General features: G+C 47.7%; 3 protein-coding genes across 19 annotated transcripts; all 3 read right to left on the bottom strand.

Moving 5' to 3' along the window:
- Nucleotides 1-20379: 20379 nt before the first annotated feature.
- On the bottom strand, nt 20380-25402 carry LOC129143436 (endogenous retrovirus group 3 member 1 Env polyprotein-like). Its single transcript, XM_054680187.2, is given in 1 exon segment — nt 20380-25402. A coding segment is annotated over 1 exon segment (1548 nt). The 5' UTR covers nt 22912-25402; the 3' UTR covers nt 20380-21363.
- A 2604-nt stretch (nt 25403-28006) lies between these two features.
- On the bottom strand, nt 28007-33511 carry B3GNT7 (UDP-GlcNAc:betaGal beta-1,3-N-acetylglucosaminyltransferase 7). Of its 2 annotated transcripts, XM_054680186.2 has the most exons (3): nt 33353-33511; nt 30255-31440; nt 28007-29029 (listed from the first exon to the last, which is right to left on the bottom strand). In XM_054680186.2, the coding sequence occupies exons 1-3, from the start codon at nt 33361-33363 to the stop codon at nt 28904-28906; spliced, it is 1323 nt and encodes a 440-aa protein (XP_054536161.1). In that variant the 5' UTR covers nt 33364-33511; the 3' UTR covers nt 28007-28903. The 2 variants fall into 2 exon arrangements, with proteins under 2 accessions (XP_054536161.1, XP_016806182.2); XM_016950693.4 differs by lacking the exon at nt 28007-29029 and having other exon boundaries at nt 30139-31440; nt 33353-33486.
- A 21578-nt stretch (nt 33512-55089) lies between these two features.
- On the bottom strand, nt 55090-227442 carry ARMC9 (armadillo repeat containing 9). 16 transcript variants are annotated; one of them, XM_009444540.5, is made up of 25 exons: nt 227298-227442; nt 219591-219682; nt 217633-217758; nt 210846-211016; nt 209055-209210; nt 203029-203121; nt 199071-199095; nt 196141-196298; nt 191515-191613; nt 172972-173006; nt 170480-170591; nt 167176-167268; nt 158495-158585; nt 156503-156626; nt 152794-152933; nt 151146-151222; nt 147468-147542; nt 138154-138244; nt 133349-133404; nt 97645-97749; nt 84639-84754; nt 72987-73123; nt 68038-68167; nt 58839-59011; nt 55090-57451 (listed from the first exon to the last, which is right to left on the bottom strand). In XM_009444540.5, exons 2-25 carry the CDS (start codon nt 219639-219641, stop codon nt 57429-57431), a joined length of 2457 nt encoding a protein of 818 aa, XP_009442815.3. In that variant the 5' UTR covers nt 219642-219682; nt 227298-227442; the 3' UTR covers nt 55090-57428. The 16 variants fall into 16 exon arrangements, with proteins under 16 accessions (XP_009442815.3, XP_054536157.1, XP_054536158.1 ...); XM_054680182.2 differs by having other exon boundaries at nt 68038-68164; XM_054680183.2 differs by having other exon boundaries at nt 68038-68164; nt 227055-227384.
- Between the last annotated feature and the right edge of the window lie 20444 nt (nt 227443-247886).

Genomic DNA, 247886 nt, shown 5'->3' with positions numbered 1-247886 from the left:
ACTTGGGGTTCCCTCTTTGGACTTTGGAGCCCCCCTCCTTCTGTCTCTGTATGGGGGAGCTTCTTTCTTCTGTCTTCTCCCTTTCTTCTTGCCTATTAAACTCTCCACTCCTTAAAACTACTCCATATGTGTCCATGTCATTCTTTTTTTTTTTTTTTTTTGAGATGGAGTCTCACTCTGTCGCTCAGGCTGGAGTGCAGTGGCACAATCTCGACTCACTGCAACCTCTGCCTCCCTGGCTCAAGCGATTCTCCTGCCTCAGCCTCCCGAGTAGCTGGGATTATAGGCATGCGCCACCACACCCAGCTAATTTTTGTATTTTTAGTAGAGATGGAGTTTCACCGTCTTGGCCAGGCTGGTCTGGAACTCCTGACCTCGTGATCCACCTGCCTCAAAGTGCTGGGATTACAGGCGTGGGCCACCATGCCCGGCTGAGCCTGCCTTCTTGTTTCAGCTCTCACACTGTAAACATGTGTCCTTTTGGTGGTCTATTTAGTGCCACTTTTTTTTTTTTTTGAGACAGAGTCTCGCTCTGTCACCCAGGCTGGAGTGCAGTGGCACGATCTCGGCTCACTGCAACCTCTGCCTCCCAGGTTCAAGCAATTCTCCTGCCTCAGCCTCCCGAGTAGCTGAGATTACAGGTGCATGTCACCACACTCGGCTAATTTTTGTATTTTTAGTAGAGATGGGGTTTCACCATGTTGGCCAGGCTGGTCTTGAACTCCTAACCTTGTGATCTGCCTGCCTCAGCCTCCCAAAGTGCAGGGATTACAGGCATGAGCCACCACGCCCAGCCAGTGCCACTTTTTTTGTATTTTGTGCTTTTTGTTGCTGGTTTGCTTGTTTCATGTGGCCCCCAAGTGAACTGCTGATGAGCTTTCTGGTGCTCCTAAGAGCAAGAAGGATGTGATGTGCTATAGGGAGAAAATCTGTGCATTGGAGAAGCTTCATTCAGGTGTGAGTTATGGTGCCATGAGTCCAATATTAATGAATCAGGCTGGGCGTGGTGGCTCATGCCTGTAATTCCCGCACTTTAGGAGGCCGAGGCAGGTCAGGAGTTAGACCAGCCTGGCCAACATGGTGAAACCCCATCTCTACTAAAAACTACAAAAAATTAGCTGGGCATGGTGGCAGATGCCTGTAATCCCAGCTATTCAGCAGGCTGAGGCAGGAGAATGGCTTGAACCTGGGAGGCGGAGGTTGCAGTGAGCCAAGATCATGTCATTGTACTCCAACCTGGGCAACAAGAGTAAAACTGCAACTAAAAAAAAAAAAAATTAATGAATCAACTGTATATTAACTTCGGTGTCTTTAAACAGAAACAAACATAAAAAAAGGTTATGTGTTGGTCAACTGATGAAAATATTGTGACTAGGCCAGGCACGGTGGCTCAAGCCTGTAATTCCAGCACTTTGGGAGGCCGAGGTGAGTGGATCACTTGAGGCCAGGAGTTTGATACCAGCCTGGTCAACATGGTGAAACCCCATCTCTACTAAAAATAAAAAAAATTAGCCAGACGTGGTGGCACACACCTGTAATCGCAGCTACTTGGGAGGCTGAGGCACGAGAATCACTTGAATCCAGGCAGTGGAGGTTGCAGTTTGCTGAGAATGCACCACGCACCACCGCACTCCAGCCTGGGCAATAGAGTGAGACTCGGTCCAAAAAAAAAAAAAAGAAAGAAAGAAAATATTGTGACCAGACCCTCACAGGAACCTAAGGAGAAACCTAATTTCTCCTAGGAGCAAAGCTTCAACATTCACTAATCCAGTGTTTGTGGTGATTTTATAGAACATAACCACCACGAATCAGGAGCATGGGCTGTACCTCCTGCTGGTTGTGTTTCTCTGGTTGCGATCTGACTGATATAGTGACAAAGTCACAGAACTGCTAATACTATTGTGGTTTTTTGCCACTACCTTAACAAATTTTGAAGAAAAGTTAAGGGTTGGTGAAAACAAAGATGTCTATTTATTCCCATCCATGCATATGAGTCCCCTGAATGCTCTCTGTGGACCCTGTGGGCATCGTGGACCCCAGATTAAGACCACCTGCAGGTTAACAGAGGATAATGCAAAGGCCCACACCAATCATGGTGAAGGGTGGAGGTAGCAATGTTCCCACAGGCTCTGAGGAAGCAGTGAAGCTGGAAGGCCCGACCGGGGAACTGGAGGCTGAGGGCTCAGCAGGCCTATGGGCTCTGCTCCCCAGCTGAAGACACAGTACCCCTAGTTCTTCCTTAAGCTGGGTTGCCCCAAGCTAGATCCATCCGAAAAAACCATGGCTGCCTACAGGTGTTGAGGAAGCGTTGTTTGCAAGGGCTGGGGTTTGGCCCCAGTGGCTCTGAGGCCTCTCCCTATCCTTGCACTAAACTCAGACAATTCTGTTCTTCTCCTATTATTCTACCTGTGATTTTAAGTGCTCCTCGTGTCTGCACAAACTTACCCCCATCTCTTTTTATTTAAAAAGCAAACAGATCCCCTGATTTTTTGGGTCTGGGATGATACTTTGGCTGACTATCTGTGCCCTCCACCCACTACACCCTCCCAGAAAATGAAATTAATCTACTTAGGTTCATCACAAAGGTGGGCTGGTCAACCCAGTGGCAGACCGTCCCGCCCGTGTCACCATACCAAGTGCCCTTCTGCTTCAGGTCCTGGGAGGTCAGGACTTCCTGGTGTCATCCTCAGACGGCGGGACAAGGCTGGGGCTGGATTCTTCCTGTCTGGGTTCACCTCCAATTGCTGGTGCTTCCTTAAGCACAGCACTATTGCCCCCATGTTTATGAACGGGAAAGGATATTAATTAGAACCAGCCAAAGGAAGAGACACAGGGCAGAGTCCAGGGAGGGTCCTGATGAGGAGCTGGCAGCCACGGGTGTGGCATCACCTCCTCCTTGCTGTGATGTGTGACAATTCGCAGAGTACCGCCAATGGGTGTGGCATCACCTCCTCCTTGCTGTGATGTGTGACAATTCGCAGAGTACCGCCGACCACGGAAGCTTCCCCGGGCTTTGATGTCAGAATTTGTGTTGCAGTTTCCCTCTGTGGGCAGGGTGATGGAATCATTGCCTGTGAGGTTGAACTGGGTCTCTAGCTTGTTTCTTCGCCCCGGGGGTTGCTCTGACAGCTCTCGCCCTAAGGGGCCCATCATGAGTCACCTCATTAGGGTAACGGTAAACCATCAGGTGTGGTCTTCCAGGAGCCAGGACAAAGGGACAAAGGCCAGATCTCTCTGGGGAGAGGGAGGGTGTGAATTGCTTAGTACACAGCTCCTGACTTTAGCCTCCTGCCCCTCAGGCTGGTGCTTCCCCAGCTCTGACTACACATTCTGCTTTGTGAGTGATTTTATGAGTCTCACCTGGCCTGGAACTGGCAATGGGGAAATTGCTGAGGCAGGTGGCTGGCTCCAGGGCCTGGCTTGAAGATGGGCAGGAAGGCACTTAACACTGCCCTCTCATGAGCCCCCCGGTACCCCCTTACAGCCCCAGACCCCAGTGATGTTCAGGCTTTTGGAGCAAGCCCTGTTGCTTTCTGCAACATCTGTGGGTGGACTCGGACTCCTGACTGGTCACTTGCGGAAGAGAAGACCAGCGGCTCCTCTCACTCCCTCTCGCAGGAGACTGAAGGCTGCCACCTCTGAGACCTCCTACCCTTTGGCTCCCCTTCTGGGAACCTTGTGAAAGTGGCTGTCATGAGCCACATCCTGTCCAGCTGAAGTCCTGCTTGATGTTGGCGGAAGATGTGGTTGTTCAGAGCTGGGAGGACAGACCAGACACCAAGCAAGACCAAGAGCTCTCCACTATTTCTGACTCTGGATGAGTGGGGTGCAGGGTCTTGAGGAGTAACTGGGGAACGGGACTGCAGAGACTACAATTCCCTCAGGGAATGTGGCTGTGGGATGAGAGTAGGGACACAGCTGAAGAGGTTCGTGGGGTTGAAGGAGTTTCTTGTTTTTGTTTGTTTTCAACATGTAAAAGTCTTGAGCCCATTTAAAAGGCCATGGAGCTAGGCGCGGTGGCTCAGGCCTGCAATCCCAGCACTTTGGGAGGCTGAGGTGGGCGGGTCACATAAGGTCAGGAGTTCGAGGCCAGCCTGGCTAGCATGGTGAAATCCTGTCTCTACTAAAAATACAAAAATTAGCTGGGCGTGTTGGCAGGTGCCTGTAATCACAGCTACTTGGGAGGCTGAGGTGTGAGAATCGCTTGAACCTGGGAGGCAAAGGTTGCAGTGAGCCGAGATGGCACCACTGCACTCCAGCCTGGGCAACAGAATGAGACCCCGTCTCAAAAAAAAAAAAAAAAAGAAAAGAAAAGGCTATGGAGAAGGATTAGTGGAGCAATGGATGTTGACCACAGAAGAGAGACAGTGGTCCTAAGGGCTTGGGAAGGGTGGGCTCTGAGACTCAGGCGGAGGCAAGCAGGGGATGGATCTTTTGTTTTTAAACTGGAGGTGCTCTTCCCACGAGTCCTTCCACGTGCTCTTTGAATTAAAAGGCAAGGTCCTCTGATGAAAAGAGGGGAGATGTCAGAGTCAGAGGTAAGAGAAGTGCAGAGGTCTCAAATGTGCCCAGGAAACATGGAATTAGACCCAAGTCCACATGATAATTCAGTACGTAATAAATCTGCCACTTCCACTGGTGTTGGCGCAACTGGAATACCATCTGCCTAGAGGAAAAATTATATTAATATCTTTTTTTTTTTGAGACAGGGTCTCACTCTGTCACCCAGGCTGGAGTGCAGTGGTGTGATCATGGCTCACTGCTCCCAGGTTCAGGTGATACTCCTGTCAGTCTCCTGAGTAGCTAGGACCATAGGCACACACCACCACTCCTGGCTAATATTTTTAGACTATTATTTGTAGAAATGGGGTGTCACTATGTTGCTCAGGCTGATCTTGTGCTCCTGGAATCAAGTGATCATCCTGCCTTGGCCTCCAAAAGTGCTGAGATTACAGGCATGAGCCACCATGCCCAGCAATACCTCATATCTTATATTAAAATACATTTCAGGTGGATCAAATATGTTAATGTAAAAAGTGAAATATGAGAGTACTAGAAGAAAATATGGAAAATTTATTTTATAACTTAAAGTTGGAAAGAGCTTTTTAAATTTAATTTTTATTTATTTATTTTTTCCAAGACAGAGTCTTGCTCTGTCGCCCAGAGCTGGAGTGCAATGGTGCGATCTCGGCTCACTGCAACCTCCGCCTCCCAGGATCAAGCAATTCTCCTGCCTCAGCCTCCCTAGTAGCTGGGATTACAGGCATGTGCCACCAGGCCCGGCTGATTTTTGTATTTTTAGTAGAGACGGGGTTTCATCATGTTGGCCAGGCTGGTCTCAAACTCCTGACCTCGTGACCCACCCGCCTCGGCCTCCCAAATTGCTGGGATTACAGATGTGAGCCACCACGTCCAGTCTTATTTTTAATTTTTAAATTTTCAGTGCTTTTTGGGTAGGAGAGGACTTTCTAAGAATAACGACATAGTACCTAGAAGCCATTAAGGAAAAGATGGAAAATTTACATTAAAATATCACTGTATCACAGAAAAATTATGAACAAAGTCAAAAGATAGATGACAAATGGAAAAATATTTTCAGTGCATATCAGATAAATGTCTTTAATGAACCTCTTCTACAAATCAATAAGTAAAAGTCAATCCCATTTTAGTAGGTGTAGCAATGGAAAAAAAGACAAAGGCAAAGACAAATAAGCCAATAGAAAAATAGGCAAAGGATATGAACCAACCGTGAAGCAGGCTCACCGTGCGCTGCTTACCAACTTGTTGGCATCTGGTGAGACAGAACACACTCACATGCACCCAGTTACATGATGAGGATTTATTACAGATTGGCAGCAAGGGGCAACAGAGGCCTAGGATTCATTCAGAGCCAGTTCCCCAGGCTCAGGCCAGCTGCCCAGGGCTGATGGAATCTTGACTTCATGTCCCACCTGCACCATGGCTGAAGAACCCTGAAAAGCAGCCTGCCCTGAGCTTTATGCTCTGTGAGTGGCTGAGCTGCAGTGTTGAAGGACACCCTGTTTCTTTTCTTTCTTTTTTTTTTTTTTGAGACAGAGTCTCGCTCTTGTTGCCCAGGCTGGAGTACAGTGGTGCGATCTTGGCTCACCGCAACCTCCACCTCCCGGGTTTAAGCAATTCTTCTGCCTCAGCCTCCCGAGTAGCTGGGATTACAGGCACCTGCCACCATGCCTGGCTAATTTTTTGTATTTTTGGTAGAGACAGGGTTTCACCATGTTGGCCAGGCTAGTCTTGAACTCCTGACCTCAGGTGATCTGCCTGCCTAGGCCTCCCAAAGTGCTGGGATTACAGGCATGAGCCACCCTGTTTCTAAGGGGGAACTGGAACAGAGCCTGAGCAGTTCTGGCCAGCTCCCCCTTATCTCAAGATGTTGCATTTCTAGCACATTCTACAGTTATTTTTCAGAACTACAAGCAAGAAAGATGGGAGAACCGGGCTGGTTTAAGGTCACCTAGAGAATTGTCCTGTACAAATCTTTCTCAGGAAAGGAAATATGAATGATTCAAACACATGAAAAGATGTTAATGTCACTCAGAGTAGGAGAAATGCAAATTAAAACAACACTATGTGCATTTTCTTACCTGTTAGATTGATGATGATCACCAGGTTTGCTGACACATTTCATGTACCTGCTGTTTGGGACAATTGCCAGGGAGGGTGAGTTGGGAATAGCTAGTTATCTGTTATGGACTGAGTTGCATCCCCTCAAAATTCACACGCTGAAGTCCTAACCTCCAGTACCTCAGAATGTGACTGCATTTGGAGACAGGGTCTTTAAAGAGGGAATTAAGTTAAAAAGAGATTGTTAGGGTGGGGCCCTAATCCAATATGACAGATGTCTTTATAAGAAGAGGAAATTTGGACACATACACCCATAGAGTGAAACTAACTCTGCCAACATCTTAATCTCAGACTTCAGCCTCAGACTGTGAGGAAATAAACTTTCCGTTGTTTAAGCCACCCAGTCTGTGGTTCTCTGTTATGGCAGCCCTAGCAAACTAATACACCATCAACCTTGAAACTGACCTGAAAATTTGACTTCTAGTAACTTATACTACAGATAGACTGGCATGTGTTCCTGGCATGTGCAGGATATGCGAGGGTACTGTTTGTAGCAGTCAGGGTTCAATCAAGAAAACAGAAGCCACTCTAGGTATTTCGAGCAGAAAGAGATGCATTGGAAGGGCTGGGAGAGGAAAGGCCAGGAAAGTTCTAGAAGTTAGGAGATGGCAGGGAAGTCATCACCAGTGATCCTCGGTGCTGGCAGGGCCAAAGCACATGATGCCCAGGGGGACACCTGGAGCTGCCGGAAGCTGTCACCAAGGATCTCAGGCTGGTCTCGAACTCCTGACCTCAAGTGATCCGCCAGCCTTGGCCTCCCAAAGTGCTGGGATTACAGGTGTGAGCCACTGTGCCTGGCTGGATCTCAGCTGCTTATAGCACTGCAGTGGGGGTCATGCAGGGTGATGCCCAGAAGCTGAGGAAAGGAGTCTGCCATGAGTTTTGCTGCCTAACATAGTAGCTGCTGGAGACCAATGGCTTCTGCTTCCTTCATGGGCAGAATTCAGCCTAGGATATACTGGAAAGGGGCTCTGGAAATGCAGGGAGATGTAGAAGGGGATGGGAGTGATGTTACATTAACAAGGACTGATCTAGCACCGTCCATCCACAGGGGCTGGTTAAATACACCATGGTTTGTTCAGACGGAACACCAAGCAGCTTCAAATGGAATGCAGAAACTCCGCAGTTTCTGCCCAGTGACTCTCAGCAGTGTGGGTAGCCAAATGGGTGGCCCACAGACTCTGAGAAGGCTCGGAAAGGTTGTGAGGACAGAGCCCTGACCGAGGCACAAAGCAGTCCCTGTCAACCTGGATAACAGCATCAGCCCTCCTAGTCCCCAGAGTGAGAGGAGCGGGGCCAAGAAACAAGCACTTTTAGCAACACCAAGGGCTTCAAAAGTTCTGTCTGGAGCAAGAACAGGAGCCAGCCTGGGACTGGGGTCTCCATAGGCCACTGCTTTTCCTCCAGCGCCAGTGAAGTGAGGCTGGCACTCAGGCTGGTCAAGGAATGCAGAGGAAGACAAGTCCCCCATTCATCCCCTGAAAAGGGGGCTGCACCTGGCGCAGGAGTGTGTCCAGGCTGCTGGGGTGCTGGGGCCCTGCCCTCTCCTTCACCCCCAGATTTCAGTCCAGATGACCCTTTATGAGCTCATGCTCTTTGTCTGCTACTTTTTTTTTTTTTTTTTTTTTTTGAGACAAGGTCTTGCTCTATTGCTCAGGCTGGAGTGCAGTGCACGATCATAGCTCACTGTAACCTTGAACTCCTGGGCTCAAGCGATCCTTCTGTCTCAACCTGCTGAGTAGCTAGGGCTACAAGGGTGCACCACCGCGTTGGCTGATTTTTGAATTTTTTGTAGAGATGGAGTCTCACGATGTTGCCCAGGCTTGTCTGGAACTCCTGGGCTCAAGGGAGCTTCCCAAAGTGCTGGGATTACAGGGTGAGCCACTGCACCCAACTGCCTGCTACTTCTTGTTTTATGGAGGTCCTTTTGGTTTTTCTTTTTTCCTTTTTGAGACAGGGTCTTGCTCTGTCATCCAGGCTGGAGTGTAGTGGTGCAAACATGGCTCACTACAGCCTCGACTTCCTGGGCTCAAGCGATCCTCCTGCCTCAGCTTCCCTGATAGCTGGAACCACAGGTGTGCACCACCACGCAGGGCTAATCTTTTAAATTTTTTGTAGAGATGGGTCTCCCAGGCTGGTCTTGAACTCCCAGGTTCAAACAATCCTCCCACCTGGGCCTCCCAAAGTGTTGGGATTACAGGTGTGAGCCATTGTGCCCAGCTACTTCTTGTTTTTTAATTTTAAAACACATAGGTTGAAATTGTTTTGTTTATGTGTGACTTTAGACACACATTGTTCAATCTAGCACACCTACCATTCTGAGTTACCTGGCTCCTCCTGGCTTTTCTGTTTAAGTTGGCTTATCTTTTCCTGGCTATCTCATTCCTTTACCTTTATTATTTCACTTCTGTATCTTTTTTTTTTTTTTTTTTTTTGAGACGGAGTCTCTCTCTGTCGCCCAGGCTGGAGTGCACTGGTGCGATCTCGGCTCACTGCAAGCTCCGCCTCCTGGGTTCACGCCATTCTCCTGCCTCAGTCTCCCGAGTAGCTGGGACTACAGGTGCCCGGACCACGCCCAGCTAATTTTTTTTTGTATTTTTTTAGTAGAGACATGGTTTCACCGTGTTAGCCAGGATGGTCTCGATCTCCTGACCTCGTGATCCACCCGCCTCGGCCTCCCAAAGTGCTGGGATTACAGGTGTGAGCCACTGCGCCCGGCCCACTTTCGTATCTTTTTTTCCTTGAATTTTGCACGTTCTTTGGCAATTTCAACCCTTGGGTATTTTAGCTGAATTATGGTTTATCCTTTTAATTTTTGTGCATCTGGTTTCCTCTGTGCCAAATTACTTACTTCGGTGGAGGATCCTGGGGTGGAGGGAACACGAAGCTTCTCCCTCTGACTCCGCTGCAAGGTCCCCAACCCCAACATCAGAGGGAAGGGCCTGACCCCACAGGTCTTGGGGGACAGCTACAGTTAGCCCTACCATGCAGCAGGTGCCCTAAGGGAGCCTTCTGGTCCACAGCTGGTCAGCAATGCCCCTGAGTTACTCAGGGGGACCTAGATGGTCCTAGAAGGGTCAGAGGCACCAGTGGTGGGTGAGCAACAGTAACCTGTGTGCAGAGTCAATGACACTGACGAGAAGGTAGTGGGTGAGGCTCAGCCGTGGAGGGAATCACCCAGGAGACAAACCCCATGGGTATTATCACCCAGGATAATTTGAGAAGAGAAGGCCGGATCTGCCCCTGACAGGGAGACCACTGATCAATAGTGAAGCAGGATAGTTCCTTGAGCCCTTCTCAGGACTTTGGACAGGGGTGCCTAGTTTACTTAGCCCACTGCTCTCAACTGCTGGTGGGAGGGAGCACACAGCAAACGAGGCGGGAACTGGAGCGCAGGAGTGCTGGAACCAGCCAGCTGTTTCAGTGCGGGCAGGATCAGACTCCACTCTCTCAGATCCACCGCATTCCGACCCTCGTGAAAGGGAGCACACAGGTGAGCAGGTGCAGGAGGTGGAGCGAGCGCTTTTGGGCGCCAGCAGCAGTGAACTTCGTTCAGGCCCCACAACAGCGTCCAGGCAGGGTGCCTGCGACTCCCGGGGCCCCGGAGGCCATGTTAGAGTGCTCTTTTAGCTCTGCTGTCCACGGACGGCTTAAGTGTTAACAGCTCTCAGTGGGCCCATGGCTGCCCTCTGCTAGCGAGGGCGAAGGGCCAGTGTGACAGCCTTTCGTATCCACACTTGTGGCTCCTAAGCTTTTGTCCGGCATCCAGGAAAAATGAGGTCACACGAACGAATTGAAGGATAGTAAATGTGGGAGATTTTATTGCCAATGAAAATGGCTCGGTATGGGCACCGTGGCTCACACCTGTAATCCCAGCACTTTGGGAGGCTGAGGCGGGCGGATCACGAGGTCAAGAGATGGAGACCATCCTGGCCAACATGGTGAAACCCCATCTCCACTAAAAATACAAAAATTAGCTGGGTGTGGTGGCGCGTGCCTGTAGTCCCCGCTACTCGGGAGGCTGAGGCAGGAGAATTGCTTGAACCTGGGAGGCAGAGGTTGCAGTGAGCCGAAAATACAAAAATTAGCTGGGCCTGGAGGGCATGTGTCACTGCACTCCAGCCTGGGCGACAGAGTGAAACTCCTTCTCAAAAAAAAAAAAAAAAAAAAAAAAAAAAAAAAAAAAAGGCTTTCAGTGGGAAGGGGAGCTGTTAAGAGGGATGTGGGGTAGGTAATCTTCCCCTGAAGTCCGGCCATCTTTGGCAAATTCTTCTTTTTTTTTCTCCCACCTCATGTCCCTGTCAGTAGGATTTAGGAACAAATGAGGAGCCAAGTACCTGAAAGCTATGAGACCAGGATAGCAAGGCGGCTTCTGGCTACAATGCAGTTTGTGGGAATCAGGGGTAATTTAGCTGTGCTCTATTTGCTGGCTTTGGGATCAGTGTTATATTAATTTCATACAATGAATTGGAGAGCTTGTCATTTTTTGCCATGGCAAAAATGGGCTCATAGGCTAGAACTAGTTGTTTCTTGGGAGTTTGAAAGACCTTACTGCCTGAAAGAACTTACTGCCCAAATGGTCTCCAGAGACTCTGGGAAGGTGATTGATAACTCTTTCCAATTGTTCCTGGCTTATGGGAGCATATGGGTTTTCTTTATTTTTAGAGACAGGGTCTGGCTCTGTTGCACAGGCTGGAGTGCAGTGCGATGGTCACAGCTCACTGCAGCTTTGAACTCCTGGGCTCAAGTGAGCCTCCTACCTTAGCCTCCCTAATAGATGGGAGTACAGGTGTGTGCCACACCTGGCTTCCTTTCTTTTTGACTCTATTCCTTTTGTTTATTTGAACCATACTTTTCTTTTTTTTTGAGACAGAATCTCACTATGTCACCAAGGCTGGAGTACAGTGGCACAATCTCGGCTCACTGCAACCTCTGCCTCCCGGGTTTAAGCAATTCTCCTGCCTCAGCCTCCCAGGTAGCTGAGACTACAGGTGCATGCTACAATGCTTGGCCAATATTTGTATTTTTAGTAGAGATGGGGTTTTTCCATGTTGCTCAGGCCGCATACTTTTCAACAAGATTTAAAATCTACTCATGGCAGGGTGTGGTACCACATGCCTGTAGTCCTAGCTACCCAGGAGGCTGAGGCAAGAGGATCGCTCGAGCCCAGGAGGTCAAGACTACAGTGTGCTATGATTGCTCCACTGCCCTCCAGCCTGGTTCGACAGAGCAGGACTCTGTAAAAAAAAAAAATTAATTTTAAAAATAAAAAATTAAAAATCTATTCATATATGAATTATAATTCTTATACTTTTACACTTTAAACTGCATTTAATTAACTTGCTAATTACATTTGTCTTTCATTAAATTTGGCATAGGTTTAGCTATTTTAATGCTTTTTAAAAAAAATAACCGACAGATTTATTTATCTACTCCTTTCAAATTCATTAAATTTGACTCATCTCTCTTATGTCTTTATTATTTCTTTTTTCTGGTTTTGTTTTACTCTGCTTTAAAGTTCTTTTCTGGGCTGGTCGTGGTGGCTCACACCTGTAATCCCAGCACTTTAGGAGTCTGAGGCAGGCAGATCACCTGAGGTCAGGAGTTCAAGACCAGCCTGGCCAACATGGCAAAACCCCGTCTCTACTAAAAATACAAAAATTAGCTGGGTGTGGTGGCAGGTGCCTGTAATCCCAGCTACTCAGGAGGCTGAGGCAGGGGAATCACTTGAACCCAGGAGGCGGAGGACGTTGCAGTGAGCCGAGATCACACCACTGCACTCCAGCTTGGGTGACAGAGCAAGACTCCGTCTCAAAAATAAATAAATAAATAAAGTTCTTTTCTGGCCCAGCGTGCTGGCTCGTGCCTGTAGTCTCAGCACTTTGGGAGGCTGAGGTGGACAGATGAATTGAGCTCAGGAGACTGAGACCAGCCTGGGCAACATCGCAAAACCCTATCTCTACCGAAAATACAAAAATTAGCTAGGCCTGGAGGGTGTGCCTATAGTCCCAGCCACTGGGGAGGCTGAGGTGGGAGGAGCTCTTCAGCCTGGAAGGCAGAGGTTGCAGTGAGCCAAGATGGTGCCACTGCACTCCAGCCTGGGCAACGGAGCGAGACCCTGTTTCAAAAAAATAAATAAATAAAAATAAAATTATTCTCGTGCAATGTTGAGTTGAAACATTAGTTCACTTGTTTTTATTTTTATTTTTACAATAATGAATGCATTTATAGTTGTTAAATTGGGCAATGTTCAGCAGCTGCAGCCTTAAGCCCAAGGCCTGACACGTAACACCCCTTGAAGCCAAAATGAGGTAAACTGACATTATTCCCTTAAATATAATTATGTGGTCTTCCCGATTTCAAAACAATGAACCATTATAGTTTTTACTTTCTCTTTGACTCAACAGTTATTTAAGAAACAGGCTAGGATTTTTGTCATTGTTCTTGTTTGGTTTAATTTTGTGGGTAATTTCTGATTTACCGTATATTGTGGACATAGAGTTTGGCCTGTTTAATTTCTGCCTTGGGGGATAGTTGATGTTGTCTTTCCTTCTAATACACATATATGGTAAAGGTTTCATATGCAAAAAGAAGATACAAGCTGTGTGTGGTACAGAATTTGATACAGATCTTTGATTCAAACTACTCATAGTATTGTTTGGGTCTTTGATGTCTTTGATTTATTTTCATTTTTATTTTTTTTGAGAGAGTCTTGCTCTGTTGTCCAGGCCAGGCTGGAGTGCAGTGGTGGAATCTTGGCTCACTGCAACCTCTGCCCCCCGGGTTCAAGAGATTCTTCTGCCTTAGCCTCCCAAGGAGCTGGGATTACAGGCGCATGCCACCACACCCGGATAACTTTTGTATTTTCAGTAGAGATGGGGTTTCACCATGTTGGTCAGGTTTGTCTTGAACTCCTGGCCTTAAGTGATCCACCCACTTGGCTTCCCAAAGTGCTGGGATTACAGGCGTGAGCCACCCTGTCTGGCCTGATGTCTCTGATTTTGGTAAGTTAAATCTCTTCTAGGTTGTTAAATAGTATGTTAAAGACTCACTATATTTGTGTTTCTGGCAATATCTCTTTGTACTGCCAACATTTTTCTTTTTTTCTGAGTGTTTAGGTTTTTTCTTTTTAACACAACATCCATTTATTTTGCCATAGTCCCACAGGTCAGGAGACCAGTACAGCATGGCTACATTCTCTGTCCAAGCTGAAATCAGGGTGTTGGCCTGCTGCATCCCTCCCCTGGAATTTAGGGTCCTCTTCCAAGCTCATTTCTATTACTGGCAGAATTCAGTATGAAGTTCCCATTTCCTTGCTGGCTGCCAGCCAGGGGCTGCTGTTAGCTTCTAGAATTTGCTATCATTCCTTGCCACCTTGTCCCTCAGTCTTCAGGTCAACAATGGCATGTGAATTCTGCTTCTAGTCTGACTTCTCCTTCTGCTGATAGTGGGAGAAAGCTCTCTGCTTTTAAGTTCTCATGGGATTAGATGAGGCTCACCCAGAATATTTCCCTATTTTAAGGCTAATTGTGCCATGTAACCTAAGCTAATTACAGAGGTGACATCTCATCATGTGCACAGACGGGTTCCAGGGAGCCAGGCAGGACATCTCTGGGGTGCTGGATTTACTGTGCTGCACACTAGAGAAGGTACATTTTATCAGACACCCTCTATTTTCTTTTTTTTTTGAGACGGAGCCTCACTCTGTGGCCCAGGCTGGAGTGCAGTGGCGTGATGTCGGCTCACTGCAACCTCCACCTCCCGGATTCAAGCAATTCTCATGCCTCAGCCTCCCGAGTAACTGGGATTACAGGGATGTGCCACCATGCTGGGCTCATTTTTTCTATTTTTAGTAGAGACAGGGTTTCACCAAGTTGGCCAGGTTGGTCTTGAATTCCTGACCTCAAGTGGTCCACCCACCTCGGCCTCCCAAAATGCTGGGATTATAGGCATGAGCCACCACGCCCAGACTCACCTCTATTTTCTAAGTGCTAAACAACATGGCTCCAAAGCATAACTGAAAAGCAGGTTAGTTGCTCATCGCATGCAGAGTCCAATGAACAAGCGCGAGGTCTGGTGTAAGAAAAGTGAATGTATTCCAAAGGTAGCTTGGGGAAGGGACACAACGTGTCCTGCCTTTACATGTGCTGCTTCACCTTTGGAGCAGTAACATGGACACTTTTATAAGGTAGGGGGTGAGCAAGTATGCAAGGCAGGGGTTCCCCTGTTGCCCCGCGTCTTATCTACTGGATAATTGAGTTGGTGCCTTCCCAGGCAGAAATAACTTGTAAAAGTGGCCAAGTGGGAATGCTTTCGACATACCCTCCTGGAGGATGAACGTCACTTCCAGCTTGCAGAGCAGAAGTTCTAAGGCCACCCCATGGAGGTAAAAGTTCCGTGGCAGGTACGCTTCAGTCTGCAAATCAACTGTCAGCAAATCGACTGTCAGCTCTCAAGGAAAAGATCTGTCTTGGAGCCATTGAAGAAATTGCCTTGAAGGGAATTACCCTGAAGGGAATGTATAGGGGGAGGTGAACAGTTACATTTGCATTTCTGAAGGGCTGAGTAGGAAACGGGAAGGAGGGAAAGGGGAGAGAATAGAAAATAATAATTTAAAAAAAAGTAATTCATTCTGTTTTTCTTAGAAAAAATGGGAGCATTTGGTTACAAAAGTACATAAAACAAAATCTAGCAAGAAACATTCGACTAGGTCTGCAGGAGCTGAGCTATCTGAGCTGAGCCTGGCCTCCCCATTAGCGCTTAGCAAATTGCAGGTGGTCTTAACAAATTGCAGTCATGGTGGACAGGCAGCTGTTTCCAGACTTGCCTCCATCCTCCAGACCCTAGCACGTGTTCTGAGTGGTGGCTAACATGCAGCTTTTGCAGTCAGGCCACCTGAGAGCAATCTCAACCTGCCCCTTTCCAGCTAGGCAGCTCCAGTATGGGGAGTGGCTGTTTTATATTTCTGTCCTGCATCAGCCCCTGAGGCAGGCATCCCTGTACTTTCACTTCTGTGAGCCCACACATCTCCTTGCTGGTCGCAACCAGTTCGAGCAGACTTTCTTTTTTCCTTTTCTTTCTATTATTATTATTTTTTTTGAGACAGGGTCTCATTCTGTCACCCAGGCCGGAGTGCATGGGTACTGCAACCTCAACCTCCCAGGATCCTCCCATCTCAGCTCCCCCCCGCAACCCTCAGTGGCTGGGACTACAGGTGCTCATGCCACCATGCCTGGCTAATTTTTGTACTTTTTTGTAGAGGTGGTGTTTCACCATGTTGCCAGGCTGGTCTCAAACTCCTGAGCTCAAGCGATCCGCCCATCTAGGCCTCTTAAAGTGCTGGGGTTACAGGTGTGAGCCACCAAGCCCAACTGAGCAGAATCTCTTGTCACTTGAAACCAAACATATCCTTACCATCGTTGGCTTTATATATTAAGATTTTATGAAAAAATGATTATTGTGTCATTTGTCTATGAGATCAGATACTAAACAATTAGAACAGCAAACTGTATCCTGCTATCCAAGGCCTTAGTTCTGACCTCACCAGGCCTCTGAGGGTGGGCCCCCAGTAGGGATTTTTGAGGTCCTGAAGGGGCTGCACTCACCTCCCTGGCCGGTGAAACAAGATCATTTCTCCTTCCCTGGTAGAGGCCCCTAAGGTGGCCCTGAGGTTCTCGAAGCCCCCTCACTCCCTCCGAGGCTGTCGGGATCTCGCACATTTCTCCTAAGCCTCAGGCCTGAGCTTGGTGGAAAGGCTCACGGAGGAAAGTCTTCCTTACACAGATGAGCCAGAGAAAGGAACGAGCAGCCCCTGGAATCTCAGTGCCACGAAGCAGTTCCTGTTAACAGCTTGGTGTGGGGCTTTCCAGCATAAATCCGCATTAAAAAGATGCCTTGGGGTACAAGTAATGGAGTTCCAGATTTCACACAACCTGCTCAAATCGTGCAGTCTCCCATCCACCTCAGCGTCACGATGCCCCCGGCGGTCAGTTGGGGGCGCTCCCTGCCCTCTCCTGGGATTGCCAGGGCCGGGACTCACCCAGCCCTCCAGCCCCGCCAGCCCCTTGCTCCTCGCGGGGCCCCGCCCCGACCCGCGGCCCTGCAGCCGGCACTGGGAGGTCTACGCCGCCTTACCCCACGCCTCGCCCAGCCCCGCGGACTGGTCTCGAGGGGAGATGCCCTCGGGGCGCGCACCGGGTGGCGCCGAGATCCCCACCTCCTCCGCAGGCCCCCGGGATCCATCGGATGCCACCCCCATCACACACACAGGGCTCGCCCCACCCTCGACGGCCGAACGCGTTGTCCCCTGCACAGCCCAGGCGGGTTCCGCGAGGGGGTCTGGTTCGCATCGCGCCCCGAGACGCCCGCGCCCACCCGGCAGCTCCTGGCTGCCCGGCGACGAGGAGCCGCGGGGGGCAGGCGGAGCCCGAGGGGGGCAGCTTCGCCATGGGTGAGGGCAGGGATTCCGTGCATTCCTGTGGGATTCGGCCGCACCGAGGAAAAACAAAGCCAAGGTGATTTGTGATAGGTCACAGGCTGCACGGCAGGGTCAGTCAATCCTAGCCCGGGCCGGTAGTTCCCAACTTGAGTCACCTGGGAGCGATAAAAAATGCCTGGGCTCGCGCCCCACCCACTCACTCATTCGGATTCATTCTGTCTGGTTGCGATCTGGACTAGATATTTTCTCAAATTCCCGAGGGGCAAAAGCCTCTAAAAGGATTGAGCTCTAAGCTTTGGCTCACTTTGGAAGGGTCTTTAGTGAGTATACAATGTATTCCAAGATTCAAGTTTTGTTTTAGAAATATAAGCAAAAATTGCATTCTGTTCGATAATGTATCTGTGTTCATTTTCACATAAAGGCAATTGGTAAAAGACAATTTTCAGAAAAAGGTAGATTCATGACCCTTGTTCAGAAATAAAAAATGAGCATGTATTAAAGATTTATTTTACTCATAAGAAAGACAAGGTAGATGTTATATCTGGTTCAAAGGAGACATCAAAGAGCACAAATTTATATGGAGTGAAGGAATTGAATTGCAAACAGCGGCAAACTGGTTTTTCCACCGTGGGGGTGTTGGTGGGGAGTGGAAGAGAAGTCAATGGAAGCTTCACCTGACAAGACAGTTTGCAAAGCCCTCAGTACTTGCAACTTAAAAAGAGGTGCAAAATAGCTCAAAGACCATGAATGGGGCTGGAAGCAGACAGGTCTGGCTGTGCTTTAGATAATGTATAGTGTTTCACTGGAACAGAAAAGTTTTTCTTCACAATAGCTTAAATAACTCTCTGGAAACATTTATTTCTTACAGCCCTAATAACGCTGGGCTCCCCCAACCATCACAGTTTCAATCGCTCATTGGACATAACATTTTCCTCCTTTTAGACAGAAACAACAAACACAGATATTTATGACTAAGTTACTGCTAAGGAAAAAGGATGGGAGGCTGGAGGCTCTTGGGAGACAGTAGAGTATGGGGGTTAGGTGTGCAGGGCACAGAGTTCAAATCGTGCCTGTCACACAATAGCCGTGGGATCCTTCTCTTAGAGCCCTCCATTTCTTACTTTGAACATGGTGTATAACAGGATTCCAGAAGCTTCCCCCTGCTCCTTCTCAGTTTAGGTGCACAGAATAAGTCACCTAGGAACAGGCTTTCTTTGTTAAGAGTAGGATTCTTTGAGTGGTCTCCTTTAGTTATGTAAATGTGGCTGAGTAGGCACCCATTACCCTGGGGGAAGAGTGGAACTGGACTTTTTGAGGATTGACAAAGGCTACCCCTTTTCAAGGCCCCTTGGAATGCACAGCCAGTTGCTGAGGAGGAGGGAACCAATTTGCAAAGGCAGGGCCTTTGAGGAGGAAAGAGTTAAGACCCTGGGACCAACTAAAATCTACTGTCTAAAAAGTTGCTTCACCAGGCCAGAGAGAACCTGAGTCTGTGGGATTCCCCCACAGACTGTGTAGCAGACTGGGGGGCCACAGGACCCAGCACCCCTGGCATGCTGCTGCTCTCTGGGGAAAGGTTGTTGAGCTTGTGAGGGTGACTGAGAGAAGGGTAACTTTGTTTTGGAAGCATAGGCCCCACCGCAGCCTGTGCAGTGAAGGTAGCCAAGCCTCAGAAGCCACAGGACTGTGCACAGGCGCTGTTCCACAGCGCCCCTGTGTGGAGAGAGAGGGAACAACTGGAGATGACTGCTCAGACTTTCCAGAGAACCCTCTTTGGAGGAGGGAAATCCCTGAGGTTCTTGGACAATTTGAGAGTGGGTTCCAAGAGGCTGATATTGGATTTTTCTGCCAATAATGGTACATGAGGGATTTGAGCAATCAATGAGAAAAATTAAAAAGTAACCATATTTGTACCCTGAGTTAAAGTCATATTGACTACACGTTAAATGTTTACCAGGGTGCCTGGTATATGAAATGTGCTCCATAAAATGTCAGCTGTTATCATTACCAGGAAGCAAAACTAAATGCCTGATTTTCCAGAGTGGGGCCCCACTGGAGATGGCCAGAATGGGCCAAAGTGCGCCAGAGGGAGGGGCGGAGGTGCCTCAAAACTGCCCTCTGCTCCCTCAGGCTGCCGTGAACCCCTGCTCCTTGTCCCTTTGTGCACAGGATAAAGTTAAAGTACTCCTGAACCTAGAAGACCTGAGAAACCGCCCTGCCTGCCTCCCAGCCTCCCACCCCTTCTCTCACCCCAGGTCCAGCCCCGAGAGGAGCTCCTTTCCGCTTCAGAATGCATCCACCCTGCTCCCAGCAGCCCTTGGTATACGTGGTTCCCTCTGCCTGATCCTTCAGGGGCAGCTGAACCCATAACCGTCTCTGGGCCTCCACCTGGGCCTGGGTCCTGTGGCCTGTACACCTCCATTTTCTGGGTGTCCCTGGGCTGCCCTCTCCCGTGCTGAACTGTGAGCCCCAATCACCTCTCTGCAGCCCAGAGCAGGACCTGGCTTCTGAGGATGAGGAGGGGCAAATAGGGCTGGCATCACAGTCGCAGGCCTCCCTCAGAAGCTCCCAGCACTTGGTTTAATGCTCAATGCTCTGCTGTGGCAATCTTAAATTCTTTTTTTTTTTTTTTGAGACAGTGTCTCGCTCTGTCACCCAGGCTGGAGTGCAGTGATGCGATCACAGCTCACTGCAGCCTCGACCTCCTGGGCTCAAGGGATCCTCCCACCTCAGCCTCCTGAGGCAATCTCTGGCAACCTTGGCCCCAGACAGGTGCGTGCCACCACTCTGAGGTAATTTTAAAATTTTTTTAGAAAAAAATTAGCCAGGCGTGGTGGCGGGTGCCTGTAGTCCCAGCTACTCGGGAGGCTGAGGGAGCAGAATGGTGTGAACCTGGGAGGCAGAGCTTGCAGTGAGCTGAGATCGCACCACTGCACTCCAGCCTGGGCGACAGAGTGAGACTCTGTCTCAAAAAAAAAAAAATTTTTTTTTTTTTGTAGAGACAGGGGTCTCTCTATGTCACCCAGGCTGGTCCCAAATTCCTGGGCTCAAGCCATCCTCCCACCTCAGCCTCCCAAAGTGTTGGGATTACAGGCGTGAGCCTGACCTTTAAAATTCTTAATACCTTTTTAAAACCAGGGTCCTGTAATTTCATTTTGCACTGGGCTCTGCAAATTATGCAGCCGGCTGGCCAAGAGAGAACTGTGGGAAGACCTGTGCTGAGGAGGGAGAAATAGCAGTGTAGCAGGATGAGTCGCAGACAAAACACCTCAGACACCAGATTAAAGAAGGAAGAGGTTTTTATTCGGCTGGGAGCATCGGCGGACTCGCGTCTTAAGAGCCGAGCTCCCCGAAAAAGAAACTCCTAGCCCTTTTAAGAGCTTACAACTCTAAGGGGTCCACGTGAAAGGGTCATAATAGATCAAGTAAGCGTGAGGAACGTGACTGGGGGCTACACACATCAGCTAACAGAACAAAAAATTTTACAGTGCTTTCTCACACAATGTCTGGGATTTACAGATAACACCAGTAGTTTTGGTCAGGGGTTAATATTATTATTATCATTCTAACCACCAGGGCCAGGTGGTGGCGCCAAGGTCGTCTAGCTATTTATCTTACTTCTGTTTCTTTCCAACTTTTTGCTCTCTCCCTTTTCTCCTGTCTTATAAACTAGGGAAAAGGGGAGGTTGGGGAGAAGCTGGGAAGGACAACAGGAGAAGTGTTAGTCTCATTCCCTATTTTCCCCCTTTGAGAATTTTCACTTTTTAGTGGGAGTTCTCACTCTCATCCTCACTTTTTGAGTCTCTTTGCGAGATAGAGCGATAGTGATTCATATAATTCACGTGTGCTGAAGTTTTCTGATGAACCAAAGTAGCAACAAAACCTTTTCTCATTTGAAAAAGCAAGGGTAATACACAGGGGAGCAGCAAGCAAGTTCTTATTACTAGCAATACACCTACAATGAGGGTTTTAAATCCTCCTATAGCTGGAAACCATTTTCCAAATAAAGACTCAGGATCAAACTCGTGCCAAACCTGTACAGGCGTATGTGCCAACTTTGTCATGTCCCTGACTATGTTTTCAACCACCTGTCCTTGATCATCTATTTGTAGGCAGCAATTGATTAAGTTAAATTTTCCACAAACTCCTCCTTCAACTGCCAGCAAGTAGTCCAAGGCCAGTCTATTCTGATAGATAGCATTCCTCATTTGGGTTTCCTGCCGAGCTAAAACAGTCAAAGCTCTGCCAGTTTCATTAGTAATTATTTATAAGACGGTCTGCAACCGTATGATCCGATTGAGCATGTAGATGGGGGTTTGGTATCCCCATGAGCTGTCTTGTACCCATGTGGCAGGCCCATAATATTGTATGATCCTTTCAGGGGGCCACTCATTATCTTTCCAGTTTCCTATAACTATGCCTCTCTTTTCTCGGGAGGTATAGACACGGAAACCTAGGAGCTCACCCGTTTTTATGGGTAATAAGAAAAAGGACAGCTTAATAGTGCCAATAACACAACTGCCTGCCCATTTATTAGGTAACTGAATGTAGGCTGTGTGCCCACATATCCGGTATAGTCCGGTGGGAGCCGTCCAGTCCTGATGAGATTCTGGATGAGCCCAGGCAGTTTTTAATTTAGAAAATTTACTAAATGGGTTCTTTTCAGTGTGGTTTAGGCCCCACCAAGTAATTGTCTTTGTTGTGCTGTTGTACAACTTCTGTCCTATACAATTAAGCTTTTCTACAGGGATGATAAAGTCTTTCCCTTCTCTAGCTATACAGTATTGTCCAATAATTGAGGATTTTAGGACCCAGAAGTTGCTAGCTTGGGCCTTCTGAACTGGAATTATATCAGGAGCTGGATCAGTAGGCACCAACTCTCGGGCTTCCCAAGGCCATCGGTCTCCGATAGTGGTTCCCCCGCATACATAACAGGAAGTAACATTAAGGGAAAGAGCTACATTTTCTGCTGATTGGAGAAACAAATTTTTTGTCTTTTTCGGAAGTTCTGGTGCTGGCAGATTCAGCTCCTCATAAAAGGTTTGAAACACTGGCTTGGGAGAGCGCTTGTGGACCTCCCCTCTAACTAAAATGGCAACTTGGGGGTTTATCCCTGTTCCATCGAGCACCAGGGTTACACGTTCTCCCTTTTTCCAACGGGGATCTAGGGGATCGGTAATTATTAGTTCTAGTGGGTTACAGTGACCGGCAGCACAGGAGGGGTTGGCGTCCCCCTTCTGAAGATGAACCAGGTCCTTTTTGTTCTTTTTCCAAGTAGCCCAAATAACACATGGCCAAAAGGCACAATTTTCACAAACCCCTGACTCATGACAAACATATTTATTTTCTACTCTGTAGCTCCTTTCCCAGTTAAGAGAACCACATCCTGTTCCTAGCTTGTTACTATTAATGGCTGCATAAGCATCAAATCTTAAAGTTACTTGTTTGGGGATTCCTTTTTCTTCTGTTCTAGTTATTATTTTACTTGTATCACCTAGGAAAAGGCCAGTTCCTAATCTTCTTTCAAAAACAGTGGTTACAGGGGGCTCAGATGGGTTATAACACACATCAGGTTGGTCATTTCCCGGGCTACATACCTTGTACTGAGTGGCATTATACAATCAAGTTTCTTTTAACGTGCCCATACATTCATAATAACTATAGAACAGAAAGATTGTTTTAATTGGCTGTCCTACGTCAGTGACCTGGTGAATACACTGGGAACAGTCCCCAGTTTGAGTAAGGTCAGTTGAAGCCCTTACTGTATAAGTCCAAAATGTAAGAAAAATGAATCCCACGATGAGCTTCCTCATGCTTTGGCCGTGCGTGGACCAGTCAGCTTCCGGGCGTGACTGGAGCAGGGCTTGTCATTTTCTTCAGGGTCACTCTGCAAGGGTCGTCTGGGCTTGGTCTTGCCTCCCAGGTTTCAGGCGTTGCAGGTTTTACACAGCTGTGGTGGATCCAGGCTGGGATTCCTTCTACCTTCACAGCGGTGGGAGTGCTCAGGACGACAGTCTGGGGTCCTTTCCACTGTGGGCACAAAGAGGCTATGTTCCAGTCCTTGGGGAGAAAGGGTGAACTGGGGAGAATAAGCTAACAGGGCATCTCTCATTTACCCAGGCTGAGATTGTTTGTGTAATTTTTCCTAAAGCCTGTAGCTGTCGCTGTAACTCAATTTCACCTCTCGGGGAGTGCCTGGAAGTCCCCGCAATAGGGGAGGGGGCTACAATATTTCATAAGGGGAATATCCTGTTCTTTTAGAAAGGGTACATCTAATATTAAATAATACCATAGGGAGAGCCTGTATCCATTTTAATCCTGTTTCCTGACATACTTTCCCTTAACTATTTTTGATAGTCCAATTCATCCACTCTACCCTTCCGGAACTCTGAGTCAGCACAGGAATTCCCGAAGCCCACCAAGGTGGAAGCTCGCTGGTGTCCTCTGCAATGCATAACTGCCACCTTGTGGGGTTTCCATACGGCTTCTAATAAGTGCAAGATTTCTTGTTGATATTTTATGTCCTTTCCCCCAGAGTTCAATAGGGCCTTTTCTTTATATGATGCTTCATGCACTTGAAGGGTTAAAAAGGCATACCGAGAGTCAGTGTAAATGTTTACAGTCTCACCTTCACTGAGTTCTAAGGCCCGAATGAAAGCAATGAGTTCAGCTTTCTGGGCTGAAGTGGCCTGGGGCAACGATCTGGCTTCAACAACAGTGTCCAGGGTTACCACTGCATACCCTGCACCTCTCTCTCCTTGGGGGTTGATGAAGCTGCCCCCATCCACGCATAGTTCCCAGTTTACTGATGCCCCAGGCTGGTCCTGGCGGTCAGGTCTGCTAGAGTAGACTGAGTCCAACACTTCTACACAGTCATGCTCGACAGGGCTCTCTGATACCAGAAGCAAGGTAGTGGGGTTCAGGGTGTTACAAACTTCAATGGTTATACGGGGATTTTCACAGAGCAAACTTTGGTACTTGGTGAGTCTAGCATTTGTTAGCCAATGATGTCCTTTAGTATTTATTAAAGTCACCATAGCTTGGGGGGCCTTTATGTTCAGGTTTTGCCCAAGAGTCAGCTTAACTGCTTCTTGTACTAGCAGGGCAGTTGCTGCCAAGGCCCTCAAACATGGGGGCCATCCTTTAGAAACCCCGTCTAGTTGTTTAGAGAGGTAGGCCACTGGCCTCGGCCAGGGCCCCACAGTTTGGGTTAAAACTCTAACTGCCATCTTTTCTCTCTCTGACACATACAATGTAAAAGGCTTTGTCAGATTGGGTAGCCCCAGGGCTGGGGCTGACATAAGTTTTTCCTTTAACTCACGAAAGGCTTGCTGTTGTTGGGATCCCCATTCAAAAAGTTCCCAGTCCCCCTACTTTGTGACCTCATACAAAGGCTTGGCTAATACTGCAAAGTTTGGGATCCACAGTCTGCAAAACCCCACAGCTCCTAAGAATTTTCTCACCTGCTTTCTGCTCTTAGGCTCCGGTAGAGTGCAAATGACCTGCTTTCTTTCTGATCCCAGGCTGCGCTCCCCCTGTCGGATAGTAAATCCCAAGTAACGTACCTGCGGTCGGCAGATCTGAGCTTTTTTCTTGGACACCTTATACCCACAGTCCTCCAGATGCCGGAGTAGAGCATCCGTTCCCTTGGCGCACCCGACTGCTGTGGGGTGTCCCAGCAAAAGGTCATCAACGTACTGGAGCAACACGCAGCCTAGGTTTCTGGTGGGACACTTCTGGAGGTCTCGAGCCAACGCCTCCCCGAAGATGGTGGGGGAGTTCTTGAACCCTTGAGGAAGCCAGGTCCAAGTGTACTGAGTAGTGACACCTGACTCCGGATCTTCCCACTGAAAGGCAAACAGCTTCTGGCTCTCAGGGGCTAATCTGATGCTAAAGAGAGCGTCTTTCAGGTCCAAGCAGGTGAAGCAGCTGTCCTCAGCTGGCAGCAACCCCAGCAATGTGTATGGGTTACGTACTGCTGGATGTAAAGTCACTGTAGCCTGATTAACCAAGCGCAAATCCTGTACCGGCCTGTAGTCCTTGGTCCCTGGCTTGGGAACAGGCAGGAGGGGAGTGTTCCATGGAGACTGACAAGGAACTATCATTCCAAAGGTTCTTAGGCACTTGAGAGGGACCTGAATACCTTCAAGAGCTTCTCTGGGGACCGGGTACTGTTTTTGCCTAACTGGCTGGGCCCCAGGCTTAACTTCTATAAGTATGGGGGCTTGGTTGACTGCCAACCCTGGAGGGTTGTCTTCCGCCCACACTCTTGGCCACCGCTTAGCCAGAGCTGGTCTTATCTCTTGGCCTGACTCAGTTAAGAAAAGTCTCCATTCCTCCTCTCAGGGGACCATAAGGGTCATAATGACTCCCGTTCCAGGTAACTTTAGCAGCAAAGAGCCATGCTCTGTAAAAGAGATACTGGCTCTCAGCTTGCAAAGCAAGTCCCTTCCCAACAAGGGCAAGGGACAGTCAGGCGTATATAAAAACTGATGAATCACTTTACGTCCTCCTACAGTACAAGTCCGGGGCAAGCAGAAAGCTTGTTTTGCTGAAATTCCCGTGGCTCTGATTATGTCAATAGTCTTTTTGGATAAGGGGGCGACCGGGGCGGTTACTACCGAATGTTCAGCACCAGTATCTACAAGAAAATCAATGTCTTTACCCCCAGCTGTCATCCTGGCCATAGGCTCTTTGGGGGCCCTTGAGCCCGGTCCCCCTCAGTCCAATAACTCTTCTGCCAGGTTGAGCAGGGCCCCTTCCTCCTTGTCTGGAGCCTCCTGCTCCAAGTCACCTTGTTTTCCTTTTAGCTGGGGGCATTTGTTCTTCCAATATCCTATTTCTTTACAACAAGCACACTGGTTACACTGCAAGCTCTGACAGCCAGGCTGAGTTTCTTTCCAGGGGCCCCCGTTCCCTTGCCTCTTTGAGGGGACCCCTCCGATTGCTGCAGCTAACAGGTCGGCGTTTCGCCGGGCCTGACGTTCATTCTCTCTGCGGTTTTCCTTATGGCTTACTGCATCCCTGTTTACAAACACCTGGTTAGCTATTTCTAATAACTGTGATGTGTTCATCCCTGCAAACCCATCCTGTTTCTGCAGTTTTCTCCCAATGTCTTCTGCGCTTTGACTAACTAAAGCCATGTTAATCATCCGCTGATTTTCAGGGCTAACGGGATCAAAGGGAGTATACATACGATAGCCCTCACACAGTCTCTGGTAGAATTGTGCTGGACTTTCTTCTTTTTCCCCGAATGACCTCAGAGACCTTGTTAACGTTTGTGGCCTTCTGGGCTCCCCTCTTTAATCCTTCCAAGACAGCTTCCCTGTCTCGGTTTAGCCTTTGCATATCCTCTCTTTCATTTGGATCCCACTGGGGGTCAGTTCCTGGTAACTGGGTCCTTACATACTCTTGGGGGTTTTGGTAATCAGCCGGTGCATGTTCCTGTACCCACTTAGTTGCTGCTTGGAGCACTCTCTGCCTTTCATCTGTGTTAAAGAGGAACATGAGCAACTGGTGGCAATCAGCTCAAGTGGGGTTATGGGTCTGGATAATAGTTTGGAGCAAATCAATTAGAGCTTGTGGTTTTTCAGTATAGGACAGGGTATTGTTTTTCCAATTGAGAAGGTTGGCAGAGGTGAAGGGCTGGTACACAAAAACACGCTTCTCCACCACGTGACCATCCTCCTCTATCCCAGTATACCGCTGCTCTCTCAGGGGCATTTGTATCCCAGTTTTGGGTCTTAAATGAGCTGCCAAGGGAGGGGTTTCTCCCGAGGCTTCACCTCCTCTCTTGTCTACTCTGGGTGGCCTAGGGATATGTTTGTCTTACGGAGGCACAAGCACTGTGGGCTCAAAAGTAGGGAGCCTCTCTGCCTGGTAAGGGGAGGGCAGCACTGGGATCACTGGTGCCATCTCCTGCAATGGATCTTCTGATGTTGGGTCGAACAGAACTTCAGGAGTTGATTTCCCTCGGTGGGTAGAGCGGGATCCTTCCTTGGCTATCTGTCCCTTTCCTACTAGCGCTGCTGCTGCCTGCCCTCTTAGCCACTGTGGGGGGTCTAGCACCAGCTGTAGTAACCAAGTGTCTATGTATGGGAACTGGTCTGAGTGTCCTGACTTACCAGTTACCTTGTGCCATACCTTAGAAACAAGGGACCTGTCCAGGCTTCCTTCTGATGGCCAACCCACTTCTAATGTTGGCCGATCTATTTCACACAAAATTGTTTCCCTGGTGTCATAGTAACCCCATAGTCTCCGTTAAATCCCTTCTTAAAACTTTTCAACATAGTTCCTAGCGGAGTAGGCTTACCTTGTGTCTGACCCGTGTTTCCTTGAGACAAAACACCAAGCTCACACCGCACGCACACACAGAACAAAGAATGGGTAAAAAGGGCACACACACTTTCAGTTTACACCAAACCAGAATGAAAACCAAACCCAGAGTATCCAGAAATCCAAGCCAGGTCAAAACCAAAACCAAAGTATCAAGCAATTCAAGTCAAGTCAAAAACAAAAACCAAAGTGCCGGTACAGGCACACCGTGGGTGATCAGGACATGCTTCCACTCAAATGGAGTGGGCAAGTTCCCAAGACCAGTCTTACCAAGTTTCAGATGTCCGGACTCCAAGTGCCCGTTCCTTCAGCCACTGCGCTGATCCTCCACGGGGGCCTGCCACACACTGCTCTGACGAGGTGTTCCACCCGTCAAGAGCATTGCCTACCCGGGAGTGCTCTCAGGATCCGCGTCGCTCAAGCCGGCCACAGTCCCCCGCAGGGATGCTCCACAGGGCAGGCCTAAGCCGCCTAAGGGGCCGCCTCGACCGTCCGTCAATTACCTCGCTTCCCGATCAGGGAACCAAGAAATGTAGCAGGATGAGTCCCAGACAAAACTCCTCAGACACCGGATTAAAGAAGGAAGAGGTTTTTATTCGGCCGGGAGCATCGGTGGACTCGCGTCTTAAGAGCCGAGCTCCCCGAAAAAGAAACTCCTAGCCCTTTTAAGAGCTTACAACTCTAAGGGGTCCACGTAAAAGGGTCATAATAGATCAAGTAAGCGTGAGGAACGTGACTAGGGGCTACACACATCAGCTAATAGAACAAAAAGTTTTACAGTGCTTTCTCACACAATGTCTGGGATTTACAGATAACACCAGTCGTTTTGGTCAGGGGTTAATATTATTATTATCATTTTAACCACCAGGGCCAGGTGGTGGCGCCAAGGTCGTCTAGCTATTTATCTTACTTCTGTTTCTTTCCAACTTTTTGCTCTCTCCCTTTTCTCCTGTCTTATAAACTAGGGAAAAGGGGAGGTTGGGGAGAAGCTGGGAAGGACAACAGGAGAAGTGGTGGTCTCATTCCATAGCAGCAGCGCTGTCCCCTTTTCCTTCCTGGGCATCTGAACCCCCTGGGATTCCCCTGAGCTGGGTGCAGGCACGGAGCTGCTGGCTGGCTTGCTCATACTGTTGCCTGAGTGACTCTTCTCCTGGGGGTAGCTCCCTCCCCACCCTGGAGGTCAGCAGCTTGGGCCAAGGTCCCTGGCACAGGGCCATAAGCTATTTCAGTGCTTTCAGGCTGCCTGGAAGGGACGTCAGGGAGCCCACCGGCCTCTGTACGGCCGACCTAATCCCACCCACTGAAACATTAGCCTCGGGGCCAACTCTGGCCTCACCCTTGGCAGGGACAGGAAGGCACTGGCTCACGCTTGAGCCACAGCTCGGCTGTCCACCAGGGCACAGTCAAGGGCTGGGTGCATTGCTAGCTCCCAGGTTTTTCTGTTGCCGTACTCCCATTCCCACTTTAATCCTAGCACTCAGCCCCGTCTAAATCCCTTCCAGAAGTCCTTGTGCACCCACCAGCCAAGAACAAGGAACAAGCTGTGTCTTCAGAAATCTCTGGCAACCTTGGCCCCAGACAGGCTCTCTGATGCAGCTGGGAACAGGAAGTTTCACACCAAAAAAAAAAAAAAAAAAAAAAAAGTCCCATTTTATTGAGAAAATAGTGTCAATCCCTCCATCTTTCCTAGGTGACTCTCGCTGAGGTAGGAGGTGGCAACCTTCTGCACCCACCCCCACAGCTGATCCATCCCTTCACGGGGGCAGATGCTGGTCTGCTAGGCCCTGGAGAAGCAGGGTGCGGTGGGGCAGGGCTCTGGAGGGGGCTGGGCTGTGAGGGGCCTGGGGGTGCTGAGGGCAGGCAGCTGGAATGAGGGGAGGGAAGGGAGGAGGGCCAGGGAGGACACCGCCCCCTCCTGAAGCCTGGAGCCTTCTCCCTCCAAATTCTTCATAAATAAAACTTCACAGTAATAGAGGAATGTCCACTTCCAGGGCCAAACCGGCTGCTTTCCAGCCAGGGAGCCAGGCCTGGGGGTGTGGGGGCTGCGGGAGGGAATTGCCTGGGGCGGGGGTCAGCAGCTCTGGGACTTCGAGGGGCCAGGAGCGCTGCTCTTCTGCCCTGTGTCGGGGTGGGGTAAGGCTGCAGCCCCAGGGAGATTCTGAGGGGCGCTGAGGTAGTCAGAGCGGTCGCCCTTCCAGACCTTACAGGACACAGCCGGGAGTGGAGGCCCTGTGGCAGAGGCGGCCCGTCTCCAGGCAGGCCTGGGGCTGCGGAGAGCCTGCTGGGCCCTCTCTCCCAGGAGACCGGGGCGTGGACTGGGGGGTGCCTGTGAGCCTGCACAGGGTTGAGTTTCTCCTGCCAGGGCCGCCCGGCCTCTGGGGAGACTGAGGCATTTCACAGAAGACTCTTCCCTGTGAAGACGAGGGGCGGCCACAGACCCATCAGGCCAGGCCTAGCCCAGGTACCTGAGCACAGCGTTCCTCCAGAGGTCACCAGGACCTCCCACCACATCTGAGGGGGCAGCAACGGACCCAGGTCAGGAGGGCTGCCAGGGCCTGGCACCTCGCTCCTCAGAGAGGGCCTCCAGACTGGGCAGCTCCAACCGTTCCTGGGCCTCAGTTTCCTAGAATTATCCACACAGGGAGGTCCCTTTCTGGCTACCTGCACCCCACCACACCCAGTGGCACGTAGGCCTCAACCCTCCACCTCCCCTTGGGGACCAAAGGCTAGGCCTGGGCACTGTGGCTCCAGCCCCAATACCATGGGGGCTCAGGAGCAAGTGCCCTGGCCTCTCCTAGTAGCCCGGCTGGGGTCAGAGCACCTGGAGCTTGCGGGAGCAGGTGAGATTGCTGTGCACCAGCCCCCACATGGCGAGCAGCTCAGGGGGCAGCAGCTTGTGCACCACGAGCATGGCGCGGAAAAAGCACGGCTCCTTGTTCATGCGGCTGTTGCGGTTCCGGGAGATGCCGAAAGTCTTGAAGCCCTCGTGGGCCGTGGGCTGCACGCCCAGCACCTCCAGGCACATGCCCAGAAAGACGTCATCGATCGGGTAGAGCTCCAGGGTGTCGCAGGCATGGTGCAGGCGCCGGGCCAGGCTGCCGGCCATGAGGAAGCCACCGCCGCCTGCATACGGCGGATAGCTGGCCTTGCTGTACAGGGCCCCCGGGATGTAGTATTTGTTGTCTTTCCTGCGAATGGGCCGAGCGTGCTGCAGGACATCGCCCACGAACAGGTTTTCCTGTGGCTGCCGGTCAGCCAGAAATTCTAGCAGGTTGGTGGGGTTGACGAAGACGTCATCGTCGCCTTTGAAAATGAAGGGGACGTGGGGGCAGTAGATGTCCAGCCACTTGAGGAAGTGGATCTCCTTGAGGGTCAGGTTGAAGAAGGTGTCGAGAAAGTCCCACTGCAGGATGTCGCCGTAGAGGCGGTCTTCGTAGGCCAGCAGCTGCTGGTAGTGCAGGCGCTCCTCCTGCTTGGAGGCCGTGCCCAGCAGGAAGAGGGTGCGCACAGCGCCTCGGCCCCCACCCGCGGACTGCCGCTCGCGGCCCCAGGTCTGGCGGATGGCCTCGCGGCGGTCGTGCTGCGTAATGACCGACTTGACAACCACCAGCAGGTAGACATCACCCCTGCACTTCTCCGGGTGGTTCAGCAGCATGGGGAAGTAGCGGCAGTGGCGGTAGAAGAGAAACTGCCGGAACTGCGGCTCCAAGACCTGGAACCAGGGCTGGTGGGTCAAGTTGATATTGGCTGAGCAGTTAGTGGTGGTCACGTCCCAGGCCTGGGGCCCCTGAGAGGCCATGGGCATGGGCGCAGCCACATCTTTTGGGTTCTTCCAGAAGTTGTTGGGGTTCACCAGCTGTCCATTTGGCTTCTGGGCCTTCTGTGGCTCCAGGGTGGGTGGCGGAGGCTCCTGCAGAAACTGACCAGGGGTGAGACTGCGTTGGAACACCGTCACGGCCACGAGCAGGGCCAGGGCCAGGCACAGACTCCGGTAGACGGTTTTCTTCCTGTGGGGGAGAGCGGACAGTACAGAGGAGAGAGAAAAGATGAGCCCAGGGCTCTCCTGGCGCCCCCCTTGGGAGGCTGGGTGGTCCCAGACGGGCAAGTGGACCTGGGCACAGGCTCAGTCCCGGAGTCCCTAAGCTGTCAGGGTAGGGTCCCGCTTCCTCTCCCACCCTGCCCTTTCTTTCTCCCACCCTGCCCTCTCCTCAAGGAGCACTGTGGAATCAGGCCCTGACGCTTACAAGCTGAATGAGTGGTTTACAACCACTCTGAGCCACGATTTCTTCTTCCCCCAAATGGGGCTAAAACACAGGATTGGAGTGCCATATAAAGTACCAGGCAGTGGGTGCACAGTTAGGGGAATGCTGTCACCTTAACAGGAGGGCCTCAGGTGGAAACCTCTGCCCTGTTCCCCATGCCTGGAACCCCAATGCCTTTCATTTCCCTGTGGTGTACCTACCCACAGCAGTAGGTATTGGTATCATTAGGTGACTCAGAGCCAGAGTCATTGAGAGGGCACCCTCTGACCCTCTGTGCCGCCCGGGAGCTCCATCACATGTGGGGCACATTGGAGAGTGGCTCGAGCTTGGGACCTGAGGAAGACTGGCCCTCCTCCCCCTTCTCCAGTCTGTCTCACCCAACAAAGAGCAGCCCTCATGGTTGATGGAGGCCCAAGGATGCAGTGAGCACCTCTAGCATGGCACTGCCCCTCACCCCTACCTTAACATCCCCAGTTCATAACACCCCATTAGAAGACATGAGGCTACAGCTCTACTCCCTGGGAGGGGGCACATTTGCAGCTCCAGCCCTTGAGGGACCCTTCTTGCCCAGAGACCCCCCCACCCCAACCCCGGTCCACACCCATTTCAGAAGCAGAAATTAGAGCTCTCTGCCAGGAGTGCTGGTCGTCCCAAGCCCTGGGGCCTGAGCCCCTGTCCTGAAGGACCTCCTCTCTTCATCTCACCCTCCGGGGGCTGCCAGGACACCTGCCCCACCCTCCCCAGTGGAGACCTGGGGGCTGAGAGCTCTGGGGACAGCAGAGTGGCCTTCCAGGGCCAGCCTAGCAGAGAGATGGCGCTGACCTCCAAGGGGGAGGAGCAGGGTGCCAGGAGAGACAGGCAGCCCGTGGAGACGCCAGGGTTGCCCTGAGGGCTGGTCCGGTTGCAGGTCCAGGCCCCAGGGTGAATGCAGGCTGAGCCCCATAGAGCGACATTTTCCCCATAGGGTCCCCAGGTTGCTGGGGCATGTGGTTGGAGGAAGACAGGGGCACCTTAGGTGCAGGCTGGGGGGTGTGACCCAAGGTCCAGCTCTCCGGGGAGGAAACGGAGGGCTCCGGATCCGGCCCTGCCAGCCCTAGGGGTTCCAGGGAAGCCGCCCACCGAGGCCGGGACGGGGGAGGTCGGGGGGTGCACCGGGAAGGCGGCGAAGCCCTGGGCTGCGGGCGCTCCACCTGCCGGGTCCGCTCCATTCGTAGGGAAAGCCCGGGAGGGGCGGAGAGGGGCCGGGCGGGCGGCGGTCCGAGGTCCCGCGGAAGGAAGCCCCGAGAGGAGGAGAGTGGCCCGGGCGCAGGGGGCCCTCAAGGGTCTGGAAGGGCGAGGGGACCCAGCTGCCGGCAAGACCTGGGGTCCCAGCCGCCGGGGTCCTGGAGCGGTGTCCAGGGCCGCGGGGCCGGGGAGCTGAGCGCGGCGCCCCAAGACCCCTCGACGCCCCCCACGGGTCCGGGGCCGCGTACCGCGAACATCTCCCGCCGCCGCCGCCGCGCCCGCCCATCCGCCCCCGGGAAACTGAGGCCGGCGCGGCGCGCGCGGGGGCATCTCCCATCCCGGGAGTCCCGGCGCCCGTCTGTGGCCACGGAGGAGGGGGAGCCCCGGGCCCACGCCCCCGCCCAGGCCCCCGACGGCCCCCCGCCCCACTCACCACAGCGACATGGCGGCCCGGGCCGGAGCGGCGGAGGGGCGAGCGGCTCGCAGCTCTGGGCGCCACGGCTCGGGCCGGCGGGACGGCGGGCGGGTGGGGACGGAGGCCGGGCCGCGCCCCCGCCGCGACTTTCCTCTTCCCGGCCGCGGGAGGAGGGGCCGGCAGGGGCGGTGGCCCAGGTGCCTTAACCCCTTCGGCGCCCCGGGCCCGCCCCGCCGCCGCCTGGCGGGGACCACCCCATTTCTCCGAGACGGCCCCTAGGCTCCCCAAGCGCGCCTAGTAGACAGTGCATGGCCGAGGCGGGGCTTCGGAGCCCACGGGGGTCACCTCCAATCCCGGGGACGCCTGTCCCTGGCGGAGCCTCCCGGGGCGGGGGGAGGGCGGTCGCCGGTCCCTCCTGTACTTGTGCGAAACCTGAACACCCAGTCCCCTCCAAGACCCTGGGGCACCCCAAGGCCCAGCCATTTCCCTCTGGCCCCATTCGGACTTGTCTTTGGGGCCAGAGGCAGACAGGGTGTCCTTTTCTCCCTCTGCTACCTTCTGCCCCTGCACCTTTCCCCTGCCCAGACAGACCCCTTGCCCAGCTGTTGGGCTACCTAGGGCCAGGAGCAAAGCCAGCCACTAGGGAAAGAGGCCGTATGAGACTGGGCTCCATGTCAGGACTCGCCCAGGCTGTGGCTCTGGAAGCTTTTTTTGTGCCCCCACCATGTCCCTCTCTTCACCTCTGGGGTTCCTCCCACCTCTGAGGGCTCCCCACCACCAAGGGAAGGCCTGTTGGCCCAGCCCTATCTCCTTTCTTTTTTCACTTATCACTCAAAACCCTTTTTGTCCTCAAGCCTTTATTAGTCTGCTTGTGCACATCAGGCCTAGCGGCTCTGGGGAGTGGGCTGACAGAGAACACGGAGAGGGCTTGGTCCAGCCAGGTGACTTCCGGAATCCTCCAGCCGGGAGAGCCATCGCTGGTCCTGTTGTTGCTCAGGTTGTTCTGGTCTTGTTCCGGGTTGAGGTTTCGGTGCTTAGCATCCAGCAGGACCTCCAAAATGCCCATAGAATTGAAACGGAAGCACGTTGTGGTCCAATCACAACAGCTAACGTCCACTGAGCAGCTACAATATGCCAAACCTGGTTCTCGGCCCATGCATGACTGGTTCACTTAATCCTCGAGGCATACACTATTATTCCCACCTTACAGGGGAGGAAACGGGGGTGCAGAGGGGAACTCCCAGCCAGCTCAGAGAACAGCGAGCCCAGAGTTAGTAAGCACATCCAGGAGGCCTGCATGGCCTGAAGGCTGGCTCTGAACCCTTCCTGCCTGGTCTGAAGGCTGGCTCTGAGCCCTTCCTCAACCTTTTTTCCTTTCCCAGGGACAGCAGTGACAAGGAGCTACTTTCCTGCCCAGCACACAGGGAGGCTAGGAGTCCTCAGCTGGATCTTAAGCCCTCGAGGCCAGGGTGAGGAGCCCCTTCTGCCCTATCCTTAAGGTTCAAGGGCCCTTTGGAGGGGGAGGAGAAACTTAAGGTACCATAGAATGTTCTGGAATGTTGTAAGTGCCAATTAGGGAATGTGAAGGGCCTTTCAGGCAGAATTTCAGAGGAGTATCTTGGGGCTGATGTCCTTTGTAATGGCCCTCCAAAAGTTCCAGAGCAGGGGAGGGGCTGACCTGCAGCCCAAAGCCCCTGTTGGCCTGGCTGCCTGCCACTGAGGGCCACCCGCAGATTCTGCAGCTCCACGGCTCCCTTCATCCCAGTGTAGTCTTGGCCACCGGTTCCCGCAGGGCACCAAGCATTTTGCTCCACTGCCCAGCCTTCCGGGTTCCCCACTTCACCCTGCAAGTGTGGCCCTGGCTTCCCTGGCTCCACACAGGTGCCCTGCTGAGAGCTGCCTCCCTGGCTTCAGCACTGACCTCTCACCCGGTGCTGTGGGGTCTCCTTCTCCTGCTGAGGGGTGGACACAGCCGTCCCTGGGAAGGGGTTTTGAGCCCATGTTTGAGGATGGCAGGCATGGGGGTTGGGTCAGAGTCTTGCACTTCCTGGTTGTCACTGGGGGCAGGTGGCTTTTCCCCTTGAGACCTCAATTTCCTGCCAGCTCAGGGCCTTGTGAGATGACGCCAATGAAGCACAGACATAGGCATCCCCTATGTAAAGAACTTGGTGGCAGGCCGGCTACTGTTAGTGTTATCATTGATGTCCAGCTACTCCACAAAGCCCCAGAAGCACAAGGGCCAGAGGAGGTGGGAGCAGAGGGAGCTGCCCAAGGTCAGCGGAGTGTTTGCCAGTGGAATCTGGTCAGTTGAGACAGGCAGTTTGTCATCATGGAATCATTTGATCTGTGCCTAGTTTGAATTCAGAGAGGGGAAATGAATGACAATTAAATGCGAGTCCCTGATGGTGGGGTGGGGGTGGGGAGTGTGGAGCCGGGCCAGGCTTGGGTCAGCCTCCCCTGTTATTCCAATGTGCTCCCCTGTGGGGCAGCTGGGCCAGTCCCTATGGCAAGCACAGTGGTCCCCCCACCGCCAATCTGGCCAGTTCCACCTGCCCCAGCCAGAGGGCAGAGCCCCAGCAGATTCCTGTGGATTTAAGCAAGGCCCTGAGGAAGGCAGGCCTGTCTGCGATGGGATCTGCCTACCTGCTGTCCCCAACCCTGGCTGAAGGCAGAGCCCAGAGGTAGAGGGAAGTTCCAGAGTGGCAGATACCAGGAGAAGAGGGTGGGTGACGGATGAGCTGGCTGCATAGGCTGCAGGAGTCCCAAGCCAAGGTGGAGGTGGGTTCTGTGTCCTTGTCACAAGGCCACTCTGTGCACCTCAGGTTGCTCCCTTGGAGGGGGAAGCTCGTGAGCCAGGACGTTGGAGGACCCCAAGAAATGCCCCCTTCCCCAGTACATCTTTTGGCCCCTCAGCCCATCCCTACCTCCACCTCCACTTTCTTTTATATCCCACCCCTTCTACCTTCCAGAATAGGTTGGAATCCCACCCTGCTGGTAACCCCAGCACAGGCCTTTGCCCAGAGGCGAGGGCTGCAGAGACCCAAGGGTGGGAGTATCTGACTGGCCAGAAAACACACTGGGTCAGTGGCTTGACTGGACAAGGTGGGGGCCAACTTGGGTCAGAGGGACCCCCAAAGCAGAAGGTGAGGAGTCTTGTGTGCCTTGCAGAGAGGTGGCCATCGTGGGGCGAGAGCGCGGAGCCCAGCAGGGGCCACGGGCAGGCAGCTATGCTGGCTGTAATCGCCTCAGTGCTGCTGTGATTTTGTGAGCTTGTGAGTTAATCTTAGTTGGTGTTTTTGAAAGACCCTGAGCAGCAGTCTACACTCCAGGGGCAGCCACAGCCAGCACTTCAAATGTGGTTGTCTACTGTCACAGCAGAGGGTCTGTACATTAACACGGGAGGGTCGGAAATCATTGTTCTGTAGTAAAAAGAGTGTTGCTGAAGATGTGTGCCTGGGAAGAGGCACCACAAGTCCCCTCTGCCTGTGCCTGGGCAAGTCCAGCCACCAGCAGGGCAGTGCCCCGGGTCTAGAACTTTCTCTGAGTGGTTCTGGGCCCCCACAGGTGGTGCTCTGACTGGAGGTTAGCTAGTCATGGTGAGCATGTCCTTGAATTCACCCTGACAAAAGCTGTTGTGACAGGACAGAGTGAGACTTCCCTGAGCTTGTGGGCAGGGGCAGGGTGTCTGTTTCTGTGCTTCGTGCTAACAGATGTTTCCAGTAGGGTAGCCGTTGGGTCTGAGAGTTGATTTCATTATAATATGCCACCCGATGGGGAAGGGTGGGGTGAGACCTACGCTTTCTCAACTACCTCTGGTCCTTGAAGGCCACCAATATCCTCTGCAGAGAACCTGACCCATCCTGCAGGGCAGTGCAGGAGGGACCTCAAGGCTGCTGAGTCAAGGGGGTCACTACCCAGACAAGCACTGGGGGAGTGCCCCCAGGTAAACTGGTGTCTCCCAGAAATGGCTCCCGTGTGAAGCCAAGGCAGTGTGTGGATCTAGGGCAGGAAGGGAAGTAGGGATGGAAAATGAAAAGGGAGAACACATTTCCCTGGGGGACAGGTCTTCCTTTGAAGGGGTGGGAGGAGGAGAAGGCCAGGATGGAGCAAGCAGCGAGGTAGGAGGAGATGACCGTGTCTTCAAGGCTTGGGTGGTCTGGAGTCTGGGAACTCCCCTTGCCCAAGGGAAGACTGGGCCAGAAAGAAGCCCAGATCACAAGGCGTTGAACTGAAACAGGAAGAAGTTTAAAGAGGCTGCATGTGGCCGGGCATGGTAGCTCAGGCCTGTAATCCCAGCACTTTGGGAGGCTGAGGCGGGCAGATCACTTGAGGTCAGGAGTTCAAGACCAGCCTGATCAACATGGTGAAACTCCGTTTCTACTAAAATATAAAAATTAGCTGGGCGTGGTGGCGGGTGCCTGTAATCCCAACTACTTGGGAGGCTGAGGCAGGAGAATCACTTGAACCCAGGAGGCGGAGCTTGCAGTGAGCCGAGATTGTGCCACTGCACTCCAGCCTGGGCGACAGAGTGAGATTCCATCTTAAAAAAAAAAAAAAAAAAAAAAAAAAAGGCTACAAGCAGGGCTCTCATAGAAGCAGCATGCCAGGCAGCATCCTGCTGTGGGGAACCCTGAGGTGCCCTTCCATGGCCCAGTCCTGCCCAATAAAGCCAAGCCCAACAACCAGGAAGACACCTTGCCCTCCCAGAGGAGGTGCTTCTTACCAATTCCAGAGCCTGCATGCAAGGATGCTGCCTAGGAGACTGTAATTCCCCAGAGATTCCCAGTGATTCTCAAAGTGTAGGCAGGTTTGGGAACCACCGGTTTTGAGCCCTCCAATCCCTGCTCTCTTGGTGGGCCTTGAGCCAGGGCCAGAGGAGGGCCACTGCGTCATTGAACCTGGGCAGGAGGAGGACAGAATGGGGAAGCGGCAATGGAAGCAATTGGGGCCAGAAAGGAACGAGTTAAGGAAGTTAAAATTTCCCACTGAAATAGGTGGCAGTTGAGGAAGCAGAAGTGGGTTTAGAGCTTGAGGAATGGAAGAGGGTGTCCACAGCCTCTGTGCAGGATCTGAGAAGGCCAGGGAGGAACGATGAGGCATGTCGAGGGCCAGGCAAAGGTGCTCCCTGGAAACCCAGCTGTGTGGTTCCAGGCAGGGATCGCTCAGGGCTCCTCTGGTTGTGAGAGACAGCAGCCCCACCCAAGGTGGCTCCAGCCAGAGGGATTTGTTGGTTCATATAACAGGATCCCCTCTCCCTCCACAGCCTCTCTCTCTGGACAGTTGCCCAGCCCCTAGCTCTTCCCTAAGGTCTGCGGGCTTCTTCATGAAGAGCAGGAGAAACACAGGCTCGCAAATGGGCTGAGGCATTTGTCACCTCATCTCAGGGACCTCAGAGAAAAGAGAGGTTTTTCCCTGTCTCGGCCTCCATATACAGATGTCTAGGGAAGGACTCTCACTAGTCTCACTTCAGTCATGTCCCCAACCTAGGCCAATGATCACGTTGCGGGGGGGCGGGGGTACCACAGTTGGCCAGGCCTGGGTTATGCATTCCCTTCTGTGGTTGGGACAAGTCCTGAGATTTGCAGCTCCATGAGAACAGCCTGGAGTGGGCAGATCCGTCAAAGGAAGCTGCTGTTATCAAGAAAACCTGGTTCCAGAGGCTCACTCAGCAGCTGCAGAGATGCCTGGGCCTGGTCTCCCACTCATGCCAAGCCCCTGGGACTCTCAGATCATCCAAAACAGAGCCCTAGATGAGAGTCCCAGAAGGCTGGAGAATCAGGTGAGAGGTGCTGGGAAATGCCTCCACATGTGCTCCTGATCAGCCCTTCTTTCTGGGGTGGGGAGGAGCCGCAGGCTGGCCAGTGGAGGGAGGACGCAGCTCCTTCTGGGGCTGGGCAGCTCTCTGGACCCTTTCCTGTGCCCAGGCACCCATTGGCTGCTCTGAGCTTTTTGGGTTTGGGACCCAGGAAAGTCAGGGTGGAGCTGGGCAGCCAGAGAGAGAAGCTGGAGTTCAAAGATGCCGAGGAACTGGAAGCCCAGCAAAGAGGGCTCAGAAGGCAAAGAAGAAGTGGAGCAGCGCGCCCCGGACACAGGGCGGCGGGGCTGCACCTAGGCTGCTGTCGGCAGGGGCGTTGGTGGGCACACATAGACACACACTCTCACAAACACACACACAGAAACACGCAGGCATACGTGTGAACCCAGACGCATGAACACACACACTCAGGGACATGCATACACATACAGACACACACGCATATTTGGAGAGACACAAACCATGCCTATACACATAGAGGTCAGATACACAGACATGCATGTAACCCTCACACACCTGAGATACATGCACACTTGGTAAAAAACACACACACACACACCCATCCACACACAGCCAGAGACGTACACACACACACACCATGTCCATGGCCTTTCCCAGGTGGAAGGGGCCTCCCCGAGCCAGCTCATCTGTTACCAGTGAAACTCTGCCTGGTAGGCCCTTGGGAAGGGGCTGAGGACCAGGCAGGGCCCTGTTACATCCGTGAGCAGCCCTTGTGATCTTTGCCCAAGTTCTCAAGTCTGTGTCTCCCATGACCTTCAGGGCCCTCTGGGCACCGTCCACAAACCCTTAACACCACCCGCATCTGCCCCCAACCTCAATCCAGCAACCCTGGTCTCCGTTCACTCAGATCCCAGCCTTCCTTCTGCTCAAATGTGCTCTCTCCACCCGCCTTTTAGAATCCAGTGAGTTCCTGCTCATCTTTCAAAACCCACCTCAAATGCCCCCTCCCTTGGAGCAGGCGCTCCCTCCTTGGCTGGCGTTCCCCTGCACGAGCCTCCTCTGTCTGTCCCTCCTCCACCTGTCCCACCACACGGGGCACCACTAAGAGCAGGGACGGGCCTTTCCGTTTTCCTGGTGGGCAGCACGCAGAAGGGCGGGGCTGATGCCCACTGGCTGAGCAACTACGGGACCACATCGCCAGCATGGCAGCCTGGAGGCCTGGGCAGGGAGGAGGGGCAGCCATATTCAGAGGGCAATGGGGTGTGCCCACCCCAGGGAGCCTGGGGCGGCTTGGCCAGATGTGCAGAGCCTCAGCCCCACCCCCAGCACACACTGCCACATATTCACCCGCGGTGGGCATTGTGCCCCTCGCCCTGGACAGCTGGGCCCAGGCAGCACCCTCCTCCCCCAGGCCACCATGACTCACATCCCGCCCGCCGGGCGGCCAGCCTGGGTACACACAGCCTCCTTTCAGCCCCTCAGCCCCAAACACTAGCTTAGTCTTCCCTCTCGGGCGCCTCCCCTCCCGAGCTGGCAGCTCAGCCCCACGCTGAGGCCACACGGAGGCCTGCTTCCTCTCCGGAGCACAGGGCTCCCTGTCTCTCGTCACCCGGCCGCCGTCCAAGCTGGCCCTGAATGGCTGCCTTTTCATGGAGCAGAGCCTGACCAGGTGCAGGCTGGGCAGCCCTGCTCCCACTAGGCCCGCCAGATCTCTGTGCCCGTGGCTCTGCTGCCCTGGGAGAGAGGTGGGCTGGAGAGCTGGAGGGCTCCAGAAGTCCTTCCCAGGCTCTGGCCAAAGGCCTCCTCACACACGCGAAGCCTCCTCTTCACACACACCCTCCTCTCTGCTTCCCCAGCAGCCCTACAGCCTGGCCAGGCACAGATTCTTATTAGTCCCATTTTACAGGGAAGGAAACTGAGGCAGGTGGGTGGTGGGGCTGGGACTTGGTGCCATTAGAGTAGCGTTAATAATGCAACCTGGCCAGGCGTGGTGGCTCACGCCTGTAATCCCAGCACTTTGGGAGACGGAGGCAGGAGGATCACTTCAGCTCAGGAGCTCAAGACCAGCCTGGGCAACACAGTGAGACCCCCGTCTCTACAAAAATTTAAAAATTAGCAGGGTGTGGTGGTGCGTGCCTGTGGTTTTGGAGGCTGAGGCTGAGGTGAGAGGAGGCTGAGGCTGAGGTGAGCCTGGGAAATTGAGGCTGCAGTGAGCCATGACTGCACCACTGCTTTCCAGCATAAATGATAATAAATAATATTATTATTATATATTTTCTCAAAAAAAAAATATAATAGTGTGACCTCCCAGGGTTGCAGTGAAGTACTAAGGCAGCAGCCTCCCTGAGCCCCACTAGCAGGATCCACAGGTGGCCCCCTATGATGATAATCACAACATCATTTCTGGCTTTGTAGCTAGCACCTGTCTCCATCTTTTAGCAGAGACCTCACTCCTCTAGTCTCAGGGGTGGCCTCTTGGCCAGGTTGGACCAGTCATGGTACCTTATACCCCTTGCACCCCAACAATGTGCTTGGTCCAAGGGATGGGCCTGTGACCCGAGCTGGGTCAATCAAGGCCCTTCCCTGGGGATTTTCAAAGGGCACTGGTCTCTGATCATCAGGGTTTTTAGGGTGTGACTCTGAATATATTGGGGAAATATTGTGCTGTGCACCCCAGGCCCCTTCACTGCAGGGAAAAGACTAAAACAACACGCAAAGCAAAACAGAGAAACCAGAGTCTGAACAGGGCTGGAATCCTGGTTTCGAGGCCCTGCAGTGGGCAAATGAATGCTCTTTCCCCAAAGATATCCATACCCTTGTTCCTGGAACCTGGGACTATGTTAGGTCACAGGGTAAAAAGGGCCTTTGCAGATGTAATTAAGGTCATGGACCTTAAAACAGAAAAATTATCTTGGATTATCTGGGGTGGTCCAAGCTAATCACACGAGTCCATAAAAGCAAGGAACTGTCGCTGGCTGCAAGCAGAGGTGATGCAGCAGAAGAGAAAGTTAGAGATTCTGCGCATGAGATGGCTTTGGCCTCCTTTACTGGACCCATATTTGGTCCAGAGACTCCAGAGGGGTCCTTGAGGAGCCAAGGGCAGCCCTGGCTGACACCAGCCAGGAAACAGGAACCTCAGTCCCACACCCTTGAGGAACTGGATTCTGCCCATGCTCTGATGAGCCTAGACCCAAGAGCTTCCTGAGCCTCCCAGTAAAGCCCCGGTGGCTGACAGACACCTTGATTCCAACCTTATAAAATTCTGAGCTGAGAACTAACTGAGCCGGCCTGGACTTCTGACCTGCAGAAACTGTGAGATGGTCAGTGTGAGCTGTTTTAAGCCACTATGTTTGTGTGGCAATTTAGGTGCTACCCTGCCTCCCCTGGTTTGGTTACAGGAGCCAATAATTTTTCATTTGTGGTTTTGGTCACTCATGACTAAAGATTCCAGACTGATGCTGTTATTGTGATCTGTCTCCCACAAACGGCTTGCCCTAGCAGATGGGGAGGAGACAGGGGCACCAGAACATGGGGAAACTTTTGGTGGGGGCAGCAAAGGCTGTGAGAATGACAAGTCTTCTTGAGCATCAGAGCTTGCTTTCTTTTTTTTCTTCTTGAGACATGGTCTCACTCTGTTGCCCAGGCTGGAGTGCAGTGGCACAATCTTGGCTCACTGCAGCCTTGACCTCCTGGGCTCAAGTGATCCTCCCACCACAGCCTCCCAAGTAGCTGGTACTACAGGCATGCGCCACCACACCTGGCTACAGAGCTTTCAAAGGTTCTTCTAGAAGACCCAGATCTACCCCTTCCTCACCTAAATAGATGGATCCCTTCCTCCACCCCAGCAGGTCTGGGGTCACTGGGGAGAGAGAGCACACTTGGGAGCCCGAGAGAAGTGACTTGTCTGAGAATGTTCTATGGTGGTTTGGTCAAAGCCTGCAAAGGTTGGCAGGGTCAAAAGACAGAAAATCATGATTCCGAGGAAGATTGGGAGCAATAGGAAAGAAAAGGTTGGTGCCTTTACTACATGCAGAGGTCCCCTACATGGATAGACAAGAAGACCCCAGGAGAGAAATAGGGCAAAGAGTTCACAAAAGAGATGTAAAGCCAGCTCACAAACAAGCAAGCAAGAAATAAAAAGAAGGTAGAAATAAAGAAGGAAGGAAGGACAGGAGGAGAGGAGGGAGAGGAAGGAAAGGAGAGAGATGCCATTTGCCACCAATGGCAGGAGAACACAGCATCCAAGCTCCCAAGTTGCACCTCCCTGCCCCAGGCGTCCCTTCGCAGCTGCAGCCTGTCCTGCTCACCTCCTGGGACATCTCAAGGTACTACCAGTGTTTCTTCAGCCCTCTGGAGCCATGTCTCCTAGCACCTCTAGTCTTCCTTCATCTATAGCCAAAGTCCCCTGGCCAGCCTGCCTCAACCTTTGCTCTGCCGGACACAAGCACTGATTGAGCAACAGGGGCATACATGCCTAGGGCCAGGCACTGAAATGGAAACAAACACTTCTTAGATACAACACCAAAAACGTGATTCCTAAAATAAAAAAATTGATAAATTGGACTTCATCAAAATTAAGAACTTCTGCTCTTTGAAAGACATTTGGAAAAGCATGAAAAGACAAACCACAGACTGGGAGAAACTGTTTGCAAAGTACATGTCTGATAAAGGGCTTGTATCAAGAATATGTAAAGAACTCTCAAATGTGATAAATAAGAAATAAACAACCCAATCGAAACATTAGCAAAAGATTTGAACAGACACCTCACCAAAGAAGACATTTGGATGACAAATACTCCCATGAAAAGTTGCTCAACATCATTAGTCATTAGGGAGACATGAATTAAAACCATAGCGAGAAAGCACTACACACCCATTAGAATGTTTGAATTAGAAAGACTGACCATACCAAGTGTTGGTGAGGATGTGGAGCAACTGGAAGGAACTCTCATACACTTCTGGTGGGAATATAAATTGGTATAACTTTGGAAAACAGTTAGATGGTCTCTTTCTTTCTCTTTTCTTTTCTTTTTTGTAGAGACAGGGTGTCAGTATGTTGCCCAGGCTGGTCTCAAACTTCTGGCCTCAAGTGATCCTCCCATCTTGGCCTCTCAAAGTGTTGGAATTACAGGCATGAGCAACTGCACCCTGCCAGGATGGCTTCTTAATAAGTTAAACGTATACTTTTATACGTTTCGAAGAGAAACAAAATGTGTGTCCATACCGAGATGTGTACATGAACGTTCACAGCAGCTTTATTTGTAGTAGGCACATATACCAATTGTGACATATCTGTACAATGGAATACTACTACTAATAAAAAGGTCTAGGCCAGGTGCGATGGTTCACACCTGTAATTCCAGCACTTTGGGAGGCCGAGACGGGTGGGTCACAAGGTCAGGAGATCGAGACTATCCTGGCTAACATGGTGAAACCCCGTCTCTACTAAAAATACAAAAAAATTAGCTGGGCATGGTAGTGGGCGCCTGTAGTCCCAGCTACTCGGGAGGCTGAGGCAGTCAGAATGGCATGAACCCAGAAGGCAGAGCTTGTAGTGAGCTGAGATCATGGCATTGCACTCCAGCCTGGGCGACAGAGTGAGACTCCATCTCAAAAAAATAATAAATAAAAATAAAAATAAATAAATAAATAAAAAGGACTAAATTATTGCTACACACCACAACAGTGATGAATCTCAAAATAATTATTCTGAATGAAAGAAGCCAGTCAAAAAAAGAATATATCTTGTGTGATGAGGTGTCTTTACTGTGGGTGAGGGCAGAGGGGCAGGGGCAGGGCCAGGGCAGCGTGCTGCAGGGTCTTGGGTGTGGAGACAGGGCTGCCAGGCCAGAGCCCCCTGGGTGGGGTATGAACCTCAGCCAAGGCATTGCAGCGCCTGCCTGTCCCCACCCACCTATCTTGCCTTACCTTGTATGTATAAAATTCTAGAAAGTGCAAACTAATCTATCATGACAAGAAATGTCAATTGCCTAAACATGGGGTGAGGTGGGAGGAATTACAAGGGGCCCAGAGGAAACTGTTGGGAGTGACGTTGACTGTGTCGATCTTGATTATGGCGATGATTTTATGGTTGTTTACATACGTCAAAATTCACCACATTGTATACTTTAAACACATAGAGTTGATTGTTGTCAATTATACCTCAATAAAGCTGTTAAAAAGACATCTGTGACACATGTGCTGCCCTGGGGAGTTTGCGGTTTTTGCAGAAGGCAGAAGCGAGGCCCAGTGGTAGCCACAGCCCGGAGTGACCCCAGCGTGTGGTGAGCTCAGGAAGGGACCCTTGCATTGCGACCAGAAGCTGAGCAACATCGACAGCACCTGGGCTCCTTAGAGTGCAAGCTCCCAGGCCCGCGAGGCCCTGCCCAGTGACCCATATGCACATTTAAGTTTGAGCTTGTGCCTGGCCCCGACAGGACACTGTGGGAACAGTCCCAGGCCCACCCTGCCCTCTCAAAGCAAGGGCCTCACAGTGCGTTCAGTGACAGGGAGGGGAAAGGTCTGAGAGCTGGAGGTGGAGAGGGGCAGGAAGCTGAGGAGTTGAGGTCCCACAAGAGCCTAAAGGTGGCATGCGGTGGCATTGGGAGGAGCAGGCAGGGGCCAAGGCATGCAGGGGCTGTAGGCCAGGGGGACGGAGGCAGGAGCCAGGGCTAGGAAAACCCAACTCCACATCCCATGGGGTCAAGACCTCCCAGAGGGTCCCTCACACACCTCAGCTTAGCACCTACCTTCAGGGCCCTCCCTGGCCCTAGTCCAATCCCCGTCTTGGCTCCCACACCCCCGACTCCCAGCCCGCTGCCTGGCCCTGGTCTTCCTTCCCTCCCCTCCATGCTGAGTTAGGGGAGAGTCTTGGCTTTGCTGCCACTGCAGCTGGAGCCCTTGGCCCCGGCCTAGGACAGGGACTCAGAAATGAGGATCCTCTGCCCAGGAAAGTGATAATGCCATTTTGGCCCAATCGCAGACTAAAATTTGGAACAGCAGTTTGGTCTTGCCCCTGAAATCATATTGGTTTAATGCCAGCGTTAGGCCCACGGTGCCATCTTGCTTCTGGGAATCTATGGAGCCAGAGGCACCAGGACAAGAGGAGGAGCAGAGGCTGGGCGCCTCCTCTCATCCCTGCTTAGACCCTCCCGTCGCCAGGTGGAACCCCTGTGCCCTCTTCTCCTTGGGCTGTCATCCCGCAGGAGTCAGGGCTGGAAGGTTAACGGGAGCCCTGGGTATACGAGCGGGTGGCTGGCAGGAAGAGGGTCACTGATGGGCTGAGATGAGGGTGGGAGAGATTCAGGGCATTTTCAGAGCCAGAGGACCCAAGATTCTGGAGAGTGGAACTGGGATCTATCCTTAACATGGGAGGGTGACACCAGGAGCTGGGGTGGCTACTGATGGTAGATGTTGGAGAACCAACAGAGCAGAAGAGAAAAGCTCAGTGCTGGGTTTGCTGCTGTAAGAGCAGAAGGCCGCTGTAACGGGGACTCAGGGCTTCTGGTGACAGGCCTCGGTGAGAGAACTGGAGCCTGACTCACAGGTGACAGGCGTCAGCTTTTGCTGTGTCTCCATCGCTTTGGAAGGCTATGAGGTTTGATGCCACGTCTGTCTGGCTTGGGTACCTGCTTTGCTCTCTGACCCCTGAGACCAGCCAGAGAGTGGGTGAGGGCAGAGGGGCAGGGCCAGTGCAGCGTGCTGCAGGGTCCTGGGCCTGGAGACAGTGCTGCGAGGCCAGAGCCCCTAGGTGGGGCATGAAGCCCAGTCAAAGCATTGCAGTGCCTGCCTGTCCCCACCCATGGCCACTGGTCATGGAGCCTCATAGTCCAGCAGTAAACTTTTCATTAGCCAAACCACTGTGTGGGAAAAAACTGTGGTGTATTTCACCCCTGGGCCAGATTGAGTTTCTGAGTTTTATTTAACTACAATTATGACCGTGAACTTTTCAGTCCAGTTTGCTGGGCCCACTGCTGCCTGTGCCTGATGGAGACCTTAAAATCCTCAGCACGAACCTTGGGCCTCATGGCCGAGGCTGTGGCCCAGGTCTCATCCACCAAAAGAGCCCAGAGCTGAGTCTGGACCTCGAGCCGGGCACTGCCACTGTCACCATCTGTCCCACCTTTAATCTCTGTGCTGAATTCCTTAATCACAGGCCACATCATCCCCTCTTTTGTCCCTTCATCATCTTACATTTATACACGACACCAAGAGAACCCTCACAATTTTGAAATAAAAGTGAAGGTGGAAAATTGTTTTCCTGAGTGGAGCAGAGAGTGGAAGATGGAGTGGAGAAGAGTGGAGGAGACAGTGAAGGAGGGAGTGGAGGATGGAGTGGAGGATGGAGTGGAGGAGAGAGTGGAGGATGGAGTGGAGGAGAGAGTGGAGGAGAGAGTGAAGGAGGGAGTAGAGGAGACAGTGGAGAATGGAGTGGAGGAGGGAGTGAAGGATGGAGTGGAGGATGGAATGGAGGATGGAGTGGAGGAGGGAGTGCAGGAGGGAGTAGAGGAGACAGTGGAGTATGGAGTGGAGGAGGGAATGGAGGATGGAGTGGAGGAGGGAGTGGAGGAGACAGTGGAAGATGGAGTGGAGGAGAGATGGAGGATGGAGTGGAGAAGAGAGTGGTGGATGGAGTAGAGAGTGGAGGATGGAGTGGAGCCTGGAGTGGTTTTGAACTCAAAGAAAGAGGAGTTTGCTCCTAAGCAAACCAAAGGGGCCCAGCCAAATGCTGATTTCCCTGGAAGCACCCGAGCCCTGGGCATCCATCGGCACCTCCCGATGGAAGGGTAAAGGGCCTGTGGAGCGTTGGAGGTGGTTTCACAGTTAAAAATTTAAGGACCGGAGTTACACTGGGCTTGAAGGTGGGTTTTGAAGGAAGATGGGAGCAACGTGGCACACAAAACTCAAGCAGCAATCCCAAGTCTGAGTGACCAGGGTCAGTGTTTAGGTTATAAACCTTTGGATTGCTAGCGACACCCAACCTGAAGTATCTTTTTTATTTTAAAGGCAGGGATTTATTGGCTCAGTTAAGCTGAGCAGGGCCGGGTATTGCTGGAAACAACCAGATTCCACCGGGCGATCGGCCCCTCTGCCTCTTCCTGAATAGCGGCTCTCTCTCTCCTCCTGTACCATGGCTTCCTCTGGAGATGGAGGCCCAGCCACTGGCAGCTCTCATCTCAGCTTTGTCTTTGAAAGGGAAAGTGGGGGGTCCCATCTGCTCCCAACCAGGGCAGTCGGGCAGTTCCCATGTAGACCACATGGCGAGAGTGGGGAGGGGAGGCCTCCGCCTGGAGGGAGGCCTGCTCAACCCTCACCCTGGCCAGGCAGCGCCGCAGCTGCTGATGGCTCTGGGATCCCAGGCCACACCAGAGGATCCCCACGGACGGGCTCAGCAGAGCACCAGGACGCCCTGAAGCCCAAGTTCCAGGTGTTGTGTGATGCCACTCCCCACCCATCCTCTCCACATCACGGCCTCGGCCTTGGTGGCCTCTGGAAGCGCCATTGTTGATCGTGGCCCCCCTTACTGGCTCTAGTCGGCCTGACTCATGAACTGATTCTCCTTGAGATCTTTGTATTGACAATGGCCACTCCCTCCATTCTTCCTCTCAGCCACGGGAACAACAAACATCCAGTTGCCTGGGCCTCGGCCTCACCCCAGAGGATGGCCTCATCCTGCCTGACTCTGCTTCCTTTCCTAGGATGGGGGTTATTGGTCCTGGGGTCTCCTAGTACCCCAGCAACCTTGCCCACTCATGTGCACTCATGCGGCACAGCAATAGCCGTGAGTCAGAGAGCGAGGTCTCCTCCCTGTCACTATTTCCAGGGTCTCTGGGGGAGGGGGGTTTCACAAAATCTGAAACTTCTCTCCTCTTTGGTCTGGTTTTTGCATTTTTCCACCTGACCACTATTTCATGCCCTTTTTGGAGTCTTGGCTGCTGCTGGGGTCTCCCAGGGATGCTGATTCCCCGTCCCTGCCTCCCTCCCCCTCCCCCAGCCTCCCCTGTCTCTGCGGCAGCCTCCTGGGCCTTGTCCAGGGTGCTCAGCGCACAGCAGCCGCCTCCTTGCTGGTTTGCCACACAGCCCCAGGGTAGTCATCCCAACAGGGCCCAGGTGGGATGCCCGAGGCCAGGGAGGGCCATTGGCCTATCCTCAGACCCTGGGGCCAAGGGCCTCCCTGGAGGCTGTGCACACATGCTTTCTTCTCTCTGTCGCCTGGGCTGGGGTGCAGTGGCACAATCTCGGCTCACTGCAACCTCCACTTCCTGGGTTCAAGCAATTCTCCTGCCTCAAGCCTCCTAAGTAGCTGGGATTACAGGCGCACGCCACCATGCCCGGCTAATTTTTGTATTTTTGATAGAGACAGGGTTTCACCATGTTGGCCAGGCTGGTCTTGAATTCCTGACCTCGTGATCCGCCCACCTCGGCCTTCCAAAGTGCTGGGATTACAGGCGTGAGCCACCGTGCCCGGCCAGCTGTGCACACATTCTAATCATGCTGTTCCCCTTTGAGGCCTTGAAAGACTGGCCTTCGGCTGGGCTTGGTGGCATGTGCCTTTAATTCCAGCACTTTGGGAGGCCTCACAGGAGGATCAATTAAGGATAGCCTGGGCAACATAGCAAGACTGTCTCAAAAAAAAAAAAAAGACTGGTGTTTGGCTGAGAATGGCAATGGTAATGGCGTCCCAAATCCAGGCCCCAGCCCTTCAGCCCCACTCTTCTTGCCTTTGGCTGAGGTACTTTATCCAGCCTCTACCCCACCTTCCCTCAGTAAACCCAGGGTCCCTGGTCCTGCCCCTCAGGGCCTATAAGCCACTGGGACCCTCTGCCTGGCTTCTCCCTTGAAGACGGTGCTGCCTGAGTTGAGGCCTGACTTGGCATAACTTGGAAACTTGCTGGTCAGAGGGTGGCACCCTGTATGCCCCTCCTTTCCAGCCTGGTCAGTGCTCCCTACTCCAGGCTGTTTGAGACCCAGGCCACACTATCATGTATCCAGTGAACTCTTCCCCCCCGGGAACTGGTGACTCATCACTGAAGACTTGTGACACAGAGCACCTCCACACCTGTGCACACTTGGGGCAGGCGTGTTTCCAGAGGCCCAGAGGGACAGCGAGAGCGTGAGCAGCAACACTGTGCCAAGCAGGAAGGTGTCCAAGTGACACCCAGGACAACTGGAAGAAGCCCTCGGTGATCACAGAAATGGGGAGAGGCTCTGAGCCAGATGCTGGAAGGTGAGCTGACACAAGTGCTTTGGGCCAGTGCGATCCCTGAGGACCTGTAGAAAGAGATTTGGGCAGAGTCAGCCGCTACCTCTCCATCGTGCATGCCACACCCTTGACTTTGCCATTTCAGGGACGCACACTGCCTTGCTTCCTCTAACTCTCCCTGACATAGTTCCTGATCCACCCAACATCCTGCCTCTGAGGCTGCACCGTCTTGCACGGCTTCTGCCAGTGGTGTGCTGGTAAACATTTAATAACCGGCTCTTGGGGGTGGGGGCTAAAGCTCTGGTTTGTGGTGCTTGCCAATTTCTGGGTGTAAATACCCCCACCATGGCCAGTTTCAAGCTACCAAAATGATGTCACTGAACACAGAGCTGGGAAGAGATGTCCAGCAGCCTTTGTTAATTCTGTCATATTTCCACCATACAGATGTAACAGATGTGAATAACCTCCAGGACTGAGGACAGTGGATGCAGGAAAATCCTTAGGAAAGGATGTTTTGAGTATTTATTCCCTTTGTTCTTAATAGAATTTATTTTACTGTAAGTTTATATAACTTAAGTTTTGGTAATGGCTATGTTTAAAAGCAGCTCATAGAATTCCCCCAAACTGGGCTGGGCGCGGTGGCTCATGCCTGTAATCCCAGCACTTTGGAAGGCCAAGGTGGGCGGATTACCTGAGGTCAGGAGTTCGAGACCAGCCTGACGAACATGGTGAAACCTCGTCTCTCCTAAAAATCCAAAAATTAGCCAGGCATGGTGACACGTGCCTGTAATCCCAGCTACTTGGGAGCCTGAGGCAGGAGAACTGCTTGAACCCGGGAGGCGGAGCTTGCAGTGAGCCGAGATCGCACCATTGCACTCCAGCCTGGGCAACAGAGCGAGACTCTGTCCTAAAAAAAAAAAAAAAAGAATTCCCCCCAAACTTAGTAATCAGCTCTGTGAGCTGTCCCAAACTGGCCACACACCACTGCCTCCTGCCCAGGGGCCAGAGGAGAGCCTGGTGGACTCCTTGCTCCCCAGCACCCCTCAAGATCACAACTTTAAGGCCTTTGCTCCAGCCTCCCTTCTTAGAGCTCATGCCACCACTTCCCTGTCTTCTCTGGGTCTCCCCTCTGACCTCAATGCCTTTGGCATCCAGCTCACCGCCTTGACGGGCACTGGTGCAGGCTGACCTCTGGCCAGTGCTCTAAGGAAACTGCTCTCAAGCTGGCCTTAGCCTGTTATCTTCTTCCCCACCTCCTCTACAGCCCGACCATGGTGACCGCCCTCCATCCCCTGCTTTCCTCCCTGGGTTCCAGAGCTTGCATCCCTAGTCCTCCCCCTGCACTCCAAGTCCTCCTCCCTGCATCCCTAGTCCTCCTCCTCCTCCTTCCTTGAAACTCCTGCACCTGCCTATCGGGGAACCTGCCCCAGTAATCACATAGGTTCTTTTCTATTTTTCCTAAGCGTCGGCCGGCTTGAGAAATAAAGGGACAGAGTACAAAAGAGAGAAATTGTAAAGCTGGGTGTCTGGGGCAGACATCACATGTTGGTAGGATCCGTGATGCCCCACAAGCCACAAAAACCAGCAAGTTTTTATTAGGGATTTTCAAAAGGGGAGGGAGTGTGCGAATAGGTGTGGGTGACAGACATCAAGTACTTAACAGGGTAATAGAATATCACAAGGCAAGTGGAGGCAGGGCGAGATCACAGGACCACAGGACCAAGGCAAAATTAAAATTGCTAATGAAGTTTTGGGCACCATTGTCATTGATAACATCTTATCAGGAGACAGGGTTTGAGAGCAACCGGTCTGACCAAAATTTATTAGGCGGGAATTTCCTCTTCCTAATAAGCCTGGGAGCGCTATGAGAGACTGGAGTTTATTTCATCTCTGCAGCCTCGACCATAAGAGACGACCACGCCCCCGGGGGAGGGGGGCCAGTTCAGAGACCCACCCCCAGGTGTGCATTCTCTTTCTCAGGGATGTTCCATGCTGAGAAAAAGAATTCAGCGATATTTCTCCCATTTGCTTTTGAAAGAAGAGAAATATGGCTCTGTTCCGCCCGACTCACCCATGGTCAGAGTTTAAGGTTATCTCTCTTATTCCCTGAACAATTGCTGTTGTTACCCTGTTCTTTTTTCAAGGTGCTCAGATTTCATATTGCTCAAACACACATGCTGTACAATTTGTGCAGTTAATGCAATTATTACAGGGTCCTGAGGCAACATACATCCCCCTCGGCTGACAGGATTAAGAGATTAAAGACAAGACAGGCATAGGAAATCACAAGGGTATTGATTGGGGAAGTGATAAGTGTCCATGAAATATTCACAACTTATGTTTAGAGACTGTAGTAAAGACAGGCATAAGAAATTACGAAAGTATTAATTTGGGGGAACTAATAAATGTCCATGAAATCATCACAATCCACGTTCTTCTGTCATGGCTTCAGCCAGTCCCTCCGTTTGGGGTCCCTGACTTCCCACAACACCTGCTGTCTTCTTTCTCACCCCCGGGTTCTGTCCCCAGTTTCCTATTTCTCTAGTCCCCCTTCTGAGATCCCATCCACCCCCAGGCTTTAGTAGACACCTTAAGGAGATGACTCTGGATAGGGCTCTGTAGCCCTGACTTTTTGCTAATTTTGCAACCATTTCCTAGAAACCTGCCTGATGTTTCAACCTGGGACTGGTGCTCTGGCCTGGACCGTGCCATCCGAAAAGGCCAGAAATTCTCCCTAGAAGACGGATGGCAACTTGAAAGCCAGTGGGACCGTGTCTCCACATCTGACACACTGCAGCCCCAAAGAATATATTTGTTCAATTGAATCTAAATGGAGAGGGTATACCACAATGGAAAAACAGCCCTAAAAGATTTGGTTCTGCAAAGCTCTGAACAGCATCTATGTGGTAGCTTGCAGCAGTATTGCCTCTGGTTCATTCGGGGTCCCTGTATCCACATCCTTTCACACAGACTTGGGCCTTGGCCATGTGGTCTGCTTTGGACAATGGGAGAATAGTGAACGTGATATGAGACTTGGGCTTGATTTCTCTAACTGCCATGGGAGCCCCGAGGCCACCATGTGAACAAGCCTAAGCCAGAGGAGAACCAAGGGCTCAGCCAACAGCCAACTACCAGACATGAGTGAAGCCCCTGACTGCCCTCTGACCATAAGACATAGTTGAGTTCAGCCAAGCCCAGCAGAAGAATCACCTATCTGTGCCCAGCCCCCATCACTGATCCAAATCATTATAAAGCTAATAAATTTGTTGGTTTAAGCCACTAAGTTTCAGAGGTAGTTTGTTAATATGCAAAAGCTAACCTAATCACTTCTTAAAACAGCACACCCCAAATAATATCTGGAGAGATAAAGCTAGGCAAACAGGCACACCACCAGCCACAGGCTGTGCTATCAGGCACTGTGGGAGGGACAGGGGGATCCCCCAGATTCTAGGCCAGGAGAGAGGGGTGAGGTATTCACCTTGCATACAAAATTTAAAGGGCTACCCCAAAACTCAGTAATGAAGACACATGATGTAATATTTTAATGTAATATTTAAAAAAAATCAAATTGGTATCTCTGGTCCACGTCCCAGCTGCCTATTTTGTAAATACAGTTTTATTAAAACTGGGGCTGGGATTAGGGTTAGACAAGCCAGGTGGGGTCATCCAAGTACAGGGCCAGACTTGTTTTTATTAAAAGTTTGATATTTTATCACAGATTTCTTTTCTTTACCTTTTCTTTCTTTTCTTTTTTTTTCATGAACCTTATTTGTTCAACTATTTTATTTTTATTTTTATTTTATTTATTTATTTATTTATTTTTTTGAGACGGAGTCTCGCTCTGTCGCCCAGGCTGGAGTGCAGTGGCGCGATCTCGGCTCACTGCAAGCTCCGCCTCCCGGGTTCACGCCATTCTCCTGCCTCAGCCTCCCGAGTAGCTGGGACTACAGGCGCCCGCTACCACGCCCGGCTAATTTTTTGTATTTTTAGTAGAGACGGGGTTTCACCGTGTTAGCCAGGATGGTCTCGATCTCCTGACCTCGTGATCCGCCCGCCTTGGCCTCCCAAAGTGCTGGGATTACAGGCGTGAGCCACCGCGCCCGGCCTATTTTTATTTTATTATTATTATTTTTAGCTCTTTTGATTTGGGCCAAATCTTTCCTCACCTATTGACTAATCTCTGGCATCTCACTGGATCTCAAACCTCCACCTGCCTATTAAAGTCCCCACCACAGGTCCTAATTTAAGCTCTTGCCAGACAGTTCCACCTTGCTGTGAATGCAGAAATGAGATCAAGTCCCACTCAGAAGAAACCAGAAGACGTGAGGTAACCAGAGGGGCGGCTCAGCCTCCAGGGCAGAGGAGCCATAATCTACCTGGGGCCTTACCATTTTCCAGAAGGTCCAAAGATCCCTCTCTGTGGCTTCCCTTGGTAGTTTTCAAGGGCAAACCTTAGGCGCCATCTGCTTGGATCTCCATCTGGAGATCTGGCCTTTAAACAGGTTTACTTGTGTTTTAGATTCTTTCCCCTTAGACTGGGGTCATACCCATCCTCAGCAAGCTCATTGGAGCCGGTGGATAGTTGGAATATTTGTGAATAAGTTGTTGGTATTTTACAAAGTATATTTCTAGCTGTCAGCCTTGGAATGCAGAGGCGTGAGCCCAGGAGTGTACTCTCCCAGGGTGTGGTGCAGAGGCCTGGGTGATATTTTCAGCACTTTCCTGGAAGAACCACACATACCCCACCTGGTAATCTCAATGTTTTTTTTTTTTTTTGACGGAGTCTCTGTCGCCCAGGCTGGAGTGCAGGGGCGTGATCTTGGCTCACTGCATCTTCCATCTCCTGGTTCAAGCTATTCTTGTGCCTCAGCCTCCTTGAGTAGCTGAGATTACAGGCACCCACCACCACGTCCAGCTCATTTTTTGTATTTTAGTAGAGACGGGGTTTCGCCATGTTGGCCAGGCTGGTCTCGAACTCCTGGAGGCCTCAAGTGATCCATCCGCCTCGGCCTCCCAAAGCACTGGGATTACAGGTGTGAGCCACCGTGCCCGGCCTAATCTCAGTGTATTTTGACCCTAAGTTGGATACTCCCCACTTCTCTAAAAGACTATCTTTTCTTCTCCTCAAACCATCAGACATCTACAGATCAGACTTTAGCTCTTTGGTAGGCTTGAGGGAAAAGTAGTGGTTGACTTCAGACGAGGGAGACACTGACCTGACCCCGATGATTCTCCCACCCCCCCTGGACTTCTGCTGCTCCCACACCAAGGGCGGGAAAGGCTGTGCCAGCCAGTGGCATCTGAGGAATCTGTAGGGGAGTGGACTTCTTGTGGGGAGCAAGAGAGATTTTTCCATTCCACTCCTTTGCTGTTTGTCTGCAACCACTCTACACCTTTCAAAGTCTCACCACGGAGGAGTTGCATTTTGCGGACCCTCTGCTTTTCCTCTGTCTGCACCGACACCAGGGGCGAGCTTTGTGTTTGCTCCCAATGCCTCCAGGTCAAGTGAGGAGTTCAGAGAGGGCCTGGTGGCTGACAGGTCAGGACGGCAGCCTTCTTCCCTGAGCACAGAGTGGACACAGTTCCAGAGAACCAAGAGGGGGCCACCAGGCCAGTCACTTGACAGCATCTAATGTGCCCAGCCTGGAGCCGCTGCCAAGAATTCACGAGATGAACCAGGGTCCCGGCCCTGGATGAGCTTCTGGTCATCTCATGGGTAACCTGGCCTGCTGTTTACCTCCTCTGCCTGCGCTCCTGAGGAGTCAGGGGGCCATGGAAAAATCCAGCGCTTAGCCTTTATTTACGACCATTGGGACCAGAGATGTCCCCATTGAAGGGTCTGTGGGCAGATCAGGTGCCTGGGGGAGGGCACGCGACTTTTATCTGCTTTCCATTTCCCTTCATACACACACACACACACACACACACACACACACACACACACACACACCACTAAATACTGATGGGTTTTATTTGATTTTAGAGCTTGGGTAACATCCAGGACACCTGTGACTTGCTGGTCCTGAAGGCAAACATCCTTCCTCTGTCCTAAGACTGGATTCTGATGACAGCCCTGGTGAGGGGCGTGCGCAGGCCTCCCCCGCGGGATGGGTCACTTTGCTGGTAGAGCTGTTTATGTTTATGGTCCCAGTGCAGGGAGGGAGGCAGAGGGTGCTCCCTGGTCACACTGGTGGCCTTTTTAAGGCCTTCAAAAAACGTGTGCAGAAGAGCAGAGCTTTGAAGAGGCTGGAACACACCATATTCTCAGAATTTTTTTTTTTTGGGACGGAGTCTCGCTCTGTCACCCAGGCTAGAGTGCAGTGGCACGATCTCGGCTCACTGCAAGCTCCGCCTCCCGGGTTCACGCCATTCTCCTGCCTCAGCCTCCAGAGTAGCTGGGACTACAGGCGCCCGCCACCACGCCCGGCTAATTTTTTTGTATTTTTTTAGTAGAGACGGGGTTTCACCACGTTAGCCAGGATGGTCTCGATCTCCTGACCTCGTGATCTGCCCGCCTCAGCCTTCCAAAGTGCTGGAATTACAGGCGTGAGCCACCGCACCTGGCCTTCTTTCTCAGATTTTAACACAGGAAGAAAACACCAACTTTGCTGCTGAGACGCAGGCTTGAGAATAAAATGAGCTTCACCCTGAGTTCCTTCTGGGTCCTGGTAGTCAGTCCAAGTGAGGAGGGCTGGCTTCAGCAGCCTTGGAAAAGCCCTGCTCCAGGCTGGCCCCACACTGTCGCCCTGTTGGGGCCTGGAGGGCCAGGGCTGCAAATCCAGCACCTGCTGTTTCTGGGGCCAGAAGATCTCCTGCGGGCAAAAGCCACCCCTCTCCTCTGTGTGTGAAGGGTGAGCAGGAAATTCCCCTCTCCAGGAGGGCAATGCCAGGCTCTCCCCAGCCCTCCTTGGTGGCTCTGCCCCGGGAGAAAGTGACCCGGCTGGCGGGGCTGCGATGGCCTTGCTCTGGTGCTGCCTGGAGAGCCGGCCTCCCCTCAGCTCCCAGAGTCTTGTGGACAACTGTCCCTTCACATCCATCACCGACAGCTGCTGCCAGCTGAGAGCGGGAAGCTGGCTGGTCCTCCAGCAACGTGATGGGGACACCCGGGGACATCCTTACTTCCTGTGAGACTGGCTGCCTGAAGAGAAAAGCCAGAGCAAGATGCCAGTGCTGTGTGGTCTCCGCACAGAATCCCCTCTGTCCCACTCAGTCCCTCTTTCAGCCGGCTCAGAAGCGAGGGAACCTTCCCTCTCCCAGGTCACCTGTTCTGTGGCCTGGGCTCGACTGGCAGGCCGGCTCTTTCCTCACAGGAAGCAGGCTGCTTGGTGCGGGTCACTTAGTCAGCTTTGCTGGCAACAGCTCACGTGTTTGTTGAGCCCACAGGACACACAACGCCCATGGCTGGCTGAGCCGTCCACACCGTGGCCACGCTATGCTGCTAGATGTGGGGCCAGGCCAGCCACCAGCTGCTGGTGTCACTGTTGCTATGACTGGGGATCCCTGCCCCAGTGGCACCTTCCTCCTGGCCGAGCCTCCCCTGGATTTGCTGTACCTCCTCTGCGCCTGACCTGGGCTGCGACTGGCTGGGCTGGGGTTTTGGGTGTGTTTCCCAGTGGGAAGCGGGAGGGGTCCCAACCTGGCTCCCCAGCCATGGCCATTACCCCCACTTCCAACCCAGCATGTCCCCAGCTGACCAGAGCGCCCAGGGCCTGGCCAGGAAGGTAGTAGGGTGGGGCGGGCTGGGGGCGGCCACAGAAATGCGCATATCCTAAGCGGGACTCCTTTCGTCCTGCCTGGCCTTTTGTTCTGTCCTTTTGTTTTCCCTGTGTTTTGGTAAAGCCCTCTAGAAAGGTTCAGCTCAGTTGGGGCGTGGAGGTGGAGGGGCTATCAATTGGCAGAAGCTGGAAGGGGACAGAGAAAGACAGAGAAGTGGTCCTTACAGTGAGCCTCAGGTGAGAGGGTGAGAGGGAGGCCCCAGGGAGAGAGTGGGGCCCCTTGGGCCCATCCCATCTTCAGGCCCTTCTGGCGGCCCCTCCATCCAGCCTGCGAGCAGACACCCGCTTCTGTTTGACCTGGGGGTGGCCTGACCGAGGCTGGGCCAGGCAGGGACACAGTGGCTGAACCAGGAGCTGGACCACCTCCCACCAGGGCAGGTCCGAGTTTCAGGGCCAACCCCGGGGCAGCAGGGCCAGCTCAGGGCCAACTCTGTGAGCTCCACAGAGGGAAGTGGGGAGGGGCTTCTCTCTCAGTGACCTGCCTGGAGGTCTCACTCCTCAGCTTGAGTTTGAGTCACTGAAGCCAAAGGGAATTTAATAGGAAGGAAGATTCATGCAGAACCGGTCCCTGGAGGAAAGGAAGCCACCTGCTGGGGCCTGGTTGTGTGGGGAAGGGAAGCAGGCCTTCTGCCCTTCTGGCCTGGCCTGGTACACACAGGAGCATGGGGCCAAATATAGCAGCAAAATGCCCTTCCCTCCAGGTTGGCGGGTGGCCAGGCTCCCACGCCAGTGGGGCCCAGGCTGACTTACTCGGCAGGCCCCTTGTGGAGGACGCTGTGGAGCCGGGGCGGCTGGCCTGCTGGGGGCCACATGAAGAGAACAGAGGGGCCAGAACTGGCGCCTTTGCCTTGGGTGGGTTCCAGTCCAGCATCTCTGGAGTGCAGGGGGCCCGGGGCTTGCAGGTGAAGGCTGATGCACATTCCCTAGAACAAAACGTGCAACCTGGAGTCCCAGCTACTACAGCATTAGAAACCACAGGAGGGGCCGGGTGTGGTGGCTCCCACCTGTAATCCCAGCACTCTGAGAGGCCAAGGCGGACAAATCACCTGAAGTCAGGAGTTAGAGACCAGCCTGGCCAACATGGTGAAGCCCCGTCACTACTAAAAATTCAAAAATTAGCCGGGCGGGGTGGCGGGCACCTGTAATTCCAGCTCCTCAGGAGGCTGAGGCAGGAGAACCGCTTGAACCTGGGAGGAGGTTGCAGTGAGCCAAGACGGCACTGTTGCACTCCAGCCTGGGCGACAAGAGCAAAATTCTGTCTCAAAAAAAAAAAAAAAGAAACTGGCTGAGCATGGTGGCTCACGCCTGTAATCCAACACTTTGGGAGGCCGAGGCAGGCGGATCACCTGAGGTCAGGAGTTCGAGACCAGCCTGACCAATATGGTGAGACCCCCCCCCCCCCAGTCTCTACTAAAAATACAAAAATTACCCGGGCATGGTGGCAGATGCCTGTAGTCCCAGCTAGTCAGGAGGCTGAGACAGGAGAATTGCTTGAACCTGGGAGGCAGAGGCTGCAGTGGGCCAAGATCACGCCACTGCACTCCAGCCTGGGTGACAGAGTGAGATTCTGTCTCAAAAAAATAAAATTAAAAAAAGAAAAAAAAGAAACCACAGGAGGAAGGAGACGATGGGCATAAGGTGGGGAAATGCAGGCACCCATGGGCAAGAATCCCCATGCCATGCAGCCTTGGGTCCAGCCCCACCGCTCTCCAGATGGTGATTGCACGGGAGTTCCCTGACACCTTGGGAGCCTCAGTTTCCCTGCCTGTAAAATGTCTAAGGAACAGCTGTGAGAATTCAGTGAGGTCATATCCTGGGCCCAGTTGTTAGCACCCCTTAGATGGAAGTATAGTTCTGGGAAGTAGGACTTGGGAGGAGACTGTGGGATTCTTTTGATGTGTTTCTATATGCCTTTTTTTTTTACATTGATAATATATCACTTTAATAATTAGAAAAATAGGCCGGGCGCGGTGGCTCACGCCTGTAATCCCAGCACTTTGGGAGGCCAAGGTGGGCAGATCACGAGGTCAGGAGTTCGAGACCAGCCTGGCCAGCATGGTGAAACCCCATCTCTACTAAAAATACAAAAAATTAGCCGGGCATGGTGGCATGTGCCTGTAATCCCAGCTACTTGGGAGGCTAGGCAGGAAGATCACTTGTGCCTGGGAGGTCAAGGCTGCAGTGAGCTTTGTTCACGCCAGGGCCCTCCAGCCTGGGCAACAAAGTGTGACCCTGTCTCAAAAAATAAAATTTTTGTATCACTCATAACACTATTCCCCCAAATATTTTCCACATTCTACCTTTTGCCTATGTGACATTGTTGCTTACTTGTAGGTACAGTTACAGGCTCCTGTTACCACTCTGCTTTTATGAGTCTCACCCCACCCTCTCCACACGTCCATGCAGCCTGTCGTTAGCATTTACAAGAGTTGGGTATTATTTCTTCTGATTGATATACTCGGATTTAATAAATGGATGTTCTGCTTTTCTTTCATTCATTGATCAAGTTCATGCGTGCTGAGAATTCTGCTAGGGGCTGGGGATCAGAGATCAGGATGCATTTCCTGATGGGATGAGTTCACAGATACGTGGGGCTATCTGACCAGGGAATTGGGTTGTAAAATCATTACATGAAAGCTTTGCTGATGCTTTTTTCACACATACAAAGGAGCTTTGTACGTGGTCTAGTGAGGTGGTTTCTTTCTTTTTTAAACTGATAAATAATTGTATATATTTATGGGGTACAGTGTGATATTCTGATGCAGATATAACGTGTGTAACCATCAAATGAGGTGTTTTAAAATTATTTGGTTCAAATTTTTATGTTTTACTATTCATATTTTGATATTTTGTGTCATTATTATAATAGTTAACTTATTTTATCTTTTTTTTTTTTTTTGAAATGGAGTTTTGCTCTTGTTGCCCAGGCTGTAGTGCAATGGTGCGATCTCGGCTCATTGCAACCTCTGCCTCCTGGGTTCAAGTTCTCGTGACTCAGCCTCCCGAGTAGCTGCAATTACAGGCGCCCGCCACCACGCCCGGCTAATTTTTGTATTTTTAGAAGAGACAGGGTTTCACAATGTTGGCCAGGCTGGTCTCAAACTCCTGACCTCAGGTGATCCACCCACCTCTGCTTCCCAAAGTGCTGGGATTATAGGTATGAGCCACCGCGCCCGGCCAGTTAACTTATTTTAAATTGTAGTAAAATATCCATAATATTTACCATCTTTATCATTTTTAAGTGTAGCCCTGCCATATTTTAAGAAGGAACAACAGGAAACCTAGTAAAAACGACTCACATGAACAGCGGTACTATTCCCAGCACTGGTAAGGGCAGGGGTTAGTGCTGGGTTAGCCCTAGGACCATCGCATGGTCTTGGGGACAGGGCGGCCAGCACCAGCTAGCCTGGGAGGCAGCCCTCAAAGGCAGCCAGGGTCCCCCAGGGTTGGAGGAACTGGCAGTGCAATTCCAGGAGGGATAGCTGGCTTCCATATGGCGCCTTAAAGCCGGCAGGCAGCAAGGTCAAGTTGCAGGGTCAGGGTCAGCTGAGGCGAGTCAACAAGAAGCCCAAGGAGAGAAAGCCCGGGCGGCAGGGCCCAGGAATCCGTAACGTCCCACCCCAAGGATAACTGGAAGAGGACACCATCTTTTTGGAGAGCAATTTGCCACTGGGTATCAAAGCCCTTATGTGATGGTTATTAAAAATAATTTTTTAAAATTTGTTTTGTTGGCCGGGCGTGGTGGCTCACGCCTGTAATCCCAGCACTTCGGGAGGCCGAGGCGGGGGGATCACGAGGTCATGAGATCGAGACCATCCTGGCTAACATGGTGAAACCCCATCTCTACTAAAAATACAAAAAATTAGCCAGGCGTGGTGGCGGACGCCTGTAGTCCCAGCTACTCGGGAGGCTGAGGCAAGAGAATGGCGTGAACCCGGGAGGCAGAGGTTGCAGTGAGCCGAGATTGCGCCACTGCACTCGAGCCTGGGCGACAGAGCGAGACTCCGTCTCAAAAAAAAAAATTTGTTTTGTTTTGTTTTGTTTTGAGACAGAGTCTCGCTCTGTCACCAGGCTCGAGTGCAGTGGCATGATCTTGGGTCACTGCAACCTCCGCCTCATGGGTTCAAGCAATTCTGCCTCAGCCTCCCGAGTAGCTGGGACTACAGGCACCCGCCACCATGCCCGGCTAATTTTTGTATTTTTAGTAGAGACGGGTTTTCACCATGTTGGCCAGGATGGTCTCGATCTCCTGACCTCGTGATCCACCCACCTCGGCCTCCCAAAGTGCTGGGATTACAGGCGTGAGCCACCGCAGCTGGCCCAATTTTTAAAATTTTATTATTTTTTTAGAGGTGGGGTTTTGCTAATGTTGCCCAGGCTGGCCTCACACTCCTGGCCTCAAGAGATCCTCCCATCTTGGCCTCCCACAGTGCCAGGATTATAGGCATAAGCCACCGTGCCTGGCCCGTAATGGTTATTTTTATGTGTCAATTTGGCTGGGCCATGGTGCCCAGATATTCAGTCAAATATTATTCTAGACGTTTCTGTGAAGTTCTTTTTTGGACAAGACGAACATTTAAATCAGTGGACTCTGAGTGAGGCAGATCACCCTCCATAACATGAGTGCCCCCATCCAGTCAGCTGAAGGCCATAATAGAAAAAGACTGATATTCCCTGAGCAAGAAGGGGTTCTGCCAACTGATGGCCTTTGGACTTGAACTGCAACTCTCCCCTGACTCTCCAGCCTGCTGGTCTACCCAATCAGATTTTTGCACTTGCCAAGCCTCTCCAATCACATGAGCCAATTCCCTAAAATCAGCCTCTCTGTTTCCCTGGAGAGTCCTAACTAATACACCTTAAGCCTGTCCCCCTCTCCCTAGGACATGACTGTGAGGGGTGGGAATGAGCCTCCTCAGACCGGGGCTACCTCTGGCTGGCCCCTCCCACTGGCACTGGAGAAAATAGCTGAGGCAGGAGAATAGCTTGAACCCAGGAGGCAGAGGTTGCAGTGAGCCAAGATCGTGCCACTGCACTCCAGCCTGGGTGACAGAGCGAGACTGTGTCTCAAAAAAAAAGAAAAAGAAATGACACATGAAGCCCCAGGAGGCCGAGGAGCTTGAGACGTGTAGCCAAATGTGTGCCCATGGCACGGGAGCTGTGTGTGCAGCTGGTTCCTATCTGCTGTGTGTGCGGCTGGTTCCTATCTGCCTTTATCTGGTGTATTCTGTTCTGGCCCGTTTCCCCACCTCTGCCCCTTTCTGGGTTTTCTTATAATCCAGATGAAATGTGCGCAGCAATAACTGAGAGCCGGTTATGAACCCTCTGGGCAGAGTCGCCTAGGGGCCCTGAATGCTTTTCTTTGGGCTTAATGCAAACAGAAGGGACACAGGATCCTCTGCTGGGTGATGCTTAGCAGCCGGATTATGACTCAGCAGCACTGCAAACACAGGGAAAGATTCAGCATCTCCTGAGGCATTTTATGGCTCTTCCCTCCCAACACAATGTTCCTATTGATACGCTGAGATCATATAAGGGCCAGGCTGCTCTAATAAACAATCACCTACCTTGCAGAGCACCTCCCAACTTTCCCGTATATCACCCTTTACATTTTTTCCAGGACTCAGTCCCATGCGTTTCTGCGGCACATGACTTCCCCTATGTCATAGGTGACTGCCGTCCTGGACTTCCTTTCCACATGGTTTCTCTGCTCTGCCCTAATCTGGCCTCATCTCAGGCCACACCAGTGCCATTTCCTGGCCCTGGCTCCTGGCTGCCTCCAGGCTGCTGAGCTCACCATGCTGGGAGGATGGAGGGCCCTGAGGCCACCGGGGGCTCAGCTGACACTTACCAACAGCCGTCCACCCCACCTCCCACTGCATCCTTCCTAGAGCAGCTGGAGCATCCAATGATAGGGGCCCAGCCTCCTAGGTCAACACAGGCACTGCCTGAAGCAGCCCCCAAGGTGGTCAGGGTGCCTCACGGGGTGGACTCTGCCAGGCCAAGGGGCAGCTCCCTGATGCTCTGCCGAGGGCCACTTTCTTTCTTTCTTTTTTTTTTTGAAACGAAATCTCGCCCTGTTGTCCAGGCTGGAGGGCAATGGTGTGATCTTGGCTCACTGCAACCTCCACCTCCTGGGTTCAAATGATTCTCCTGCCTCAGCTTCCCGAGTAGCTGGGATTACAGGCATGCACCACCATGCCCGGCTAATTTTTGTATTTTTAGTAGAGACAGGGTTTCACCATGTTGGTCAGGCTGGTCTCAAACTCCTGGACCTCAGGTGATCCGCCCGCCTCGGCCTCCCAAAGTGCTGGGATTCCAGGCATGAGCATGTGTTGTTTCTTTAGCTGGATGCATGAATGTGCCATTGGGAGCTGCTGTCCATCCTCAGGGACAAACGTGAGGGGAAAGGCATACATGTAGACATATGTACAATCTCTTCTCATTTTAAAAAAGTCACAGCACTTGCAAAAGAATCACTTCTCATCTGTGGCAGGACAAGATCTTTGACATTTGCTTCTGATCCTGTCCTGGGCCTGGGTGCGAGGAGCTCCTCAGACAGAGCCACCTCCCTCACCTGTCCTCAGGCCACGTGGAGGTGAACTTCCAGGCACAAGCACCCCACACCTGGCTGGGGCTGCTCTTCTGGAGTGGCAGGGCCATGCTGAGAAGGACTGACAGGTGACAGTCAAGGCAGCCCTGCCATCACCTTCCTGCACATTCCAGGGTGCAACTCAGCCTCTGTGGTCTGGACTGACATACTTCTTGGGATGCACTTTGGCTCTTCGCAGGATAAATGCATTTGTTTCTTAATAAATACATCTTTAAAGCTGGTCAACATTAGTTTTCTCCTGCTACTTAATCTAAGGAGTCTAAGAAGCTGACAAAGGAAAAGGAACATTTCACCATGGGGGTTGGGGGAAGGCACCATGATTGTAGGGTCTGGGCTTTTTTTTTTTTTTTTTGAGATGGAGTCTTACTCTGTCATCCAGGCTGGAGTGCAGTGGTGTGATCTCGGCTCACTGCAACCTCTGCTTCCCAGTTCAAGCGACTCTCCTGCCTCAGCCTCCCAAGTAGCTGGGACTACAAGCACGTGCCACCACGCCCAGCAAATTTTTGTATTTTTAGTAGAGACGGGGTTTCTCCATGTTGGCCAGGATGATCTTGATCTCTTGACCTTGTTGTCCGCCCGCCTTGGCCTCCCAAAGTGCTGGGATTACAGGCGTGAGCCACTGCGCCAGGCAGGTCTAGACTTTTATTCCCCAGCCTCCGAGAAAGTAATTTTACAGCAAGACAGTTGCTGGAAGTCACTGGCACAGAGCTTGAGTGGCCATTATCCTTAAAACACCTGAAAGCCGGGCTAAGTAAACAGTGCCATCATTCAGTCTACCACTGACCCCAGACCTCTGCCCCAAGGGCTTCCTGCCCATCCACCAATTCTTCTTCTGGGTATGAGACCTCACCTGAAAGAGCAAGAGAACAGAGCTCGGGGAAGTTGAGGGGACAAACGTTCCCCACCAAAGCCACATAGAGAACCACTCTTTCTCCCTTTCTCCTACTTGTTCATCAACAAGTACTCTAACCACCTAGGCTAGGTGCAGAAGCACAGCACAGATGCCCTGCACTCCTGGCACTCTGTGCACACTCCTGCATGCCCTGCATTCCCTGCACTCCTTGCACACTCCCTGCAGCCCTGCACTTCCTGAATACCTTGCACACTGTGCACACTCCCTGCAGCCCTGCACTTCCTGAATACCTTGCACACTGTGCACACTCCCTGCAGCCCTGCATTTCCCGTATACCCAGCAGGCCCTGCACGCTCTCTGTGCCCTGCACACTGCGCTTGTCTCTGAGGCAGTGAGAGGCAGTGAGAGGCAGCCACATGACAACACAGTGGGGTCTCCGCCCCGTGGAGGGACTGTGGCTTCTGTGAGCCTGGCAGAAGGGCGTGACCCGCACTTTGGGGTCAGGCAGGAGGAAGGGATGCTTCAGTGAGACCTGAATTGGGGCTGAAGTCAGCCTGACAAGAGATGGCCACTTGTGATTTAGAATATTACGGCATTCTAGATGAGGTATACCATATACATATGAGGTATATATATATCTCCCATCTAGAATGCCGCAATATTCTAGATGACGTTGCCAGTGAGGGAGGAAGGGGAAGATGGAACAACTTGTACTTCTCCCTCCTTCCATCCTCTTCTTCCTCACACTGAACCCCCAGGCTTAAAATAAGAGCTGGCTTCAGTGACTGACACCAAGGGGAGGGCACCTCTGGGTTGGACCCTGAGGGGTCTTTGTGCCCAATAGAATCTTGGGGGGCCAGCTAGGCAACCGTGCTTGATGTAATGAGGTCCCTCAGGGTCGGCTGCCTACCTACTGTGAAAACAGTTATTTCTGGGGAGAGAGGGCTGTCCCCAGTGGGGAGCCTCAGAAATGAACTCAGCATTTGCAGGAAGTAAAAAGAAGTGGCCTATACCGGAAGCGTAGGTTTGGCCTGGCTGAACCGCAGGGGAGGATCCAGTCTGGACTGGGGGCATGAGATAGCTCTAGCCCACTCCTCAGAGGTCTCTCATTTTGAGTCCCCATTTCAGGGGGATGCTGAGAGCCTGAGAACCCCTGGTCTGGCTGACAAGCTCCTCTTCAGCCACAGAAAGAGGGGAAGAGGCCCAGGTAGGGGAGGTAGGTCCCTGGGTCCCCAGGCAGGTTGGCAGTGGAACTGGAGGAGTCCAGAGGCTTGGCCCCTCCCCCAGTAATGCAGCCACCTTTGACCCCTGTGCTTCTTAAAGATAGCTGGGACTGCCCCCACCCTTCCCTAGCCCAGGTCCTGAAGTCCTTCCCATCCTTCCCACAGTTCCGATTTCGGCTTCTAGCCCATCCCACCCAAGGAAGCTCAGCACACTCATCTGCGCCCCCTTTCTCTTACATCCTCCTCCTGTCTGCCACTCCCCATTGATTTCTCTTCCTGCCTCTTTCTCTCTCCGATTTTCTCCACCAGTGGGTGCAGGTTCTGCTCAGTCTTCCTGCCTGTCCTCTCCTGGGGCCCCCAGAACTAAGCTGATCCTGCTCCAGCCCCATATTTTACCGCAGGAGGTTGGCTTCCTTCATGGCCAGGAGGAAGTGGTGAGGGGCAGCTGGCATGTCTGGTGGTCAGGGACAGGCAGGGTCTGAGACCCAGGCCAGGCCCCTCTCCCTGAGCAGGTTTCTCCAGATCCAAAAGAAAGAGCTGGCAAGATTGGAAAGGTCCTTTCTAGACCCTAAAGAACCCCTAATAACCCACAGGGCCAGTCTGTGCTCACGTGGCACAGTGGAAGAGAGGACACTTTTTTTTTTTTTTTCTTCTGCTCAGGGGTCCACTTTTTTCTTTTCTTTTTTTTAGTTTTTTGATTTTTTTTTTTTTTGAGACAGGGTCTCACTATGTTGCCCAGGCTAGTTTCAAACTCCTGGGCTCAAGCAATCCTCCTGCCTCAGCCTCCCAAAGTGTTGGGATTACAGGCGTGCGCCACCACGCCCCAGCCTGGAGGCCCAGTTTCTGTTTCAGGAAGTGACCTCTGAGCCAAACCATTTACTCACCTCCTTCTCCATCTTTCTGCCCTACAGCCCACTTCCTCCAAATGCAAAAAGCTGACAGGACACTGTCCCTAAGTCACCCCATCACCCAGCCCCGGACAAGTCCGCCTGGCAGTTTTGAAAACTAGTCCCATGGGCATGCTTCTGAGTGCCGTGTCCTTCCCGTCTGACTGATGGCTCTCAGGCAGCACAGCCCTCCGAGGTGGTCAGGAGTGGCGGCTGCACTCCGCTGGGAATCTTGACACTGCTCCTTAGCCTCCCCTGTCAGAGGCTGGGCCTCAGAGGAGCCTTCCAGGTCTCCTGGGTGCTCTGCATCCGGTGTGGGGCGCCCACTCCCAGAGCTCCGAGAGTCAGGTTCGAGGCCTTGTGATATCCCCCTTACCTGGTGGTCACTCCACTGCCTGGGTCCTGGGGCACCTCCCTTGGCTGGCGGGGGGTCCCCGTGGGGGCTGGGCGAGGCTCTTCCTGGCGTCCTCTTGGGAGCCACTCTCCTGGCTTGGCGATGATGGCTGCTGGGGAGGAGGAGAGAAAGTTCAGTCCACATCTGCTCTGGAGCCCCTCTAAGGATGCCCTCTCCTGGGCTGGGTTGGAAAGCCAAGAAAAGCACGCACCCCAGGCCAGGCCCTGCGGGCTCCCTGGCGCCTGTGGCTTGGGATACTTGTTTACTCGTGCAGCCCGGGAACTTGCCAGGTAGCGGGGGATGGCAGGCACACTGCTGGCGGTGACAGGCACAGCCCAGGGAGGTTCAGATCACCCTGGCCGCTCAGCCTTCCTGGCACCCCTCAGCCTCTGGAAAGCCCTCAGAACAACGAATTGTCTCCCTGGGCCATGGCTAGGTGCCCCCAGACAGAATGTGGAGGCCCATTTGCTTATCTGAAACTCAAATGTAACTGGGTGGTGTGTAGTTTAATTTGCTAAAACCAACAACCTGAGAGGTAGGGTGCTCCTCACCGAGCAGCCCAAGGCTCCCTAATGCTGAACCCCTCGGTACACCCAGGGTGGCCAGGAAGTGCCCTCCCAGTGACTTGTGCTGTAGCTGATGCCCACCCAGAACCAGGCCACCCAGGACATGCAGGAGCCCTTCACGGGGAAGCAGACGGAGAATCCCAGATAGCATCATAGCATACGGAGGGCTCCCCAAGGGCCTGGGAACAGATGTTCCTGCATCTCAGATGCCACGCACCCCTTCCCCCACCCCGCCTCTCCTCTTCTCCTACAGCTGAAGGGGTCCATGTCACTGCTGCAGCGACACTGTGACAGAGGCTGCATCCGTGACTCCCTTAGGCCAAGCTCCTCTCAGCTCTTTCATTTTAGCAGCTCCTCTGTGGCTTTGCAATGTGATCTGTTTAATCTTAAATATAAAGGGATCTTCCCTGCAGGTTTCCCTGTAGCAAGGGGCTTTGACTTCCAGATAATTCTCTTTTGACCCAAACGAGAATCTATTTCTGATACCAGAACCCAGCGGGTGGCACTGGGCGGTCTCCACCTGGATCTGGGTCTAGAAATAGAGCTTCAGGACAGGAGGCACATGCTCAGTGTGCTTAGAATAAGGCCAGGAGAAAAAGCGTAGGTGTACAAGAGAATACTTGAGTGAAGTCACACCGAATTGCTGGGCTACACGCAGGGGAACCCCATTACAACGTGTGGAGTCACAAAGCTGTGCCCACGCCAGGCAAGTCCTCTAGGACCAGGACCAGGAGCTTCCCAGGGGGTGTGAGCGTAGGGGACGGGGTGGTCATAAAAAAGGAGGAACTGAGCTGGAGCGTCCCAAGACCATGAGGTGGTCTTGGTTCAGCTGTCCCCTTCTCCTCTCCTACTTCCTCCAGCACAGGCCACACTGAAGACTTTCAGAGGTCCCACCAAGAACAAGAGACCAGCTGAGCACGGTGGCTCACGCCTGTAATCCCACCACTTTGGGAGGCTGGGGCAGGCAGATCACTTGAGGCCAGGAGTTTGAGACCAGCCTGGCCAACATGGTAAAACCCTGTCTCTACTAAAAATACAAAAATTAGCCGGGTATGGTAACACATGCCTGTAATCCCAGCTACTCAGGAGGCTGAGGCAGGGGAATCACTTGAACCCCGGGAGGCGGAGTTTGCAGTGAGCCAAGATCGCACCACTGCACTCCAGCCTGGGTGAGAGAGTGAGACTCCATCTCAAAAAAAAAAAAAAAAAAAAAAAAAGAACAGGAGACCCCCCTAACTAAGACAGCCAGGAGCTAGGAGATGGGGCAGCCATGGGTGTGCACCGGGGGCTTCCTGGGACAGTAGTATCTCTTGCCTGCTGGTCCATTTCAGACAGGGCTGGGCATTTTAACTCCCAGGGCTATGAAGTCCCAAGGCATGTGATTTTGATATTGAAGATAGTCCTGGTTGGTGGGGAAATGAGAATAGCTTTCCTCAGGCCAATGTTCTGCAAAATGCTAAGCCATATTATTGGCCTTTTCCCTTGGGAACTATTTCCTGTTGGCATTTGGGGCTGTCTTTTGCCTAGAATGTACTTTCTGGGCCTGCACTCAACCGATCAAGCACTTTGAGGGTCCAACAGGTTCCTCCTCATGAGTTTTCCCTGAGGTGCTGACTGAACGCAAAGCGCAAAGGCTCTTCCTCAAGAAACTCAGCGTGAAGGTGGGGGTTTCCACGGGGTCTCTGGGTGGGGCGTTAGTTCCCAGCACAGGCCAGACTCAGCAGCGAGCTGTGTGCAAGGAGACCTGTGGGGAGCACTGCCTGGGGCCAGGATGGGCCTGGGGCAAGGTGAGTGAGAGAAGGGAAGTGGAGAGGGCCCCATGCCTGTAATCCCAGCACTTTGGGAGGCCGAGGCGGGAGGATCGCTTGAGCCCAAGGGTTCAAGACCAGCCTGGGCAGCACAGAGAAACACCTCTCTCTACAATCAATCAATCAATCAATCAATCAATCAATTGAAGTGGAGGGGAGGGATGGAGAAGCAGGACTGTCTGGAGGAAGTCAGAGCAAGCTCCTGAGCAGGGAAGGAATGAAGCAGAAGGCAACATGGCTCAGGGGTGCCCATGCCCAGCCCAGCACTGCCCACTCCCTGCTGTCCCTGCTGCTCATCCCCCTCCCCCTCATTCATCCCCTGGCTTAATGGACTTAACCGCAGTCCCCCTATCTGCAAAGCCCAGATGGAGCACAGAAGCAGAGGGCTGTTTGCCATCCATCCCTTAGACAGAGGCAGGTGACAGGACAGGGAGAGGGGCAGGGAGGCCAACTGGGGAGACGCAACAGGCCGTGGGCAGGCCTGTCTGAAAGAAGGTCAGAATGGAATCTACTCCAGGCGTGGCAAAGGCTTACTCATGACCCAGAGGAAACTGCACCTGGGGCTTGGTTTTTCCAAAGGAAGAACTTTTTGTCAAGTAAAAGGATTTTAAAGGAGACTAAGAGGGCCAGGCATGATGGCTCACGCCTGTAATCCCAGTGCTTTGGGAGGCTCAGGCAGGAGGATTACTTGAGACTAGGAGTTCAAGACCAGCCTAGGCAACAGCAAACTTCGTCTTTACAAAAAATAGAAAACCACTTTGCCTGGTATGGTGGTGCATGTGTAGTGCCAGCTACTCAGGAAGCTGATGCGGGAGGATCGCTTAGGAATGTGAGGCTGCAGTGAGCTATGACTGGCCACTGCACTCCAGCCTGGGGGACAGAGTGAGACCTTGTTTCAAAATAAAATAAAATAAAGTAAAATAAAATAAAAGGAGGACTAGGGGTGTTGGCCTGAGGCTCAGAGCGGGCCTGGCAGGGCCAGGGAGGGCAGTGACTATTCCTGGTCTCTGGCAGGTGGAGAAGGGCAGGGCTGCGCGGGTCTGTGTCCTGGGTCCCAGCCAGGCTGAGCCAATAGGAGCAGGCTTAAGGAAGGGACACTCAGAACATGGTCTCAGCATTTGGGGCAGGTTAATGGGGGCACCGACAGCGGGATTTGGGAAAAGCACTGCTCTGCCTCCAGCCGGTCCATCTGGGGGCTGGTGGGCAGCTGCTGCCTCCCTAGGAAGAAGCACTGGCAACCGCCCGTGACCACCAAGGCTGAGTGTCCTGGTGGGTGCCCACCCTGTTCATGCAAGAACCCGGAATGTGCCTGGGCCCAGACTTTGTCAGGGCTAAAGTAAACTGTTCTTGAAAACAACAATAACATCAACATTGCGGCAGCTGCTCCTTGGCCATTTCCATCCGTGCCAACCTCAAGTGCCTCCGCCCTGCAGGTAACAGCATGACAGCTTCCCAAAGGCACGTCCAATCAGTGCAAAAATAAAGGGCCTCTCAGTGGTCATTTTGGTAAAGCAAGGATGTTACCGCTACGTTACCCTGAATGTACTGTGGAGCCTTTTAGGAAGTCCAGGCCTAAGAACTTGAAATGTTTTAACTCAATGGCATTCAGTCAAATTGGCAAAACTTTTTAGACGCCCCCTAAGACCTCCACCCTGGCAGCAGAAATCTCTGGATAAATTACTAAGCTGCTCACCTTTGGAGAGCATATTAATATTTACAGCTTTAGTAAAGCACATGTAAAATAACTGATGATCAACGCTGGCAAAACCTCTGAAACTGCTCATCACCAAGAGACCCAGGGGTTGCAAATAACCCAGCCATTGCTGACTCGTCACTGGCTACCGCTCTGCACCTGGGCCTGGAAGCGTCTGAATCCAATTGTGAGCAGATGCAAGTTCTCAGATGTTTCTCAGACAGGAATCCAACCCGTTCCTCTGTTGTTTTTCCTACTCAAATGGAAATTAGAGTCTTATCTGAACTGCTCATAATCCTTTTAATTTCCTTTCAAAAATTAAAAAAAAAATACTTTGTACATTTCTGATTCAAAGTATATATATTTTTTCTGGCATCTAAAAAATACTTTTATCTCCCATCAGCCTCTGGTTAACTCAGCTGGAAGTTTCAAAGGCGTTTGGATCCCAGAGTTGTTTGTGCTCTTAGTTGCACATTTCTGCCTCCGTCCAGCCTTCCAGCAGGCGGCTGGCCTCCTCTGCACCAGAATCTGAGCTATCAGAATCAGGGTCACAGATCAACATCAGCCCGGGATTCCTCCTCCGAAGTTTCACATTAAAGCCGGCTTTCACCAGTCAGAAATCTTGCCCCAGGAGCTCCCAGACGGGACAATAGGCAGTGCTCTGAGAAGGGGACGCAGAGGACCAGCCCAGCATGGGTCTGGCTGTGGGCTGGGAATCCTGTGAGCCTCTGTGACACGGGGCTGTTGCTGAGACCAGAGGGCTTCCCAGGAGCAGACGTGCGTCTGCCACTCCTGCTGCTGTTTTGCGTAGGTTCTAGACATCACAATCCCAGAACTGACCCAGTGTGCTGCCCACGTTCTTACATGAAGAGGAGACGCAGGACTCCGGGGTGCTGGGCTTGCCCTCCCTGTAGACAGCCTCGTGAGCGGTTGGCAGGGCCTGCGGGTGGCCGTTTCTGGCGTGCTGGGCTGTCTGGGGAGGTGTGTGTTGGTCTTCCACCCTGGAGAAAAACATGAAAAACGGCAGTAAGTATAGCCAGCCAGGAGATTCGGACTGCTGACTGCAGCATCACAAATACAGGAGGGGGCGGTGCCTCAAAGTCTTGTTAAACCATCATTAGCATATCAGACCTTTTAAAGGGTCTTGGCAGGAGCCAGGAGGCTGACCCTCTGAGGCAGTAGCCTCCCCTTGCTCCTGTTAGCCCCCTTCTGTATTCACAGTGATACATGGCGTGGTGTATTCCTAACACACAATTACGTGTTACGACCCTGGGTGACATGGGACCATGACATTTCAAGCAAACAACGTAAGGCACGGATCTGCTGGTTTCTCCAAGGATGAAGCAGATGAATGAAGGGATGAATCCAACCAGAGAAGACATAACATGTCATGTCAGCCGTGGCAAGTGTTGGCCAAGAACGAGACTGCAGAACTTTCTTCTTTTTTTCTTAGAGACAGGGTCTCACTCTGTCGCCCAGGCTGGAGTGCCATGGTGCAACCACAGCTCACTGTAGCCTTGACCTCCCAGGCTCAAGTGATCCTCCCATCTCAGCCTCCGGAGTAGCTGGGACTACAGATGGGCACCTCCACACTCAACTGATTTTTTTATTTTTTGTAGAGACAAGGTCTCTCCATGTTGCCAGGACTGGTCTCGAACTCCTGGGCTCAAGCAATCCTCTCACCTTGGCCTCCCAAAGTGCTGGGATTACAGGTGTGAGCCACTGTGACTGGCCTAGAACTTACTTTCTTGTAACACTACCTAAAGGATGTGTGCAGAACAGCTCCTTTGCAGTGCCTCATGTTGGCACCCAAGCTGGGGGAGACACCTTCGCCCAGCAGACAAGTGCTGAGAGCTTCATTGCACCAGATCCAGCCAGTTGCGAGGGCCAGCTGGCTGGGACAGCCTCATTGGGTCAACCTTGATCACAGATCCCCGAGGAAGGCCCTGCAGTTATCTGTAAGGCAACGGAGCCCTCGCTCCCCCTTCAACAAGGAGATATGGGCCACCTACTCCAACAAGGGCTCAGTGGGGAACACACGACAAGCTCATGCCTGCCTAGGGCTGGACCCTGCAAATGGTTGTTTTTGAATGTCAATTTCATATGTCTGGCTAGGCGTGGCGGCTCATGCCTGTAATCCCAGCACTTTGGGAGGCCAAGGCGGGCAGATCACTTGAGGTCAGGAGTTTGAGACCAGCTTGGCCAACATGGTGAAACCCCGTCTCTACTAAAAATATAAAAATTAGTGGGACGTGGTGATGTATGCCTGTAGTCCCAGCTACTCAAGAGGCTGAGGCAGGAGAATCGCTTGACCCAGGGAGGCGGAGGTTGTAGTGAGCCAAGATTGCACCATTGCACTCCAGCCTGGGCAACAGAGTGAGACTCTGTCTCAAAAAAAAAAAAAAAAAAAAAAAAAAATTCACATGGCTCAACCCAAAGTCAAAGATAAGGAGACATGTAACCAGCCTGAGGGGGGCAGGAAAGTCTTCCCGAGGTGGGCAATCAGTCTTTTTTTTTTTTTCTTTAAATGGAGATGAGGTCTGTGTTGACTTGGCTGGTTTTGAACTGAGCTCAAGTGATCCTACCACCTTGGCCTCCCAAAGTCCTAGGATTACAGGCGTGAGCCACCACACTCCTAGCCAACTCAGTTTTGAACTCTTTTCTGAGTTTTGAACTCAGTTCTGCCAGGTGCCAGAAGAGGGAAGGTTTTCCAGCAGAAGTAACACCATGAGCAAGGTGAAGAGGGGAAAAAAATCTATATATCTATATATGGGGTGGGTGTGTGTGTGTGTGTGTGTGTGTGTGTGTATATATATATGCTGCATTGTTACAGAAAGATTTAAAACATCACAAAATATGGATGTCCCCTACCTCCCTCTCCTGAAAAGACCTGTGCGACAGTAGTGTGGAGGGGGCAGGGTGTCCTGGGGGGCTCTGATGCTTGTGGCAGGGGTGTCAATTGAGAAGCAGTCTGTGAGGCCCGGATTTAAACTTGATCCCCAAGTAATGGAGAACCAAAGGAATGACATTCCCTGCTAGAAACATCATTCCATCCACAGTCGTGGAAGGTGGCCGGTGGCAGGGAACACTGTTAGGAGGAACTCCCTGAGCCGTGAAGGCCAGTGGTGGGCAGGACGGGGTGGGAGGAGTGTGCAAACCTGCTGGACTCTGGCTTGGCTGTTTGCGGGCACTCATGCCATGCCCTGAAGCAGGGGACTCAGATGGCAACTGTGTCGTTCTAGGAAATGCTGAATTGGGGTGCTGTAGGGACATCTGGGCTGAGTGTGGGTGTCATGAGTGAGTAGTGGAAACTAGGGAACAGGCAGGATGGAGTTAGGGCCTTCACTGGGGCCTCCAGGGAGGAAGGGGGTGAGAGGCCGAGGCCAGCACATGGAGACTGGGGTGGAATGACTCCTAGGAGGGGTCAGCAGCCGGCAACTGAAAGAGTGGGGACAATGTGCCCTGAGTGTCCTCCGGGGTTGGAAACTGGAAGGTCACCTGTGGTCTTGGCAGAAATACCCTCTGGAAGTCATCGCCTGGCCACGGAGGGCTGAATGGAGAGGAAGATGGGGCAGGGACACAGCCAGAGAGGGCCTGAGAGGGAGGAAGGCACAGCCCCAGAGCCTGTCAAGAGGCCCAAGGAAGGCAGCGGGAGGGGAGGATGAAGACAGAGCAAAGGATGTGTCCAGGGATTGCACAGAGATCGGGGAGACAGAAGGATCTGGAACCATCGAAGGGGGCAGGGTTGGGTGGGAAGAAAATGGCCAGGGAGGCGCAGCTGATGCTAGGCTGAGGTGGGGTGGGAGAGCCCCCATTGCATAAGGCAAATGTGTTTACCTGCAACCTTTTTTTCCTTGATTATAAAACCAGTAAGTGTTTTTCATGAAAAATTAGATAAATATATAGAATATATAAATGACCTGCACTCCCAATATCTAAGCACAACCACTTAACATTTGATTTTTTAAAAAATCTTTAAAAATATGCAAATATACACTTAAAAATTCTAGCTGGGGTTCACTCTAAATGGCCAGCATGCTATGTTCACAGCATTCCGTAATCTGCTTTTTCACTTAGCAATATATTGTGAGGCTCTTCCCATGTCATTCAATATTTTTCTAAAACATCATCTTCCGTACTCTTTTGTGTGAATATATCATAATTTATATAACCAGCCTCCTATTTTGCGAATGTAATTTTTCTTTTTCTTTTTTTTGAGATGGAGTCTCACTCTGTTGCCTAGGCTAGAGTGCAGTGGCATGATCTCGGCTCACTGCAACCTCTGCCTCCTGGGTTCAGGTGATTCTCCTGCCTTAGCCTCCCAAATAGCTGGGACTACCGGCGCCTACCACCGTGCCTGGCTAATTTTTGTATTTTATTTATTTATTTATTTATTTTATTTTTGAGACCGAGTCTCGTTCTGTCGCCCAGGCTGGGGTGCAGTGGTGCGATCTCGGCTCACTGCAAGCTCTGCCTCCTGGGTTCACGCCATTCTCCTGCCTCAGCTGGGACTACCCGCCACTACGCCCAGCTAATTTGTTTTGTATTTTTAGTAGAGACCAGGTTTCATCGTGTTAGCCAGGATGGCTCGTTCTCTTGACCTTGTGATCCGCCCATCTCGGCCTCCCAAAGTGCTGGGATTACAGGCGTGAGCCATGGCGCCCGGCCAAATTTTTGTATTTTTAGTAGAGACGGGGATTCACCATCTTGGCCAGGCTGGTCTGGAACTCCTGACCTTGTGATCCACCTGCCTTGGCCTCCCAAACTGCTGGGATTACAGGTGTGAGCCCCCGCGCCCGGCCTGGGAATGTAATTTCTAATTTTATGAATAATATTGCAACAAATAACCTTTTGTGTGTATATATGGTTATCTATTTATCTATATCTATGTCTACCTACCTACCTATCTTCTATCCATCTATCTACCTACCTATCATCTATCTATCTATCTATCTATCCTGTGAACATCTGATTATTTCTCAGTATAAAATCCTAGCAGTGGGTGCGGTGGCTCACGCCTGTAATCCCAGCACTTTGGGAAGCCAAGGCGGGCGGATCACTTGAGGTCAGGAGTCCCAGATCAGCCTGGCCAACATGGTGAAAACCCGTCTCTACTAAAAATAAAATAAATAAAAAAATAAAATAAAATAAAATTAGCTGGGCGTGGTGGCAGGCGCCTGTAATCCCAGCTACTTGGGAGGCTGAGACAGGAGAAAGGAGAATCGCTTGAACCCAGGAGACCGAGGTTGCAAGAAGCTGAGATCGTACCATTGCACTCCAGCCTGGGCGACAGAGCAAGACTGTTAAAAAAAAAAAATCTTAGCAGTGGAATTACTGGCTCCAAAAGTACTAGTGGCTGGGCTGGGCATAGTGGCTCACACCTGTAATCCCAGCACTTTGGAAGGCTGAGGTAGGAGGATTGCTTGAACTCAGGAGTTCAAGACTAGGCAACATAGTGAGACCCTGTCTCCACAAAAAATTAAAAATTCAGCCAGATGTGGTGGCGCATGCCTGTGGTCCCAGCTGCTTGGGAGGCTGAGGTGGGAGGATGGTTTGAGCCCAGGAGGTCAAGCTGCAGTGAGCTGTGATTGTGCCGCTATACTCCAGCCGGGGTGACAGAGCGAGATGCTGTCTTAAAACAAAACCAAAAAAGTCCTGGTATTCTGAATGTGTGCAATACATACTGTCATTGTGTCCTCAAGAGGACTAAGATTCTAGATGTATCCACACTCCTGGCAACAGGATACCAGAGGGTGCTGGTGGTGAAGGGAGGGTCATCATTTTTTTTTTGTTTTAGTTACGAATATTTATGTACTTACTGGTTCACCAAGCATATAATAACTCCAAATCAGTAAAAACGAATGTCAGAAATGGCAGCATGGCTATATAAATTAGGGTATGTAAATATAATATAAATCATTAAATCATCTTTTACAGGATGTTCAACAATGCAAAAGAAAACAAACAAAAATCAAACTGCAAACAAACCATATATACATGTAGACACATACACAAACACTAAAAGTTTTCTTGTTTGCTAAAAATATAAGTAGGAAAAAACTACACTAAATGTAATACACTAAAATGATGATCATAATTCTCTCTGGTTGCTGGAATAAATAATTTTTATTTTCTTTATATTTACTTGTTCCATACATGTTTTGGACTACAAGTAACAAAAGTTCAACACCACTGGTTTAAACGGTAAGGGAAATGTAATATTCAACATAAACAGAATTCCAGAGGGAGCGAGTACAGGGTGGGGAATGCAAAGCTGAGTGACTTTGCTGCAGATCCAGGTTCTCTCTGCTGGGTTTCCCTGGCCTTCCTGGTGTGGTTTTGCTTTTGTTCTTAGAATTGTCACTTTGTGGCCGGGTGCAGTGGCTCACGCCTGTAATCCCAGCACTTTGGGAGACCGAGACAGGCGGATCACGAGGTCAGGAGATCGAGACCATCCTAACACAGTGAAACCCCGTCTCCACTAAAAATACAAAAAAATAGCCGGGCATGGTGGCGGGCGCCTGTAGTCCCAACTACTCGGGAGGCTGAGGCAGGAGAATGGCGTGAACTGGGAGATGGAGCTTGCAGTGAGCCGAGATTGTGCCACTGCACTCCAGCCTGGGTGACAGAGCGAGACTCTGTCTCAAAAAAAAAAAAAAAAAAAAAGAATTGTCACTTTGTGCAAATAGGATGGCTGCAGGACCTCCAAGCATAGCATCTCAAGCAACAGTCAAAGCCCAAAAGGGGAAAAGAAAGTACAGAGTTTCTCAAGCCCTTCATAAAAGTTGGAAAATCTTAGATCCCATGGCTGGAATGGATTGCATGCCCATTGAGATCATCATTGACAAGGGGAGTTAAATTTAAAAAACTGGGCTAAATTAAACACATCCAACCTCCAGGGCTGAGAAGGGTCCTGACCTTCCCTCAAGAACATGCCCACCATTGCCTTGAACATACGAAGTTTCTTTTTCTTTTTTTTTTTTTTTTGAGACAAGGGTCTCACTTTGTTGCCCAGGCTGGAGAGCAGTGGCACAATCACAGCTCACTGCAGCCACGACCTCTGGGACTGAAGCAATGCTCCTGCCTCAACCTCCCAAAGTGCTAGGATTGCAGGTGTGAGCCACCATGCCTGGCCTCAGGTTTCTCCTAGCAAGGAAATGTATCAAACAAGACCTAAAGAACTGGAGAGTCATCCTGTACTTGCACACAGGATGGTTGTCTTCATTTTCTACTGCTGTTCTAACAAAGTACCGTAATATTTTTGTTTTAATTTTCAATTTTTAAGGCCAGGCACAGTGGCTCGCACCTGTAATCCCAGCATTTTGGGAGGCTGAGGCAGGCGGATCGCCTGAGGTGAGGAGTTCAAGACCAGCCTGGCCAACATGGTGAAATCCCTTCTCTACAGAAAATTTAAAAATTAGCCAGGTGTGGTGGCGGGTGCCTGTAATCCCAGCTACTTGGGAGGCTGAGGCAGGAGAATCGCTTGAACCTGGGAGGCGGAGCTTGCAGTTGCCAAGCCTGTGCCACTGCACTCCAGCCTGGGCAACAGAGCAAGACTCCCCTCAATTTTTTTTTTTTTTAGATGTTTGTGGGTACAGTAGGTGTATATATGTATAGTATACGTGAATTGTTTTGATACAGGCATGCAATGTGTAAGAATCACATCATGGAGAATGGAGTACTCATCCCCTCAAGTATTCATCCTGTGTGTAAAAAAAATTCCAATCATACTCTTTTAGTTATTTTAAAATGTACAATTAAATTATTATTGACTATAGTCACTCTGTTGTGCTATCAAATACTAGGTCTTACTCATTTTTTTTTTTTAAGTTGGGGGTCTCACTCTGTTACCTAGGCTGGATTGCAGTGGTGTGATCTCAGCTCACTGCAACCTCTGTCTCCCAGGTTCAAGTGATTCTCCTGCCTCAGCCTCCCGAGGAGCTGGATTACAGGCACTCGCTACCGCACCTGGTTAATTTTTGTATTTTTAGTAGAGACAGGGTTTTACCACGTTGGCCAGGTTGGTCTCGAACTCCTGACCTTAAGTGATCTACCCGCCTTGGCCTCCCAAAGTGTTGAGATTACAGGCATGAGCCACCATGCCTGGCCCATTCTTTATGTGTTTTTTTGGCACCATTAACCTTCTCCAACTCCCCTAGCCACCACCCCCAACCAACCACCCTTCCCGGTCTCTAGTAACCATCCTTCTACTCTCTATCTCCATGAGCTCAATTGTTTAGATTGTTTAAGTAAGTGGGAATGTGTGATGTTTGACTTTCTGTGCCTGGCTTATTTCATGTAGCATAATGATCTCCAGTTCCATCCATGTTTTGCAAATGACTGGATCTCATTCTTTTGCACTGAATAGTACTCCATTTTGTATATGTACCACATTTTCTTTGTCCATTCATCTGCTGATGGACACTGAGGCTACTTCCAAATCTTGGCTCCTGTGAACGGTGCTGCAGCAAGCATGGGGTGCAGAGCTATCTTTGACACATGGACTTCCTTTCTGTTGGGTATATACCCAGCAGCGGGACTGCTGGATCATGTGGTAGCTCTATTTTTAGTTCTTCGAGGAATCTCCAAACTGTTCTCCATAGTGGCTGTACTAATTTACATTCTCACCAACAGTGTATGAGGGTTCCCTTTTCTCCACATTCTTGCCAGCATTTGTTATTGCCTGACTTTTGGAGATAAGCCGTTTTAACGGGGGTGAGAAGGTATCTCAGTGTAGTGTTGATTTGCATCTCTGATGATCAATGATGCTGAGCACCCTTTCATAAGCCTGTTTGTCATCTATGTGTCTTCTTTTGAGAAATGTCTATTCAAATCTTTTGCCCATTTTTTTAATCCAACTATTAGACTTTTTCCTATAGAGTTGTTTGAGCTCCTTTTTAATTCTGATTATTAATCCTTTGTCAGACGGGTAGTTTGCAAATATTTTCTCCCATTCTGTGGGCTGTCTCTTCACTTTGTTGATTGTTTCCTTTGCTATAGAAGCTTTTTAACTTGATGTGATCCCATTTGTTCATTTTTGCTTTGGTTGCCTGTGCTTGTCAGGTATTACTCAAGAAATGTTCGCCCAGAACAATGTCCTGGAGACATTCCCCAATGTTTTCCTGTAGTTGTTTCATAATTTGCAGTCTTACCACAAACTTAGTGACTGAAAACAACACAAACTTGTCTCACAATTATGGAGGTCAAGAGTTTACAGTGGGTCAACAGGGGTGCATTCTTTCTGGAGGCTCCAGGAGAGAATTTATTTCCTTGCCTTTTCCAGTTTCTAGAGGGTGTCTGCATTCCTCGGCTCATGGCCTTGCATCACTCAGACTTCTGACACAGTTGTCACACCTCCTTTTGTTTCTGACACTCCTGCTTCCCTTCAGTAAGGCCCCTTGTGATTACATTGGGCCCACCCAGATTATCCAGAATCATCCATCTCTAGATCCTTAACTTAATCACATCAGCAAAGTCCTTTTTGCCATGTAATGTCATTTAGTCACAGGTTGTGGGGATTAGGATGTGGACATCTTTGAGGGACCATTATTCTGTCTTAACATATAAAATTAATATGATGTAATGCTACACAGTGACTTAACATTGCAAAGATTTCAATCATCTCCAAAACATTACATAAATTTAATGTGATACTAATCAAAATCCTAAAAGGATTTTTTAAGGAAGTTGCCAGACTTATTTTTAAATGCTTACAGAAAAATAAAGGTCTCTACATAGTTAAATCAGCTCTGAAAGAGAAAGCCAAAGTCAGGCAGGGAGAGAGGATTTTTCTATGCAATATTTAGATATGCTAAGAATCTGTGCAATAAACACTGGTGTGGCAACAGGCAACTGGACAATGTGTCAAAATAGAGAGCTAGGGTGACTGGAGGGGATATAGAATTAAAGTGGCACCTTGAATCAGTGGAGAAATAATGAGCTGTTTATAGGTGGTGTAGAGAAGAGTAGCTCTCTACATGGAGAAAAATAAGCCAGGATGCCTATCTTACATCACATATAGTAGTCTCTTATCTGTAGAGGATGATGTCCAAGACCCCCAGCATTCAAACTTTGTAGAGGTGAGCTCGAGATGCAAAGGCAGAACTGCAAATCTTGCACATCAGCATCGTGTAGCCCATCTGGAGTACCCATGCGCTGGGGAGAGTGCCCACTGCATTCCATTGACCACCTCTTTCCCTACCACACAGCTTGGTCTGTGTGCTTCTGAGGGCAGGGAGTCACATCTTATTGATTTCTGCAACCCCAGCAATGAGAACACCATATGGCAGAGAAGTGATAAAAATGTTTGTTGAGGCCTGATAAGGGAAGCTGGTGACGGGGCGACTGCATCATTATAGTGGGAAGTTCCATGGTTTCAGGAAAATGAGCTGCCCTCATTACCTGGCAGCTTGCCACAGCCAAAGATCTTGATGGGGCCACCCCCACATATCAGAGGGGAGATAGATGTGCTCCCAGGCATGGAAAACATCCTCAAATTTCTCTACAAAGAAGAACACCTGACCCAAGAATTAACTGTGCCCACTGGTTAGCCCCACATTTATTAGATTCCCTATCCTTATCTCTGATTAAAATAGCCTTATGTCATTGTTGCCTCTCATGAAAGCAGGGTTTTAATTATTTTAAAAAATAATTGAAAAATACTTTTAAGACAATGATTCAGTGTCCTCTTTCCCATGTCAAGCCAAGAGGAATTTTATTAGTTCCTGTTGCTACTTCCATTTAAAAAGGTATTATATTTATCAACTAGATTTACTAGTAATTGGTAACTGGCCGTATTGCTGGATGAAAACCAAATGACCCAAAACCACTCAGATGTAAAGAACCTTTAGGGGACAATTAAGGAATACTATAATACTATATCCATATTATTACTGTCAAATTTCTTAGCTGTGATAGTGGGGTTATGTGCAAAAGTCTGCAATCTTCTCTCAGATAGTTCAGCAAAAAAATGTATATGCATGTAAATTATGTATCATACACACAGAAGGAGAGCAAGAGAGAGAGATAGGGCACACAAATGTTAACTGAAAGCTCTTCAGTGTAATTTTTTTTATTTTTATTTTTTGAGACGGAGTGTCGCTCTATCGCCCAGGCTGAGTGCTAGTGGCGAGATCTCAGCTCACTGCAAGCTCTGCCTCCTGGGTTCACGGCATTCTCCTGCCTCAGCCTCCCGAGTAGCTGGGACTACAGGTGCCTGCCACCATGCTGGGCTAATTTTTTGTATTTTTAGTAGAGATGGGGTTTCACCATGTTAGCCAGGATGGTCTCGATCTCCTGACTTTGTGATTTGCCTGCCTCAGCCTCCCGAACTGCTGGGATTACAGGTGTGAGCCACCACGCCCGGCCATCTTCAGTGTAATATTCTTTAACTTTTCTGTAGGTTAAAAACACTGATTGTAAGTTTAAGAGAGAAAAGGGCATGTACTAGTTTATATATCAGTAACTAAAAATAAACACCTAGAAATACAAGCATATCATACCTAATTATGAAATCAAACCAAACAGATCTCAGAGCACTCATCTATGGCACGGGCCCTGAAACATTTATAGGACAAATCCCAGATGGGCAACAGAACTCATCAAGGAGCTGGGTCTGTCTTGCCTGGTGTCCCTGGTGTCCGTGGCAGCACAGAGCTCCATGAGGGCAGGCATTTCTGAGTTTTGTTGCTCAATTCCGTTGCCTGGTTGTTCATTACAAAATTGCAATAGAGTAAGACTGGAAAAAATAAAGTGCCCAGTTTCAGGGGATAACTAAGTAAAACACGGTATATTCTTTTAAAAATTACATGGCCATTATTTTTTGAATGAATATATGGAGGTTTTTAGCCTGCTCTCTGTAATATTTTGCTGTAATATTCTCTCTAGACAGGAAAAGAGAGGCCACCCAGACCACAGAAGTGGCTTCTCTACCACCCACTGGACTGTCTGATCTGGGGCTCCCTAGCCCACAAGGGGTCTAGGCCCCCAGGGAGACCAGAGGCTCTACGTAACTAGACTAAAATTTCATTTCTATAAATGGGGTACGAGCAAGGCTATGGAAGATGAATAAGGCTCGGCAGCTAAAACAGCATCCAGTTGTTCCAAAAAGTCATCTAAAATAAATTGATTTCGAGTCTTAAACTGTAACATTCCAATCCCAACACAGGGCTTGGTGCTGCGACGAGAGGCCACAGAAAAGGCACGACAGGAGTCCTTCTGGAGAGAGCCCGATTCCTTTCAGGTCCCTTCTTTTGAAATTACTCTGGCCAACATTTGTCTTCTGAAGTGGCCCTGGAGATCCTGTAATCCAACCACTTCTCCTTCTGGAATAAAAAAATCCTGGGGGAAGGGAGAAGGACTCAACCTCTTTCCCTCCAAAAATCCCCCCAAAATAAAGAGATAAATGCTTTTCAAAATGAATGCTTTATTTTGAATTTTAAAAATACATACATCTTACACTGTAATCAAAACAAAGCTTAAGAAAGTCAATTCCCGCTTCCTTTAGCCCTGACTTACACTGGGTACCCGTTTCTGTGGCCGCCGGGGGTGACGGGCCTTTGCAGGGGCTCATCCCCGCTCCACTGCACATTAGCCAGCCCCTTCCGCCTTGTCTTCCCCGTGTTGGTCATGATCTGGTGGAAGGAAAGAGAAAAAAGGGCTGGAGAAATATCTATTAGAGAGCTGAGCTAGAAGTCAAGCAGAATACACTGAATAAACTACTCTATAATGATAAGAAGCTTTGCAAATAAATGAGGAAGGATCATGTCACAAATTATTCAGGTAAACAGAAATTGCGGGGAAAAACCCTTTTTTTTGCTAACGGTTTGTGTATCACACCATTTAGCAGTATAAATTAAAACAAAGTCAAACCCTAGGAAAAGGAAGAAAGCGGCTGATCTACTGTAACGCATCACATCTCTGAAAAGGACTGGGTTTGTAAAAATGAGAAGGGAAAAAAAGACGGACATTTGATTTCATAAAAATATGAACATTTCCACATGCGCAGTATGTTAAAAATAAACCAAATCAACAGGCAAACAACAGACTTGGAAGAAGTATTTGAAGCAAATTTAACAGATTAAAGGTTAACATTTTCATAGCTAAGGAGCTCCTACAAATCAGTAAGTAAAACACTAAATTGATAATCGGGCAAAGAATTCAAACCACCATGTCACAAAATAGAAAGTATTACTAGTAAGTAGAAGAAACAAAAAAGACCAACTTTACTAGAAATTAGAAACTACAACTTCACAAAACAAGGTGGCATTCTTTAACTATTATAAGAATGACAGAAAAACGATCCCGTCCACTGCTCCCGATAGTTTAAAACACTAGTTTAACGATTAACACTAATTAGGGAGATTGAAATTTGAGACAACTCTTGGAAAACAATTTGGCATTTTATCAAGAGTTGTAAAAATGTTCACACATCCTTGAGTGTAAATACGAGTGAATGAATCCAAAACATGGAAAGCGTAAGATAAACAAGGTTGTTCATTATAAAGTTATTATAGAGTAAAACTGAAATGACCTAATGTCTAGTAACAGGGGAGTAAATAAGTAAAACATGGCATATTCACTTGATATATATATCATATAGCCATGTACAATGATAAAGAACAGGTTATGCAGAAATATATTTATTTAAAACATTAAATAAAAATCAGGTTATAATAATGTACATAAAGAATGCTTTTTTTTTTTTCCTCGAGACAAGGTCTTGCCATGTTGCCCAGGCTGGAGTGCAGTGGAGTGATCTTCCTGCCTTAGCCTCTCCACTAGATGGGATTACAAGTGCACGCCACTGTGTCCAGCTAAACAATGCTTTCAATTGTGCTAAAAGTGCACAAAAAGACCTTGGAAAGAAATGAACCTTAACATGATTAGGGTGGCTCTACAGGACAGTAGAACTAAGAATATTTTTTTCTGCCACAATTTTTTGTAACATGGTTACTATTATGTTAATACTTAAGAAAAACTGTTTAAAAAGGAAATCACTGTCAAACTAGTGAAATGTGAATAAAGTCTGTGGATGATACCAATGTCAGCTTCCTGGTTTTGCTATTATTATGCTATAAATTACATAAGATACTAGCACCAGGGGAAATTATGTGAAGGGCGCCTGGGAACTGTCTGTGTTACTTTTGCAACTTCCTATCAATCTATAATTATTTCAGAACAAAAAGTAAATAAAATAAAAAACAAAAAACCAAACTTCTTGAACACTGGAATTTCATCTTTGATTTCTGCTGAAAATTCCTTTGCGTTTATCTAGTATCTTAGGCAGGGAGAGGAAGAAAAAAAGGGCCAGTGCCTACGGGATTCAGTGAGCCTCACTGGACCCTGAGACAGTTCTCAGTCAGGGAAGTGACAGGTGGGGTCAAAACCTGCCCTGGTCCGGGTACAGTGGCTCACACCTGTAATCCCAGCACTTTGGGAAGCCGAGGTGGGTGGATCACCTGAGGTTGGGAGTTCGAGACCAGCCTGACTAACATGGAGAAATCCCATCTCTACTAAAAATACAAAATTAGCTAGGCATGGTGGTGCATGCCTGTAATCCCAGTGACTCAGGAGGCTGAGGCAGGATAATCACTTGAACCAGGGAGGTGGAGGTTGCAGTGAGCCGAGATGGCGCCATTGCACTCCAGCCTGGGCAACAAGAGCATCTCAAACAAAAACAAAAACAAAAAAACCCTGCCCTGACTAGGAGGTGGGGAGGGATGGAAAGAAGAGTGAAAGGGAAAAAGCCTGGGAGAGTGAGAAAGTGGGAGGCACCCAGCTTCTTGGGGGAAATGGAATGTAACTAAGCCACGTAAATAAAAACTAAAATGCAGTTGCGTCGCCTTTTCTGTCTCTAAAGAAATCTACCAAGGCAGGATATTTTCACTGCAACCACTTAACACTGCTGTCTGCTTCCACTGTAACTTCCCTTCCACCCCACTTCCCCGATCCAGGAGGATCTAGGGTCGGCTTTACACGCTCTCATCACGGTGCTCCAGGGTGACTCTTGCCTTCTCTTTTTCCTGTCCCTCATGCCAGAGGACCCCTGAGCCCTCCCACAGAGAAACACTAAGAAGGCAACTGGAAAAGGGGAAACAGTCAACATGCGGGTTTTCTCGAGCCTGTGACTAGTCCTCTGCCTCCACTTCCCCACTGTCAGCGGTCATCTGAGCTCGCTCCTCCCAATGTCTTCCTGGAAATGACAGAACATGTCACGTATTCGAGAATATTTTAGACTCTGCCAGTTATTTCATCTCCTTAAACTACAGAAACCTGGAAAATAATTTAAAGTGGTTGGCATTTTTCCTCTCCAGTGGATGGGGAAACTGCGTCTGGCCTGTGGGCCAGCACTGCCTGGTCTGTTGCAAAAATGCCTGAAGAAAGGCCCTCAGTGGAGCGGCTTCAGTGTGCAGGGCCTGGCAGTGCAGCTGCTTCCCAGCCTGTTCTTGCTGGCCTGGGCTTCCCCTCCCCTTGCTTGCAGTGTGAGCCACCCAGCCTACTCTCGGGCCCCTCAGTTGCAAAGAAGCCTTTGTGGGCTGAAGGATCTTAGAGGGTATCTTGTCCAACAACCTGCTGAGACAGAGCTGTTTATACTGAGTTCCGCAGAAACGCTTTGGGGTCTGGGGAGAGAGGAGAGCAAGGGCTCCTCACATCCACCTATACTCATTCAGAGAACCCGGCTTTCATCAGTGTTACAGATGGAGATTATTTATTTGAAAGAAGTTTCTGCTACTAAAAAATGCAGCATATTTAAGCACAATAAAAAAAGAGCATATTATTTAGCTGAATGCAGTTTACTCAGTAGTAAAAGTTGGTCAACATGTCAATTTAGGTAAAAAAAATTTCTTACTAATTGGTTTTGAGTATTTGTGAATCACTTAAAGACATTATAAAGCAGTATGAATTTCTGTAAAAAAATACAGGTATACTCTATCTATCTATCTATCTATTGATCAATCAATCATCTATATCTCTGTACACATAGAAAATAATCTGAAAGGGGAGGCAGACACTGTTAGCAGTCTACATAATATTCACCCTCTCCTTCCTGACCAACAGAACTGATTTTGTCGGCACGGCAATGTGTCTACTTAAAAATACTCACCTCCCAGACTCCCGTGCAGCTAGGGGCCATAGGACCCAGTTTTGACCAGTTAGTTAAGTGGAGGTCACCAAGTGGAGCTTCAGGAAAGCACTGTAGGGGCAGATTTGGCTGACCTGCACATTTGGCCTTCTTCCTGAGTTGATCACAGATTTGTGCCAGGAAATGTACCCGTCATCATATGATCAAGAGGCAACAGGCATGTGAATGAAGACATCAAGGCAGAATTACCAGAGCTAATGAAACTTAATGTGTCACATGGTCATTTTATGTATGTGTAGGTTTTTGAGACAAGGTCTTGCTCTGCCACCTAGGCTGGAGTGCAGTGGTGCAATCATAGCTCACTGAAGCCTTGAACTCCTAGGCTCAAATGATCCTCCCGTCTCAGCCTCCCAAGTAGCTGAGACTACAGGCATGCGTCACCATAGCTAATTAATCTGTAGAGATGGGCCTTCCTATTGTTGCTGAGGCTGGTCTTGATCTCCTGGCCTCAAGTGATCCTCATTCCTCAGCCTCCCAAAGCACTGGGATTACACACATGAGCCACCATGCCCAGCCCTACACTTGTTTTTTGTTTGTTTGTTTGTTTGTTTTGAGACGGAGCTTGCTCTGTTGCCCAGGCTGCAGTACAGTGGCGCGATCTTGGCTCACTGCAACCTCCGTCTCCCGGGTTCAAGCGATTCTCCTGCCTCAGCTTCCCGAGTAGCTGGGACTACAGGCATGTGCCACCATGCCTGGCTAATTTTTTGTGTTTTTAGTAGAGACGGGGTTTCACCATGCTGGCCAGGCTGGTCTCGAACTCCTGACCTCAGGTGATCCACTTGCCTCAGCCTCCCAAAGTGCTGGGATTACAGGAGTGAGCCACTCAGCCTGGCCACTCAGCCTTTCCCACTTAGATTTAGTGGGAAAAATTTCCATGATTCACAGTACCTTCCATGCATAGTCAAATGATTGCTATCTGTCCTGGTGTAGGAATGGTCTCTAGTAATTCTCTATGTTGTTAGAGTATTTGTGAATAATCAGTGTGCAAGAAAACTTCAAATGCCCCCAGTTACAGTTAAGGGGTGGCAGAATATGCCATTCCAAAATAAGCCACTTTGGCTTAGGATTATTTTGAGGTAAAGGCGCTTGATGCAAGAAGGACATTCTAATCTTCCTCTTTTCTTCCTGAAAACAAGCGATAAAAACTCCCATGTGAAAGATGCTCTCCGGGTACCAGAAGAAAAAAACCACATGTTGTCAGAGCTGAGAGAATTCTGTACAAACAGACCTGGGTAACATGATTCTTGTCTTCCTTTAGCCTCCCCATATAATTTGGTAACGTTTCCACCATTGTCTCTCTTTGTTCAACCTAGTTTAAAAGCATTTAGGTTCTGCCAGTTCTTTTCCCTTCGTTTCTGCAGGAGAGCTCCCACGTCACATAAAACTTATAGAAATGTATATGCTTTTCTCCTGTGTATCTGTTTTACATCAATTTAATTCTCAGGCCCAGCCAAAAATCCTAAGGGAGAAAGGTAAAATTTTGCCTCCCCTATATAGTGTTTGCTGTTGTTGTGGTTGAGACGGAGTTTCACTCTTGTCACCCAGGCTGGAGTGCAATGTCGTGATTCTGGCCCGCTGCAACCTCTGCCTCCTGGGTTCAAGCGATTACTCCTGCCTTAGCCTTCCAAGTAGCTGGGATTACAGGCATGTGCTACCACGCCTGAATAATTTTTGTATTTTAAGTAGAGATACGGTTTCACCGTGTTGGCCAGGCTGGTCTTGAATTCAGGTGATCTGCCCACCTCGGCCTCCCAAGGTGTTGGGATTACAGGCGTGAGCCACTGCTCCCGGCCTAGTGTTTTTATGGAAGAAACTTGAGGATGGTTTTCTCAAATTTAATAACAAAACGGGTCATGCACAGTGGCTTACGCCTGTTATCCCAGCACTCTGGGAGGCTGAGGCAGGAGGATTGCTTAATGCCACCCAGGAGTTTGAGGTGCAGTGAGCTATGATTGCACAACTGCACTCCAGCCTGGGTGACAGAGTGACATCATATCTCTAAAACAAAACAAAACAAAAATTTACATAAACATTTTCTTTTGTATTATTTTTTATTATTTTCTACAGGTGTTGATTTAAATTTTTGTCTTTTAAAAATACATATAATTTTTTTTTTTTTTTCACAAGACAGAGTCTTGCTCTGTCACCCAGAGCTAGAGTGCAATGGCGCGATCTCGGCTCACTGCAACCTCTGCCTCCCAGGTTCAAGCAATTCTCCTGCCTCAGCCTCCTGAGTAGCTGGGATTACAGATGCACACCACCACACCTGGCTAATTTTTGTATTTTTAGTAGAGACGGAGTTTCACCATGTTGGCCAGGCTGGTCTTGAACTCCTGACCTTGTGATCTGCCCGCCTTGGCCTCCCAAAGTGCTGGGATTATAGGCGTGAGCCACCACACCCAGCCTATACATATACTTTTTTAAGTAAAAAGATTTACAGGGCATTACCATGAACTAAATGTGAGGCCAAAACAAAGTTTTTTAATCAATCAATATTAAGAAAATTTGAGCAAATATGTTACAGGAAAGGCTAATCTTTTTTTCTTTCTCGGTAGAAAACATTAAAAACATCTTCATATATGTAGACAAAAACATTACATTTTTATGTTTATGCTTGTAAAACATTACTAATTTGCCATATACAGAAGCAATCAAAGGGCATAAAACAGAAGATATATGAAGAAAAACTATGAGGTGTTTGCCAAGCAGCTAGTTAATATAAACATTATTTTTCTAGATTTTATAATGTTTGTGTTATCTGCCTATTTTTAAAATTTGAACTTGTACTTGGGGGACTGAGGTGGGAAGATCATTTAAGCCTAGGAGGTTGAAGCCACAGTGAGCCATGTTTGCTCTACTGCATTCCAGCCTGTGTGACAGAGCGAGACACTGTCGCAAAAAAAAAAAAAAAAAAAAAAAAAAGTGAATTGGGGCCGGGCGAGGTGGCTCATGCCTGTAATCCCAACACTTTGAGAGGCTGAGGCAGGTGGATCACTTGAGGCCAGGAGTTCGAGACCACCCTGGCCAACAAGGTGAAACCCCATCTCTACTAATGATACCAAAATTAGCCAGGCGTAGTGGCACATATGCCTGTAGTCCCAGCTTCTTGGGAGGCTGAGGCTGAGGCACGAGAATTGCATGAACCTGGGAGGTGGAGGCTACAGTAAGCCGAGATTGCGCCACTGCACTCCAGCCTGGGCAACAGAGCAAGACTGTTTAAAAAAAAAAAAAAAAAAGTGAATTTCACTATGATTTATTTTCTAATTCTCATTCCACATAAGCACTGGTTTTTATACCTCATTTTGCATTCCATTATTTTAGAGGAGGCCTCCCAAGCCCTTGTAAGCTGGAGGACCCACAAAGCCTAAATCTGCCCTTCTGGCAGGCAGGGCCACGCTAAGAGATGAAAAGAGCCTGGGCTCTGACAGCCCCCACCCGCCAGGAATTTTTAGCTGGATTGATAAGGTAGGACTCTCTGCTATTTGCAGCTCAGCCCAATCCTAACTGATAAGGAAAGACAACAAGAGATAGTGATTACCTCTGGTTGGGTAGACTTAGGGTTGGTCTTTACGTTCTGTTACTTCGACTTTTTAGAATAAGCATACATTTCTTTTGTAATTAGAAAAAAGAATAAGAAACAAATGGCAAACGAAAAGGATTCAAGATATTTTGGGGTTTGGGATTTTTCCCTGCTTATTTGGTTGTGTTTTCATGTACAAGAATATAGACATTGAGGCAGGGTGAGGTGGCTCACGAGGTCAGGAGTTCGAGACCAGCCTGATCAACATGGTGAAACCCTGTCTCTACTAAAAATACAAAAATTAGCCGGGCGTGGTGGCGCGCGCCTGTAATTCCAGCTACTCAGGAGGCTGAGGCAGGAGAATCCTCGAACCTGGGAGGCGGAGGCTGCAATGAGCGAAGATTGTGCCACTGCACTCCAGCTGGGACAACAAAGTGAGACACTGTCTCAAAAAAAAAAAAAAAAAAATATATATATATATACACACACACACATGTATAGACGTTGAGTCAGTTCCAACAAATCCCCTAATAAGCAGAGGCAATGGCTCTTCAACCATTACAGTCACACGGGGCAGGAATAATAGACTGAAAAGGGATTAGGAAATGCCCCAAAGTGGAGACATATGTGAAAAAAAACCCGAAAAGTAATATTTGGAAACAGAGGCCTTTTCTCTTCTAGTTTTGGTTTTTGTTGTGAGCACAGAAGGGCAGGAGATCTCAGGGCCCGCTGCAAGCCACCTCATGCTTCTGCCCCTCTAGGCACAGCAGGACAGGGTACAGCAGGATCCCAGGGCCCTCTCCTGTCTCCAGGTGCTCGCCCAGGCCTGAGCCCAGCCTAGGAGGGCCTCAGCTCTGCACGGTGCCATGCTGCAGAAGACAGGCTAGGGGCAGCTCCATGAACACCCTGAGTTCTGTCCAAATGGGCCAAGTCTCCAGGGCCCAGACTCCTGCTTCAGAACCACTTTAGGGGAAAATAAAAATGCACACTCCTGGGGCACTGCCACAGCCTCAGATTCTCTGGAGGTGGGGCCAGGAACCTGCACTCTAACCGCCCTTTCAGGGATTCTTAGGAAAACTAAATGAATTTGGGTTCTCACTTGATGGAGGGGAAAGGAAGTGTGGAAAGGGAGCAATTAGCGTTCACTATAGGCATTCCCCCCAAAACTGAGTCTGTGATGAAAACATAGATCATATAGTTATTACGAATATGTCACACGGGTTGGAGCTCTCTCAACTTGCAAGTACAGAATCCACTCACCTGACAACGGCCAGTGCTGCTGCAAGGCGGCCCGGCTGAGTGGTAAAAGGCAGGTGGGCTCAGGTGACGCCTGGAAGCGACTCAGCCTTTCTCAGCCTCAGCGCCCTCCTCTATAAAATGCAGATACTAGTGGAAGATGCCCCGTAAGTTTGCTGGGAGGATTCAGTCAAATTGAGTTGTGTGAAGCAGTCAGCACAGGGCTTGGCCCATGGCATGGACTGAATTAATCTGAGATCTGCCTATTACTGTTAAAGGTCACTATGAAATTAAAAAAAAAAAAAAAAACTGGGATTCTATGATTCTGTCATAAATGTTTATATCCTTTAACCCAGGTGATGGAGCTATTTAAGTCAGGGCATTCTTCTTAAGAAGAATTGTTTTCTATTTGTATTTGTATTTATTTATTTTTATAATAATAATTTATTTATTTATTTTTGCACTCCAAGGCTGGAATGTAGTGGTGCAATCACAGCTCCCTGAAGCCTCCATCTCCTGGGCTCAGGTGATCCTCCCACCTCAGCCTCCTGAATAGCTGGGACCACAGGTGCGTGCCACCATACCTGGCTAATTTTTAAAAAAATTTTAGTAAAGACAAGGTTTCCCTACATTGCCCAGGCTGGTCCTGAACTCCTGAGCTCAAGCGATCCTCCCACCTGTCTCTCAAAATTCTTGGGATCACACACGTCAGCCACCGCACCCGGCCAGAGGCATTGTTGATTACTCAGCACGGTATGCACGGCACTAAAAATTTCACAAATACTAGAGGCAGGAGAAGCAGGAGGAAAGTCAGCAGTCTTGAACTCTGACGTTCACAGCCTATAGCAGAACACAGCACATGGCTTCACTAGAATTACGAGTAAGCAACACATCTCATGGGGCCACCGCTACTCTCCCGCAAGCCTTGGAAGCATGACCTGTTCTCTGTCCCTAGCTTTCTGAGATCGCCGTGCTCTTCAGCATTTTGCATAGCCTGTGCTCTGCAGAGCAGAGGAGCTGTGGGTAGACTTTGAGGGTGGGGACTAGCAGTGTGGCCCTGCAAGGAACGGGTGGCTACTGGTCCAGGATCCTGGGAATAGCTTCCTCCCATCCCCGAACACTCTGGCGGACGCCCCGGTCGCACCTCCACCCTTACTCCCAAGCTGCTGGTTGGTTTTTAAATTACTGGCGTGCACCATGATTGGTTCCTGGGATTTGGTCAGGAGGTATAGGGTAGGGCCTAGACTCTATCCTTAACCCAGATTCAGTGGTCTGGGACTAGCTCTCACCCTGCAGGATCACACCTGCTGGCCACTGACCAGCTGTTATCTACCCCACTCAGCAAGAGCAGTTTTATCTGTTTGGTGCCTTCTGAAAACTTCTTGACGGTAACAGCTGTGTCTTAAGCCTCTTCGGCATTCCGCTGTGTTGGGCAGATGGCACAGGTTCACTCAAAGCTTTTTGAATACAATTTTCTGACAGAATGTTTCAAAACGCCAACATCTTTAGAGTCATCTTGAAAAATCTGCAATGTACCCAGTACATCGGACAAGGGGCCTGGATCATGACTTTCAGGCACGTATTTCCCAGTGAAACGTCTTCTATCTTGGTCAGAGCTCCTCAGCTTGGCACACACACAAAACGTGACAAAAATGTGAATTTAAAGGCTTTTCATGCACCACAAGAGCAAGGGCATGACAAGGTGGGATCCCATCTTCTGAGATCCCTAACCCGGCACACAGAGGCTGGCAGGCTGGCAATGTCAGATCACAAGACCGGGTGACAGGGCGGTGGGGGATGACTCATGAACAGGGGCAGTGCTGGGAGTGCATCCGGCCTCAGCGCTTACTGCTCCACGTTAAATTTTCTAATCAAAATATTCGTGAGATCCTATGGTGACCTGGTGTGGTCAGCTGAATGGTGGCCCCCAAAAGCTATGCCCATGTCCTGACCCCTGGAAACTGTGAATGAGTTTATTTGGAAAAAAGACCCTTGTAGATGTAATAAGGACCCTTGAGAGGAAGAACTCATCCTGGGTCACCCGGGGGAACAAGTGTCCTTACAAAAGACAGAAGAGGGGAAGGCCATGTGAAGGCAGGCCAGGGATTGGCATGTCGCAGCCACAAGCCAAGGATGGCCTGGGGCCACCAGAGGCTGGAAGAGGCAAGAAGGATCCTCCCATAGAGTCCTTCAGGGGAGCTGAGCCCTAAGGATACCTTGATTTTGGATTTCTGCCTTTCAAAACGAAGACAGAATACATTTCTGCTGTTTTAAGTCTGCAGTTAGTGGTGCTTTGTTACTGCAGCCACGGGAAATACCAAATTGTACTGGGTCTTCCCATCTTCACAGTGGATTCTTTCTGTGTTTCTCAGTACTCACATCTCCACCCATGGTTTCCTTCTAGTAAAAGGATCATCCATAAACATTTAGGAGGTTTAGAACTGCATATTATGGTAAGATGGTACCATTTCCAGATGCCATTAAACTGGGGTTACTGATTGATTTGAAAGCTCTGTGCCTTTGCGCCTCACCAATCTGCATGATTAAATTAGCAGTCTCACCACGTTCTGCACCTTGCTTTTTTGTTGTTACTGAAGATGTTTACCATATCAACAGAAGATCCTCCCCCATGGCATTTTGCCGGGGAGAGGTCCTCTAGATTATTAACTAAGCGCTGTATTCAGGCTTCTGTCTGACCTGGCTGCAAATGGCCATCCTTGCTCATGTTTACGTGCCTGCATGTCTGTCTGTGCGGTAGTGTGGTCAGGGGTACATGCGCTGCGGTCTCAACAGGTATCAACACGTGCCCTCTGAGGAAGCCCCACCAATTTGCCTCCTCTGTTTTCCTCACCGCCTGCCTGTGAAACCAATCACACGGAGCCGCGTCTCTGACAAAACCAGCGTTCTTCCAAAGGGCGACAGAGGCCTAGTCAAGCCTTAGGCTTCCATCAACAACTTGGAACCTTGACGGCTGCACTTCTGACCTTTCCTGAGCACCTCCCTGCTCCACCTAATGTAAACAGCTCCACAGCCAATTAGACTACTTTAATCCTTGAGATGTTCTAAGGAATGGCAGGTACTGCCCAGCAACCCCTATCCCTGAAGGGGTTCGCGGTGGTTCCCCGCCCCCCAGCCTCCATCAGTCACCTCCCTGCCTTCACAAAGCAGCAGAGTGAAAATATAGTGGATATGTTAGAACATGAGTCAAACCGAGTCACTTCCTTGCTCTCACCTCCAGTGGCGTCCTAGCTCTTGTACATAAAATCCCAAACCCTCGCCATGACCTACAAAGCCACATGATCTGGACTGTGGCTCTCTCTCCAACCTGAAGTCCCACCACCACACACTGCACTCCAGCCTAGAATCCCTGAAGTTCCACAGATGATGAGGAAGAGATGAGGGCCAGGTGACCAGGGGGCCCAGTGTCCTGGGGAGGTGCCAAGGGTCTGGGTTGGGGGTGGCAATGGGACCTGGCAGGCACTTTCTGCTTCCACCTGCTCCCATAAAGCCTCAGGCCACCTGCATGCATCGTCTTTCTCCTTCCCAAGGCTCTGGCTGTGCCAGTCAATTGTTGAGACGCTGGCTCCACCCTTCTTCTCCAACACCAACCTGCTGGCTGTGAGGAAGACTTTGGGGTCCAAACAACTGACTGAAGCAACCACCAGCTTCAAAGTTCTAGGAGCCTCTTTTAGTGACTCTTCTACCCTATGTGCTCAGCTGTCCCACACAGGGTTTCAGTCTGAATTGGTCCTGGTTCCTGGCAATTGCTCCTCCCTTCCAGACCCTTACACTCCAGCATCCCACCAGGCCCCCCCACCTGCTCTCTGAGATACCTGCGGGCCCTGGCACTGCTATCCTCTCCTGAGGAGTGGCTGCTTCCTCCTGACTCACATCCTGCCCTATTTAGCTGGTGGGTCGTTAAGCCAGTGGTTCTGGAGCTGGCTGAGCATCCGAGCCAACGGGAGCTCTCACAGGTCAGCTTAAGGACCCATCCCAGATGGTGACTCCACAGGCCTCTTGGATGCTTGCACTGACCACTGGCTCCATCCTGAAACACCTCTCCCTTCTGTTTCCATGACCCTCTTCAGTTCTCCTGAGGACGCGGTGACTACTCACTTTCTGGCCTTCTCGGGTCCTCTCCTTTCTCCCACTCCTGACTGCTGGAATGCCCCTCCTTGCTCAGCCCCCACTCTCTCTCCACACTGTGCTTCAGTGGGTAACCTCATGGGCTATGATGGTTTCAGCCAACACCTCTGCACCAAGGACTTCCAAGTCTACCTCAGTATTCCCTTCCAATACATAAGGCATACAGAAATTAAAAAGTGGGATGGTAGGCGATTGCTACTGGGGCCAGGCATATCTTCTGATGTTCCAAAGGCCCCTGGCATATGCCTTCTAGTTATATCTTTCCCCAATCCGTACACCTGTCTACTTGTGACAGGTAGCTAGGGCCACAGTGCATTTCAGGGCCACTGAGAGCAGACTGGCTAACATGGACCTTCTCATAAATACAGTATGGTAACAAACCAAACTAAACCCTCTGTGTCACTGAAAACACGAAATCCATCAATGTCCACCTGGCCTTTCTGTTTCAGGATCCCCACCCTTTGTGTGGCACTTACCCCCAGGTACTCCGTGGTCAGAAGCTTCTCTCCTGAGAGTTCTCCGAGCTGGGGCTGGATCAGTTCGTCTTTATCCAGATCAGCTTCCATGATGTCATGGTCCTCCTGTTTCAGGAGACATGGGGTGAATGCCATGGACACCCTGCCACAAGCTCCCAAGGGGTGGCTCCCCAGAATGTGTAGCTGTCATGAAACAAGAAGGCCTCGGCCAATCACAGCAACTTGCAGGCTTATATTCCAAGGGGGCTCAGGGGCAGTCTGCCTCTGCTCCCAACCTCTCCATGAAGACCAAAGGGACAAGGCCAACCAGCTTCTTCAGGAAGCTAGGGAGCTAGGGAGCCTCCATTGCTTAGGTGTGCGGAGGTTCTAGAAGGCTCTTTAAAGTCTCTCCTAATCACAGTTCTCAGAACTTCTCTCTCTGTGAGATTAAGGCACCATATGAACAGCCAGTCAGTCATACACAGGCCTTATGGGGGATAGGGAACTCTAGAACAGGTTTGCTCGTCTCAGGAACATTTACAGCCAATAAGTAACAAGACTCAGCAAAAAGGGCAGCACTGTCCTGCTTCTGGGAAGACCCAGTGGATGTTCCTTTCCATATTCCTCCCACTACGTACAACCAAAAACACTGGACACTACCTATAAAAGAAACATAAGGTGACTCTGAAAGATGGAGAGATGAAAGCAGACTGCCTAGGGGCCTTGAGACCCAAGGATGACAGCTGGTGACTTCCCTGGGTTTTCTTTTCTTTTTTGAGATAGGGTCTCGCTCTGTCACCCAGGCTGCAGTGCAGTGGCATGATCACAGGTCATTGTGCCCTTGACCTCCTGGGCTTAAGTGATCCTCCTGTCTCAGCCTCCCAAGTAGCTGGAACTACAGGTGTATGCCACCACATGCGGCTACTTTTTGTATTTTTTTGTATAGATGAGGTTTTGCCAGGTTACCCAGGCTGCCTGGGTTTTCTTTTTGTTTCATATATGCCACACCTGGAGCCCAAGAAACCAACAACCCAGAAATGTCAATGGTGAAAACAAAAAAAGCCCCCCAAAGCCGGCTTCCTTTAGCCAAAGCCTGCTTCCTTTAGCCAAAGCCTGCTTCCTTTACCCAAAGCCTGCTTCCTTTAGCCAAAGGACCTGACAGGGGAAGGCTGGCATGACAGGAAGATTTTAGGAAATAAACACTGGAGAAAATATGGTAGCTCCACTCCCACCTGCGCCAGCAAGGGCCTCAGGAGCCCCAGCTGTACCCTCACCAGGCTGGGCCGCACACCCCAACACCCCTGGCGGTGGGTTCTCTCTACTAGAGAAGGCTGGGTAGGCAGCAGTTTCATCCCTGCTGGGCGGTAAGGAGGCCCCCACCCCACAATGTAAGTGAAGACCAGGTGGGAGCCCAGACTTCTACCGACACTTGGCAGTGACCAGATGCCCCTCACACCCTTCCTGGGGTGGTGTTGGAGGAGCCATGTGGGGCGCAGTGAGTGACGGGGCACTCTCGTCCCTTCTAGGCAGGGAGGCATTAGTGGAGGCGTAGTGGGTTTCCGGGACCCCCCATTATCTGGTGTCAACCAGGCCAAGCATGGAACCTGGAATTCTACTCAAACCTGGCAGTAATTAGAAGACGAAATTGCGCCATTGTACTTCAGTCTGGGTGACAGAGCGAGACTCCGTCTCAAAAAAAAAAAAAAAAAAAAAAAAGAAAAAATTGAACACGCTAAGACAATTTTGAAAACAATATGGTAAGAATCGATCTACATGATTTCAAGCTATAGTAGTCCACACTGTATGCTACTGGCAGAGGGACAGACACATAGATCAATGGAATGGAACACAGAACTCCAAAATGGACCTACACAAATATGTCCAGTGGGTTTGAGACTAAGGTACAAAAGAAATTCAATGAGAAAGGATAGTTATCTCATCAAATAGTGCTGGAGAAATTGAACATTTGTAGGAAAAGGAGTCCTGACAAGGCAAGAAAAGCAAATAAAAGCCATACAGATGAGAAAAGGAAGAAAAACTATCCCTATTTGCACATAATATGACTGTCTGTGTAGAAATAAGGAATCTACAAAGAAACCACGTACACACACAAAAAACCCTCCTAGAAGTAATGAATTCAAAAAGCTCACAGGATATAAGAAAGACATATAAAATCAATTTCTATATACTAGTAAGGAACACACGAACATTGAAATTAAAAATACAATGCCATTTACAAGTGCTCAAAAAAAGAGAAATAGGCATAAATCTAACAAAACATATACAACATTTGTATGCTGAGAACTACAAAAATCTAGTGAAAGAAATCTGCCGGGCGCGGTGGCTCACGCCTGTAATCTCAGTACTTTGGGAGGCTGAGGTGGGCGGATCACCTGAGGTCAGTAGTTCAAGACCAGCCTGAACAACATGGTGAAAACCCGTCTCTACTAAAAATACAAAATTAGCCGGGCGTGGTGGCGCATGCCTGTAATCCCAGCTACTCAGAGGCTGAGGCAGGAGGATCACTTGAACCCAGGAGGCGGAGGTTGAAGTGAGCCGAGATCACGCCACTGCACTCCAGCTTGGGCAAAAAGAGCAAAATTCTGTCTCAAAATAGAAAAGAAAAAAGAAATCAAAAATTCAAATAAATATAGAACCACACCTCGTTCATGAATCAAGAAGACTCAACATAGTTCTCCCCATATTTATTTACAGGTGTAAAGGAATTTCTATCAAAATCCCAGCAAGATATTTTGTAGTCATAAGTAAGATTATTCTAAAATCTATATGGAAAGGGCAAAGAAAATTAAACACGTTGGCCGGGCGCGGTGGCTCACGCCTGTAATCCCAGCACTTTGGGAGGCTGAGGTGGGTGGACCACGAGGTCAGGAGATCAAGACCATCCTGGCTAACATGGTGAAACCCTGTCTCTACCAAAAAATACAAAAAAAAGTAGCCCGCCGTGGTGGTGGGTTCCTGTAGTCCCAGCTACTTGGGAGGCTGAGGCAGGGGAATGGTGTGAACCCGGGAGGCGGAGCTTGCAGTGAGCCGAGATTGCCCCATTGCACTCCAGCCTGGGCGACAGAGCAAGACTCCGACTCAAAAAAAAAAAAAAAAGAAAAGAAAAGAAAAGAAAATTGAACATCCTAAGACAATTTTGAAAAAGAACAATATGGGAAGAATCAATCTACATGATTTCAAGCTTAGTAGTCCAGATTGTATGCTACTGGTAGAGGGACAGACACATAGATCAATGGAATGGAACAGAGAACTCCAAAATGGACCTACACAAATATGTCCAGTGGGTTTTAGACTAAGGTACAAAAGAAATTCAATGAGAAAGGATAGTCCTTTCAACAAATAGTGCTGGAGAAATTGAACATTTGTAGGAAAAAAAACTGAACCTCAATCTAATTCTCGTATCTTATATAAAAATCAACTCACAATGCATCATGGACTTAAACGTAAAACTAACACATTTTTAGAACAACCCATAAAAGGAAAAAATTGATAAACTGAATTTCATCAAAAAACTTAAAAACTTGTTCGGTGAAAAGACGCTGTTAAGAAGATGAAAAGGAAAGCTATAGACAGGGAGAAAGTATTTGGAAACCACATATTCAGCAGAAGACTAGTAACTAAAATAAAGAACTCTCAAAACTCAACATTCAAAATACCCAAACAATCTAATTAGAAAATGGGCAAAAGACATGAAGAGACATTTCACCAGGGAGAATATACAGATGGCAATAAGCACATGAAAAGATGTTCAATATCATTAGCCATTAAGGAAATGCAAATTAAAACCACAATGAGATATCACTACATGCCTATTAGAATGGCAAAAACAGGCCAGGTGCAGTGGGTTATGCCTGTAATCCCAGCACTTTGGAAAGCCGAGGCGAGCCAATCACTTGAATCAGGAGTTTGAGACCAGCCTGGGCAACATGGCGAAACACCGTCTCTACGAACAAAACAAAAATTAGCCAGGCCTGGTGGCATGTGCCTGTAATCCCAACTACTTTGGAGGTTGAAGCATGAGAATCACTTGAGCCCGGGAGGCAGAGGTTGCAGTGAGCCGAGATCATGCCACCGCACTCCAGCCTGGGTGACAGAGCAAGACTCAGTGTCAAAAAAAACCCAAAAAAACAAAAACAAAAAAAGCTAAACATGCAACTACATTTCGGCAATTTCTTAAAGAGGTAAACATGCAACTATATAGAACCAGCAATTATACTCCTGGGCATTTATCCCAGAGAAATAAAAACTTGTTGGCATACAAAAATCTGTATATGAATGTTTCATGGCAGCTTTATTCATAATAGCCCCAAACTGGAAACAATAGATGCCCTTCAACAAGAGAACAGGTAAACGAATGTGGTACATACACACCACAGAATACTACTCAGAAAGAAAAGGAACTACTGATGTACACAAGCCTGGATGGATCTCCGGAGAATGATGTTGGTGAAAAAAGCCAGTCCTCAATGGTTGCATACTATATGATTCCATTTCTATAACATTCTGGAAATGATAAAATTATAGAAATGGAGAACAGATTAGTGGTTGCCAGGTGTTAAGGAGGAAATGGCGGTGGCTGTAAAAGGGATCCTTCTATGAGGGATCCTTGAGTGATGGAAACGTTCTGATCTTGAATTAAAAACAGAAGAGTTAAAAATTAAAAAACGAGCATATGTGAGATGTCACAAGGCTCTGTATACTCGAACGCCGACCGAACGGCACACACAGTCATGGGGGAGCGTGCACTGCCCCTTCCTCGTCCCTGCCAAAGCTTCCGGCCGACCTTAGACTGTCCTTTGCAGGTTAAATTACAAAGAGCAATACAAATATTAACTCAGAAAGAGGGAAGCTGCTGGCTATGGAGGTAAAAAGGGGAAGGAGGGGCCCTGGAGGAAGGTGGCAGCCAAGTGCTGGAGTGGTCTAGGGGTGCAGGGGGAGGGCAGGCCATCATCCCCTGGTGACAGTGTTCCCTAAGATCATCTACCCAGTCCTTCCCTTTGACTCCTGGCCCACCCAACAATCTAATGACTATAATTGGCTCCTTGACACTTGCCAACAGGAAGAGAAAGCTGTATTCTGCAAAAATGAGTACCCTGTCTTCATTTCCGACTAATTTCTAGTTATTCAGGATGTTCTGGTCTTTGGTGAGTTTGATTTGCCCCAGTCAGTTTCCAAGGAATATGAAGGCTCAACCTCCTGGGCCTGGAAGGCAGGTTGTGGCTGGGAACTGGGCCTTGAAATGTGATGCTGCCTGTCCTAGCTAGGGCTGCGCTGGGGGAAGCTACCCCGCCTCTCCAGTCTCTCAACCACATAGTCAGTGCCACCTGCCATCACCAGACGGTGTCACCTTGGGATGGGCTGTCCTAAGAAAAGGGGATTCGACTTACTCTAGGCTGTCCCCAAAGACAGGCCTGAACCAGCAGCATAAGAGGCAGGCCCCAGATCAATCCAGAGCCTTTTCCAACAATCAGCACCATCTTACTCAGGGAAGGGGCTACTGAGGAGATGCTGCTCCTGCTAGCTTGCATTTGGGGGCATTTATTTGATGTCCCTTGTCATAGAATAATTAAGGAACCTTACATTTCCATAGCACTTTACATCTTAACTTTCACAATGGCTTGGTGTGGATTTTCCTGGTGTGGAAACAGAGGCCCAGAGAAGTGACAAATCCACAGCAGTAGCCCAGCTCTGAGTCTAGGAGTCTGGACTTTAAGCTTGGGGCAGCCCCTTTCTGCCCAGGTCTTTGACTTGGGCCTCTTGGGGCCCCACAGAAGAAGCCTGTTTCTGAGGAGGTACAGGCTGGATAGCTTGGGTCCCTGCTGCCTGGCTAAGACTGAGCTCAACAGGACACAGAGAGTAATGGGAGGGAGGGCTATAGTGGCATCTGAAGTTCAGGGTCTCGTCCCTCTCTCTCCCCTTCTCTTGTTTAATCACAAATGGAGAATCCACTCTTGCCCCACCCAGGGCCCAGGCTCACAGTTACCACTGCAATTTAAGCTCTAGTTGGGACTCATGCCCTATGGTGAGGGCAGCCACCTTCTCCTGCTGCTGCATCTGAGTTGCCAGCTCTGCCAAGTGCTAGCAGACCCGCTGTCCTGAAATTTCCTTAAAGGTAATCCTGTTGTGAGGCCCTACCCCAAGTCAACTCTGGGACGGTTACGGAAGATTGAGGTTGTTGCCTTGGCTTAGAGTACTTCACCAAAATAACAACATCTCAGTGATCAAAGGGTGTGTGTACATTTTATGATGAATTTTAGGAAAATGAGTACTCCTTGTGAACCAAAGCAGCAGCTCTGTGGTCTGAGTGAGCGGCAGGGAGCTCTGGGCATGGAGTAGTGTTTCACCTCTTCTCCAGGGGACAGAGCCTCAGAGGCCCCAGCTGGAAATGGGCATTGGAATCACAGTTTCACCAAGGTATTGGTGAGACACTACTTCCCTGCCAGGAGGGAATACGAAACATTAAGAAACAAAATAAATGTCCATATTCCATTTCAACGAGAAACACATAGTCAATGGCTAACTTCAGTCAATGCCAGCAAAAGTGTTTCTTTATCCTGGACAAGTACATATGTAAGACCCATTTACTTGCAAATCAACTTATATAAACACAAACTAGCAAACAACACATCTCAATCACAAGTTAAAGTTATTTATTCCATTTTATTCTATTTATTATTTTTTGAGACAGGGTCTCTTGCTCTGTCTCCCAGGCTGGAGAGCAGTGGCGTAATCAAGGGCCACATTGCAGCCTCAACTTCCCAGTCTCCAGTGATCCTCCTACCTCAGCCTCCCAAGTAGCTGGGACCACAGGCATGTACCAGTACGCCTGGCTAATTTTTGTATTTTTGGTAGAGACGGGGTTTTTCCATGTTGCCCAGGCTGGTCTCAAACTCTTGAGCTCAAGTGATCCACCCATCTCGGACTCTCAAAGTGCTGGGATTACAGGCATGAGCCACTGCACCCAGCTCGTTTTGTTTTAATTAAACGAATTTTTTTTTTTTTTTTTTTTTTTTTTTGAGATGGGGTTTTGCTATGTTGCTCAGGCTGGACTTGAACTCCTGGGCTCAAGCGATCTTCTGCCTCAGCCTCCGAATAGCTAGGGTTATAGGCGTGAGTCACTGTACCTGTCCTCATTTTGGTTTATTTTATTTATCTATCTATCTATCTATCTATCTATCTATCTATCTATCTATCTATCTATCTATTTAGAGATGGAGTTTTGCTTTTGTTGCCCAGGCTGAATGCAATGGTGCGATTTCCACTCACCACAACCTCCGCCTCCTGGGTTCAAGTGATTCTCTCGCCTCAGCCTCCCGAGTAGCTGGGATTATAGGCAGGCGCCACTACTAATTTTGTATTTTCAGTAGGGATGGGGTTTCTTCATGTTGGTCAGGCTAGTCTCGAACTCCCAACCTCAGGTGATCCGCCCACCTTGGCCTCCCGAAGTGCTGGGATTACAGGTGTAAGCCACTGTGCTTGGCCTTTTTTTTTTTTTTTAATTAAAACAAAGCTGTTTTTTAATTAAATGTACTTTATAGGCCGGGCGGCCTATAATCCCAGCACTTTGGGAGGCTGAGGTGGGCGGATTACGAGGTCAGGCGTTCAAGACCAGCCTGGCCAATATGGTGAAACCCCGTCTTTACTAAAAATACAAAAATTAGCTGGGCGTGGTGGCGTGTGCCTGTAGTCCCAGCTACTCGGGAGGCTGAGGCAGAAGAATCGCTTGAACCTGGGAGGCGGAGGTTGCAGTGAGCCGACATCGCACCACTGCACTCCAGCCTGGGCAACAGAGCAAGACTACATCTCAAAAAAAAAAAAAAAAAAGTACTTTACAATTAAATTTGTTGAGAATTGATAGGCCCTCCCTAACCTCCAGAAACACAGGACAGTTTCTGCATTTGGTCCTAATATTTGCTACCCATTAATAAAAGTTAACTTGAATTGCAGCTTAGTAGTGTGAGCAGGGGGCGGCCTGGGGCAGAACAAGGGCCCGCAGCTGACCTGCTCACAACAGGGACGGTTGGCTTCCGCTGCCTCAGTTTCTCTAGTGCAACATGCAGGCAAACGCTATTGTTACTTCAATGTAAAATGCATAGATGTAAGAAAACTGAGGTGAAAATCATCCCCAAATTGATGGTTCTTGGTTTGAAAAGTTTTGTACCAAGGTTCTAATTCAGAAAGACATGATTCTTGTCAGCGCCTCATTTTCTCTAGCTAGTAAATGGGATCACTTGGCTGCCTCCTTTAAAATCATGACTTACTGATGGAAGAAATTTCTTAAATTCTCTGCTTTTGGAACGCCATGATACTGTGTAGATATAAACAAGTCACTGCCATGGTTTCTGAGAAACACTGAAACCGGCGAAAAGGGAACGGAGGCATCCTTAGGGCTCGGGAGGGGAGAGAGCGGAAGCAAACTGAGCTGCACTAGTTGAGGTGGGGAGGGCAGCTTAACAAAGAAGCCAGAGCTTCATTCAACCGTTCCCAGTAACACCTGCAGGCAGAGGAGCCCACTACCTGCGGTGGGAAATGTAAGCAGAGAACCTCCCAGAAATGAAGCTTGCTGATAGCAGGCGCTTGCTCCACTTTCTCAATCAGTGCCAGGCAGATGAAAACAACTCTGAGGATGTATCCGGACTTTTAATAATGGGCAAACCCAGAGGTGAGGCCAAGAGGCACCCTCTGAGAATGCCAACTCAGGCCTTCCAGCTGGGAGGGGAGCCACTACTGCCATCAGTTCTCCCCCCATTTTTTTTTTTAAGAGACAGGTTCTTGCTCTGTAGCTCATGTTGGAGTGCAGTGGTATGATCACAGCTCACTATAGCCCCTAACTCCTGGCCTCAAGCATTCCTCCCACCTTAGCCTCCTAAAGTGCTGGGATTACAGGCATGAGCCACCGTGCCCTGCTCGGGGAAAGAATTCTGCTAGCCTCTCTCAATGCAAGCCTGGCAAGGTGCTGGGTGCACTGGGCGACAAAGGCACCAGCCACTGTGCTAACTTGTCTGAGCTGCTTGTGAATTCCAAACGAAACGACATATTTTAAAATCTACTTTGTGAAGTAAGGGAGTGATGGATAAAGAAATACTCAAGAATAAATGCCTCATTAGGGTGGGTCTTAAATACCATTGTTGGAGGAATTTGACTAAAATTACTGGTCTTTATGTACCAGAGCAGAATGCATCAGATTACTAACGTTAGAGCTCAGTGATAACTGATTACTTCAAGAAATTAAGAATGCCTCATAAAAAAGGCGCTCGAGCTGAGATGAATTTAGATGTCCTAATGCAAAGCTTCCCCATGGCAGCTTGGTGACCTTATGACATTACAAGATGCTTAACTGGAGGCTTTCGATACATAATACTCCAGACAAACCAGATTCTAAGCAACTGGCCTGAAAACAAAACTAAGGGTGACCACTAAATGCATTTGAAAACTCAGATTCTTACAGATAGAATGCAGAGCAGAATGTGTTCAGGAGGTTTTACACATGACAAGTGAAAGTATCCAGTGTGCTTTCCACTTGAAATAATTATAAGACTTCTATAAGTAGTTTAAATTTGAGACACCTTCTCAGAACGCTGAATTGTAAATCTCACTCTTTGTGAAAATAAGGGAAAAACACTCCACATGGGAGAGCGAGGGTGGACTGAGGTGACCAGGCCAGGCAGCGTGAGGCGCTGACTTCCCCAGTGGAATGGGCCCTGGCCACGTGTGCAGCTCTCCTCCTGAGCACGTGCCCACGACTGCAGATGGAAGCACGTCCGGGATCCTTGAGGGCTCCCTGCGACGCGGAGAAGTCTCCCTCTACATTCATTTCCCCATTCACAAAAATGCAGCCCAGGGTATGACAGTTGGTTTCACAACCAGACCAGTTCATTAAATAAGAATATGACAGAAACCGGAGAACCCAAACAACCTTTACTTCCCTAATTCTCCCAGTCTCTTGCTTTCGCCGCTCAGTTTACTTGCTTAAACTTTTTCTGTACTCTAAGCAAAAACAGCAAGAAATGTGGAGATGATGGCAAAGTTGCCCTAGGAAAAGCAGGGCTTATCGCAATATTTAATACACCCAATAAGAGAAGACCTGGAGGCTCAGTGGGACAGGAAGTGAAAGAGCAGAAAGCTTCCATGAGGTTAGAGGGAGAGGGACCCAGTGTCCCAGCAGCACCACAGACACCGCGCTTCACATGGAGAAGAGGAAGAGGGTAACCGAAATCAGGGCCCCTTCCAAACAGGATCCTAAGAGTGTGCTCAGGACACAAGGGGCAAAGGGGAACAAAAGACCTAGGGACCAAGGCAGGGTGTGTCCCCACCCCAACCTGGAGCAAGTGAAGATGGGCTAGTTAAGAAGAAACCACCACTCCAGGACTGGACACACTCCTGACCCAATGAAGGGATTTTCTTACATGCCAGCAGGAATGCCATAAAGAAAAAAAAAACTATTATTCAATATAATGTCTATGTTCTGAAATACTGTTTAGATGAATCTTAAAGTTTCACAGAAAAAACCTCAGGAAAAACTCCCAGGCTGCTGCTACCCAAAGTGTGGCCTGGGACCAGCCTCCTCCCACCCCTCCTTTCCCCACTGAGGGTGCTCTACTTCTCTGCCAGCTGCTTTCCATCCCCGCTCCATCCGGGCCAGCCCTGGCCTTGGCTCTCTCTCATTCTGGCCAGGCAGCACATGAGGAACCTCCATTCCAGCAGACTTCGGCTTGCCTCCAGACCAGTCAGGCCAGTCTGCCTCTAGATCGCAAGGGCGGTGTTAAAAACAGCTGACAGGCATTGAGTCTGCCTGGCACTTGACATGGATTGTTTCATTTGATCCTCACAAGCACCTGATGGAAAGGGTATTAATATTCTCGCTTTACAGATGAGAACACTGAGGCTTGGTGAGGTTCACCAGCTTGCCCAAAGCCACACACAGCTGGTAAGTTGTCGGGCAGGGCTCAAACACAGGGAGTTAGCTTCTGAACCGTTTCTTGGTGTTCAGATTCTGCCAGTCACTGACTCGACATTCAGCAAGTATTAACCATGCATCTATCATTTTTGTGAGTCTCTGGCAGGTATAGAGAGGCTTCCATGCTTGGCCCCACCTGTTCCCTGTTGCCTTGGACTTGGAATAAGGACAGGAAGAGCATGCTGATCAAATGCACACGTGATACAAGACAAGGATGTGATCCAATACCTCAGTGAGCTGTGACCATCAGCTCACCTGCCAATAAGATGCCTACCAGGGATTAAGACAGGTCCCAGCCTTGGCTTTAATGCCACCCCCTGCCACTGCCTTTTCTGGATTAGGCTTATTCTATATAGCTCCAGAAGAAAGACCAGCGAGTGGACACTATACGGAAGAAAAGGAAGGAAAGGACACTATCTTTTTTTTTTTTTTTTTTGTCCATGAGGGGCCACAGATGAACTTGCTGTTCACATCTCTGTCATTATTTATCCCTATTTTTACAGATGAAAAAACAAATATAAATAAAAATATAAAGGTAGACAGGGTCTTAATGAGTGAGGCTTTGAATACTACCGTTAGCAACTTGAGATTGTGCCAAGTGATGGGGAGCAAGAAAGTGTTTTAAAAGGCATCATGTGAATGTGCAAATGGGTCAGCCCTTTGGGGAGCAATTTGGCAGGATTTAGTAAAGATGAGACCCTCATCCCCCTGCATCAGCAATTCAGCATCTAGGTGTGAGCTGCAGAGAAGCACTCAAGGGCATATAAGGACACGAGGATGAGGAAGCTCTTTGCTGCACTGTGGAAAACACAGGAAAGGAAGGAGAAACACACAGGGGCTTATTCTGACAATGAAATACTACATACAGCAGCTAAGTGGGTGAACTGGGTATTGGGATGAGTAAACCTCTAACACATAATGTTGAATGAAAAAAGCAAGCCAGTAAACAATTCATATAATACTAGCCACTTATGTAAAATTAAAAACCATAACAGTGTATATTATGAAAGTACAGAATCATCTGTGGAATTAATACACCAACTTCAAGATAGTGGTTAATTCTGGGGAGAGAAGGAGGGGAGGGAGAGGAAGGGATACAGCCACAGCTGTCTGTTATATTATTTTCTGTTCTTTCTGAAAAGTTTAAAATATTCCCTAATTTAAAAATTAAGTGATCATGTCCCCGTGTGGTCCAAGCTCTGCTTTAAGAAGATGGTCTGGTGGCCACATGCAGGACAAGCTGGGAGGGCCAGAGACCGAAGGCTGGGAAGTTAGTACAGAGAGGGGTGTGAGGCTTAAGCCAGGATGTGGAGCAGAAAGGAAATGAAGGGGAAGATGAAAGTGACTTCCAGAACGATGAGCCACAGTGTGTAGACACCATCTGGAAGATGACAGCAAAGTGTAAGGGAGAGGAAGAGTCCCTGGTCACTTAGCAGTTTAAGGAGCATGGGCGCCTGGGACCGCCAGGTGATTTATGAGCCTCAGGTGTTTGTTATGCCCACATCTGGGTTAGAACCCCTTACTAGTGCCTAGCATGGGGGTGAGATGCTGGGCTGAGCATTGCTCAGGTTCGTGGCAGTTAGTTTTAGCCCATTTAGAGAAACTAAGGCTTGTACATGGCAGAATCAGGACCCGAACAGGGCTCCTGATCCTAGGATGGGGGACACTTGGCAGAGCCCAGTGGCCACTTCCACCTGGATGTTCATGAGCTCTACAAGGCTACCTGGTCCCAGCGCCTTTGGGCTCAGTTCAAGTCCCAGGAATAGCCCAGCCCAGTCAATGACTTACTGACCTCACTCAGGCAGTTTTATTTCTCACTGTAAATTAGTAAACTAGCACTTTGATCACTTAAAAATGAAAGTGACCTTCTAACAGCTTCCCTCCTCTCTCAGGATAGAAGCCAAGGTCCTTCCCCAGGCCCTAGGTGATCTGACCTCATATCCAACTCCCTCCCTGCTTCTTCCTGTTCCCGGAAGGCCCCCAATATGCTTCTGCCTCAGGACCTTGCCACTTGCTCTTCCCTCTGCCCCACTGCTCTTCAAAGCACTCATGGTCACCTGGCTATGATCTCTGCTTATTTGTTGAAGGCTTGCTTTCTCCAAATAGGATGTCTACTTTGCTTTTACTGCTATATCCCTAGGATCTAACGACTTCTGGCCCTAGGCATATACTCCTGTTCCTGGAACAGGAGTAGGTCAGGCAATTCCTCTCTACAGTTATCAAGTGCAAAATGTGATACGTTTACTAAAAATAATCATTCCAGGACACTGGAAAATGACCAATGGCAGGCAACAACTTAAGCAGTACTTGCTCAGTGAGGAAGTGCTAGGGCACTGGGTGAGAACTGTGTGTTCATGGCCTTCCTGCCTGGAGGCGTTCCCATCGTAGGCAGTGACACCCCAGGGCCTGGAGGTGTGAACATGGTAGAGGGCAAGTGGCAGGCACAGCTGCTAGAAATTGAAGGGGGACAGCTGGAAGCAAGAGGGCTACAGAGGCTAAGAGATGTTACAATCTCCACACATCTCTGACTGCTAAACTACAGGTACATGCAGAAAACCCAAGGAACCCAGAGGAAACTAACAGTGTGGGAAAACTTGCAGATAATTTTTTGTGCTTGCAAATGTATTCCTCAATCCACACACAGCTCAAGCAGCAGAAGGTGGAAACCTTACTGGCTTCAGGCATCTGAGCACAATTTCCATCCCAATCAACAGTTAAATTATGCAGGGGAGAGCCCTGGGATTGGAGAAAATGATAGACACACTCGTGGCTGCCTTCTACAGGGGAGACACATTTCTCAGTTTAAGAGCAGGCAAGTTAACTGCTTACCAAACAAATGAAAGCAACAGCCCTCAGGAGAGCAAAACGTAATCTAGAATCACGACAACACGTTATCTATAACGTCTGGTTGTCAACCAAATGCATTACTAGATACAGCAGAAACAAAGCGTGACCTGTCCTTGGGGGAAAAATAGACAAGAGAAACTAACTTTGAGTGGGCCCAGATGTTAGATTTAGTAGAAAAACACTTCAAAGCAGCTATTATAAATATGCTCAAAGAATTAAAGGAAAATGTGCTCAGAAGTTTTAAAAAAAATACTGAAAATCAGTGAAAAACGGGAAATCTCAACAGAAAAATAGACACTATAAAAAGGAACCAAATGGGAATTCCAGAGCTGAAAAGTACAATAACTGAAATGAAGAATTCAATAGATGAGCTCAACAGCAGATACAAAAGGGTAAAAGAATCAGTTAACTGGAAGGACGATCAAGAGAAAGTATCCAGCTCAAAGAAGAGAACAAACATTGGATAAAAATGAAGAAAGCCTCAGAAATCTGTTAGACAATATCAGCATTCTAACATGTGTGCAACTGGATTTTCAGGAGGAGAGGAAAGGGGCAGAAAATAACACTTGAGTAAATAATGGTTATACACTACTCAAATTTGGTTTAAAAAAAAAAAAAACCCAAAACAAACACACACACAAAAAAACACTGTAACTTATAGATCCAAGAAGTTCCAGGCTGGGTGCAGTGGCTCACACCTGTAATCCTAGCACTTTGGGAGGCCAAGGCAGGCGGATTGCCTCAGGTCGGGTGTTCGAGACCAGTCTGGCCAGCATGGTGAAACCCTGCCTCGACTAAAAATATAAAAATCGGCCAGGCATGGTGGCAGGCGCCTGTAGTCTCAGCCACTCAGGAAGCTGAGGCAGGAGAATCGCTTGAATCCAGGAGGCGGAGGTTGCAGTGAGCCACGATTGCGCCATTGAGCTCCAGCCTGGGCGACAGAATGAGACTCCGTCTCAAAAAAAAAAAAAGTTCCATGAACCCTAAAAAAGATTAACACAGAAAAACCCACACCTAGGTACATCATAGACAAACCGCTAAGAACCAAAGAAAAAAAATATTCAAAAGTAAGGGGAAAACAACCCATTACATACAGGGGAGCAATGATAAAATATGCAATTAACAGCTGGCTTATCAGAAACAATGGGGCTGGGCGCAGTTTGAGACCAGCCTGGCCAACATGGTGAAACCCCATCTCTACCAAAAATACAAAAGTCAGCCAGGTGTGGTGGTGCATGCCTGTAATCCCAGATACTCAGGAGGCTGAGGCATGAGAATTGCTTGAACCTGGGAGGTAGAGGTTGCAGTGAGCCAAGGTCAAGCCACTGTACTCCAGCTTGGGTAACACAGTGAGACTCTGTCACAAACAAACAAAACAAAACAATGGAAGCCAGAAGACAAAAGAACGACCTATTAAAAGTGCTGGGGAAAAAACACCTGTTGACTAAGAATTCTTTTTTTTTCTTTCTTTTTTTTTTTTGAGATGGAGTCTTGTTCTGTCACCCAGGCTGGAGTGCAGTGGTATGATCTCGGCTCATTGCAACCTCCGCCTCAATTCAAGTGATTCTCCCGGGTTCAAGTGATTCTCCCACCTCAGCCTCCCAAGTAGCATGTGCCACCACGCTTGGCTAATTTTTTATATTTTTAGTAGAGATGGGGTTTCACCATGTTGGCCAGGCTGGTCTCGAACTCCTGACCTCAGGTGATCCACCTGCCTCGGCCTCCCAAGGTGCTGGGATTACAGGCATGAACCACTGCGCCCTGCCAACTAAGAATTCTATATGCAGTGAAACTATGCTTCAAAAATGAAGGTGTTTTGACCAAATCAAGTAGCAATTAAAAAAAAAAGAAGGTGAACTAAAGAAAATTCCAGATTAAAAAAAAAACAAAACAGAATTTGTTGTTAAGAGACCAGCATTACAGAGCACTGGAAATGGTAAATATGTAGGTGGAGATACACACACACACACACACACACACATACACACATGTTCCTTCTTTAAATGATACATGACTATTTATAGCACCGGGTTGATAATAAATATAAATGTAGCAAATATGGCAACAAGAGCACAAAAGAGGAACAGAAATCGAGCCTACTGATGCAAAGTTCTTCTATTTGACCAGTAATAAATCAGTATTAACTCGAAGTAGTTTGTGACAAGTAAAAGATGCATACTGAATCCCTAGAACCAACTTACAAACAAAAAGGCAAATACGGCTAAAAAGTTAGTAGAGTTATTAAAATGGTTTACTAAAAAATATTTGCTTAATACAAAGGGCAGCAGTACATATATTACTTAATACAAAAGAAGGCAGGAAGGACAGAGTAACAAAGAGATAAATAGAACACTGATAGCAAATGGCAGAATTAAACCCAACCGTATCAATTATTACATTAAATATGAATATTAAACAAAACAATTTTGAAAAAGAAAACAAAGTTGAAGAACTCGTATTTTGAAACCTACTATAAAGCTATAGTAATTAACATCATGTGGTACTAGCATAGAGCTAGACATATGAATCAAGTGAACAAAATTGAGAGTCCAGAAATAAATTCTTACATTTGTGGTCAATTTATTTATTTATTTATTTATGAGACAGAGCCTTGCTCTGTCGCCCAGGCTGGAGTGCAGTGGCACAATCTCGGCTCACTGTAACCTCTGCCTGCAAGGTTCAAGCAGCTCTCCTGCCTCAGCCTCCTGAGTAGCTGGGACTACAGGTGTGCGCCACCACGCCTGGCTAATTTTTTTGTATTTTTAGTAGAGATGGGGTTTCACCATGCTGGCCAGGCTGGTCTTGAACTCTTGACTTCGTGATCTGCCCACCTTGGCCTCCCAAAGTGCTGGGATTACAAGCATGAGCTACTGCGTCCAGCATTTTTTTTTTTTTTTTTTTTTTTGAGATTGAGTCTTGCTCTGTCACCCAGGCTGGAGTGCAGTGGCATGATCTTGGCTTACTGCAACTTCTGCCTCCCAGGTTCAAGTGATTCTCCTGCCTCAGCCTCCCAAGTAACTGGGACTATAGGCATGCACCACCACACCCGGCTAATTTTTGTATGTTTAATAGAGATGGGGTTTCACCATATTGGTCAGGCTGGTCTTGAACTCCTGACCTCATGATCCTCCTGCCTCGGCCTCCCAAAGTGCTGGGATTATGGCCACCGCACCCGGCCAATTTATTTTTTACAAAGGTGCTATTTGACAAAGCAATACAATGGGTTGAATAATAGTCTTTTCAACAAATGATACTGGGGCAACTGGATATTCATATGCAGGAGGGTGAATTTAGATCTTTATCTCACATCACACACAAAAATTAACTAAAAATGGTCCTATACCTAAACATAGGAGTTAAAAACAAAGCCCTTAGAAGGAAACATAAAAGAAAATCTTTGCAATGTTGGCCTAGGCCAATGGTTTCCAACTAGGAGTAATTTTGCCTCGTAGGGGACATTTAGCAATGTCTAGAAACATTTTTGGTTGTGACAACTGGGAAGAGGGGTGGATTAATACTAGCATCTAATGGGCAGAGGCCATGGATGCTGCTAAACACCCACTAACGCATAGCACAGCCTCCCCAACAAAGAATTATCTGGCCCAAAATGTCAATAGTGCCAAGGTTGAGAAAGTCTGGGTTGGGCAAAAAGTTCTTAGATACAACAACAAAAGCATAGACCATAAATGAAAAAATGAAAAAGATAAACTAGACCTCATCAAAATAAAAAACTTTTACAAATCAAAAGACACTATTAGGAAAATGACCTGGCGCAGTGGCTCACGCCTGTAATCCCAGCACTTTGGGAGGCCAAGGCAGGCGGATCAGCTGAGGTCGGGAGTTCGAGACCAGCCTGACCAACATGGTGAAACCCCATCTCTACTAAAAACACAAAATTAGCCAGGCGTGGTGGCGCAAGCCTGTAATCCCAGCTACTTGGGAGGGTGAGGCAGGAGAATCACTTGAACCTGTGAGGCGGAGGTTGTAGTGAGCCGAGATTGCGCCATCACACTCCAGCCTGGTCAATAAGAGTGAAACTCCGTCTCAAAAACAAAAAACAAAACAAAACAAAAAAAGAAAAGATGGCTGGTGTGGTGGCTCATGCCTGTAATCCCAGTACTTTGGGAGGTCAAGGTGGGAAGATCACTTGAGCCCAGAAGTTTAAGACCACCCTGGGCAACATAGTGGGATTCCGTCCTACCAAAAAAAAAAAAAAAAATTAGGCAGAAGTGGTGGCACACACCTGCAGTTCCAGCTACTCAAGGAGGCTGAGGTGGTAGGATCCCTTGAGCCCAGGAGGTGGAGGTTGCAGTGAGCCGTGATTGCACCACGGCACTCCAGCCTGCGTGACAAGAGTGACACCCTGTCTCAAACAAACAAAAAAAAGAAAATGAAAACACTAGCCACATGCATACGATATAAAATCTCCAGAAAAGGCAAATATCTAGAGACAGAAGCAGATTAATGGTTACCTGGGGTTTGTGGGGGTGGGGGACCCAGGCAAGGGTTGACTACAAATGTGTACAAGGGAGCTTTGCAGGGTGATGAAAATATTTTAAAATTGAATTGTGGGGATGGTAGCACAACTCTATAAATTTACTAAAATTCATGGAATTATACATTTACTTAAAACAGATGAATTTTATGGTATATAAATTATATCCTCAATAAAACTGTCAAAAATGTGAACACACTAAATAAATACTCCAATCAAAGGCAGATTGTCGGACTGGATTAAAAAAGCAAAAGCTAGCTATATCCTGTATACAAGAGAAGTACTTTATATTAAAAGACACGAATAGGTTGAAAGTAAAAGAATAAAACATGTCACGCAAACAGCAAGCATGAGAGAGCTGAAGTGGCTATATTAATATCGGACAGACCAAATATTCTAGAGACATTATTAGAGACAAAGGACATTTCATGGTGATAAAGGGTCAACACTGTTGGATGACAGAATTACAAACATATATGCTTAAAGCAAACGAATTCCACAATAGATGAACCCAAAACTGACAGAATTGAAAGGGAAAATAGGCAAATTCACAATTTAGTTGGAGATTTCTATACTCCTCTCTTAGTAACTGGTAGAATGAGTAGACAGAAAAAAACACTAAGGATATAGAATAGACCTGGGCATATAACAGGTGCTTGATACATATTTGTTAAATAGATGAATTCTAGCCAAGTCAGTTTTTACAACATTCCCAGAGCTTGATCCACTCGGGAGAACTAGGAGGAAACAAAAAAGCAAGCCTGAACCGAATGTATACTATACACACAAGGCACTCTGTTCAGGATAATATACAGATTAGTTCATTGAGTCCTTACAATACTACTTTTTTGTTAGAAAAAGAATGGTAACGTTTCTGAAATTAAGAACTGAGGATAGAGCGTGGTAAGGCCAGGGTAGTATAAGACTGAAATAGCCAGCTGGCTTTTCCCACCTAGTAAGGGCCAACATAAATGTCAGTTTTGATCACCAAAACTCTAACTTCAATTGGAAAAAAAAATCTTAGATTTTGCAAAAAAAAAAAAAAAAAAAAAAGTGTGTGAAACTGTAAAAGGCTGTTTTGCACACAAAGACTATCTTCAAACGGTTTGTTCGGCGAAGAATCTCCCTGTAGCAGACTGTTTAACCGCCACAAACTCCTGCCATCCTGGCAAGGACATCCTTTTGCTATGTGGCTTTGCCACTCATCCCATGCAGGGAAGGGTCTATTTTTCTAATCCTTTGAGTCTGGGCTGGCCTTGTGACTTTGACAGTAGAATTTGGCAGAAATGAGGCCCTGAGAATTCTGGAGCCTCAGCCTCAAGAGGACTGGAAGCTTCCAACTTCAACCTCTTGGAACTCAGAGATGCCCAGTTCCAGCTCACTGGAGGAGTGAAGTCACGTGGTGGAGAACTGAGGCACACTGCACTGGCAGCCTGCACCAACTGCCAAACCACCTCGAACCTTCCGGCCCAGCTGACATCCAGCCGAATGAAGCCACATGAGTAAGTCCAGGTGAAACCAGCAGAGGACCTGCCAAGCCAACCCACAGAATTGGGAGGAAAATATTATTGTTTTTTAAGCCACTAAGATTTGGGGTAGTTTTTTGGGGGTTAGCAAACATAACATTGATCAAATGAGCCAGACACATGAGTATATTATACTGAATAACTCCATTTATATAAATTTCAAGAAGAGGTCAAGAACTTGAGGGGGTGGGTGGTGTCTGAATTACATAGGTATATGCACTTTGTGAAAATTCTCCAGGCTGGGATTGGGTGAATCTGCCTTCTTACATTCCTCTGAAGGGATTCTCTGCGGAAAGGAACCATCAGAACCCCTGCACAATATTTTTTTTTTTTTTTTTTTTTGCAATGGAGTCTTACTTTGTCACCCAGGCTAGAGTGTAGTGGCACGATCTCGGCTCACTGAGAACTCCACCTCCCGGATTCAAGCGATTCTCACTCCTCAGCCTCCAGAGTAGCTGAGATTACAGGCGCATGCCACCACACCTGGCTAATTTTTGTATTTTTAGTAGAGACGGTGTTTCACCATGTTGGCCAGGCTGGTCTCGAACTCCTGACTTCAAGTGATCCGCCTGCCTTGGCCTCCCAAAGTGCTGGGATTATAAGCGTGAGCAACTGCGCCCAGCAGAACCCCTGCACAGTGTTCTATACGGGGCACATGCTCAGTCAGCAAATACCTACCCCACCATTGGTATGTGCCAAGTGCTGTGCCGGCAGTGAGGAGCCTCTGGAGAACCACACTGATACGGCCCTGTCCCAGCAGCACTTACAATTCACTAACACAGAATAAAAGGTAGTGTGAAGAGCAGCAAAAGAAAAAAAAATGACTCCACCAGGAAAGAGGATATGAAAATAAACGCCAGAAAGTAGCACACAGCCGGCTGCAAAGTGAGCTGCATAGCAAATTCTCTGCAGTGTCCCTCCCCACACAGCAACATTAACTTTCACTATGCTTCTGTCTTTTTCTATTTTTATTTTTATTTTTTTGAGACACAGTCTTGCTCTGTCACCCAGGCTGGGGTGCAATGGCACAAATTTCAGCTCTCTGAAGCCTCAACCTCTTGGGCTCAAGCGATCTTCCCATCTCAGCCTCCCAAGTAGCTGGGACTACAGTTACGCACAAGCACACTTGGCTAATTTTTAAATTTTTTGTAGAGATGAGGTCTCATCATGTTGCCCAGGCTGGTCTCAAACTCCTGGGCTCAAGCGATCCTCCCACCTCAGCCTCCCAAAGTGCTGGGATTACAAGCATGAGTCACTGTGCCTGGCCTGCTTTTCTGTCTTTCTATTTTAAGTGAACTTACTCTGCTTTTCCCCTTAAAGATTGGACTGCCCCTAGCAGCAGATCACAGCTTACCTTTTTTTTTTTTTTTTTTTTTTTTTAATCTTTTGAGACGGAGTTTCACTCGTTGCCCAGGCTGGAGTGCAATGGCACAATCTCGGCTCACTGCAACCTCCGTTCCCCCCTACCCCGGGTTCAAGCGATTCTCCTGCCTCAGCCTCCCAAGTAGCTGCGATTACAGGCATGCACCACCACACCTGGCTAATTTTTGTATTTTTAGTTGAGATGGGGTTTCTCCATGTTGGTCAGGCTGGTCGCGAACTCCCGACCTCAGGTGATCCGCCCACCTCGGCCTCCCAAAGTGCTGGGATTACAGGCGTGAGCCATTGCACCCGGCCCATAGCTTAACTTTACCTTTTTTTTTTTTTTTTTGAGATGGAGTTTCACTCTTGTTGCCCAGGCTGGAGTGCAATGGCGCGATCTCGGCTCACTGCAACCTTGCCTCCCGGGTTCAAGCAATTCAATTCTCCTGCCTCAGCCTCCTGGGTAGCTGGGATTACAGGCATGTGCCACCATGCCTGGCTAATTTTGTAGCTTTAGTAGAGACGGGGTTTCTCCATGTTGGTCAGGCTGGTCGCGAACTCCCGACCTCAGGTGATCCTCCCGCCTCAGCCTCCCAAAGTGCTGGGATTACAGGCGTGAGCCACCGCGCCCGGCCCCATAGCTGAACTTTAATACACCATGCCTAACAAATGCTTAATGAATGACTATCAGTTAGTTATGTAGTCCTCGTCACTCCACTAAACCGAGTATGGTGCATTGCTCATTTGCTCACAATTAACAGAAAATTGCTTCTATTTCTATGTTTTCTATAACAGACATGCTCCATATTTTACATAACATGGATGGCACACAGAATTTAGATATAAAATGGCTCAATTTGAGTAAACAGACCCTGAGCTCTTAAAACCAAGCAGCGATGCAAGCCAAGAACCTTGGTCAGGATAGTATAAGACTGAAATAATTAGTTGGCTTTTCCCACTTGCTAAGGTTCAGCATAAACATCAGTTTTGATCACTTAAACTCTAACTTCAATTGGAAAAAACATCTTAGATTTTGCAAAAAAAAAAAAAATTGTAAAAAGTGGTATATGGCCTGTTGTCCTTCCAACTTCAGAATTCAAGACATCTATGCCCTAGATGCCTCGAATTCTGAAGTTGCAAGGAACAGCAGGCCATACACATTTTTTCTCCAGTCATATTTCTAGACCCAGACGCTAAGCATTTCATCTTTGAATACCAAGTGATAGTGATTTGATCAAATGGATAGAAACGTATTTATTTATTAAATAAATATTGTAAAATGAAATAATGTAGAATGCATTTATTTATCAAATAATGAAAAACTAGAAATATGCTTCACTACATAAAATGTACTATTATTCCCAAATTCCGTGATAACAGGAAAAACTCATCACTGCTTTGGTAAAATTTTTTAAAAATCAGATAAGAGAGAAAACCTTTTCTGCACCTGTTTCCAAGGCAACCGATGTTGGACAAATAGGGTTTATAAATGCCTAGGAATCATGAGGTGTCTACAAGCCCTCACCTTGTTTTGAGCCATCGGATGTCTATTTCCATAGAAACCAGAGTGGAAATGAGGGCAGGAGCCATGAGTCAGCCTGCTGGGTGGTGCATCCCAGCCAGGGTCTGAGAGCACACGAGCAGTGTTGCAGAAATAAACGAATTTAGAAGCTGAAAAGGTACCAGAAAGAAGCAAAAGCCTTAATTGGGAAACACTGGTTTCTTTATTGACTTGGTTAAATAATGGAAAGGTCCTGCAAGTAACACAGACATAAGACAGACACTTCTTTACTCATTAGGTAACGGGGATTAGAAGCGTAGCCTGTGCCACGCCAAGCGAGCTGGCCATGCCAAGCGAGCTGGCCACGACGGGTGACCCATCAGAGGTGACTGATTCATGGAGAGCAGCTAGCCTCTGGCTCTCTGGACATGCACCTAGAAGCAGCTTCAAGTGGGTCCACAATCTCACAGGTCACGTATGAAGGTGGCCGAAGAGAAAGGAGGCCCCAAACCCTCAACAGTATGTCTCTGTGTATGGAATGCAAAGTCACCTGGAGGAAGGCTGGTCAGGAACTGTCTGGTTCTATGCCCTATCATTTTCCGTTCTAGCCACATCATCTTGTTGTGCCTCCTGACACGTGCAAAATCTAGTTTCGCCCTACACATGATCTGCTCTTACCCCCAGCCTGTGTTCCCCGTATTGTTAATGGCATCGCCATCCTCCCAGCTACCTAGGGTCCAAGGTTACCAGCCTTTGGTTACTCATGTCATGCCTCGTGAGTTCCCAACTCCTGCAGGTCCCACCTCCAGGAGCACCCTCTGCCATCAGCCAAGCTCAGCCCCACTGCCGCTGCAGCCTGCAGGCTCTCACGCCAGCCTGGGCTTAAATCTCTGTCCCACCAGCTACTGCCTTGGGACCCTAGACAAGTTTCTGAACCTCTCTGAACTTTGGTTTTCTTATCCACAAAATGGGGCTAAGAATAGCACACACCCGGCAGAAGGGTGAGGGGAATACACGGGAGAAAGCCAGGGAAGCTCTTGGCCCATGTCTGCACACGGAAGCACCGGGAAAATACTGGCTGTGTTGCCGCACTAAGCTCTTCGGGTCCCCAGTGAACTTGAACACTGATGCCAGAGTAGTCCTCTGAAGGCATGGCTCTGCTCACGTCTCTTGGGCTCACAAATCTTCAGTGAGTGTCCACTCTTTACTGTCTGGCTCCAATTCATCCTTCCAGCTTTGTCTCCCACCCTTGCCCTCCACACTCCCTGAGCTGTGGCCAAAGTGAACCCCCCTTGGTTAGCATCAGGCCGGTGCCTTGGCTCCTGCTGCTCCTCAGCTGGGATGTCACCTGCTCTGCAATTTCAATCTGGAACCTATGCTTGAACACCTCTCTTATTTGCTAAGTTTCTTCCTTTAGTTTTTAATAAAAGTTCCTTTTGAAAGACTTCAGTTTTTGTCAATTGGGCTGAATAACAAGGGGAGCAATGTCAACGTTATGGCCAGATGCCTGGTGGCAGTCAACTGTCCCTGCTCTGGAACCTGGTTGACAGCAATGATGGGATAAAGGAAGTGGGAAAACCAAGAAGGGGGGTTTGGGGCCATGTAAGGTCCCTGGAACTCCTTCAGGCCCAGAGTCCATTTCCGAGAGGAGAGGGAGATGAGACTAGATATTCAGTGAGGCCAGGCTGTGGAGGTCTCATGTTTTAGCCATGTCTTCCATTCCCTCTACGCTGATGCTTTGATTGGAGCTTGCCTGGCCCTGGAGGGACTGCCCCTTACAGAACTAGTCAGCTCTTAGGAATATTAAAACATTTGCCCCCAAGTGTGCTTTCCAAATACAAATCAACCAATCCAGAGCTCACACCCCAACCATCTCCTTTATTGGGCTCTTACATGCCTGGCCATTATCCACCTGCCCTAATCACCCCAGGGCTAGGTGCCAGACAAGTAGGGAAAGCCCCTTTGCTCGAGAGCCCACTGAAATTCATCCAAACGAAACAATCCTCAGCATGCTTATGCCACCTCGCCTATACTTACCCCCTCTCTCAGCCTCTTGCTCCACCCCAGTGCATCCTTGTGTGACTCCCTGTGGTGTGGCACGCCCCTGCCTCTGGGGCACTGTGAGCAGCAAACTGTCTTTTCCATGGAGCAGAGCTGTTCCCAGGCAAAATTGAGATGGAGAGGGGAGAACACCAGGGCAAGGGAAAGGAAAACCAGGGGCACCTTGAGGTTTGCACTGGAGCCCTCTGGAGAGGCACTCTCAGAGGAACTCAATGATCCAGCCCTGAGCACCATCCTTGGGCCAGACACCCTAGAGCTCCACGTCCGTGCTAAGGCCACCTGTGGCTCTGGTCAAGAAGGGAAGGAAGAATAAGATTATAAAACTCTTGCTTTGTGTTAAGCTTCACTGTCGCTTCCCCTGTTGTTCAAGACTCACTGCCCAGATCCTCTGTGTGGATTACAAGTCCCGTGTTGTTTCTTATTGTCTCCTTGCCTGAGTTCTTTTTTTTTTTTTCCTCCTTGCCTGAGTTCTTAGGCCTCACTTGGAAGATCTTGTTACTCTTGACTGCTTGGACAAATAGCTTGTTCCTATCTTGTTCAGCCCATCTTCTTGAATTTAACTTCTTGCTCTCGAGATGTATACAAGTTCCATGCCCCGGTCTAGCTAGTTCTGATTGCACTTTGTTGGATCTGTCATGCTGTGTTTCATTACAATTCCATTATAGCACTAATGTGACCAACAGCCACATTTTTCTATTTCTTGTCTCAAATTCTAAGAAAAGTATTAATTTGGCCATTATACTGTTCTAACTCTACCAATTAGCTTCTTCAAATGATTCACATTTGAATTTATTCACATTGGATTATTCTCCAAATGATTCTGGATATTAAAAAAAGTTGGCAATGACTCAAGTCTTTATGTATCAGGTATTTAAATTAGATTTGAAGCACAGTATAAAAAGGCCTCAAAACAATGGAGACATACTATGCCCATGCAATAAAACACTCAAATTGATTTATAGATTTAATGTAGTCCCAATCAAAATCCCAACTAGTGGCAAGAAGGAGGGAAGTAATAAGGGAGGGAAAGTTCTCTGACTCATGGAAGGGAGGAATCTATTCCAAAGAAGCTGGATGAAACTGCCAATAAAAAATAAATATGATGAAAGCTGTCTTTCCCTCAGTTTTACAGATGTCAATAATTTACCTTATTGTAACTTATGTAACAGAATATATTTAACTATGTCAGTTAAGTTGGAGTGCAAACGTCAGTTAAGTTGGAGTGCAATTTTGAGACCAATCATTCGGAGTTTAATGAAAAAGAATTTGACTATTTAAACAAGATGAGTTTGTTTAAATATTGATGAGTGATGAGTTTATTTAAATCGTGATGAGTTCTTTAAAAGTGAGAAATTGAACATTTGTTTTTTATCACTTTTCAAACTAGAAATTAAAAAGCCACTGCAGCTGTATGATGGGTAGACAGGAATCCTCTCTACTATTTTTTTTTCTGTAAATCTAAAATTATTCTCCCCCCACCACCCAAAATTTTAAAACACGGCCAGTAAAGAACCTTGCAGGGTAGGTAAGTTATATTGCCTTCGCTAGAGAAACACACACGATAGCCTTGTACAGCTGCCACTGCTGAATGCCTGCTGGATGGAAAGTTACAAAAGAAATCACATTAGTGTCACTTTCCAATGAAACAATAGCCTGTCGAATTAAAGATGAAGCTGTAAACGTGAATGCTGAGTTAATATCTCATCTGCAGAACTACGCCTGGATTTGTTATTTTGCTTGTAATCTTCCAGTATCAACAGTCACTAATCACAAAGATCTCTTATGTAAATACTTGGCAACGAAGCACAAGTAATACTGGCTGAAATACTTAAAGTGTTGGATGCTTTATTGACTTTCACGGTTTATCCTGGAACAAATGCATTGACATTTGCACTCATGATACAAAAGCAATGATGGGTAAAACCACTGGTGCCTTAGCACAAACCAAGGCAGCGATCTCAAACTCTAGTAGCAGTCACTGTATTTCACCATAGATAAATACGGGGATGATGATAGATGATAGATGACAGGTAGATAGAGTTTCATTTAAGGCTGTCCTTGATGAACTGGTAGGAATTAATTTTATTAACTCTTAACCCTTATGGCCCATCTTTTGGAATGTACAGGCAGATAAAGCAGTACTGCTATACTAAAGCGGATGGTTATCTTCAGGAATGGGACTTGTGAGATAAAGTTGCAAGCCACTTTTTTCAAGGAACACCATTTTCATTTGAAAGAGTAACTGACAGACTATGGTTATTTAGACTTAAGTATACAGCAGATGTCTTCTCAAAAATTAATGAAGTGAGCCTGTCACTTTAAGGAAAACAACCAATAGTATTTGTCAGCAATAATACAATTTAAACTTTCAAGAAAAAATGAGAATTTTGAGAAACCTATATCTGCCATTGTGAGCTCAATAGCTTCCCAATACCTAAAGGCTTTTCTGATGCTATTGGTGTTGATAATACACAATTTCTGATGTTATATAATAAAATGTATCAACATTTGGGGCTGGGCACAGTGGCTCACACCTGTAATCCCAGCACTTTGGGAGGACGAGGTGGGCAGATCACCTGAGGTCAGGAGTTCAAGATCAGCCTGGCCAACATAGTGAAGCCCTGTCTCTACTAAAAGTACAAAAAATTAGCCAGGCGTGGTGGCACATGCCTGTAACCCCAGCTACTTGGGAGGCTGAGGCAAAAGAATCACTTGAACCCAGGAGGCGGAGGTTGCAGCGGGCCGAGAGATTGCACCATTGCACTCCAGCCTGGGCGATAGAGTGAGACTTCGTCTCAAACAAACAAAAAATTTGGAAAAACTGTAAAACTTGGTAAGCCAATATTTTCCAAATGATCAATGAATTATAATACAAAATCCCGCATGGGTAAAAGAGCTATTGAAAATATGAAACAGGCAGGATGCCAGTAGAAATTGGGAAGTAAGAAAAGCAATATGATAATAATAATGATTATTATTATTATTGAGATGCAGTCTCTGTTGCCAGGCTGGAGTGCAGTGGCGCGATCTCGGCTCACTGCAACCTCTGCCTCCTGGGCTCAAGCAATTCTCCTGCCTTTGTCTCCAGAGTAGCTGGGACTACAGGCGTGCGCCACCACACCCAGTTAACTTTTGTATTTTCAGTAGAGATGGGGTTTCACCATGTTGGCCAGGATGGTCTTGATCTCTTGACCCGGTGATCCATCCACCTTGGCCTCTCAAAGTGCTGGGATTACAGGCGTGAGCCACCACGCCTGGCCATAATTATTTTTTTTGAGACTGAGTCTCGCTCTGTTGCCCAGTCTGGAGTGCAGTGGCGCAATCTCGGCTCACTGCAACCTCCACCTCCCAGGTTCAAGCAATTCTCATGCCTCAGCCTCTGAGTAGCTAGGATTACAAGCGTGCACCATCACACCCGGCTAATTTTTGTATTTTAGTAGAAATGGGGTTTCATCATGTTGGCCAGGCTGGTCTTGAACTCCCGGCCTCAGGTGATCCACTGGCCTTGGCCTCCCAAAATGCTGGGATTACAGGCATGAGCCACCGCACCTGGTCTGAAAGTCAATATAAATAAATACACCATATCAATAGTATGAAAGGGAAAAAATCAAAGAATGATCATCTCATATGATGAAGAAAAAGCATTTAACAAAATCCAACACTCAGCAAACTAGGAACAGAGGGAAACTTTCTTAATCTTATAATGAGATCTATGAAAAAATCCCAGCTAACATTGTACTAGATGGAGAAGGACTGAAAACGTTCACTGTAAGATCAGGAACAAGCAAAAGATGCCTGCTCTCTCCACTTCTATTTGGCATTGTACTAGAGGCTCTAGCCAGCGCAATCAGGCAAGGCAAGAAAATAAAGGATGGCTAGATTGAAAAGGAAGTAAAATGATCTCTATTCACAGATGACACAATCTTGTTATACAGAAAATCCTAAGGAATCCAAAACGAAACGAAACAAAACAAAACAAAACAAAACAACCCAAACAAACCCAAAACCCACAACAAACAAAAAACTCTTTGAGCTAATAAATTCAGTAAGGTTGTAGGATACAAGTTCAATATTCTAAAATCAATTGTATTTCTATACATTAGCACATCTGATTGTTAGGGAACAATCAGAAAATCAAATTAACAAAATGCAAAATAGATCAATAGATTTTAATTAACAAGATAAAAATGATTATTTACTTATTTATTTATTTTTTTGAGACGGAGTCTCGCTCCGTCACCCAGGCTGGAGTGCAGTGGTGTGATCTTGGCTCACTGCAATCTCCGCATCCTGGGTTCAGGCGATTCTCCCACCTCAGCCTCCAGAGTAGCTGAGATTACAGGCGCACATCACGACGCCCAGCTAATTTTTGTATTTTTGGTAGAGACGGGGTTTCACCATGTTGGCCAGGCTGGTCTCAAAACTCCTGACCTCAGGTGATCCGCCCACCTGGGGCTCCAAAAGTGCTGAGATTACAGGCGTGAGCCACTGCACCCAGCCAATAAAAATGATATTTAAAATTGGTTTCTAATTCCACATTGCAACTAACTTTTAATAAACTATTACCTGTCTGGTTTTAAAGTAATACTGAGCAGAAATATCTATCTGAAAAGGCTTTGAAAATACTTCACCCCTTTCCAAGTACACAGGTGTGTGAGGCTAGATTTTCTTTATGTCCTTCAATCAAAACAACATATGACAACAGATACAGCCCAGATCAAATTGTGTTTTTCTGATCCAGACATTAAAGAGATTGGCAAAAAAAACCAAAAAACAAAAAACCCACAATGCTACACTTTTTAATAAAATTGTTTTGAAAAATAATTTTTTCATAAGAATATCTTATTTATATTAATGTAATGGATTTATTATTGCCATTTTAAGTTATTTAATATTTTAATATTTAACATTTTATCATATTTAAGTTCTCATTTAAAAAATTTTGATAGACAAAATACTCATTAACTCTTCAGAATCTTCAGTAATTTTTAAGAATGTAAATGGCTCCTGAAACCAAAAATTGGAGAATGGTTACTTCAAACCTTATATAAACATGTATGTTTTTCTTTCCTATGTATAACATATTTAATAACTAAAACTTAAATGAAAAAATTAAAATCTTAAAAGAAAACCTAGGAGACTACATGTAAAATTTAGGGTTAGGGAAGACCTTAACCAGGACAGGAAACCCAGGAGCTATAAAATAAAAGCCAATATATTTAACTTTTTTTTTTTTGAGATGGAGTCTTGCTCTGCCCGGGCTGGAGTGCAGTGGCATGATGTTGGATCACTGCAACCTCCACCTCCCGGGTTCAAATGATTCTTGCGCCTCAGACTACCGAGTAGCTTGGATTACAGGTGTGCACCACCACGCCCAGCTGATTTTTGTATTTTTAGTAGAGACAGGGTTTCACCATGTTGGCCAGGGTGGTCTTGAACTCCTGGCCTCAGGTGATATGCCTGTTTTGGCCTCTCAAATTGCTGGGATTCAGGCTTGAGCCACCACATACCGCCTCAATCTTTAACTTAAAAAAATTTTTTTAAAAGATTTGTGGCAAAAGAGATCAGAAAAAATATATCTTTAAAACATTTGTAATGATGGTGAAAAGGGTTTGGAAAGAAGCACAACTGAAAAAAACAGAAAGGATATGAAATTGGAAATGTACAATGTAGCAAATCCAAATCCAGATTGGCAAAAACATTGAAAAAAAAAAAAAAGAGTAACAGCACCTATTGCTAGTGGAGATGGAGGGAAGAGGCTCCTTCATGTTCTCCTAGTGAAATCTGAATTATTAACAGCCTTTGAAAAAGAGCAATCTGGGAAAATCTATTATTAAAAAAATACTTTTTCATCCGGCAGCAAAAGCCCATATAAATAAAAGCCCTGGTAAATAAGGATATTTTTACAAAGATTTTACTACAGCATTGTTTGAAATAGCAAAAAATCTAGAAAATTATACATTCATAGCATTAAAAAGTATCAACTTGCTACACTGCCTAACTCAGACGGACTTTCAAGAAACATTAACAAGAGAAAAAGGCAACATGGTGTAGAAGTATGTGTATTTCTATCTCTATGTTATCTCATTTTGAAAAACAAATACTGACAAAAGTATATATGGATCTGTGTGTAGTACATACCTCCATGTACTCTGTGTGTGCATCTTTTAAGTATGAAAGCACGTGCACACACTAGATCACTAACATGGGTTTCTTGGGGGGGTTGATGTGAGTGCAGTGGAGAGGCAAAGGATAAAGCTTATGCTTGCGCTGTCTCCCCTAGAGGATGCCACCCCTGCTGGCCACACCCTTCCCTTCCTCAACTCATCTCACTTCCTCTTTACCCCACACCAGCCATCTCCCAGTATTCCTGGAGTACTTGGAATTTCTGTGGCACTTCCTGTGTCTATCACCTTTATGAATCTGTGATCACATATTTATTGTCTGTTACTTGCTATTTTGCATTCATGTATGTCTCACAAGAAGGTAATATAGGGCAGTGGTTAGGAGCATGGACCACTGAGTCAGACCACCTGGATTTGAATCCCAGCCCCATCAGTTACTTATTAGCTGTGTGAACTTGGCAAGTGACCTATTTTCTCTCTGTCTCTTCATCTGTGAAATGTGAATAAAAATAGCACCTACCACAGGGCTGCTAAGAAGAGGAGATGACTGAACACCCATAAGGCGCCTAGAACAGTGCCTGGCACCCGGCACTGCCAGCAGGCGGGAGCTGCTGTTGTCAGAATCACTGTGATCTTCCCTATCTAGGCTGGAAATTCTTGGAGGTATTTTAAACCACAGATACTCTTTTAGATTTCTTTTGCATCCCTTCCCTATTAGTTCCTACAATAGTGTTATTTCGAGGCCCTCAAATATTTGTTGAGTAAATATATGAGCAACTCTTAGATTTGAGCACTTTGTATAGAAGGAAATTGCTGAGCATACGATTGGCACTTACATGGCAACCAGCAAGTAAATGTCCACGGCTGACCTCACCTGGCACTTAAACCTATTTTGTCAAGAGGCGAGAATATTTGTCTTAAAATCAGTCTTCTAGAATAGCACAGGAAGGTCTTGCATTTCTACTTAAGGAAGCCATACAAGGAAACTGGCTGTGATATATAGTAAGGAAACCTGAGTCACTGGGGGTGAGAACAACGGAACCAGGCTCCTAAGCTTAGTGATTTACCAACAGCCCTTTTGTAACATATTACGTCTGTTTCATATAAAATAAATGCATCAGGTAACACATTTCTCTGAAGTGCTAAATGAGATGCATTTGAATCCTTAAATAACAGCTGTCATTGTCCATTCCCTGGGGTGTATTGTCCAAGCTGATCTAATGATGGTTTTGTTTGAGGTTTAAATGGGTCTGGGGCTTTGTGGGCCAAGAAAGTATAAGTGGTTTAGAAAACAATGAAAACACCCATCTTTTCGATGCCATCCTGTAGACTCTTCCTGCCTTGAATGTTCCAGCTCTCCCTCTCGGCTGGAGCTATTCCATCAGCATTTTAACATGCTCAGGTTTCTCTCATCTTAAAACAAACAAAAACGCCCCCTTCAGCCACTATTGCTCTTCTGTGCACAGCCAGACTGGGCGAGGAGCAGCATACACTTCTTAAGCCATTTTCTCACTTCCCACCTGGCCCTTAATCCATTCATTTCGCTTTTGCTCCATCAACCCACAAAAATGCACAGCAACTGACTTCCACGCCACTAAACCCCGTGTCCTATTCTCACTTCTCTCTCTTGAGGAGCCTCAGGGCCTCTCTGCATTTTTCACCCAAACTTCCTTATTCCTATTCCCCCCTTGCAGTTTATAATGTCAGCAAAGAGGGCGTACATGTCCACACCTTTCCGCTACATAGGCACATACATAATCCATAGCCCTGTGTGTTTATACATTTGCTTTTTCTGAAATTATTGGTCAAATTACTTTATGATTTCCTTTTTCTATTTGACACTATATCCTAGACAGTCTATAAATCAGAAGATGCATTTCTAGCTCTACCTTTATTTTTTTTTAAATTTTAGTGTATAAATGTATGTATATTCAGACATAACTTTGTTAGGTTAGCACATTAGATCAAGTCATTATAAATTACAGAGAAAAACGAGACTTTGCATCAGGGGTTCTCTTGAGAGTTTCCAGTGAAGCAGGGATAGCAGTGGTGGAAGTTGCGAGTGCAGATTTCAGCTCAATGTGATTTAGAGTGAGCATAATTTACCCTGGTCTCAGGCCCCATCCCACTAGAGCCCCCCCCCTTTTTTTGAGATGGGGTCTTGCTTTGTTGCCTAGGCTGGAGTGCACTGGCAGGATCTTAGCTCACTGCAGCCTCCGCCTCCCAGGTTCAGGTGATTCTCGTGCCTCAGCTTCCCTAGTAGCTGGGATTACAGGCGCACGCCACCATGAACCAGCTAATTTTTGTATTTTTAGTAGAGATGGGGTTTCACCATGTGGGCCAGGCTGGTCTCAAGTGATCCGCCCACCTTGGCCTCCCAAAGTGTTGAGATTGCAGGTGTGAGCCACCGTGCCTGGCCCCATTAGAACCATTTTATCTTTAGAGTCGCGAAGCAGCTAACTGAAAACAGTGGTTTCATTTTTCTGTGTTTTGGGTCTAAATATTAAATGAAAGAACATTTACACTGCTAAGCAAGATACGGTATGACTCCAACACCTTGCAAATAATTTTGCTGTCTCCTTCAGCGCTGTCACCTTGGGAAGTGATAACCACATTCCAACAACAGTGCTACTTCTCAAAGGATTCTTAGAAATTTTCTTTAGCCTAAGATCTGTCATTCTCTTTTTTCCCTCCAACTTTGAAAGACAGTTATAAACGTAATGCTAGCCTCCGGTGAAAGCTGAGTAAAATCCAGGCAAGATGGGCTGTGCCCGGACTGCCCCGGCTGGCACCGGTGATGCACAGTGAGGCTTACCTGGGAGAAGGAGCCCCCATCTGCTGCCCGGGGTTCATCACAGAGTCCCATTTGGCCCAAATGACAGATCTTTTCCTTATAATTTTCCAACTAAACCTCTTCTAGAAATCTTCTGAAAATTCTGGTTATCACAAGTATTTTCAAACATCAACCTCTTAAAAGAGTAGCAAAAGTCCAGAAAATTATAAGACTTCTGTATTTGTTCATTTACAGTAGACAACTGCTTTCAGAATGAAATTTCCAGAAATTGAGTTCTCATCATTAACTAGAACAGTTGAACAAAATGAATTTTCCCTTATAAGATAAAAACAGGATTTATAGCAAAAACAAAGCAAAACGAAAAACCAAAGCAAACCGAAAAACCCAAAGGGATGATACAAGAAGGGAAGAAAACAGATCTCGAGACGAACTTTTGGACACAATGAAAAAAAGCTGTTAAAAACAAATAATTAAATATTAATTTAAACTATCATTTAGAATGATATTGAAGGGCCAGGCACAAAGGTGGTGACTCATTATAATCAAGAGAAGGCTGCCCAAGTCCGGGAACTGCCTAGGGGCTGGCAAACAATGGCCCACGAGTCAGGTGCCTGCTTTCCTATGCTCACTAGCTAAGAATGATTTTTGTGTTTTTAAGTATTTGAAAAAATATTTAATGACATGCAAAAATTGTATGAAATTCAAATTTTTAGCGTCCATAAATAGTTTTACAGGAACACAGCCACGTTCAGCCACTTATGTACTGCTGACAGCCACCGTGTTACAATGGCAGAATTGAGTGGCTGGAACAGAGACTGTGTGGCCTGCAAGCCCTAAAATAGTTCCTATCTTTTCCTTTACACAAAGTGTCTGCCAACTCCTGTTCTAAACCCAATTTTACCACCATCAACTCTCTGTGTGAGCTCAAGCTGGTGTTTTTCCCTCTGCCTCCACCTTTGTAAACACAGGGGCCTGGAGAAGATGATAGGGGCCAGGACCCCTATCTGGAGGTCAAGCTCTGCACTGCTGGACAAGGCAGGAAGAGCCAGCAGGAGCACATACCCGCTGATGCCACCTGCAGCCTGTGAAGAAAACGGCAGCCACAGAGGCCGCCTGCTGAGGAAGCATCTCCCAGCAGATCTTAGCACATCCTCTCTGGCAGGGGCTCTTAAATACCTCTTTCCCAACTGATGCCATCAGTGATCAAAAACCTGGCTTTTACACATTTTACAAGCTGATAGGCCACGACTCCAAACAAAAAAACATCCTCTGACATCCACTTTTTCAGTGAATGCTCCCCCCAAAATAGATGAAAATGTTCCAGCATTCACTGCAGGAGTAACTGCTCCCTGCAAATGAAGGCAGGCAAATCAAGGATGACCAGAGGGGACAACAGGTCTTTTCTTCCTAGGTATCTGAAGGAAAACCATGTAAAATCTTGTCATCTGAAAATCCGACTACAGTCCCTGAGTCACCATTCTTTACATCATTTCAGAGACTCGCATACATTAACTTCTAAACCTTCATGCTCTGAAACACCAGGCAAGTAGATTTTTCACAGCTGAGGAAACACAAGTCAAAAGAATGCAAATAACAGAGAAAACTGGTCAGTTCCATTAGCTCTGAACTAAACCCAGCACCCCTCACGCCAGAGACTCTCGCCAGGCGCCTACACGCCCAGCACTCCCACCGGTGAGGAAGACAGGCCGAGGCTCGTGCCCCTTCAGAGCAAAAGCTCACACAGAAGAATGGTCATTGTTCAGCTTCCCATGAAACTCGAATGACATGCAATGCTGCGTCTCTGCTGTGAACCCAATGAGTGTGGGAGTCTTCAAACATGGCCACTGGGCTCTCCACATGAGACCCCAAGTGAGACCCGAACCACCACCCAGCTGAGCTTTAGCCAACCCTCAGAATTGTGAGAAACAGTGTAGCAGGAATGAAAAATCTCCATTTCTGGACTAACTTGTCAAGGCAGGAAAGAGAGAATAGTTTGGTATGGGTTTTCTATGTGGTGTCAAGAACCTCCAACTTACTTCATCATCTTCATCTTCATCATCATCAGATTCAAGAACACCATCTGGTAGCTCTTCTATAAAGAAAAAAAGAATCAATGAATAATGGATAAACAGTGGGAGCCTTGGTCCATAGAATCTGTCAGCCTCTGCAGAGACATAAACACCTTAATGAGAATGAGGTTACATCAAAGTCATCATGCTCCTAACCATCCTAATCACAACCATTTCAGTCACTGTCTGAGATCATCCTAAGCAATTTTAAATAGTAAATCTCTCCATTTTTACCAGAACATGATTATAGTAGCATGGGGGAAATTAAAAGCCAGCATATAATTTTAGGGGAATTTAGGGGAAAGAAAGTAAATATTTATTTCAAGGCATCATGCTAGATTCTTCCATACCCATTATTTCACTTAATCCTTACAAATATTTTGTTGACTATTATCCCCCATTTTACAGAGAGGCACAGAGAGGAAAGAGACTTCTTGGTCTCACTTCCAGTAAGTGGCAGACAGCTGAGATTCAAGCCGAGTCTATCTCTAAACTCCATGATTTTTCCACGGGCGGTATGGGTGGTGGTCATGGCAGGCAGGGTTCCTGAAGGCTCTGTGGTTCATTGCTAGGTCTTTTTAAGAATTTACAAAAGAGCAGTAAGTTGGTAGCACAAAGGAATTACAGAAACAAAGAGCCCCGGCTTCCTCCTCTGTAGAATGGGGGTTGTACCAGCCACTTCTCAGGGTTGTCGGGAGGACCTCACGATACACCATGAGGGAAGCGCCCGGCTTAGGGCCAGGTACGAAGCAGGCACTGCAGAGGTGTTGGTACTTTCTCCTCCACGAAGTCTTCCCTGATCCCCTTGCTCAGCAGCCATCTCTTCCTCCCCTGAACACACTCAGCGTTTTATCTAGAACTCCTGACAGTTCACGCCACTTCTGGAAGATTGCTGCTTACTAATGAATGAATGCTTACTGACTTGTCTCTCACCCACTGCACTGAACTGTGAGTCCCAGGGGACAGAGCAGCTGACTTACTCCTCCCTCTATCCCTACTACATCTTTCTTATTAGCACTTGTTTCTTGAACAAATGACATGAAGGTAAAGAAAGCCTGAAAGAAGGAAGGAAGTCAAATGGGAAGTAGGAGAAAAGAAGGACTGAAGCCATACTTGAGGAGAGCACCCAGCTTGTAAAGTGGCAGGCAGGGTGCACCCACATTTGATCAAACACCAAACCATTCCCAGGAGGGAAGATGTAGAAACCCATGTTCTCAACCCAACGCTCATTCTAAAGGGAAGGACTCCACTGACTTCACTGGACCGAGGCCAGTGGGACACCAAAGTGTCCTCCTGCTCACTGAGGCTTGCATGCCCCACGGGTCGCAGCATTGTCGTGAATGCCATTTAGTCTAGAAAGCTACTGTGCAGGCATGAAGATGTGACGCCACTCTGCTTTCTGGCTGAAGTTTAATGACTAACTTCCCTATCCACCAACAGCATACACCATTCCACCTTCAGGAAGTGCTGCTGTACTCATCAGTTATAAAACGCTCATTTTCGAATACAGAAATGCCTTTTTTAAGACTCTTGGCTATTTTGTAAGGCCACAGACAGCCCAGCCACGCTTCTCTTTCTCTGCCTCCTCCTGCCCAGCTCCCCTTCTCCTGACCCCATAACTTCAAGGCCTGCTGGCTTAGACTCATCCCACTACCCAGAATAATCCTGTCCTGAGAAGTGAAGTGCCTTGTAGACCTCAGCCCCTCTCTGGGATGACTGTCTCCCATCCTGTTCCCTGAGTTGGTCCACACTCCATGAGGTGCCCGCACTCCGATATCTAACGCACGTGGGGCTAGAATGGCCAGTATCATTCCTTTCCCGGGGGCTCTGCCTTGCTCCTGCCCAGTGACCTGGCTGGTGCCTCTGTTGTCTCTCTGGTGCTGGTTCCCCTCCCTGAGGGCTGACATTGTGGTCCAGGCCCAAGCCAGGGGACAAATCTCCCTGCTGTTGCTGTTGGCAGCTCACCCGGCGTTGTCAATGTCACCAGCTGGAATTTTCCTTTAGGCTTTGCCAGAACAGTCCTTCCCCACCTGTGGGGTTAGGTCACTAAAATATACTTGAATTTTAATACTTGAAGACCTTAAAACTTTACTGGATAAATTGTGCTAGAAGACTGTGATTGGACTTGGACGTGTGAAAACCCACAGAGATGTTTTCAAGTTTACTGAAATAGAACAAGGAAACCAATAATCTAAATAAAGATGGTGGCAATGCCATTTCACACATCTTAAGAACTGGTACACTAGCAACAATTTGTACTCTGCTATTAATTTCCACTTGAGGATGAAGACAGGATGGAGGCTGTCCTCCTGGGTTTCACTTTGATTTGATGCTGGTGATGGACGTCCCGAGGTACTTGTGTGTCTGGTCTTCCATCTGAATGTTCAATCACTGTAAAATTTCGTTTCAAAGTGGCGGGCTCCTGCCACTGTCCTATGGATACAGAATAACTTAGGTGCTTGAGATAGAAAGATAAATACTTTAGGCCCTCTTTATTTAAACAGTAACTTACTGAACTAAGTAGGTATTTCCCAAGCCTTCCAGAATGCCCAGGGTTAGAAAGTTTAGCTCTGCCCAACACAATTTCTTCCAGAGACATCCCTTACAAAAGTGTAAATTGTCCCCTTATCCCACTCTAGCAGGCTGGTCCAAGGGCCAGGCTTATAAAAGAGAAAAAGATGTTTCTTGGGCCAGAGAGTAAAGGGGGCCTGCATCCTGCTTCTTGGCTGCCAGGAAGGAGGGAAGACAAGGAGACAGATGTATCTCAGTGGACTAAAACACACAGGTGGCCTTGAAGAAGATTCTCAGCCTGAATGCAGAGAACTCCTGGCCTGGGAGGGCTGGGCACAGCTGATGACTAGGCGCGGATGTGCAACAATCCTCTGCCCCCACACCGTGGCCTACCCAGAGAAGGCAGGAGAGCAACCTCAGGCAGCACTGAGGTTCAGGTCTTATTTTTATTTTTTTCAATATGCCAGAATGAGGGTTGAGAGTCAGAAATGAAGTTACTGCAAAAAATAAAGTTCTAATTTTTGCCCACCTGAATCTGGGATGAATTATAGCTGTTCCATACAACCCAAAGAAGAGATATTCAAGGCAAATGGGCACCCAGCCTAAAAAGGACAAAGGTTTCAAAGCTCCCTGGCTGCTCTCCTCAGCTGCCTCCTTTTGATCGGGAGCCCCTTGGACACCCTCGTTTCTGTGACCCAGGCAGTGAGGCTCTGCCCTTGGCTGCACATGAGGCCCCCACTGGGAGCTTGAAATCCCCTCTCTGAGAGGTTCTGATTTAATTTGTGTGGGGTACAGTCTTAAAGATTTAAACATCTCCCCAGGTGACCGCCCTGTACAGCCAGACTGTGAACCCTGAGCTAGAAGAAAGGCCACCTGGGGGCTTCTGGCCTTGGCCAAGCAGCTCTCTTGAGACTCACTCTTCACTTTCTGCTCATGTGCAGAAGGGATTCACGCATGTGACTTGCAGGGATGTGGACTGCTGGGTGTCAGGGAAGGGCATGGAGAGAGACTCGGTGACAAACCTGGCCCCGGATTCCAGCAGTGCTTGGTACCTCTGGCAGGTGAATGATGTCAGGAGTCCACAGAAACAGCCGAAGAGCTTTCCCTACCACCTCTGCCCCATCCCAGGCTTCCTGGCCTTCCTCTCTCCTGCTTACTATGGGATGTGGGTTGTTATGGTAATGGAGGAGGCTGGATAGAAGGACCACATTGCCTCCTTCCACACTGCAGTTGGCAACATCAGTTTTTCTGCAGTGAATGAATAAAAGTGGGAAAATGATGAAGTTTCTTACAGTGGCATTTGCTTTCATTATCTGACCCCAGGACCCTTGGGAAGCCACCTTAATAGTGGGGCAGGATTTAGGAGGGGAAAGGGAGAGGCCACATAAAGAGAACTTACAAGGTTAGGGGAGGGTTTCTGTAATTGCTTTTAAGTTCTTTTTGTTGACTATATGCCTAGAGTACGATAAGAGATTGTTAATCTTTGGACAATCTGGCCTTGACTACCTGGCGGAACTTTTTTTTTTTTTTTGAGAAGGAGTTTCGCTCTGTCGCCCAGGCTGGAGTGCAATGGCGCAATCTCGGCTCACTACAACCTCCGCCTCCCAGGTTCAAGCGATTCTCCTGCCTCAGCCTCCTGAGTAGCTGGGACTACAGGCATGCGCCACCACGCCTGGCTAATTTTGCATTTTTAGTAGAGACGGGGTTTCACCATGTTGGTAAGGCTGGTCTCGAACTCCTGACCTCAAGTGATCTGCCTGCCTCGGCCTCTCAAAGTGCTGGGATTACAGGTGTGAGCCACCGCGCTCAGCCTACCTGGCTGAACTTTTGTCTATGGGTTCACTTGGGTCTCCCCACCTTCCTAAAGGCCTCTTTTTTTTTTTTTTTTTTGAGATGGAGTCTCGCTCTGTCACCTAGGTTGGAGTGCAGTGGTGCAATCTCGGCTCACTGCAACTTCTGCCTCCTGGGTTCAAGCGATTCTCCTGTCTCAGCCTCCTGAGTAGCTGGGACTACAGGCCAAGCCACCACACCTGGCTAATTTCTGTATTTTTAGTAGAGACAGGGTTTCACCATATTGGCCAGGCTGGTCTTGAACTCCTGACCTCGTGATCCACCCACCTCGGCCTCCCAAAGTGCCAGGATTATAAGCACGAGCCACCGTGCCCGGCTTCCTAAAGGCCTCTTGAATGAAACGCCATATGTCTTTCTGGCAAATGTGAATAATTCAAAAGATAGATCAAAGATTCTTGCATCAAACTGACCGGAATTTAGCTGCTTGATGATGAATTCTATCTGGCGGATCATTTCAGCATTGCCTTCTTTGATGAAGCAGCGTAGGATGTCTTCCATTCCCTAGAAGTATTGGCGAAAGTAATAGTTAACATTTCAGTGTCTGGGGGGAAACTACTTTTCAATGAGGTCATCTCATCTAATCCAAAAAATAATGTTCTGGGGAGAGGAAGAGGATACCTTGGGTGGGGGACGGAGAAGAGGAGGCAGATATGTTTAAGAGATAGATACAAAAATTCAACTCTCCCAGCAGGGCAGGGCCAAGGCAGTCATTGGTTGGTAACTATCTCTTTGGCAAGACAAACCTGGCCAGGTGTCCAACTGGTCCCACAAAGGCAGAAGGAAAAATCCTTGGCTTATACTAAACATTCATTTTATCCTTTTCATAATTCACAGTGAAATAATTTTCTTTTTATTGACTCTCTGGCTGAATTATAACACATTTAGCAAAAAAAAAAACTATTGTAAAATTTTACTGCATAATATTGCCTTAAGTTTTGGCAATATGTTGGTCTGGGAGCTACTTTTTTTTTTTCCTGTGTTTTCCCTAAATTTATAAACTGTCTTCTGGATTTTAGGGCCAAATATGATCATTGAGAAGTGAAACCATATGCTTAGAGAAGTAAATGAATAGAACCTCTCTTTAAACAGATTTCATTCCTTTTCTATTAAAAGAATTATAAAGTCACTACACTATACATTGTTTATTATAATACCCTGATGCCAGAATTTTCAATATTGGGTAAAAGAATTCCGGGGAAAAGTAGGGATAAGATACCGACTTAAGCACATTGTCTAATTCCCCTCCCTCCTCTTCCCTGGCAGGATTTGAATGAGTCCATACAGCTTGAGCTGATGAGGCCTCTAACCACTGTGAGGGGAAAGTGCTTCTAATAATGATCTCAAAACAGAGGAAGTGGAGTCCAGAAGTACTGCCAGAGAAACGGATCTAGTGGCATGTGAGCCCCTGATCAAACTGTGCCTGAACATTTTCCTGGACTTTTCAGTTACATGAGCCAACAAGTTCTCTTTTTATGTAGGCCAGTTTGGAATCAATAGCTCTAACTGAATTAAAGAAATGCCAAGTGCAGCTTTGAACATGCTGAGTTCTTATCATCCAAAACAGAGCACTACCTTCTAGAAAAGTTAAATCAGTATTGTAATTGCAATTAGCTCCCCCATGAATTTAATGTGTGACCTCACTCAAATCACTCAACTTCATCTAGCCTGTTTCTTCAACTATAAATATGAGGATAACAATTTGAGTTGACTTGAAATTTTTAAAAGACAAAGTATATAACTGGGTGTTGGTATGCAGATATACACATTCGTCAAGATGTACTAAACTCCCCCATGTAAGGCCTGTGCTTTTCACTGTTTGTAAATTACACCTGAAGAAACAGCCTCTAGTCCAATGGCTGGCACAGAGTGGATGCTTGATAAATGGTCAAGATTGTGCTTGCTGTGTCCAGTAGGGGTTCGTGGCTCAGGAGAGAGATCTGGTAGCTGAAGCAAAGGGAAGAAACAAGGTTCCCCAGTGACGGCAGTGAGAGAAGAGCAGAGGGTTAGGATAGAACCTTAGGGAACAGTAACACTGAGCTGGGAGGCAGAGATGGGTAAGCTCACAGAGGAGGAGGTGACAGTCTGGAAGGGAGGAAGGACTCTGGAAAGTTGTCCATGAGTTGAGGGAGCAGCAGCGCCCAGGCTCCTGTGGGACCAGGTGGACACCTGGCCAGGCTTGTCGTACCAGAGAGACAGTTACCAACCAATGACTGCCTTGGCCCTGCACTGCTGGGAGAGCTGAATTTTATATCTATCTCACAAATGTGTCTCTCCTCTCTTCTCCATCCCCCACTCAATGTAAGGGCCACAGGAAGGAGAAAGTTATCAAGCAAAAAGCAGTGTGATAAGCCCCTTTTAAAAATTTTTACTTATTTATTTATTTTTTGAGATGGAGTCTTGCTCTATCACTCAGGCTGGAGTGCAGTGGCACGATCTCTGATCACTGCAACCTCCAACTCCAAGACTTAAGTGACTCTCCTACCTTAGCCTCCCAAGTAGCTGGGACTACAGGCATGTGCCACCATGCCTGACTAATTTTTGTATTTTTTGTAGAGATGGGGTTTCACCATGTCACCCAGGCTGGTCTCGAACTCCTGGGCTCAAGTAGTCTTCCTACCTCAGCCTCCCAAAGTGGTGGGATTACAGGTGTGAGTTGTGTGCCCAGCCAAAATATCATGTATTTTTAAAAAATCACATACATTAGGTAATATCTGATCTAAATTATAGAAAGAAGTCATAGAACAACCACATCTTATCCTGAAAGTAATAACTTGTCATTTCAGATAATTTAGGTCAGGTAACAATGTCCAGGAAGACAGAAGGATAATAAAAGGTCCTAGTGAATAATCCAGATGCATAAAAATGGGAATACAAGCAGTGTGCAAAAAGTAAATAAGGAACTCCTGCTCCTTCCAGCTAGCTATCATTAAAGACTACCATAAAGATAATCATAGAGAAGCCTGTATTTGTATATATAGTGTTAAAGAAAACAATTTGTCATGTGCAGATGTCTGACTAGGTGAAAGTCCCAAGTCTGGAGTGATACTGCAGCACAGGTGCAGAGGGCTCTGGAGTCAAACCACGGTGCGTAGCCCCTCGCCGGCCGTGTGGCCCTGGGCAGAGGATTTCACCTTTCAGCCTTGATGTTGTCAGCAGCAAAATGGGCACAACCGCAGTCACTCCTTCAGGGGACCTTTGAGGGATTAAATGAGAGAAAGCATCTCTTCCAGAGCCTGACAACACGCACTGAACGCTACACAGAACAACTAACTTCGAACTCACTTCTACTTTTACTCAACAACTGAACTCTCTAGCGCATTCTATTGTTCCAGCTTCACAGTCTAATCCTCTATCACTAAAGGTCTTCAAGGGAAATTTTCCCCTGAGAAATTCAAATATCTATTTCAGGTAGATATAAATATTTTCCTCTAGTTATGAAAGTGACACAAGTTCTGTAATAGAAAACTTGCAAACAACATAAAAGAAAGAATAAAAATTACTCACAGGCCCCCCACCCAGAGATAATTGGGAACATTCTGAAGTATTTCCTTCCTTTTATGTGCATTGTTTTACGTAACTCAGAACATACTGATAATATGTTGCTTCTTATTTAACTTTATGATCATTTTCATGTTCAATAAAAATCTTATAAACTACATTTTCATAGCTATAATAATAATAATAGCAGCTAACATCTCTCAATGCTTACTGCACGCTAGGCACTCTTCTAAATATATTATGAGCTCCTTCAATGCTTTCAATCCTATGAGTTTGGTACTGCAATAATCCTCATCTTACAGATGGAAAAACGATCACACTGAGAGCTTCAGTTGTCACTAGCCAACTAGGAAGTGGCGGAACACGATTCGAAGCCAGCCTCAGGCTCAGGAGTACCCACTCTCAACTACTCTACCTTCCGGCCTCTGTTCTTAGTCACTCCCTCATGTTAGGTCTTGTCATTGTTTCCTGTCTTCCGCTATGATCAATAAAGCTGGAATGAACATTCTGATACATACATCTTTGCTCATGTCTTGTGTGGAGCTTCAGAAGTAGAATTATGGGGCCAAGAATATGAAAAATTTCTACACTAATTTTGAAAGGCCCATACTTAGGCCAGGCGTGGTGACTCATGTCTGTAATCTCATGATTACATGACATGATTACATGACATGATTACATGACATGAGATTACATGACATGTAATCATGAGATTGGGAGGCTGAGGCAGGAGAATCGCTTGAGCCTAGGAGTTCGAGACCAGCCTGGTGACATAGTGAGACCCCGTTGAAAGGAAGGAGAGCAAAGCAAAGCAAAGCAAAGCAAAGCCCGTACCTAGTGAGCATCACGGAATACAGTGACTAGGCTGACCACCTGTAATGGACAACTGTGACACCTGTGGCTGACAAATGCCTTATAGCCAGGTTCTCTACACTGTTAATTTCCCAAGGCAACAGACAGAATACTCACATTCCAAGCCTCCCTTGCAGCTAGGGTGCAGGCACACCACCTAGATTCTGCCAAGCAAATGACTTTGATTCAGAAGTGGGCAATGTGGAGGATCAGGTGCGTGGGGAATACACATCATTCTGTTGGGTGGGGAGCAGCAGCACCCAGCCCTCTGGAGAGAGCGGAGGCAGTTGCAGGCGTCATGGGCCTGTGCTGTGGGCCCCAGGGTCACTGGAGCAGAGCAGCCCCATGGTGTGCTTGGACATTCCTCTGGGCTGAGTGGCTTCTAAGCCCAGCTCCCTGGCCTTCCCAGATTCTGGGAGCCTTTATAACCTGCAGAGTCTCTGATCGGCTCCAGCCCTGGGCAGGATGTTTGTTGGGGTCCCCAGGGCAGAGGCCCATGGCTGACTATGACTCCAGCCCTAGTTGCAGGAGGCCTGGGGAGTGGGTATTAGGGCAGCTCCACTTATCTGATCTCTTCTCCAGCCCCAGGCCTTGGCAGGCTCTTAAAGTTCAAATGGGCCTCAGGGGATTCATTTATTTTGTTCTCCTTTTTCCCTTTAGGTATTCTTGTAAGACTTCTATAATAGCATTTGGTACTAATGTAATTTTTATGTATATTGTGTCATTTTCCATGAGCACACACATTCTTAGATACTGTGCTTTTATCTCTCATTATACAGTAAAATACATTTTTCCATACTGCTTCATACTGCTTTTCCTAATTATCATCTTCAATAGATATTAATATTTTGAGCAAAAGAATCATAATTTCATTAGCAATTCCTGTATTACTAGATATTTATGTTGCTTCCAGCTTTTCCCTCATAAAAATGTTGAAATGAGCATTGTCATGCATAGAGCTCTTCTTCTGTGCATCAACAACCAGAAGAAAATGAATGAGTCCAAAAGATAGATCCTTTAGTGATTTTTCATGTAACTGCCAAACTGCTTTCCAGAAGGACTGTGCTGACACACATACAAATACCAGCAGGCACCGGGCGCGGTGGCTCACGCCTGTAATCTCAGCACTTTGGGAGGCTGAGGTGGGTGGATCACCTGAGGTAGAAGTTTGAGACCAGCCTGGCCAACACGGTGAAACCCTGTCTCTACTAAAAATACAAACATTAGCCAGGCATGGTGGTGGGCACCTGTAATCCCAGCTACTCTGGAGGCTGAGGTAGGAGAATTGCTTGAACTCGGGAGGCAGAGGTTGCAGTAAGCCGAGATCCCACCACTGCACTCCAGCCTGGGCGACAGAGCGAGACTCTGTCTCAAAAAAATAAACAAATAAAAACCAAATACCAGCAGGGCTGAGGACATCAATTCTGCCTCCACTTCCCTAGCACCATGCATGATCAGATGTCAAGGTGGAGGAATTGTGGGAAACGTTTTCCTTGTTGTCTTATTTCCTTCACTATTCAGCATTTCTAGCCTCCCTTTCAGCTAGGGTGCAGGCATACAACCTAAACTCTGCCAAGCAAATGCACCCATGTGAGACCTACATGCAAAGAGAATATAATGGCTTTATCAATCTAAAAACTTCCTCAAGGATAAACGTGAAAGGAGGGAAATCTCAGGGTTTTAGAAAAACCTTATTGTGGGCATGATCATCCCTTAGAGGTCACTCTCACAAATAATTAAGTAGGCAACTGCCTAGGTGATGTGTTCTCAGGCTAAAAGGGGGTTCCTCCCTGGCTTATATCTTTAATCTCTGTTAAATGCCAGAGGGAAGCTTATTCTACTTACATCTTTTTTTTTTTTTTGAGACAGAGTCTCACCCTGTTGCACAGGGTGGAGTCCAGTGGCATGATCTCAGCTCACTACAACCTCCATCTCCCGGGTTCAAGCGATTCTCCTGCCTCAGCCTCCTGAGTAGCTGGGATTATCAGCGCCCACCACCACACCTGGCTAATTGTTGTATTTTTAGTAGAGACAGGGTTTCTCCATGTTGGCCAGGCTGGTCTCGAACTCCTGACCTCAGGTGATCCACCCACCTCAGCCTCCCAAAGTGCTAGGATTACAGGCATGAGCCACCGTGCCCCATCATCTACTTACATCTTTATGTAAGTAATCCACATTCCCTTTTCAAAGTCCAAAACTCACAGCCTATCTAGAAACCTATGTAGAAGCCATTAAGGAAAATATTAACAGATCTGGCTATCATTAAAGCTAATGTTTGACCAAGACCACTATAATTTTTTTTTTCTTTTTGAGACAGAGTCTTGCTCTGTTACCCAGGCTGGAGTGCAATGGCATGATCTTGGCTCACTGCAACCTCTGCCTCCTGGCTTCAAGTAATTTTCCTGCCTCAGCCTCCTGAGTAGCTGGAATTACAGGCACGTGCCACCACACGCGGCTAATTTTTGTATTTTTAGTAGAGACGGGGTTTCACCAAGTTGGCCAGGCTGGTCTCAAACTCCTGACCTCGTGATCTGCCCACATCGGCTTCCAAAAGTGCTGAGATTACAGGCGTGAGCCACCGCTTCTGGCTAACTACCATAATTTAAAAAGACAAACCAAAATTGAGAAAATATTTGTAATATTTTTCAAAAGAATAGCCCCTCACTTCTCTTGTGCTTTTTTCTTTGACCCACAGTTACTTAGGAGTGTGTGGCAGCCAGCCCCAAGGTGGCCCCAGTGATTCCACCTCCTGGTAGTCACATCCTTGGTTCCATCCCCTCCACACTGTACCAGGGTGGGTCTGTGTAACCAAGACAATAAATGCGATGGTATCTCATTTCTGAGAGTAGGTTTTTCTAAAAGACACTGGGGCTTCTGTCTTGCTTACTTTCTCTCTCAAATCATTCATTCTAGGGGAAGCCAACTGCCATGTCAAGAGAAGCCTTATGGAGAGGCCCAAGGGGGAAGAAAATGAGGTCCCCAGTCAATAGCCAGAAGAAAACTGAGGCCTCCTGCTGACAGCCAGGTGAGTGAGCTTGGAAGCAGAGGCTGAAGTCTCAACTATAAACTGAGCAACTCTTAGTTAGGACTACGCTGCTATCTGCTCTTGAATGTTTGTCCCACAGAAACAGTCATTGGTAGCTTAGTGATAGGGATATGTTCTGAGAAATGTGTTGTGAGATGATGTCATTATTGTATAAATATCATAGAATAAGTGACAAACCTAGATGGTGTAGCCTACTACACACCTAGGCTATATGGCATAGCTAATAAGATCCTAGGGTACAAACCTGTTCAGCACGTGACTGTGTTGAATACTGTAGGCAACTGTAACAAGGTGGCATTTGTGTATCTAAGCATCTCTAAACATAGGTAAGGTACCGTAAAAATAGGGTATTATAATCTTATTGGACCATTATCACATATGCAGTCTTTTGTTGACCAAAATGTCGTTACGTGGTACATGACTGTAATTTAAAAATTCAATGGCCAGGCTCAGCGGCTCATGCATGTAATCCCTGCATGGAGGCCAAGATGGGAGGATCACGTGAGCCTAGTAGTTTGAGACCAGCTTGGGCAACATGGTAAGACCCTGTCTCTTAAAAAAAATTAGCTAGGTGTGATGGCGCACACCTATAGTCCCAGCTACTGGATAAGCTGAGGCAGGAGGATGGCTTGAGCCTAGGAGATGGAGGCTGCAGTGTGCACTACGATCAGGCCACTGCACTCCAGCCTGGGCAAAAGAGCAAGACCCTGTCTCAAAAACTAAAACAAAAATTGGTTGGGCATGGTGGCTCACATCTGTAATCTCAGCACTTTGGGAGGCTGAGGCAGGTGGATCACTTGAGGTTAGGAGCTTGAGACCAGCCTGGCCAAGATGGTGGAACCCCATCTCTACTAAAAATACAAAAATCAGCTGGGTGTGGTGGTGCACACCTGTAGTTCCAGCTACTTGGGAGGCTGAGACAGGAGAATCGCCTGAACCCAGGAGGCAGAGGTTGCAGTGAGTCGAGATGGTGCCACTGTACTCCAGTCTGGGTGACAGAGCCAGACTCTGTCTCAAAAACAAAAACAAAAACTTGTTTAAGCCACTAAGCTTTGGGGTAAATTGTTATGCAGTAACAGATAACTAATACCAGTGTGCTGTTTATTTTCCAAACATTTAGGGGTTTCCTAGACACCTTACTGTTACGTTTGTATTTTTCACCATGTCTTCATTATTTATTCAATCATTTTTCCGCCCCATTTGCTCACATTCATCTCCTTCTGGAACTCCTATTGGGTATCTGTCAGACCTGATGTTGTCACATAGGTCTCAGAAGTTGTCCCTCTCTTCCGTCTTTTTTCTCCCTGCTCTGGGATCTCTAAGGGCAGTCCTGCTCTCACAACCTGCAACTGTGACTCTTCCTCACATGGCCCGTCCTCAGCTTCACTCCCCACCCCCTCCATCCCTTTGCCCTGGTGCCTTTCCTCCATGCTGCATCTCACACTTTGACTGAATGCTACCTCCATTCTTTCTCTTCAGCCTACATGTTTTTTCCTCTTCTTTGCCTTGGTTGACAACCCCTTTCTTTCACCTAAATGACCATAACACAGAATTTAAGCAAGTTTATTTTCCCCTGTTCTGTAGTGAAATTTAAAAGCAGTAGACAATTAAGGTCCACTGTTTAGTGTGATCACATAGAGTGGTTCTTAAATAAGTTTGGTCTCTGGTGTAATTGTTGATGTAATTTTAAATGATCAATGAGAAGATTTAGCAATTCTTTAAGTAAGCAAAACCAATTAGAAGAATGTTTTGTTGGTCTCAATGAGAATTTTGCCTGTGTTTTGAAGGTGGAAATATATTTAATTCTTTCACCACAGCATTTAATACACTGTTAATCTGGTTTCACATGGTAGAAAGAAAAAAGACAAAACTCTAGTTGTTTTCCTGATTAGATCTAGAAACATTTGTCCTTTCAAAATAATATACTAATCACCTGAGGTTTGTTTTTTACTTCACATACAAGCGTTAACGTACACATTAAACACTGAGTTTACTATTTACCAACCAAACCAAGTCCTAGACAGTTTTATAATCTTTTCCATTTGGTTGCCATCAGAATGTCTATAACTTTGCAAAAGTCAGCCTGCTGGGAACTTTCTAACACTTTAATTTTTCACCATTTAGGAGTTAGGGATCCCCTTGAGGATCTGATAAAAGCTACAGACTCTCTCCCCAGGAAATGGCAAATATACATTTTGCATACAATTTCAAGGAGTTTGGAACGGATCTGAGCCTTTCTATGGAGCCCAGTCAAGGAGGTCTTGCTCTAAAAGCTCTGAACTGCGGCGCTGAAGGAAGCTCACATGTGTCTCAGGCACGCTTTCTTACCATTGCTCTTGCTTCCTCACGAATGGATGGAACAGAAAGGATGCTGTACAGAGCTCCATTCACATATGGCTGTATCTTTAAGGGGAGGAAAAAAACCCAGTTATTTGCAAGTTTTCAAATACTGCACAACTCTATATCAAACACCACACCTCAGAACAATCTGGCAAATGGGGAGAGTGGGTGTTCCCGTCCTCGCAGCTCTCCTGTGCTCCAGGATGTATGTTTCCAAGTGACAGACATCTCCATCTGCATGCCCAGGTGACAGCTACCACTGAGTCTAAAACCAAATTCGTCACTCCCTCCCAAAGCTTACTCCTGCGCATTTCATTGCTTAAAGTTACCTTTAACTTCCTAATCACTCAGGCTAGAAACTCTGGAGTCATCGTTGATTTTGTTGTTGTTGTTGTTCAGTCTCCAATACTTAGTCTTCAAGCCTCTTCGATAGGAACCCCTCTTTTTCCATATCCACTGCTACTGTCCTTGTTCAGACATCATCGTCCATGAACCAGGCTACATCAAATCTCCAAACCAGTCTCTCTACCCTCAATATTCACCCTTTAATGTAACCATCGATCACTACCAACATTCTATAGCGTGGGCCAAATCATCCCTCTCTCCATCTCCGAAACCTTCCATAGAGCCCAGTTGGAAAGGTGGAACTCCTTGGTGTGGCACACAGGATCTTCAAGGGGTGGCCTCTATCTCATGACCTCTGCTTCTTCCTCCCTGCCACCACAAAGTGTCCATACTACCTAAGGGATGCCCCCCACCAGGCTGTTCCATGTCTCAGCCAGGTTCTGGCAGTTCACCTTGCCAGGAATGGTCTTCACACATACAATGAACCTTGAAAACTAAGCCCAGACATGTCTCCTGGGAAGTCTCTCCTGAACCCACCCCCGCCCCACTGCCCCCATACAGGGCACTCACTTCCGCTTCTTGTACATCCCTCCACTACAGCACTGGAGGCAGTATCCTTTTAAATTCACACTATGTCCCCTTTATTATGAGCTTTTTGAAGACAGGACCCATGTTTTACTTGCACACATGGGACATGGAGCATGGCAGGTGCTGATAAGCAAGTTCCCTTTTCAGCAGGCTGTACACGCTGTGCCCGCCACAGCAATGGAGGAGGGCTCGTTTCCCACCGCCCTCCTTCGGCACTGGACTTCATTAGCACTTTCAATGCTTGCCAAGCTGATGGGTAAAAAAAGGCATCCTACGGTTGTTTTTATTTTCAGTTCCCGATTGAACTAGCACAACTGAACATCTTTTCATGTTTCTGGGGCAGCACGATTCTGTGAACTGTCTAGTCATATCCTTTATCCTTCTTTTCGATTGGATTGCTTGACTTTTACTTACCAATTTATACCAGCTCTTCATCTATTAGGAATATTAAACTTTTGTCACATGTGATGCAACTTTTCCTTGGGGTTTCATTCATCTTTTGACTTTGATTATGGCATCTTTTTCCAATCAAAAAATGTAATGTTCATATAGTCAGTTATGTGCATCTTTTTCTTTATTTTGGTTTTGTCTTTCAAGATCATGACTACTACAGTGTAGCAAACATATTACTTGGCTCTAAAGTATATATGTATGTATGTATGTATATATGTATATATATATGTCATTTTTCAAGCTCATTTTCTTTTTCTTACTTTATTTATTTATTGTTTTGAGACAGAGTCTCGCTCTGTCACCCATGCTGGAGTGCAATGGCACAATCTCAGCTCACTACAACCTCCACCTCCCAGGTTCAAGTGATTCTCATGCCTCAGCCTCCTGAGTAGCTAGGATTACAGGCACAAGCCACCATGCCTGGCTAATTTTTGTATTTTCAGTAGAGATGGGGTTTCACCATGTTGGCCAGGCTGGTCTCGAACTCCTGACTTCAAGTGATCCTCCTGCCTCGGTCTCCCAAAATTGCTGGGATTACAGGCGTAAGCCACCGTGCCCAGCCCATCCAGCTCATTTTCAAAGCCAATGCATTGGTAACAGGTAATGATATGATGAATCCTTTGGTCTATTAAGTTTTCAGAGCAGACATGTTGGTTCCAGTACTTGAAACCAACCTTTATTATGAGATGGAAGAATATGTTTCCCACTGGTTTCACCTGCCTGAGTTGAATAAAGTGAGGAACAGAGTTCATTCAGGCCTGGAAGTAGTTCAGAGCTCACTAGCTTTAAAATATAAAATGAACGTCACAAAGACACCAAACATCCACTTGCTAAAGAAGTCACACCAATCAGTGGATAGGGCTGGTGTAAAATGTGAATGGAATGACCAGAATGGGAGCTGTCTGCTTGAAATGGGAACAGACGGGCCAGGCATGGTGGCTCAGGCTTGTAATCCCAGCATTTTGGGAGGCCGAGGTGGGTGAATCACAAGGTCAGGAGTTCAAGACCAGCCTGGCCAACATGGTGAAACACCGTCTCTACTAAAAATACAAAAAATTAGCCAGACGTGGTGGCGGGCACCTGTAATCCCAGCTACTTGGGAGGCTGAGGCAGGAGAATCGCTTGAACCCGGGAGGTGGAGGTTGCAGTGAGCCAAGATCACACCACTGCACTCCAGCCTGGATGATAGAGTGAGACTCTGTCTCAAAAAAAAAAAAAAAAAAAAAAGAAAAAAGAAAAAAAAGAAAAGAAAGAAAGAAATGGGAACAGACGTGTGGAAACCAAGTGGTACTCAATCGTATCCTGCTCAGATATACCCCTGGATCTCATCTGTCTAAAGTGGTTAGATTTTTGTTGAAGCTTTGCCATGGTTTCTGCAATGGCATTTGTAGAAGGCAAGTGAGAGAATAATCATATTTGATTATTTGTTTTTGTTAATTTGTTTACCCATACATACCTCTACTTTATTTAAAAAGTGCTTGGGGCCCATAGGTTAAAAACTTAGAAAATAACACCAGGTGTTGGGGTGACACTGGTGAGAGCAAACGCTAGTATAGCCATTCTGGAGGACAATTTGGCAGGACTCAGTGACCTGAAACTGATGTATGCTGGCAGCCAGTAGTGATGAGTGTCTACACATCCTTGGAAGCTCTGGCACAGGCTCCCATGGGGCAGGTGCAGCCATGCCCACTGAGGACTGCTGTGGCAACAGAGAGTGGATGGCACTCAAAGTGTACAGGCTGGATAAGTAAAATGTCAGGGGCACAAACAAGGGGCTATTTTGCAGTAGTGACACTTAATGAACTAGACATATGTAAAGCAACATAGAAAGGTCCTAAAAACACAAGGGAAAAGCCATAAACAGAATGAGACTTAAAGGGCAATCTATTTCTGTAAATTCAATACACACATACACAGTATCATATCTCTTTTAAGGCTCCATCCACATCCACAGAGATACGTTAAACATACCAAGGGAATGGCATGTGGGGGAGGAATGTTGGGGGCTAGATGATGAGAAAAAGCAATGCTGGAGGGGCCCGGCACAGGCCAGTGGGCCAAGCAGACAGGGACGGAAAGAACATCCTGCTTCTGACTTCCAAAATTCTAAAAATTATAAAAGATTCCCAGTTGCTTATGAAAATCCCAGAAGGACAGAGAACATGTACAGTTTTCAAATACAGCAACCATCCTGGGCCAGCTGTGTGCCTGTGGGGTCACAGGCATTGGGTCCCCAGTGTAGCCTCCCCGAGCCCAGGGCCAGCAGTGCTGAATGAGTACCTCATGGTTTTCATGGCCAAGAAGATCCGAAAGGACTTTGAGCACGAGGCCTGCCACCTTGGCACACATGTTCTTCCCTATGGGAAACAAATCAAAGCTAAACATGACATGTCTAAACCCAGAAGCACAATTTTAGGTCAGGTAGACTTGGAGACAAATCTTGGCTCCTCTGCTCATGAGCTGTATGACCTCGGGTGAGTCATGTAACCAATCTGGGCCTCAGTTTCCTCTTCTTTACTACAGGGATTACTATTCATACCTACCTCAAAAGGTGATGCAAAATTAAGTAGACTAATGTATGTAAAGGACTCAGTGTAGCATAGAACTTCAGTGCTCAGTAAACCATCCCAAGTGGTGGCTATTACTCCGGTCAGAGCACAGATCGAGTCATTACAGTGAAAGCACGATACATTATAGAGCAACGTTCTCCCTCCCACGCACGGACACCACCATCAGGAAGACCATATAGGCATTTTAGTAGTTATAAACATCATCATAAAAATCACTGCAAATATGGTGATGATGATGAAGAAAAGCTAATTCTAATCTGATAAACATATTAGAAGTTAGGACTTTTGGCTGGGTGCGGTGGTTTACGCCTGTAATCCCAGCACTTTGGGAGGGCGAAGTGGGTGGATCACTTGAAGTTAGGAGTTCAAGATCAGCCTTGCCAACATGGTAAAACCCCCTCCCTACTAAAAATACAAAAATTCGCCAGGTGTGGTGGCGGGCACCTGTAATCCCAGCTACTCGGGAGGCTGAGGCAGGAGAATCACTTGAACCCGGGAGGCAGAGGTTGCACCACTGAGCCAAGATCATGCCACTGCCTCTAGCCTGGGCAATGGAGCGTGACTTCATCTCAAAAAAAAAAAAAAAAAAGGCTAGGACTTTTTGCACATGCTATTTTTTTAAATGACTGAAATAACAGCCATTTACTCAGTCAACAACACACAGTTACATGGTTCAGTCTACAAAGTATATAGAGGGGAAGATGCTCCAACAAGTCCTCCTGAGCCAGCTATTTACCCAGGGAGCCTTTCTCTCCTAACACTGGATGCTCAGGCTGAGGAAAGCCACAGCCTGGAGGTGGCACCTCTTCCAAAGAAGCTTCTTTCATCCCAGGTAACAATTTAAATGAGATAGTACCTGTACCTGGAAAAGCTAAAATCACTACCTTCAGCGATCAAGTATATAAATGACTTGTGCCCACAGGAGAACCTCCACCTCCAGGGCTGGGGCAGGGAAAAGAGTGTGATTCAGGGCAGGAAGTGTGGTTTAGTGTCACTGCTACTGCGGCCAGCTTAATCCTATAGTATCTTGGGAACACACTTCTTTGTCTTCAGAAAAGGGGATCATATTCTTAATTTCCTACCTTTGAATAATGCAATAAAGAAAAAGGTAAATGAACTTAGTCTCCTCTTAATGAAGGCACTACATATATACAAGACATTTTTTCCAGGGCAAGAATGGATTTTGCCTTCAGGGATTCAACAGCTTGATACCTAGTTGGAAATGCTTTCTACTCCTTTTTCTGTTTTTAGTTTTCTATGAGACTAAAAGCAAACCGTATCAGGCTCACTAGAAACCCAGCTTCAAGGGTCAAGATCTCTTCCCCTTCTTGCACTAGAATGAGGGTTGGGGCTGAGACCTGTGCTGCGGAGGCAGAGGTTCATGAGCAAAGCCACCGAGTACTCCAGCGTGTAGTCAGACAGGCAGTCAGGGTCCTTCAGAACATCAACCAGCCAGAAGATGAGGCCGTCTTGAATCATCGCTGTCTGCAGCGGGCGCCTGGGAAGAAAGAGCCTACGGTAAATACAAACTGCCAAGAAACTTTTCATATAAGAGGAAACAGTAGGCTGGGAGCAGTGGCTCATGCCTGTAATCCCAGCACTTTGGGAGGCCAAGGCGGACGGATCACCTGAGGTCAGGAGTTGGAGACAAGCCTGGCCAACATGGTGAAACCCCGTCTCTACTAAAAATACAAAAATTAGCCAGGCGTGGTGACGGCGCCTGTAATCCCAGCTACTTGGGAGGCTGAGGCACAAGAATTGCTTGAACCCGGGAGGCAGAGGTTGCAGTGAGCCGAGATCGTACCACTGCACTCCAGCCTGGGCGATGGAGCAAGACTCTGTCTCAAAAAAAAAAAAAAAAAAAAAAAAAGAAGAAACAGTAATGTGAATGCATATCAGAAAAGACAAACTTACAGAAGACATAGACTCTGAGGAATATTTTTGTTAAACCCATACAATTGAAATAACAAAAATTCTTTACATATCAGGGATATTTATTAAGGGTTTAAATAAAGATAAGGTGGTAAGGAGGCCTCCTACTTTGAAAGTTTCCTTTTCAATATTTAAAATTAGCAGAGCATTGCTTCAAATATCTAATAAATATTTATTTGTAGCTTTTGGTTTACTTAACCCAGGAAACGGGACCATAGAAATACTTCTTTGACAAACAGGTTTTTTGTTTTTTTTTTCCTGAGACGGAGTTTTGCTCTTATTGCCCAGGCTGGAGTGCAACGGCACAATCTCGGCTCGCCGCAACCTCCGCCTCCTGGGTTCAAATGATTCTCTTGCCTCAGCCTCCCAAGTAGCTGGGATTACAGGCATGCACCACCACACCCAGCTAATTTTGTATTTTTAGTAGAGCCAGGGTTTCTTCATGTTGGCTAGGCTGGTCTCGAACTCCCAACCTCAGCTGATCTGCCTGCCTCAACCTTCCAAAGTGCTGGGATTACAGGCGTGAGCCACCGTGCCCAGCTGACAAATAGATTTTTACCTAAACTCTCTATAATCCAGCTCTAGGCACTCTGAGCTGTATAAAAATAAAGAAAACAAGGAGGAGCAAAAGCCTAGCTTAACATCACTTTGATTCACATTTCTATAGAGTAAGGGTAGTTTAATGACCTGGTTAATGCAAATTATAAGGAATGATTTTCCACCCAAAGTCCAGGTGTAGAATCTTACAAAATCCAATACCCCATCAAAATGTGTGATGGTGAATGTCATCAGGTTAGCTTTAAGAATTGCTGAGACTAAGTGTGGTATCATTATGAGATGCCATCTGGATTAGTAGAAAACTGACATGCCACAGAGAAGCCAGCTCTGCACATCTCTGGATGAGCAGGTTATGGTGAAACCACCACTCAGGACAGAACAGCAGAACCAGTTATCTGTTCATTCTGTTCTTAAACACTACACTGACCCAATCAGGGTGGCTTATTAGAATACAGTGAAGACTGCGCTCTCTTGGTAACTAGCTACCTTCTTCATTTATTGCAGAGACTCTGGAAAACTGCAAAAAGGTTAAGCACATTTACAGAACAAAAAAGCTTAAATTAACACTTGGAGGAAAAGATAAACAGGCAGTAAACATTCGCATTACCAGGAGGAATTATTTTTTTCACCATATCTTATATCTGTTACTTAACTATAGTTATTGAATTTCTAAAAACTTCCCCAAAGCGATCAACATTGAGCAAAGTTCTCTCTATAAACAAACAGAAATGAAGTGTTTGTATGCTCTGAGGAAGTAATGACTCTGCAGCACTTACAGTTCTTTTCGATTCATATAGTTAGAACAAAGAATTTTCATTGGCAGGGAGTTGGCAAATGGTAGATACAAATACCTATCCCTTCCCCCACTAAAAACACACATGCTTAGACCATTTCACTTTGTAGGCTTCTGGTTATTTGTGAGTCAGTCAAATGTAAACCACATTTGATGGGAAGAAAGTGTGTTCAGAAGAGGACCGACAGAAAAAAGTTGAAGACTCCAGGGACTAGAGTTCTCAAGAAAGTCAAAGAGAACTTGAGGTGATCATGAGAGAATAAAAACTCTGAAAAAATTACCATATGTCCCAACAGTTCCTCTCCTAGATGCTGATCCACGAGAAAAGGAAACATATGTCCACACGAAGACTTGTGCTGAAGCGTTCACGGCAGCATTATGCATATTGGCCAAAAATGCAAACAACTCAAATGCCAATCAACTGAAGGACAAACAAAATGTGGTGTAGGCCGGGCGCGGTGGCTCACACCTGTAATCCCAGCACTTTGGGAGGCCGAGGCGGGTGGATCACAAGGTTAGGAGTTCGAGACCAGACTCACCAGGATGGTGAAACCCCATCTCTACTAAAAATACAAAAATTAGCCGGGTGTGGTGGTGTGCGCCTGTAATCCCAGCTACCCAGGAGTTTGAGGCAGGAGAATTGGTTGAACCCGGGAGGCAGAGGTTGCAGTGAGCCAAGATTGCGCTACTGCACTCCAGTCTGGGTGACAGAGTGAGACTCCATCTCAAAAACAAACAAACAATATGATGTAGCCATAATGGAGTACATATTCAGCCACAAAAGGAATGAGGCCCTGACACATGCTGCTACATGGACAAACCTTGCAAACGCGATGCTAAGTGAGAGAAGCCAGTCACAAAAGAGTGCACACTACATGATTCCATTTATATGAAACGTCCAGTACAAGTCAATCGACAGAAAGCAGATTTGTGGCTACCGGGGACTGGGGGTAGGAATGAGGAGTGACTGTAAATGGGTATGAGGTTTCTTTTTGTGGTGATGGAAATGTCCTAAACCTGGATTGTGGTGATGACTGCACAACTCTGTAAATACACTAAACATCCTTCAATTGTATGCTTAATATGGGGGAATATTATGGTGTGTAAATACATCTCAACAAAGCTGTAAACTGAAAAGGAATCTACGGGGCCGGGTGCGGTGACTCACACCTGTAATTCCAGCACTTTGGGGGGCTGAGGTGGGCGGATCACCTGAGGTCAGGAGTTCGAGACCAGACTGGCCAACATGGTAAAATCCTGTCTCTACTAAAAATACAGAAATTAGCCTGGCCCCATTGGTTCCAAGTCATGATGGTCTAGGCTGATCCCATGGGGTGGGCTGCTGGGATCATGGACAAGGTCAGGAGGCCCTAACCCTGACTTCCACAGAACTGCCCTTGACACTCTGCTGGGATGTGCATTCATGTGTGCAGCTCCCACAGGGGACTGGAAGTAACTTGAGGGATGAGGCTCTATCAGGTCTGATTCATGTGTCTGTCTCTAAGCCCTGCACATGCCCTGAGACACAATCCTGCATGGCTGGCACTCGATAATGTCCATTAGGAAAATCCAATGATGCTTTGAAAATGTCTTCCTCCATCCCCAGCAGCCTTGCGCAGGAGAGTTTAGTGGATTACAGATAAGCTTTCTAGCTCTGTCTTAGAAAGTCATCCAACCTCTCCAAAGTGTAGTGGAAAAATACCATCTGCCTCCTGGGTTGCCATGGGAATTTTAACTCAATCTGATCTCACAGGAGACACCGTGACCTATTGCACAGTCGTTACCTGAGACTGAACTTCTGCAGGGCCCCAAGAACATTCTCCCTGGTGATAATATCCTTGTCCTCCTCCTTCAGCCTTCCCTCCAGCATCTGCAGCACCTTTGTGTTCTGGGCAAGGTAGAGGCGACCTGATAATACACCAGAGATGAAACAGGTCAAAGACAGAAATAATTTATCTGGTATGCTACAAAACCACTTCCCACGAAAACTTACTTTGCATATAACACAGTAGAGTTTGGGTAATTTTATGTTCTAAAAAACTTACTGGGCAGGGCGCGGTGGCTCACACCTGTAATCCTAGCAGTTTGGGAAGCCAAGGCAGGCAGATCACCTGAGGCCAGGAGTTTGAGACCAGCCTGGCCAACATGGTGAAACCCCGTCTCTATTAAAAATACAAAAATTAGCTGGGTGTGGCGGCAGATGCCTGTAATCCCAGCTACTCGGGAGGCTGAGGCAGGAGAATTGCTAGACCCCAGGAGGCAGGTTGCAGTGAGCCTGAGATCGTGCCACCGCACTCCAGCCTGAATGACGGAGCGAGATTCCATCTCAAAACAAACAAACAAACAAACAAACACTTACTGGTTGTGCAAGGTGGCTCACGCCTGTAATCCTAGCACTTTGGGAGGCTGAGGCAGGTGGATTGTTTGAGCCGAGGCGTTGGAGACCAGCCTGGGCAACAGGGCGTAACCTCATCTCTATAAAAACTAAGGAACATTAGCCAGGTATGATGATGCACACCTGTTGATCCCGCTAATTGGGGGGCTGAGGCGCAAGGAGTATTCCTTGAGCCCAGGTGGTTGAGGCTACAGTGAGCCGAGATCATGCCACTGTACTCCAGTCTGGTTGACAAAGTGAGACTCTCTCAAAAAAAAAAAAAAAAAAAAAAAAAAAAAAACCACACACACACACAAAACCCCCACAAAACTTATTAAAACTTATTAAAAGATATTTCTTCTAAACATTGGTTTTATTCAATGAAATATCTGGTGACTAGAAAAACCACTCTTCTTGTGAGCTAAACATAATTCATTGCTGTGTTCTTGTGGGGAGCATTGTCCTTTTTTTTCCATGAAATCCTGAACCCAACAGTCAGATCTACAAACAGAAATGAGGGGTAATGTGTGTGTTATGAGCCCTTAAGTCTTCACAACAGAGGCAGCCAAGGAATGCTTCCATACACACTCTCTGTACAAGGCCTGGAGAAGAAGCAGGAAGCCACACCTGGGACCCTGTAATAAGCCCAGAATGGTCCCTAGCCTGTTGTGGACTTCTGAATGGATATGGAAGATGTTAATTTCAGACATAAGTTTCAACAGTATTATTATATGAATGGTCCTCAGTAACACATCCTGGCTTATCATAAATGTCTGCCAAATGGATGGAAGAACGAATGAACAAATGAACAAAGTTTTGGAGTATCATATATTCATAATTTGAAAACTCCCTTTATTCACATTATAAAGAGCTCAAATAAATAAGAACTTACGGAAGATAATGGCACTTTGCAAAATCATTTTAAATTCAGTTATGGGGGCATGTTATTTTCAGAGTTTTCAAATCCTTTGATTTAAGAGGTCATAGTCTTCTGAAGGAAATGGTGCAGTGTTTATTGGAGTCTGCTTTGTTTCGCTAAGCTTATTTTGCCGTAATTGTTTCACTTATTTTGCCTTAAGTAGAAAATTATAGAAGATGCATTCATTACCTGTGATATACTTGAAAGCAATATAAAATGTTACTATGTTACAAAACCAGAAAGCTTTATAAAATAAAATCGGGAGGTTTACAAAATAAACCCCTAAACTGTCCAAATGTGCTCTGATATAAACTAAAGCAATATGACAACAATTAATTTTCACAAAAGACCTTAGATGAATTAAACAGTAACAAACTGAGGAAGCGTCATCTCTAAGAAACTTGGGAGGAACGCTCATTTTCAAAGGAAAAAGCACATCAATATGACCTAGCTCTTCTCTTTGAAGCAAAGCTGATGTCTCACCTTCTGCCAGTGACGCAAAAGCATTGATGAGCCTGGCCATGTACTGCCGCACCACGTCGCTCTTGGAGTGCAGCAGCTGAAGCACACTCCTCTGGGGGAAAAAGTCGAGGAAAAACAACAAGGTTAAGAACAGGGAGAGATAAACACATGTCTCCTCTAAGGGTCTGGTAGTTCTCTTCCTCTGCCAGAATTTATTAGAGGTGAAATAAACAGACTAAAGCCAAACATTTCATCTGGAAGCCTTGATTTCCAACTGAAATTTGATGAGACTTGGCAAAAATAAGTTAGTCAGACTTCCAAATTAAATGAATTAATTACACGAAGCCCTCAGAACAGTGACTGGTGCGAAGGAAGCAGTCCTGTTTGCTGTTACCGTTGCTGCTGCTTTCCAGGTTAGAATGGCAGATCCAAGACACATGACTAATTTGGCTCCCTCTAAGCCACAGTAAAACTACAATAAATGGACTGTTAAAAAAGATAATTCCCAAGGACAGAGAGAACAGCACGAAAAACGATAACGCCACAATTCTGGAAGTGGGAATGCAGCATGGCAAGAGGCTTAGCAGGCCCAAGAAGGCCAAATCTCAAGGCAGCAACGGGCACTGTGGAATTACCCAATTTCCATTACTCACTCCTCAAAGCACTTAAGAGCTGAAGAAAAATAAAGACGAATGAATTAAAGTTGTTTAAGAAGCACTTGGATCCCACTCATGTGACTCCTGCACACCTCTCAGCACAGGGCTGGGGAGAGGGTGTTCCCTTGTGAGGGAGACACAAAGGGTCTGTGGATCTGGGACACCAGGCAGAGGAGAGCAAGGGTTGCCGGGGTTCTAGAACAAAATGGAGAGGGGCGTTAGTGTCTAAATGCAGAATGAATGTGGAACAGAGGGCCACCCCAAAACTTGGCTCCCAGGACCCTGGCAACCAGACCTTTGCCCTCTAGGCCTGAGATTAGAAGACTATTCTCACAGTGAAATGACCAGCCCATGGGGAAAGAATTAGAGACCGTGAAATCAGAGGTTCCCAGCAAACGGCCCACCCAGATCCCCCTGGGTGGAACTATCCATCGACAGGCCCCACCATCACACTCAATGGCTTTGTGGTCCCCTTCACTGCAAATCTCTCATTAGGAGATCACCAAGGACTAGCAGACATCTGAGAAAAGTTTCTACCAGGAGGCCAAAACAAATAGGGGGGGGGGGAGGGCGGGGGCGGGGCTTGGAGTAAATGAGACTGTGCAGGGAGAAGAAAACTAAAAATTAAATAAAAATTCATCAATAATATCCTCAAAGATATAAGAAACTGTATTATATCCATGAAACAAGAGAATGCTATCAAAAAGGAAATAAAAGTTTCAACAGAAGGGTCAGAAAATAAAGATGAAGACATCTGCTAGGGAGGCTGGGCAGGGTGGCTCATGGCTATAATCCCAGGACTTTGGGAGGCCAAGGTGGGCAGAGACGTCAGGGGTTTGAGACCAGCCTGGCCAACATGGTGAAACCCCGTCTCTACAAAAATACAAAAATTAGCCAGGCGTGGTGGCACACACCTGTAATCCCAGCTACTCGGGAGGCTGAGGCAGGAGGATTGCTTGAACCCAGGAGGCAGAGGCTGCAGTGAGCTGAGATCATGCCAGGGCAGCAGAGTGAGACTGTCTCAAAAAAAAAAAAAAAAAAAAGAAGAAGAAAAGAAATCTCCTAAAGAGTGGGTGGAACAAAAAGTAGAAAAGATGAGAGAAAACTATAATAGAAAACCAGTTCAGGAGGTTCAACATTCAGAGAGAGAACACAGAAAACAGAGGGAAGAAACCATCAACAAAATAACTCAAGACCAGAATGAAAGTTGTCAGATTGAAAGGGCCCACAAAGTGCTCAATAAAAGGGATTAAAATATACCTCATAAAGGACGTCAATGGGAAATTGGGAAGATTCAATATGCTTCTAGGGAGAGAAACACAGGTCACATACAAAAGATAAAGAATTGGAATGGCTTTGGATTTCTTTTTTTAAATTTTTTGAGTCAAGCTCTCACTTTGTTGCCCAGGATGAAGTGCAGTGGTGTGATCACAGCTCACAGCCTCAACCTCTTGGGCTCAAGCAATCCTCTCGCCTCAGCCTTCTGAGTTAGCTGGGACTACAGGTGCACGCCAACATGCCTGGTTAATTTAAAAGAATTTTTTTTTTTCTTAGAGAATGGGGTCTATGTTGCTCAGGCTGCTCAAAAACTCCTGGGCTCAAGCGATCCTCCTGCCTTGGCCTCCCAAAGTGCTAGAATTATGGGCATGAGCCACTGTGCCCAGCTGGCTTTGGATTTCTGTACAGCAAAACTGGAACCTAAAAGACAATGGAGCAATGTCTTCAAAATTCTGAAGGAAAATTATTTACAATCCAGGATTCTACATGAAGAATGAAGACATTTCTTGACCCTACATGATCTCAAAAAAATTTACTTCCTGTGTACTTTTTCTCTAGACGCTATTAACTAAAGGATGTGTTCCACCAACCGAGAGAACAAGTCAAGAAATAAGATAATATGGGGCACTGGAAACAGAGATCCAATTCAGGAGAGAGGTGAAAGGAATCAACAAAAGTTTGGTGAAGAGACTCCTGGACAGCAGCTATGCACCAGAATGTTTTCCAGACTAAACCCAGCTGATTCGAGAGGGCAACATGTCAAAGGCTGTCGTCCCCAAGATGCCTATTACCATTACACCCATTTAGGTTGAATTTTTGCTGAAGTATAGCATCTACACAGGGCATTGCACAGATCACATGTACAGCCTGATGAGTGTTCACAAAGTGAACACGTGGCTAACTAGTAACCAGATAAAGAAACAGAACATGACCATAGTCCCAGATGCCCTTCCAGAACCCCATTCCAAACCAAGGGTGACCTCTCTCCTGGCTTCTAACATCATAGATTCATGTTGCTTGGCTCCCCCTTAAATTTTTTAATAAATGAAACCATATATTATATATTCTCTTATGTTTGACTTTTTCATTCAACAATATGTCTGTGATATTCACCCAGGGTCTCTGCTGTGTTCCTTCTCATTGCTCAAGGTATCCCATTTTACAAACACATCACAGGTATTCATTCTACTGCTGATGGACATTTGGGTTGCAGCCAGTGTTTTGGTTCTAGAACTGCAGCTATGAATATTCTTGCATGTTTTTTAGTGAACATATGGGCACGTTTTGGTTGGGGCTTATCTAGGAGTGGTTTTGCTAGGACATAAGGTATTCAGTTTTAGTAAACGCTGCCCGTGTTCCAAAGTAGTGCACGAGGTCCCAATTTTTAAACAGAGAACAAAATGACTGCTGAAACGAGCCCAGACTCTTATCTGCATTTGGATAACCCTAAACAGTGCTAGTGAAGTTCTAGCTCCCCCTTCCATGCCCTGCTGTGTGGATTAGCTGTGAATAGTTTTTTTTACCCCCACAGAAGTGTTCTCAAGTGATCAAGAACTAGAAGTAGATCAAGTGAGCTTAAAGCCAAAATACAGAGCAGCTCACCATTGCCCTTGGGCATAAATATTGCCGCCGGGCCGGGTGCAGTGGTTCACACCTGTAATCCCAGCACTTTGGGAGGCTGATGCAGGAGGATTACCTGAGGTCAGGAGTTTGAGACCAGCCTGGCCAACATGGTGAAACCCCATCTCTAATAAAAATAGAAAAATTAGCTGGGCATGGTGACGTGCACCTGTAGTCCCAGCTACTCAGGAGGCTGAGGTGGGAGAACTGCTTGAACCCAGGAGACGGAGGTTGCAGTGAGCCGAGATTGCGCCACTGCACTCCAGCCTGGGCGACAGAGCGAGACTGTCTCAAAAAATAAAAAAAAATAAATAAATATTGCTGTTGGACAACTGGTACCTGGCCCACCTTTCAATTCTGCCAGATGCTCTATGTTTCCCAGGACTCTCTCCCACCTTTGATTACCAATGTCCCCAGAGGGGATCAATAAGTGCTCAGGGAGGCTATGTCTAACTGTCATCCCAAACTTTGGTTTATGCCATCTTCTCCTAGCTAACTTCATCTAACATGGGCACAGTCCTGTTTCCTTGCAGAGCAAGGCTGATGCTTGCTACTCAGCACAAAAGCAAACACTGTATTATGCAGGATATACATAGATGGGAAAACTATAAAGAAAAGCAAGGAGCAGATAACACAACAGTCAGGATGTGCATGCACACTTCACAGCAGCACTATCCACAGTAGCTTCTACTGACGGAGGAAGAGATAGATACGCAAAATATGGTCCACCCATATGATGAAATGTTAGCCTTAAAAAGGAAAGAAATTCTGACATATGCTACGTGGATGAACCTGAGGACATTAGCTAAGTGAAATAAGCCAGTCACAAAAAGAAAAATACTGTACAATTCTACTTATATGAGGTATTTGGAGTAGTCACAATCATAGAGACAGATAGTAGAATGGGAATTTGCCAGGGGCCTGGAGTAGGGGGAAATGGAGAATTATTGCTTAATGGGTACAGAGTTTCAGTTTTACTAGATGAAAAAAGTTATTTATGGAGATGGATGGCACGTGATGGTTGCACATTATGAATGTGTTTAATACCACTGAACTGTACACCTAAAAATGGGTAAGATGCTTAGAGATATGAAGAGAGATATTTATGAAGTCTAGAAACTAAGAATTCAGCTAAAAATGAACAATTCAGTTCTCTACAATTTCATTAAATTTGGCTCCATTCAAGTTTTTGGTCTCAAGCTGTAATTCTCAACGCATCCTGGACCAGCAGTATTAGCATCACTGGAAAACTTGTTGGAAATGCAAATCCTTGGGCCCCACCATAGACCTATTGAATGGAAACTGTTGGTGGGACCCAGTGATCTGTTTTAATGAGACCTCCAGGAGATAACGATGCATGTTAAACTTTGAGAACCACTATGGGAGAGGAATGAACCAACGAATTCAATTTCCTGTCTGTACAGGTCAGTTTACCTTGGTGCCATAGTGACACAGCATCCATGTTGGACAAGAAGTCTTTCTGCCCTGCAGATTCTCTGACATCTTAAGAGAACTTCAACTCATTTCTTCTTTTTTTTTTTGAGATGGAGTCTCAGTCTGCTGCCCAGGCTAGAGTCCAGTGGCGCAATCTCAGCTTACTGCAACCTCAGTCTCCCGGGTTCAAGCACTCAGCTTCCCAAGTAGCTGGGATTACAGGTGCACACCACCATACCTGGCTAATTTTTGCATTTTTAGTAGAGACAGGGTTTCACCATGTTGGCCAGGCTGGTCTCAAACACCTGACCTCAAGTGATCTGCCCACCTCAGGCCTCCCAAAGTGCTGGGATTACAGGCATGAACCACCACACCTGGCCTATTTCTTCTTTTTTTTTTTTTTTAGAAAAAAAGTTTTATTTCAAGTTTCTGGGTTACAGGTGGTTTTTAATTACAGGGTAAGTTATTTAGTGGTGACTTCTGAGACTTCAGTGCACCCAGTGGATACAGTGAACACTGTCACCTGTGCAAGGTCCATTATAAAATTTTTGTTTGCATCCTCATATCTTAGCTCCTACTTACAAGTGGGAACATATGATATTTGATTTTCCATTCCTGAGTTACTTCACTTAGAATAAGGCCTCCAGCTCCATCCAAATTGCAGCAAAAGACATTATTTCATTCCTTTTTATGGCTGAGTGGTATCTCATGTTGTATATATACTACATTTTCTTTATCCACTCTTTGGTTGATGGGCACTTAGGTTGGTTCCAAATCTTTGTAACTGCAAATTGAAAACGTGTGTGTGCATGTGTCTTTTCATATAATGACTTCTTTTCCTTTGGGTGGATGGCCACTAGTGGGATTGTTGGACCAAATGGTAGTTCTACATTGAGTTCTTTAAGGAATCTCCGTACTGTTTTCCATAGTGGTTGTACTAATTTACATTGCCACCAGCAGTGTAAAAGAGTTCAAGGGTTCAGCTCATTTCTTCTTCTTTTTTTTTTTTTTTTGAGACGCAGTCTCACTCTGTCGCCAGGCTAGAATGCAGTGGTGCCATCTCCGCTCACTGCAACCTCCGTCTCCCGGGTTCAAGCAATTCTCCTGCCTCAGCCTCCTGGGTATCTGGGATTACAGGTGCGTGCCACCACGTCTGGCTAATTTTTTTAGCAGAGACAGGGTTTCACCATGTTGGCCAGGCTGGTCTTGATCTCCTAACCTCCTGATCCACCCACCTCGGCCTACCAAAGTGCTGGAATTACAGGCGTGAGCCACTGTGCCCAGCAGCTCATTTCTTCTTAAAAAAATAAACCAGGCTGGGAACAGTGGCTCAGGCCTGTAATCCCAGCACTTTGGGAGGCTGAGGTGGGCGGATCACCTGAGGTCAGGAGTTCGAGACCAGCCTGATCAACATGGAGAAATCCCATCTCTACTAAAAATACAAAATTAGCTGGGCGTGATGGCGCATGCCTGTAATCCCAGCTACTTGGGAGGCTGAAGCAAGAGAATCGCTTGAACCCAGGAGGTGGAGGTCGCAGTGAGCCGAGATCGTGCCACTGCACTCCAGCCTGGGTGACTAGAGTGAAACCCCATCTCAAAATGAATAAATGAATAAATAAATAAATAAATAAACCATAGCTGGGCACAGTGGCTCACGCCTGTAATCCCAGCACTTTGGGAGGCTGAGGTGGGTGGATCATCTGAGGTCAGGAGTTCGAGACTAGCCTGGCCAACACAGTGAAATCCCGTCTCTACTAAAAATAAAAAAATTAGCTGGGTGTGGTGGTGGGCACCCGTAATCCCAGCTACTTGGGAGGCTGAGGCAGGAGAATTGCTTGAACCCAGGAGGTAGAGGTTGCAGTGAGCTGAGATTGCGCCACTGCACTCCAACCTGGGTGACAAGAGAGACTCCATCTCAAAAAATATATATAAGTAAACCACAGCAATTACATATAACGACTTGAGGAAGAAATTACTCTCTTCAATGGCTATAGAGGTCACTGCCTTTTTGACAAAAACCACAGATGACAAAACCCAACACACCTTTCATCAGAGGACACATTATCATTTTATACATAATCAAGAAAGAAAAAAAAACCTGCCAATTAAACTATAAAATGCCATTGACTGTCAGATACACCCTAATAGCAAAGATGTTAAAATGGGGGGAAAAAGTGTATCTTCGACTCAATGAAATAATGTTAGAAATAATCAGTATTGACTTTACTCTTTAATTTGAGTTTGGAAGTTATAACAATACATTATTCAGCTGCTTCATGCCTTGTAGGCTGGATTCAATGCCATTATAAATCCAAACAGGAAAAAAAAGCAAGAAAATAAGTCAAGAATATGAGAGACTATTTTCAAACTTAACTCATTCATGAGAACATTAAGACTACATTCACAGAGTAAACTGGCAACTCAAAACTCAGATTGTATTGCCTGTATGCACAACAGATGAATGTGAAACTCACTTTCCCACGGTCTGTTGCTATGGTTTCAATGTCCCCACCAAAACTCATATCGACATTTAATTGCCAATGTAGTAGTACAGGGAGGTGGGACCTTTAAGAGGATATTAGGCATTAATGGATTAATGCCATCATTGCCGGAGTGAGTTAGTTATTGTGTGAGTAGCCTCCTGATAAAAAGACAGCTTCGACCCCCATTCTCTGACTTGCATGCTCACTTCTGCCTTCTGCCTTTTGCTTTGGGATGACTCTTGCCAGATGCTGGCGCCATGCTCTTGGACTTCCTAGACTCCAGAACTATGAGGACAATACCCTTGGATTGTTTATAAATTACCCTATCTGTGGTATTCTGTTACAGCAGCAGGAAATGGCCTAAGACAGCTGTTTAATCGGTGAGTGTCCAGAGCATTTGATACTCCACTCAGTGCACACGTTGTGAAGTTTAACAATAGCTTTACATTTTTACAGCACTCTGGATAAAAATTCAACTGAAATAATAAAATGTAGTACACTCTTAACATGTGCCGAATTCAAAATCCTGATCCTCCTCCTGTCCAGTGAAGTTTGGTGCAGATACAGGTAGGAGGGGCAAGGACAGAAGAAAAAGACCATGTAGTGACTACTTGGTGCCAGGCCTGGGGCTAAGGACTTCCCCCACCTGACTGCATGTAATCATCCCAACGACCTCCCGAGGCAGGCGCGGCTCCTTGCCCAGATGAGGAGGTGCCTGAGACTGAGTAACTTGCTTACGGTGACCTGGCTAATGAGTGGTAGAGCAGAGGTTTGAAAGCCAGTTTATTTTACCCCAAGTCTCATACTTTTCCCACAGGATCAGTAGAACTATCTGGTCCAAAACTATAAGTAAGTACTGTGTTAAAGAAATTTTTAGTCAGGCCCAGATGTAAACAACCTGAATTTGCTTACCTACCTTGTCCCTCCGAAGTCATACTCAGTTTTCAGGACTCATGGTAAGCAGTGAGGTGAGGTAAAGAGTAGGGAATTTGAGAAAAGGAAAAACGGCAGAAAAGAGCTCCAGAGATGATGAATCAGGCAGTTCTAACTTGTTTATAACTCTTCACTAGAAGCAAAAAGTAAGCCAATGCCCAGAACCTCATGAGCTCAAGGCTGACATACAGTTACGAAGCTGAAAATGTGCAGAGAAATTATAAGCTTCCCCCATCTGCTAAGATCATTCCCTAGAATTGAAGGCCCTGGCTGGGATCTGGCCCCACCTCTTACCAACCTGGTTGTGGCTATAACAGTCCAAGAGGTCATTGCTGATGTAGGCTTGCAGAACGGTCTCCCTCTGCTCTCCCGGATGGGATGTGGTCAAGCGCTGGAGCAAAGAAAAACAAAAGTAGTGAGACCTAAGTCTTATCATGGAGAAAAGTTTCTCATAGCAGGTGTGTTTTAGATGGCAGTATCAGTACCTACACATTTAACCAAACAAAATAAGTAATATCCAGCTTGGGGAGTGGTGGCAAGTTAACCAGCCAACCAAAACGAGAATCTATGATGCGGGACGGGCGTGGTGGCTCACGCCTGTAATCCCAGCACTTTGGGAGGCCGAGGCGGGTGGATCACGAGGTCAGGAGATCAAGACCATCCTGGCTAACATGGTGAAACCCTGTCTCTACTAAAAATACAAAAAAATTAGCCGGGTGTGGTGGCAGGCGCCTGTAGACCCAGCTACTCGGGAGGCTGAGGCAGGATAATGGTGTGAACCCAGGAGTCGGAGGTTGCAGTGAGCCGAGATCGCGCCACTGCACTCCACCCTGGGCGACAGAGCAAGACTCGGTCTCAAAAAAAAAAAAAAAAAAAAAAAGAACCTATGATGTCCTAATGGGTGACACAAGGAGCCAACTTATACATGTGAACTCTCCAGAGAAGTGAGGCAGCAAAATGCTCAGACTGTAAGTGTGCAGATAGGGAAGAGCTCATCCATGCACAGAGAAGCATTTCTTATATAAAGGGGCTCAGGAGCTGGCCCCTGCAGGATGGGCAGCCTATTAACCAGCACAGGGGAGCGTGAGCACAGTGGGGGATAGGGAAGTGAGGTCTAGCTCAGGGAAGTACAATACAGGGCACAGTGGAGTGGGCTCCGTGGGAGGGGCCCAGGGCTGACTGTAGAGCACTCTGAATGCATGCCCTGCCAACAAATTCACTCTATCCTATCCTATTGGGAATGACAGAGTGATACAGTGCATGTGCGTGTGTGTGCACGTGTGCGTGCATGCATGAGTGTAGAGGTAGCTGGCTAGAATTCTGTAGATTTTAGAAAGCCGCAAGACTGTCATGTTGCTACAAGTAAAAATTTACGCAATGTCCACAGGGCTAGAAGAAAACTTTCGTGTGGAGAGCATGTATAATGGGTATGTGTGTGTGCACATCGGTGTGTACAGGTGTGAGGTGGGATATGAAAAAGCATGTAACAGAGTGAGCAAATATCCTTGCTTTTTCAGGAAAATCCTACTAGATAAAAATCCTGAGGCTGCAAGCCCTGCTTCTAGCCAAAGAGAAGCTGGATGTGCAAGGAATATGCTAGTTCTTAGCGTGGGCAAGAGCGCAGGCCAGAGCATCAGACGCCCTGGGCTGGAAGGAGAGCCGGGGAGGCCTCCAGAGCAGGCACTGCCAACAGATGTGATGACCATGGCCAGGGTGTGCCTGGAATGTCACACTGGGGTGCTGCTACCCTTCCGTTGAGTTCACTGAGGTTGAAGCAGGGGCAAGAAGCTGGGTGGGGGCACTGGAGGGGGACACAGACAAAAACAGAAAACTGTTCACTTTTCCTGGTTATTCTGTGAAGATGTCACTCTCTCAGCAAAGGAATACCCTGTCTCAGCAAGAGGCTCAGGAGTAGCACGGACTGAGAGGAAGTGCAGCATCAGTAAACCAAGAGCCGCATAAAAGATGAGTTTGAGAGCTTGAGCAGAGAGAGGCAATGGCCAGGGAGGAAACAGCCACCGTGGATGACTCATGCTGCCCCACCCACTCTAGTCCTGACCCAAACAAAACCAGAGCAGACACCACTGCTTGTCCACAGGACTCTTCCTGTGGATCCTGGATACGTCGTCCGAGTCCTCAAGACGTACTTCAGGAAGCACTACCATATAAGCATGCAAGTGAGAACTGTTTCTATCCACAGATGGGAAATTGCTAAGGATCCTGATGCCAAGATACCTTGAAATTCGGGGGTCCATGAAGGTGTCTGATGCTAATGAATTAGAATGGACTGTTCAGTTAAAGAACTGCTGGCTCAACCAGTGTTGGCTTGAGTCAGCAGTTCTCAGTGTGGTCCAGGGAACCCTGTGAGGTCCCCCAAACCCTTCAGCAGGTCTGCAAGTTCACAATTTTCATAATACTAAGATGTGACAATGCCTTTTTTATGATCAATCTCTGGGAGGCTATATGAAGTGTGACACTGACAATCAAACACAAAGCAGATATGAGAATCCAGCTGTCTTCCATCAAGCCAGACATTAAAGACAACTGCAGAACAATGCTGCTCTTCTCACAATTTTATTGTTGTTTGGAAAGTAGTATTTGTCACAAAAATGTTATTTATGTTAACATGTCATTTATTATTGCTCATTTTAAATGAATTAATAAACATATATTTCAAATCTTCAGGGTTTGGTTTTGTTTTGTTTTGTTTGAGATGGGGTCTCGCTCTGTCACCGAGGCTGGAGTGCAGTGGTGTGATCTTGGCTCACTGCAACCTCTGCCTCCCAGGTTCAAGCAATTCTCCTGCCTCAGTCCCCTGAGTAGCTGGGACTACAGGCGCCTGCCATCATGCCTGGCTAATTTTTTTGTATTTTTAGTAGAGATGGGGTTTTGCCATGTTGGCCAGGATGGTCTTGAACTCCTGACCTCAGGTGATCCACCTGCCTCGGCCTGCCAGTGTGCTGGGATTACAGGCATGAGCCACCATGCCCAGCCAAATCCTCTCAGTTTTAATTTCAAATGCTGTAAATATTGGTAGGTAAAATTCACATAAATGAAAGCTCTCTGAGGTCCTCAGTAATTTTTGAGAGTGGAAAGGGTCTGACACTAAAAAGCTTGAGAACCAATTGCTGACTTCAACTGCACTCAATCTGAAGACTAGGCAGAAAAGTAGCGATGGGGACCAGGACACTTTCCTTAGGCCTTGTGAACAGGAGTTCTTTCGTTGGTGCCTGTCCAGGGTGGCTGCATGGCAGTGCCTGAATACAGAACCTCTGTGGGACTGTGGGTAACCCTGACTCCACGCACTCACACAAGCAGAGTGGGGCTCATCACCAGGAAAGGGCTACACACAGGTGCAGTCTCTTGGGCCTTGAAATTCATTTATCTAACTCATTACATCACAATTGCCATAATATAGGAGTTTCTAAAAGGAGGCCCAGGCTATCTTCAGAAGTGGCTTTTGACTTCCGTTCTTGGTGTCAGCAGACAGCGGGGAAGAAAGATTTCTGGAAGATGGGTTAAAAGATACAAGCAAGGTAGCCAGCCAAGAAAACCAGCACTGGTTTGGTTTTGTTTTCTAACTTTAAGACAAAGGTACCTACCCAGCGCAGAGCCTGCAACAAGAAGGCTTTCAAGCGGTCACTCCCCAAAATCAAATCCTTCTTCAGTTTCTCATAATCCAAGGAGGGCAGTAATGGGACATCCTTCAATTTCCTACTCAGCAACACAAGTTCAAAGAGAAAGAAAAGGGCAAAAGGGCATGTTTATTACACCTCCTGAGCATTATGACACCCGAGCTAGAGCCTGCTGTTCCCATGGGCTGCCAGCATGACCTCCCGGCTTCCACTTGGAAGGCGGGCTGGGTTCTAGGCTCCTACCTCAGCTTCAACCAGCTCAGCTCTGCCTATTCTGTTGGATGGACTTAGGTTCTGTTTAACATTTTTCCTAAAACAAGGAGTCTTTGCCTGAACAGATTTAGAAACCCCTACATTCACCTTCAGCCAGACCTCCCTAGGATAGGGAAGAAATCACCTTCAGGGCATCATGACTTTCCACTGAAGTTCTGTTTAGAATTTTGGACATAATTCGAAGAAAATTAGCATCAGCAGGCCCCAAGAGTTCTACCTAAACACCTGAAGCCACTGTTCCTCTCAAGCCTGAGCTACTGGACCGGGGGAATATGAACAACAGTCAGGAAACAAGTGTGAAGAGTAAGTAGTCGGGGGCCGGGCATGGTGGCTCAGGCCTGTAATCCCAGCACTTTGGGAGGCCTGCGTGGGTGGATCACCTAAGGTCAGGAGTTCGAGACCAGCCTGGCCAACATGGTGAAACCCCGTCTCTACTAAAAACACAAAATTAGCCGGGCATAGTGACACACGCCTGTAGTCCCAGCTACTCAGGAGGCTGAGACAGGAGAATCGCTTGAACCCAGGAGGCAGAGGCTGCAGTGAGCCGAGATTGCACCACTCCGGTCTAGGCAAGACACAGCAAGACTCCGTCTCAAAGAAAAGAAAAAAAAAGAAAAAAAGAGTAATTAGGTGGGTGGCTTAGCCCTCCAAGGAGGTAGAAGGTGTGGTCAGGAAGCAGCATGGGAACGTAGGCAGGAGAATGGTTGTAGGACAATTTGCAGATCCTCCTCAGGGAGACTCCAAAGACCTCTGGGGAGCCAGGTTTCAGTGAGGAGAGACCTTGGATTGGAGATCCACACAGCTCAGACTGCCCTGCCACCCACCTTCGGTCAGCCAGAAACAAAAGGAATCACCTCAGCTTCCTTGTCGCTAAAACAAGCGTCTTCACGTTTTGTTTTATTGTTGTTTTATTGTAGAAAAGGAGATTAGAGGGCATGGAAAAACTGGTGAGACTAAATGAGGTTTGCAGTCTAGTTCACAGTACTGTATCAATGATAGTTTCCTAATTTTGGTGTAATACTACAGTATTACGCCAAATGCTAAGTGTTGTATACGTATTAACTAATTTTGATCCTCACAATAATCCTATAATAGAATTACTATGATTCTCCTCATTTTGTAAGTGAGGAAACTGAGGCACAGAGAAATTAAACAAGTAATCCCCGGTCACAGGGAGGGTAGCAGGGGTGGGCTTTTAACCCTAGCAGTCTGTGCAGTGATACTGCTGCCAAAGTGGTAGGAGAGAATAAAGCGTGGGGTCAAGGTCAGACTCAGGCAGGGCTGAGGGAGGAGGAAGGCTGTGGGCATCTCAGGTGTGTGAGGAATCACACAGCACCCGTCTTCCCCTCCTCTCCCGCAAAGCTGGCTCAGAGGGTCCCAGAAGCCACCCTGGTCCTCATGCCCAAGTCAAAGATTCTCAACTCCCTTCCCACCACAGCATCAGACACTCTTAAGGGGGACAGCCCAACTCATCAGGACAGGAGTGCTCAGGCACACACAGGGCTGCCCATGGCCCTGATCACAGTGTGAACCAGCAGACAACATAAATTCAGACAGTGCAACACTCTGTGGATTGCACTATGATAGCAGATTAGATTCACTTCTATACAATACCATATGAACAATTCAACAGGTTTTTATGTTTGAGGCTTCCTTACCAAAAGAATAGAATTAACAATATAAGATGGCTGGGCGCGATGGCTCACGCCTATATTCCCAGCACTCTGGGAGGCCAAAGGGGGTGGATCACTTGCGGTTGGGTGTTCAAGACCAGCCTGACCAACATGGAGAAGACCCGTCTTTATTAAAAATACAAAATTAGCCGGGTGTGGTGGCGTATGCCTGTAATCGGGAGGCTGAGGCAGGACAATCGCTTGAACCCGGGAGGCAGAGGTTCTGGTGAGCTGAGATTGCGCCATTGTACTCCAGCCTGGGCAACAAGAGCGAAACTCTGTCTCAAAAAAAAAAAAAACACAACACAAAAAAACCACACAGGCAATAAAAAATAATTCTAGTTTAACAACATTACTTATAAGTACTCGTATTTCCTTTAATATTCACATGTAGCTCTAGCTCAAAGGCATTCCTCTAACCTAGGCTGCTAAATGTTTATTAAAGACACTTTGAATTCCCGTTTTACACATTGCTGTTCTCCTTAATAAAAATTCCTAAGAGCAGTTACTTACACGGGTGCCAAGGAGGCTCGTAACATGGTGGATGCCTAGGGGGAAGAGGACAGAAGAAAACAGACGGTGTTAAACACTGATAGCAATGCATGGATCCCAAATCACCCTAATAGCATGGAATCAACAGATGTGCAAGTTAGGTTTTTTTGTTTTTGTTTTTGTTTTTTTTGAGACTGAGTCTTGCTCTGTCGCCCAGGCTGGAGTGCAGTGGCGCAATCTTGGCTCACCGCAACCTCCGCCTACCGGGTTCACGCCATTCTCCTGCCTCAGCCTCCTGAGTAGCTGGGATTACAGGCACCTGCCACCATGCTCAGCTAATTTTGTTTTGTATTTTTAGTAGAAACGGGGTTTCACCGTGTTAGCCAGGATGGTCTCAATCTCCTGACCTCGTGATCCGCCCACCTCGGCCTCCCAAAGTGCTGGGATTACAGGCGTGAGCCACCGCGCCTGGCCCAGATGTGCAAAGTTTTAATCCACCAGGATTGACCAACCAAAGTCACATATGATGTAAACATCAACCCAAACTAAAGTTACACACCACTAATCCAGCTCACAGCCTACCCAGCCCTGGTTTGATGTTACACCACTCCAAGAAAAACTCTAGAGGCTGCTCTGCCTACGGAGTAACCATTCTTTGATTCCTTTATTTTCTTTAGAAAAAAAACAAAAACAACCAAACAAAAAAAAATCCTCTACAGAAAACGATGGGTTCTCCCTGACCAAACTCCCAGGTGCATTTCAAACTGCCTAGTTAAATACATTGTGAAGAACAAAAGCAATATGAATCATTATATTATTCTGGCTGTTTTCTTTATTAAGATTTTCTCTTCAAGTATAAAAATGTGCACTTTGTACCAAGTCAAACGTTTTCTACACGTGTTTAAAAAACATTAACAACCCCTCTTCCACCCCACTCTCTTTTAATCCTGATCCTGTCTATAGGCAAAATCATCACCTACTTTACGGAGATTCTTGTCCCATTTATTGTGTGTGTGTGTGTGTGTGTGTGTGTGAGTGTGTGTGTGTGTTCCTTTTTGCCACTACAGGTAGTGCTGTATTAAGTATGTACTAAAATACATCTGAGAAACATATAAGCAGATACAGTGTGTAGTGCTTGTTTGAACTGACTCAAACCAACTGTAAAAAGATATTTTGAGAAAATAAGGAGAATCTGAATATGGAGTGGACTGGTATTAGATACTAAGGAATTAGTGTTAACTGTCTTTGGTGTTGTGGCTATGTGCTTGTATATTAAAGCCTCTGATCAGTTAGAAATGTATATTGAATGATTTACAGGTGACATGACATGTTTGGAATTGGCTTTTAAAGAACTCCAGGGTGGGGGCAGGGAATAAGTAGAGGAGAAGAAAGCAAGCAAGATTAGTGAAATGCCATTTATTGCTGAAGCTGGGTGATGGGCACTTGGGGATCCATTTTATGATTCTCCCCTGTGTGCATGAAATTACAGAAGCCTTGTTAAAAATCTTATTGTCAGTTAATGATACTTAAATTTTTTTCAAATTTTTCCAATTTTTTTCAATTTTTTTTTTTTTTTATAGATAGGGTCTCACTATATTGCCCAGACTGGTCTTGAACTCCTGGGCTCAAGCAACCCTCCTGCCTCAGCCTCCAGAGTAGCTGGGATTACGGGTGTGCGCCACCATGCTTGTACTTACTGATATTTTGTTTTGTGAGCTAAGCTAGACTTCCAAAATCTAGATCAAAGGGTATGTGATTTTCAATTCTGATAAACATTGCCAGACACCCCGCACTGAAGGAAAGCTTTCCTTTTTCGTTATCAGTACTGGAGCCTATCGCTCTAAAACTTCCATCAATTCGAAGGGTAGAAAAGAGTTTACTTTCTTAAACTTTAGTGATATTGGCCATTATTTTTCATAGACATTACCTGCTTTTTGACTTTGCCTTCATGCCTTATGTGATACCAGATTGTTTTCATGGATTTCAGTCTTGCTTAAGAAGGTCTACCCTACCTCAAGATGATACACACATTCTCTCAATTCTTCTAACATTTTCATAGCTTTATTTTTTACATTTAGAGATTTCATCCTTCTGGAATTCATGCTACTGTATTTTCCTCTGTGGTGTGAGTGAGGCATGCAACTTTGTTTTCTTGTTCCCCGAGAGCCAGTTGTGCTGCGTCATGTAAGTCCCACCCAGGCCACCCAACATCACCTCAAAATGCTTCCATCAGTAAGTCTTGCTTCCTCCCTATCTTTTTCTTCACCTCCTTTTTGTTCTTCCTTTTTAAATTAGAATGTGAACACTAAGGTGGAAGGAACATCATCTTCAGGCCCCAGAGCTCCCTACAGCCTGACACCAGCTGCTTTACACACTTCCTAGCCCTGACAGCATCTGACTCCGTGACCCATGAAATAAACCACCCCTTTCCTACCTCTGTTGTCTGCTAGGTATACATCTATCCTTAGGTTTGTTTCTGGACTCTGCAGCCCCCTGCTACTCAAAGTGTGCTCCTCAGACAAGCAGCATCATCCAGCTCTCATTGGAAATGCAGAATTTTGGGTCCCATCCCAGACTTCCTGAACCAGAACCTGCACTTCAGCCAGGTCCCCAGCGGACATGCCTGCACAATAAACTTGGAGAAGCCCAACTCTGGTCCATAACATTTTTTTTTTCTTTTTTTTGAGACACAGTCTCACTCTGTCTCCCAGGCTGGAATACAGTGGCATGACCTCAGCTCACTGCAACCTCCGCCTACCAGGTTCAATCCAGCCAAACCGCGCCCAGCCAAACACCACTTTTACATGGCTCAGATCAGCCAGGCACAGTGGCCCTGGCCTGTAAACCCAGCACTTTGGGAGGCCGCGGCAGGCAAATCACTTGAGGTCAGGAGTTCAAGACCAGCCTGGCCAACATGGTGACACTCCATCTCTACTAAAAATACAAAAAATTAGCTGGGCATGGTGGCGCACACCTGTAGTCCCAGCTACTCAGGAGGCTGAGGCAGGAGAATCGCTTGAACACAGGAGACTGAGCTGCGATCACACCACTGCACTCCAGCCTGGGTGACTGACCAAGACTCCATCTCAAAACACAAAAACAAAAACAAAAACAAAAACAAAAAACAATGAAAATAAAAACTAAAATTAAAAAAGTGGCTCAGACCATGCATGTATGTTTTTATACTTTTTAACCCTTGATTGTTTTAATAAAGAAATTACCTATTCCTGTTGTTGGCTTAAATAGTGAGTTTAGAAAACAAGTTTGAAATGTCATCTAAATTATTCATCTAGCTGGGCATAGCTGTTCACGCCTGTACTCCCAACACTTTGGGAGGCTGAGGCAGGAGGATCACTTGAGCCCAGGAGTTTGAGACCAGCCAGAGCAACATGATGAAACCCTATCTCTACAAAAAAAAAAAAAAAAAATTAGGGGGTTGTGATGGCACGTGCCTGTGGTCCCAGCTACTCAAGAGGCTGAGGTGGGAGGATTGCTTGAGCCTGGGAGGTTGAGGCTGCAGTGAGCTAAGATCACACCATTGCACTCCAGCCTGGGCAACAGAGTGAGACCCTGTATCAAAAAAGAAAAAAATTATTCACCTAACACCTTACAGAGACCAAGAAGCTAAGATAACAAGTCAGACGGGTCAAGCAAGGACATGGCCATACTAAAATATTAGCACGGCCGGGAGCGGTGGCTCATGCCTGTAATCCCAGTACTTTGGGAGGCCGAGGTGGGTGGATCACTTGAGGTCAGGAGTTCGAGACCAGCCTGACCCACATGGTGAAACCCCGTCTCCACTAAAAGTACAAAAATTAGCTGGGCATGGTGGCGGGCGCCTGTAATCCCAGCTACTTGGGAGGCTGTGGAAGGAGAATTGCTTGAATCAGTGAGGCAGAGGTTGCAGTGAGCCGAGATCGTGCCATTGCATTCCAGCCTGGGTGACAAGAGCAAAGCTCTGTCTCAAAAATAAATAAAATATTACCATAATATATAAAGAAAACTACTTGATAATTAGTGATATTGGCTGGTTATTTCCACAAATGAAATTTATCAACATTCTCCTTTTTCCGTAGCCAAAAAACGTTTTCTACCTTTTAAAACACTCTTTTGCTAAACTCTCTATCATTCTATTTGCCCTGTGAAGAAATTAGTTGAAAAGCAGTAATAACTGGCCCTTTCATGAGTACAGCCAGTCTGATAAACATTATTACAACTTTAGTATCTAATAAAATAAACAAAGCTGGAGATGGCTGTAGAAGGAGTGGCTCAGCATGCTCTCAATGAGAGAAGGCCAGCCAGGCAACACAGTGAGACTCATCTCAACAAAAAGTAAAAATTAGCCAGGTGTGGTGGTGCACACCTGTAGTCCCAGCTACTCGGGAGGCTGAGGTGGAAGGATCACCTGAGCCCAGGAGGTTGAGGCTGCAGTGAGCTATGATTGTACCACTGCGGTGCAGCCTTGGTGACAGAGCAAGACCCTGTCTCAAAAAAAAAAAAAAAAAAAAAAAAAAAAAAGGAGAGAAGGCTGCAGTATTTCATGCATTTGGCAAGCAAAGCATACCTACTGACTGCCCCCATCAGCCAGGTCTCTGCTATGCGCTAGTGATACGCAGTGAAGAAAGCAAATGCCCTTCTCAGAGCGCTCACAATCCAATGAGGAGGATAAATGACCGAATAACTCCCCACGCCTCAGTTTCCTCATCTGCATAATGGTGGCACCAGCAGTACCTACCTCACAGGATTGTTAAGGAATTAAATTAGTTAAGAGTGGCCAGGCCGGGTGCAGTGGCTCACATCTGTCATCCCAGCACTTTGGGAGGCTGAGGCAGGTGAATCACAAGGTCAGGTGTTTGAGACTAGCCTGGCAAATATGGTGAAACCCCATCTCTACTAAAAATACAAAAATTAGCCAGGCGTGGTGGCGGGCACCTGTAGTCCCAGCTACTTGGGAGGCCGAGGCAGGAGAATCGCTTGAATCCGGGAGGCGGAGGTTGCAGTGAGCCGAGATCGCACCACTGCATTCCAGCCTGGGTGACAGAGCCAGACTCCATCTCAAAAAAAAAGAAAAAGAAACAGAAAAAGAAAAGAAAAAAGTGGCCTCTTCACTCTCTACATCCCCCAAAGTATCAGGTCCTACTGATTCCATCCCACAGCTGCTACCTTCTCTCCAATCCCCGTGCCAGGCGCTCCATTCAGGACTTCTTCTCTCCTCTGAACTACCACCTTAGCTTAATAAGGATGTACTCACTGACATTTACTGAAGGCTCACTAGTCACCAGGCATGCCATTGTAGGAACTTTACACATATTAACTCATTTCATGCACTGCCATTTCTACTTTCAGATCAGCAAACACAGGGACTGAGCAACTTCCCCTAGAACAAGAATCTAATCAGGTAGTCGGGTCCCAAAGTCCACATTTGCTCTGCCCACTCCCCTGCTTCAGGTCTCTCCTCCAGCCCTCCTTCCACACTCAACACAGGGGTCTTTGTAAAAATCGCATCTGCTCAGCCTCAACCCAGGCCCCCGCAAGGCTCTAGTCACCAGCTCCTCTCCCTGGCAGCCCCTCACCCCCTTCGGCCTCCTTCACCCCCCATCCTCCAAGATAGCTCCGATCTTCCCTGGCCTTCCGTGCTCTCAGGGACCATTTCCAGCATCACCGTCTACCCTCCCCTCTGGGAGCATGGGCCGGCACTGATTTTCCTCAGCATCCCCTGCGTTCTCTGCAGTGTGAGTGGCAGCATTTTCCACACTGTGCACTAGCCATGTTTCCGTGTTTCCTTTCCCTCTAGTGCTTCTCAGCTGGGAGTGGTTTTGCCCATAGGGGAAATGTGCCCATGTGGCAATGTCTGCAGACATTTTGGGTTGTTAATAGCGGGAGTAGTGCTACTGGCATCTAATGAAGGACGGCCAAGAATGCTGCTAACCAACCTACAGTGCAACAGACAGCCCTACAACAAAGACATCAACAATCACAAGCCCCAAACCATCCAACACAGTCAGAATCACCAATCACCAGTCAGAAAAATTTCCCTCACTGAGCTAACAATGGGTTCTGAACACAGGGTGGACTCCACCTGCTACGGAGGCTCTGACTCCAGCCCACTCCAGCCCAAGTGAGTGCTGTCTCATTTCTAGGATTTCAGGCTGAGAGCTCAGGGAAAGGCCTGGCAGGCCTGGGGCATCAGAAAAAGGACTGTGCTCCCAATCACAGTGGTGTGCTCCCAATCACAGTGGACCTGCGAATGCACGTGGTGGTCTCCCTCCCGTGGAGGCGTGCAGGGGTGGGCGGTGGTCTCCCTCCCGTGGAGGCGTGCACGGGTGGGCGGTGGTCTCCCTCCCGTGGAGGCGTGCACGGGTGGGCGGTGGTCTCCCTCCCGTGGAGGCGTGCACGGGTGGGCGGTGGTCTCCCTCCCGTGGAGGTGTGCACGGGTAAGTGGTGGTCTCCCTCCCGTGGAGGTGTGCACGGGTGGGTGGTATGCTCCCATCTGAAGATGTCTGGGTCAAATGCAGGCGCAACCCTTTTTAGGATGCAGGTGAAGAACAGTGGAACAACTAATGTAGTAACCCATCAATTATTCACTGAGCACTTGCCCCGTGCCAGGCTCCCTTCTAGGTTCTCTGGAACCTTTGGGTAGGAAAAATAAATGCCTACCTAAGCCAAGCTGAAACAGCTGCATTTCTGCCCCCCATCCATCCCTTCTCAGCCACAGGAAGACCTGGGGCCTGCCTCCCAGAGCAGCTGCTCTCCCTAGCTGGTGTCATGATGTGGGGAGGTGGGCAGTGGGGCCACACCAAGCCTGGGACAGCTCTTGGTGACTAGCAGGATGGGGACTTTCTAAGACAAACCAGCAGGAGGTGTAAGGTAAGGAAAGTGTTCCTGGGTCCAATCTAACTGGAGACTGACTGGATTCAGCAAGGCTAACAGTTCTTCCGTGGGACTTCTCGGGAGTCTCCTGTGTGCTGCTGTGCTGGGAATCTCACTGTATGGCAGTTCACAAGCTTATTAACTCCCAGGCTGTTTGGCTGTGGGGCAGGGAAATCCTGCGGGATGGGCATTTGTGGGCACAGGCTTTGGAAAACGCTGCTCTAAGTAGAGACAGCAGCAGGATGGGGCAGGGGTGCGCGGGCCAGTGAGGGGCAGAAAGTAAGTGTGGGGGCCAGACCCCAGGAGAGGCTACCAGTGAGCCCCTGAAGATGAGGCCATTTCTGCCAACCCCTTCTTCTCTCCGTACTCACATGGACTAACAGAGCACTGTGGCTGGGCAGGCTGTGCAGGATGCACGTGGGTAAGGAAGGTAGGGCCCCTTGACCTCAACAGAGGTTCAAATGCCCACAATGGAACCCTTGAGGCAATATCTCAGCCAGAGGACTGGGCAGGCGATGGAGGCCCAAGCCAGAGGCACATTCCCATCAGATGCGGAAGGGGCTGCTATGGCCAGGTTTTTTTTTTTTTTTTTTTGAGACAGAATCTCGTTCTGTTGCCCAGGCTGGAATGCAGCAGCATGATCTCGGCTAACTGCAACCTCCGCCTCCCGGGTTCAAGCGATTCTTCTGCCTCAGCCTCCTGAGTAGCTAGGATTATAGGTGTGCGCCACCACGCCTGGCTAATTTTTGTATTTTTAGTAGAGACGGGGTTTCACCATGTTGGTCAGGCTGGTCTCGAACTCCTGACCTCATGATCCGCCCGCCTCGGCCTCCCAAAGGCTGGGATTACAGGTGTAAGCCACCACGTCCGGCCCTGCCAGCTTTTTAACGAGAAGGGGCACTTGCACGTTAAAAGAGATGAAAACCACTTCACCCTAAGGTGATAACGGTGTTGAGCAAGATAGTAATATGATCGGATGCCTGTAAGACACCTGAGTCCTTCCTGGAACATGAAGGGTACAAATAAGACACAACCAGAAAGGCCACTTCAGATCCCATGTGACAAATGACCAGTAAGGTAAGAGCTTTAAGACCAGTTAGGAAATGTGACATTAAGCCAAGAGGGAACTATGGAGAGCCTGAACAAACACAAAAACAACAGCAATGTGGGCAGGGAGGGAGGAAGCTCTTGCAGATCCCATTACCAGGCAAAGGACAGAGAAAAACCTCAGACGCTTCCCAGGTGCTCCCTGGAGTGTCTTTCACTGAGACAGGAAATTCAGGAGGGGAGACCACCTGTGTGGAGGAAAAGTTGAGCCCGATTTGGACACAAATCTGGTGAAGCTGTCAGGCATTCATGGGGAGGCCAGAAGTCTGGGTTTGGAGCTCGAGAAAGGTCTCAGCTGATGGCTGGTCACAGCTCTAACTCACTGGTTGAGATATTAATACAAAGGTGTTTTCTTTTTTGAGACAGAGTCTTGCTCTGTTGCCCAGGCTGGAGTGCAATGGCGTGATCTCAGTTCACTGCAACCTCTGCCTCCCAGGTTCAAGTGATTCTCGTGCCTCAGTCTCCCAAGTAGCTGGGATTATAGGTGTGTGCCACCACGCTCGGCTAATTTTTGTATTTTTAGTAGAGACGGGGTTTTGTCATGCTGGCCACGCTGGTCTCAAACTCCTGACCTCAAGTAATCTGCCTGCCTCGGCCTCCCGAAGTGCTGGGATTACAGGCGTGAGCCACTGCACCCGGCCTACAAAGGTGTTAAACCCTCTCATCACCAGGTTGGTCTGGGTATGCAACAGGCATTGGTATACGAGGTATAGCAGGGTCAGGGGTGCTGGTTGGGAGACTCCTCAATACACAGGGCATTGCACCAAGGAAGATGGCCTGGACACATGGCAGCAATGTGGGGAAAGCGTAGGCATTTGCCAAGATGTAAGAAAATCACACTGGGGAGAAGGCAAGGGCTGAAGATGCTGAGCTTCAAGCCAGAGCCACAAGCCACATAGCAGGAAGCTGCTGACAAAGATGGCTGAGGTGGAAGCAGGTGCCTAATAAGAGCCACATGTCCTGGGTCTTTTTACATTTAATGCTATAGTCTCTATCACAAAATCAAAACCATTTTAATGCAAATTAAAATCACAATGTTGGGCATGTTGGCTCACGCTTATAATCCCAGCACTTTGGGAGGCCGAGGCAGGTGGATCACGAGGTCAAGAGATCGAGACCATCCTGGCTAACACGGTGAAACCTCATCTCTACTAAAAATACAAAAAATTAGCAGGGCATGGTGGCGGGAGCCTATAGTCCCAGCTACTCAGGAGGCTGAGGCAGGAGAATGGCGTGAACCCGGGAGGCGGAGCTGGCAGTGAGCCAAGACCGTGCCACTGCAGTCCAGCCTGGGTGATGGAGCGAGACTCGGTCTTAAAAAAAAAAAAAAAAAAAAATTAGCCAAGTGTGGTGACGTGTATCTGTAGTCCCAGCTGCTTGGGAGACTGAGGTGGGAGGAGCACCTGAGCCCAGGAGGTCGAAGCTGCAGTGAGCCTGGGCGACAAAGCAAGGCCTTGTCTCAAAAACAAAAACAAAAAAAGCTCTGTATGTGTTCGTGGGAATGTAAATTAGCCACTGTGAAAAGCAGTTTGGAGGTTTCTCAAGAACTTCAAACAGAACTACCATTTGACCCAGCAATTCTATACTGAAAGGAAAATAAATCGTTCTACCAAAAAGACACACGCACTCATATGTTCATGGCAGCACTATTCACAATAGCAAAGACATGGAATCAACCCGGGTGCCCATCAGCAGTGAACTGGATAAGGAAAATGTGGTACACATATACAATGGAATACTACGAAACCATAAAAAAGAACAAAAGCATATTCAGAGAAGGACTGTGTGGTAGATAGAGCTCCCTCTCCCCTCCCCCCTCTCCCCTCTCCCCTCCCCCCTCCCCCCTCTCCCCTCTCCCCTCTCCCCTCTCCCCTCTTTCCACGGTCTCCCTCTGATGCCGAGCCGAAGCTGGACGGTACTGCTGCCATCTCAGCTCACTGCAACCTCCCTGCCCGATTCTCCTGCCTCAGCCTGCCGAGTGCCTGCGATTGCAGGCGTGCGCCGCCACGCCTGACTGGTTTTCGTATTTTTTTGGTGGAGACGGGGTTTCGATGTGTCGGCTGGGCTGGTCTCCAGCTCCTAACCGCGAGTGATCCGCCAGCCTCGGCCTCCCGAGGTGCCGGGATTGCAGACGGAGTCTCGTTAACTCAGTGCTCAATGGCGCCCAGGCTGGAGTGCAGTGGCGTGATCTCGGCTCGCTACAACCACCTCCCAGCCGCCTGCCTTGGCCTCCCTAAGTGCCGAGATTGCAGCCTCTGCCTGGCAGCCACCCCGTCTGGGAAGTGAGGAGCGTCTCCGCCTGACTGCCCATCGTCTGGGATGTGAGGAGCCCCTCTGCCTGGCTGCCCAGTCTGGAAAGTGAGGAGCGTCTCTGCCCGGCCGCCATCCCATCTAGGAAGTGAGGAGCGCCTCTTCCCGGCCGCCATCACATCTGGGAAGTGAGGAGCGTCTCTGCCCGGCCGCCCATCGTCTGAGATGTGGGGAGCACCTCTGCCCTGCCGCCCCGTCCGGGATGTGAGGAGTGTCTCTGCCCGGCCGCCCTGTCTGAGAAGTGAGGAGACCCTCTGCCTGGCAACCGCCCCGTCTGAGAAGTGAGGAGCCCCTCCGCCCGGCAGCCACCCCGTCTGAGAAGTGAGGAGCGTCCTCCCTCCTCGTCTGGGAGGGAGGTGGGGGGGTCAGCCCCCCGCCCGGCCAGCCGCCCCGTCCGGGAGGTGAGGGGCACCTCTGCCCGGCCGCCCCTACCGGGAAGTGAGGAGCCCCTCTGCCCGGCCAGCCGCCCCCTCCGGGAGGGAGGTGGGGGGGTCAGCCCCCCGCCGGGCCAGCCGCCCCATCGGGGAAGTGAGGGGCGCCTCTGCCCGGCCGCCCCTACTGGGAAGTGAGGAGCCCCTCTGCCCGGCCAGCCGCCTCGTCCGGGAGGGAGGTGGGGGGGTCAGCCCCCCGCCTGGCCAGCCGCCCCGTCCGGGAGGCGAGGGGTGCCTCTGCCCGGCCGCCCCTACTGGGAAGTGAGGAGCCCCTCTGCCCGGCCAGCCGCCCCGTCCGGGAGGGAGGTGGGGGGGTCAGCCCCCCTCCCGGCCAGCCGCCCCGTCCGGGAGGGAGGTGGGGGGGTCAGCCCCCCGCCCGGCCAGCCGCCCCGTCCGGGAGGGAGGTGGGGGGGTCAGCCCCCCGCCCGGCCAGCTGCCCCGTCCGGGAGGGAGGTGGGGGGGTCAGTCCCCCGCCCGGCCAGCCGCCCCGTCCGGGAGGGAGGTGGGGGGATCAGCCCCCCGCCCGGCCAGCCGCCCTGTCCGGGAGGTGAGGGGCGCCTCTGCCCGGCCGCCCCTACCGGGAAGTGAGGAGCCCCTCTGCCCGGCCGCCCCTACTGGGAAGTGAGGAGCCCCTCTGCCCGGCCAGCCGCCCCGTCCGGGAGGGAGGTGGGGGGGGGTCAGCCCCCCGCCCGGCCAGCCGCCCCGTCCGGGAGGGAGGTGGGGGGGGGGTCAGCCCCCCGCCCGGCCAGCCGCCCCATCCGGGAGGTGAGGGGCGCTTCTGCCCGGCTGCCCCTACTGGGAAGCGAGGAGCTCCTCTGCCCGGCCACCACCCCATCTGGGAGGTGTACTCAACAGCTCATTGAGAACGGGCCATGAAGACAATGGCGGTTTTGTGGAATAGAAAGTGGGGAAAGGTGGGGAAAAGATTGAGAAATCGGATGGTTGCTGTGTCTGTGTAGAAAGAGGTAGACATGGGAGACTTTTCATTTTGTTCTGTACTAAGAAAAATTCTTCTGCCTTGGGATCCTGTTGATCTGTGACCTTACCCCCAACCCTGTGCTCTCTGAAACATGTGCTGTGTCCACTCAGGGTTGAATGGATTAAGGGCGGTGCAAGATGTGCTTTGTTAAACAGATGCTTGAAGGCAGCATGTTCGTTAAGAGTCATCACCACTCCTTAATCTCAAGTACCCAGGGACACAAACACTGCGGAAGGCCGCAGGGTCCTCTGCCTAGGAAAACCAGAGAACTTTGTTCACTTGTTTATCTGCTGACCTTCCCTCCACTATTGTCCTGTGACCCTGCCAAATCCCCGTCTGCGAGAAACACCCAAGAATGATCAATAAAAAAGAAAAAAAAAAAAAAAAGAACAAAAGCATGTCCTTTGTAGCAACATGGATGCAGCTGGAGGCCATCATCCTAAGCAAATTAACACAGGAAAAGAAAACCTAATACCACACGCTCTTACTTCTAAGTGGAAGCTAAACACTGAGCACTCAAGGACACAAAGATCAGAATAACAGATACTGGGAATTATTGGCGGGGGAGGGTAGGAGGGGCAAGGTTTGAAAAACTAACTCTCAGGATTATGCTCACTACCTGGGTGATGAGATCATCTGTATGCCAAATCCCAGTGACATGTAATTTACTCATGTAACAAACCTGCACATGTACCTGCTGAGCCTAAAATAAAAGCCAAACAAATAAAGTGTTTTGACTTTTATTTCCAATGGGGCCTTATCTGGAGTTGTTGAAGAAAAAGAGCATTAATTCTCAAATGGGCATCTTTCTAAATAAGGATGCATTTAAATGGAAACCCCCCCATCCAAGGAATCCAGAAACCCAGAGGTGCCACTAGGTCAGACTTGGGACTCATCCAGGGGGCAGGAGCTCGAATTTCTACCTTAGGAGTTGGCACCAGATTCTGTCTCCTGGTCAGCCTGCCTTCTACCCACTCCTGCTCTTAGGGCAGAGGCTTGGAGTGGGTGGAACAGCCCCCTCTCGTGGCATACCTTTTCTCCAGTGTCTCTGCATTCACATTTGCCCAGGGGGAACAGGGGGTGAAGAAGAGAAAGACCGAGCAAGGCACTTTCAACTGCTCTTGGCAGGGAAAATGTGTACTACACCATTAGAAACAGCAGAAAACAGAAAAGCCACCTAAATGTCTGATAGAGGAATGCTGTTCTCAAATTAGAACTCTAGAAGACAAAGAAAATATACACACAAGTAAAAGTTAATGATATATACTTCAAGGCTCTAGAAGGACGCATATGAAACGCAGGCAACAGGTTCCCACGGGAGGGCAGGATGCGCTGAGCGAAGGGAGGGGATGGGTTTTCCTTCATTTACAGATAAAATGGTATACTTTCTAGCTAACATATTTGTGTAACGCTAGCCCTAACCCTAACGCTAACCCCTTGTGCCCAGGGCTGACTTTCAATAGATCACAGCCAGGGAGCTGCTCTGCCATGGGTGAAACCCCGACAGCAGACTGTCATCCAGGAACAGCCTAGCGCTGCGTTCCCTGCAAACGAACACACCCGTGTGACTTGCGTAATCTTAGAAAACAAAAAACTCAGCCTCTTGTGCCCTGAGGGATAACTTTCTCCCTTACTTCTTATCACTAAGTTGATGATAATATAAAATCTGATTTCTCCCATATCCCAGCAAGCCACAGGCTCTGATAAGGTAAGGACTACAGAAAGACAAATGGGTGGGAGCAGCAATACGCGGAGTCAAACTAAAAAGGCCACCTGGGACAGCTCTCGCCTCAAAGAAATGAATCCCGTCCTTATAAACCCTCTGGGAGTGCCTAGACACCTGTGCCAGCTTCGATAACACGGGCAGCTTTCTGAACACAGCTACCTGGGTGTGAACTAGGTGAGGGCAGAACCACACTTCTTTCCTCTTGTGGTGTTTCTACCGTGAGCTGCTCTGTCAGTGGGAGACTTCCTCTCCAGAGAGGCGGTGACTAACAGGACTTGTGAGGCTGGGGGCAGACCTGGGCATCACTGCCCTGCCTGTCCTCTTCTGCTTTGGGCAGAGCCCACCAGAGACGACGTGTCAACTCCGCTCCTCCGTGCCGCCCTCATGGTGGCCACAGCAATGGCAGCGGGCTAGGCTTGGCCAGAGCTGTCCAGGGCTGTGCAAGAATGCTTCCGTAATTCCCAGGCACGAGAGTAGGACCCCACCTGCCTGCAAGCAAAATCCACATTCTCAGCCAGGTGTGGTGGCTCACACCTGCAATCCCAGCATTTTGGGAGGCCAAAGTGGGAGGACTGCTTGAGCCCAGGAGTTTGAGATCAGCCTGGGCAACATAGTGAGACCTCATCTCTACAAAAATAAAAAATAAAAATTAGCTGGGCATGGTGGTGCAGGCCCATAGTCCCAGCTACTCAGGAAGCTGAGGTGGGAGGACCACTTGATCCCAGGAGGTCAAGGCAGCAGAGGCCCCTGATCATGCCAATGCACTCCAGCCTGGGTAACAGAGCGAGACCCTGTCTCAAAAAAAAAAAAAAAAAGATCCACATTCTCCAATATAAGCTTTGTCAGTACCAACAGTGATATTTTCAGCTCCTTTTTCCTTTACTCTTTTGTCCTATTTTTCAACCAGTTCAGAACTCAGGGGGAAAGAAGGGCTCGATTTAATGGGCCCTTTTGAATTTTTAACAGTGAGTAAGTTGGTAGAAGCCCAGATTCTTGTTAACTGCCAGATATAAAAACCAGTATCAAGTGTACCAAACTTTATAGACATCAACGGTTTTGTGAAAGGACCCAGCCCAAGCTCCTTTACAGTATGTAATTAGCAGTAACACTCAAGCTCAACAGAGCACCTGACGGCGAGCTGACCCAAGACCGCTCTATGAAGGATGCTGATCTGTGCCACGTACTTATTTTGAAATTGATGGCCTTCTGTTGGGCCCTAGAGTAGAATTTATCCCTTTAAAAAAATCAGCAAAAAAGCAAGCAATCTTCTTCTCCTTCCAAATCCTAAATCCTATCAGTCCAGTCACTGGACATTGCATCTAAACTGTTTCTTAATTTCCTTCTTCACACATTGTAAATCTGAACTGGAGACACATATCATAAATCAACTTTATATATGCATGTCTAGTCAACAACAATACTCTTTTATACTTTGACAATGACCCCCCATCCACTTTTTATCATCTTGTTAAAGAAATCGGCTAGAAACAGTAAAAGGCTTTTGCAGCTTTTATTGCGTGTTCCTAAGCCAATGATTCAGTAGAAGGAGAATAGTTATCACTAAGCTAAACATAACTCATCCTCCCTCCCCTGGTTTCCAGTGGTTAGACAAAGTCTGTATTTTGCTGCTAACATAACAGTCGGGGTGGTAGGACTGTCTCCTGACAGATGGTATTGATAACTTCTCGTGGGATAACCAGCTGTGTTGTACCCCTGCTCCCTTTTAAACCGTGCTTAATAACATGTCATCAGTTTTTTCTTTCTTTTGAGACAGGCTCTCACTGTCACCCAGGCTGGAGTGCAGTGGTGCGATCTCCTCTTGCGGTAGCCTCAACCTCCTGGGCTCAAGTGATCCTCCCACCTCAGGCTCCTGAGTAGCTGGGGCTACAGCCACGCACCACCAAGCCCAGCTAATTTTTTTTTTTTTTTTTTTTTTTTTTGAGACGGAGTCTTGCTCTGTCACCCAGGCTGGAGTGCAGTGGTGTGATCTCAGCTCACTGCAAGCTCCGCCTCCCGGGTTCATGCCATTCTCCTGCCTCAGCCTCCCAAGTAGCTGGGACTACAGGCGCCCGCAACCATGCCCAGCTAATTTTTTTGTATTTTTAGTAGAGACAGGGTTTCACCATGTTAGCCAGGATGGTCTCAATCTCCTGACCTTGTCATCTGCCCGCCTCGGCCTCCCAAAGTGCTGGGATTACAGGCGTGAGCCACCACGCCTGGCCTAATTTTTGTATTTTTTGTGGAGATGGGTTTTCACCATGTTGCCCAGACTGGCCTCGAACTCCTGGGCTCAAGCAATCTGCCTGCCTTGGACTACCAGTGTTGGGATTACAGGTGTGCGCCACCATGCCCGACCAACATCAGTTTTAAATAAACTGGATACATCACTCCTCCTATAGAAGATGGGAATGTAAGGATGGCTGGTATATATAAGATATAATGGGATTTTATAAACTGAACCTAGAAAACACTAAGTCTTTGATGAATTAACAAATAAATGGGAAGGAGGAAGAAAGGAGTGCTCCTAGTAGACAGACCCTGTCATGCTAATTGCTATGAGAAAGCCACAGTTTTCGGTAAGCACACTCTGCTTCCTAACTGTCTGAATGTTAACTGGACAGTGGACAGAGGGTCAGCCATATTCTCGGGGATGTGGCTTCAAGTCCTTCTTCTGAGGGGCTCATGAGGAGGTTACTTTTCTAAGACTTGCATATCCAATGGTGACTTTACTGACCTTTTAAAAATGGCTGATTCTCTAAGATTTTGGCACACTAAAATCACTGTGGCCATGTCCCAAAGACTCCGCTTCTACCATCTGTCTGTCCACGTGTGTGGAACAGCTGACAGCCAGCCATTCTGAGATATTTGTTAGGCTGAGAGGAAGTGGTCAAGGCCGCCTGCTCTTCAGCACATGACTACGTGCCTTCTATGAAGATCCATACAAACTGCTGACCCAAGAGATTATCCCGGGTCTTAGCACCGGGAATAACTGTGTGAAGCAGTTGTCTGACCATCCAGTTTAAAAAAAAAAAAAAAAAAAAAGCATTTAAACTTGTTTTTAAATTACATAAGTAACACACCTACTTGGAAGAAGCCTGAAGGGTAGAAAAGTTTAGCAGCACTGAAATGGTCTATTTCAGCCACATGTGGCGGACTTGTGGGTGTTTGTTTTATTGTCATGGTTCCTAGCCTGCATATGCAGCACATATGTTGTTTTGGATGCAGGAAATATTACATAATAAAAGTTATGTAACTGCCCTCTCCTGCTTTATAAGCACTGGGAATCATGTAACTGCTCCTGTTTCCCTTTTTGCACAGACTACTGGAAAGCTCAGAGCCCAGTCTGCAGCCTGCCTCTCCGGAGAGGCAACTCACAGCATGCATTTTTTGTACCAGCCTTAGCCCTTGCTTACTTTTATTTTTTCCACCCTTATTTTCCCTTAACCACAACTGCTTTACTTATTTTTATTTTCTACCTTCTCGTTTCTCATATTTATGTTTTCTCATATTATAATAAACTTCTTCAAATCTACTTGAGAATTAGGTAGGGTATAAATTTTCTTTTAAATACTAAAAAAAAGGCTTCTGTTTATTAAGACTCTAATATTATATTAATGTGCAAACCCTCACTTAAAAGCTGTGGCTCTGACCCACAGGGGTGTCTCAGGATCACACAGGAGCCTCATTCCAAATCTATACAGCTGGCTTCACAGGGCTTCACCCACGCAGCCTGTGAATGGGGCAGCAGGTTGGTGTGAGCTCCTGGCCCGTGGGTTCCTGTACTTTGAAGACTTTGAGAGACAATGGTGTCTCTCCTGGTTAAGAATGCCTGCCTCAAAACCATGGGCCTTCAGGTGTGCTAGTCTAAGGAGGTCACACGATCACCGATGTCATATTTGGCCTAGGTGATTCAGGGATGCATAACCCGAATCTAATTATAAGGAAATATCAAACACAAAAGGAGAAATGTTCTATTTTTTTTTTTTGAGACTAAGTCTTGCTCTTGTCCCCCAGGCTGGAGTGCAATGGCACAATCTCAGCTCACTGCAACCTCTGCCTCCCAGGTTCAAGCGATTCTCCTGCCTCAGCCTCCCAAGTAGCTGGGACTACAGGTGCCCACCACCACGCTTGGCTAATTTTTGTATTTTTAGTAGAGATGGGGTTTCACCATGTTGGCCAGGCTGGTCTGGAACTCCTGACCTCGTGATCCACCCGCCTTGGCCTCCCAAAGTGCTGGGATTACAGGTGTGAGCCACCGCGCCCAGCAAAATGTTCTATTTTTTTTTAAGGGGGAAAATTATATTCTTCTAACATGTTAATGTCATGTAACTCAAAGAAAGGCTGAGGAAATGTTCAAGATTAGAAGAGGCTAAGAGCTGTGCCAACTCAATGTGACAACTGACCCTAGATGACCAGAGGACGGGAAATGCAGTGAAGGACATTATTGACTCAACTACCAAAATTAGAAAATGGACGGTAGATAAGAAGGCTGTATCAATGTTAAATTTACTGAAGTTGGTAACTGTATAGTTATATGAGAGAATATTCCTAACCTTAAGAAATACACACTGAAGTATTTAGGAGTAAAGAGTCATAATATATATAATTTATCCTCAAATAGTTCAGAAAACAGATTTTGTGCATATGTGTGCATGTTCACTTGTGTGTAGAGACACAACAAAGGAAGGGGCCAATGCTAGCAGCGGGTGACTCTGGGTAAAGGGTATACCAATGTCCTTTGTGCTACTTTTGCAGTTTTGCAATTATTCCAAGTAAAAAGTTAGGGGAAAAAAAAGTGTCCCTGCTTTAGACCACACAATTTCCACTATGGCAGTGCTTTTAAAAAAGGAGAATAAAGTTTCCATCCACTCCCACTGATCCCCAACCCTGGGAGCCCCCACTGAGTGGCTGCAACTGGTAGGCAGAACACGCCTCTCTCCTCACCCTCCCTAGGAGGCCAGCTTTCAGCTGTACCCTCTTCAAAAACAGATTTATTTTCCTTCTAGGAGTTTCTAGACTTCAAAAGCCAGCTTAAATGCAGCCTCTTGCATGTTATTTTTTCATGCTATTTTTAAAGTTACATTCTTTTTAAATTTGGGGGGATAGACCACGGGCACCCTGCCCTGAGCGCAGAGCCTCACCGTCCCAGGCCTCGTGAAGTCCACACTATGCGCCAGGCTCTGCCGCATCTGGTTACTGAATAGGCGGACACAGACGCTCTGGAGGTACTCAGGAGTGATCTGCAAGGAGGACACAAAGACATCTGGTGATGGCATGAAACTCACTGAGGGACACCTGAGGCACGCTGGCAATTATTAGAGTGGTCTCTCAACAGCTTTCTGTAAGGCATGATGATGAGGTATGTAAGCCAGAAAAATAATCATTTGCTTTAACATCAGAGCTCTTGGGAGGAGTGAAAGCACCAGCCCTGACAGAACAAGGTGCTAACACACTGCAGGTGTGCTCATGAGACATCAGACTGCAAATTAACTGACTCCACTTCAGCTATCTCCACTGTCATGTAGAATAAACAGATCCTAAACCACTTTGGTAAATTCATGTAACAAAGTCACTGGACAACCATAATGTGGGGGAAAGAGAGCCAAGCTTCAAATCTGAAGATCAGGGCTCAAGTCCTGGACTCGAGAAGACCAACAGCTCTGCCTCTCGCTTTCCACACCTTTATTGTAACAGCCACAGTGAGCAGGTAAATGAGGTCACAGATATGCCTAGCACATGACAGGTGGCTTGGCCAGTGCTTGCTGAATGAGTGATGGAAACGCTTTTAATCAACTATCCAGTGCTCGACAACGTGCGGCTGAGCTGCTGTCGCCATCAACGCTGCTGGATCCTGCATTCTCCTTTAGCATCTCTTGTGCCTCTCTCACCAGCTACGAGAATTCAGGATTGACATACAACATCGAAAGTGGTCATCTTGGAGTTTTTTTCATCCATTTTCTTTTTAAAAAAATAATGTATGCTCATTTCAATGTACAAGTACCACAACCTCTCCTGAATCCCACCCTTCCCCCACAAACAAATCCCTGCGGATAATGACTATTAAAAAGTGTACACCCTTCCACACTTTTTTCTAGGCATGATAATTGAAAATAGTCTCCTCTTCCGCAGCTTCATGATTCCACCTGGGGGAACTTCCACATGGCAGTAGAAGCGGCTGCTCTCCCACCCCTTGCTCATCCACTTGCATGGGAGGAAGGCCATCCCCCAGGACTGCGTGGGAAGCAGGGCTACTCCACCCCTGGGGAGCTGGAAAGGGCTGGGCCCTTCTCTCTCCTCCTGGGCCTCCTGCCTATCTGCTAGAAACTTCTGGTCTGCTTCAGCCACATAAAAGGCTCTGTCCATCCTGTGGCAGAGGTCTGTCACCCTTTGTTACATAGCTACATGTGAAGTGACTCAGAGAAAAAGGAACCCCATCCCAGGGCTAGACCTCCTATATTATCCTGAGTCTGTTCCTTCTGAATTCCTATAGTAAATTTCTATAGTATTAAAATTTCAACATTCATTTTTCAGGCCTGGCATAGTGGCTCATGCCTGTAATCCCAGCACTTTGGGAGACTGAGGCAGGCGGATCACTTGAGCTCAGGAGTTTGAGACTTGCCTGGGTAACATAGTGAAATACCATCTCTAATAAAAATAAAATAAAAATTAGCCAGGCATGGTGGCACAGACCTGTAGTCCTAGCTACTCAGAAGGCTGAGGTGAAAGAATGGCTTGAGCCTGGGAGGTCGAGGCTGCAGTGAGCTGAGATTGCACCACTGCACTCCAGCTAGACAACAGAGTGAGACCCTGTCTCAAACAAACGAACAAAAAAACATACCTTTTTCATCTTGTATTTTTAACCTTTCTTTCTATACTTATTCCTTCCCTACAACTAGAAACGTGTTCACATATATTTCATATTAAAAACATACCTTTCCCATCTTCTACCCTAGATTTTCTTCTTCTTCTTTTTCACCCTAGATCCTTATCTATCAATCACCCTCTCAACAGCTTCTCTTTACAGCCAAGGTCCTTGAAAGAACCGCTTGCATTTACTGTCTCAACCCACCTTCAACTTTCAATACAATGTGACCAACTTTCCACCTGCGTTCCTCCATGGAAACTTGTGTGGCAAAGCTCACAACCAGTGAACTTCTAAGTGTCAAAAACACTGGATACTTTTCAGGTCTCTTCTTCTGGAGTTTTCTGTGGCTTTTGAGACTTTGGATCAAACCCTCAGTTCTGAAACTGTTTCCTCCTTTAACTTCTGAAACTGCTAGCAGAACCATTTCTCTAACAAGCCAATCTGATCATGTCACTTTCTTGCTTAAAACAGGAGAATGAGGAAAGAAAATGGATGACTGACCAAAAAAAAAAAAAAAATATATATATATATATATATAGCCAAGAACAATACATGAAAATATACTCAGCCTCATACATAATTAAAGAAATCTAAATTAAAATATGCAGAATGCCAAGTTTTACTTACCAAACTGACAAAGATTTCAAAGTTTAGTCCTATTTGGTGTTGCCGTGTGTGGAGAAATAGGTACTCTCATGCACTATTGGGGGAGTAGACATTGTTGATATTTTAAGATGAATAATTTAGCAACCTCTATCAAAATGCTCATGCCCATACCTTTGCCCTAGCAATTCCACTTTTAGAATTTTATCAAGATGTACAGTATACACAAGGATGTTCACTGCAACATTTTTTTGTTATAGCAAACAAAAAAACAAAAAATCTAAATGTTCATCAGCAGAGATCTGATAATGAATGATTCACCCTTATAATGCAATTGTGTATAAGAATTAAAAAGAATGAGGTGGATCTGGTCATATGGAAAGATCTCCAAGATATGTCGAAAGAGAAATAGCAAGTTTCAGAAGAGTAACGCATCATATGATCCCAACTAAGGGTACAAATGCTGTACGCATGTGTGTACACACACACACACACACACACACGCATACGCAGAGAAATGTTCTAAAATAATACACAAGACAATGTCAGTCTTGAACATCAATAAGGAAATGAATCTACAGCATTGTGGTGAAGGAGCTTTTGCTCCTTACTACACGCTTCTCTGAAGTGTTTCAATCTTTTACCAAAACAACGCGGTTCTTTTACATTAGAAAGGCTAGTAAAGAGTCCAGCTTTCCTCCTCTGACCCATCTTTTTTTAAATTAAATTAAATTTATTTATTTGAGACACAGTTTCACGCTGTTGCCCAGGCTGGAGTGCAATCTTGGCTCACTGCAACCTCTGCCAGCCGGGTTCAAGAGATCCTCCCGCCTCAGCCTCCCGAGTAGCTGGGATTACAGATGTGCTCCACGACACCTGGCAAATTTCTGTATTTTTAGTAGAGACGGGGTTTCGCCATGTTGGCCGGGGCTCTGGTCTTGAACTCCTGACCTCAGATGATCTGCCCACCTCAGCCTCCCAAAGTGCTGAGATTACAGGTGTGAGACACCATGCCTGGCTAATTTTATTTTTAATTGTATATTTTTAGTGACAGAGGTCTCACCATATTGCCCAGAGTAGTTTCAAACTTCTGGCCTCAAGTGATCCTCCCGCCTTAGCCTTCCAAAGTGCTGGGATTACAGGCGTGAGCCACTGTGCCTGGCCTGAATTATTTTTTATAACTGCAGTGTGAATCTATAGTTACTTCAATTTTTAAAAAATCTGTATGTCCACAAATAGATTTTATTGTACTTTATAAAGAGTCAGGAATGAGATAAAGATGCCCATGATGACATTATTCAACAATATCCCATAGGCCATAGCCAATGTACTAAGAAAAAAAAGTTAAGATAAATTTTAAAAGCAAAACACAAATATTATTTGATGTAACATGACTGTCAATCTAGAACACAGAAGAATAAATCAAAACACCCAAGATTAATGGGATTCAGAAAGGTAGCTGGATACGAAACCAATATTAGAAAATCAGTGGCTTCCCTATATGACGGCAGGGCACGTGCCCCTCATTTTTTTGCTAGCACATATTTTTCTGTTGCCAGACAATTTATCCTTTGCTAATATTAATAAGGTAGAGGCTGGGTGCGATGGCTCACACCTGCAATCCCCAGGACTTTGGGACGCCAAGGTGGGAGGATCACTTGAGCCCAGGTGTTCAAAATCAGCCTAGGCAACAAAGCAAGACCCCGTCTCAATATTTGAAAAATATATTTTTTAAAAAGGGCCAGGCGCAGTGGCTCACACTTGTAATACCAGCACTTTGGGAGGCCAAGGCTGGCGGATCACCTGAGCTCAGGAGTTCGAGACCAGCCTGACCAACATGGAGAAACCCCGTTTCTACTAAAAATGCAAAATTAGCTGGGTGTGGTGGCACATGCCTGTAATCCCAGCTACTCGGGAGGCTGAGGCAAGAGAATCACTTGAATCTGGGAGGCGGAGGTTGCAGTGAGCCGAGATCACACCATTGCACTCCAACCTGGGCAACAAGAGCAAAACTCCGTCTCAAAAACAAACAAACAAAAAAGAATAAAGTAGAGAAATAAAGATATAGCAGATAGTATGTTAAGAAAAATGGGTAAAACACTGCAAGCAGCTTGATAAAAACAGTAAAAAATATCAGCTTTATCTCCTTCATGCATGTTGGCTTTTGGAAATAGAGCAGCAGGCGCCACTGGCTTGGAATGGAGAGAGGCAGGCTCCATCTGCCATATCAACATAGTCCATGCCTATAAGCCTTCTTCATTGCCAAACAGACATACACACAATTGGGGATCTTCCTTACCATCTTGCCGCTGACTGTGGCCTCTAGAGAATCCACCAGCTCTGCTGTGACTCCAATGAGATTGTGGTAGTCGGCCTGGATCTTATTGTACCGTTTGAGGTATGTCATTGACCTACGTTCAGCTTCAACCAGCTGCTGGTGGAGCTGCTGCAAGATTTCTAGGAAGACAGTTAAAACAAACAACATCAATAAAAATCCACAATATGAAAAATAATTGTATTCTTCTCAAAGAACTACCATACTTATTGCCAGAATGTTTTCTTGTAACAATAAACTGGACACTATTTGTGTTTCACACTTACTTCTATTTTATGCCACATTTATTTACATAGTGCTTTGTAACCACACTGACTTAAAATTTCCTTTTCAGGAAGTTCAACTCAATCCTCACTGGGCTTCCTAAGAAAATCTATTCCCTTGACTGAACCTCATGCAATTTCTTTTAGTTCTTCTAGGTCTAAGAAAATAAACATGTCTAGGGCTGGTGGTGGCTCACGCCTGTAATCCCAACACTTTGGGAGGCCGAGGCGGGCAGATCACTTGAGGCCAGGAGTTGGAGACCAGCCTGGGCAACATGGTAAAACCCCATCTCTACTAAAAAAATACAAAAATTTGCCAGGCATGGTGGTGCTCGCCTATAATCCCAGCTACTCAGGAGGCTGAGGCACAAGAATCGCTTGAACCTGGGAGGCAGCAGTTGCAGTGAGCCAAGATCGCGCCACTGTCCTCCAGCCTGGGCAACTGGGCAACAGAGTGAGACTCTGTCTCAAAAAAAAAGAAAAGAATGTTTTATTCTATACTGAGCTCATAAAATGCCTGAATCAAACCTGTGTCTTTTTCTCTGTTTTTGTATTATGAAGTTGTCTGGGGGACAATTCATATCTGCAGGACACTTCTTTATTTTAAATAAAACTTTGGGCTGCTTGACTCCTGCTAGGAAAAACAAGAATCCAGGAGAAGAGATTCCATCATTCTGCCAGTTTGATAAAGCATAAAACCACTCCCACCAGGCCTTAGAGCAAGCAGCTTAGAAGGCTCTAGGATTCTTTGCTTGGAATCCCCCCGTAATTTCCTTTCTCTGAAGGTGAGGGGGCCTTAGGAATTCACTTGCAAGAAACAGAATGCAGCAGAAATGACTGACTTACTTCAGAGGCTGGGTTAGAAAAAGTGATACAGCTTCCCCCTGGCTCTCTCTGGGGACATTCACCCTTGGAAACCAGGCAACATGCCTGGAGGAAGCCCAGACCACAAGGCCACGCAGGTGTTCTCGTCAAGGGCCTCTGCTGAGACCCCACGTGACAGCCAGCACCGACCACCACTCTGCGTGTGAGTGCCTTGGAGTTGGCCCCAGGCCGCTCCACCTGACTGCACCTGAGAGACACGCTGAGGGAGAACAGCTTAACTGAGCCCACAGCTCCCAGACCATGCAGGCTCATCATCACCATTATAAGTGAATGTCATTGTTTTGTGCCACCAAGTCGGGATGGTCTGTCAGGCAGCAATGGAACAGTGGGCTGAGGTGTATTTCCAGGAGCTGCAGGGCAAGATCCAAAGTCCCAGTCCAGTTGAAGATGCCAGCTGTGTTGGATGTGAGCAAACTGGCCCGGGACGCACCGTGGCCAAGGCCTGGGCCTAGGCTAGCACTGAGAGAGCGGGCCTGCAGAGCTGAGGATGCAGGCTGGGAGTCTTCCTCCACATACTGTACTGGGGGTAGGGCAACCTTGGGGAGCTGCAAGACTCAGGGTGCTCCTGCGACCCTTGGAGCAGTCCAGGTTGATCCCATGGGGCCGTATCTGTAGCCCTGCTCCTCCATGAAGGGCCAGCAGGGCCTGTCCCCTCTGAGCGACAGAAGGGTCAGCATGGCTGGCAGAACCAGTCACACACTTAGAACGGCTGAGCTGGGGATGCTTGAGGCTACCAAGAGCAAAACCAAGCATCCGAAGCCTTCTCAAAGGCTGACGCTGCCAAAGCCATCTTGAGTGACAAACCCAAACCCAAGCTCTCCCTGAGGGTGACAAACCCCATTGCTTATCTGCCAACTCCCTGGTGAGCAAACAGCTAAATAATTTACTAATTAATGCTTCCTTTCTTTAAAAAGAGTTTCACTCCCTAAAAAGAAACAGGAAAAAGCAATGGCAGGAAGTTCTGAAATCCTCTCTGGCATGACTCTGCTTTGAAAGGGCAAATGTGCTGGCGCATGGAACAAGATCTCCTGTAGTCACACTCCACCTACTGGGAACTGAGGCTTATGCCATCAATACTCACCAGAGGGATGACATGCATCACAGGCCCTTTCCAGCATCATCATTTAAGCAGCTGTCAAAATGTAGTATCAAAGGCAAAACTGAGGTACAGTGCCCCAACTGGGGCCACCAACTTCATATTAACTACACTTTTTCTCACCTTACTCAAAAGTGAACAGTTCTGGTAAAAATGATTGACCATGGAAAAATAACACTTTATGCTACAAACTGAAGACTGGAATTCCTACTTTGGAATGGAAAATGCTTGATAAGAATGGGTACTCCGTATGTCTTCGAAGACCCCTGTTGACTAGTTCAAGGTAAAAGTTAAATATTAAAATAATTAAAATAAATTAAATTAAAAGAACTCTATCCTTACCCATGCTGCCCTACACCTTCTAGGGAAAATGTGCTGCTGCTGCAGTTACCTCCCTTTGGGATATTATTGGATTCTCTTCATTTCTCCAAGGCTTAGCTACCTGACATGCAAGACGAAGCTAACAATACCAGCCCTCCCGAAAATGGGCCTCAAGGAACTGCAGGTCACTATGACTGCAAAGCCTTTCATAAATATTTAGACTCTTAAAGCCAAAATCATGAATTCTCTCCATCTTTGCACCGATCTTACTACTTCAAACCTGAACTGGCAAAGTTGTTTTTAGACAAATTTAAATCTAGATGATTTACCTTTGTTACTTTGTCCATTCTCCTTCTGGGATGAAAAAGAAGTTCAGGAAAACGGGCATTTAGGGAACGGTACTTGGGGTATCGGACATCCTGTGGCCAATGTGAGAAAGCACCTCAGCATGGTGAAACAGAATTCTCGGAGCCGGGAGGGCCAGCTCCAACTGTTGCTGTAAATAGCTAAGCAACTTCTCCATACTGGCCTGACTCACTCCCAAACAAGTCCTCTTCTCCCCATCTCAATTATCACTGTCTGAATTCAAGTCTTGCACTATTTCAACAGCCTCCTATCCCCTTCCTATCCCCTTCCAAAGGCCTTCCCCACTGCTACCAAGCCAACTAAAAATGCAAATCTGATTTTGTACATAATTCAACTCTAACTTCAATTCAAAGCTTTATCCTAAGGAAATCGATATTGAGGTGAAAACAGCATAGCACAGTGTTGCTAAGACCATGGACTCTGGAGCCAGACTGCGTGGGTTCAAATCTCAGTTCCCACACGTCTGGCTGCATGACTGAAGACAGTTACTTAACATGTTTCTTTTCCCTTAATTTGTCTTAAACTTTTCCTTAGTATTTTGGTAATAGCTTTATTCACGTACTGTATAATTCACCTATTTAAAGTGTACCTTTCAGGCCAGTGTGGTGGCTCACGCCTGTAATCCCAGCAATTTGGGAGGCCGAGGTGGGTGGATTACCTGAGATCAGGAGTTTGAGACCAGCCTGGCCAACATGGCGAAACCCTGTCTCTGCTAAAAATGCAAAAATCAGCCAGGTATGGTAGCGGGTGCCTGTAATCCCAGTTACTTGGGAGGCTGAGGCAGGAGAATCACTTGAACCTGGGAGGCGGAGGTTGCAGTGAGCCAAGATCACGCCATTTCACTCCAGCATGGGTGACAAGAGTAAAATTCTGACTCAATCAATCAATCAATCATCAATCAATGTGTACATTTCAATGGTTTTCAGTATTTTCAGAGTTATGCAACCATCACTACAATCAATTTTAGAACATTTTCATCATCCTCCAAAAGAAACCCTGTACTCACTGGCAGTTACTCCCATTTTCCCTGCTTTCCCCAGCCCCTGGCAACCACTAATATACTTTCTGTCTCTCCAGATTTGCCTCTTTTGGACATTTTATGAATAGAGTCATATAATACCTGGTCCCTGCCACTGGCTTCTTTCAGTTAGCATAATGCTTTCAAGGATCATTCATGTTACAGCATGAATCAGTGCTTCATTCCTTTTTATGGCTGGATGATATCAAATGATATTCCATCATTTGGATAACACCACAGTTTGTTTATCCATTCATAAGACAATAGACATTTGAGTTGTTTGCATTTTTTTGGCTATTATGAATAATGTTACTATGAACATTTGTGTACAGGTTGTTTTGTGGACGTATGTATGTTTCATTTCTCTTGGGTATATAGCTCTTGGGTGTACAGCGAGGACCAATTCCTGGGTCATGTGGTAACTCTACGTTTAAACCTCTGGGGGAACTTAACCTGCTTTTGAAGGCTATTTAATGATATGGGAAGATGTTCTCTTCCTTTGATAAAAATGCATAGAAATATACACACACATACATGTACCTACCTTTCTTACAATTTGGGTGTATGTCTGTATTAAATACCTTTCTGTACTTTCCAAATTTTCTATAAGGAATATAGTTGATTTTATAATCAGGAAGTAAAAAGTTATTTTTTGCAAATACAACTGTTATTCTCTTACTTAAAATGCTTCAAAGGCTCCTTATTCCTTATAGGACTTGGCATAAACCTTTATGACCTAGGCCCTGCCTAGTCTCTGAGCTTGTCTATGTCAATACTCTGCTCCAGTAATATTAAATTATTTCAGTTTCCCAGGCACTGTCTCAGTGCCTTTGCACAGGCTGTTCCCTCTACCTGTAATTCCCATCCCTCCTCTGTTTGCCTCACAGACTCCTATTTTATTGTTCAAAGCTCCAGTTTGGCTAAGAGAATTACATCTTGGCCTTTTCTTTATATCCCTAAATCCTAGAACAATATTTGACTCATAGTAGAAGCTTAATGTATTGAACTGAACTACAAGTATTTTCATGTAACAAGGAAAATATCAGAATGTTATTTACAGTTACCTGCTATATTTCAGCATATGCTTCAAAGCATGTGGAACAGGATGAAAGGTGACAAGTACTTAAAAATTCTAATGCCAACGGCTAACAGTTATCAAGCACTTACTATATACTGGACTGTTTCATACAAGTTATATGTATTAACTCAATCTTCATACTCTTCCTATAAAATAGGTACTATGATCTTTTTTTATTCTTATTTTTTTGAGACAGGGTCTCACTATGTTGCCCAGGCTGAAGTTCAATGGCAGAATACACAGCTCAATGCAGCCTCAACTTCCTGGGCTCAGGTGATTCGCCCACCTGTCTCCCCCAGATAGCTGGGACTATAGTCATATGGATGCTACCACGCTCAGCTAACTTTTTGTACTTTTTGCAGAGATGGGGTTTCGCCATGTTGCCCACTCTGGGCTCAAACTCCTGGGCTCAAGTGATCCTCCCGCCTTAGCCTCCCAAAGTGCTGGGATTACAGGCATGAGCCACGGGGCCCAGTCAGGTACTGTTTTGAGTATACTAATATATTTTTAATATAACTAATATAATTTACCATGTAAATCATTTTGATTAGATTCTTAACATATTGGCACCCATAATTATTAAGCCGAGCTACTCTGGGCACACTGCCTATGGGGTAGCCCTGTTCCACAAGGAGCAGTATCAAAAAAAAAAAAAATTAAGCTGAGAAATGCTTTTTTAAAGCATGTTCAAATAATTATAAGTCAAGTTGGAAAAGTTCTAGTTTCATTGAAAATCACTGTATATGGAACTCTAGGAAGAAAAAGGTTTGGATATGCGAACATCGAGGTATGTAGGTAAAGAGAAGAATTTAAACAAAAGTCTTAAGGCTTTTGTATATAAAGGCAGAGACGAGAGCTGTAGATCAGTCCGTTTGGCTCAGGCCAGGCTAAGGAATTTGAATACAGGCAACAGGGAAGGCTTAGGAAGCTCAAGTAGAAATGTGGCATGGAATCCTAGTGACAAATAAAACCTCAATTAGGTCAAGAAAGTCAAATGCTTTGGAGTTAGAAAGGAAGCAGAAGGTATTACGCGGCAAAGTAGCCTAAATTTTTCATGAAATTAAACAAAACGGTGACCAATTTTACCATTCAAAACATTATGTTCTTGTTATGAAATAACTTTGGATACATTTTTATTCCAAATAAAAGGAGATACTTGTCTTTAAAAACTAATAACCTTTGGGAAATTAGTCTTCCATGGGTTGGGTGACCTAATGTTCTGCTCTTCCTGAAACAGGCTCTATTTACACCTGTCACCCTGGTACTTTGTCCAGTTAGTGTCCCTTTTTACTTTCAAAAGTGTCCCAGTTTGAACTGGACTGTGGTGATACCGCACAGCTCTGTACGTTTGCCAAAAAGCATTAAATTGTACACTTACCATGGGTAGATTTTATGGTATGTAAATTTACACCTCAATAAAGTTATTTAAAAAGAAATCCCAATTCGAATGAGAAGTTAGATGGTCACCCGATCCATATGCCATGGCCTGAAGGGCTTAAAAGTGGTTAAGTGACATTCTGCAAAGGGACAATTATCCCAAGGAATTCTTTTACAAGACAAACTTTCTTTTCTACCAAGACAACTTCTAGTCACGTGACATCAAAATAAGACCTAGCCAAAAAGAAAGTCTCAGAGATCCAATGATATAGAAGTTGATCTCTATAGGCCCTGCCACTAATGATTCATTGACCTTGTAAATATGAAAGCAACACTATTAATTATCCCGATTTAATGAGGCAACCTAAATAAACCTAAGCCAGCGTGCAACTCTAAATAAAATCTGCTCTAAAACCATAGGTGGTCTCTATTTGCTTCAAAAGGATACATATATTGTTAAAAGCTTTGGCGTGTTGCTGGCTTTAGATATTAAAGCTAGAAACTTTTCCAACTTCAACTTTAACTCTGGAGTCCAGGAATCCTAAAGAAAAAAGGGAACAAAAATACAAACATTAGATTACTAAGTACCAATAGCATCATCAAGTTGAGGTCATTAGGCTAAAAAACCCTGCACAGTGATTGAAACCAAAAGCAAAATGCCAGTGACGTGAGGCTGTGAAAAACAGGTTTTAGGACATCTGACCAACTCATTTACAGAAGATTCAAGTGCCCACAGTAGGAAGAAAAAATAGAGTTCTTTCATAAACAGGGAAAAAATAACCCTGAACATGATTTGAGTATTTCATGTGATTTAAACACAGTCGTGACAAGGAACCTTATTAGGCTGCATACCAAAAATAGTTCAGTACAGTCTAGGCACGCACAGCACTGGGAGGCGTAACATAAACAATTATCACTAAGTTACTGAGAGTCTCCCCAAGAAAGGGACTCATTTCCACAAACCTCGTCTAGATAAGAAAAAAGGACAGAAGCTATTTTCTGCCACAAATACCCCACCATGTCAAGAATTATGATATAGTCTTAGCATGATTTGTCCTTTAAAAACAAATTATTTATCTCAAATAATGCTCATCAAGAAGAAAAAATTAATGACTTAAGAAAAAACATAACAAGTAACAATCTTTGTCTCAGGACAATTTTCCTTATACTCTTTATACAGAAATATCTTCCACCCAAACCAAGAAGTTCCACAAAAATGCAGCGAAGCCACTAAAACTTCATACCCACCATCCTCTTGGATGCTGCCCCATGGCCCTCAGACCTTTCCATCCTTCCCCACTGTCTCTGCCTCTCCAGCTCTGTACCCTCCTCCATGCCTCCCACCCCCACCCAATCATTCTAGCCAGTATGTCATCTGATTTCTAGAAAAAAATACTGCCAGATGAGCAGAAAGTTCTTTTTTTTTTTTTTTTTTTTTGAGACAGAGTCTTGCTTTGTCACCCAGGCTGGAGTGCAGTGGCTCGATCTATGCTCACTACAACCACCGCCTCCCAGGTTCAAGCAACTCTCCTGCCTCAGCCTCTTGAGTAGCTGGGTCGAGGGTCACCAAGCCTGGCTAAGTTTTGTAATTTTTTTTTTTTGGTAGAGACGGGGTTTCACCATGTTGGCCAGGCTGGTCTCGAACTCCTGACCTCAAGTGATCTACCTGCCTTGGCCTTCCAAAGTGCTGGGATTACAGGCGTGAGCCACCATGCCTGACCAGAGAGTTCTTATATTTTTAAAAAATTGTGTAATTCCCTGATACTGCATGATAACTTTGTTTATAAGGTGTGTGTTATTATGGATTGAATTGTGTTCCCTCAAAATACATGCTGAAGTCCTAACCCCTGGTACCTCAGAACATGAGGTCATTGGGAATGGGGTCATTGCAGATGTAATTGAAGTTAAGATAAGGTCACACTGGAGTAGGGTGTGTCCTTAATCCAATATGACCTTAATCTAATATGTCCTTACAAGAAGAAGAAAATTCAGACACAGACACAGAAGGAAGACGGCCATGGGACAATGTAGACAGAGACTGGAATGATGCTGCCACAGTCACAGAACACCTGTGGCTACAAGAAGCTGGGAGGGGAAAGGAAGGATCCTCCCCTAGGATTCAGGGACAGCACAGCCCTGCCAACACCTTGATTTCAGATTTGCAGCCTCCAGAACTGCAAGACAACGAATGCCTGCTGTCTTAAGGCATCTGGCCTGTGGTACTTTGCTAGGGCAGCCCTAGGGAAATCACCCAGGTGCTACAACTCAAGGTGGTCTACGCTCAACCACACAGAGAAGAATCTCAGGAAAGGACTGCTACGTCTCAAAAAACAAACAAAACAAAATGCTTGGGACATACAGACTTCCAGTTAGATTGCTCTGTTGTTGATTACTATTTTGTATTACCAACAAATATGTGTTTTCAATGTAATTACTTACTTTATGATGCTCTGCTAATGACAGGGATGAGACTGAAATAAAGCCTCTTTGGACATGAGTCACCTATTTTTTTCTTGACCATTCTTATTTTTTCTGTGCTTTCAACTCTGAGAATAAGAACATTTCCAAGCTGGGCGTGGTGGGTCGATTTGTTAAATGAACAGGAGGTCAGAGACAGGAGGAAAATTAGAGCTAGGAAGCCAAGGAATTTTTTTTTTTTTTTTTTTTGAGATGGAGTCTCGCTCTGTTGCCTAGGCTGGAGCGCAGTGGTGTGATCTCGGCTCGCTCCAACCTCCGCCTCCCGGGTTCAAGAGATTTTCCTGCCTCAGCCTCCGGAGTAGCTGGGATTACAGGCATTAGCCACCATGCCCAGCTAATTTTTGTATTTTTAGTAGAGACAGGGTTTCACCATGTTGGCCAGGCTGGTCTGGAACTCCTGATCTCAGGTGATCCGCCCACCTTGGCCTCCCAAAGTGCTAGGATTTGAGGTGTAAGCCACTGCACCTGGCCTAAAGTTTTAATATGTTAAAGAAATAAAAGACAGGAAGGAATGAGAGACTATAAAAATGTCCCAGCAATTTCAATAAACAACAAAAAAATAAACTTCTAAAAAAAAAGAGTTAACTGAAATTACAAATTCAATGAAAAGGTTAAAGAACAGACTAAACATAGCTGGAGGGTGAGTTTGTGAACTGGAAGGCAGATGTGAAGAGATCACCCAGAATACAGCCAGAGAGATTAAGAGAAGGAAACATAAGATGTTAAAAGGTATGGGGAGCACAATGATGTGCACGTTCTTAGCACTACTCAGCTGAACCCTCAGAAATGGTCAAAATGGTGGTGGCGCACGCCTATAGTCTAGCTACTCGGGAGGCTGAAGTGGGAGGATCACTTGAGCCCAGGAGGTCAAGGCTGTAGTGAGCTATAATCATGCACTCCAGCCTGGGGGATAGAGTGAGACCCCATCTCTTTAATAATAAAAAAAAAAAGTCAAAATGGTAAATTTTATGTTATGTATATTTTACAATTTTTTTAATGAAAAAAAAGACATGAAGAATATAATAGGTCTAATATACATTTAGTCAGATATCTAGGAGATAATAAAGAGAATGATAATATACAAAGAGATACTAATTGAGAATTTTTCAGAGTTGTTGAAAGACACAAAACTTCACATCCAGGAAACCCAACAAATCTCAAGTAAAAATAGAAATCTATCCCTAGAAACACTGTAGGGAAATGATACAAACCCAGAGGCCAGAGAAAAGAGATTGATCACCTTCAAAGGAACGGCAATTAGACTGACAGCCAACTTCAAAATAGCAGCAATGCGAGCTAGGAAATGATGCAACCTAGCTAGGATTTGTATCTTCAATGTAGTAAGAGACAATAACTGTAAACCTAGTATTCTAATCCTATCTGAGAAAGCAATAAAGACACTGCAGTCAAACAAGAACTGAAAGAAGAGATCTTCAAGGAAAGGGGGTTTTAAAGACATGTACTTAAATAAGAGGAGACGACTATCCCAGATGGAAGGTCTTTAACACAAGATGGAATGATGAACAAAAATACTGGTAGCTATAAGGGAAAATCTACACACACTGATTGCATAAAATAGTAAAACTTCTTAATTTGTACATTTAAAATATATAACTAAGATACTTGACAAAAAAAAAAAGGACATAAATTGTGAAGGGGATGAATGAAGTTAATGCATTCTGAGTTCCTTGAATGTTCTGGAAGAAAATAAAGATTAAATTTAGACTTTATGGCCGGGCGTGATGGCTGATACGTGTAATCCTAGCACTTTGGGAGGCTGAGGCAGGCGGATCACCTGAGGTCAGGAGTTTGAGACCAGCCTGGCCAACATGGTAAAACCCCGTCTCTACTAAAAATACAAAAATTAGCCGGACATGGTGGCGCGTGCCTATAATCCCAGCTACTCAGGAGCCTGAGGCAGGAGAATCGCTTGAACCCGGGAGGTGGAGGTTGCAGTGAGCCAAGATCGAGCCGTTGCACTCCAGCCTGGGTGACAAGAGTGAAACTCCATCTCAAAAAAAAAAAAAAAAACAAAAGACTGACTTTATTATGTATACATACTAAAATATCTGTGATTACCATTAAAAGAACATATGTAGACTAACAAAAGAAAAAAATGGAATAAAATGAATCTCCATGAATATGGAAGGTCATTAAATTCCTTAAACCACCAGAAGCTGAACTCCACCTTGGAACACCAAATCTGAGTGAGTCAAGCTGCCAGCTGCAGCCTCTGCTAGGCCCCATCCCCGATTCTGCCAGCTCTACTGCCACCTGGATCCAAGCTTTATCTATGCCACTATGCCAGAATATTCACGAACAGAATACTTAGGAACAGAAGTCTCACTGTGAGAAAATCTATCATCTCCTTCCAAGAATATTTATTTTTAGAAATTTTTTAATTTAATTTTTAATTTTTTAAAATTTATTTTTATTATTTTCTTTGTTTTAATCCTCGAAGACATCTGAACCCTTCCAAATTTAATCACCTTCTTAACCACTTTTTTCTTCAACCTTCTGGGAGAGGAAGTAGGTAAAACTAAATCTAGAATGATCAAGAAAAAACAGCAAAAATTTCAACTTGGGCTACTCTACAAAAGGCCTGCTTTAATGAAAGCGGTCAACTAAGTAACCTTCAGTTTAGCAGTTACTATTCAGGAGGGATGAAAGTTGTTTTACAGAATTACAACTGAATGGGATGCTGAAATGTACTGGGATTTGGAAGAATTGCATCAGTTGCTGTTGAGTGAGAGTGACCTGGGTGACAGAATGAGACTCTGTCTCCAAAAAACAAACAAACAAGGCACGGTGGCTCACGCCTGTAATCCTAGCACTTTGGGAGGCCGAGGCAGGCGGATCACCTGAGGTCAGGAGTTCAAGACCAGCCTGGCCAACATGGTGAAACCCCATCTCTACTAAAAATACAACAATTAGCCAGGTGTGCTGGTGCGCACCTGTAGCCCCACCTAAACTCAGGAGGCTGAGGCAAGAGAATCGCTTCAACCCAGGAGGCAGAGGTTGCAGTGAGCCGAGATCGCGCCACTATACTCCAGCCTGGGCGACAAAACCAACCAACCAAACAAACAAAACATATGTGTGTTACAATTCATAGAACTATACATCCTGAAAAGTCAATTCTGTGTGTGATAATGTAAAAATTGTTAGGTTGCCATTCGAGCAGGTGAGAATCCTTGCTTTCTGTAATTTTTTTTTTTTTTTTTTGAGACAAGGTCTCACTCTGTTGCCCAGGATGGAGTGCAGTGGCACTCTTGGTTCACTGCAACCTTCACCTCCCGGGTTTGAGCAACTGTTCTGCCTCAGCCTCCTGAGTAGCTGGAATTACACACCCGGCTAATTTTTGTACTTTTAGTAGAGACGGGGTCTCCCCATGTTGGCCAGGCTGGTCTTGAACTCCTGGCCTCAAGTGATGCACCCACCTCGGCCTCCCAAAGTGCTGGGATTACAGGCGTGAGCCACCGTGCTCAGCCAACTTTCTGTAACATTTTAACACTGGTACACATATGCCTAAAAACTACTTTTGTTTGCTTTGATGTATATACAAAGGGAATCACATAGCATGTCCTCTCTTGTATCTGGCTTAAGATTTCATCAATGTGTAATTTAGTTCATTCATTCTCATTGATGTATAGTATTCCACTGTGTGAATATAACACAATGTATTTATGCATGCTCCTGTTGGTGTACAATTGGGTTGTTCCTAGTTTTTGCTATTACAAAGTGTTAATTACTGTAACTCTTCCAGATTTAATGTATGTACAAGTTGCAAACCACTGCTAGTATAGGATGGCAAAAACCAAACCTAACTAACCATCCAATAGGAGACTGACTAAACAAATTATGGTTATAACTAAAAATAATACTAATGTAAGCAAATTTTAGTTTTTTTAAAGCATCATTCAGAAGCCCCCAGCATATAGAAGGTAAAACCACAATGTCACCCAGGATCTGACACAGGAGTTAAAAGCTGACACTTACCTGGAAGAGTTCTTTAAATGAGGGGTGCACCATAGGGTTGGGAACAAAAGGAAGGGCATAGAAAGGAAGAAACTCTGTGGTCTGGCTCAAGGCTGCCCCTTTGGTCTCCAGGTAGGTTTTGAAGTAGGAAATCTTTTCATCCAGCTCCTCTTTGTCCTAGAAGAAGGGAAAACACTTGTTTGAGGTCTCCAGATCAATGCCCAGTCTATCTGCTCACCCCATCCTCTCTCTGAGGCTCCTTCTGTCCCAGTCGTGTCGCTGGCATCCCCTATCTAACCTGGCAGGTGCATTGTCTCTAGAATTCTACCATCCACCCTAAATTTCCCCCTTAATGAGACTATGTCAGGAAGATCAGACAACTATATATACAGTTCAATATGCTGCTTTTTAACTTTATTATTGCCATTTTCTCATGTCCTTAAAATTCTTCATAAACATTTTTAATGGCAGGACAAAACCTCATGTTGTCTATCACATTTATTTAACTAGCTTCCCCATTATTACATAGACACATTGCTTCTACTTTTCAGATACAAATAAGTATCTGTCTGCATTCCCATGCCTCCAGCAGGAGCGGTTTCTAAAGATTAACAGGCATTTCTTTATGGTGTTGGAAACAAAAGCTTCCAAGTCACTCCTTTCCTTTCTTGTGCTAAGGCCTGGGCTCGCTCTGTGTCACTATTCCATGTGGATCCCAGGCAAGTCAGTTCCCCTCTCGGGGCTTCTATCTCCTCTTGGCCCTCAATGAGAAAACCAGAGGAGGTGAATGTGGGGCTTTGCTCCCACACTGGCTCTACCAATCATGGCCTTCACAGTCTCGTACATAGACTAAGCCTGTTCTTACAAACACATCTCAGTTGACCTATACCATGAGCCCTCTTTTGACCCCCAGACTTAAACAGAAATACAAACAGAAAATGAAAATCTCCTGTGATCTTCCCTGCAAGAGTGATAACCTGAGGAAGAGCTTCCAACAACAGCTACCACAATGTATGGTCCTGCTGCTCCCTCCACCACTGTCCCCACCTTTGGTGTTCTGACATTCTCATGTGTTCACCTTGGTCCACAGGGCAGTCATTAATGCACGGGGTCAAATGCCAGCTTGCCTCTGCTGCCCTTCTGTCATTTACTCTGCACTCAAAGCTCAGCCACCGCAGCAGCTTCACATTTCAGCCTTCTCCTCTCTTCCCATCTCCAGCCCCATCTGGGAAAGGACTGCAGATGCTAAATTCAACCTATCACTCAAAAGGACTTTCCACAAAGAGACGTACTCTTTTCCACTACTTAAGTTTAAATGTGTGTTCTGGCCAGACACAGTGGCTCACGCCTGTAATCCCAGCACTTTGGGAGGCCAAGGTGAGAGGACTGTTTGAGCCCAGGAGTTCAAGACCAGCCTGGGCAACATAGCAAGACCCTTTCTCTACAATAAATAAGTAAATAAATTTATGTTCTAATATAGGGTCTAACATGCAGCTGAAATATATGTTCTCTTAGACATACACGCCTACATACTAAGTTGCCAAATAAACTTTATTTTGATGAGGTTTCAAAAACTTGAGGTATTTAGGAATATAGCATTGATTACAGAAATTATTAAATCTCCATAGAAATTAGAATATAAACTGCTGGGAATACAGTAGAAAATCACTCACCAGGACAGAGGATGCCTGTACCTTGTAAGCATTATGACAGCACAGCCACATATGAAATCCATGCCCATGTGGACAATGACAGCAAACACTGTTCCTTAACACACCGCTCAGACCCACCCGCATCACCAGGTAAACCCACCGGTCTCCCCACAGAGTACTTCAAAAGATAGATGGCAAAATGGATGTGGAGATAGAATTCCAGCTTCCGGGCAAAGGAGTCCCCATCTCGGACGGAACTTGAAACGTGCTCCTCCCACAGATCGAAGAACACCTTCTGGTCTCCGTTGTCAAATGCAGCGACAAGATCCTTCTGTGGAGAAGACATCAGACTATATACCTCGTTGTAAATTTCAACACCCAAAATTCTCACAACCCACTCAACACCACAGATCTCCCATATATTCCTTTTCAGTGGTAAAGGATAGAAAAATAGAGATCCCACAGGATTCAAGCTCCTGAGCCTGCGATTCCTGCACACCAACCCTGGTTTCCCACACCTTTGCAATATCTAATCTGGGCACTATAAAGAACACACAAAACATTTAAGGTCTTTGAAATGGAAAGAATCAGGCACAGAACAAAGACTTGGGGCCAGAGAACTCTCAGACACGTAAATATACTGAAGTCACCCTTTGGACCTGCTGACCCACAGCGTGCAACTGACAAAAGCTATCCAGACCAAGTCTAGCCAGGCCTCCCAGGAACAAACCTCACAGGCATGGAAGGTTGCTGACAGCATGGCTCCACATCCTGTAGTGGCTGGGAGCCCACACACACTGACCCAGTCAATCCTGGGCCTAGGAGATAGCGCTGCCACTTGCCCCATTGCTAGAAGCACATCAGGCTGATATGGAGCTGAAGGAAGCCACCACAGACCCCATTATACCATAAGGTGACTGTCCACGCCTGCCAGCTGCAGCTGCAGCTGCAGCGACAGAGAAGGCTGGAGGTGGAGGAAGGAGCACCGGCTCAGTGCCGTTTGACCACAGAGCTGTGTGAGTCCACCTGGGACAATGACAGCATCATGATTCAGCATGCACTAGTTCAAAGAATTCTGGAGAAAGGAGGTGGCAATTATCATGTCACCTGTCTCATAAGGAAGGTAACTCACCTGTCACAAATATCTGTGGCATAATTTTGTGGATTTAAGTATCAGGCAGAAGTCAAAGAACTTCTTAAGAGTCCAAAACAATGCAGTTGCTACTGTTCTTTTTGTATCGAATGCCCAAGATATTTGTACTTACATTTTACGCTCAACTGCAACAGCGTTTCTGAGATTGGATTTTCTACAGAATCCCCACTTCCCCACCCAATACCATTGTTATTTACCACCATTATTGGCCATTGTTCTTTTATACTTCTAAAAATGAGTTTATGGGTGAGATGGCTCACACCTGTAATCCCAGCACTTCGGGAGGCCAAGGCAGGTGGATCACAAGGTCAGGAGTTCGAGACCAGCCTGATCAACATGATGAAACCCTGTCTCCACTAAAAATACAAAAATTAGCCGGGCATGCTGGTGCATGCCTATAATCCCAGCTACTCTGGAGGCTGAGGCAGGAGAATTGCTTGAACCCGGGAGGCGGAGGTTGGGGTGAGCCGAGATTGCACCACTGCACTCCAGCCTGGGCAACAGAGCAAGACTCCATCTCAAAAAAAAAAAAAACAAAAAAGTGAGTTTACATGGCTGGGCGTGGTAGCTCACACCTGTAATCCCAGCACTTTGGAAGGCCAAAGTGGGCAGATCGTTTGAGCCCAGGAGCTCAAGACGAGCCTGGACAACATGGTGAAACCCTGTCTCTACAAAAAGTACAAAAATTAGCTGGGTGTGGTGACATGTGCCTGTAGTCCCAGCTACCCGGGAGGCTGAGGTGGGAGGACCATCTGAGCCTTGGAGGTAGAGGCTGCACTGAGCTGAGATCCCACCACTGTATTTCAGCCTAAGCAACAGAATGAGACCCTGTCTCAGAAAAAAAAAAAAAAAAAAGAAAGAAAAAACATTTACAGATAATTTTCCTGCATAATTGTTATTTTTAAAAATTACTTGTTTTATCTGTTTATAAGCAAATTTTCTAACATAAAATGGAAATGTATAGAGAACAAATAATGTAACAGTGTTTGGTTACACATAAGTCAAAGATGTTGATTGGTAAGGAATCCTCAAATCTGAATATTACAAAAATGTTCACTATGTCATGTGATCAAGAACTGTCTCTGAATACTGCCTTACGCTGGAAGGTGCCAGTTACATTTCAAGTAAACTCAGAATTTTTCAAATAAGCCCTACAATGAGCATCTACCTCCTCAAGGCTGGCTCTTCTGTTCCTCCCGGACACAGGCAAGGGACAGTGTGTTAGCGCCTGTGGGTGAGGGTTGCCAAAACAAAGCACAAGCAGCTGAATGCAGGCACCTCTTGGAAGAATTTGGGGAAGCTGACCACAGACCTGCATGCTTGTTAATGACTGCCACAAAGGTGAAGGGATCCTCCCAGGGGCAGTGCTGTGGGGCCAGGCTCTGCCCCATGCTTGCCTCTGCCAAGGTCCCAAGCAAACCCTGTGCCCATTCCTGAGGGGGCCTTGCCATGAGAAGTGCGGTGACCAAGAGCTCTCTGACTGTGTGGATGAGGTGAGCACAGACTCTTGTGAAATGTTATGGCTTAAAGAAAGTTATTTTATCAATGTGGCTTGGCAGAGTCCACAAGTCAAATGGCCCATCTACAGTTTGTTCTAAGGTCTATATTTGTAGACCTGAAACCACAAACCTTTGCTATGTCATTACAATCACATCTATCATCCTTCCTAACTCATGAATCATATTCTGTACCTGGAAATGGTCCCTGAGCTTAAAATAATTCCCACACATAAAAGAATCCGCTATTATAACTTACAGTCACAAAATATTAGTGATGTTCTATAAACCATGATCAAAGCAGAATCAACAAGATGAGAAAATGTGTACACCATCAATAGTAACTTGTAGACACACACGCTTCTTATATCTCACAACAATGTAAACATACGTAACACTACTGAACTATACACATAAAACTGCTTGGGGAAACTCACTATTTTTTGAGTTCCACTAACAATTAGCATATTTTGCTGAACCTCAGTTCTAGATATTTTTTTTAATTTTTCTTTCTAAATTTTTTCCCCACTCTTCTTCATTCAACCCAGGCATTTTTCATTTGGGAAATCTACCATAGTGGGGGACACAGCTGTTGACTGGATGAGCAGAAAAGATATGCTTGTGACAATCAGAAAGTTTCAAGGTCTTTGAAGTTATATAAAAATAGACCTGAAGACATCAGAGAAATACAAATCAAAACTATGACAAGATATCACTTCAAACCCATCAAAATGGTGAATATTTTAAAAACACACAGAGAAAATAACAAGCATTGGCAAGGATGTAGAGAAACTGGAACGCTTATGTACTGCTGGTGGGAATGGAAAATGGTATAACCACTTTGTAAAACAGCTTGGCAATTCCTCAAAAAATTAAAAATAGAACTACCATATGATCCAGCAATACTTCTGGGTATACATCCAAAAGAACAGAAAGCAAGGCCTTAAAGAGATAATTGCACACCCACGTTCACTGCAGCCCTATTTTTTTTTTTTTTTGAGACAAAGTCTCACTTTTTTACCCCAGGCTGGAGTGCAATGGTGTGATCTTGGCTCACTGCAACCTCTGCCTCCCAGGTTCAAGTGATTCTCCTGCCTCAGCCTCCCAAGTAGCTGGGATTACAGGTGCCTGCCACTATGCCCTGCTAATTTTTGTTTTTGTTTTTTTTTTTTTTTTTTTTAGTAGAGGCGGGGTTTCACCATGTTGGTCAGGCTGGGCTTGAACTCCTGACCTCAGGTGATCTGCCCACCTCGGCCTCCCAAAGTGCTGGGATTACAGGCATGAGCCACCACGCCCAGCCCCAACAGCACTATTCTTAATAGCCAAGAGGTGGAAGCAACCCAAGTATCCATCAACAGAAGAACAGATAAACTGTGTGTGTGTGTGTGTGTGTGTGTGTGTGTGTGTGTGTGTATGTGTTTGTGAATATATATCACAGATTATTATTCAGCCTTTAAAAGGAAAGGAAATCTTGTCATACATTGCAACATGAATGAACTTTGACGACATTATGCTGAGTGAGATAAGCCAATTAAAGAAAGACGAATACTGCATAATTCCATTTATATGACATATCTGAAGTAGCCAATTCATAGACAGAAAGTAGAATAGTGGCTGCCAAGGCCTAGCGGGAGGATAAAGGCGGAGTTGTTAAATGGGGACAGAGTTTCAGGTTTGTAAGATGAAAAATTCTAGAGATCTGTTTCACAACAGTGTGAACACATTTAACACTACTGAACTGTACACATAAGAATAGTTAAGATGATACATTTTATGTTATCTTTAATCACAATTTTTTAAAAAGACCTAAAGAGACATTTGAGTGTTCTCAGATGCAGCTGGAGCTGAAATGCGATGGCAAACCAGTTGCAGAAAGTGTACAGCAGCCACCTCTGGAGGGACCGATATGCAAAGAAGCTTCAAGGCACAGGGCCTGTTGGCCTTACCTTGTATCATCACATCATCTGGTCATGTGTGAACTTCACAAAAGAGTCTCACTGTTCTGCTAGTTAGGTATTTAGGATTTGTTATATTCCTCTCAAATGGTAGCTTTAATTAAGAGATGCTCACATATACTTCCAACGTGTAGGGTAAAGGTCTTTCTTCATCCAGAAAGAACCAGGGAAGCCAGGGGCTGGGGAGTGAAGCTGATTTCCTGAGGAATACACTTCACTCTAAGAACCTGTTTTCACCTCTAATAATGACTATATTCTTTTATGTTCTGAACATATCGTTCTAGGTGTGGGGGGTGCCAGGGAGGTCTGGCTCCTGTAGCATCCACAGAAGGGTCTGTGTTGACAGGAAGCAGCAGCAGCTCAGCATCCAGGGGCCAGAGGCCTGAAGCGGAGCAGGCAGAGGGTTCAGCCCTGCTTTGAGCTCCACGGGCCACTTCAAAAGTGCCCCTCTCTCAACAGAGCCCATGCCAGGCCACTGGGGAATCAAGGACTAGGAGAAAACCAGCAGTGAATGCCACTTGAACTCCAGCTACTCAAGGGGCTTGCAAGCCAAGCCTAAAATTATTTCTGGAAGTAGGTATGTTAAAATTTAAAAATCTGTTAAAATAATAAGGCCAGGTGCAGTGGCTCATGCCTATAATCCCAGTGCTTTGGGAGGTTGAGGCAGGAAGATCACTTGAGATTGGGAGTTTGAGACCAGCCTGGGAAACACAGCAAGACTGTGTCTCCACATAATTTTTTTTAATTATAAAAATAAAATAGACCAGGTGCGGTGGCTCACATCTGTAATCCCAGCACTTTGGAAGGCTGAGGCGGGTGGATCACCAGAGGTCAGGAGTTTGAGACCAGCCTGGCCAACCTGGTGAAACCCTATCTCCAATAAAAATACTAAAACCAGCTGGGCATGATGGTGTGCGCCTGTAATCCCAGCTACTTGGGAGGCTGAGGCAGGAGAATCGCTTGAACCCAGGAGGCGGAGGTTGCGGTAAGCCGAGATCCTGCCACTGCACTCCAGCCTGGGCAACAGAGCGCAACTCCGTCTCAAATACATAAATAAATAATAAAATCATCCAAATGTGAAACATGCTGTCTCAGGAAATGGTACAGTCTCTAGTCAATGGAAATATTCTAGGTGAACTGATTACTTACCTGGCATATTACAAATGAGATTGAGACATCAAATAATGGTTAAAATAATGACTTTTTAATTTTTTTGGAGACAGGGTCTCACTCTGTCACTACAGCTGGAGTGCAGCAGTATGATCATGGCTCAATGCAGCCTTGATTTCCCAGGCTCAAGTGATCCTCCTACCTCAGCCACCTAAGTAGCTGGGACTACAGGTGCATGCCACCATGCTCGGCCAATTTTTTATTTTTTATAGAAACAAGGTTCTGGCTGGGCATGGTGGCTCACATCTGTAACCTCAGCACTTTTGGGAGGCCAAGGCGGGCGGATCACTTGAGGTCAGGAGTTCAAGACTAGCCGGGCCAACGTAGTGAAACCCCATCTCTACTAAAAATACTAAAATTAGCCAGACGCAGTAGCATGTGCCTGTAATCCCAGCTACTAGGGAGGGTGAGGCAGGAGAATCGCTTGAATCCTGGAGGCAGAGGTGGCGATGAGCCGAGATCGTACCACCGCACTCCAGCCTGGGCGACAGAGCGAGAGACTCCATCTCGAAAAAAAGAAAAAGAAACAAGGTCCTACTGTGTTGCACAGGCTGGTCTTGAACTCCTGGGCTTATGCGATCCTCCTGCCTCGGCCTCCCAAAGTGCTGGGATTACAGGAGTCAGACACCATGCCTAGTCAAGGATTTTTAAGGTCCCTTCTAACCCTGAGAGTTGAGGTCTGTATAACCTCTGTGCCCCTGCAGCCCACTGGTATTCACAGAGCTGCTCAGACTTCCTTTCACAGACCCGCCTTGTCAGTCTCACTCTTGTTCCCTGTTCCCTCCAACCTCCCCAAGCTAGAATGCAAATGCTGTGCTGGCAAGGGGCTGGATTTTGTTTGTTCACTGCTGGATCCCCAGTGCCTAGAATTAATAACCTGAAACTCCTCAGGAGGAAGGCTACAATTGTCTCAGTTCCTAAACACTGCATGGTTTCTTCTTTTCCTTCTTCCCAAGAAATGTTTGTGAAAGATCTTATATGGCCACACATTTCCTAGGGAGGGTACAGAGATTTAAAATGACATTATTAGTTCGTCTATAAACGCTTGTGCCATCTAAAGTAACTCTGAGCAAGTGCTCAAAAACTATTCTAGCACTATCCAACAGCAGCATTTTCCACAAGTTGGGAGCATCCTGAATTATCTACAGGGATGAAAAATAAGCAAAATGTTACCTGAATTGTCAATGATTTGGAGTCTCTGAAAGATCCGCCTACTGTTTTACACAATGGTTTTCCTTTTATTTTGCATTCTTTTGAAAATGTTTTCAAGGTGTCTTCAAATTCAGCAAAATCTAAATACTATAAAAAATAAATAATTCAATTCAACAGCAAAACAAACAAATAATCCAATTAAAAAACAGCCAAAGGATCTGAATATTTATCCAAAGAAGACATTAAAAAGACCAACAGATACATGAAAAGGTGCTTAACATCACTAACAATCAGAGAAATGCAAATCAAAACCACAGAGACATAATTACCTCACACCTGTCAGAATGGCTATTACAAAAAAGACGAAAGATGAAAAGTCTTGGCAAGGATGTGGAGAAAAGGAAACACTTGTGCACTCTTGGTGAGACTGTAAATTGGTACAGCCATTATAGAAAACTGTATGGAGGTTCCTCAAAAAAATAAAAATAGAACTACCGGCCAAGAGCAGTGGCTCAAGCCTGTAATCCCAGCACTTTGGGAGGCCAAGGCGGGTGGATCACGAGGTCAGGAATTCGAGACCAGCCTGGCCAACAAGGTGAAACCCCGTCTCTACTAAAAATACAAAAATTAGCCGGGCGCAGTGGCGCGTGCCCATAGTCCCAGCTACTCGGGAAGCTGAGGCAGGAGAATCGCTTGAGCCCAGGAGGTGGAGGTTGCAGTGAGCAGAGATAGCACCACTGTACTCCTGCCTGGGCAACAGAGTGAGACTCCATCTCAAAAAAAAAGAAAAAAAAAAGAAAAAATGGTATAGGCCAGGTGGCATGGCTCATGCCTGTAATCCCAACACTTTGGGAGGCTGAGGGAGGAGGATCGCTTGAGCCTAGGACTTTGAGACCAGCCTGGGCAACAAAGCGAGACCCCATCTCAAATAAATAAATTTTTAAAAGAAAATGTGTTATATAGGTAGGGTGCAGTGGCTCATGCCTGCAATCCCACAACTTTGGCAGGCTGAGGCAGGAGGATTGCTTGAAGCCAAGAGTTCAAGACCAGCTTGGACAACAGAGTGAGATCCTATCTCTACAAAAATTAAAATAAAACCTAGCTGAGCATGGTGGTGCACGTCTGTAGTCTCAGCTACCCAGGAGGCTGAGGCAGGCAGATTGCTTGAGCCCAGGAGTTCAAGGCTACAGTGAACCATGATGATACCACTGCACTCCAGCCTAGGCCGCAGAACAAGACCTTGTCTCTAAAAAGATTTTTAAATGTAAATTTTTTAAAAAAGAATATATTCGCCATCACACCACCAAATTCCAAATCTGCAGTTACACGGTGGGTGCCTCATCCCTGCTCCAGGCCCGTGGCTCTCGCAATCTGCAGGTGGTTACTCACACAGTTAAGCAGCAGCAAGCGCGAACCATTTCTTTAGCACCAGAAAGTTTAAGGCCTGGGCCCTACTTGTCAAAGCTTTTAGCGTAGGAAACCTAGGCCATTACCAGACAATGAGTTAAAAAAATTACGATGCAGCCACTCAATGAAATACTCTATGGCATTCAAATGTCTAGGGCTGATCATAGGCAGATGTTCATGCTATATTATTGTTGGCAGATAAAAAGCAAGCTACAGAACAATGTATCGTCCCATTCTGTAAAACAAACTACAGGCATGTGAATATATTTTTACTATACATAGAAAAAAGTCTGGGAGGGAAATTTCCTTTTATACTTCTGTAGTGCTTGAATCTTTTACCATGGACATGTATTGCTTTTATAATTTTCTTTCAAGGGACTTTTTAAGTGGCTTTAAGATTTGTTTAGTTATAAAACCAAAATGTAAATACATGGAATATTATATAATAGAAAAACAGCTCCAACATAACAATAGAAGAAACATTACAAGGCACGAAATAGTTTGTTGCATTTTAAAACACAAGTTTTCAAGATCTGTTTCTCTGTGACCTCTGTTTTGTATAATATACCTACCTCTTTCACTAGTCCAAGTAATTCAGATTCATGAGCCAGAATGTCCCCCATATTGAACTGTTACTGAGAATTAATTCTCACAGCAAAAATCTCTAGAAGGCAAAAATACAAGACAAGAGCTTTCATTTCAACCACCTATGAAACTACAAAACGGTGGTTGTGGTGAGCAGAATAATGGCCCCCAAAGACATCCATGCCCCAATCCCCAGAACCTGTGAATACGTGAGGTTACACGGCAAGGGGGAATTAAGATGCAGATGGAATTAAGGTTGCTCATCAGCTGACCTTCAAATTGGGGGATGATCCTGGATTACCCAGGTGGGCCCAAGGCAGTCACAGCAGAGGGAGGGGGGCAGACGGAGGCAAGAGGGTCAGTGTCAGCATGATGAGGTGTGAGAAAGACTCAACAGCCACTGCAGGCTTTAAAGGGGGTAAAGTGGCATAAGCCAAGGAGGGTAAGTAGCCTCTAGAAACTGCATAATGCAAGGAACAGATCCTCCCAGAGCATCCAGAAATGATCAAGCCCTGCAGACACCTTGACTTCAGCTCGGTGAGAGCCATTTCAGACTTCTGACCTCCAGAACTAGAAGATATTAAATCTTTGTTGCTTGACACCACTCAGTTTATGGTGATTTGTTCAGCTGCACTAGGAAATACAATGGCTAAAGTCAAAAGAAACTCTTCCTACTCTTTCTACCAGCCCTCCCTCAAGGTGTAGCCAAAGCAGTCATTCCCCATGGCCCACACCCCAGGCTCAGCCCAAACCAGTTGCCTGTAACCCCAGAGGAATGAAAAGGTCTGGGCTCTAATATTAACCATGCCATTCACTGGCACCTGACCTGAGACAACTCACTGAAGTGCAGAGCCTTTTTTCATCTATAAAATTCAGAATGTGTCAGAACTCATCCAATTTTTTTTTTGAGATGGGATCTCACTCCGTTGCCCAGGATGGAGTGCAATAGCGCAATCATAGCTCACTGCAAGCTAAACCTCCTGGGTTCAAGGGATCCTCCCTCCTCAGCCTACCCAGTGGCTAGAACTATAGGTGCATGCCACCATACCCAGGTAATTTTTTTTTTTTTTTTTTTTTTTAAGTAGAGACAGGGAGACAGGGTCTTACTAAGCCGCCAAACTCCTGGGTAATGCAATCCTCCCGCCTTGGCCTCCCAAAATGCCGGGATTATAGGCGTGAGCCACCACACTCAGTCAGATCTCTTCTGAGTCTGTAACCTTACATTTTTCTGCCACTGCCTCCCCATCTCCTTTCTCTCCACTTCAATCCAATTTCTACACTTTTAACAAGTGAGCATTCCCCTCCTGCTTGGGACCCTCCTGTGGTTCCAGCGCCCTCCAGATGAAGGCCAGACTCCTTAGGCTCAACTCCCAAAGCCCTAGACAACTTGGCCTCTGACACACTCCCATTTGTTCTGTAAACTTGAGCCACACTGGCCACTGTGTGGTTCCTGTGGACACCCACTGAACACCCAAAGCACACGCCTGCCCTCGTGAACTCTGGCTCACTGCTCTTCCTTCACATACGTCTCATTCAGGTCTCTGCTTAACTGTCACCTCCTCAGGGAGTCTTGCCCTGACCACCCTTTCTAAGAGGTCGGCCCATCACTTCTCAGCCCTTTGTGCTGCTTGATTTTTCTCAACAGCACCTGACAGGTGTTCCCGTGTGCCTAGACCAGTGCCTGGCACACAGTACAGGCTCAAAAACATGGACGGAGTGGAAACTGATTCCAGACATGAAGAAAACAGCGCAAGGAAAGGGACAGAACCTGAAGGAGACGGGTATGGGGTTATTTTAGATAGAGTGGTTGATGGCCTCACTGGGAATGTGACATTTCAGCAAAGATTGAGCACCTGGATCTGGGGAAGAGGGCTTTGCTAGTGCACAGGCCTCAGGCTGAAGAGCTCTGCAGTCTTGGGGTATTGGGATGTAGCTAGAGGTGAGGCAGACAGCAGCAGGCAATGGGGGGCCGGGGCCAGGTCAGGTGGGCCTTACAGAGCTGGTAAGTGGCTTGGACATTAGGCTGACAGTAACAGGAGGCTCAGAGAGAGTATGGAGGAGGGGACTGACACCACTGATGTCCTTTTTTTTTTTTTTTCCTGAGACAGAGTTTCCCTCTGTTGCCCAGGCTAGAGTGCAGTGACATGATCATAGCTCACTGCAGCCTCAAACTCCTGGACTCAAGCAGTCCTCCCACCTCAGCCTCCCGAGTAGCTGGGCCTACAGAGTGTGCCTCTATGCCCCAAGTCTTTTGTTTTCTGGTTTTTTCATTTGTTTGGTTTTTGGTGAGGTTTTTTTTGTTTGTTTGTTTTTGAGACAGAGTCTCGCTGTTGTTGCTTGGGCTGGAGTAGAATGGCACAATCTCGGCTCACTGCAACCTCCACCTCCGGGGTTCCAGCGATTCTCCTGCTTCAGCCTCCCGAGTAGCTGGGATTACAGGCACCCGCCACCATGCCTAACTAATTTTTGTATTTTTAGTAGAGACGGGGTTTTACCGCGTTGGCCAGGCTGGTCTTGAACTCCTGACCTCAGGTGATCCACCTGCCTCGGCCTCCCAAAGTGCTGGGATTACAGGCATGAGCCACCACGCCCAGCCTTGGTTTTTACAGAGACAGGATTTCACCATTGCTCAGGCTGGTCTTGAACTCCTGGGCTCAATCCTCCCTCCTCTGCCTCCCAAAGTGCTGGGATTACAGGGGTGAGCCACCACGCCCGGCTGCTGATGTCCATTTTTTAATATGCATGTTGCCTGCTCTGCAGAGAAGACTGGAGGGAAGTGGGAAGAGGGAGATGAGTACTGCTCAGGCCACGCCAGCCATGAGCATCATTTGGATAAGCAAGAGGGGCCATGAGTGCTGTGAGTCCAGATGGAAAAGGCAGAAGAGGCACAATCTGCAGACCAGTTAGTTGTGGGACATGAGGGGAAGAAGGGAAGGAAGAACCCTGGGATCTGAGCAGCTGGCCGAAGAGTATGTGATTTGCTGAGTCAACGAAAACCTGGGGAAGGACTGTTTTGAGGTCAAACCAAGAGCTCTGTTTTGGCTGTAAGTCTGAGCTGCCTGTTAGACACTCCAGTGGAGGTTCCGAAATGGTCAGTGGGTATTGTAAGAACTAAAGAAAGAGGAGAGAGGAGAGAAACACGAAGGGTGGCTCGACAGTCAACAGGTTTATTTCAAACCTGGGAGGGACTTCCGACCGAGTTAGGTCAGAGCCACACTCTCCTACAGACTAAGAGTTTTTAAGGATTCAGGGTGGGAGAGTTTATCAAAGGCTTGAACTGTTTCTGGGTCTCTCTGTTGTGCTTATCTGGGAGGGAGAGTTGTGTGTCTGTTCCCATACAACTTTCTGCAGCTGCAGGCATACCCCCCAAGTCTGCTTTTAGCTTCCCTTAGTGCACCTGAAGGGAACAGAATGTCCTTATTAAGGCCCACTGTTATACTGAGGCCCATTGTAAGAGGGTGAAGTTTGGCTGTTACCCAGGAAACAAACCGTTGACTGTCAAGTCACCCTTCGTGTTTCTCTCCTCTTTCTTTAATTCTTACAGATATATGAGCCTGGAGTTTAAGGGAGAAGCAGGAACGGCATTCAGAGGGATAGCAGAGAATATGGGTGCTGAGCAAAGACACAGATTTAGTGATTAGAAGTGAAACAGGCTGGGTGCAGTGGCTCACACCTGTAATCTTGGCACTTTGGGACACCAAGGCAGGCAGATCACTTGAGCTCATGAGTTCGAGACCAGCCTGGGCAATGTGGTGAAACCTCATCTCTACAGAAATACAAAAATTAGCTGGGCGTGGTGGTGTGTGCCTGTAATCCCAGCTACTGGGGAGGATGAGACAGGAGGATCACTTGAACCAGGAAGGTCGAGGCTGTAGTGAGCTGGGATCATGCCATGGCACTCCAGCCTAGGTGACAAAGTAAGACCCTGTCTCAAAAAAAAAAAAAAAAAAAAAAAGTGAAACAAGAAACAAGATCAGCTGGGCACGGTGGCTCACGCCTGTAATCCCAGCACTTTGGGAGGCCAAGGCAGGCAGATCGCCTGATGCTGGGAGTTCAAGACCAGCCTGACCAGCATGGTGAAACCCCATCTCTACTAAAAATACAAAAATTAGCCGGGTGTGGTGGCAGGCGCCTGTAATCCCAGCTACTCTGGAAGCTGAGGCAGGAGAATCGCTTGAACCCACGAAGTGGAGGTTGCAATGAGCCGAGATTGTGCCATTGCACACCATCCTGGGCAACACAGTGAGACTCTGTCAAAAAAAAAAAGAAAGAAAGAAACAAGGTCATCGGCTGCAAGTAAGAAGCATGGTGACAGTTCGAAGAGAAGGGAGGGTGGGAACCAAAGTGACTACAGCCAACAAGGCAGGGTTGCTGGTATTATAGTCCATTTAAGATCTCTGCACTTGAATCTAAAATGGAATCAGTCTGCACAGTTTTGCAGCTCTTCTCCAGGCACTTTCAGCTATCTGAGTTAGGTTAACCAATGTGAGAGGTTCTTCTAGAAGAGAAGAGGAAAGGGAAAACAGTACAACCATGATGGGACACTGGAACTAATCAGGTTAAGAATGGGGGAGGGGAACACACATAAGGCGGCTGCAGAGCAGTGAGGAAGCAGTGAGACCTGCTGAAGGAGGCACATTCCAGTGAGTGTGAAAGATGGAAAGGAGTGGGCAGAGAGTGGGACAGATGCCTGAAGGCAAGACTTTGAAGGTGACTAGTACTAAAAAGCTCCCGACCACGGGAGTGGGCAGATGAGGAGGATGGAGGAAAGAGATGCCTGCAAGTAAGGAGGATGAAGAAACTGGAGGGGCCAGGATGTGGAAACCCCCAGAAGTGAAGTAAAAGAGATGAAGGGATAGGCAGCCAGCCGGGTGCTGGAGGCTCCAAGGGAACTGGAGAGACTTGCCCTGGGAAGTGGCTACCTCAGGGAGGGCTGGCAAGGGTACAGCATCTGCCATGTGCTTCAAAGGAGCTGGGGTTTGTGAAAGAGTGGGTAGTGATCTGGAAGCAGTAATGAGGAGCAGGGAGGACACCTCCCCATGCACCACACCAGCCCTGCCAGATGCAAAAGGGGAGAGAAGAAAGGCAGCTGCTGCTGGAGGACACCCACCTCTCCAGCCTTTTTCTGGACCCATGCCTCAAATCCATCCACCTTCCCCCTGCCTTATCCCTCTCCTTGCTCCCTTCCACCAATCCCACACTGGACCCTGCCAACAGCGAACTCCTGGCCATTCCCCCATGCAACAAGCTCTTCCAGGATCCTAAGCCTGTGGTTGATGTATGCTCTGCGCCCCCAGGCAAACATGACTCATGATTCTAAGCCAAGCCAGATTTAATCTCTTTCAAGAAGTCTTCTATGAAAAACCCCTCCCTTCTTTCCCTACCAAGGCTTTTTTTTCTTTCTTTCTTTTTTTGAGATGGAGTTTAGCTCTGTTGCCCAGGCTGGAGTGCAGTGGCGGGATCTCGGCTCACTGCAACCTCCACCTCCTGGGTTCAAGTGATTCTCCCACCTCAGCCTCCCAAGTAGCTGGGGTTACAGGCATGCGCCATGACGCCCAGCTAATTTTTTTGTTGTTGTTGTTCTGAGATGGAGTTTCACTTTTGTCGCCCAGGCTGGAGTGCAAAGGTGCAATCTGGCTCACTGCAACCTCTGCCTCCCAGGTTCAAGTGATTCTCCTGCCTCAGCCTCCCAAGTATATGGGATTACAGGCGCCCGCCACCAACGCCCAGCTAATTTTTGTATTTTTAGTAGAGACAGGGTTTCACCCTGTTGGCCAGGCTGGTCTCGAACTCCTGACCTCAGGTGATCCACCTGCCTCAGCCTCCCTAAGTGGTGGGATTACAGGTGTGAGCCATCACACCTGGCCTAATTTTTGTATTATTTTAGTAGTGACAGGGTTTCACCATGTTGGCCAGGCTGGTCTTGAACTCCTGACCTCAAGCGATTCACCCACCCAAAGTGCTGGGATTACAGGCATGAGCCACTGCACCTGGCACTTCTTATAACCCTGTTCACAAAGACAGGGAGCTGTATTTCAACTTCGTATCCCCAGAACCTAACAGAGTGTGTAGTAAGCAAGAAAGGTACTCAAGGCATATAATGAATAAATGAAGCCGGAGTTGAGGGGATGTCATTTTAAAGGCCCTGGAACGGGAAAAGTGAGTTTCTGAGAATTTGAAACCTTGAGGCCAACCTCAAGGCCTTTGCGCATATTACTCTCTCCACCTAGAACACTCTTCCCTCTCTTCACCTGGTTAACCACTGTGCCTAATAAACATCACCTCCTTAGAGCAGACCTCCCTAAGCCGTTTAAATAGTATCTGCTGTGATCAACTGTCATTGAATGTGAGTGCTGCTGGGTATCCTATTACTCAACATTAGAAATTACAGAATTGGCCAGGCACAGTGGCTCACACCTGTAATCCCAACACTTTGGGAGGCTGAGGCAGGCGGATCACCTGAGGTCAGGAGTTCGAGACCAGCCTGATCAACATGGTGGAACCCCATCTCTACTAAAAATACAAAAATTAGCCGGGCGTGGTGGCGTCTGCACCTGTAATCCCAGCTACCAGGGAGGCTGAGGCAAAAGAATCGCTTGAACCCAGGAGGTGGAGGTTGCAGTGAGCCGAGATCATGCCACTCCACTTCAGCCTGAGCGACATGGAAAGACTCCGTCTCAAAAAAAGGAAAAGAAAAAGAAATTACAGAATTTTCTCTAAACTTTTATATCATAATAGGGATCATTTATTGAGGGTATATGGTATGCCAGGCAATGTGCAAAATGTTTTACATTTAACCTTCATAGTAAACCTGAGAGGTGAATATAGTTTATATTTTCCCATTCCAGATGAGGCAATTTGAGGCCCAGGAAGTCTGACACACTCCCAACAGCCACAGTAAGTGACTAAGCGGCTGAAAAGAACCACTACACAGTATTTCCCAAAGTCTGGACCACCTAAATCAGAATCAGCTGGCACGCTTGTGCAAATGAAAATTCCTGCCTCCACCCTGGTCTTACTGAACACCGTGGCAGGCACCATGCCCAGAAATCTGCCTTTTAAACAAGCTCCCTGGGTGACTTTTACACACTCCCAAGTTTGAGAACCAGTGCTCTCCTTTATGCGGAAACTAAGAAAAACTTTTCCAGTTACATCTGGGGATTGCAGCGGCAGCTTTTGAATTCCTATATAAGACAGATTTAGGGCCCACAAACGGGTGGGATTATGGGATTTGTATGGAAGCCGAATCTGCATAGCACGCATCCTGTTTTTCCTAAGATTAGGTGAAGTCTGGACTTCCACTGGGTGCCTGAGGAACGCGGCTAGCAGATGGAGATTATCAGGTGGATCTAAATCCCGGATAACCCGCTCGCGCCGCCACCACCAGCTGGACGGCTTGAGGGACCCCCTCCAAGTTTGGCCCACTGCAGCAAAGATCAGGGACTACTTGCGGGAAGCAGCTGGGCCTGTCCTTTCTTGGGATGTCCAGGCGGCCGCCTCGGCCCTTGCCGAAGAAAGATCCCTGGACCGCAGGCGAGAAGTGGTAGCATCCGGCGGCGGCGGAGCGGGCGCGTCGGGGTTTTCCTCGGAACAAGAGGTCCGCAGAGCCTCGGCCCTCCAACCCCACTGCTGCTCCTCCCAGCACCAGGACGGCGGGCGGAGGGTGGCCCGGCTGCATCCGGGGACGCGCTTACCTGCTGCTCGGCCGCGGACACTCGCGCTATCCCAGCCCGGACGCCACCTCCGCAGCCGTCACCCGGGCAACCGCCGCCGCCACCCCGACGTCACGTGGGGCCGGCGCAGCCAATCGCGCGGGGCGCCGCCGACGCGGAGCAGCCTGGGAGGGAAGGTGGGCGACCCCGAAACTTCCTGGCGGCGGAAGTGAGGGTCCACAGCCCAGCAGTGGTCAAGGTTCACGCGCTGGGTGACCGCGTCTCCTGTGGTCCTCTCCACCACTCCACTTTCGTTCGTTCATTCATTCGTTCATTTCCCTTCGTTGCGCCAGTCGCTGCGCCGGCTCTCGGGATGAGCCGGAGCAGGCTCAACCCCTTGTCTCAAGGAGCTCGCGGTCGCGTAGAGAACACAAACTAGGACAGTGTGGTGTCCGTGGGAAAAGAGTCAGGCATGGTTATTCCCATCTTAAAGGAGGGACCTGGGGCCACCTTAGAACCAAAAGTGACGCCCAAGATGTGCATTAAAGCTCCGGGTACCAGGGTCCCGCCCCGCTGCAGCGGTTTCCAAGGATTTCAGAGAAACTTTTTGTTTTCCATGTTAAATGTGGGCTATTAAAAATAAATCAGGAGCACACGTCTTCCCTCTCTTTGCACCTGATGCTTTTGAACTGAAGTTCATCAGCACTGAATGAGCACTTGCTAGTCACCCAACTTTGTGCTAGAGGATGAAGAGATGGCCATGGATAGAAAATCCCTCCCCTCCAGGCGTTGAGATTCCGTGGGAGTCTCTCGTTGCCACCTCAGTGTTTCCACCTCCATGCTTCCAAGAAGGAGGAGGCTACCAGGGCCAGAGACAGGGAATGGGACACGGAGAAGGTAGGTCAGCTCGCCTTTGAAGAAGCCCTAAGATGGGCTGTGGCCACCACCTCCCCAGTCCCCAACCCTGCCAGTGGATTGTCTTCCAAAAGAAAAAAAGCTGTATTTAGTAGAAGAGAGCCCTACCTTCTGTCCAGGTAATATGGATTGAAAATAAATCTTCAATCCATGGCCATAATATTTATCGTCAACACAACTGTATGCCAGGAGATGCCAGACAAAATATAGAACACACAGTTAAATGTAAATTTTAGATAATGTTTTAGTATAAGTAAATCCCAAATACTGCTTCATTTTATTGTGCATGTAGGATGTTATATTGTTCTGTATTTTTGTTTGCAAAACGTGCAGCCTATATGTGTGCCCAGCATTGTGCTAAGTGAATCATATAGATTGTTTTCTTTAATTCTCACACCAGGCCCGGCACGGTGGCTCACACCTGTAATCCCAGCACTTGGGAGGCCAAGGCAGGTGGATCACCTAAGGTCACAAGTTTCAGACCAGCCTGGCCAACATGGTGAAACCTGTCTCTACTAAAAATACAAAAATTAGCTGGGCGTAGTGGCATGTGCCTGTAGTCCCAGCCACTTGGGAAGCTGAGGCAGGAGAATCCTTGAACCCGGAAGATGGAGGTTTCAGTGAGCCGAGATCACGCCACTGTACTCCAGCCTGGGCAACAGAGTGAGACTCTGTCTCAAAAAAAAAAAAAGGTTTTTAATTCTCACACCACATCTATGAGATGAATAATATTTTCAGCATTTTACTGATTGACAATGTTGTAATTAACCTGAGCTGTGTGCTCTTAGAAAACAGCTACAGTTAAGAAATCTCACCCACGCACCCCCAAACCTTTTGTTTTCTAAAATCCTCCACACTTTTGTGTTCTGGGAAGTAGCTTATCAGAAAGAACTACCCTTCCACATATGACTTCATCAGACCCACAGTCCTGTCTTTCTCATGCCTCCCATATGATGCACGGATGACCCCCTTGTTTACCTGTGACAAGGACAAATGCAGACCTTTTCCCTTCTGCCTGAGCCTGCCGGCAAGGCCAAGGACAGACTTTTCAGCTTCCCATTCTTTGTCTCATGGTTGATTAGCTGAGATTAGAGCTGTCTGTTTTGTCTTTGGCAAGATGAACAACATGAGGCATAGGGGATTAAGAAACTCCTCAAAGTTTACACCACTGAGGAGACCAGGACTAAACCCAGGTCTCTGTGTCTCTGGACCCTGGGCTCTGAGCTGCCGTGAACACCCCACCTGCTTTGCTTTCCCTCCTGAGTGCATTTGCCTGACTGCCGGGATTATGGTCATTGTGGTGGCTATTGTCTTTGTCTGTCTACCTCCCCTCTCCCTTCTGGTAACATACCCCATCCCTGACCACAGGATGGGCAGATGGTCCAAACTGGACCAATTTTACCCCATCCCTCTGGCCTCAGTGATGGGTCCAGGATGGGCATGTGAGCCAAGCAAAGCCAATGATAGTCCTTCCCTGGGATTTTGCTGTTAAAGTGTGGTCAGGTTATTGTAAAGTGAGACTCCAGGGCAGCCTACATGGGAAAGACTGAGAAGATGAAGCCATTACCTAGAGAAATGCAAAGGAAGTGCTGGGGACATCAAATCCCTGGTCCCAGGATCTGAGTTCCCTGGAGCTGCACTTATTCTTATAGCTCCTCCAGCATCCTTCCAATCAACTGTCTTTTTAATTTTTTATTTTTTTGAGACAGGGTCTTACTCTGTCACCCAGGCTGGAGTGCAGTGGCACAATCTCAGCTTGCTGCAACCTCTGCCTCCTGAGCTCAAACAATCCTCCCACCTCAGCCTCCCTCATAGCTGAGATTACAGGCATGTGCCACCACGCTCAGCTAATTTTTGTACTTTTTATAGAGACGGAGTTTTGCCATGTTGCCCAGGCTGGTCTCAAACTCCTGAGCTCAAGCCATCTGCCTGCCTCAGCCTCCGAAAGTGCTGGGATTATACATATTACTGCACCCGACTTCAACCATCTTTTTAATTTCAACTGGTTTGGACCTGCATGGTGGCTCATGCCTGTAATCCCAGCACTTTGGGAGGCCAAGGTGGGAGAATTGCTTGAGGCCAGGAGTTTCAGACCAGCCTACGCAACATAGCAACATCCATCTGTACAAAAAAAAAAAATCCGTCTGTACAAAAAAAAATTCTTTTAATTAATAAACTGGTTCAAGTTGGGTTTCTGTCACTTGCAACCAAAAGAGACCAGACTAATATAGACACAATTTCTATATGTCTGTTTGAGATAGGAAAAACCAAACTGACTGCTTTTACTCTTCTCACACTCAACACATTTTTTTTTTGAGACAGAGTCTAACTCTGTTGCCCAGGCTAGAGTGAAGTGGCACAGTCATAGCTTGCTGCAGCCTCAACTTCCAGGCTCAAGTGATCCTCCTGCCTCAGCCTCCCAAGTAGCTGCTGGGACCACAAGTGCGCACCACTATGCTCGGCTTTTTTTTTTTTTTTTTTTTTTCTTAGAGGTGGGATCCCACTTTGTTGCCCAGGCTGGTCTCGAACGCCTAGGCTCAAGCGATCCTCCCGCTTTGGCCTCCCAAAGTGCTGGGATTATAGGTGTGAGCCACCATGCCCATCCTCAACACAATGCTTCTGACAGCAGATGTGTGGAGGTTTTTCCCTACACACTAAGCAACTATCCAGCAGACACTAACTGGTTGTCCTACAATTCAATTCTGATACTAGCTAATGACTGGAGTTAGAATCAGATCCCATAGGTCAAAGGCTCAGTCCCACAAGACTGTCCCCCACCTCAGATGCCAGTCAAAAGTAGCAGTTGTCATCTATACTTCTAACCAAATGGCTATAAATGAGGGTTCCATTAATTTACTAGGATGGCTCATAGAAGGAAACACTCACATGTACTGGCTCATTATAAAGAATGTGACAAAGGTTACAGATAAACAGCCAGATGAGATGGTACCCAGGGCAAAGGATGGGGGCGCAGACCTTCCATGCCCACTCCAGGTACCTCCATGGTTCAGCAGTCTAGAAGCTCTTCAAACGCTGTGGTTGAGGGATTTTTACAGAGGCTTCGTAATGCAGGCACAATCGATTGTTATTATTATTATTATTTTTGAGACGGAGTTTCACTCTTTGTTGCCCAGGCTGGAGTGCAATGGTGCAATCTCAGCTCACTGCAACCTCCGCCTCCGGGGTTCAAACGATTCTCCTGCCTCAGCCTCCCAAGTAGCTGGGATTACAGGCATGCGCCACCACGCCCAGCTGATTTTGTATTTTTAGTAGAGACAGGGTTTCTCCATGTTGGTCAGGCTGGTCTCGAACTTCCGATCTCAGGTGATCCGCCTGCCTTGGCCTCCCAAAGTGCTGGGATTACAGGCGTGAGCCACTGCCCCTGGTCGGCACAATCAATTATTAACTCAATCTCTGGCTTTTCTCCCCATCCCAGAAGATGGGGATAGGGCTGAAAGTTCCAAGCTTCTAACCTTGGCTTGGTTTTTCTGGTGACCAGCCCACCAAGAGTCATCTCATTAGAATACTAGATGTTCCCATCACCCATGAAATTCCAAGGGATTAGGACCCTTTATCAGGAGCAAGGGACAAAGACCAAATAGAACAGAAAGATCCACCTAGTGCCCCATCACTCAGGAAATGACAAGAATTTTAGGAGCTCTGTGCCAGGAGCCAGGGGCAGAGATCAATTATATATTTTTCCTTTCTTTTTCTTTCTTTTTTTTTTTTGTTAGACAGAGTTTTGCTGTTGTCACCCAGGCTGGAGTGCAGTGGTGCAATCTCAGCTCACTGCAACCTCTGCTTCTTGGGTTCAAATGATTCTCTTGCCTCAGCCTCCCGAGTAGCTGTGATTACAGGTGCGTGCCCCCACGCCCACCTAGTTTTTGTATTTTTAGTAGAGACAGGGTTTCACCATGTTGGCCAGGCTGGTCTCGAACTCCTGACCTCAGGTGATCTGCCCGCCTCAGCCTCTCAAAGTGCTAGGATTACAGGTGTGAGCCACCGTGCCCGGCCTAATTATATATTTTTCTTATTTCACAATGTCATATCAACTACAAGTGGCCTCAGCAATGGGGGTGGTGGTTCATTTTCTTATAATAAATACAGAAGTAGCTGGCTTCTTACCAGCAGCTCAAGTTGTCAAGGATCTGGGTTGGTTCTGAATTGTATCATCCCCGTGACTAGGTGTGATATGGAACAAATAGATACGGTTTGATACAGTTTAAAAATAATTAAACTACTATAATTCCTTAGTTATAATTTAAGACTTTCTTTGAATCCTGAACACTTGTGTAAGCATAATGCCAGTATTTAGGTGGAAAATCTCTGACTCAGTCTCAGTCTATTTAACTTATTCGATGTGTTCTCGTGGGAGTACAAAGGATACTTTTGTCACAAGAGGCAAAACTGCTTAGGTCTGAAGCTTCCTCCAGGCAGTCTCTAGGTTGGCTCTGCTGTGTATATTCCATGAGTTCATAGCAATACACTGAACCAGCTGCCTCAGCTTCACCACTCTTAGGACCTGCCAAAGCATCCCATTTGCCCCAAATGTTCTTGTTTGACCACTCCAGTTTTCCCAAAATGGGACACATACTGCCAATGGGCCCAAGATGACTTTCTAAATTGTTTAATTATGAAAATTTCAAACATATGCAAAACCAGAGGATGGTTTAGTGAATCGCCATACACCCATCTCTCAGATTCTAGGATTATAATGACACTGGTGCTGGGAAAAACTTAACCTCAAATTAAATCCTTGGAATATGCTGAACACTTTAGCCAATATCTTCAGCCTTGCATAGGACATCGAAGGGACTGGTGGAGCTCTAGATTCTGGTGGGGGACACAGCTGATTCTTCTGCAGCCTAGAGCCCTCTGTGGGCCCTAGCCCTGAGTACTTTAGGGGCAGGAGGGTCACACTCCTCTGTGGCCTGCTACACACAGTTCATGAATGAAGTCATCTTTGCAGGCAAAGCAGGCATCTTTCTGGCTGCTGTCTTTGTTGGAAGGCAAAGAGCTGAGACCACAAGCAAAGAGGGAGAGTTGGTAAATGTTACTTTCCTGAGTTGCATAAAAGGGTGAAGCCACCTAAATTAAGCACACTGAGCCTGACCCACCCAGGCAGACCAGCAGCCAGCTAGACTAAACGCAGTTGCCTCATCCGGGAGCTCCTGCAGGGGGAGTTCAGACCAAGAGCATGTTTCTGGGCAGGCCCAGCGCCTGGATCTAATCAGTGGGATGGAGGAGGAACGTACTGAAATGCCCGGCGTAAATCAAGAGATGAATTACAAGATGCTGCTTAAGCGAACATTTCCTTCCAGGAAAGTTGGATCTTGGTCGCTGCTCAAAACTCATGATGTGTGGGGTATGCAGGTCCATTCATCTTCCCAGCCCGGAGTCCATGTAGGGGTGGAGGAACAATTGTCTCCCAAAGGCTGCTTCTCCTCCCACTCCCCTTCCCAAAGCTGTTTATATCTGGAAGCTGAAGATTTCTTGGAAGGAGAGCACACCGGGTGGAACTATTCATCTCCCAAAAGAGCTCTCGGTGGGCGGTAAAGCAGGCGACCCCTGAAAGTCACTGAGCAGCCACTGTGGCCTCTAGTGTGTGTCCTTCCTCCCCTGTCCCAAAGATGTGAGCCGCATCACTGCCCCAATCGTTCTGTGGCCTGGAGGAGGTTGGCGGAAAAACTCAGGCCTCAAAATGAACATCTGGAAGAGCAAGCCTGGATTCCCAGGTGGTTTCCAAGCAGGCACACTTGGAGAGATTGCTAGGGCTTTCATCAGTGGTGTTCATAGACATAGACACTTAAGACTTTTCATGACGACTGTCACTTTCTTTTTTTCTTTTCTTTTTTTTTTTTGAGATGGAGTCTGGCTCTGTCGCCCAGGCTAGAGTGCAGTGGCGCGATCTCGGCTCACTGTAAGCTCTGCCTCCCGGGTTCACGCCATTCTCCTGCCTCAGCCTCCCGAGTAGCTGGGACTACAGGCACACGCTATGATGCCGGCTAATTTTTTGTATTTTTTCGTAGAGACGGGGTTTCACCATGTTAGCCAGGATGGTCTCGATCTCCTGACCTCGTGATCCGCCCGCCTCAGCCTCCCAAAGTACTGGGATTACAGGCATGAGCCACTGCGCCCGGCTGAGGACTGTCACTTTCTAAGCAAGTTTAAAAAAGCACATCACAGGGCACAGGATGTTAGCCCAGAGGGTGGCATGTTGGTTTAAGCTGGAGGAATAGATGCTAAAGTGACCACATTTGGGTAGTTTCCTGGCAGGTCAACACACCTGGGTGACCAGCAAGAGGTAGCACACAGAGAACATCTTTTTTTTTTTTTTTGAGATGGAGTTTCACTCTTGTCACCCAGGCTGGAATGCAATGGTACGGTCTCAGCTCACTGCAACCTCCGCCTCCCGGGGTCAAGCGATTCTCCTGCCTCAGCCTCCTGAGTAGCTGGGATTACAGGCACGTGCCACCACACCCAGCTAATGTTTGTATTTTTAGCAGAGACGGGTTTTGACCATGTTGGTCAGGCTGGTCTCGAACTCCTGACCTCGTGATCTGCCTGACTCTGTCTCAAAGAAAAAAAGAAGAGAAAAGAAACGCAAATCTTCTGGCTCAGCAGTCTGGGTGCCTCTGCTGGAACTCAAGGGTCCTAGGCAGGGCCCCTGCAGCATCTGCGGCCAAGAAAGCCGAGCTGCGGGCCCACTGGGTACCCCAGCCAACTCCAAGGAGAGACCCGCGGCCAGTGCAGGCGGGGCAGCCCCCCCAGGGCCCTGCCCCGCCGAGGATAAATGTCTCAGCGGGAGCATCCGGCCGGCGGAGCAGCCCGGGAAGCGGCCCAGACGCAGCCAGACTGGCGTGGGGGCCAGTTCCCGATCTGGGTCCCGGCGCGGGGAGCGAGCCCGTCCCGCGGCCTCCAGCCAAGAGAAGCGAGCGAGGGGCTGCAGGGATTTTTACCCAGTGGCCTGACACTTAACGAAGGATGGGTCACTGCAGTGATCTCCGGCGTAGGAAGGATTGGGGTTGGCTGCGGCGGGAGACTCAGGTAGAGTCTTGGGGAGCAGCCAGCACAGCCCGACCTGGCCCCAGGTGCACCCCCACCTCCCCTAGGCCGTCATTTCCAGGAACACAGCTCCATCTCTGCCAGCCCAGCGGTCAGGACGGCTAGAGGCGCCCAGAAAACATACACCCTGGAGTGGAGAGTCAGTCCCCACCCGGGCGTCCTGGGTTCCCTGTTTTCCTCCCATCACCGACCCCCAAGCCGCCCCCTCTCAACACGCCCCGGCTTAGCCCCCAGCCCCTGACTGTGGAGCTGCCCTGGCCGGCCGGCAGCCCTGGCCCACCGGGGTCCCTTACTGCACGTTCTCTCTGGTCCGGCCCCTGGCCCTTTCCCTCCCTGCCTGAACTCCTTACAAAGGACAGATCAGAGCTGTCCGGTGTCTTAGGAAAGAAGAGATCCTTCACATTCAGTGATAGGAACTTGTCTCGAAACAGCTTAAGCCAAAAGGGCTTTCTTTGGCTCACATCCCTGAGAAGTCAGGGGTGGAGCTGGCCCCGCTGGGCAGGGCTGGAAGTAGGACTTTACAGTGCCCTCGGTCTTTGGGCTTCCGTCCCGCTCTCTCCCTCTCCGCTCCGCTTTCGGCCCTGTGTGGAACTGGGACTGCATGTCCGCTCTGCCTGGGTAACCTTGGGTCTGCTGAGAACCAGAGAGGAGCCACCAAGGCCTTCCAGGGTCTTCCCTGGAGGCTGGGAGCCTAGTCCTTACCCTGGCATGGCTGCACCCTCTTGACTTTCTAAAATGCCTCTGAGTGTATTGGATAAAGGATCCTTTTTGACTCGAGCTCTTCACACTGATCACTTGCAAGGCAGAGTATGCACTCTTACAGGCTCCCTGGCAGAGCCGGCCTCCATCCCAGGCCTCCCTTCCTGCCCACGAGGCAGAGTTCTAAGCAGGAGGAAAGAACAAGTGGCTGAATCTCAGCTCCGGGGGCCCCCTCCTCCCCCCTCCCGTGGGAGGGAGGATCAGCCGTGTCCTAATGTTTCTCCATGCCTGGACCAGGTCCTGGAAAGGGGCCCCGGGATCCTGGGGGAGGTGCTGAAGGAGGCAGTTGTGCTGAAGTTATGTGCAGTGTGGCGGCAGCTTGTTCAGGCTCAGACACTTCTAGTAAATGGAGTTAAGTCACCCACTCCCCTAGGTATTTGCGGCCCCTGCTTTGAATCAAGGCGTAGAAGCTATCCAGAAAAAGGTGACATGAGCCCTGCCCACCCTTTAGATTTAAGCAAACCCTATCTGAGGACTGGGGCTGTCCTGACAGAGGTTGGCCTGCAAGGGTCTGGGTGCATCCGGAGGCTGACACCAGAACACTGGCACAGACCCAAGGGGCAGCATCATCAAATGGAGAGAGCTGAGGCTCAGAGAGCTGCTCCCTGGCCCGTCAGTGCCCAGCCGTCAGGATGAACGCATCGAGACAGTGCTCCCCATGTTGCGGGCGAAGACCTGGCAGCTGTCTTCCAGTCCCATAACTACAGGGTGCAGCCGGTCCCAGCTCCCAGGAGGCGCACCAGAGTCCCATTTGGGAGCCAAAAATCTCTGGGATTCATCCTACTAGAGGCAAGAGAGTCCCTGGGACCAGCCAGAAAACATGTGGAGAGTGAGAGAAGTCTGTGGGAGGGGTTTTGGGGAGGCGGGACCCCCTGCTTTCAAGAAAGCTTTCAACCCACCCCTTGAGAGCTCTGAGGCTGAGGAAGCCTGAGCCGCTTGGACCCCACCGTGTCATTTACTCCAGGCCCGTTAGCCGGTGGGGGTGGAGGGAAGAGATGCTCTGAGTTTGAGGGTTTTCTGGCTGTGGGTGGGGAAGCCCAACCGACCAATCAGGCTGGAAAGGTAATGGGGTCCCATGGTAGCAGATGAAGGACATTTCTTTCTCCAGATTTCCTCTTAGGAGGAGCAATGGATTCATTAGGAAGGAATACTTACATAAGTCCTCTAGGGTGAGGTGGCAAGAGGAGCAGGGTGAGACTCCGGGGTCTCAGAACTGCCTTCAAGGAGGGGGGGTGCTCGTGCCTGGGGGCCTTTTGCATCTCAGTGCCGAAGTGGGTGGAGGGTGTGTGGTCCCATGGGGGCACTGGGGCTGACCTGGAGTGTCCTGGCCTAGAAGGGGCCTAGAAGGAGCTTTGGAGCTGGGGAGAAAGGGAGCTAGCAAGGTGGTGAGCTGCTCATGGAGGTGCTGAAGGCACTGGCTCCATCAGGGGATCTTGGGATTTAGGGTCCAGAAACATCTAATAGAGGAAGTTTGTTTATTGTGGAGTGTCAGTGTGCAGCATAGCGCCTCCATCTTTCTTCTCCCCTTTTTCCAGACGAATAAAAGGAATAAAACCAATTTTTTTTGTTTGTGTTTTATTTTTGTTTTTGAGACAGTCTCACTCTGTTGCCCAGGCTGGAGTGTAGTGGCACGATCCCGGTTCACTGCAACCTCCACTTCCCCGGTTCAAGCGATTCTCATGCCTCAGCCCTCGAGTAGCTGGGATTACAGGCACCTGCCACCACGCCCGGCCAATTTTGTATTTTTAGTAGAGATGGGGTTTCACCATGTTGGTCAGGCTGGTGTTGAACTCCTGACCTCAAGTGATCCGCCCACCTCAGCCTCTCTAAGTGCTGGGATTATAGGCATGAGCCACTGCGCCCAGCCAAACCAAACATTTTTAGCTGGGCACATACCACTAAGTGATTAATCTCTGGCCAAATGAAGGCAGAAATGATGTGTACAATTTCTGGGAAGTGTCCCTCAAGGGGAAGATTGTGCCTTCAGCATTCTCCCTCCTCCCTCTCCTGATGGCTGGAACGCAGATGTACCGTCTGAAGCCCAGGCGCCACGTTGGATCACGAGGTGGCCTTGGGAAAGGAACCATGCCTGGTAGCTTATCAGTCAGCTGGGGCTCCCATAACAAATGAGCACAGCTGGGCAGCTGAAAACAACAGCAATTGATTCCTTCCCAGTTCCAGAGGCCAGAAGCCTGACATCAGATCAGTAGGGTTAACTCTTCCTGAAGGCTAGGAGGGAGACTCTGATCCCTGCCTATCTACTGGCTTCTGGTGCTGGAGAACCACGCTACTCCAATATGACCAGATCTTAACTAATTACGTCTGCAAGGGTTCTATTTCCAGATAAGGTTACCTTCTGAGCGCTGGGTGGAAATGAATTTTGGGGGGACATTTATCCAGCTCATATAGGAGCACAAGATAGTGGGAGCATGTCCCTGACACTGAGGTGCACGAGTGTCCAGCCACCTGTGGGACTCCTCATGCCATCTGTGCATTTCCCCCGGGTGAGGGCACTTGCAGGGGCATGGCATTCTCTTTATAGGTGGGCACAGGGTGAAAAGCTGAGAGAGTTCCTGGCAGAAGGACACACCTTGCACTTTCTCGCTTATTTGTGGGATCTAAAAACCAAAATAGCTGGGCGCGGTGGCTCATGCCTGTAATCCCAGAACTTTGGGAGGCTAAAGCGGGACGATTGCTTGAGCTCAGGAGTTCGAGACCAGCCTGGGCAACATGGCGAAGCCCCGTCTCTACAAAAAATACAAAAATTAGCCGCGCATGGTGGCACTTGCCTGTAATCCCAGCTACTTGGGAGGCTGAAGCATGAGAATCTCTTGAACCCGGGAGGTGGAGGTTGCAGCGAGCCAAGATCACACCACTGCACTCCAGCCTGGGCGACAGAGTGAGACTCTGTCTCAAAATAAATACATAAATAAATATAATTAATAAAAATCAAAGTGATTGATCTCATGGACATAGAGAGTACAAGGATGGTTACCAGAGGCTGGGAAGGGTAGCAGGGGCTTGGAAGGGGATGGGGATGCTTAATGGGTACAAAAAATAGAATGATTGAATAAGACCTGCTATTTGATGGCACAACGGGGTGGCTGTAGTCAATAACTGTCCATTTTGGAATAACTTAGAGTGTAATTGGACTGTTGGCAACTCAAATTTGGATAAATGCTTGAGGGGATGGATGTCCCATTCTCCGTGATGTGCTTATTTCACATTGCATGCCTGTATCAAAACATCTCATGTACCCCATAAATTAAAAATAACAATAACAAAATAGCTCATGCCTGTTGGCCAGAGCCTGGGAGGATAGTTGACCCCCACCCAGGCCCACGGCGCTTCCTGTGCTGAGCACTTTGACCGGGGAGGTCCGGGCGAAGAACTTGAGCCTTCAGAGGCTGGGCCCAAGGGTCGCAGGACCTGGAAGTGGCTCAAGGACCTGGCTGCCCTGGAGGTGGTGGCCGCTCTGGGATCTCAGCTCTGTCTCTGCTGCTGGCCCTGGGCACACTGGCCCCACATCATTCTCTGACCTTTTCCTGCACAGCCTGAACACTGCACCCCATCCAGAGCAGGTGCCATACCATCATCTCAGGCCAGTCCCACTCCTGAGCTGGAGGGACAGACTGGCAGCCTGACCCTACCTGTCCTTCTGTCCTGGCAGGTTGGTTAAGGCGGGTGGTCCCAGAGGCAGTCCAGCAAAGACACACAGATCCACAGGGCCGGCTGAAGGCAGCATCCTCTGGGGAATCCACCAGGGCCCTGAGAGAGGAGGTGGTCCCGCTGACTGCTGGGACCCAGGCTCGCTGTGACATGATCTGGACCTGGGTTCCACACAGGCCAGGGCTGGACAGGGAGGCACAGGATGACCCGGATGAGTTACCACCCTGTCCTGTGCCTCCATTTCCCCTTCAGCCTGCCTGTGAATGTCCCTCCCTGAAGGAGCTACCAAAAGGCTGGGAAATAAACATTTTTGGTTCCAAGAACAACTGTGGAAGGAAGGCCAGGCCCAGCTTCTTCCCAGCCTCCCTGGAACCAGCCTAGAAGTGCTGGTGGGGCTGGGGACTGGAGCAAGGCCCTGGCCCTCCAGGGAGGTGGGGGCATGGTTGAACCCCCACTGCATCCAGGGGTCTCTGCAGATGGTGGTACACTATGGGGGCCCCATCCCTGCGGCATCAAGGTCTTGGTCTGGAGCCCAAAGCCCCCTGAATCCAAGCTGTCTAGGCCTTCAGGTCTCAGGCCAGGCCAGCTGTGGCCTCACCCGCCCCTAGGCAGGCCATTCGCCATCTCCACCAGTGGCACCAAACCCAGAACACAGGTCTGGGGAAGGAGCCAAGACAAGGGACAGATTTCCCTCCCCACCCTCCATTCTGGCCCCAGGAGCCTTCAAGGCTCTGATCTGTCCTGACTCACATTTTCTAGACCCATCTGTCCCATGGGCATGTGTGTGCACCTGTCTAGAGGGAAGTAGCAGGGGTCACAGGGCATTTTCCTTGCTTGCACTTCAAAGTCTGGCTTGCCCAGCATCAGCTCTGGAGGCTACCTCCAATCGGGGGCTCCCGGGGCAGGGGTTGCTGTGGAGCTTCCTCTCCTGGGAGGCTGCTCAGTCCCAGTCTCCACAGCCTTCCCCTCCCTCTGCTCCGGGGAGCCGTGAGAGCCACCGGCCAGGGAAGCCCATTCATTCTGTCTGCTGCTCAGCCCTCACATGGCCTTATAGGGTAGAGGCTGAGAAGAGTGCCAGGCCTGCGGGGAAGGACAGGCAGGGTGGCCTCAGAGGGGCTCCCCATCGAGCATGCCTGGCTGACCTGGGCGGTGAGTCTCCACCCTTCCAGACTCCCCCTTTAATAACATGTTTCGTAATATCCTCTTTCCTGTCCTAAAAGGAAATTCCCAGATATTTATCCACATGATCTAAAAATGACCCTTATAATGCCCTATCTCTAATGGAAAGAAGAAATAAAAGGCAAGCAACTTATTTTAATTAATTAATTAAGTAATTACTTTTTGAGGCAGGGTCTCTCTCTGTCACCCAGGCTGGAGTACAGCGGTGTGATCATGGCTCACTGCAGCCTCAACCTCCCGGGCTCAAGCAATCCTCCCACTTCAGCCTCTCAAGTAACTGGGACTACAGGCAGTTACCACCACACGCGGCTAATTTTTGTATTTTTTTTAGAGACAGGTTTTCGCCATGTTGCCCAGGCTGGGGAAAGCAATTATATATATATATATATATATATATATATATATAAAATAATTTCCATGTATAAGCGCTTAGGCTGACTATACCAGAAAGCATAGAAAAATGCAGATCTTTCTAGAAAGAAGCAAAGTCTGATGCAGGTGACCTGAGGCAGAGTGGGTCATGCACACTCGCACTGGCATAGGTGTGTGGTGGTTTGGTGACTCAGCAGAACAAATGGTGTGGCTATCTTTGATGTGAGTTTTCAAAATGATGAACAGCCCTTGGTAAAGTTCTGAACCCACCCCAGGTCAGTCTCTGCCACGTCCCTGCAGGACGTCCAGCATGCCAGCTCCCTCCAGGAACGCTGGTTGGATTCCCCCATCATTGTAGAAACCAAAAATGTCCCATCATTGTGTGCAATGCTTCCCAGGGGCAGTGGTGCCCTCCCTGAGAATCTAGGCCCTGGAAGTGGAGGGGATATGAAAATGAAGGGACCCAAGTCCAGCCCCAGAAGCTCATAATCCAGCGTGGGAAGAGGCACAGAGCGCAGTGAGGACAGATCCAGGGAAGTTCACAGTCACCACTCAGTGCCCCTGACCTCCCTCCTAGTGGAGCCGGCACCACCAGGCTCCAGGAAGAAGCCAATCTCCTCCCTACGCCGATGCAGTCAGCATCAGTGACCAAGTCTCAAGTCCATGTTCTCTTGATCACTCCCGCCTCCTCCTCAGCTCTCCAGTGATGACTGCAGTGATTTCCTCCAGCTGGCTCACCTCCTTCATGCCCCCTGCCCGCATTCAACCGCCCCACCTTTCTTCAGGTAAGCCCTCTGTGTTAGCCTGCTTGGGTGGCTGCAACAGCCACAGACTGGGTGGTTTTGACAACAGATGTTTATTTCTCTCAGTTCTGGAGGCTGGAGTCCAAGATCAAGGTGCTGGCAGGTTTGTTTCTCCTGAGGCTTCTCTCCTGGGCTTGCAGGTGGCCACCTTCTCCTTGTGTCCTCACAGTGTCCCTCCATCTGTGTGTGTCTGTGTCCCAATCTCTTCTTATAGGGACAATAGTCAGAGTGGATTAGGGCCTATTGTAATGGCCTCATTTTATATTAATCATCTTTTTAAAGGCCACCTCCAAGTATAGTGACATTCCTTTTTCTCTTTTTTCTTTTTCTTTCTTTTTTTTTTTTTTGAGACAAGGTCTGGCTCTTTTGCCCAGGCTGGAGAGCTGTGGTGCCATCACGATTTATTGCAGCCTCAACCTCCCCAGCTCAAGCGATCCTCTAGCCTCAGCCTCCTGAGTAGCTGGTACTACAGGCATGTACTACCACACCTGGCTAATTTTTTCAAAATTTTTTGTAGCGACAAGGTCTCAGTATGTTGCCCAGGATGGTCTCAAACTCCTAAGCTCAAGTAATCCTCCTGCCTTGGCCTCCCAAAGTGCTAGGATTATATGCGTGAACCACCGTGCCCACCCAAATATAGTGACATTCTGAAGGTACTTGGGGGGGGTTAGGGCTTCAACATATGAATTTTGGGAGGACACAACTCAGTCCATAATACCCCCCATCACGGCTCCTCTTAAAGTGCTCTTTTGGTATCAGGTGCCAGAAATTCACCTCCAAGTAGCCTGTGTTTTGCTTAAGCAAATAAAACTTGCTGCCTGGAACGACACAATCTGGAAGTACAGGCACGGCTGGACGTAGGGCTTAGGAGAGCCCGTCTGGATCCGCTTCTTAGCTCAGCTTCCTCTTGGTTGGTGCCACATTCAGGATCTACATGGTGGAAGGAGCAGTTTTAGGCTACATCATCAGTGGAAGATAGATAGATAGACAATAGATAAGATAGATTAGGTAGAGAGGTAAGATAGGTAGGTAGGTAGGTAGGTAGATAGATAGATGCTGATTGATAGAGAGAGATGGGTTCCCAATAGCCAGAACAGATACCCCAGAATTGGGTCTTGTTAGCTCTGATTGGCCTGACTTGGTCACGTGCTCATCCCTGAACCAATCATTGTCACCTGGTGGATGGAATGTGTGGGCTGGCATCTGGGCTGAGCTAGGAGGTGGCCACTTCCCTGAAGAAGAAATGAAGGCACAGATACCCGTTACCAGGAGTGCCAGTGGTTGCTGGGCTGCAGACGTTGTGGAAGTTCACTATTGAATGTGCGAATGAATGAGTGAAGGAGGCTCTGCCATCGTCTGTAACCTGATACAGAAGTTTGAGCTAGGTCCGGTCTGCAGACTGGATTTCCCACCGTCTGGTCAGGTCAGTGGTCTTTGCCCTGCGATGTGCTCCTTCTCCACGTTCATTATCCTTGTCAGTATCAGCTCCACCGCCAGAGTATGACTTTATCTTGAACCAGTGGCTTGAGAATGTTGAGGGACCGAGCACAGATTATGTGTCCCTGTTCGGGTCTGGATTAAGACATTTAAAGACTCTAAGCACTAAAAAGATTATGGTGCCTTCTACTCACCCCCCCCCCCCTTTTTGTCCCCATTAAAAACAACAACAGCTGTAAGCCACGGAATGAATATAAGGAAGTCTGATGACTTGTTCCTTTTTCTGTTAAAGATTATTTCAATGACAAACAAATGTTGATCAAATTATTTTAAGAACAATGAAATTATTTTTGTTGAGCCTCTGCTGTGCTGGCTCCAGCGTGTGCTTTGCCTGCTTATAGGAGTCTGGCCCTGCTGTCCTAATCTGACCCTGGAGTGTGGCCCTCTCACTTCCCCCTGCTGCTGGCTTCCCGCTGTTGCGTGACTGGTGTGACTGAACAGAGTTCCCCTTGGAGAACCGACCACAGGCTGAAGCACCTGTGTCCAGGCCACCATGGGGCAGGCCCGAGGCCTGGAGATTCCAGGGCAAGGACTGACTCCATGGCACCCACTCATAGGCACTGTTTGCTTGGGTCATCGGATGTGTATTGATCTCCTTGGGTTGCTGCAAGCTGCAGAGTCTCAGGCCAGGGCACTTCCCAAGAGAAGTGGTGCGTTCTGGCTGCCCCTGCTGGCTCTTGTGGCCCCTGGGCTCCATGGTATGCCAAGCATGGGCTCCAGGAAAGACAGCCAGAAGCATTTCAAAATATGGGCTGCTGTTAGGGTCATATACACACAAAGCCTTTTTTTTTTTTTTTTTTTTTTTTTTGAGACAGAGTCTCACTCTGTTGCCCAGACTGGAGCACAGTGGCACAATTTCAGCTCACTGCAACCTCTGCCTCCAGGGTTCAAGCAATTCTTGTGCCTCAGCCTCCCGAGTAGCTGGGATTACAGGCGCCCGCCACCATGCCTGGCTATTTTTTGTATTTTTAGTAGAGAGGGATTTCACCATGTTGACCAGGCTGGTCTCAAACTCCTGGCCTCAAGTGATCCACCCACCTTGGCCTCCCAAAGCGCTGGGATTACAGGCATGAGCCACCGCACCCGGCCAACCCAACACCTTTTTGATGATGAACAGTAATTGCCATGGCGAGTTTAGCAGAGCCTGGAGATGGGGAATCTGGCAGACCTGCTGCCATGTGTCTTGTGTCCTGCAGAGAGACCCGTCCAAGGGGCCATAGACGGCACTCCTACCTGCTCCCACTTGGTCAAGCGATTCTGTGGTTGGGGAACTCCCCTTTGGGAAGTATATTCCGTCTCTAGAAATGTCTGTACTCTATTGATGGTAAGACAGACCCTGAGTACCCTCTGGAGAAATCTGTTTTTCAGGAAGGACTTTCGCTTATGTCTACTGTCATCCATGCTGGTAGAGCGTCCTGGGGTGTGCACTATTCCTGTATCCACGCTTCATTGAAATGGCCAGGAGACTCAGGTCTTCCGGAGGCACCTTTATATGGGAGAGTTTCTTAGTGTGGAGGCCTCAGGACCATCCGTCTCAGAATCATCTGAGTACCTGCTAAACTTGCTGGATTCCTGAGGTGGACTCCAAATCTGCCGAAATCACTGCCATAGTGGTTAAGAAATAATCGAAAATAGCCAGGCACGGTGACTCACGCCTGTAATCCCAGCACTTTGGGAGGCTGAGGCAGAAAGATGGCTTGAGCTAAGGAGTTTGAGACCAGCCTGGGCAACACAGCGAGACCCCATCTCAAATTAAAAATAAAAATGAAAAAAGAAATTTAAAAAAGGGAAATAAGTAAAACAAAACCAAAAGAAACAGGTGTTATAGTTAGACAACCCTGTGTTTGAATTCCAGTCCTGTAAATTACTATGCACCTGTAATATCTCTAAGCTCTATTTCCTTTATCTGTAATATTTACCTCACTGTAGAATTGTGAGGATGAAGGGCAGCCAAGTGATGAATGCAGTGCCTAGAGCACAGGAGCCAAATACATTTTTGCCGCTATTGTCCTTCCAATAACTATTTACCAGGAGTCTACAATGAGCCAGAAACTGCTGCAGGCACTAGGAATACAGCAGTCATAAAAAACAAACTCCTTGTCCTCATTAGGTTTATGTGCTAATCCGGGGAGACAGACAATAAACAAATAAGCAGCTATGATGCCAGGTGCGTGTAAGTGCCATGAAGAAACTCAGTCAGGATCAAGGGCATCACTAGACTCCCAGAGCTAACTCAATGGTTTAATCTGATACCAATAGGCCTCGTGTATCAAGCGTTGTGATGGGGACTTTGGGGGACACTTTGGGACTTGCTGTTAAGGAGCTTATTTATAGACTGGTTAGGAAACAAAAATTGTACACACACAGGAAACCACAGGAGAACAAGTAATCACCTTGTGAACCATGTGTCATACATGCCTGAGAGCTGCTCAGAGAAGAGATTACTGGGGACTGACAGTGAGGTGTAAGTAGAATCCCTCCATCAGGCTTCTAATCCGGGAACAAAGGAAGGAATTTCCTTAGGACCCGTCCCTGTTGTTATTTTAGAGATGCTAGTTGATACTCTGCATGCAGAAAAAGGCTTAGACACTTGTAAACCTCTGAAATCTTTGGAACATGAATCAGGGCTTCTGAGAGACGATAATGGCACAAGAGTCAGATGCTGCCCAGCCTAGGTCATGGGAATAAGACTTAATGGAAAATTCCTTATCTCTGTCTAACTCTTTGCCAAGTCCCAGCTCTGTGTAATGCCCAAGATCTCTAAAGGTAATTATCTACCAGATATAATTTTTTTTTTTTTTTGAGACGGAGTCTCGCTCTTGTCGCCCAGGCTGAAGTGCAATGGCACGATCTCGGCTCACTGCAACCTCTGCCTCCCGGGTTCAAGCGATTCTCCTGCCTCAGCCTCCTGAGTAGCTAGGATTACAGGCACCCGCCACCATGCCCGGCTAATTTTTGTACTTTTAGTAGAGACGGGGTTTCACCATGTTGGCCAGGATGGTCTTGATCTCTTGACCTCGTGATTTGCCCACCTCGGCCTCCCAAAGAGGTGGGATTACAGGTGTGAGCCACTGTGCCTGGCCTGGGATATAATTTTATTAAAAATAAATAACTCGCTGATTGGGAAAACACTGAGCACATGCACCAAAGGTACTGCCCAGATCCCAGCGAACAAGTGGCAAATGCCCATCACCAATGGGCTACATTGTAGAGGGCAAGTGGAAAGAATGCTTTTGTTAAAAATCCCTTTCTGAAAAGGCATACTGACTTAGGAGTATGGAGGCAGATAGAAATGTGGAGCAGAGTATGGTATAGGATGAAAGAGACACGGCTATTGGTGTGTCTGTTGATCCTTTGGATCAAACAATACCAGAAAATGAAGAGGCCAGAAACCAGGTTAATGGCAAGAGGAAGTAGAAACACAAATGTAAAAATGGCTTTTGATATTGAACAAAGCACTTCAGTCTGCATGTTCTCACCTGCATGAGGGGTTAGGCCGCATGATTCGCTCTTTTTTTTTTTTTTTAGACAGAGTCTTGCTCTGTTGCCCAGGCTGCAGTGCAGTGGCACGATCTTGGCCCACTTCAACCTCCGCCTCCTGGGTTCAAATGATTCTCCTGCCTCAGCCTCCTGAGTAGCTGGGATTACAGGCATGTGCCACCACACACAGCTAATTTTTTTGTATTATTATTATTATTTTTTTGAGACGGAATCTTGCTCTGTCACCAGGCTGTAGTGCAGTGGCACAATCTTGGCTCAGGGCAACCTCCGCCTCCCGGGTTTGAGCAATTCCCCTGCCTCAGCCTCCTGAGCAGCTGGGACTACAGGTGCGCACCACCATGCCCGGCTAATTTTTTTGTATTTTAGTAGAGATGGGGTTTCACCATGCTGGCCAGGATGGTCTTGATCTCCTGACCTTGTGATCTGCCTGCCGCAGCCTCCCAAAGTGCTGGGATTACAGGCGTGAGCCACTGCACCCGGTCTTTTTTTTTTGTATTTTTAGTAGAGACGGGATTTCGCCCTGTTGGCCAGGCTAGTCTCGAACTCTTGACCTCAGGGGATCCGCCCGCCTTGGCCTCCCAAAGTGCTAGGATTACAAGCGTGAGCCACCACGCCTGGCACTTTAACATTTGAGATGGAGTTTCACTCTTGTCGCCCGGGCTGGAGTGCAATGGCACAATCTCGGCTCACTGCAACCTCTGCCTCTCAGGTTCAAGTGATTCTCCTGCCTCAGCTTCCTGAGTAGCTGGGATTACAGGCACACCACACGCCTGGCTAATTTTTGTATGTTTAATAGAGATGGGGTTTCACCATGTTGGCCAGGCTGGTCTTGAACTCCTGACCTCAAGTGATCTGCCATTCTCGGCCTCCC

The sequence above is a fragment of the Pan troglodytes genome, chromosome 13 (genome assembly GCF_028858775.2).
Source record: "Pan troglodytes isolate AG18354 chromosome 13, NHGRI_mPanTro3-v2.0_pri, whole genome shotgun sequence".
Classification (NCBI taxonomy): Eukaryota; Metazoa; Chordata; class Mammalia; order Primates; family Hominidae; genus Pan; species Pan troglodytes.
The sequence above is the reverse complement of the archived record's forward strand: the minus strand, read 5'-3'. Positions and strand labels throughout refer to the sequence as shown.

Excerpts from the sequence above, each read along its gene's own strand:
- B3GNT7 (XM_054680186.2), bottom strand. Across the intron at positions 29,030-30,254 it reads CCTGCTCCCGCAAGCTCCAG|CTGCATCAGAGAGCCTGTCT; the intron begins GTGCTCTGACCC and ends TCCTGTTCCCAG.
- ARMC9 (XM_016950685.4), bottom strand. The coding sequence starts at position 219,641 with ATGGGGGACATTCTGGCTCATGAATCTGAATTACTTGGACTAGTGAAA. Across the intron at positions 173,007-191,514 it reads ACTTCACGAGGCCTGGGACG|GCATCCACCATGTTACGAGC; the intron begins GTGAGGCTCTGC and ends TCTTCCCCCTAG. Across the intron at positions 138,245-147,467 it reads GTGAGGAAGCAAGAGCAATG|GGAATGGAAGACATCCTACG; the intron begins GTAAGAAAGCGT and ends CAATACTTCTAG.